The sequence below is a fragment of the Aphelocoma coerulescens genome, chromosome 5, assembly GCF_041296385.1.
Source record: "Aphelocoma coerulescens isolate FSJ_1873_10779 chromosome 5, UR_Acoe_1.0, whole genome shotgun sequence".
Lineage (NCBI taxonomy): Eukaryota > Metazoa > Chordata > Aves > Passeriformes > Corvidae > Aphelocoma > Aphelocoma coerulescens.
This window is the reverse complement of record NC_091019.1, coordinates 13,834,690-14,066,078: the sequence shown is the minus strand read 5'-3', so window position 1 is coordinate 14,066,078 and position 231,389 is coordinate 13,834,690. Positions and strand designations below refer to the sequence as shown.

The window sequence follows — 231,389 nt, the reverse complement described above, 5'->3', positions numbered from 1 at the left end:
CGCCACAGTGGGCTGCCACCCGGATGTCCCCGGGGGGAGACAGCCCCCCCACAGCACCTGGCCTGCGGGGGCCCTTCCTGCACCCCCCCGTGCCTCCAACTCCGCTGCCGGAGCCTGCCGAGAGCCATCCTCACTGATGGGGACACGCTGCACCCCAAATCCCACCAAAAGCCGCACTGCGACCACCCTCAGCCCCGGCACCTGCAGAGCCCGAAGCCCCCGTCCTTGGGGTGCTCCCCTCCCGCCGTGCCCGCAGCCCCCGCGGGGGTGGCAGCTGCCGGCTCCCCGGGCCCTCGCGGCGGCGCTGGCACATGGCGCTGCTGCCGCAGCTGCGGCCCCGCGCTCGCCTCGCCGCCAGCGCAGGAAGGAGGCGGTTACCCCCCGGCGGCTCCCGGCGTCGGCATCGACCGCACGCGGCTCCCGACACCTGCGCTGCCACCGAGAACGCCGCGGCTCCGCGCTGCCCCTGCCCCGCCGCCCCGGCCCCCGGCAGCTCGGCGGCCGCGCGCTTCAGGAAACTTCCCCGTCTCACCATTCACCAGGCTCTGTCAGCACGCTCCCAGCGCAGCAATCCACTCTCCCTGCTGGCGCCGCCGCCCCTTCACAGCCGCGGCTCCAGTGACCCGCGCTGGCCCCGCTGGCTCCCCAGAAACCCACACCAGACCTCGCTTCCTCACCGCTTCCACCCCAGGTTTCCCATGCCACGGTCGCAGGTGTCTCCCTCGATAAATCCACTTCCTGCTGGCGCAGGAACACAGAAACAGCCCGAGCTGGTGCCTCCAGAGAGGGTCCCTGAGATGTGACCCCCCTCCTGTTCCAAGCACACCAAAGTCCACACTGAAGTCTCTCTTCCTCCTCATCCTCGTCTCCTGCTGTGTCTCTCAGTGTCCCTCACCTGGCCGGGGCCACGGTTTCCCGGGCCCTTTGCTATGCAGAGTTCCGGCACTTCCCACGCACAGCAAACCGAGCAGCTGGAACTGCAGCTGCTGCCCATCCACCGGCACCCCAGGAATTCCTCACCAGCAGAACGTCCCGCGCTCCCTCGCTGCGCGGCGGCGGGAGGAGCTGCCCTGCCCCGTCCCTCCGCGCTGCCGGGCACTGCGGCACCGGGCAGTGGCCCGGACCTGCTCCGCTGAGAGACGCACGCACGGCACGGAGCCCAAAGCGCGGCCGGTGGCTGCGGGCACCCGAACCGGAGGCCGGTGTGCGGCTGGGTGCCTGCTGCCCCGGGCAGAGGGGACAGGAGCTCTCCGGGTCCACGGATACCTCTGGGGGCCCTCGGTCGGCTCTGAGGGTCTTTCCCGAGGCTTCCCGTTGGGCTGCTGCATTCCCGCCTCACCAGCCCCTGCTGCTGCGAGGACCTCAGCCACTGCTGCGCCCTTTTCACCTGCAGCAGCTCACCGAGCCGAAGCCAAAGCCCTCCTTCCCTGTTTCCCTCGGCCCCACAGGCTGGGCAGCTGCCGGCTCTCGGGCGCCTGCTGTGCCCAGCCCTGGCCACGCGGCTGCTGCAGGGGCCCCGTCTCACCTGCCTGGACCTGAGGGACAACGAGCTGGGAGCCCACGGCATCCTGCAGCTCTGCCAGCAGCTGCAGCATCCCGCCTGCCCGCTGCGGAGCTTGGGGTGAGGGCCCTGCCACGGCCAAGCCCAGCAATCTCCCTGTGCCCTTCCCCTTTAGCCCACCGTGCCCAGGGATGCTTCTGTGCTTCCAGTTCCTGCCCCACGTCCCCGAGGGATGGCTGATGTACCCGGGATGGAGGTGCCAGCCCCGGAGTGAGGTCCCAGCCCTGGAACTCAGTCTCCAGACAGTTTGCGTTTTGTATTGGTTTTGCATGGCCTGGTTTGTGGTAGCAGGGAGGGCCACAGAGGGGGCTCCTGTGAGAAGCTCCTGCAAGTTTCCACCATGTCTGGCAGAGCCAACGGCTGATGGCTCTGAAGATGGACATGCTGCTGGCCAAAACTGGGCCAATGAGAGAGCTTGGTAACACCTCTGTGATGACATATTGTAGTAGTATGGCCCAAAATGCTCATTACTGTTTATCTTCTTTGAGATAAGAATTAGGAGAAACGCAAAGCAGGCACCAAACTTGAAAGAATATAAAGAAGTTTATTAACAGACCTAAAAGTAGGAAAAAAAAATTATACCACCTTCAGAACTCTCCTCCTCCCCCCACCTTCCTCCCTTCTCCCACTGACAATGTAAAAAGACAACCCTTAAGATGTTCAGTCTGTTTACCACTTCCATAATAACCTTGTTCAGTCCATTTAGGAAGAGAAGTCTCTTCTTGCTCATGCTATGAAAACATGATCACAACGAGACAGCCGCCCACTTCCAAATATTGTTCAGTCCATTTAGGAAGAGGAGTCTCTCTGCTCGCAATGTGAGTCCCTTCCCCCGACTTGCAGCTTTTCCCGCAGCTGCTCTCGAGGGTCCACTCTTGAAGTTTTCTGGGGTACAATTTTAAGGTTGAGCCGTTCAGAAACAAAAAACAGAGGCCCTTCTCCTTCCCTGGGAGCAAAGGGTCTTCCTCATCTTCATCTTTAGGACTATCTCTGGGAGCATCTCTAGGAACTGAGGTTTTCTCCTTTCCCATTTGGAGCAAAAGTCCTCATCTGGTCCATCTCTCCCTGTCCAAACTTCTCATGAAATTACAGCTGCGTCAGCATCTGCCTATCTCAGCGCAGGTGCTTTTGCTTACGGGTTGAACACTCCACCCCCCATATCTTCATGAAATTACAACGGGATACTCTGATATACCATAGTTTCACAACAGAATTTCAGCTTTAAGCATCTCCTCTCTCTCTCTTCCCTCGGGTTTTCAGCTCTTCACAGCAATAAAAGGGTTAATCTCACCTCAGCCTTGCAGCTTTGCAGCTGGAATGTTGAATTTTTCTTATCGAAGAGGAGAGGGGGAGAGCCGAGCCGCTCCGGCTGCCCACGGCAAGGCAGTGGGGGGGGTTCCACGGCTGGAACAGGCCCATGGCTCCAGGATGGCCGTAGCCCGGCCTGGCCTGGCCCGAGCAGGGCCTGGCTGGCCCCGCTGGCCCCCACACGTGGCCCGCAGCCACCTGTCCCAGCACTGGAAATGAGAGAGAGCTTGGGGGGGAGAGTTTGTCTATTCTTAAGTGTGTATCACAGAGGCTGTCACAACTTTAAGTGGCTTAAAGAATTGTCCATATTCAAACTGGCCAGCTGATAGGCTCTATCAGGTCCCAGAGGAAACTGTAAGCACCCCTTAGCAAGGACATCCCTTCCGGGACTATGCTTGCTAACCTGTGACACATATTTAAGAAGAAAATCAAAACAACATCTCTTTTTTTGCCTTCTAGTCAGAGAAGAGGAGATGGTGAGAACATGTGAGGAAAACAACATGGGACACCACGGGCAGTGGAGAAGGAGGGGGAGGAGGTGCTCCAGGCCCTGGAGCCGAGGGGCCTCTGCAGGCCGTGGTGCAGACCATGGTGAAGCAGCTGTGCCCCTGCAGCCCACGGGGACCCACGGGGGATGCAGAGATCCACCTGCAGCCCCAGGGGGAGGTGGTGCCCGTGCCAGAGCAGGTGGAGGCCTGGAGGAGGCTGTGTTCCAGTGGAAGACCCGGTGGGGAGAGAGGGCCCCGCTTCCAGGCTGGAGCAGCCTGTCCTTGGGGCCCTGCACCCCGTGGAAGAGACCCACGGCGCAGCAGTTTTGGGAGGACTGTGTGCCCGTGGGAGGGACTCACGCTGCAGCAGGGGCGGGGTGGCTGCTGCTGCTGAGAGTGGAGCCACGTGGGAGAGGTTCGTGGAGAGCTGTCTCCTGTGGGAGGGACCCCACAGGCTCACAGGGGAAGGACTCCTCTCCCGGAGCAGCGGAAGAAAATCTCGGTGATGAACTGACCAAACCCCCATGCCCTGTCTCCCGGTGCTGTCAGGGGAAGGAGGGAGGGGCAGGGGGGAGAAAAGGTGTGTTTGAGGGTTTATTTTACTTCTCATTATCCTCCTCTGATTCTGTTAGCAATACATTCACTTTGTAACTTTAAGTTCAGCCTGTTTTGCCCTTGAAGTGTTTTTCCCCTCTCTCGTCTGCTCAGCTGAGGCAGGGGAGGGTGAGCAAGACACTCTCCTGGGTGCCTGGCATCGGGCCAGTGTCAAACCACGACAGTCTTTAATAAGAGAAAAAGGGAAATTCAGACAGAAATCCAAGAAAATCCCTACTCAGGAGCTTTTTTCCTGCACTGCTGCACAGGGAGGGGTGACCTCTGTAGGCAGGGCCACCCCTTCCTGGGGACAGGGCCCCACCACAGCACCACACACGTGTCCCCAGGGCTGTGGCATCCTCATGGCGACGGCCCCAGGGCGCTGCTGCCAACATCATCATAGTCTGTGTGCACCGGGGGCTGTTCCGAGGTGGTCCTGGTGGCTCCTGGGGCACTCGGAGGGGAGTAGATCCCACCTTGGGGACAGCACAGAAGGGTGCAGGGGGGCAGACGGCTCCGTGTCCCTCCTGACAGGCCCCACCTGGGCTCTGGCTGCAGCACCCATGGATCTGCAGCCGGATCCCTGCCCACCCCCACAGCCAAACCCTGCCATGGAGTGCCTCTGCAGAGGGGACAGGGCAGCTGGGAGCCCTCTTACCTGTGGGGAGGACACAGATCCACCTCCTCTGTGCCACGCCCTCGGAGATGTCCCCAGTGCTGGGAGCAGGGGGCTCCTGTGCCACACCCAGGGCATCGTCGTAGCCATCCGGGGTTCCGTGCTCGGGCCGGGCAGGGGGCTCTGGGACAGGCACAGGGGTCCATGGCAGTGACCCAGTGGCCCTGGCAGGGGTCTGGCTCTGCCATGCTCAACGGCCTTGTCACCCGGGATGTGCTGGTGGCCCTTGGGTCCCACAGGGAAAGGCCATGCTTGCTACACACTAACAAGAGGGGGACTTGTCCCCTCAGCTCCCCTGCCCGAGTGTGTGCCATGTCCCCAGCACTCCCCACTGAGTTCCTGCCCTGTGGCCCTACCTGGGGTTCCCTCGGTGTCACTCCCCTCCGCGCTGTCCCCGGTGTAATAGGGCAGCTTCTTCACCGACCCCTCTGACAGGGAACCTGCAGGGGAGAAACAGGGACTTGGGTGCGGCCTCAAGCAGCACCGAGGGTGACACAACCTCACACCACACAGAGGGGCTGCCGTGGGACCGAGGGACATCCCCAGCCCCTGGCGAGGAGCCACTGCTGGGCCACCGGGACCCTGAGCTGCCATGGGGCTGTGGGGCAGAGCCCCCTCTCCGGGCAGAGCTGGGCCACAGGGGCTGCACCCACCTGGCCGACTGGGCACCTCCTGGTACTCCGGCATCGCGGTGTAGTCCAGCTCCTCGTAGACAGCGTTGGCGATGGCATCTGCAGCTCTGCCAGGGCCTGGAACGAGATGCAGTGTTTACCTGGGGCCCTGGCCACCGTGGGTGGCACTGGGGGCACCCCTGCCCACCTTCTGGGCCGTTCCGCAGCGCGGGAGCCCCGGAACCCCCAAACCGGGTCTGTGCCAGCCCCCACCCGCCTGGACCCACCTCGGCGCCAGGCGCGGGCACGGCACAGCAGCACGGCCAGGGCGCCCAGGGCCAGGCACAGCAGCGTCCCCAGCACCACGCACAGGACAGCTGGCACAGGCACAGTCCCCACGGTCACCGCTGCGGCTGTGCTGCCACGGACACCTGTGTGGGGACACGGGCAAGAAGTGAGTGGGGGGGGATCCCAGCCATCCTGGTCTTGGGGGTGCTGGCACGGGCAGAGCTACCTGTGCTCGTGGCACCGTCGGGATGGGGGGTAGTGTCTGTCTCAGTGATGCCATCACTGTCCCCATCACAAGCCACGTGGGCGTCCCCGCCTGGGCCGCAGCTCTGCAGATTCCAGGGTGCCGAGGGGCACCCCCAGAGCGAGCGGGCCCCGTCCTCACAGCCCACCCAGGCCAGCCAGGCGGGGGCCGGCTGCTGGGCGGGGAACGCCGACAGCCAGCCCCGGTCCCCACAGCCCAGCTGTTGGCAGACGGTGTTGGCGGTGCCGGGGCTGGTGCCATTGGCACACACGCGGCCCCAGGTGCCGTTGTGAGACACCTCCAGGAACCCGCGGCAGCGCCCGCGGCCGCCCGCCAGCCGCACGGAGAGCTGCTCTGCAAGGGGTGCAGGGCGGTCACGGCACGGCCAGGAACCCCCCGGGGACTCTGCTGGACCCCGATCTAGGGTGCCCGGCACTGACCTGAGCAGACGGCCCCTGCCCCAACTCCACGCCCGCACTGGCGCCATTCCGAACGCCCACATTCCCAGAGAGACTCCTCGGTCCCGGAGCAGTCAGGGATGTACGGCCACAGCGGCCCCGTGCCGGGACCGAAGCGCGCTGAGCTCGGTGCCTCCAGCGCCGTGCCACAGCCCAGCTCCCGGCAGACAACGGCGGCGTCCCGCAGATCCCAGCCTTCCTGGCAGACGGTGCTCCATGTGCCACTGGAATAGACCTCCACGCGCCCGGCACAGCGCCCAGAGCTCCCCACCAGCCGCACCCGCCGGCTGCCTGCGGGCACCGAAGCACCGGGTTGGGGTGGCTGCTTGGGGCACCGCCACCTCCAGCCCTTCTCGGGACACCCACCTGAGCAGACAATGTCTGCCCCATGAGATATGCCAGGAGAGGTAACCACGTTCATCTTGAACCAATCACTGAATGTGTAGTATGCTCCTGTCAGCTCGGTGGTCATCCCCTGGATTGTTTCGATCACCCTCTCAATGATTTTCCTCTCGCTCTCGTCAATCTTCTGCAGGATGGACTTACCACGGACAGCAATGCTGTTGTCCAGCCCTCCACAGCCCATCTCCCTGCACACGTTGCTGAAATTCCATATGAACAAAAGCTCTCCTGGCACACGGCGCCAGGTCCCAGGGCTTATGGCGAACTCCAACCACCCATTGCACCGGGTCTCACCCTCCACCAGCTGCAGGGATTCAACAATGCCTGCAAAATGACCTGATTTAGCCCTTCCCCCCACAACATCCCTGCATCCTCTGCTCCCAATTCTTGGGGGGTCCCAAAAGCCCTTCATACACCTCCCGCAGGTGCCATACACACCTGAGCAGTTGACGGCAGCGGCGTTTCTGGGGGCACAGGGGGGCTTCCCCAGCACGGCCACGGGGCACTCGCCCGGGTGCCGCTCGCTCCCGCTGCAGCCGAAGGCGTCCGGCCGCAGTGGCCCGTCCCCGCTGCCAAAGGAGCCTCCCGGGGGCACGGTGAAGGCGCGGCCGCAGCCCAGGTGGCGGCACAGGACGTGGGCATCGGCCAGCTCCCACTCGCTGGCGCAGACGGACCCCCACGTCCCCCGCACTGCCACCTCCACCCGCCCGGTGCATCCCGAGCTGCTGTTGCCCAGCCGGAAGCCCGTGTAGGCTGTGGCAGAAAGGGCGTTGAGGGGGGCGATGCTGCAGGGACCCCAACAGCCCCCGGTGTCCCCGGCACTTACGGGAGCAGATGACGCTGGCAGGGCCCGTGCTGCAGCCCTGGCTGTGGGGCAGATGCCGGGCACAGGCGCTGAGGAGGGGCTCGGTGCCATTGCACTGGAAGCCCCCGCCCCAGAGCGGCCCTGATCCTGCCCCAAATCGCTCGCTGCCGGGGATGGAGAGCGCCGCTCCACAGCCCAGCTCCCGGCAAACCACCTGCGCCACCTTCATGTCCACCTGATCCTCGCAGACACCCACCCAGGCCCGGCCCTGCCGTACCTCCAGCCGCCCGGCACAGGCTCCATCACCTCCGACCAGCCGGGAAAATCCTGAGGGAGAAGCGCAGGATCAGTGTCCAGGGACGTGCATGAAGTGCCACATCCCCCCCAGTCCGGCTCCTACCTTGGCAAGTAACAGCAGTGTCCCATTCATGGCTGTAGTTATAGGGTCCCCAGCCACGGATCGCGCAGTCCCAGAGAGTGGACTCATTTCCTTTGCAGTCCACCCTGGCCAGACTGACGGGCCCATCCCCTGCACCAAAGCTCTCGAGTGCAGTGTAGGCACCGGCCGCCGAGCCACAGCCCAGATGCTGGCACACCACCTCGGCGTCCTCCATATCCCAGAAGTCATCTCCCACCGAGCCCCAGCGTCCCCGAAGCTTCACTTCCACCCTCCCGGCGCAGGGACTGCCGCCGCCCGCCAGCCTCAGCTCCACGGCATCTGCACCGGGACACCGGCTCGGCTCAGCCCTGCCGGGGATGCTCAAGCACAAGGTGGCAGCCCCGGCACGGCCAGCGCGTCCCCTCACCTCTGCAGGTCACCCCCACATCCCACTCGTGGCCGCAGAAGTGCTGTCCCCACCCGAAGTTCGGACACTGCTCCAGCGCCTCCTCGGTGCCGCGGCAGAAGAAGGGCTGCAGCCAGATGCGCCCGCTGCCCTGCCCGAACGGGGCGTACGGGGACGCCGTGGCCACCCGGCCACAGCCCAGCTGCCGGCACACCACGATGGCCCAGCGGGCTTCCCAGTCGAAGTCGAAGTCGAAGTCGAAGACGCAGACGGAGCCCCACTCACCGCCGTGCTTCACCTCCACGCGCCCGGCACAGCGCCCGCCGCCGCCCACCAGACGCAGCTCCCCGGAGCCTGCGGCACGGAGGGTGCTGAGCCGGGCCCGCCACCGCCGCGGGCCCCGCTCCCGCCGCCCGGCGCTCACCCGCACACAGCCGCACGCACACCAGCAGCCCCAGCGCTACCGCCGGCCCCATGGCCCCGGCCCCGAGCCCAGCGCAGCCAGGGGATGTCTCGGCAGCGCCCGAGCCAACGGAGGCAGCAGCAGCAGCACCAGGGCACCCTTTATCAGCGCCTCATCTCCCGGCTGCGGGGCCGCGGCCTCCAATAACCTGCTCCGTGCCCAAATATGAGGCTCGCCTCCGCTTCTGGCGTCACACAGCCCGCCACAGTGGGCTGCCACCCGGATGTCCCCGGGGGGAGACAGCCCCCCCACAGCACCTGGCCTGCGGGGGCCCTTCCTGCACCCCCCCCGTGCCTCCAACCCCGCTGCCGGAGCCTGCCGAGAGCCATCCTCACTGATGGGGACACGCTGCACCCCAAATCCCACCAAAAGCCGCACTGCGACCACCCTCAGCCCCGGCACCTGCAGAGCCCGAAGCCCCCGTCCTTGGGGTGCTCCCCTCCCGCCGTGCCCGCAGCCCCCGCGGGGGTGGCAGCTGCCGGCTCCCCGGGCCCTCGCGGCGGCGCTGGCACATGGCGCTGCTGCCGCAGCTGCGGCCCCGCGCTCGCCTCGCCGCCAGCGCAGGAAGGAGGCGGTTACCCCCCGGCGGCTCCCGGCGTCGGCATCGACCGCACGCGGCTCCCGACACCTGCGCTGCCACCGAGAACGCCGCGGCTCCGCGCTGCCCCTGCCCCGCCGCCCCGGCCCCCGGCAGCTCGGCGGCCGCGCGCTTCAGGAAACTTCCCCGTCTCACCATTCACCAGGCTCTGTCAGCACGCTCCCAGCGCAGCAATCCACTCTCCCTGCTGGCGCCGCCGCCCCTTCACAGCCGCGGCTCCAGCGACCCGCGCTGGCCCCGCTGGCTCCCCAGAAACCCACACCAGACCTCGCTTCCTCACCGCTTCCACCCCAGGTTTCCCATGCCACGGTCGCAGGTGTCTCCCTCGATAAATCCACTTCCTGCTGGCGCAGGAACACAGAAACAGCCCGAGCTGGTGCCTCCAGAGAGGGTCCCTGAGATTTGACCCCCTCCTGTTCCAAGCACACCAAAGTCCACACTGAAGTCTCTCTTCCTCCTCATCCTCGTCTCCTGCTGTGTCTCTCACTGTCCCTCACCTGGCCGGGGCCACGGTTTCCCGGGCCCTTTGCTATGCAGAGTTCCGGCACTTCCCACGCACAGCAAACCGAGCAGCTGGAACTGCAGCTGCTCCCCATCCACCGGCACCCCAGGAATCCCTCGCTGCGCGGCGGCGGGAGGAGCTGCCCTGCCCCGTCCCTCCGCGCTGCCGGGCACTGCGGCACCGGGCAGTGGCCCGGACCTGCTCCGCTGAGAGACGCACGCACGGCACGGAGCCCAAAGCGGGGCCGGTGGCTGCGGGCACCCGAACCGGAGGCCGGTGTGCGGCTGGGTGCCTGCTGCCCCGGGCAGAGGGGACAGGAGCTCTCCGGGCCCACGGATACCTCTGGGGGCCCTCGGTCGGCTCTGAGGGTCTTTCCCGAGGCTTCCCGTTGGGCTGCTGCATTCCCGCCTCACCAGCCCCTGCTGCTGCGAGGACCTCAGCCACTGCTGCGCCCTTCCCACCTGCAGCAGCTCACCGAGCCGAAGCCAAAGCCCTCCTTCCCTGTTTCCCTCGGCCCCACAGGCTGGGCAGCTGCCGGCTCTCGGGCGCCTGCTGTGCCCAGCCCTGGCCACGCGGCTGCTGCAGGGGCCCCGTCTCACCTGCCTGGACCTGAGGGACAACGAGCTGGGAGCCCACGGCATCCTGCAGCTCTGCCAGCAGCTGCAGCATCCCGCCTGCCCGCTGCGGAGCTTGGGGTGAGGGCCCTGCCACGGCCAAGCCCAGCAATCTCCCTGTGCCCTTCCCCTTTAGCCCACCGTGCCCAGGGATGCTTCTGTGCTTCCAGTTCCTGCCCCACGTCCCCGAGGGATGGCTGATGTACCCGGGATGGAGGTGCCAGCCCCGGAGTGAGGTCCCAGCCCTGGAACTCAGTCTCCAGACAGTTTGCGTTTTGTATTGGTTTTGCATGGCCTGGTTTGTGGTAGCAGGGAGGGCCACAGAGGGGGCTCCTGTGAGAAGCTCCTGCAAGTTTCCACCATGTCTGGCAGAGCCAACGGCTGATGGCTCTGAAGATGGACATGCTGCTGGCCAAAACTGGGCCAATGAGAGAGGGCTTGGTAGCACCTCTGTGATGACATATTTAAGAAGAAAATCAAAACAAAGTCACACAGTTTTGCCTTCCAATCAGAGAAGAGGAGGTGGTGAGAACATGTGAGGAAAACAACATGGGACACCACGGGCAGTGGAGGAGGGGGAGGAGGTGCTCCAGGCCCTGGAGCCGAGGGGCCTCTGCAGGCCGTGGTGCAGACCATGGTGAAGCAGCTGTGCCCCTGCAGCCCACGGGGATCCACGGGGGATGCAGAGATCCACCTGCAGCCCCAGGGGGAGGTGGTGCCCGTGCCAGAGCAGGTGGAGGCCTGGAGGAGGCTGTGTTCCAGTGGAAGACCCGGTGGGGAGAGAGGGCCCCGCTTCCAGGCTGGAGCAGCCTGTCCTTGGGGCCCTGCACCCCGTGGAAGAGACCCACGGCGCAGCAGTTTTGGGAGGACTGTGTGCCCGTGGGAGGGACTCACGCTGCAGCAGGGGCGGGGTGGCTGCTGCTGCTGAGAGTGGAGCCACGTGGGAGAGGTTCGTGGAGAGCTGTCTCCTGTGGGAGGGACCCCACAGGCTCACAGGGGAAGGACTCCTCTCCCGGAGCAGCGGAAGAAAATCTCGGTGATGAACTGACCAAACCCCCATGCCCTGTCTCCCGGTGCCGTCAGGGGAAGGAGGGAGGGGCAGGGGGGAGAAAAGGTGTGTTTGAGGGTTTATTTTACTTCTCATTATCCTCCTCTGATTCTGTTAGCAATACATTCACTTTGTAACTTTAACTTAAGCCTGTTTTGCCCTTGAAGTGTTTTTCCCCTCTCTCGTCTGCTCAGCTGAGGCAGGGGAGGGTGAGCAAGTAACTCTCCTGGGTGCCAGGCATCGGGCCAGCATCAAACCACGACAGTCTTTAATAAGAGAAAAAGGGAAATTCAGACAGAAATCCAAGAAAATCCCTACTCAGGAGCTGTTTTCCTGCACTGCTGCACAGGGAGGGGTGACCTCTGTAGGCAGGGCCACCCCTTCCTGGGGACAGGGCCCCACCACAGCACCACACACGTGTCCCCAGGGCTGCGGCATCCTCATGGCGACGGCCCCAGGGCGCTGCTGCCGACATCATCATAGTCTGTGTGCACCGGGGGCTGTTCCAAGGGGGTCCTGGTGGCTCCTGGGGCACTCGGAGGGGAGTAGATCCCACCTTGGGGACAGCACAGAAGGGTGCAGGGGGGCAGACGGCTCCGTGTCCCTCCTGACAAACCCCACCTGGGCTCTGGCTGCAGCACCCATGGATCTGCAGCCGGATCCCTGCCCACCCCCACAGCCAAACCCTGCCATGGAGTGCCTCTGCAGAGGGGACAGGGCAGCTGGGAGCCCTCTTACCTGTGGGGAGGACACAGATCCACCTCCTCTGTGCCACGCCCTCGGAGATGTCCCCAGTGCTGGGAGCAGGGGGCTCCTGTGCCACACCCAGGGCATCGTCGTAGCCATCCGGGGTTCCGTGCTCGGGCCGGGCAGGGGGCTCTGGGACAGGCACAGGGGTCCATGGCAGTGACCCAGTGGCCCTGGCAGGGGTCTGGCTCTGCCATGCTCAACGGCCTTGTCACCCGGGATGTGCTGGTGGCCCTTGGGTCCCACAGGGAAAGGCCATGCTTGCTACACACTAACAAGAGGGGGACTTGTCCCCTCAGCTCCCCTGCCCGAGTGTGTGCCATGTCCCCAGCACTCCCCACTGAGTTCCTGCCCTGTGGCCCTACCTGGGGTTCCCTCGGTGTCACTCCCCTCCGCGCTGTCCCCAGTGTAATAGGGCAGCTTCTTCACCGACCCCTCTGACAGGGAACCTGCAGGGGAGAAACAGGGACTTGGGTGCGGCCTCAAGTGGCACCGAGGGTGACACAACCTCACACCACACAGAGGGGCTGCCGTGGGACCGAGGGACATCCCCAGCCCCTGGCGAGGAGCCACTGCTGGGCCACCGGGACCCTGAGCTGCCATGGGGCTGTGGGGCAGAGCCCCCTCTCCGGGCAGAGCTGGGCCACAGGGGCTGCACCCACCTGGCCGACTGGGCACCTCCTGGTACTCCGGCATCGCGGTGTAGTCCAGCTCCTCGTAGACAGCGTTGGCGATGGCATCTGCAGCTCTGCCAGGGCCTGGAACGAGACGCAGCGTTTACCTGGGGCCCTGGCCACCGTGGGTGGCACCGGGGGCACCCCTGCCCACCTTCTGAGCTGTTCCGCAGCGCAGGAGCCCCGGAACCCCCAAACCGGGTCTGTGCCAGCCCCCACCCGCCTGGACCCACCTCGGCGCCAGGCGCGGGCACGGCACAGCAGCACAGCCAGGGCGCCCAGGGCCAGGCACAGCAGCGTCCCCAGCACCACGCACAGGACAGTTGGCACAGGCACAGTCCCCACGGTCACCGCTGCGGCTGTGCTGCCACGGACACCTGTGTGGGGACACGGGCAAGAAGTGAGTGGGGGGGGGGGATCCCAGCCATCCTGGTCTTGGGGGTGCTGGCACGGGCAGAGCTACCTGTGCTCGTGGCACCGTCGGGATGGGGGGTAGTGTCCGTCTCAGTGATGCCATCACTGTCCCCATCACAAGCCACGTGGGCGTCCCCGCCTGGGCCACAGCTCTGCAGATTCCAGGGTGCCGAGGGGCACCCCCAGAGCGAGCGGGCCCCGTCCTCACAGCCCACCCAGGCCAGCCAGGCGGGGGCCGGCTGCTGGGCGGGGAACGCCGACAGCCAGCCCCGGTCCCCACAGCCCAGCTGTTGGCAGACGGTGTTGGCGGTGCCGGGGCTGGTGCCATTGGCGCACACGCGGCCCCAGGTGCCGTTGTGGGACACCTCCAGGAACCCGCGGCAGCGCCCGCGGCCGCCCGCCAGCCGCACGGAGAGCTGCTCTGCAAGGGGTGCAGGGCGGTCACGGCACGGCCAGGAACCCCCCGGGGGCTCTGCTGGACCCCGATCTAGGGTGCCCGGCACTGACCTGAGCAGACGGCCCCTGCCCCGCCGCCACGCCCGCACTGGCGCCATTCCGAACGCCCGCATTCCCAGAGAGACTCCTCGGTCCCGGAGCAGTCAGGGATGTACGGCCACAGCGGCCCCGTGCCGGGACCGAAGCGCGCCGAGCTCGGTGCCTCCAGCGCCGTGCCACAGCCCAGCTCCCGGCAGACAACGGCAGCGTCCCGCAGATCCCAGCCTTCCTGGCAGACGGTGCTCCATGTGCCACTGGAATAGACCTCCACGCGCCCGGCACAGCGCCCAGAGCTCCCCACCAGCCGCACCCGCCGGCTGCCTGCGGGCACCGAAGCACCGGGTTGGGGTGGCTGCTTGGGGCACCGCCACCTCCAGCCCTTCTCGGGACACCCACCTGAGCAGACAATGTCTGCCCCATGAGATATGCCAGGAGAGGTAACCACGTTCATCTTGAACCAATCACTGAATGTGTAGTATGCTCCTGTCAGCTCGGTGGTCATCCCCTGGATTGTTTCGATCACCCTCTCAATGATTTTCCTCTCGCTCTCGTCAATGTTCCAGAGGATGTCCTCACCACGGACAGCAATGCTGTTGTCCAGCCCTCCACAGCCCATCTCCCTGCACACGTTGCTGAAATTCCATACGACCAAAAGCTCTCCTGGCACACGGCGCCAGGTCCCAGGGCTTATGGCGAACTCCAACCACCCATTGCACCGGGTCTCACCCTCCACCAGCTGCAGGGATTCAACAATGCCTGCAAAATGACCTGATTTAGCCCTTCCCCCCACAACATCCCTGCATCCTCTGCTCCCAATTCTTGGGGGGTCCCGAAAGCCCCTAATGCACCTCCCGCAGGTGCCGTACACACCTGAGCAGTTGACGGCAGCGGCGTTTCCGGGGGCACAGGGGGGCTTCCCCAGCACGGCCACGGGGCACTCGCCCGGGTGCCGCTCGCTCCCGCTGCAGCCGAAGGCGTCCGGCCGCAGTGGCCCGTCCCCGCTGCCAAAGGAGCCTCCCGGGGGCACGGTGAAGGCGCGGCCGCAGCCCAGGTGGCGGCACAGGACGTGGGCATCGGCCAGCTCCCACTCGCTGGCGCAGACGGACCCCCACGTCCCCCTCACTGCCACCTCCACCCGCCCGGTGCATCCCGAGCTGCTGTTGCCCAGCCGGAAGCCCGTGTAGGCTGTGGCAGAAAGGGCGTTGAGGGGGGCGATGCTGCAGGGACCCCAACAGCCCCCGGTGTCCCCGGCACTTACGGGAGCAGATGACGCTGGCAGGGCCCGTGCTGCAGCCCTGGCTGTGGGGCGGATGCCGGGCACAGGCGCTGAGGAGGGGCTCGGTGCCATTGCACTGGAAGCCCCCGCCCCAGAGCGGCCCCGATCCTGCCCCAAATCGCTCGCTGCCGGGGATGGAGAGCGCCGCTCCACAGCCCAGCTCCCGGCAAACCACCTGCGCCACCTTCATGTCCACCTGATCCTCGCAGACACCCACCCAGGCCCGGCCCTGCCGTACCTCCAGCCGCCCGGCACAGGCTCCATCACCTCCGACCAGCCGGGAAAATCCTGAGGGAGAAGCGCAGGATCAGTGTCCAGGGATGTGCATGAAGTGCCACATCCCCCCCATTCCAGCTCCTACCTTGGCAAGTAACAGCAGTGTCGAAGGTATGGATGCTGCCATAGGGTCCCCAGCCATGGATCTCGCAGTCCCAGAGAGTGGACTCATTTCCTTTGCAGTCCACCCTGGCCAGACTGACGGGCCCATCCCCTGCACCAAAGCTCTCGACGGCAAAGTAGGCACCGGCCGCCGAGCCACAGCCCAGATGCTGGCACACCACCTCGGCGTCCTCCATATCCCAGAAGTCATCTCCCACCGAGCCCCAGCGTCCCCGAAGCTTCACTTCCACCCTCCCGGCGCAGGGACTGCCGCCGCCCGCCAGCCTCAGCTCCACGGCATCTGCACCGGGACACCGGCTCGGCTCAGCCCTGCCGGGGATGCTCAAGCACAAGGTGGCAGCCCCGGCACGGCCAGCGCGTCCCCTCACCTCTGCAGGTCACCCCCACATCCCACTCGTGGCCGCAGAAGTGCTGTCCCCACCCGAAGTTCGGACACTGCTCCAGCGCCTCCTCGGTGCCGCGGCAGAAGAAGGGCTGCAGCCAGATGCGCCCGCTGCCCTGCCCGAACGGGGCGTACGGGGACGCCGTGGCCACCCGGCCACAGCCCAGCTGCCGGCACACCACGATGGCCCAGCGGGCTTCCCAGTCGAAGTCGAAGACGCAGACGGAGCCCCACTCACCGCCGTGCTTCACCTCCACGCGCCCGGCACAGCGCCCGCCGCCGCCCACCAGACGCAGCTCCCCGGAGCCTGCGGCACGGAGGGTGCTGAGCCGGGCCCGCCACCGCCGCGGGCCCCGCTCCCGCCGCCCGGCGCTCACCCGCACACAGCCGCACGCACACCAGCAGCCCCAGCGCCACCGCCGGCCCCATGGCCCCGGCCCCGAGCCCAGCGCAGCCGGGGGATGTCTCGGCAGCGCCCGAGCCAACGGAGGCAGCAGCAGCAGCACCAGGGCACCCTTTATCAGCGCCTCATCTCCCGGCTGCGGGGCCGCGGCCTCCAATAACCTGCTCCGTGCCCAAATATGAGGCTCGCCTCCGCTTCTGGCGTCACACAGCCCGCCACAGTGGGCTGCCACCCGGATGTCCCCGGGGGGAGACAGCCCCCCCACAGCACCTGGCCTGCGGGGGCCCTTCCTGCACCCCCCCGTGCCTCCAACCCCGCTGCCGGAGCCTGCCGAGAGCCATCCTCACTGATGGGGACACGCTGCACCCCAAATCCCACCAAAAGCCGCACTGCGACCACCCTCAGCCCCGGCACCTGCAGAGCCCGAAGCCCCCGTCCTTGGGGTGCTCCCCTCCCGCCGTGCCCGCAGCCCCCGCGGGGGTGGCAGCTGCCGGCTCCCCGGGCCCTCGCGGCGGCGCTGGCACATGGCGCTGCTGCCGCAGCTGCGGCCCCGCGCTCGCCTCGCCGCCAGCGCAGGAAGGAGGCGGTTACCCCCCGGCGGCTCCCGGCGTCGGCATCGACCGCACGCGGCTCCCGACACCTGCGCTGCCACCGAGAACGCCGCGGCTCCGCGCTGCCCCTGCGCCGCGGTGAAGCCACAGTGAGGGGGGCACAGAGCCCACTTGATTCCTGGGGCACCCAGCTGGGTAAGCGGGGACCAAGCAACACCGAAATATAAGCGGTGCAGGAGGGGGCGAGCAGGAGCTGCCTCAAGCAGCTCTGATGTGTATGAGGGTGAGGACGGGGCTGAGCCACCTCTCCAGCACTGCAGAGCAATGACGGTGGCGGCAGAACAGCGTGTTCCCTACGGGGTTACTCCTGCAGCAGCGCAGTCTCCTCCAGGAGCCACCAGCCTCTCTGAGGGACCAGGGACCTGCAACTTGCCAGTGTCCTACTGTCACCCCGGGATGGCTTGTGGGCTGGGCTGAACCCTGGTGAGCCCTGAGGTGTCCCCCCCCCAGCGGTTTCGCAAGGCCCAGACGTGGCTGCCTATCCTTCCTGCCCGCACGGAGACCCGGCCGGGCTGGCGGGAGGGGACTAACCGGCTATGCTGTCCCTTCGGCGGGCGGGGACCCTCACTGTGGGTGCCGGCAACACTATCAACCTCCCATCCTGGACCGCGGCCTTTCCATGGCGGTTGGCAGCGTGTCACAGGAACTTTTCATTTCGGAATGCCTCCCGTGTCTCCTGGAATGGCACCCGAGCAGGGTGGGGGGAGACAGGGAACGAGGGGAACCACGTGGGAACCGAGTACGCCGCTGCCTCAGCTGGCCGGGCCCCTTGCCCGTGGCCACGCCCCCTTCCCGGAGCCTCCGCCCCGCAGCGCCACCTCCGCGCCGGCAGGGGGCGCCCCGCGCAGCCACGACTATCCGGAAAGAGCCGAGCGACGGCGGAGGCGGCCGAGCCAGGGCTGGCGGCGCGGGCGGAGCGGGCGCGATGGCGCAGCAGGTCGAGCAGCTGCGGGCGGACGGCGTGGACAAGGAGGTGCTGCGGGAGGGCACCGGGCCGCTGCCGGACTTCTGCGACGGCACCAAGGTCAGGTCCGCGCGGGGACGGGCGGGGTGGGGGGATGTGGGAAGCGGAACGCGGCGGGGAAGGCGCGCATGCGCGCTCTCCCCCCCCCCGTCTGCGTCGCCATGGTGACGCCGCGGGCTCCTCCTGCCCGTTCAGGCCACCTTCCACTACCGGACGCTGCGGTGCGGCGATGAGGAGACGCCGGTGGACGATAGCAGGGCGCGGGGGAAGCCCATGGAGCTCATCGTCGGGAAAAAGTTCAAGCTGCCGGTGTGGGAAGCGGCGCTGCGAACCATGCGGCCCGGCGAGCGTGCGCGCTTCCGCTGCGACGCCAAGGTGGGCGGGACGGGGACCTGCCGGGGACGTGGGTTGTGTTTGGGGGCGAGGCCCGTGCGGGTGGGCGGTGACTTTGTGTTGTGGGCGCGGTTTGCGGCGCCCCGGTACGCTCCAGCCGCGGGGTGCGAGGGTGGAGCATCCTGATATTCTCCCCCTCCTCCCTCCCCCAAATCCCGGCTCCCTTCCCTCCCGCAGCACGTGGTGCTTTACCCGCTGGTGTCCAAGAGCCTGCGGAACATCGCAGCAGGGAAGGATCCGCTGGAGGGGCAGCGGCACTGCTGTAGCATCGCCCAGATGCACGAGCACTACTCCCTGGGGTACCCCGACCTCGACGAACTCCAGAAGAACCCCCAGCCCCTCATCTTCGATATCGAGGTGCTGAAGGTGAGGTGCCGGCCTGGGGAGCTCGGGGTTGTGTCCAAAAAAACACATAGATGTGGCATGTGGGATGTGGTTTAGTAGTGGCTGTGGCCGTGCAGGACTCGATGATCCTAGGGGTCGTCTCCACCCTAAACAATTCCATGATCCTGTTCTCTGATTCCATGATGGGGTGCTGTCAGGTGGAGCCACCCGGCTCCTACCAGCAGGACCCATGGGCCATGACAGATGAGGAGAAGCTCCAGGCTGTGCCCCAGATCCACAAGGAAGGCAACGAGCTGTACCGGCAGGGCAAGGTACCTGAGGCAGCTGCCAAATACTATGATGCCATCGCCTGTCTCAAGAACCTGCAGATGAAGGTGGGTCTCCCCAGATGCACACAGGCATCCCCGGGAATGCAGGGCTTGAGAGCTCCCCCTCACTCTCCCTGCTCTGTCTGCCACAGGAGCAACCGGGCTCTCCGGACTGGATCGAGCTTGACCAGAAGATCACACCCCTGCTCTTAAACTACTGCCAGTGCAAGCTGCAGTGTGAGGAGTACTATGAGGTGCTGGACCACTGCTCCTCCATCCTCAACAAGTACGAGGGTAAGGAGCCACAGGCCATCGCAGGTGGCTGTGGTGGGCACCAGGAGACCCCCACACTCCGTTGACCCCAGCTCTCTCCCCACAGACAATGTCAAGGCCTACTTCAAGCGGGGCAAGGCCCACGCGGCCGTGTGGAACGTGGCTGAGGCACAGGCTGACTTCGCCAAAGTCCTGGCCCTCGACCCCTCACTGCGCCCCGTGGTCTCCAAGGAGCTGCGGAGCCTGGAAGCACGGCTGCGGGAGAAGGACGCCGAAGACAAGATCCGCTTCAAGGGCATCTTCTCCCAATAGAGTGCGCAGCCACAAGGGAGAGCCCAGCGCTCTCGGGACAGGTTCTTTTAGATATTCCACATGTGGAATGGTCATGGATGTTTATTAATGTTTAATACAGATTTTACTTATTTGAAGTCAGTGGAAATGGCCCCGGAGCTCGCCACGGCCTGGGGACATGACCAGGCACTTAAGTGGCAGCATAAAGCATTGCAGCACATGGCTGAAGCTCTTTGCTGGGCTCTAGACTCTGCTCATCATCACGCCAGGGATGCATGGGTGACACGAGCCTGCTGCTCCCTGCCAACTTGTATCACTTATTTGATGTTTTTATACTTAATGGTGGCCATGGAGGGGCGGCACCAAGCCTCAGCCTGGGCTCCAACCCCTTCATGCCTGTTCTCCTCCGTGCGACACCATTGTCACCTCTCGAGGCTGCTGCTATCATCCAAAACCAGTGTCTCCTCTTGTCATGTTAGTGTCAGGAATATTTTATATAGAATAACAGCTGCTTCCTGCTATCTCTATAAACCTCTGGTCATGCTATGCCAAGATAAACTCAAGTAAAACCAGTCACAGCCCCTGGTCACTACAAAAATTTGCTGCTGGAAGTAAATGAGGGGAAACCAAGTCGGAAAGGGGGAGGGTATCAGCATCGGCACAGCCCATATACCCCAGGCTCTTTTACTTGTCCTGAATCGCTTGTGACCCAACTGATGTGCCCCACGGCCATGTCCCTGTGGGACATGGTGTCCCTAGAGGCTCCCCAGGGCTTTCCCAGTGGGTCGGAACCCTGGTGCCACAGGCACAGAACCGACTCGTGGGTGCTGGCACCTTGTCGTAACATCTCTTTATTCAACACCGAAACAAAAGGGGGGGAACAGAGGAACCACTCTGGAAACCCAACCCAGCCCTGCCCTGTGACACTGGACAGAAATAAATAGGTGGGGAGGTGCCATTTGCCCTGGGGCACAGCCACAGCCCCCCAGTTCTGCACACGGACAATGACCCTGGGGTGCAGACCCCACTGGTCACTGCCCAACAGCCCCAAAGGACCAGAGGGGACAGGGCTGGGGGCAGCAGGGAGGACCCAGGGTGGCTCAGTCCTGAGGGGATCACTCTGGCCCTCAGGGGGGCTCAGAGCCATCTCCCAGCACCCCCCAGTCTCAGGGGACCCAGCGCCCTCATCTCCTTCCTATGGGCTTGTGGCCCAGCACTGGCTCCATCCCCAGGTGCTCCTTGCTGGGAAATCAGGGATGCAGTGGAGGGGGGACGTGGCCATGCCACCCTCACTCCTCACCCTCCAGCTTGAGGCTGACACTGCGGGGCTTGGCCCGGGACAAGCCTGGGGGTACTGAGGGGGACCCCCCATCCCGCTCTGCCTGGCTGGAGCCCCGGGAGCGCAGGAGCTGGCTCTGCTTCCGCAGGAAGTCGACAGGCGCTGGGCAGCCATAGGTGCCTTTGCCCAGCACAGGTCGTGGGGGGCCCTTGGGGGCGTGGGCCAGGGCTGCAGCTTCCAGCTGGGCGAGGTGGGCAACATAGCCCTCGGAGAGGAACTGCAGGACACACAGACAGCCTGAGCTGGTAGCCATGGCCAGCTGGTGGGGTCAGCCATCGTCCCCTGCATCCCCAGGCTCTCCCCAGCCCTGCCACCACCATACCTGGCACTGGTTGTGGAACTTCTTGACGGCCCGTCCCACAATGTAGATGTGTGCTGGCGCAAGTCCCAGTGAGCTGTAGACGGAGACATCCTTGGTGGAGCCATAGCCAGCAACTATGGAGATCTCTGCCTGCCCAGGGACAAGAGCATTAGGGCAGGGAACCTCCCTTCCCACAGGGACAGCCACCTCCAGGGGCTGGGACACCCTCATGTTAAGAGGGATGGCTGGGAGCTGCCCTGAGAAGCTTCCAGCTCTGCCCTGGCAGTGCAGTCCAGCTCCCAGCATCTCCACTGGGATGCAGAGGTGCACAGGCTTCAGCACAGCCCATGCCACCCCATCACCAGCCCTATGTCCTCCCGGCCGCATCCCCATCCCCACCTCGGTGCGCAGGCTCTGCAGGAAGGCGGCTTTCTGGCGCAGTGGGTCGTGGGTGAGCCCGTCGCAGAAGGAGACGGCACCGTGGGGGAAGTTGTGCTGGGAGAGCCAGGCCACCACACGATGCTTCTGCATGTCGGGGCGCCCCGTCACATAGATGATCATGTACCCCGAGTCCTGCCAGTGCCTGGGAGGGGATATGGGTGGCTGCCAGGAGCCTGTGTGGAGGCAGTCCTGCTGTGGGAAGCTGGGATCTCCCAACACAACATGTGTGGGTGCTGCCTCCAAAACCTCCCTGCTCCCAGGGATTTTATCAAGGGGAAGGCACAGCAAAACTGTGGGGACCACATCCAAACTTGGAGAGGATTATTTTCCACAACAGGGCACCAGCATAGAGATGATGTGCTGGAGGCAAGGGAGTGGTGGAATACCTTCCACTTTGTCCCTGCTCTGACATGCCCCAACTGAGTTGTCACCACACCATGAAAGATGGGGAGACTGACTCCCTTATTGAAGGGCACCCACCTTACAACGTCCACAGCCCCTGCCCGCACTTTGGGGTCACTGCCCATGATGGAGACACTGGCGGTGAAGGAACCGTCGATGCTGAACACAACGGACTCAGTGCCACGGGCCACAACAGTCAGGTATGCCTCGGCATAGCTGTGGTCCCCCCTGCAAAGGCAGAGGTGGTGGCTCGGCACCGGCTCTGCTGCCAGGGCAGCAGGTGTAGCTCTGCCAAAAGGGCTGGAGGAGGAACTGAGGTGATACCTCACCTGACCACCATGCGAACAGGGTAGATCCCGATGGCCAGAGCTTTGTCTGGAGGGATGGTGAAGGTCAGGCGCCCGCTGCCACTCGTCACCTCGGTGCCGTAGTACAGCCACTTCCCTGACAGCGGCTGTGTCATGATGTAGATGTCCACCTGGGAGAGGGAAGCGGGCTGAGCATGGGCTGGACTACCACATCCTGCTGTGTCCCCACCTGCAAGTCCTTACAACCTTCTCTCGCCATCCCACACAGGGATTAACCACAGGTTAACACAGGTTAACCACATCCTTCCCCTACTGCGGGTGACACCAGCCCCATGCCCAGTCCTGGACACTCCCACCCTGTTTGAGGGGTCCTGGTGGCCTCCTGAGCCCAGCTGTACCTTCTCCCCAGTCAGTGTCACCACGTCCAGGGGTCCATACATGAAGCGCCCGCTGAGGACCTGCGCTTTGCCCTCACACACGATCACATCGCAGGCCCGGTGGTTGGCCGTCACATTCTGCAGGCACACGGGGTGCTCAGCAGCTCCTGGGGGAGCTCCTGAGGCGCCACAGGGACATCACTGCGCTGCGGGATTGTCCCAGAACCCGCACACCCCAGGATGCTCCAGGTGGGCTCCCACTGGCCACATACCCGGATCTTCACTTGGGTGCGCTTGCGCTGCCACTTTTCCCGAGGGATGGCAGGGCTGTAGATGGAGCTCTCCTCGCTCTCCGCTGGCTGCGGCCCCTCTTTCTCCATCACCTGCCGACAGCATGGCACTGGCTCAGCCTCTGCCAGCCCCAGCTTGCCGCCTACCCCACCATGCCCATACCTGGCGCAGGATGAAGGCCACCACGTCAGAGGATTCCCAGTAGCTGGCATGGAAGAGGTGGGGCAGGGTGATGGTGGGGAAGGCAGTCAAGGCATCAGGGCAGTACAGAGAATAGTCGATGCGCTTCGGGCCCCACCAGTGCTCCAGGACTGCAGGGAGAGCTGGAATGAAGCCTTTTCTGGACCTCATCCCATGTCGTGCAGCCCGAGGTGTCCGCATGAGATGTGAAGGGGTGGGTAGGGATCACACTTACTCTTGACAACCTCGCTGGTGCTGGCAGGAGTGGGGGGCTCTGCCGGTTCATTGCCCTTCCAGAAGCCCCCAAAGCTGCCAGTGGGGGTAGGGGGGGCAGCCACATCCACTTTGGGCAGGAACAGGGCAGAGTGTGTCTGCAGGGCCTCCGCTGCAGAAAGAGCTGGGTGAGCACACCCAGAGTCTCCAGGGACATCCACCACCCCAGGATGCCCTCCAATAGAGCCCCAAAGCAGTAGGAAGGGCTTGCACATCCCTCTCCCCCCACCCAGCCAGGCTGTGAGTGCTCTGGGTACCCTGACGTGGCCCCAGGGTGCCTTGCACCAGCCTGGAGGGGACCTGCTCACCCAACAGGGACGAGGTGCCATCACCCAAGGGGTACTTCTGGTATCGGGGCACGCTGAGGGGGGGCACAGCGTGGAAGGCCTTGGCCAGGAGGGGCTCCAGGCGGGAGGCACAGGGATCAGCGGCGTGGAAGAGGTTGTAGATCTGCTCACAGGCAGGACGCAGCTGGGCCACTGCAGCACAGAGTGGGGTCAGAGGCGCCCACGAGGGCTGAGGGGCACCAGGAGCAAAACACCCAGGAGGGGTAAAGCAGGACACAGCAAGGGGAAGGGCTGGAGAGGGAAATTTGGGGCACTGGGGACAGGCTGAGGCTGGCACAGAGCAGGGACACTCAGGCACCCACCAACACCCACACAGGAAGGGCTGGGCATGCAAGGGACTCAAACCCAATCAAGGCTCTCTGGGGTGGTCCTGGGGAGCTCAGGCTTGTGGGGTGAACACGACTCAGGGACTTGAGCCCTGCAGGGAGGGTCGGGAGCTGGCACCGCAGCAGGCAGGGATCCTCACCATCCAGAGCAGGCATGACGGTCTTGCGCAGCGCGAGCACCAGCCCCAGTGGGGAACCAAAGAGGAAGAAGCCGGATACCTTAAATTCGAGGCGGGTGCTGGCACCCTCCGCCCCATCCAGCGCCATGGCGCTGCTCCGGGGAGCCTCTGCCTCCAGCGGGGCCTCGCTGGCCTGCAGGCTGGGACAGCAGAGACAGTGGGCATGGGGAGGGATGGCAACATCGCGCTCCCACCATCCTGAAGGCAAAGCTGTGCCTGGCGTGGCCCTGTTATCCCAGAGGAGCTCCAGCAAGATCACCCCAGGGCAGGCAGCCTCCATGAAATGCTCCTTCCCAGCCTGAAGCAGATGGGAATTACACCCTTTCCATAAAGCACAAGATAGCAAACCATCCCCCTTGGGCTCACCTGCACATGGAGTTGTGCTGCTGGCTGTCCCCCTGTGTCCCTGGGGGCTCAGGGCTGGCCTGGCCCAATACCGGTGCTCCCTCTGTCCCATCAGCCATTGGGTCCAGGCCGCCACACTGCTCCGGGGAGATGGGCTCTGTGCTCTGCAGGGAGAGGCAGCAAACACCCAGACCCCATATAGCCCCCAGTGCACCACCAAACCCCTCTCAGGGGGTGTTGGGGTGTAGGCACTCACCAGGCTGCCACGGCGGCTGCTGCTCCGGCTGCCCCCAGAGCCCACCCGGCTCTGGCACAGGGCATCGAATCCCAGAATGCCACCCACACAGTCCCCGAGCAGCACCACCTGCAGAGACCATGGACCCATAAGGAGGGTGACCCCCAAACCCTCCATGCAGGGTCACAGCTGGACCCCAGAGCCAAGCTTCCCCCACATTCCACCTCACCTGGCCACAGAAGCCGGTGCCCTCTCCAGAGTGCAGGAAGGCTGCGTAGGCCTGGTTGGCGCGGGCGATGACGGTGCCCACAGCATGCTGGTAGATGCCTGAGGAGGTGGCCAGCAGCGGGAGTGCTGCCAGTGGGATGTGGTCCTGGCTGCTGGACAGGCTGTCCCTGTCGTGGCTGTAGGGGCTGAGCCTGAGGGGGACATGGCGAGGGATGAACGGGACTGTCCTGATGTCCTCATTCCATTGCATAGTACTGGTTCACCCTGGGATGCCACACCAGGAGTAATCCCCATCCCACCACAAGACACTTGCTCACTCAGGATGCTGTATCCAGAGTTATCCCCATCCCATCCAATTCCATGCCATTCCATCCTGCCCTGATGTCCCCATCTCTTTGCACAATAATTGTTCACCCCAGGATGCTGCACAAGGAGTTATCCCCATCCCATCCCATCCCATCCCATCCCATCCCATCCCATCCCATCCCATCCCATCCCATCCCATCCCATCCCATCCCATCCCACTGTCCTCATCCCACAACAAAACACCTGTGTGCCCTGCGACACCCAGCAGTTAACCCCCATCCCATCCCATCCCATCCCATCCCATCCCATCCCATCCCAAGTCCTTAATGTCCCACCAGAAATAAAGCCCCCTCTCCAAGGATACCAGCTCCCCCATCCCCTGCTTTCCCAGCAGGAATCCGTACTTGGAAACGAGGGCATAGGCTGCAGCACAGATGGGCGGGCAGGGCACCAGGCGCAGGGCCACATGTCCCAGTGCCTCGGGAAAGTGGACGCGGGTGACAGCATCAAAGGTGGCCGCCAGTGTCTGCACATCTGCCTGCTTGGAGCCCGGCTCGCCCGCTCCCTGATCCAGGATGTTCCCACTGTGGAGGATGAGGAAGAGTGCGTGGATCCGGCACATCTGCTCCGTGCTCTCTGCCATGCCGCCCTGCAGGAAGGAGAGCAGTCAAGTCGGGGGGCACGGCAGTAGGACACGGCCCGAGGGAGGGGACACTCACCTCAGGGAAGCTGGATGTTCCCAACCCTTCACCATCCCCCTTGGTGGCGCTGGCTCCGTCCCCTGCGAGCACACAGGCCTGGTGAGCCAGTTGGGGTCTCCAGGTGGGAGTCAGGCCCCTCCTAGGACATCCACCCAAGGATTTGGGCTGCTCACCCCAGCACTCACCCAGTGCCTCATCCAGCTCTGCTGGCCGCTCAAGCGTGTCCAAGAAGTCGTTGGAGCTCCACTTGGTCATCTCCTTGGCAAAGACCTCATCGCTGTCAGACAGATCCTCTGCAGAGGCAGAAGGGAAGCATGGATGGGGAGACACCCCTGTGCCTGCACGCCCATCCTCAGACGGCCTCGCCCCCATACAGCCTGTCCCAAGATGGTGCCAGTACCGTGGGCATCGAAAAATTCCTCTTCAGAGCTGTTCTCCGAGTCCCGGGCAATGTTCTGCATCCGCCACTCCGACAGGCTCTGAGGAGACACACCCCCTGCCACCCGCAGGAGATCAGCACCCACAGCCCCCTGAAGAGAGACCCCTGCTCCTGCCCCACAGCTCCTCCTTGGTCCTGGACCCAGACCCCCCCAGGGAGATCTGGGGCCATCCCTATGTCACCCAGAGTCCCTCCAGGAGATCCAGAACCATCCCTGGGTCACCCAGGGCCCCTTCAAGAAACCTTGCACCAGACCTGGGACACCCAGAGCCCCAGCCCAGGACGCCCAAGCCAGGCAAAACAGTGCCCTGACACATCACCTATGGAGAACTGCAGCATCCAGTGCATAACCACACCAGACCTGGTCTCTCACCTCCATGCTGGGAAGAGTAGGAAGACCGGGAAGAGGTGGACCACTGCTTGGCAAAGGTATCATCGGAGGGGGTATCAGTCCCCGCCTGCAGCTCGGCCTCCTCCTGCCCACCAGGCCCGTCTGGCTCCGGCCGCCCCTCAGGGCTGACCCCAGCCGCAGGTGGCTCCTCGCCCTCGCCACACTTGGCCATCTTCTGTGCCAGCATTCGTGCCGTCTCCTCCTCCAGCTGCCGGATATCCTCCATTGTCAAGTCTGTCCACTCATCCTGCCAGCACCAGGCTTGGCGGTGGGCGCGCAGCATCACCTTCCTCAAACCTGGGGGAAGAAGGGGGGAAGTGAGTCCAGTGCGATCCCATGGCTGCGCAAATGACCCTCCAGCAACCCACGGCTCCGAACTCACCCACATCATGGATGAACTGCTCGATCTTGGACTGCATCCCCCAGTATCGGAACTCCACCTTGCAGAGCTTGTAGGCGCACATGAGGGGCCCGCTGGCCACCGCCGCCTCCAGCCAGTCATCCCCCAGCGGCCCCCGGCCCGTCTTGGATGAGTGGTAGAGTTTGGGATCCTCCTCAGGCTTGTACTCCCCGGGGGAGATGGGATCACGCACGATGTCAATGGTGTCTGTGGGGAGAACGGCGCTTGTCACCTCCCGGCGCTTGGCAAGGGGGCACAGGTAGGAAAAGAAGGAAAAAGGGACAAAAATCAGGTCAAATACTCCCACAAGCCATGCACCCAATGCAGCTGGCAGCAAACACTCTCTGTCCTAGAATCCCAGAATCTTGGAGTTCTGGAATCACAAAATCCTGGAATGGTTTTGGTTGGAAGGGACCTTATGGATCATCTCATTCCACTCCCTACCATGGGCAGGGACACCTTCCACTATCCCAGGTTGCTCCAAGCCCTGTTGAACCTGGCCTTGGACACTTCCAGGGATGGAGCATCCGCAGTTTCTCTGCGCAACCTGTGTCAGGACCTCACCACCCTCACAGGGAAGAATTTCCTAATAAAACATATAAAATGCCAAGGCTGGAACATCACAGGCACCCTTGATGCAGCCAAAGACATTCCTGTCCCCACGTGGGATCCCAATCCAGCACCCCAGGGAGCAGCACAGGGAGGGAGGGGCTGGGAGCATGCGGAGAGCCGGGACTGACACACATACACGCATTAGCCGGCAGATCTGGCAGCTGCAGAGTGATCATGGCCACCTGGGGGATGTGGGGGCTGAGGACAGGGACAGCACATGAGGCAGCTCGGCACAGCTCCCAGCTCCCCCCCCGCAAGAGGCCCGAGGGTCCCCCAAAAACAGGGCACAGCAAAACCACCATGGGACACAGGAGCCTCCAGAGAGCTGGGGGGGGGGAGGGCAATGAACCCTATCCCCAAACAGAGGTGACCTCTCCCAAAATGAGGGTGAGCTCCCTCCAAATGAGGATGACCTCCCAAGACCGGAGAGAGGCTCATGAATGACACCCAGGAAAACATGATCCAACACCCATTTGGGCTCAATCCAGCACAAAATCTCCTAGAATTTGGCTTTTCCAGCCCTGTCTCCAGGTCGGGTTCCTCCAGCGTGGTTTGGGGGATCCCAGGGCACCCCACTGGCTCCCAGTACCATCCCGCAGCACTGTCCCCATTCCCAAGCTGTGCCAAACCCTGCATTTATTTGCCTTGATGTCCCCAAGGTCCTGTCAGCCTCTCTTCCTCCAGCTTGGGCTGAAAAAAGGGGGAAAAAGAAAACTAGAAATGCCCTGAATCCACAAAAATGATGCAATGCACAGCATGATGCCAAGCATCTTGGATAACTGCAGCAAAGAGCTGGGATAGAACCTGCTGTCCCCAAGCAGCTCCTGGCAGTGTCATTCCCATCACAATCCAACTCCCTTTGCTTTTGCCACTGGGAGCAGGCTGCCAAGGAAGCAGTTATCCCTGCAGATCACCCAGACCATGTTTTTCCGTCGCCCTTTGAAACGTGAGAGGGGTTTAAATCTGTCAGTGTTACAGGACACCAGGGCAGAGAAGATCCCAATGGGATCCAGACTGGGGCTGGTCCCACTCCAACCCTGCTCCCTGTGGAAGGCAGCAGCCACTGGAGATGCTAAGTGCCCTGTGGAATGCCCACAGGATGGGCACTAGAGTGAAAAACCAGGCAGCAGGCACAGGGCCATGCCCTGATGCTGTCTGCTTGGCCCTGGTTGCTTCCCAGGGGCAGTAGGGGCAGAATTCCTGCCCCCAGGTCCGAGCCATCAGTATCCTGGCCGGACATCCCCAGTGCCGCAAGAGCCGGGGAGAGAAATAGGTCAGATGAATCATTTCCTCCAAGTTCCTATTTTAGGCCTCCATTTTAAGAGGCAGCGCATCACACTCCACACTCTGGCACCTGAACTGACCACATCCACACCACCGGGAACGGGAACCTGCCAGAGAGGGAAGAATCCCACCTGGAGCTCCCAGTTCTGCCCACCAGTCTCCCCAGAAAGAAGCCAGAAAGTGATCTGGAGCAAAGCCCTGGGGAGAAGGGAAGCAGGGCAGGGGGTAGGAAAATAGGGACATGCTATTTCCAGCTCTCCCTGCTCCAGCTGATCCGAAACACCCCATAGGACCCAGGTTTGGGGTCCCATGTACACCAGGAGAGACTGAGAAGGCAAATCCATGCCAGAACAGGTCTGGGACACAGAAGGAGAGGGGAGCAGACTGGCACTAGGAAGGAGAAGCTGCAAACAGAAATAGAGGCAAGGGAAGAGGCAGAGGACAAAACTATCCCTGAAAATATTTTTAATGTGAAACTTAATTCAGCACCCCTGAGAGGGAACAGGCAGGGAGCTTGGAGCAGGGAGCCTGGGTCACATGGAGCTTGGGGCAAGGAGCTCAGGATCCAGGGAGCTCTTCCCTTCCGGCATCCCCAAACCATCAGGACCAGCAAAGAGAGTGAAGTCGAGCCCCTAAGGCCCCATCGCATCCACACGCCCATCCCAGGAGCACTGTGTGGGAATCCCAGCAGCCACAGGGTCCTGCCCAGCTCCCCAAGCCAGCCATACCCACCCAAAATCCTCTGCCTCTTCTCTGCCACACTCAGGTTGAAGATGTTGGTCTGCTGCCCTGCATCCGGGCGGTAGTACGTCTCGATCTCAATGGAAAATTTTTCCACAAAGGGACATGTGTACCTGGAGGGGCACAGGACTGAGCCCTGGAGTACGGCCAGCCCCACAGCCCACCCTGCTGCCTCCCAGCTCCCACCTGGTGCGTGTGTAGGGATAAGCATTCCAGGACTCCTCCTCCACCTGGAGTGCAGCTTTGGGGAGCAGCGCCCGGAACCAGCTGGGGATGTGGGAGCCGACATGGTAGATCTTGTGGGTGTACTGGCCACTGCCCCCGGGGCCGTCACTGTAGGGCCGGTTAGCCAGGATCTCCACACCACTGCCCTCACCACTCGACTCCTCCCGGCTCTTCTTCTGCACAGAGGTGATGGCTCAGTGCAGCCCCTCCAAGCCTTGAGATCCCCGTGGGCACTCCGGGTCCCCACACACTCCCATCCCCATGTGCTGGAATCCACCAGCCCCACACCTGTTCACAGGACCCCCTACTTGGCTCAGTGGCCCCAAACCCCCCCAAAGCCTCACTGACACCCCTGCAACCTGCCAATTGCTTGGGATCAGCCTCAGGCCAGCCCGTGCCACTCCAGGCTCCATGCTCAGCCCTACAGCTCCCCAGTTCCCCACACTCAGCCCCACAGCCCCACTACACCCTCCAACATCCCATGCTCAGCCTCAAAGTCCCCTGTGCACCCCCAGGCTCAGCCCCTGCACCCTTCATGCTCCCCCACAGCCCCCTGCACCCCCCAGGCTACAATCTCCAGCCTCTCTCAGCCCCCTGCACCCCCTCAGTCTTAGTCCCCAGATCCCCGCATCCCTCCAGCTCCCCATGCCCAGCCCCACAGCCCTGTGCACCTCCTCAGTCTTGACCCTTGGACCCCACACCCCTCAGGCTCAGCCCCACAAACCCCAGACCCATGCAGCCCCTGGGCTCAGCCCCCCCTGCTCAGCCCCGCATCCCCACCTGGATCATGTAGAGCTGGGCCACCTGGTACTCCTCCAGGCTCATGGGCAGCAGGATGTGGTACTCCTTGATCAGCATGGCGGCGGCGGGGGATAGCGGGACACAGCGGGGGCAGCGCCTGAGGGGGCTTTTGTTACACCGGACCGGACCGGCTTCGGGACAACTCGGGCCGGTTCGACACCCCTTCGGAACCGCTCGGGGCACACTCAGCTCAGCCCGGTACCGCTAGGTCCGGGTACGGCCCGTCTCGGAACCGCTCCGCCACCGGGTTCGGCTGGGTCCGATACCGCTCGGTTACGGGTTCGGTTCAGTTCGGTACCGCTCGGCTGCGCTCGGCCCCGGGTTCGACCCAGCTCGGCCTCACGCTCGACTGAGTCCGGTACCGCCCGGCACCGCTTGGCCCGGCTCGGAACAGCTCGGTCCTGGGTTCGGCTGAGTCCGGTACCGCTCGACTACGGCTTCGGTTCAGTCCGGTATCGCTCGGCTACCCTCGGCCCCGGGTTCGGCCCCACGTTCGGCTCAGTCCGGTACCGCTCAGCCCCCCTCGGCCCCGGGTTCGGCCCGGCTCGGCCCCACTCGGCTCCGCTCCGTTGCCATGGCAACGCGGCCCCCTCCACTCCCCCCGCCCGCCCGGTCCCCGCCGCCCCCCGGCCCCACCGAACCTGCGCCGCTCCGCACCGGCCCCTCGGATCGTGACATCACAGCCCGTTCCCACGGTGACGTAGGGAGGTGAGGGGGGGCTCGTGACGTCAGAGAGCGGAAGGCAGCGAGCGCCACTCACGGACGCTCCGCGTGTACCGGCACCGCCGCCCCCGGAAAAACCCGGTGTTTTGTTTAAAAAGCCACTTTTTTAAGTGATCAAAGAGTGGTTTGTTCACTCCTGCACCTCTCAGCTCCGGGACACCCACCCAGCTCGGCTCCAAACCCTTCCCCGACTCCCCCACCTCTACGCCGCGTCCCACCATGAGCGTCGGGACCCATCCCCGCGGGGACACACCGAGGCCAAGTCCCAACATTGTCCTTTATTTATAAAAACACGCATTTATAAAGAGCGGAGAGCGCGGGGAGGGGGGGCTCGGGCAGCACGGCGGCCCCCCCGCCCCCGCCGCCACCACCGGGGAGTCCCGGGGGGTCCCGGGTGGCAGCTGCCGTTACGTGCGGGCGTTTCGCTCTGTCTCGGCCAGGCACTCCCTGACCAGCGCCCGGGCGTGGATGATCCCTGCGGGGAGAAGCACAGGGACACCTCGAATCACACTCCAGTCCCTCCCCACGGGGGTGGGGAGCCTCGGGGGCGCAGTCCCGGCGGCCGCCTGGTTCCCCCCCCGCCCCTACCCCGCTTCAGCCGCTCCATGGCGCTCTTGCTGCCAGCGTAGGTGGGCCGGATCTCCTTCCCCATCTCCTCGATGACCGAGAGCAGGTCGGTGTAGGTGCTCTGCGAGCCCTGCGCCCCGGGGGGCTTCATGGCCTGCGGGAACAGGGGGACACGGAGGGACGGAGGGGCTGGGGGCCACCCCCGCCGCCGCGCCCGGCCCCACCGGCCCCGGCCCCGCGCCTCACCTGCACGTAGCCCATGGACGGCGGCCCGAAGTCATTGAAGAGCGGCCGGAAAGGGGCGGCGGCGCCGGGGACGGAACCGGAGGGCGACGGGACACTCGTGGCTACGGGAAACTCAGGGTCACGGCCACACTCCCCCTTCCTCGACACCTCCCTCATCCGGTACCATCCCTTCCCGGGGTACCCCCCCTGCGTCCCCCGGGTCTCTCTCCGCTCCCGGTGCCCCTCGTCCCCCGCGGCTACCGGGGGGTTCTCTCACCGGCGGACGGTGCCCCGGGCCCCGGCGGGGCGGGGCTGGCGCTGGCGGCTCCGGGGGTAGCGGGGGCGGGAGCGATGGGCTTGTAGGACATCCCCGATTGCCGCCCGCCGCTCCCGGATCCCTGGAGCCCCGCGGCGGGGGTCGGCGTGCGGCCCCCGCGCTCGCCCCGCCGGTTGTATCGCCGGTGCCCGCCTCTCTTCAGCTCAGCTCGGCCCCGCTCGGCCCGGCGGGAAGCCGGGAACCGGAGCGGAGCGCGGCAGCCCCGGTTCCCGGTGGCGCTGCGCGGCCCCGGCCTGACCCAGGTCTCTCCCCCCTCCGCCGGCGCTCGCGGTGATGACGCAGGCGCGTCACGCGCACGACGTCATCACGCCGCCGCGCGCCCGCCGGCCGGTCACCGTGGAGACACGCGGCGTCGGCCCCGCCCCGTCGGTGCCTCCCCGACCACGTGACTGCGGTGCAGGCCACGCCCCGCCGCGGAGAGGACCCTCTGCGGGTCACGTGACTGACCGGCGCCACCGCCTGGGGGGGGCACCGGGAATGGGGGAGGACACCGGGAATGGGGGAGGACACCGGGAGCGGCACCATCGGCACCGCCGCGCTCCCCCCGCCGCCGCGGGACCCCGTGCCACCCCACAGCCCCGAGCCGGCGCAGGTCAGGGCGTCCCGACTCTCTGCAGGGGTGAACCCCTGCCCGGACTTTGGGGGGCATCCCCACCCGCCGGCTGTGCATTCGGCCCTGTGCCCGAACAGGTGGGGGGGTGCCCGGGGTCCCGGTTCCCTGCGGGGCTCCCGTGATACACAGTGGGGGTCCGGGGTTTTGGGGCAGACCAGTAGATGGCACGATCACCAATAAACCCTTTGGAAACAACATAAAACACAAAACAAAAGTCTGTAGAGAGAGTTTTATCATTTCAAAAGGGCAAAATTGGCCCCAAAACTGCAGCCAGGGCAGGGAGGGGTTCCTGCAGCAGCCCTGCCTGCAGCTGGCTGAGGCCCTTCCACCTGGTAATGCTTTATTTGTCTCCTCTTGGGTCTCCTGGCCCAGGTGCTAGGAGTCTCCCCTGGGCTGGGGGCTGTCAAAACATCCATGAGAGTCTGTGCTGGCCCCAAAAGGGGAGGGATGCCTCACCCTAGGCGGGTGTGGGGTAGGTCTGAGCTCAAACCACGGTGACGAGGCAGGTTATGCTGTGCAGTCCGCATTAAACATGGTGTGGGGGAAGCCTGAGGGGCTCAGCATGGCATACAGAGTGGGAATGGAGGCTGGAGAGATGAGCAGCAGGGATGGGGCACAGCTGAAGGAGAGGGGACCACAATGGTGCGGCTTTTAGGGTGAGGTCAGGGTGGGAAGGGGGATGGTGCAGGGAGAGAGCAGAGATGAGGGTGAGAGTAGTCGAAGCTTGGCCGAGCCTGTGCCGAAAAGGGTCCCGACATTTGCCCCAGTGCCTCCCGCCACGGTCAGACCTCGGCATCGGAGCAGCTCCAGCACTCGGCCTCACCCCAGGCACAGGCACTGCTGTGCCAGCACCGCCCCGGCCCCTGGGGCTGGGGGTCCCTCTGTGGCCCCCTCCTCTTCGTAAGGCACGGGGGGCTTGGGTCCCGCGTTGGCACACACCACCCTCAGCGCGACATCATCCGCACAAACTCTGCCGGGGAAAAACACACGCGGAACATCCCAGATGTCCCTGGGGGTGCTCCTGGCCCCTTCCCTGCTCCTACCTTCAAAGTCCACCAGGCCATCGCCATTGAGATCCACATCCTTGAGAATCTCATCCACCTCCCGGTAGTTGAGCTGCTGCCCCAGGAGCTTGCGCATGGCCTCCCGCAGCTCCGGCACGCTGATCTGCCCGTCCCCATTGGTGTCAAACTACAGACAAGGTCCTGTTGCCACCGGCCACCCTTGGCACGCTGGCAGCCTACCCGTCTGTCCCCCCCCGTCCCCGTACCTCACGGAAGGCATCGCGCAGCTCCTTGATCCCAATCATATCCGCCGTCTCTGCCAGCATCTTGGGGCCCATCAGCTCCACAAAATCGTCAAAATCCACCTTGCCCCCAGCTGCAGCAGGAGGGGGGTGTCAGCGGGGCATGAGGCAGGGATCGCTCAGGACCCACTGCCCCACCACGTACTGATCTGCTGGGACAGCTCGATGAGCTCCATCTCCGTGGGCATGTAGCCCATGGTCCGCATGCACTCGCCCAGGTCCTTGTAGCTGATGTAGCCATCATGGTCCTTGTCAAACTCCCGGAATGCCTGCTTCAGCTCTGGGGACACCACAGCGTCACCACCAGCAACCTGGCAACGCCACCCACCTGGGAGGGACCCCCTCCCCAAAACCTCACCTTCAATCTCCTCAGGCCGCAGCTCCCGGTCCTGGGGAAGAGAAAATGGGAAGAGACGAAGGAGGGGTCCTACTCCCGGGGATCCTGCAGGGATCCTGCCCTAAGCCCCCCGGGAGGGCAGGCATCATGCGGGGAGGGGACAGTAGTCGCGTACCCGTTGGGTGATGGCGATGCTCTGCCGAAGGAAGATGCAGGCCGGCCCCACCAGCCCCTGCAGCACCGAGTATCCCTGCAGGGGGGGGGTCTGTGCCACGTCCAGCAAGTCCTCGGGGTCCCCTGTGCCGGAGCCTGGAGCGCCTGAGTGCGGCTTCCCATCCTGCAAGTGGAGCGGGCGTCAGTGGCAAGGGGGGGCCAAGCAGGGACCCCCTCCTCCTCCTCCTCCTGCTGCTGCCCCGCGGGGTATCCCAGTCCGGCCGTACCTTTGGGAGCCGTCGCTCAGGGGTCTTGGTGCAGTTGCCCATGGCTGGGGGCTGCCCCCGCACCGCAGGACATGCCTGGCCCCGGGGGGGCTGGCTAGCGCAGACCGTGGGGCTGCCACCGGGGATTTGAGGTTTTTATGGAATATCTGGGGATATGCAGGGCAGGCGCGGGGGGGGGGGGTGCCGCGCCCGCGCGCATAATCCTCCGGATTATTTCCCGCTCGGCCGCCCTGCTCCAGATGTGGGGAGCCGCCCAGCTGTTCCCCAGTCCTGCAGCCACCCTGCGAGGGCACGCAGGATCCCCGGCACCCACCGTGCCCCGGCGCTGTCCCCGCCGCCGGTTACCTGCCCAAAAGCGGGGGGCGGCCGGGGCCCCGGCTCCTCGGCAGCCCGCTGACGCTCCATGGGGGACCCACCACTACGGTTTAACCTCCCCCGGCTCCGCGCAGTGCCGGCGGTGCCGGGACCCCCGGGCCGAGGGGCCGGGCGGGAGCGGCGGGCACCCCTCCGGCCGGGGCCGTGGTGCCGGGGGGTGCCCCGGCAGGTGAGGGGCGCGGGGCTGCCAGTGCCGCGCCGCTGCGGCCCGCGAAAGAGGAAGAACATTCCGCCCGCTCCTGCTCCTTCTCCTTCTCTCCACGACCGGGACACCAAGCAGGAGGAAACCAGATCCTCCCGAACCTGAGCTCGCCCCTCGCAGGGACGAGGCCACCGCTGTCCCCGGGACTCGCCGCGTCGCCCAGGAGATCGGGTGGAGCGCAGCGACCCCCCGGAGCGCTGGGGGGGGGGGGGAAAGCGAGGCGCCCCGGGGGGCTTCGGGGGGGGGCAAACGGGGGGGCTCCGGTTTCAGCGCCGAAACCCGACCCGGGCCCGGCGCGGGGCACGTGCCGGCGCGCCGCCAGCGAGGCCACGCCCCTCTGGGGCCACGAGCCCGCCCTGCGGCCCCGCCCCCGCTGGCCCCGCCCCCCGCCACGGCCCCGCCCCTAAACCAGACCCCGGGCCGACCTCTCTCGCTGACGTCACTGCCGCGCCGCCGGCGCTCCCCCTGACGTCACCGCGGGGGCGCCTGAAGGTGACGGTGGTCGGTCCCGGTGCCGGTGCCCCCCGCAATGGCCGGCAGGCAGCTGCTGGCGCTGCGGCGTCTGCCCGCCGCCTCCTTCTCGGTGAGCGGGGACGGGGCGGGGAGCGCCGGGACCATACGGAACAGGTCCCGGTGTTCCCGGTGCTGAATCCATGTGTCCCCGCAGACGGCGCCCAAGAAGACGCAGTTCGGGTCGCTGCGGGATGAGGACCGGATTTTCACCAACCTCTACGGGCGGCACGACTGGCGGTGAGTAGCGGGAGCAGCGCGGGGGGTGCCGGTGCCACGGTGCCCGGTGCCACGGTGCCCGGTGCCCGCAGGCTGCAGGGCGCGCTGCGCCGCGGCGACTGGTACAAGACGAAGGAGATCCTGCTCAAGGGCGTGGACTGGATCCTCGGCGAGATCAAGACCTCGGGGCTGCGGGGCCGCGGCGGCGCCGGGTTCCCCACCGGGCTCAAGTGGAGCTTCATGAACAAACCCCCGGACGGGAGGTGAGATCAGGACCGGCCGCGGCTCCGGTACCGCGGCCCCGCCCTGCGGGGAGCCCCCCTGACGTGAGCTGCCCGCAGACCCAAGTACCTGGTGGTGAACGCGGACGAGGGCGAGCCGGGCACCTGCAAGGACCGGGAGATCATGCGGCACGACCCGCACAAGCTGCTGGAGGGCTGCCTGGTGGCGGGGCGGGCCATGGGTGCCCGCGCCGCGTACATCTACATCCGCGGGGAGTTCTACAACGAGGCCTCCAACCTGCAGGTGAGGGCGGAGCGCCCCACAGCCACCCCACATCTCCTGGTGTGGCTCAGGGCGCTCCCGGGCTCACCACCCGCCCCGCTGCAGGTGGCCATCCGTGAGGCCTACGAGGCCGGGCTGCTGGGCAGCGATGCCTGCGGGTCGGGATACGCCTTCGACGTGTTCGTGGTGCGCGGCGCCGGTGCCTACATCTGCGGGGAGGAGACGGCGCTCATCGAGTCCATCGAGGGCAAACAGGGGAAGCCCCGCCTCAAGCCCCCCTTCCCCGCTGACGTGGGTACGGCCCCACAGCTCCATCCCAAATTCCCAGCTGCCACCCCAAAACAATTGTCCCCGGGACACCGTCCTGCTGTAAGGGCAATACCACAGCCAACACCACATCCATTGAGAGCTCCCACTGTTTCATAGAATGGTGTGGATTGGAAGGGACCTGAAAAGACTGTCTCGTTCCACCCGACTTCCATGGGCCATATACCACTATCCCAGGTTGCTCCAAGCCCTGTTGAACCTGGCCTTGGACACTTCCAGGGATGGGGCAGCTACAGCTTCTCTGGGCCAATTGTGCCAGGGCATCACCACCCTCACAGGGAGGAATTTTTTCCTAATGTTTTTCCAGGTGTGTTCGGCTGCCCCACCACGGTGGCCAATGTGGAGACAGTGTCGGTGGCCCCCACGATCTGCCGGCGCGGTGGTGCCTGGTTCGCCAGCTTCGGCCGGGAGCGGAATTCCGGCACCAAGCTCTTCAACATCTCGGGGCACGTCAACACGCCCTGCACGGTGGAGGAGGAGATGTCGGTGCCACTGAAGGAGCTCATTGAGAAACACGCCGGTGAGTGCCGCGGCCGAGCCAGGCTGGAGTGGGGCGCAGGGCTGGAGCCGCCTGTCCTGACCCCCCTCTTTGCAGGAGGTGTCCGCGGGGGCTGGGACAACCTGCTGGCCGTCATCCCGGGTGGCTCCTCCACGCCGCTGCTGCCCAAGTCCGTGTGTGAGACGGTGCTGATGGACTTCGATTCCCTGGTGCAGGCGCAGAGCGGGCTGGGCACAGCCGCCGTCATTGTCATGGATAAATCGGTAAGGGATGGGCCCCCCCGAATCCCCCAGCCACGGTGGGACCCTCACCTTCCCTTCCCCGTCTCGTTTCTCAGACCGACATCATCAAAGCCATCGCGCGCCTGATCGAGTTCTACAAGCACGAGAGCTGTGGGCAGTGCACCCCATGCCGGGAAGGTGAGCAGGGGGCCTCGGGTGAGGGGCTGCGGGTGGGGGCACTGCACGGACCCATCCCCATCCCAATTCCCGCAGGTGTGGACTGGATGAACAAGGTGATGGCGCGGTTCGTGCGGGGCGACGCGCAGGCCGCCGAGATTGACGCGCTCTGGGAGATCAGCAAGCAGATCGAGGGACACACCATCTGCGCCCTGGGCGACGGCGCGGCCTGGCCCGTGCAGGTGAGGGGCCTGGGGGACCTGGGGGGGCCAGCAGCCTTCCCCCACCCCATTAACCAGCTCCTCTGCTCCATGCAGGGCCTCATCCGCCACTTCCGCCCCGAGCTCGAGGAGAGGATGCGGCGCTACAACGAGGCCAAAGCCCGAGCAGTGTCGGCATAAGGATTCACCACCACACCTCCCTTTTCCTGCTTGTGAGGGGTTTCTGGGGTGCTGGCAGCACTCAGAGGGCTCTCCAGAGAGTCCTCAATAAACACTGCTGTGCTCCCAGGCTCTGCTGTGGACATAAAATGGTGGGAAGGGACTGTCAGGGCAGAGGGCCTCTGGGTCCTGCTTGCCCTGGAGCAGGAGATCCCTAGGGATCATGGGGTCACACAGCTGGGGCCTAGATACCTCAGAGGGGAGATCCTGGATTTCCATGAGGCTCTACAGCTCCTCTGTGGGACTGGGGGTGTGGCAGAGGCGATGGCTGTGGGGTATTAGACACAGTTCCCTCTGTGGGGGCCCCACAGTCCCTGTCCCTGCCACAGTGGCACCAGGATTCCTCCTCCTGTGCCTGTGCCAGGGGACAACTGTCCTGGCCCTGCTCCACAACTCAGAGCCTGGGGCAGTTCCAAACATGGCTTTTACTGAATCACAGTGTGCGACATCACCGCTGGGCTCGGAGCCGTTTTCCCCGTGCACGGGTGGAGAACCGAGGCATGGGGACCCCACAGCCGCCCCCTGCCCCCTCCCCCCTCAGGCTGGGGCTTTCCGGGGCGGCACATGGGTTTTCCTGCGGTAGTGGCCGGGCACCAGCAGCTCCAGGGTCAGCTCAGTGATGATGGCCGTGAGCCCCCACACTTTGTGGGGGCCATTGAGGAACACGGGCAAGGTGTATCCGTAGCCGTTGGCCGTGCGGAAGTGGGTGTAGCCCTGGTTCTCCTCACGGAGCAGGTGAGCCAGGGGCAGGGTGAACACCTCCTCCACCTGTTGGGACAGACCACAGTGACTGGGACTGGATGCCACAGGAAGGGGAGCAGGCCTGGGGAGGAGTGGCTCACCTCGTCAGGGTTGGGGGTCAGCGTCAAGGCCTCCAGCGGCCCCAGGTTGGCCACAACGGGCGCCACGGTCATTCCCTGCTGGAAGGTGTGTCAGCAAGGGACAGGGTGACACCCCTGCCCCAAAGTGCCACCCCTGTGCCTTGACCCCCCTGCGCCCAGTGCAGGCACTCATCATGTGTGTCACCCTCTCACCAGTGCCACTGCCTTGTGTCCTGTCACCCTGAATCCCCAGAACTCTTGTCACCCATGTCCCTGCTGACCTGTCCCCGTCACCTGTAAGCCATCAGCTGTGTCCCTGTTGCACCCTTGTCCCTACTGCCCTGTCCCCATCACCCAGAATCCCCATCACCTCTAACACCTACCACCTGTGTCCCTGTCCCCCTGAACCCATCGCCCATGACCCTGTTGCCCTGTCACCCAGAACCTCACCCATGACCCTGTTGCCCTGTCTGTCACCCAGAACCCTTGTTCTGTCACCTGTGTCCCTACTGCTTTGTCCCTGTCAACTGAACCCCTTTGTGTTCCTGCAGCCTTGTTCCTGTCACCCCTTGTTCTTTGTTCCTGTCACCAAAACCCCTGTCACCTGTGCCCCTGTCACCCCAAACCCAGCACACCAGAACCCTTGTACCCGTCACCCATGACCCTGCCGCCTTCCCTGTCACCTTGAACCCATCCCTGTGTCCCTGCCGCCTGCCCTTTTGTCCTTGTTCCCCGCACGCCCTTGTTCCCCCGCACCCCCAAGCCCTGCCGTTCCCCGGTACCCGGTCGGGCAGCGTTCGCAGCTGTCCCCAGACGCTGGTGGCTGCCACCGCCACCCCCAGCTCCTCCCGCGTCTCCCGCAGAGCCGTGGCCACCGCGTCCCCGTCCGCCGGGTCCCGCCGCCCACCGGGGAAGCTGCGGGAGGGATCGGGGGGGGGTCAGGGCCGGCCCGGCCCCGGTGCCCGCTCCCCCCGCCGGTACCTGACATCGCCGCTGTGGGGGCCGGCGAGGCGGCGGGAGCGGAGCGTGAAGAGCAGCGCGGGGCGGCCGCGCACCGAGCACAGCGGCACCAGCACCGCGGCCGCCGCCGCCGCCGCGCCCCCCGCGCCCCCCGCCGCCAGCCGCGCCCGGCACCGCCGCTCGCTGCCGCCGCTCAGCACATCCCCGGCGTCCTCGGCACCGCCGGCACCGCCCGGGCCCGCCATGGCGCCGGCACGGGGCGGGCAGGAGCAGCGAGGGAGGAGGGACGCAGGGAGGGACCGGCACCGCCCCCCGCCCCCCGCACCGAGCCCGCCCCGGCCGCGGCTCTTCTGTCGCGCGGGTGCGACAGCCTCCTCCCAGCGCGGAACGGCTCCCACCGGCTATGAAACCTCCTGCCAGCTGGGCCATGCCCCCGCCCGGTGTGCGACAGCCGCCGTCAGGCGTGCAACCCTTGGGCTGGGTGTGCGACAGCCCTTGCCAGGGGTGTGACCCACGTCCCGCCTTTGCCATGTCCCTGCCAGGTGTGCAAGTCCCGCTCCAGCCGTGCAACAGCCCGCACCAGGTGTGCAACAACTCTTGCCAGGTGTGCCACCTACCTTCCAGCTTTGCAACAACCTTCCGGCTCTGCAGGTCCTGCTCCAGCCGTGCTATAACCCTCACCACGGGTGCAGCAGCCCCTGCCCGGTGTGCAATAACCCCCCCGGAGTGCCTCCCTCTTGCTGGTGTGCGACAGCCCCCGCCAGCTGTGTGACCGCACCTCCCAGCCCTACGCGCTCCCTTGGGTGTGCAACCTCTGGCCAGGTGTGCAATGCTCACCTCTGCCCCCTCCACAGGCCTTGCAAGGACCCTGCCAAGTGTCCAACAACCCCTTCCAGGCATGCACAACCCCGGCCAGGTGTCCAACAACCCCTTCCAGGCATGCACAACCCCGGCCAGGTGTCCAACAACCCCTTCCAGGCACACATTCCCCCCACTTCTGACAGCCCCCACGTGCCACTGGCCCTCTGTGTCACCAGCCTTGTTGTTCCCTCGTGCCTGTGGTTGTCAGGGAATTTTCCCTGTGGAAGCAGCCTCAACAGTGTCCAAGGTTGGGAAAAGGCTCCTGGATAAATCAGGGAATGCTGGTGACCAGCCAGCCTCACTTCCCAGACCCCCCACGAACAGAGACTCTCACAACTGCACCTTCAGCTCTCAGCAGGAAATGATTTTTAAAAAACTGTATAGAAATCATCACTCTCCATGATTCTTTGCTTCCAGAGCCCAGCATTGGCTCTACAACCCCGCTCCCATCTCCGGAATCAGCGGAACCGCCGCTCCTCCCACACATATCGCTTCCCTGCTGGAACCTTGCGGAAGAACAGGCTGTTCCCTCGGCTCATGTTGCCCTGGAAAGGGAAAACGACCATGGAGGGGCCACATGAGGTCCAGGGTGGCCCCTCCAAACCACATGGGGCTCCCACCCGGCTCCTCTCCTGTCCTCGGTGTGTCCTGGTGTATCCTAGCTTCAGCACTTACCTCCCTGTGCAGCTGGCTCCAGCAATCCAGCCAGGAAGAGTAGGTGGGTGCGTAGGGAAGGAGACCCCCGGCCAACCTGGAGAAGGGAGGAAAGACCCACTGGGAATGATTCCCTGTGGGAACCATTCCCACCCGTGGAGGTGGGACCCATTCCGTCCGTGGGCTCCACACTGGGTTGAACCCCCAAAATGACCCTTTCCCACTTCAACCAAAGAGGGATCAACCCTGTGGAGTGCTGGAAGCACCTTTTCCATCTGGGAATTTTGGAAAAGTGGTTCCAGGAGCTGATCCGGGGCTGGGGGATGCAGGTGTCAGTGGGATTATGGACTCACCCGCAGTTGTTCACGGCCATCAGGTTGGAGACCAGGACGAAGGGGTATGTCAGCATGCTGGCAAAGAACTGCAGGAAAAGCGGGGATCGATGGGATGTTCCCTCTTCCCTACACCCTAGGGAGGGAGCCCACTCCTGCCACGTCCACAGGGTCACACGTGTCCTCCATGGAGCACCCCTTGGCCTGTGCCTGATCCAGCTGATCCCAGCCTGGCTCCATCCCCACCCTGGCAGTGGCAGAATTCCAGAAACACACCACTCCCTAAGGAAAGGATCCACTTCCTGCCCGTGGCTGTACTCACCCCAGTGACCGCCTGGGAGTAGCTCTTCATCTCGGTCATGGTGGAGACCTGCGAAAGGAGCGACAGCATTTGAATCCCCCCAAACGGGGTCGTGGCTCCCAGAACACCCCTGGAACTGCCCCCCATCAGCTCCCGGCACCCCGGCGCGGAGCCTACCCCGTTCTCCAGCGCGTATGTGTTGATGAGGTAGGCCAGCATGTTACACAGCCACAGGGAGAGGATGTCCCCGAGGAGCCGCGGGATGAGGCCGCTGCAAGAGAAGAAACAGTGGGAATGTTGGCTGAGGGTTCGGATCCGGCTGTGCAGACAGCTGGGAACAGCTGGTTTGGGAAAGGGGGCGGCTGTTCCCACAGCAGCCAGGTGACGGGGGAACAGCCAACCCTGGGAGCGAGGATGCTTAGGTGAATACTCTGGAGCTGCTGGAGGGATCCAAGATACTCCCAAGAAGGGTTTGGGACCTTTCCACTGATGTCACCCCTGCCGTGCCCCTCGCCGCCTTCCCAGCACTCACGCAAAGAATCCCAGGATTCCCTCTTCCCGGTAGATTGTGGTGAAGGCGCTTAGTGTCCCGCTGGGATGGAGAGGAAGAGGAGGGATAACGTCAGGGGGATCCCAGGATACCAAACCCCCCAGAGCACCCAGAGCCCCCAGGCCATACCTGTACTTGGTCTCGCGGCCGATGAACTGCACCATGCAGCGCAGGGTGATCACTGCGGGGAATGACACGGGAGTGACACGGGAGTGACACGGGAGCAAGAGGAGGCACCTGGCACTGCCCCTCTAGTCCCCTGGGATGGGGGAGCACCTACCGTGGAAGGGGTGGGTGATGAGGGTGGCAGCGGAGCGCGCAACCATCTCTCGGGAGGTCTGGGAACAAACGGAGCGTCACCGGGAGGGGACGGGGATGTGACATCCCGGTGCCTTCCTCCTCCTCCTGCTCCTCACCTCCTTGAGCACCTGCTCCAGCGAGGACACTGGCTCCTTCTTGCTGGCTCCAGGCTGCAGGGGGAAGCAGGAGTCAGGTGGGAGCAGCCCCCTGGAGAGGGGACATTGTCCCCAGGGTGGGGTTGGAAGCTCCTGGCCAAGCGGAGCACTCCAGATGCAGGGCTGTCCAAGGCTGGGGGGTGTGGGGAGGCGGGAGGGAGGGAGGGAGGGAAGAGAGAAGGGAGAGAAGGAGGGGAGGAGGAGGAAAGGATGAAGGGGCAAAAAGGAAAAAGAAGGAGGGAAGGAATGGAGAAGGGAGGATGGAGAGAAGAACAGAATGAAGGAAAGAGGAAAGGAGAGAGAGGAGGGAAAGGAGAAGGAGAGAAAGGAGAAGGGATGAATAGAAGAACAGAGAAATGGAAAGAGAGAGAAAGGAAAAGACAGGGATGTAGGAACAGAGAAGGAAGGGAAGGGAAGGGAAGGGAAGGGAAGGGAAGGGAAGGGAAGGGAAGGGAAGGGAAGGGAAGGGAAGGGAAGGGAAGGGAAGGGAAGGGAAGGGAAGGGAAGGGAAGGGAAGGGAAGGGAAGGGAAGGGAAGGGAAGGGAAGATTCCCTGTGAGAAGCACCTCTGCACCCACCTCAGCCTGCTCAGCCTCCTGGTACCGCTGTGGAGCAAACGGCAGGGTCAGCCCAGGGTCAGCACTGCGCAGGGAGCCAGGAGGTCCCGGTGCCCCCTGCCCCGGCGGCAGAACCCCCGGTTCCCGCTGCGCCCCGGGCCCGGCGCCCCGCCCGTGCCGGTACCTGCAGCACTTTGCTGTGCACCACGGTGCCGATGGCGCTGGAGCAGAGGCGGGGGGCGAGGCCTTTGAAGAGTCCCGCTCTCCCGTCCACCTTCACGATGTGTTTGGCTGGGGACAGCGGGGACCGTCAGCCCTGGGGGGACCCCACGGCGGCACCGGGACGGCACCGGGGCGGCCCCACCGGGGCGGACTCACCGTAAGAGAAGAGGCCGGGCAGCTGGTATACCTGGCGGCCGAAGATGTTCCTCCCCAGGGTGGGCGGCAGCGGCTCGTAGCCCACCTGCAGCGGGGACGGGAAGGCTGTACCCCCCACGCGGCCGATACCAAGCCCGGTACCCCCCTCCCAACCCCGCCATCCCCGCCCTTACCTGCACCAGCACCTTCACGTACATGAGCGGCTGCGAGAGCACGGTGAGCCCCGAGCCCAGCAGCACCTGCGAAGCCGCGTCCGCCATGGTGCCGCCCCGGCGTCACGGCACAGAAGGACACGGCCACGGCTGCCGCCGCTTCCGCTTCCGCCTCCGCCTCCCCGGTATTTCCGGCGCTGCCGTGACGCGATTCCGGTCTGTGGGGGGCGCTCTGGGAGCGCAACGGCTGCCATGGAAACGCCCGGCGGCGCCGCGGGGGTGTTGCCGTGGCAACGGGGCCTGCGGGACTGGGGGTACCCACGGGGCCTGAGGGGACACCGTAGGTACAGGGGGGACAGCGTGGTGACAGGGCTGAGGAGACACCAGGGTGGCATAGTTAAAGTGACACCACTTCCCTAGAGCCCACGGTAACACCATAGTGGCCCGGGGCTGGGTGCCAGCACACTCTGGCCAGGCTGGGGGACAAGGGGACTCTGAGGGGACATCACAATAAGAACAGGCAGCACCAGGCAGGAACACGGAGGTGGCAGCATCTTTATTGCCGAGCGCAGGCGCAGCAGCGTGAGGCCACTGCAGGGACAGTGAGGGGACGCGCCTTGTCCCTGGGCCTGCGCCCGCCCCGCTGCCAGGATGGCCCCGAGATCGCTCCCACGGCTGGATCCCGGGAGTAGTCACTGGTGGCACCACGGTGGCAGGGGCGCACTGGTGGCTGGCGGTGTGTCCCAGCACTTGTGCCACTGTCCAGCTGACACCCTCCCATGGTGGTACAGTGGCCATTCCCTGCTTCAGGTGCCCTGGGAAGAGCCACTAGTGAGTCGGCTCCAGGCACCTCTCCCACACTGGCACGGTGGCCATTCCCTGCTCCAGTTGCCCTGGGAAAGGTGACACTGGAGCTGGCTCTGGGCTTCTCTCCCGTTATGCCACCTCCACTCTGGACACCAGGAAGAACTGGATGCCTGCGGGTCCCAGCCTGGGGGGCACAGGAGACAGGTCAGACCCACTTGAGGGGAGGGACAGCACTGGGGACAAGTGTCCCTGCAGGACTGTCCCCTCAGGGGCCAGATGGACTGTGGTGGCTCCAGGCTCACCGGGGTGCTGGTGTGGCTCCGGTTTGTCTGGCGCAGGGCATTCCTCGCTCTCCGTCTCTGCAGCCACTTCCTCCTGCATGGCTCCGCCTGTGCCAAGTGGTAAAGTGGCACTGGGACATCTGCACCCTCTGTCACCTTGTTCCACCCTGGCTCTGCATCCCTCCCACTTCAAAACTGGTGGCACATAGGACTCACGGGCTGGTCAGGGCTGTGGAAGTCATCTGGGATCCCGTCGGACACTGAGCTGTCAGAGCCGCTGGTGCTGCACGGGGTAAGAACCACCTGCAGCCCCCAGTGGCACCACGGGCTGACATGGGGTGACAGGGGGTGACATACCTGGACTCAAGCTCTGAGGGGGACACATCGCTCCAGCTGCCTCCAGATCCTGGCTCACGGCCCATCTGCCGCCGCAACAGTGCATCCGCCTCCGCCAGGCACTGCTGGAGCTGCAGGACAGCGCCAGTGTCACCACAGCCCTGCGGCACCAGGGCACCCTGGGCCAGGTCCGAGCCAAACCTTGGCAGGCGCGAGGTCACAGAAGTCGAGCAGGGTGTCGCAGAGGAGTCGGCCCAGTGACTCGAGGTCGTCCACACTGAAGTGGGAGCTCCTCCCACCTGGAGGGGACAGGGAAAAGGAAACAAGGACAGCTCCCCAACCTGGGACCACCCGCCTGGCACTGTCCTCATGGCCATGGCAGCCCCTCACCCAGCGTGGAGCCACTGAAAGCCACCTCCAGGGTGTAACTGTGGGAGACGCCCAGGCGCCACATGGAGACCCGGCCTGTCCCCTCTTTGTTCTTCTGCACCTGGAACTTGCAGCTGGCGAAGGAGAACTGGGGGGCCCCAGGGTCAGTGGGGTCCCAACCCCACAGGGACAGCTTGGGAAGTGGCGTTCCCGCTGTCACCGCAACACCTGGCTCTGAGGCATCTGTGTCCCACCTTGTCGGGGGCGTTTTTGCTCAGCATCAGGGGGAACACACGCTGGTGCAGCCGCGTCCTGGCGCCATCCCCACCAGCATCGCAGCCATACATGAAGACATTGTTCTTCCGGCTGTGCCCATGGAAGTCGCAGTACAGCACCACCTCCCGCTCCACCAGCACCCTGCAAACATCAGGATATGGCAACCAGCACCACCGCAGGAGCGGCCCTGTCCCACCAGCTCCCTGCACCCGCCTCACCTCTGGACCATGGCCCGCAGGTGCCACACACCAGGGAAGGAGCCAGGAAGCGCCGTTCCATAGGCTCTGTTGGGATCCCGTCCCGCCAGGGAGCAGCGGGAGTTGCCCACCACCACCCCGTCAGGGTTGAGCATCGGCACCACCTTGAAGACAAAGAGGCGGCGCAGGAGCCGTGCGTCCACATGGGCGCTCAGCAAGAAATTGAGGAATCCCCTCATGGCCCAGGAGCTGCCGCTCTCGCCGGGGTGCACGCGGGCACTCGCCACCACCACCCGCTTGCCGGCCACGCTGCCGGGGCCGGTGATGGTCAGCAGGTACACGGTGTTGCCGGCCAGGCTGCGGCACAGCGCCTGCACCGCGCAGTACCGTGAGCGCGCCGGGTCGGCCACCAGCGCACGCAGGTAACGCTGCAGGTCTGAGTAGGTGTAGGGGTAGCAGGCGGCGAAGAAGCACGTGTCGCCGTCGTGCGGGAAGCGCACCGTCCAGCTGAGCCGGAACACCGGTGGCTCCCCTGCACTGCCACGGTAGTAGCGGACGTCAGTCCCAACCCGGCGCCAGCCAATGCCATGGCTCTGGGCATCCTGCTGGGAGTAGAGCAGCGGCTGCAGGCCCTGGCCGTAGAGGCTCTTGGGCTTGGCCATGTTGGCGATGGTGAAGCGGTAGAGCGGTTCCCGCCGGGTGTTTTGGACACGGAAGTAGAACCACTGGGTGTGCTTGGCCGTGTAGAGATCCGGCCGCAGGGTCAGCACGTACTCGTAGGGACCCCTGTGTGGAGGGAAGGGCCGTGCTCTGGATCTGAGCCCAACACGAGAGGCCCTGTGTCCCTTGGCCTCTCTCTTACACCTTGATGACCTTCTGGAGGTTCCCACTCTCAAAGCGGGACTCGAAGAGCAGCGTGGTGTCCTGGGGACCCTTCAAGGGGGCTGCTGGTGAGGAGAGGGGCCCTGGGGCCCCCCCAACCCGAGCACAGGTAAAGTAGGAGCCTTGGAGCACTGCAAGGGAAGCAGGGACAGTGGTGGGGGTCTGCGGAGAGCGGAGGCATCCAGCGGTGCTGCTCATGCTCCAGTACCTTACCTGGGCTGGTGTGGTAGACAACAGTGCCCTGCTCCTCGCCGAGGGTGCCTGGGGCCTGCTCCGGGCCCATGGGTGGGCAGAAGGGCTCTGGTTCAGGGGGGACCCACTCTGGGAGAGGGAGGGAAACAGACAAATGCCATGGGCACAGCAGGGGTCTGGCGCAGGGGTGAGGCAGGGGGACAGCTGGAGCATCTGCTCACCAATGTGCTCAATTGTCTCCTGGATGACTTCACACTCCACAGGCCAGCGGGGAGCAGGGAGGGAGAACAGAGCCTTGGATTTTCCTGGAGACCTCCGGGGCTGCGTTGAGGGGGCTGGCCTGCCCTGGTGGGGGGTCTGCTCCACCACCCTGGGGGCTGCAAGAGCACCGGGAAGGGCTGGGGGTCTCCAGTGTGGTTGGGGTAGGGGCATCCCCCAAAACCAAGGCAGGGACAGAGAAAGGCCCTCCCACCACACTCGCTGTGCTGGGAGGACACAGTGCTGGGGGGCTGAAAGGGGCTACAGGGTCTCACTCACGGTTTGGCTTGTGCCCAGGACCTCGCTGCCGGCCAGGGCTGGTGTTGCCCACGGTGGATGCCTTGGGATGCTGCCCGGAGGGGTCCCCCGAGGGCATGGCAGTCTCTTCCCTGCCCATCTTCTGGTCTTAGGAAGAACAGCGCTGCAGCCAGGGGGCTGGAGGGGACACGGCCCAGGAGGGGACACCCCACCGTCCAGGCCAGGGCTCACCTCGGAAGTAGCCATAGAAGCGCAGGTGGGTGCGGATGAATCTGTCATAGGGCTTCAGGACCTGTCCCCCACCAAACCCCCCCGGAGCCCCCTTCCCTCCCTGGGCAGCGTGGCACCCTGTGGGCTCCATGGTTGTGAGAGCTCCAGGAGACCCGGAACAGCAGTGGCAGTGCCAGGGCTGGGCTGGGACGTGGTTGCTGAGCTACCGGGAGGAATAGGGCGGTCCTGGAGCAGAGCTGGGAAAGGAGCCAGATGGATTTCACAGAATCATTAAGGTTGGAAAAGACCTCCAGGATCATCGAGCCCAACCTGTGACCAATCCCCACCTTGTCACCCAGACCAGAGCACTGAATGCCATGTCCAGTCGTTCCTTGGACACCTCCAGGGCTTGGAGGTGCCCCTGAGCAGCCCCTTCCGATGCCTGACAACCCTTTACATGAAGAAATTCCTCTTCATGTCCAACCTCAACTTCCCCTGGCAGAACCTGAGGCTGTTTCCTCTTGTCCCGTCCCTTGTTCCCTGGGAGCAGAGTCTGACACCTCCCCCCCAGCTGCACGCTCCTGTCAGGGAGTTGTGGAGAGCCAAAAGGTCCTCTGCCAGCTCCTCCTGGTGCTCCAGACTCTTCCTCCGCTGTTCCCTTGTTTGGACAGCCCCTCAGTGTCTCTCTTACCATGAGGGGTCCAGATCAGTCCCCAGGACTGGAGGTGGCCCAGCAGTGCCAGAAGAGGGGACAGCCACTGCCCTGGGCCTGTGACCACACCAATGCTGGGACAGCCCAGGTGCCATCGGTCTTTTGCCCCCCTGGGCACACCAGGGCTCATGTTCAGCTGCTCTCACCAGCACCCCTACAGCCTTTTCCAGCTTTCCAGCCTCTCTTCCCCCAGCCTGGAGCATTCCACAGGGTTTGTGTGACCCAAGTGTAGGACCTGGCACTTGGCCTTTCCCTCACAGCTTTAGCCTCAGCCCTTCAATCCAGCCTGTCCAGCTTCCTCTGCAGAGCCTTCCTGCCCTCCACAATCCACACAAGCACCCAGCTTGTACTGTGGATTACAGGGGTCTGCCGTGCTCCCCATCCCCATCTACCACCTGCCCTCAGCAAAATCAGTGAGACAGCACTTCCCAAACTGCTACAATTTATTGGACAATGGTCAAAGGAACTGTACATCTGTAAAAAAAACCAAAAAAACCCCAAAAAAACCCCAAGAGCTGGGTGCAGCACTGTGTGCCTCACGTGTTTGAGGCTGTTTTCCTCCGCTTCAGCCGTGAGCGCCAGTCCTCTGGCAGTGCCTCAAAGTTGGCGTTCCTCTCGGCCATGCCACTGCAGGGATAAAGTAGGATGTCAGCACCCAGCTGGCCCTCCCATGGATCCCCCACCTTTACAAGAGACAAAGAAATGTCCAGGTGCCAGCCCCCAGGGTCTGTACCTCATCAGCTGCTGCTGCTTCCACTCCTCAATGCGCCGCTGCGCTGTGGTCTCCCGGTCCTCCTCGCTGGAGCTAGAATTCTCCTCCTCATCCAGCTCCCGCTGGATACTCTGCCACTTCTTCACCAAAGATGGCATCTTCGTCTTGCCCTTCTTGCCCTGTGCCACAAAAGAACAGTGGTGAGCGCGGCTGGAAAGGGAGGAGGGGAGGAACAGTGCTGGTGAGGGACCACCCGTCTGGCCTACCTTGTCCTTGCGCCCCTTCCTCGGCTTCTCCTTCTCTGGTGGCGGCGGCGCCTTGGGGGTGGGCGGTGGGGGCGTCTGTGGGGGTGGCGGCGGTGGCGGCTGCTCGGCCACAGTGCCCGCGGGGGGCAGGGCTCCCCGTGCTGGCGCTGGCTGCGCGGCTGCCGTGGCGGCCAGGCTGACGGGAGCAGCACACTCCGAGTATCCCATCACAGAAGGTGCGGCAGGTCCTGTTACACCCAGGTAGCTGGACTGCAGCCCCAGCGCTGTGGGCTGAGGGCCAGCATGGCCCGGAGCCATGCGGAGGTTGGGGCGTCCCTGGATCTCACTCTGGAGGCGCTGGCGTGGCCTCAGGGAGGCCAAGGGCATGGCTGATGGCTGGTACTTGCCCGTGGCCATCAGGGGCTGGCTGTATATGACAGGGCAGCTGCCAATGGTGGCTGTGCGCTGCATCAGCCCTGGGCTCATCTCCACAGCTTTCCTCTTCTGTGGCTTGGCTGAGAGCAGTGGGACTGGGCTCGGATCGACAGTGGCCTGGAAGGGAGTGCCAAGGTGAGTGCTGAGCCAGGAGCACCATTACACACCTGTTTCCCAGATTCTCACACTCTGGAATCAGCAGAGACCTGGCTTCCCTGCTCACCTGGCTGCTGCTGGCAGTGGGGCGCACCAGGGACTTCAGGGGAGCATCTTCCTCTGTTCCTGGGGCAGGTGGCTCCTCGCCCCCCTCATCTTCCATCTCCACTTCCTGGATCTCCCCGTCTTCTCCAGGCGGTGGGGGCGGTGGGGGAGGTGGCGGGGGCGAGTCTGGGGGGGGCGGAGGCGGTGGAGGCATTTCCAAAGGCAAGGGAGGTTGGAGGACCGGGACGGAGGACTGAAGCAGAGTCCAAAATGGAGTGAGCGGCATGAGAGATGTAGCAGGAACTTGGCCTGAGAAGGATTCTTTACAAAGGGAGCCTGAAGAATACACATTGACACAGGCTTGAACACCCCAGTCAGTGCTGCCTGCTCCTGCCTGTGGTCCTGCTTAGAGGCACTGCCACCATGGACTGCCCTGCTCCCTGCCCCCCGCTTTGGGGCCAGGACCCCCCAGTGCCAGCTGGACGTACCTGTGGGGCGCTCGGCGGGCTCCTCGGTGCGCTCTCCTTTGTCTTTGGGAGGTGGCTTTGGAGGACCGTCGGGTTTTCTGTCGGCGCTTCGCTGTCCCTCCTCCTCATCCTCCCCGTCGGGGAACTCCCATTGCGACTCTCCTGAGCGCTCGTTAACATAGAAATAGCGTCTATGCTCCCTAGATCACAAGAAAGAGAAGGAGGCTTCAGCTTCCCTTCTCCGCCCCCGACACTCCGAGGCGGGCCTGCCCACGACAGCAGTGCGCTCTCGCAGGGGAGACCCTCGTGCAGCGGGGCTGCCACTCTCCCACACACAACAAACAACTTTGAGGACAGAGGCAGGAGAGGCCTGAGCCGACGCGCTCAAAGCTATTTGCTATCGCTGGCTGCGGGAATGTCGCCCTGAGCCCCCCACTCCGAGGGAGGGGAGGGCCGGGAACGCTGGCGACGTCTTGCTAACATCGGGACTTTCAGCATGGCCTTGGCCGAAAGTCGCCCTCCGAGAAGAGGCACCAGGGAACAGCCCAATGGAGGGAAGCGGCTGCCCCCCTACCCCGTGGTGCGCAGAGTTTTTTATGATACTCTTGGTGTCAAACACACAGTGAATGCTAGAGAGAGGGAGCGGATCTGGGAGCTGAAAAACAAAAGAGCAAAGATTTCAAACAAAGGAAAATTAATCAAGAAAGCCAAATAGACAAAGAAATGTTTGGGTCTGACCTGCTGGCAGGAGACAGAAATCTTGTTCTTCATTCCGTCGGTGAGTTGAAGTTTGTCCTTTGGAAGAGCTGTTGGTCAGAAGAGTTGATCCAGAGATCCTGCAAAGTTCACAGAGCTCTCGCATGCGCGACCCCCCAGGCCCGCCCTCCACAGCGCTGGACACTCGCGAGAGGGACAACCAGCTCTGTCCGTCAGGGAATCGGCTCCGTCGCAAAGCACTGGGCACTCCGTTTGGATCCTCCAGTTTGGTGGCCGGCCCCAACTCTGCGAGTGCCGGACGTTTCTCTGCCTGCCCAGCACTAACAGAAGCCGCTCTCAGTCTGCCAGAGGGACGGCGCCAGCGTCGTCGGGTGGTTGATGGTCACAAATCATGTCTGAGATGTCAGAGATGAAAGGTGAGAAAGGAGGAGAGCGCGTACCTGTCCCAGTGGCAGGACCAGCCTTTAGGGGTGGCGTTTATTTCGTATTGTTTAAGCTGTTCGGCTGCGTCTTGGAGTTTGCGTTTGAGGTAGTTTCCATTGAGAGCACCTTCTCGCCAGTCTGCAATGCGGGTCTAGAGGGCAAGAACCGGGGGAAGCCGGTGAGGTGGGCTGCCAGCGGCCCCGGGGGGGACGGGACTCGAGGATCGGGAGGCTCCCTTCCGGCACGGGACGTGGGGGGGCCAGGAGGAGGACACCCCACCTCCGCGCCAAGCCACGCTCTCCCCCCGCCGAGGAAGGGAGGGCCCTGCGCAGCGAGGCGCCACAAGGCTCACGCAGCACCGGCGCTCGGACGGCGGATTGCATCCGATCCGCTCCGGAACACAAGGCTGGAGCAAGGGGCGAAGGCTCGGTTACCTCTGTCTGCAACAGCAACATGTGGAAGTTGGAGATAGATTGTCTGTTGATGCCCAGGAACTCCAATTTACTAGTCAGAGTATTTGCCAGCTCTCCAATCTGAAACTGCCAGGAGAAAGGGCAGAGTCAAGAGCCACCCTCTGGGAGCAGCATCGGGCGGCTGCAGCCCCACGGCTCTTGGGAAACACAGCTCAGGACCACCCAAGGCCCCTCAGCCTGGCGGGACTGGGACGTGCCACCCTGGCCCTGTGTGCCTGTATCCCGCTCTGTTAAGTCCTGCTACGTCCTGCACCCCAGGGACAGGGCAGTGTGGGTGGCTGGGTGACAGCTCCTCCACAGACTGCGCTCAACTCTGTGTGGAAGGACAGCATGGGCTTGGATTGCTCCAGTACTTTGGAGTTACAGCTCCATCGCCACGGCAGGTATCTAATATTTCCAAAATAAACGGGCCAGGATGTGATTCCAGGTTCTGTAAATAATCACTTCCCAGAGGAACTAGGTGGAAAGCAACAGAAAGAGATAACAGCTCTGGATTTACTCCAGAGCAGAGGCAGCAGCTACATCAACATTCAGGTCAGCCCATGGTGACCACAGCTACTCAACCCCAGCATCCCATGGGAGTGAAACCTCCAGTCTGGGGACACAGGGATCCCTGTGTCCATCCCCCTGAATGGGGGCACTGCATGGAAGCAGACACAAGCCAGAAAGCAATCAGGAGCAGGAACAGGGATGCCTGCAAGTGGCATCACCACGGCTTTAAGGAGGGCTCTAAAAATGTCTATTTTTAGCTTCGCTCCTCAGAAGAGGCTTTGGAATGTCCACCAAAGCCACCAAGGCAGCATCTGTCTCCAGAGAGGGGAAGGGCCAGACAAACAAGCCCTAGAGAAGCTCAAGGCAGGCATATGAATTCCCATGTTAACGTGGCTCTGGAGAAGCCAGGGAACATCCCGAAACAGAGGGTGACTTGGCAGTGGTGGCCTCGGCGCAGCTCCTGTAACCAGAGAGATCCCAACCCGATGAGCAAATGGTACCGGTTACCCAGGAAGCCGGCATTCCTCCAACAGCTCTAAGGGAATCCTGCATGGAAAAGCACCACACGGTCCATCACAGCGCCCACTAGGACCGGAAGGAGGGGGGACAGCACAGGGGACCAGCGAGTCCAGTCCTGCCACAGGCTTTTCTTCTTTTAATTTAAATTATTCATTTAAAATTCAGGTGTCAAATGGATGCTGCACTGAGAGAGGCTCAGTTTTGGTCTGGCAATGTCACATCTCAAAATCCTTTAAGGAGTTGTTTTATGGGAGAGATGTGGGATTTTTCACAAGGATGGCACCAAAGCCCTTCCCTTTCACACCAGAAAAATTATTTAAGTGGTGGGAAATGAGGACAGGGATGGGCAACTCTCACTGCAGGTTCCACCGGGCTCCACCACGAGCTGGCGATTCCCCATCTGCCACAGGGAGGTGATGACATTTCCCAATGTCACAGAAATACTCCAGAGCCAAATTTTATGCTGCAGGAGATCTCAGGGTAACAAGTGACATGGGGACCGAAGGACAAATGGGAAAGATCTCCCCTACTGCTCTGTCACACGGCCCTAGAGCCTGGAGCTCTGCTATAGATCAGGGAATTGATCCAGTGCAGCCAAAGGAGCAAACCAAGGCTCAGAGAAGAGCTATGAGCAGGATGCTGCAGAAATCCCCAGGGCTTCCCCAGCTTGCATCTAAAAGTAATGCCGGGCAAAGGGCAGAGCGGTACCGTCAGCCTCAAGAAACGGAGAGAATACGGACGAGGTGTCTTCAGCCTGGAAACGGGACGACTGACCGGGTCAGAGACTGGAATATCGTTATTGGTGAAAACAAAGTCAAGATCAAACTGGTTGTTCTCTGTCACACCACCACCCAGGGCTCAGTCTTTGCCCCCCCACACCCTCCTTTTATCCAAGCTTTTGCTGCTGAATCCTACTGGAGACAGGATATTGTCCCAGTCCTGCATGGCCCTTCCTTCTCAAGCTGTTCCCACAGCCACACCGGGATCTGAGCTTTAAAAGCATCAGGTGGGCCAAATCCAGAGCCCAAAGCTCCGGTGTTCCCAGGGAAGACGTGGCTGGGGGAGCCAGCGTGTCCCTTGTCCCTGCTGGCAGCTGGAGCACCCATCACATCCCTCATCTCATGGACACGCACCTCTGCCTCTCCATACCTTTAGATCTTGATCCTCCTCTTCCATTTTTGGAGCCCCTTGTGATTTTGCTTTTTCCTGGGGCTCCTCAGATTCTGCCTCTTTGTCTGAGCTTGGATCGGTTGCTTCTGTGCTTGGGGCTGCAGAAGAAGGAAGGACAGGTCAGTCCTTGTCCCACTACCACCCTGGCAGTGCCAGCAGCTGGCTGGACACTGTGCCTGGAGCCAAAGCCAATGTGGGAAACAGTGGGGAAAGAGCTAGGACCCACCAGAGCCAGTAACAAGAGCCTGAAATTAAAAAGGAGAGATGGTCACTGCTCTTTGTTTTGGTGGTGGGGATCCTTCCAGAAGGATAAAATGGGATGGGGAGGATTGGAGCTACTACAGTGCAAAGCAGCAATGAGGCAAGACCTGTAATATCAGGCATAAGGGAAGCAGGAAGAGACTAACCCCCAAAATCTGTCAATAACAGGTACTAGGTATTAAGTAAGTTAACTATCAAAGACTGAAGAGGTACCCAAAAGCTGCCAAGATAAGAAGGTTTTTGCCTCCAGATGATTAATTCACTATCAAAGCAACCAATTCCAAGGAAGGAAGTTTGTGACAGAATCCCACAGCCTTCTGGGGGAAGAAACCCCAATTCCCAGCATGTCCTGGCACTGGAAGCAGTGGGATGCTCAATTTAAACTGGTTATTTTGGAGTGACAGCTCAGTGTTCCCCAAGTTAAGGTGGAAACTGGTGCTGCTGGGAAGAGCTGGCTTCGGGGTTATTTGGAAAGCCCTCTGGCAAAACCATTCATTTTCCTATGCAAAAATGACATCACTGATTCAATGCCAGAGTTGTCACCCAGCTCATGCCCCTGCCTGAAGCAGAGGCGCCTCAGGGCCACAAGAACCCTGGGATGGGGCAGGCACCGACTCCCACTCCAGCAGGACACAGCCTGCTCCAGGCACTTTTGTACCATTTTTCCTTGGAAAAAAGCAGTTTCATTCAGCTTTCTGTGCTGCAGGCAAACAAATCTTGTGCTGGGAAGGGACTGGAACATCCAGAGAAAAAGAGATTTAAGTGGGACCTTCTTGCTCCCCACAATGCCCTGAGAGTGGAGTCAGGCTCTGCTCCCAGGGAACAAGAGACAAGACAAGAAGAAACAGCCTTAAGTTGTGCCAGGGGAGGTTTAAGTTGGATATTGGGAAAAATTTCTTAACAGAAAGGGCTGTCCAGCCCTGGCACAGGCTGCCCAGGGCTGTGATGGAGTCCCTATCCCATTTAAAAATTTAAAAGCCACATGATGTGGCACTTGGGGACATACATTAGTGGTGGCCTTGGCAGTGCTGAGGGAACAGCTGGACTCCATGACCTCAGAGGGCATTTCCAACCTGAACGATTCCACGATTCTACAATCTGGGAGTCCCAGAGCTGCTGGGCAGAGAGTGTTCTTTAAAATTCTATGGCTGCTGCATTTTGGGAAGCACAGCTCTGGGGGGATCCAACAGGAACACAAGGGGCAGTTGTGTATGACTGATGTGTCCACACACACCCGGAGCTGAACCCGCCCCATAGGAACTGGAGCTGCCTTGCCAAAAGGACTGGAGTTACACTACCTACACACTGAGTGTGGGGCCCTGGAGTGGCTCCAGGGACACTTTGGCTGCCTGGAATTTGACACCAGGCACCTTAAAAATTGTTTAGAAGTGGAAGGTGACAGTTCCCAGTGTGCTGCAGGCTGGGTTTGTGATGTTGGGAGGAACGGGAAGGCAATGGGATGTGCGGCAGCTATTACCTGCATCCCTTCTCCCAAGGAACCACTGAATAGGGCACTCTCCTCCTTATGTGGATAATTAGGATAGAGAAACCGTGGCAGAGGAGCAGCTTATCCCAGTGAGGCTGAGCTGTGACACAGGCACCCCGAGCCTGTTCCCACCTGGCAAACGTACCTCACGGCCCTTCCCGGCTCTGCTCTGTGAGTCTTCAGGGAAAGGAGACCCCCTGCTCCTCCCTCTGAAGGGAGCCTTTCCAATTACCTGCTTCTCCTGCTTCCGGGCTCTCCCGGCCCGTTTTGCTGGAGCCTCGACTGGCGGACTCGGGGCTGGCAGCTCCCACAAACAGTTTCCATTTCCCTCGCTTGGAGGCCAGCCTGCGGGATGCATCCTGCGAGGCCGACTGGCTCCCATCGGAGAGCGGGCTGGAGCCTGAAACGCTGCCATCGCCTTCCTCCAAGGCACGCAGCTCTGCCTGCCAAGACATGACATCCCAGTTTATTCCCAGCAATGCTGTGCCTGCATGTGTGGCCCCGTTTCCAGGACAAACATCTCCCCTTACCTTTTTCCTCTCCAGCACCATCTCCAGCTCGAGTGTGTCCTGCTCCTCCTCCTCCTCTGCGCTCTCCCCCGACTGCACCACGCTGCACAGATCTTCCTGCCCTGTGTCTTCCAGGGGGTCCCTGCTGGGCTCTGGCTCTTCAGGGGCAGCCGGCGCCTCTTCCACTTTTGCCTCCTCTTCCAGAGGTGGCTCAACTTCCTCTTTGCAAATCACTTTCCTCCTCCAGCGCTCCTCTTCCTCCTTCACCACATCAGGCAGGAGCGGGGCCAGGAGGGCCGCAGCCACTCCCTTCCTCTCTTCCTCGCTGTTGGAGAGGGCCTGCACTCCTTCGTTCACTTCCTGTGGGATGAGATCTGTGTGAGCTTTCTGGCAGCTGCCAGGGAAAAAGCCCATGCTGCCACGCCCTTCCTAGAGCTGCAAGTGGAGCAGAGCATCCCACCTGCTTCCAAGGAAGCCCAAAGACATGCCTGCAATCCCCATGGCAGCCAGAACACACATGACTGACCTTCTTCACCTCCCGCTTGCCGAGGCCAGTCCCACGGCCAGTGCTGCCTGGGGTCCCCTTCTCCTGAGGGAATGGCTCTGTGGCCGCCACGAAGCTGCCATTGGTGCCTGCCACGGTGCTGCTGAGGAAGAGGAGCGGGAATGAAGGGCAGGATTGAAATAACATCCCACAGGGCAACAACCTGAAGGTCTCGCCCACCTGTGCTGGTAGTGCTGCAGGCCCTGGACCTGCGTCGCCAAGTACTGTGGCAGCTCCCAGGTCACCTCGTTGCTCTGGGTGTTCCAATAGTAGTAGCAACCAGTGTTCTCATCCCACACCTCCTGCCAGTCGCCCATCTCCAGCTCTCCCACTGCCGGGGAAACAAGGACAGCCTGTTACTCCCTCTCCCTGGTGACACCCTTTTGTCAGCACCCCCTCTGGAGACAGGAATGGCCTCACCTCCAGCCAGCGAGCACTGGGTGTCGTACTGCCATTCCGGGGCTGGCGCTGAGCCCGTGCCATTGGCTGTGCCTGAGGATGAGCCTGTGCCCGAATCCTTCGGCTCCGGGCGGGGAGGCATAGGGGGTGGCACAGAGGAGGAGGAAGAGGAGGCAGCAGTGGGCTCAGCGGACTGTGGAGGGGCTGTGATGGCATCGATCTCCTGTAGAAACAGCATCCCACCATGAGCTTCAAATCCCAAGCCAAATCAAAGCACTTACTGGATGTGGGCAATGTCTTGGACCATGAAACTCCCTCCCTCCCCTTGCCCCTGCCAGAGTGGCACTCACAGCCAGGAAGTTTGCCAGGGTGCTGTCGATGTCAGTAGAATTGCTGCCATTGGCATCTGTGGAACGGGCCGGCTTCTCTGGGGTCTCACCCTCCTCATCATCGCTGTCGGCATAGGCACCCAGCAGGCACAACCCTCCTGGAGGAGGGAGAGTGAACCCTCAGGGGAATTCTGTTGTCACAGGGCATTGGATCCGACCCCCCCACCCTCCACTCCAGTGGTGCCACTGTCATCCCAGGGGGAACAGCCCCTGTACAAGTGCCAGGGTCAGCTTGGGAGAAATCAGTACAAGAAAGAGTCAGAAAATGCATTTAAAGATGAGCAATCGTCTCTTGGGAAATAACAGCACAATTAAAATAATTAAAATGGAAACAACTCCAGCCCCAAAGTGAATTACTTAGGAAAGCATTAACTCTCTTCCCTTAAAAATAATAGCTAAAAGTGGATAATTACCCTGTGTTAAAAATAGGGGGTTATGGAGAGGGAAACAAACACAGTCCCACCAAAACCCTTTCGTTTAGGACAAAACCCACCACTCTTAGAACCACAAAACCCACACTCAGCACCTCCAAAAACTATTTCGTTTTAGGACCAAAACCACCTCATATTTAGGACCAATACCCCATATATATGAGCAAAAAAACACACAAAGGACCAAACTCCTACATCTGGGTCACGTTTTAGACCCAAAAAAATAACATTTGAGAATCAACCCTCCAAATTTCAGACAAAAACCCCCATTTAGAACCATAACTCCCCAATTTTTTATCATTATTGTGCATCGGGGGGCGCTCCACCACTAAATCCTGAGAATCTCCCCGTAGATTTTAGGGGGGATGCAATCCCGCGTCTCACCCCAGGACGCTCCCTTACCTGTGGCCTTGACCGCGGCGGGAGCGGGAGGCGGCGGATTGGGCGGGTTACGGGGCGGCTCCGCCACCGTCTCGGGCTCATCTGCGGAACAGAAGCGTCAATTACGGCGGGCTCAGGCTGGTGGGATCGGGGGGGAGGGCGGATCAGGGCCCCCGGTCCCGCTAGGCCGCGCTAGGCCGCACTAGGCCGCGCCCCGCCAACAAAGCGCCCCCCGCTTCCACCCGCCTTCGTCGCCTTACCCGGTTCGGAGCCCGAGTCGCGCCCCTCGCCCGCGGGTCCCGCCGCCTCGTCGCGGCGCGGCGCGGGCGGGGAGAGCTGCAGGATGGGCCGGCGCCCGGGCGCGGCCCGCGCCTTCTTCCCCATGGCGGCGGCTGCGCCTCAGGGCTGTGGCCGCGCGCGCCGCGCGCAGGGGGCGGGGCGATGACGCCACCGGAGGGGCGGGGCCTGCGCCGGACGCGCCCCCAGCAGCGGGACCGCGGGCGCGCGCTCCCTATGGATGGGGACGAGCAAGAGCTTACTATGGCGCCGTGCGGACCCGCGGCTCCATCCTCCCCTATAGCATGGTCCTGCCCCTTGATCCTAGAACCCCATCCTATCCCAGAGCCCCGTCCTGCCCTGCAGCCCTGTGCTGCCCTCCAGGGTTGTGGTCCCCTGCTACGCTATAGCACGATCCTAATGCTACGCTATAGCACGATCCTACAGTTCTTCCTGGGGGCCATAGCCCCTTATTATCCTATACCCTCTGCCCCTGAACCTCACACTTGAGCTATATCTATTGGGGATATAGCTCCATCCTTCCCCCTACAGCTCCATCCTGCCCTATATCCCAGCCCTAGGGCAAGGGTGGTATGGGGATGATCCTGGGAGAGGAGCCCCACCTTTTCCCGCTTTTCCCACCACATCCTTATGCACACCGCAAATAACACTTCTGTTTTATTAAAGTTGATCCAAAAACATACCAATAAATAAAAGAAATTCTCAACAGTTCCATGTCTGGAGGAGGCGGAGAGCAAGGGGGTGCCATGGCCACACGCCCCAGCTCTGTTGCTCACCCACTGCTGGCAAAAGGGACAGTGAGGGGACGCACCCATCGGGCACTCCACCTCCCCGAACCAGCTCCTTATGGTAAAATCAGCACCGTGGGGTGGCATAGTGACGCTCCAGGAGATGTCACCTGGACTAGGGCCGGCAGTACAGGCGCTCCATGGTGGCCACGCTGACCTTCTGCTGGTAGTCCTCCATCCTGTCGTTCAGCTTCTCATAGAGCTGGGAGAGGAAGGAGTCGTGAGGGATCCCATCCCATCCCACTGCCCATCCCACCCTGTCCCCGGTGTTTGGGAGCTCGGTACCCACCACAACGCTGTTCTCACTTGCGCTGCTCTCCCGCAGCGCCTGCAGCAGCTGGTCAATGGCAGTGTAAGGAAGCCACATCGTGGGGGACGTTGGGGACAGAGGGACCTGGAAGGGACAGGAACCTTCACATCATGTCCCCAAGGAACATTCTGCCACATCCCAATGCCAGGTGAGCTCACCTCGATCCCGAAATACTGGTGCCCTTTGCCCAGCACAGCATCCACATACTCCAGGACCAAATCCACGGCCTCCTCCAGCAGATCGTAGTTCAGGTATAGGCGCAGCAGCTCGGCAGCATCCACTTCCTGCCAGAAAGAGGGAAATTCAGCCAGGATGAAGAGGGAATGTGACCAGGACTGGGACCATGCTGAGAGGAACCTGCTCTGAGCCTTGGTACTGGGCATGGAGCACCTGGCAGGTGTCCATTGGAATGAGGGTGATCTGGCAGCTCTGGGACAGATGGAATTTTGGTGGTTTTGGGGACAGCTGTCTCCCTGTTCTCACCTTGTAGCTGTTAATGAGCCAGTTGGGCAGAGGTATCCCGTGTGCCAGGAGCTTGTTGATGACGCAGCGATGGTACAGGCTGTTCTGGGATGGGTAACGCTCCAAGTAGGATGACAGCAGCCTCCAGGCTTCATCTGTGGCACTGTGAGTAAACGATTCCCCATGGAACACGTGCCAGCAGCTCCTGTCCCTGTCTGTGAGGCCACGGTGACGTGGGGACAGGGTGGAAGCACAGCTCTCCCCACATCCCAGGCCTACAGTTCGGGCCTTAGGTGTTTTAAGGACCTGTGACCCTCTGGATTCCCACAGAGCTCCTGTCTCCAGTTTCTCCTCCTCCTGAACTGTGGAGATAGACTTACCTGGACTCTTTGGTGGTGACCAGGGCTGAGAGCTGGTTGGCTGCCAGCCAGTCCCAGGCCTTTGCCTGCGCTGCTTCCCCTCCCAGCTGGAGCTTGATGCACCTGCACGACCAAAAGCCATGGGAAGGTGGGTCCCTCAAGAGCCCAGCCCCTTCCCACCGGCATCAAAGCCACCCCTTGTAGGTCTATTCCCAAGAAACAGCCTGGCTGGACCAGCAGGAAAAGGAGGCTCTTGGGCAAGTTCCACCCCGGAGCCCCTGCATCCCTCCAGCCCTGCATCCCCTGAGGTGGGAGGGCACCCGGACGTACTTGAAGGTCAGGCCCTCAAAGATGGGTGTCAAAGGCAGCTTGAAGGTCTGGCACAGGGTGATGGCCGAATCAAAGAGCCCGGCCCGAACCAGCAGAGACACCGTTTCCTCGGGCGTGGAGTTTCCTGAAGGGGACGAAGAGCAGGTGAAGCCTCTCCCAGTAACAGCCCAGTGCTCACTGGGGCCTCGCCCTGTGTTACTCATTGAGAGATGCAGCAGCAGGGCGCCAACAGCCTCCAACACCCTGCAGCAGTACTCCTCAGTCCATGGCTGGAGGCTTTCCTGGCCTCCGGAGCACCTCATGAGCCCAGGAGTTATCCCTGAAGGGACTGGACAGAGCAGCTGTGACCCACAGAGCTGTCCCTGATGGGGCACCAGCCAGAGAGAGTCTGGAGAGGAACACAGGTAGCAGTACATGATAGGCAAATGCTGCTGCTGTTCAGAATCACGCAATTGTTAAGGTTGGAAAAAGATCCCCAAGATCATTGAGGTTAGGGAGGGGACAGCCTCATCACAGGTCTGTATCCAAGCAAACAAGGCATCAGCTCAGCTCTGCCAGCACAGAAACTGTGGCACTTGGCTCCCTGCGCCGCCACTCTACCCTCAAAGCAGCTGTTCCATCCTTTCCCTGCAATCCCTCGCTGGGAAGTCACCTCCTCCTGACATTTAGAGGGGAAAGATGTGGATGTGCTGCGTAACTTGTACCAGAGATACTAAAAGGCTCCAGGAGGAAGAGCTGTCCTTCCTCTTCCCCAAAAATAAACAACTTTGACAGCTTTTTAACACCGTTCCATGAAGCAGGATTGTCTAGGAAAATAAATTATTCATCCATTAGAAAGGTTGGATTTGATGATCTTGGAGGTCTTTTCCCAACCTTAATAATTCTATGCTTCCACAATTTCCAAAATGCTTTTTTTTGTTCAAGCTCAGAAGCTCATCCCACCCCCACTGCAGACCACCACAACTTGGAAAAGCCAAAAAAAGGTGGAAAACTTGAAATTGGTTCTCCTGATGTGCATCTCAGAACCTGCTGAAGTCAGTGGCTGGATTTCATGGCAGGGATGGGAATTTGATGGTCCCTGGTGGCTTCTGGGTTTGCCTCTGGGGCAGGACAGAGTGGCTGAACCCCCCTCACCTGCCACAGCTGCTGCTGACACGTCGTGTTCCACGAGGGTCAGCCGGATCCGCGCCAGTAGACATTCTCTCTCCAAATCCTCCAGCTCCAGGATCTCGACCTGGCGAGTGGCTGGAACAGATGGATACAGGGCTCTCAGTATTTCAAAAACAGCTCTTTGGGCACTGTGCAGAATGTGATGGAATCACAGAATGGTTTGGGCTGGAAGGGAAACTCATCCACTTCCATGGGCAGGGACACTGTCCACTAGACCAGGTTGCTCCAAGCTCCATCCAACCTGACCTTGGACACTGCCAGGGATGGGGCAGCCACAGCTGCTCTGGGCAACCTGTGCCAGTGCCTCCCCACCCTCACAGGGAAGAATTTCTTCCCAACATTCCAGCTACTCCTGCCCTCTGTCAGTGTGAAGCCATTCCTGCTTGTCCTGGCACTCCATTCCTTGTCCAAGGCCCCTCTCCAGCTCTCTTGGAGCCCCTTTAGACACTGAAGAGGCTCCGAGGTCTCCCTGGAGCCCTTGTAAAAGCATCTCCACACCCCTCTCCCATCCTAAGAGGATTTGTACCCCAAAAAGCACCAAAGGAATGATCAGGATTTGCTGACCCTTCCCTGCTCCCTGGACTGTGCTTATGTCCTTGATACCATCCTCCCATTCCTCCTCCTCCAGATGTTAGATAATATTTGGGAACAGCTGCTGCTTTGCCTGCCAGGCACACGCCACAAAAAAAACTCTTCAGAAAAAGCAGGTTTAAAAATACCTGACCTTAAATTTTCCTACTGCAACGCTGAGGATAACCTGATCCCACATCCTGGGCTGTGGCAGACACCAGCAGAGCTTACTCCTGACAGGATTTCCAAGGGCACAAGCAGCCTTGAACAATTAGAAGTTGCCTCAAAAAGCTGGTTTTGTTTTAAATTACAAGTTACTTCCACTGAAAAAAAGTGCTGTCAAGGCATCAAGCTGTTAGGAGCAGGCACAGGAGCTCCTTGGGGAATAGCTGTTCCCTTGGGGAAATTGCTGTATTCCTTGGGGAATAGTGGCAGCTTGTTGCAACTGGGAGACACTGGGAGTTAATGACCTTAAAATCCCACAAATTATTCATCTGGTGGAGGCAGGAGCTGCCCTGAGCCATCTCCCAGCTTACATGGGAGCTGCAGACAGGCTGTGGAATCTCCAGAGGCATGGGAAGGACCACGACTGGACACTTACTGGGAACAGCCATGCACTCCCCATCGTGGCTTCTCTTCGGGGACGCTCCTGGGCGCTCGTACTTGCAGGAAAAAGCAGAAAGAGGATTTATACCCACTTGGTTTCTGGAAGATAAATCACTGATAGGATAAGCCCCAACGAGAGCTCTCCATTTCAAGCCTTGATTTGGACCAGGGAAGCTGTGCAGTCCCTTGGGAACTCAGGTTACTTTATCCCTGGCTATCAGGAGCATCACGATCAGGTGACCAGGCTGCAGCCACCACCCCCCTGAGTCCTGACTGGGATTTGAAACACAACCCCTGTTACACTAATTCTCCTCTGGACTGGTATTCCAGCTGTTCACACACCCCAAAACATTTGCTGTCTTCAACACAAGGTGATACATTCCCATATCTATCCACCAGCCAAATCCCAAAAGTTATCCTGCTTCCCCCCCGCACCAAAAAGGGGGGAATGGCACGAGGGTGATAAGAAAGGGTTGATGAGCAGGGCAAGACAGTTGGCCAAGAGCAGCAGATTAAGAAGTCCAATGCCTCTGTTCCCATCAGAAAGCATTTTGGAAGCTCAGCATTCCTACCACAGCTCCAGAGGCCGGCTGCACTATCCAGGCGTATTCCGGGCGGATCAACCGCAGGCAGTTAATGGCAGCCAGGAAACAATTTCCCTGCTTCTGGAGCCCTCGGAGCGTCCGCACCTCCCTGCCCAGCCGCATGCCGTACTCAAACATCACCGTTCCAGCTGGGAACAGGGAAAAGTGCGTCAGCCAACAGCCTGGAGAGGCCACACACCTGGCAGGGGCAGGGAAGGGGTGTCCCAGGTGGGTGGGCAGTTCCTAGGTGCCGTCCCAAGCTTTACCTTTCCGGTAGTTGTGCCGGTACACGTGGAAGGCGTAGAGCAGCTCGTAGTAGTTGTGAGTCATCAGATCCACGGCCCGAGCGTGGGACTCGATGATCCCAACGACCTGCAGCGTACCGAGGCTCCAGTGGGTCCATAATCCCTTTAAAGGGAAGGTTGTGCCCCCCCTCCCCCCAGCCATGATCCCAGTGCAGGATTACCTCATTGTGCAGGTTCACGTAAGGGAATTCTACCAGGTCCTGGAGCTGGGATCGCTCGCAGAGAACCACCACTAGCTGGCGTAAGCAGTCCAGCTGCCTGCAGAGGGAAGCACAACCCTTTGGAGGAGCAGGAATAAACCCAGGAGCAGGAACAAACGCAGGATTTAAGCCACGAACAAACACTTTGTGACAAGCTCCTGCTTCCAGATGAGCTCCGCAGGCTTTTTCCTGGCTTAGAACCAACTTAAACCTTCAAGTTTCTCCTGTGCTGGAAACAGAGATCCTCTGGAAAGGCCTCTCAGGAGGGCAGTCTCCCTCCCTCAATCAGTTGAAAAGCATTCATATTTCTCCCGTTATTTCAGCATTTTTCTCTGCTAGGATAAAGCTTCCTCTACCCAGTTCACTTTCCAAACTGAAAATTCAACATCAAATCTTTATTAAACTAAATCAACTTGGCTCCTAAAGCTTTTAAACATAGGATACTACACATGATCCTTCAGCCTCTTCCCTGTTTTTTTTCCTCCCATTTTCCTCTTTTGAGAGGGTGCCAATCCCAGGTGTCCTTCAGATGAACATCCAACAATGAACTCTACATTTTTAAACCCCCCTCTAAACATTAACTTTACACAGCAACTGTGCCCTCCCCTAAAGTGTGATTTTCCTTTCAGTTTCATGGAAAAATGGGACCATGGAGCTCCAACAAAGGTATAAGCCTGTCACCTACCTGCCTGGATCTGGGTTTTGCGTTAAGGCTACATAGGCTTCACTATTGTGCCCCAAATCCAAGTGATGTTTGAAGATGCAGGTCCTCAAAGTAGCCTGAAAACAGCACAAACCAGTTAGAAAACCAGCAAGAAATTCCTGTGGAAGAGGTTCCTGAAGAAACAGCTTGCTGGGAAAGAAGTGGCTGTACCTGGCTTCTCCAGTCATCTGCTGATTCCATGATGGCCAGGGTGGCCAGTTCAATGACCAGCTCTGGCAAACCCAGCATTTCCAACAAGCGAAGGACCTGGGGAGGGGGGGGAAATACTCCAGTAAAGAGTTGGCAAGAGCATTTTCTTGTTGGCTTTATTTAGGAGCTGCTCCTACCCCTAAAGATTTTTAAGGGATTAGACTTAAAAAGGGAAGATTTGGGTAAACCACAGGGATCTGGATGAAATCCCAGCACAACAGGACCAGGTTTCTATGGAGGATTCACCTCTGTGCATGGGGGATTTTTGAACCATTTGCTGAAATGGTTCAAAAATCATTGCATTAATGATTAGTTTTCTGGATCCTAAACCCAGGGAATTCCTCACCAAGAGCCCAGCTCCAGGCTTGCAGCCTGCCTGAACCATGGCATTATGTAGAAGAAAGATCCTATCTCAATTTAAACATACTCGTTCTCATGTGCCTCCAAGCTCAATAACCTTCCCCTTAGGCAGCATCTTACATCAAGCCTGGACATGTCTGGCTTCTGCTTCCAGCAGCTGGATCTCATCCTGCCTTTTTCTGCTGGATAACAAACTCCTTGGCTATTAGGAAACCAGTAGGTGGAAAGTACCTAAATTTCACATACTCAGCTTCTCATTACCCCCAAACAAAATGAACAAAATACAGATGTTTCACATTCCAAAAACTAGTCTTCTGAGGCTCAAGTCACTTCCCCCAAAGCCAGGGATTTGCAGGAACTCCCTCCCCAGTGTGGAAGGACTTGGTGCCAGTTTACCTGCTTAGGACCGTACCTTGTTATAGTACTGCAGGCGTGGCGTGGAGACCACCTCGCCCTCCTCAGGCTGGATCAGCCTGTCCAGGAACTCCTCTCTTCCCACCTCAGAGGCAGCTTGGCAGAAGCAATCCAAAGCCTGGAAGCAGACCTGGAATCAGCTCGCTGTCCCCTCATGTGACTGATCCACCTGCTGTACAGGTGAGGGGACAGTGCTGCCTGTGAGAAGCTTGTGAGATCTTCCCCAAACGCAGATCCCACCATGCCACTCCAATCCCATCCTTCCCCAAAGGAGGCAGAGCTTGGGAAGGATGCCTCCTGTGCACCTCCTCCCTCCCAAGGGAAAAGGTCCCAGACCCCAAGAAGGAGATGAAGGGAAGGCCTCACCTTGTGCCCTTCACCCATGACGAGGTAGCACCTGCCCATCATGAAGCAGCAGGAGCCCATGTTCACGTGGCACCATGGCTGCAGCAGGCGGATGTATTCCTACGGGAGAGAAGGAATGGGAGTTTGGATTCAGGTCAGTGCTCACGTGTGATCTGCAGGCACCCAGGACCAGCCAAGTTTTTGGTGGCCCCTTTAGCTGCTGTGCTCAGACAAATCCTGCTTCTCCAGCTTGGGGGCTTGGTCTTTCCAGCCCCAAAGTCCCTTGGATGCACTGATCATAGAATCCTGGAATGCTTTGGGTTGGAAGGAACCCCTTAAAGCTCATCCAGACCCATGTCCCTGTGAAAGGCAGGGACAACTTCCACTACCCCAGGTTGCTCTAAGCCTTGTCCAGCTTGGCCTTGGACACTTCCAGGGATGGGGCAGCCACAGCTTTTCTGGGCAACCTGTGCCAGGGCCTCACCACCCATACAGGGAAGAATTTCTTCCCAATATCCCATCTAGCCCTGCCCTCTGTCAGTATGAAGCCATTCCCCCTTGTCCTGTCAGTCTAGGTCCTTGTTCAAAGGCCCTCTCCAGCTCTCTTGGAGCCCCTTTGGGCACTGCAAGAGGCTCCCAGGAGACCTTGGAGCCTTCTCTTCTCCAAGCTGAACATTCCCAGCTCTCTCAGTTCTCCAGAGCACAGCTGCTCCAGCCCTGTAAGGGGGAGATATCCTCCACATGCCCCTGGGAAAAAAGCTGCTCTGAACATCTCCAGTGTCTGTACGAAGCACCTCAGCAACAGCTCCCCACACACCCCAAAATCAGACAGGATTCTTCCTACACCCTGTTACAGGGAACTGCGGAGAAAATGTGGACACAACATGGAAGGCAGAGCGAAGGCTGTGGGACAATGGGCAAGGCAGGTGCTAGAAGGGGAATACCTGTGCAGGAGAGGGCCAGCAGCCAAGGAAGCACATGGATTACAGCATGTGGGAGGGAGCGCCGACGGCACTGAGGGCACAGATAAAGCGAGATGACCCAGCCTGAGCCTGTGCCAGCAGAGCCTCCTCGTCATCCTTGGAGAAGCAGCCATGTCCTGCTAGCAGGGCCATGAGACTCAGCAGGAACTGGGAGGAGAAACCAGGACTTGGAAGTCAAGTCACCTCTACAGGTGCACAAACCACCAGCACCTCTTGCCTCACCTTTCCTGGCCATGAGTCCTCTCAAAACCACGTGGCGATGCATCCGGAGCCTGGATTCACTGCCTGGATTAGCAGCTACAAGGGATAAATCCTGCTCCAGCTTGTCACACACAGTGAGCAACACGGAGAGGCCTGGCCCATGTCCCAGGCCTCTGCTTTGCCACCAGACCATCCCCATGCCCACCTGCTCTTTGCAAGGAGCTTCCTGTACCCACAATTTGGGTCACCGTGCTCACAGCAAAGCTGCTGTGATCTCCCTGGGGTCAAGGCACTTAATCCAAGTTTCCGTGACCGTCGGGATCAGGGAGAGGAACAGAAGGCAGTGGGGAGGAGGAGGAGCTGGGCTCTGCAGAGATAAAAGCCTGGAGGAGACACCAGCGAGGCGAAAACAATGCGAGGAGATTCAAAGCCTGCACGTATGCCAGGAGGGAGAACGATGCTGCTCCAATCTTGGCATTTCCTGGCTAAAAACCTCTGAAGAATTGAAATTCTTCTCTCAATTCTTCTCAGCAGCAACACAAAAGGAAGCAATTCAGCCCCCAGGTATGAGGGGCTGGGAGGATAAAAGGTTCTGCTGAAAAACAGGTCGTCACTAACAGCCTGGCCCTGGTGCCTCCAGGAATGCCCAGACAGGGATGAAGCATCACGTGGAGCTGCATACAAGGAATTGTGTGGGTCAGAACTCGAGCACAAGCAACTCCAGCTGTCAAGAGCACAGGGAGAGAGGTGGAAGAACAGTGATCTGAAATACAGCAGTCTAAAACGCCTGGAAATCAGCAGTTCACCATCCCTGCTACTGGGATGCCAGGAGCAGCCAGAGATGGAATGTTGACGGGTGCTTCTCACACTGTTTTTTACTAATAAGGACGTTAAGAAATAGATGAGCCTTTCTGGGCTGAAGGAATCCTTCTAAACCCAGGTCCCATGGGCAATCATGGGCAAAGGTGGTACAGGAAAGGCTGTGGGCACACCAGCAGCCAACAAGCTCTAGGATTGTTGGGATATTTACACAGGCTCTGCAAAGATGTTTCAGGAGCGCAGCATCACGTGGTCAGACGAGCCCTGTGAGAATGAACTCCTCCATGGAACGGGAATAGCATAAACCTGAGTATCTGGATGCTCTTGAAAACAGATGAAAGAGACAATTCAGAAGACGATTCCCCCATGGCAGGGGAGTGGAATGAGATGAGCTTTAAGGTCCTTTCCAACCCAAACCATTCTGGGGTTCCATGATCTTACATCACTCCCCATCAAACACTCTGTGGCATTGTCTCAGCTCAGAGAGCAGTGATTTGGGGTGGTGGTTTTAAAACTAAAACAGGGGAGATTTACATTGGATATTGGGAAGGAATTCTTCCCTATGAGGGTGGGAGGCCCTGGCACAGGTTGCCCAGAGAAGCTGTGGCTGCCCCATCCTTGGACATGTCCAAGGCCAGACTGGACAAGGCTTGGAGCAACCTGGTCTAGTGGACGGTGTCCCTGTCCATGGCAAGGGATGGAACTGAATGAGCTCTGAAGTCCCTTCCAACCCAAACCATTCCAGGATTCCACGACTAAAGGAAAGCAGAACTCCAGCACTTGGAAAGATGATGTTTTGGGGAGTTTTCCAGCACCTGTGAGAGGGCTGGCGTGATGCACTCACCTGGAGCTGGGTGTACTGACAGCTCCCCATCAGGCACTCTGGGAAGAGGAAGCCAGGATTGCTGGGCCATCTGAACAGAGGTTAAGGAACACAGGAGAATCCAGTCTGGAGAGCTTGGAGAACTAACTAGTCTGGAAGCCAACATGCCTCTCAAACTCCGTTTGTAGGGGGAAAGGAGAGAAGATTAGGCTGCTCTTTATACAAGTCATTATTCTGTAATAAGATTTATCCATATTAGAACAAAATCACCAGTACATCTAATCCCCAACCCCTGCTACCCTTCCAAATCCCCCAGCATCCCACCCCACCAAGTCACGTAGAGAGAGCTCAGGGGCTTAAAGTCAAAAACTCAAATCCTTTATTGTGCACCTAAACAGGATGAAATCTGTGAAATCTTAAAATACCCACAAATCCCATTAATGCCAACAACCTCGCTCCTTCAGGAGGCTTGTCTTGGAAATTTGGGGGTGGAAAACTCATTTTGGAACAGCAGGAGGCTCAGTGGCAATGGATTCACAGCCAAGGATACAGCAGAGGCAGAAAATCAGCCACTATTGAGGTGATGAGATGGGGCCAGTTCAAACTTGTCTCAGCCAAAGAGGTGTTTGGTTGCAGGAAGAGTCGGGATATGATGTGTTTTCTGGCCACTTCCTGAAAGAAGAGCTCCACGATTGTTTGAGGGCCAGATACTAGAAGTACAAATTAAAGGAACAGTGAGTAGAGGGCCTGCAGCAGACATCCCAGGTTTTCCACCCTGTGCTGTGCTCATCAGCCCAAACAGCACAGATTAAGTCAGGGCAAACCAAAAGCACGTTCCACACTCCGATTTGTTGGTTTTGGATTTCTCCTGCCGTCTGGTTAAGTCAGAGAGAGCAGCAGGAGATCAAAGTGCCCTATCCTGCAGTGTCTATTAACCACAGCTCAATTAAAACATACAAAAAAAAGGCTCTGCTCCCTCTCCACTTGTTATTCCCAGCCCAGCTGCAGCTTCCCAGCATGACAGGGCTGAGGGAGTGCTGAGCTGGCTGTTCCAATCCCTCCCTCCTTATTCCAGCACCCCAAAAATCCCCCCTCACTGACCGTTCTCAGTGCCTCTCCCCGAGCTGCCACCTCCTTCCCTATGTTTTGCATACTTTTCCCAAAGAACAGTGGCCAAACAGGACTTTCCTCATGAGCCAGCCAAGAAATAACCCACGACACTGCCACACACAAAGGATGTTTTCAACTTCCCTGACATTTCCAGCTGCCTCCTGCACCCAGACTCTCGGTCAAAGAGAGCTCAGGCTCTGAGGATCACTGATGTCAGAAAATGGAAGAAGCTCTTTCCCAGCTCACACGTGGCACTGCTGCCTGTTTGTCCCAGATTTTCCCAGCTCCTTCTGAAGTATCTCAGCCTCCAAGTGCTGACTAGTCACAGCAGGCTCTTACCTGCATGTTTCCTTCCCATCCCTGTTCACCTCCTCCCTTTGGAACCACTTCAAGGCCCACATTTCCCTAATTAAGCTGCCTTATATTCTCCCAATAAAAAACGAACCCAAAACTTACATCTTTGCAGCAAAACTTAAAAAATATGAACTAAGTATCAGCAGCAATGTTTTGGGGAGGTACTTCCACGTTTTCAAACACTTTTGAGCAAATAGTTCTACATTTTAATGCTTCCCTGGGCTGCTGCAGCATAAAGGCTGGAGAGCAGGACATGTTGGATGGAGCAGGTTGCTCTGAGCAATGCCAGTTAGTGGAAGGTGTCACTGCCATGGCAGGGGGGTGGAACTGGATGAGCTTTAAGGTCCTTCCAACCTAAACCATTCCAGGATTCTGTGACGGACCTGGTCTGAGCTACGACAGCCACTGTGAAGTACATGAGGGATGAGTCTGGCTGATGCTACCAGGGTTAGAATGAAAAACTTTTGGCTGAGTGAGGCATTTCCAGCCTTCTCAGGCTGGGAGTAAAATCCAAGTCCAACCTCCAAGATCCTTTGATGTTGGTTGGTTTTTTTTTTTTTTGTGGACAGCCTGACAAACATCCCCACTTAAATCAGGGTCATTCAACCACACAGTCCATTAGCTCCCTGCATAAAGCACTTCCCTCAGGTGGCAGAGACAGGCTTAAATAACAGAAAGGGAGAGTTGATGATCCGTGGACACCTTACCCAGTCTGTGTGGTGTCAGAGCCGTGGTGTCTGCTAACTCCAACACTGAGAGATGCTGCAGATTAGATTCCCTAGGGAAGAAAGGAGCCCTCAGTGAAGAGACAACAAAACGCCTCCCGCTTTAATTGTGCTCATTGTTCAACTCCCACGAAGCACAGAACAGCGAGGCCTCGCAGGGCAGATTTAGCACAAGGCAGAGTCAGCTCAGAACATGGAAGGGGGAAAAAAACCCTCCCTAGTGCCCCTGGAATGATATTCCCACAGCAACCACCTGCCTTCCATACTAGGAAGGGCATTTCAGGTGGATTCAGGAGGAATCAAAGCCAGGCCAGGTAGAGACTTACAGTGTGTCCACAGGGACGTCGGAGGCCAGGCACTGGCTCGCCCACCGGATCAGGAAGTAGGACAGCAGCAGGGGAGAGGTGCGGTGCAGCAGGTCCTGCTGGGACTGGAAGAGCTGTCCCCCTCCCAAAACCATCTGCAAGGAAAGCACAGAGCTTGGCACACTTGGAGCAGCGGCAGGACAAGGGCAACCAGAGAGGTTTGTGTCAGGCCCAGCTCGTCCCTCCTGCCAACAGCAAGGTGCTCAACAGCCTGGCAGGAACTCAGCCCTCCCAGGGAAACAGCAGGACTCTTGCCCCACCTCTGGAAGTGTTCAAGGCCAGGTTGGAAGGTGCTTGGAGAAACCTGGCCTAGTGGAAAATGCCCCTGCCCATGCCAGGGGCTTGGAATTAAACAGTCTTTAAGATCCCTTCCAACCCAAAGCATTCCAGGATTGTTATCCCAGAGACTGAAATCATGGCTTTGCTGCAGAGATCACTTCAGGGTCTCCATAAGCTCCAGCAAAGAGCAGGAGTCACAGGAGAAGAAACAATCCAAGCTTTTGAAGGACACAGGTACGTCAAGTGGGAAAGCAGGTCACGTGCCTCATGGTCTGGGAGAGCCCAGCTCCAGAGGGCACCTTGCAACACACCTTAAATGCTACCAGGACAACCTTATCCAGGAAAAAGGGATTTATTTTCAACCAGGAAACTCCTGGTTATTTTAAAGTAAATAATATTGGTTTAAACAAGGCTGTCCCTGTCTGGGGACTTGTTCCGCATCCCTGCATCCACCCAAAGCAGCAGCACCGTGCCTCATGTGGCCTCAGGCCTGATGGGACAGACCAAGACCAGCCCATCCAACCATCCCAAACACAGCTACCAGAGTGGGGACTGCTTGCTCCGGCTGAAGCAGCTTCCAAGGGGCTGAAACTGCAGCCTTGGAGTGTGCTGCAAGAGAATCGGTGCTGGGAGAGGGATGGGGGGTAGCTGAGAGAACTGCATGTGCTGATTCATATGGAAGGCTGGAATCCATGCCCTCCTCCCACAAATAGAGCTTGGCTTCCTGCTTCCTGGATGCTCATCTTGGCATAAAGGGAATTAGGCTGCTTTGATTAGGAGGACAAAAGCAGCTGGAGGAGAGAGCAGGACCTGCCCAGGCCTCGGGCTATTCCAACAGCTTTGTGGGAAGAGACAGAGCTCCGCCCTGCACCACCAGCAGAACCCCACAGGATTCCCAAGTCCCAGGAGCATGGCAGTAGCGCCGGGGTTGTACTCACAGGATCTCCGAGGCGCAGCAGGAGCTGCTGGAGGATGAGCAGGTCCCGGCAGAGGAGGAAGCGGACAGTGCAGATCTTGGCCACCCCTCCGCACACCACGTGTGCCGCGGTGCCGCTGCCGAACAGCTGGGACAGGCTCATGCGCAGCGCCAGGTGAGGAGCTGCGGGGAAAACCGCCTAGGTGAGGCAGGAGCCACACAGGCAGCAACAATTCCCAGAATAAAGACACTTCCCAGCATTTCCCAGAAGCTGGTGAAAAGCTTTCACCTCTTTCCATGTCAGCGTCTGTTTCATAGTCCATCTCTCGGATGAGCAGTCCGATGGCATGGATGGGGTTCCTGATCTCCTGCAGTTTGCTGTGGATATCCTCCATCACATTTTCCCTGCAAAATCAAGATCTTCATCATCACAAACAGCAACCTCAGGTTCCAACTGAAGAGGGCTCCCTTACGCTCCGTTCCACTGCGGATCAGTATCTGATCAGCCTGGACATTCCTAACTGGAATCCTTGGCTGGCTTGTGAGTTTTATTATAGCACCTGCAGGGACCAGTCTATTTATTCCACTCCCTCAGGCTATCAGGAAATACCAGCCAGATAGTTGGCATTCCACGACAGAATGATTTCAGGTTAGCACAGGAACCACACGGTTTGATCAAGGCTCTGACCTCTTCCTACTGTCTCCAGGCACTTCTTTCCATGCCTAACAGGAATTTGTCCCTCTCCTGCTCTCTAGGTTCTGGATGGAAGACCCTGCTAGTGACACCAAATCACGGTCCCCATCCCTGGAAAAGTCTCTTGCAGCAGAGGGCAAGGAGACCACACATCTCAAATGCCCTTGGACGTCAAGCAAGGACAGCTCTGGACAATCCCAGCTCAGCCACCCTGAGAAGCTTCTGGAAAACACATCTCCTTACGTGTCACTAGCTATCAAGTCCTCCAGGATCTGCTCTGCAGCCTTTTCTGGAGGCTGGAGGCGGGAGCAAGCCATTTCCATGATGAATGCCATTTCCATGGAAATTGATTCTCCGATCAGGCGAAGGCACTGGACAAGACAGACAACATCACGAGACATCTCCAAATCTGCAATGAAAGAATCTAACTGTGTATTTTCCAAGAGATTTCCAAGGGAAAGTGGGAAGACCATGCAAAAGCCAGTTAGTTCAGCTCCTATCATCAGTAATAGCAGACTGGTCCCAGTTTCCTGCGCCAAACCCTTCCCCAGTAACAATGAGGCTAAACTGAAGCTCAGGAGTTGACAAGGGAAAGATTTGGGCTTCATTATTTGGAAAATGCAAAATGATGCAACTATAAAAAAATTAAACTCCCTCCAAGGGATCTTTTCCAGCCACAGGTTGAAAGGAAATAATTAGTGCAAAAAAATATATCCTGGAGAAAATGGCTCAGCTCGGCTCTGCAATCCTTTGTGGATGAGATTTTAAATTAAATCCCATTTTTTGAGACTGTGACTGTTTAAAACAGCCAGGGCAGGAACTGCTGGGGCTCCCAAATCTAGCCCAGGCTTCCAGCTTTCCTTCCCTCTGCTCCACAAAAAGCTCAACCAAACAGATGACGATCCCGCTTTATAAAAATATATAAAAATCACTCAAGCATGAAAGTGGAGCTTAGGTAACATTTTCCATAGCCTTTTTCCTAGTGAAATGGCATTCCAGGGCCAGCAAAGCACAGAGGGCACTGTGGTGACAATATTAATGACATGTTTTCCTTACTCTGGCATTCACTTCCCGGAGACAAGGAACAGCATGGCCCCTTTCCACAGCTGATGTGAAAACATTTCATAAATCCTGGAATGGTTTGGGTTGGAAGGGACCTTAAAGCCCATTCAGTCCCACCCCCTGCCTAGGGCAGGGACACCTTCCACTATCCCAGGTTGCTCCAAGCCCTGTCCAATCTGGCCTTGGACACTTCCAGGGATCCAGGGGCAGCCACAGCTGCTCTGGGCAACCTGTGCCAGGGCCTCACCACCCTCACAGGAAAGAATTTCTCCCAGCCCAAACAATTCCATGATTCCATGGGCAGCCTTGACACTATTTTCTAATTGCTGGTATGAGCATGATGGCAAGTTTCACAAAATAAGTATCCCTGCAAAGCCAAAATAAAACTATCTCCATGCAACTGTGGATCAGGAGCTCTTCAAGAGGTCTCTATGGAAGCTCCCACACCCCTGACAGGAGGGAAAAAACTCCGTGTCTCCTCACCTTCAAAGATGGCAGCGTCGTCCTCGGTCAGGAGGTGCTCATTGGAGAGGAGATAGAGATGATCCACCAAGGAGCAGGGCACGAGGAAGGACATGGAGCCCTGAAAGGTGAGGAGAAAATCCTTGAGCTTCCAAAATCCTCTGGAGAAACTTGTCCAGAGAATCTCACCACCACCCAGCCTCACCTTCTTCAGCAGGCACACCATGCTGGTGTAGGGGTTCAGGTGCAAGGCCAGGGGCCGGGAAAGAGCTTCCTGGTACTGCAGGCAGCAGGCATAGAACTTGGACCAGAATTCCACCTGCAGCTGCCAAAACTCCTCCGGGGAGCACTCGTATTCCGTCACACTGCCCTGGAACTAGCGGGGGCAAAACAAAGGAATCAGGAATAGTGAAGTAAAATAAAGACAAACAGGATAAAACGAGGGAAATTCAGACCCAAGAGGACAAAGAGATCCTTCAAGTAGGTCCCCTAATAATTGCCATTTGGATTATTTGGAAAATAATCCCTGTATTTTGGATTCTCTTCCAAAATGATGAGCAACAGCTCTGCACGGTGTGGTCTGCGCAGCGTGCGATGGGTGACCAAAGTGCACGCAGGGAGCAGAGATGCAACACCCAGAAGGATACCAAAAACCCAAGAGGGAAAGGAAATCCCAGGCAGGAAGGATGAAGACTTGTACTTTTTAAAAAGTCACATCATTCCCTTTGGAGAAATAAAGGATAAACCAAGGCCTGGGATCACTTGGAACCTAAAACATCACAACACCATGTACAACACAATATCCTGGAAGGAAAATCCATCTCACCTCATTTTCCACGGCTAAGGTGACCTCTTTCCTTAACTCATCCCACGTCAGATCCATGTGCCTCTCAGTTCCTTGAGAAAAGATCTACAAAGCAGCACAGGAAACTTGGATTTTAAGGCAAGGGTTCAAGGAGCACTGAGGGAGGTAAAGCAGGACAAGAGCATAAGCCAGCACTTTGTAGGATGGAAGTGTTAAAAGAAAGGTCTGGATGCTAAATCTGGGATACGTGGATGCATGGCAGTGTGCAGCCACCACACCTCAAAGGATTTAAAAGCCATGTGATGTGGCACTCGGGGACACGGCTTAGTGGCGGCCTTGGCAGTGCTGGAGGGAACAGTTGTATTCCACCGTCTCAGAGAGCTTTTCCAACCTTAACAATTCCACAATTCCAAGACATATCCTGACAAACAGCACCATGGGGCGCTGAGTCCCCATTCCCCTGGCTAAATCAGCAGGAATGAAAAACAAGCTCAGCAACTTGCTGTGCTAGCCAAGGGGGAAAAAAAACCAATCATCTGGATTGCAGGTTCCGCCTCTGGCTGTGGGCACACAGCGGCTGCAGCGCAGCCCAGCAGCCACCAACTCGCTCCAGGGATTCCCCATGAAAACATGCCTGGCAAGAGCTCCAAGGAATCCTGCTGCCTCACATCTAAAGAGCCAGGAAAAGGACAAACAGAGAGCATCCCAAATTCCTTCTCACCTACCTGCAAAGCCTTCTGGATAGCTGCATTAGTGAACCGGCCTGGCATGAAAAGATATTCCAGGTAGGTTTCCTGCAAAAAGATCATGACTTAAGGAAGCTCAAGGATGAGGAGAACATTTAAGCTGCTGTTTCTGGTCTTTCCTCCCACTCTCAACGTCATCCCCTGGGTCCGTGTTTCTGCCCACACCCTGCTCCAACCTGGGATCAAAAAAGGCCTCCTGCATACTCCAGACTTTGTTTATTCCCGTTTTCTCTCCTGAATTATCCTTTTATTTTTTGGTGCTGTTTTATGGCTGGCTCACCCTGGGGTCCTGATCCTGTCGGACCGTCACCTCCTCCTCAGGGAGCGGCTGCACAAATACTTGGTTCCACTGGCCTGCAACATTCCTGGAAGGAAACAAACCTGGAATCAGCTTGGCATCCACCTGAACCAAACCTGTGGCTTTCACCAGCAAAACCAGCCCTCTGGGTCTGGAAACAGGAAGTTTGCACAGTGACAAGGGACAGATTTGGGAAGGAGAGGTTAACTGTGGCATTCCTAGCCATCAGCTGATGGAACAGGTTAGAATCCTTCACTTTAATCAACGTTCTCCCATTCAACAAGCTCACAAGCAACTCTCAGACTGAACAGTAGCTTCTTCTGCCAAAATTTGCACACTCACAGCATTTTTCATCCACTGTTCAACTCTGCACCAACCTACCCTCTCAGCTTTATATTTAGGGATGATCCTTTCCTATCACCATCTCCCCAAAACACGTTTTTTCCTGGAAGGGACCACCTGGTTGTTTTGAAGGAGCTGTGGGGAAGCACAACGCTCCCTCTGCCATGCTCAAACTCCACTTTCAGCACTCCTGCTGCCTGGGTTTTTATATTTCCCATGTTCTGGCAGCTAGAGTATAAACCTCTAAGTTGAGGAGCTCTGTCAGGGTTTTCCTGCAGTTAATCCCAGTGATCCATGCCCAAAACTCACTGCTCAAAGTTGATGTATTTCACAACAGTTTGGTTCTCCTCGTTGTGCCACAGTGCCCAGATCTCGGCTGAGGTTAAGGCAAAGTCAACCAGAGTCTCCTAAGAAAGAGGGAAAGAGCCAATTTCCTTTCTTATCCCCAAATTAAGAGTACAGCAAAGAAAGGTGGATACTTAACAACAGCAAAACATTCCCTTGTGGAGTTTAACAGGCTTTGGGAATTGGTCAGCCTGAATAAGAGAAAGCTTTGGGGTGAACTAATTGCCCCTTCCAGTACCTGAAGGAAGCCTACAAGAAAGATGGAGAGGGACTTTGGACAAGGGCTTGGAGTGACAGGACAAGGGGGAATGGCTCTAAACTGAAAAAGAGGAGATTCAGATGGGATATGGGGAAGAAATTGTTCCCTGTGAGGGTGCTGAGGTTACCCAAAGAAGCTGTGGCTGCCCCATCCCTCAAAGTGTCCCAAGGCCAGGTGGGACAGGGCTTGGAGCAACCTGGTCTAGTGGAAGATGTCTCTGCCCACGGCAGGAGGTTGGAACAAGATGAGCTTTAAGGGGTCCCTTCCAACCCAACCATTCCATGACTCTATGATTTAAATCCCAAAGTCCAGGCCTTTCCCTCCTGGGGGCCAGGCCCCAGCTCTCACCTGTGAGGAGAACAGGGAGGAGATGTGGTCAAGGCTGTAGCGGTTGCTCTCAGTGCTCACCAGCTGGAAGACACAAAACTACAAACACACCTCATAAATCATTTCCTGAAGAACTAAACCAACACATCTCAGGGAATCTCGTAATTCCAGTCCCTCTCCCTGCCTGGTGTTAGGGGTAGCAACCCAGAAGACAAGAGGGGTGAGCTGAACACACCACTGACACCCTGGCTTCACCCTCCTCTCCAAGGACACTCATCCCTGCCTGGACCCAAAGGACTTCCAGCTCTTTCCAAACACTAAACCTGAAAACCTGTAAGACCACCACACCTGGCACTTCTGGGGACCACAAGATGTGGGAAAAGAAGGAGATTAAGGCGGGAAAGCCCCAATTCCTCAGCTGCAGGCCCAGCTCTGCGTGTTCTTCCCAGAGCAGAGCCCTCATGGGACAGCAGGACTCATGTTACACACTCTTGCTCCGCGGGAGAATTCCCTGGACAACAAGATAAGCTGTCCAACAGATGAGCCTGGTTTGTGCCGTCATTCCCCTCCTGCTAAATTTATCATTCTCCACAAAAAGTTCTCCCCAAATTGCAGAAGCATCCACATGGTCCCAGGAGCCCAGCGTAAACACACCATCAGCATTTCCGTGCTTTTAGCTCCCCTTGGACCTTTCCTTTTCCCACGGCATGTCCACACTTTCGGAGCAGGAGGTAAACAAGTGAACTAGCCCTCATGGATCAGCTTAGTCACACAGGGAATTCCACTCCCAGGGCTCAGGCACACACATCCCGCAGTGTCTTGAGAGGAAAAATGCTTATTTAGAAAGCACTGATCCCTCCAGAAGGTCACACGTGAAACTTTTCTCTATTTCTTGCCTTCCAAACCCAAGTCCTAGGGGAATGACTCCTCTTCCTGCAGCCTGAAGCACCCGAGGCTCCATACCTGCCCTCGCTTGGGAGCGTGCATGTAGACTCCCAGGTAAAGGCCCAGGGACTGGGAGAAGGCCAGGCGCAGGCGGTGCCCGGTGCCGGCCGCCAGCCGCAGGTCCCTGCTGACCGGCATGAATTCCAGCAGATCCGCCACCATCAGGCACATCTGATCCTGCAAACAACAGAAGTATCGGGAGAGCGGCTTAGGAAAGACTCAGGATTGAGAAACTGTTTGTCTCCCGCCTCTCCTTCCCCTTCCAGACAACATCTGCCCAGAGTTTTCCACAAAGGATGTAAATTAAGGCTCCATACATCTACCTGAATCCTTGGCTTCTCCCAGCTCACCTGGGCCCCCTTCCCACCAATCCCACGGACTGCCGGAGCCCAGGCACGCAGGATAAAGCTTCCCTTCCCTCCCACAGCACATTCCAGTGCCACTGAGCCGTGAAAGCGCTGTGCTGCTCCATTAGCTCCGGCACTCAATATCTGGAGCAAGAGGCTTTTATTAACTTCTTGTTGACAAAGACACTTTCATTGCTGCTGAAAGCAAGAGAAAATCCATTTGGGATGGCTCCTTGAGCCTCAAAGCGCTCCTGCCTGCCTTCCCAAACGCTCCAGTAGGTCTGGAAATAACCCTTATCCCAGGAACGAGGCTGGGCAGGAAACCCCTTGCTTCCCAGATGCTGCTACAAACGCTACAACTGTTCTCACATGTTGTCCCAAATCCCAGTGTGAAGAAGCCACAGCTACAATTTAACAGGAGATAGATCCATGCCAAGCACTCACATGTGATTCCTTGGGCTTCATTTTGCTCCCCCAAGCCCAGGTTCTGCTCACCTTGTAGGACCACATCCGGAGCTTATGGTCCTGGCAGAGGGCGAAGAGGAAGGCGTCATGATCCAGGCAGTGCACGGAGAGGCTGACAGGCACATCTGAGGGGCCGCCATCGCCTCTGGAAAACCAGAGGTTACATCAATACCTTCAAAGAAAATTCCCCATCCCTGGAAGTGTCCAAACCCAGCCAGGACAGGACTTGGAGCAATCTGGTCTAGTGAAAGGTGTCCCTGCCCCAGGCAGGGGGTGGGACTGGATGAGCTTTAAGGCCCCTTCCAACTCAAACCATTCCAGGACTTCATGATTCTAAAATCAAGGCAGGTGCACAGATCCAAGGCACTGGGGCTCCACCATTGTGTTTAAATCCAAATAAACCAAATCCAATTAAAATGGGGTGAGACCAGGAGAAGGTAATGTTTCAGCATCCACAGAGCAGAGGATCCCACCACACCAGTGACACCCAGTTCTTCACTTGCTTTGGTGGAGCTGAAGCACATTCCCACTTCTCCATCCCCAGCGTGGTACTTGCAGAATGCAGCCGAAAGATCCAGAGGGAAAAAGGATCTGAGCAGCCCCAAACATGGACCCAAGCAGCCTCCAGCATAGATCCTGCCAGTCCCTGACAAGGATCCAAGAAGCCCCAAGCAAGGATCCTGACAGCCCCCAGGCAATACCCCCCGATGGTCAAAGTCACTCAGGGTATCAAGGGACTCACTCCCACTTCCAAGGAAAAGGCCCTAAGACTTGGCTGTGCGCTCTAAACAATCCACCCTAACAATCCCACCCCTAAAGATCCCAATCCACCAGGAAGTATCTGTGTGATCCCCACGTAACCGCTGCTTGTCAGGAACGCGCCTGGCTCCTCAGCACCAGGGCAGAGTAATCCCTAATCCATGCTGGCTGTGAGCCACATCCTGGGCAAATCCTTGCAGGCCAATTACTAGAGAACATATTCACAGACACACGGAATCAGCAGGACCCTGCTAATCCAGCATTCCGCTCCCAACTTCTGTATCCTGATAGCTCCTGTGACCCCATTAACATTTTTGGGTGGAGTATTTACAGGTGCCTGTGTGACTCGAGCTAAAAATTCCAGGTGAGGGAATCCAAAAGCCAAAACTAGCTCCATTTATCCGTCTCCAGGCATTCACCTGATGGCAGTTGGCATCCAGCCTGTGAGGAAACGCTGCACCACCGAGCTCTGCTTCAATTCCACGACAGAAACACTTCCTTCAAAAACAAAAGAAAAATCAAAAAATGAAGATTAAGTGAAATTCCAAGATGGGAGAGGGGTTGCAGTGCCCAACCCTTACCTGGAGCATCAGGAGGAGGCAGCTTAAGGACAAAGATCCCTCCCGAGGCAGAGGGAAGGGCAAAGAGAGCCTCGCCCTCGCTGCTCAGCCAGGCTGCAGACGCCACGGAGTTGGGAGCCAGCCCCGGCACACTGGGAATCACGTAGTAATTGGAGGGATCCCTGATGTGGATTTTGCTGATATCTGTAAACACGGACTGCACTTGGCTCTCCGTTATCAGCTCCTGGAGGGAAACAGAAGAAAACAGCCTCAAGTTGTGCCAGGGGAGGTTTAGGTTGGATATCAGGGAAAATTCCTTCATGGAAGGGGTTATCAGGCATTGGAACAGGCTCCAGTGGTGGTGTTCCCATCCCGTGTGGATGTGGCACTTGGGGACATGGGTGGCCTTGGCAATGCTGGGGAATTGGCTGGACTCCATGATCCTAGAGGATTCCATAAAACAGCAAATCCCGAGTGCACATATCTAAGGCACAGAAAAAATCCCCACCAGACGCTGATGAAATGGCAACTGTCTCCTTGATAAAAAGGATTTTTCCAGTAAAAAATCTCTGGGATAGCTCAGAGAAAATCGCTGGTCACAAAACCCAGGAAGAGCAGCTCTGCCACAGCACAGGGTCATCCCTTGGGAAAGCTCTCCCGAGCTCTAAAAGCAGGAGAGAAGCTCCCCAGGAGAGTAGAGTATCTTGGCAAAAAGCAGGCATAAGAGGAAAAGTTAGAGCAAATGGGGAGAATCACAGAATCCTGGAATGGTTTCAGTCAGAAGAGACCTTAAAAACCATCCAGTTCCAGCCCACATCAGTGGAAAGATGGTAAATGTGATATACACTCTGGCTAGGATCCATCTTCCACATGAAATAGAGATTCCAACCCAGACAAAACCAGCCTGCAGCCTTCTCAGCTGGGGAAAAAAAGACAATCCAACCAGGAAGGGCTCTGGAAAAGCCAATGCTCATTCCCAGCAGCAGCTCAACTCCAGTGTCACCACAGTCCACACGACACAGGTGGGAGACCCAGCCAGTTCCTGAACAAAACAGGGCGAAATTCCCCAAATCTCCTATTTTCCCTCTTGTTCCTGATGTACCTTGGGTCACCTGCCCCCTCCCAAGCCCTCCCTGCGGTGACGGGGTCGCCTGCCCCGGCCCCCGGTGGCGTTCCCGGCACTCACGCTGCGGTAGAGGCGGGCGGGGTGCGGGAGCAGCAGCCGGTGCACCGTCTGTGCCGTGAGCAGCAGCACCACCAGGTGACTCTGCACCTCGCACAGGTGGATCCCGCCCGGCAGGAACGGGCAGCCCTGGATCCGCAGCCGCACCGCGTTGTTCAGCAGGTTCACGTCCAGGGACTCCTCCACCAGCTCCACCGTGTCCCCCGACGTGCTCCTGCGGGAACAGAAGGGCAGACGTAAGGACAAGGAGGGTCTGAGAGGGGAGAGAAGAGCAGAGATGAGGATGAGCAGGATCTGAGGGACAGGAGGGTCTCAGACAGATGAGAAGGGGAGAGGTGTGGCTGAGAAGGGTCTAAGTGCGGCGAGGCGGACGGGGGCGTGCACTCACCATCGCACCCAGCGATTCCTGGTGGCGGCCCCGAGCTGCGCGCTCTCCTGGTAGCAGAAGCCGCCGGCGCTGTCGCTGTAGCGTCCAGCAGGGAGCGGGGCGATGCCGGGGGGCACGAACAGCAGCTCCTGCGGGGGTCGCGGCGGGGCCCGGCCGGCCGCGCTCAGCTCGAGGCAGCTCCGCGCCGCCAGGGCCGCCGCCATCTTGAGCCGCCGCGTTCCCGCCTCAGCCGCGCGGGGCACGACGGGAAGGGGAGGGAGCGGGCGCCCCCTGGCGGGCGGGAGGGCGGGGGCAGGAGGGGGAGGGGGCGCCCCCTGGCGGGCGGGGGGGACAGGGGGCAAGAGGGCGAGGAAGGGAGGAGAGAGGAGGGAGGCAGGAGGGTGGGAGAGGGTCTGGGGAGAGGGGTCTGGGATGGAGGTATCGGAAGGGGACTACGGGGAGGAGAGAATGGGGAGAAGGTCTGGGGAGGGGATATAGGGAGAGGGGAAGAGGAGCAGCTACAGGGAGAGTGGATATAGGGAGAAGGGAAGGGGGATTTGGGGAGGGGGTTTGAGGAGGATCCGTGAGATTTGGGACAGGACAATGGGGGGACGGGACACGGGGTCTGGCGTAATGGGGACATGTGCCCTCAGCAGCACCCACCCTGCCAGCTCCCTACACCCGCCTGTGCCCACACCTCATCCCAGCAAAGCAGCCGCAGCCACTTTCCTGGACATGTCCGGCACACTGGACCCAGCCACTGGCAGAGCACATATTCCCATACTGGTGAGGGCAGTGGGGACCCCACCATGCCACGGATGCCACACGTCCCCCTATGATGCTTCACAGTGCCAGTGCCGGGCCTGGCCAAGCTCCCGCTCTGCTTGGAACAATCCGGCCTTTGAGGGATCCAGTGCCAGCAGCACGAGGCGCCTGCCTGCAGAATGGGCCCATTCTGGTGGCAGGTGCCGTGAGGGGCCAGGGGCTCCAGCTGGCCCCCAGCTTTATTGGAGGGGGGTGGGTTGAAGCCCCCGATATTGGTGTGGGAGCTGGCGCACAGTTGGATTTGGGAGCTCAAGTGTCACGGCAGCGCCAGGGCTGTGAAGCAGTGATGGAAGGGGCTGAGGTGGGATGGAGGGGTATAGGGACCAGCCCCCACCCGCGGGCACCCATCCTGCCTTGGCACCGAGGGGTGCCCCACACCCACCGTAGCTGGTGGCACTGGGTGTCTATGTCCCCTCGGGCAGGAATGGGGGTGTCCATGGCTGGGGCTGGGATCCCTTCGGGTGCCCGTGTCCCCTGGGAAGGAACCCAACGGGTGACCCGCTGGGTACGGGCTCCCCTCCGCCATGCTCGGTGCACCCCGGGACAGGATCAGGACAGTCCCGGGACCGCCTCGGGAGTCTGCGTGGACAGTACCGGGACCATGCCAGAAGCACGCCTAGTTCTGTACCGGAACAGTACAGAACAGAGCAGTACAGACCATGCCAGGACCGTACTAGGACAGTACCTGGACCATACCTGGACTGTGCCGGGACCGTGTCAGGACCGTCCCAAGACTGTACCGGGACCACACCTGGACCGGACCGGGACCGGGACAGTACCGGACCGTGCCCCGCGGTCACGCCCGGGCTCGCTCCGGTCCTGTCCCGCTCCCATTCCCGGTAGTCCCCGTTCCCGGAGCCGGGCGGGGCGGCCGCTGTCCCCGCCCCGGGGCGCTCCCGCCGCTTCCTGCGGGCACGGCCGGGACGGGGCGGGACGGGACGGGGCGGCGGCGGTAGCGGAGCGCGGTGAGTCCGGCCCGGGCGGGAACGGGGCACGGCCGTGGGGTCCGCGGGACGGGAGCCGGGGATCCCCGCCGGGCGGGAGAGGGCGGTCCCGAGGGTCCCCGGCAGCGGGGGTCTCCCGGTGGGGCGGGATCTCCGTTGCATCCCGGTGAAGCGGGAGCCCGGGGTCCCGGTGGGGTGGGAGTCGTTTCACCCCGGTGGAGTGGGATCCCTGGGTCCCCATGGGGCGGGAGCCGTTGCATTCCCGCGCGGCAGGATCCGTGGGTCCCGGTGGAGCAGGATCCGTGGGTCCTGGTGGGGCAGGAGCCGTTGCATCCCGGTGGAGCAGGATCCACGGGCCCTGGTTAGGCAGGATTCGTGGGTCCAGGGATGCCCGGAGTGGGGCCGGAGCTGGGGGTCCTCACGAGGTGGGAGCTGTGGATCCTGGGGTCCCCGAGGGGCAGGAGATAGCAGGACCTGGGGGTGCTGGGAGACCCCCGGGACAGGCACCCAGAGAAACTAGGGGTGGTTCTCAGGCCGAGCCGGGGGTGCAGGACAGGCTGTGGCATGTGGGGTGACCCTGGACAGGGGTCCCAGTGGGAGGTGGGGGTGTCCTGCGCCCCTCCTTCGGGATTAGGCGGCGCGACGCCATGGGCGCCGGGCACTAAGAGGCTTTGTCAGCCCCGCGGGTCAGTGCCACCTTGTCCCGGGAATGCCGTGACACGGGGACCCCCGTGGTGCCGAGCCCCCCGAGTCCCCGCGGGCGGGAGCGCCGGCGCCCAGCCCGTGCCCGCCGGGCAGCAGCGGTGCCAGCCGGGGCCGGGAACGACGGCCGCGGCAGCTGCGCTGAAGCCGGCGGCGACCTCCACGCTCCCAAGGCCGCTGGGATTCTGGAAAATGCCTGGAAATGGTGAACCGCCTGCCCTTATATGGCTCCGGCGGGCTGGCGCGCCGCGGCCCCTCTCCCGGCGTGCCATGCCGTGCCGTGCCGGGATCCTGGGAAAACGCCGTGGGCTGTGCCTCGCGCCCCGGCTCCCGCGCTGGAATGTGCAGCGGGGCCGGCGATCCCACGGTGGGGAGAAAATCCCACCTCCCTCCCGCCAGCACCGGCGGCTCGGCACAACAAACCCGGCCCCTGCCTCAGTTTCCCCCACCGGGGAGTTTTGGGGACCCACCAGAGCCCCCTGTTCGGCACTCCAGCGGGATCGCCCGTCCTCTGTGGCGGGGTTGGGGAGGGTCGGGGCGGTGAAGGTCAGAGCTAATCCCGCCCGGAGCAGGCGGGAGCCGGAGGGCTCTGGGCGGCCGCGTGCCCACCGAGGTGACACTGGGGGGGGGGGGGGTAAGAGGATCAACCCCCCCGATCACCGGGACGGGATGACGGTGGCCGAGGGGCCGAGGCGAGTGGCCGCGGTCCCGGTGACGTGGGACCGGCGCCGTAATCCCGGTGCTCTGAGCGGATTAGGGTGGCCAGGAGTGGCCTTCGGGGACGAGCTGCGGTAGCCACAAATCCCCGGCCGGGTGTTAGGTGGGGGAGCCCCTGTCTGTTCCCCCAGTGCCACCTGGGGATCTCCTCTTGTTCCCCCAGCAGGGTGGGATCGGGGTTGGACGCTGCCGGGAAGGATGCTCGGAGTCTGCTGTCTCCGGTGTCACCGTCTGGGTGCCCCCCCTGGGACCGGGTGCCCTATGCCTGTAGGGCTGAGGAAGTTGGGGGAGCTGCTCCCCAAATCACCCAGATCCGGGGCGCCCAGGAGGTGCCCCAAGGCAGGGTCAGATGTGCCAGCATCCGGAGTCCCGGGCTGGGGCACCACTGGGGACATGGGGCTGGACCCCACTTAGGAGGCACCGCGGTGGCTTTGGGGGGCTCCTGGCGTGCTCGGGGAAGCCCCGGGGAGGGCGGCGGCTGGATGGCGGCCACGCGGCACGGTGGGTGTGGGGAAGCGCCGGCGGGAACCGGCCTGACCGGTTGGGTGCCGGCACCGGGGGTGCCGGGGGGCTCAGGCGGCCACGCCGCCGGCGCAGCACGTGGCCCAGCTCAAGGTCACTGTCCCCAGGGCCACCCGCCGCGGTGACCTGGCTCAGTGGCCTCGACACTCCCACACTCTTTGCCACTTGCCGCTGTTTTCTGGGTGTCCCAACCGTGTTTGTGGCACTGAGCGGTTTCGGTGGCACGGGAGGATCCCGGTGGCACCGGTGGTCCGGAAGGGTGAGCCGGCGCTGAGCTCACCTGGAAGGTGTCCCGCGGGCGCGGCGGTGACGCACGGCCCCGGTGGGTGGGGGCGGAGGCACTCGTCCCGCCTGGTCCCAGCACGGTCCCGGGTCTGGGATGAGGAGGGGGGCTGAACTCCCAAATCTCGGCATTGGTGGGCTGTGCTGAGACCCCGTTGTGCTGTATCCAGGGATTTTTGGGGTTGGGGGATGCTGGCAACCCTTGGCATAGAGGGTTTAGCCATTTTCATCAGGGTGACCCCCCCTTGGTGCCACACGCCACCCACATTTGGGGGGTCTCTGCATCCCCTAACCCACCATTCTCCTGCCAGAGCTGCTCTGTGCCCCGCCGGTGCCAGGGGATGCTGGGATGCCAGTGTCCGTGTGCCCAGAGCGCCCTGCCCTGAGCCCAGAGCCCAGCTGTGCCATGGAGGATCCGCCCAGCACCGGGACCGAGGTGTGGGCCGAGGGGCTCCATAACGCCAACAACAACGCATCCCCGGGGGGGTGGCCGGGTGCCCGTGGTGGGCACCCCCTGGCAGCTTTTGGGGGTCCCGGGGCCAAGCCCAGCTACCTGGACCGCGTGGTGCAGGAGATCGTGGAGTCAGAGCGCACCTATGCCCGTGATCTGCGCAGCATTGTGGAGGTGGGTGCCAGGGGGCACACAGGGGGACACCCCTTGGGCACAGTTTGGGATCTGGGGGTGAAACGGTGCCACTGTGGGTGCTCGGCAGGGTTACCTGGGCAAGATCATCGACGCAGAGGAGCCGGTGCTGCGGCCGGAGCAGGTCAGCGCGCTCTTCGGGAACATCGAGGACATCTACGAGCTCAGCAGGTGGGGGAGCAGCTGCCACTGGGAGGTGACAGGGGTGTGACCCTGTCCCACGGGTGTGTGGGGGGCTGTGGTCACCCTGTCCCCTCTGCCCCCAGCACTCTCCTGCAAAACCTGGAGAGCTGCGCCAGTGACCCCGTGGCTGTGGCTGTGTGCTTCGTCACCCGGGTAAGGGCTCAGGGAGCACTGTGGGGACACCAGGGACAACATGTGGTCATACCAGGCTCTCACCGTGTTCCCCTTACCTGCAGAGCCAGGAATTTGCCATCTACACCCAGTACTGCAACAACTACCCCAGGTGGGTGGGGCACACAGCTGGGTTAGCAGGGAGGTGGGCAGGCACATGGGTGGGCAGGGGTCTGAGCCCCCTCCCTGCCTGCAGCTCGGTGGCGGCACTGACCGAGTGCATGAGGAGCAAGGTTCAGGCGCGGTTCCTGCGGGAATGCCAGGAGCGGCTGCGCCACGCGCTACCCCTTGGGGCCTACCTGCTCAAGCCTGTCCAGAGGATCCTCAAGTACCACCTGCTGCTCCAGGTGAGCGCCTGGCACCTGGCACAGCACGGTGTGGGCACCTGCTGTGGCGTGGGCACATGGCACAGCCAGGGGTGACACAGGGAGAGGCCATGGGCATCTGGGACAACCTGGGTGCCTGGGGTGGCACAGGGACACAGCTTGTGTGCCTAGAGCACTCCAGGCACCTGGCACAGCACATTTCCGTGCCTTGATGCCACGTGCTGTGCCCAGGAGATCGCGAGGCACTTTGAGCACAAGGCGGGGGATGACTACGAGCTGGTGCTGGAGGCCATTGACACCATGACCTGCGTGGCCTGGTACATCAATGACATGAAGCGCAAGCATGAGCACGCCATCCGCCAGCAGGTGGGCACCGGGGGGACACCACGGGGGTGGTGGGTGGCACCAGGTGGCACAAGATGGGCACTGTGGCAGGGATGCCGACGCACCTGTCCCCATGTCTGTGCAGGAAATCCAGTCACTGCTGCTGGGCTGGAAGGGGCCGGACCTGACAACCTATGGGGAGCTGGTGCTGGAGGGCACATTTCGGGCACAGCGGGTGCGCCATGACCGTGCCCTCTTCCTCTTCGACAAGGCTCTGCTCATCACCAAGCGCCGCGGCGACCACTACGTCTACAAGAGCCACATCCCGGTGCGGGATAACGATGGGAGACTGGGAGGGTGACAGGGGTGGGGAGCCCACGGAGTGCCAGGGGCTCTGGTGGATGCCAGGGATGGAGGAGCAGGGTGGGTGCCAGGGACCCCAGTGGGTGCTGGGGTGGGAAATTCCAGGGATGCTGATGCCTCTTCCGGCAGTGCTCCTCGCTGATGCTGATTGAGAGCACGCGGGACTCGCTGTGCTTCAGTCTGGCACACTACAAGCATGGCAAGCAGCAGCACAGCCTGCAGGTAGGGGGACATGGGGCAGGGGGTACCCTGGGGACTCCCTGGGCCCCCCTGCCCAACCCCACCGCCCTCTCTGTGCCCCCTAGGCCAAGACTGTGGAGGAGAAACGCATGTGGACTCACCACATCAAGCGGCTCATCCTGGAGAATCACCATGCCACCATCCCCCAAAAGGTGAGGGTGGTGGGGTGGGCACCTCAGTGACATCAGGGACACCCCAGCACAGTGAGGGGGGACAGCTGTACCCCACCTTTGCTTCATTTCTCTCCATCGTCCCTCCACCCAGGCTAAGGAAGCCATCCTGGAGATGGACCTGTTCTGTAAGTGTCACCGATGCCCTACCCGTCTCTGCCCTCCTCTGTCCCCCCTATTTTCCCTGGTGTCACCCCCTGTCCCCACAGACCCCCCACGCCTGCCCCGCTGCAGCCCCGAGCGCCTGAAGAAGAGCTGGTCCTGTCAGCCCCTGGCTGATGCTGCCTCCGAGCCACTCCAGGGACGCCGGCAGTCTGGTGAGAGCCGTGTGTCACCAATGTTCCTGCTGTCACACGTGTTCCCACCACTCCACCCCACCACTACCCCTTCCCCAGGGCCAAGCTGTGGCTGGGTGACACCAATGCCTGCAGGGAGGGTGGAGCTGGGTGCTGATGGTTTCCCTGTCCCTGTCCCCACAGAGCCCTTCCAGCACCAGGGGCACACGGAGACGCTGCTGGAGCGGCTGCAGGGACACGGAGGGCGCAGGCAGTCGGGTGTGGACGGTGGACGGGATCAGGGGGCTCGGGGTGCTGATGAGATGGGGGACACGGGAGTGATGCCACTGTCACCTCCCCTCCCCCCAGAGCCCACCAAGCACAACCTGTGGCACTTGGGCAAGCAAGGTGAGCTGGCACCACGGCATCGGTGTGGCAGGCAGAGGGGTGGCTGGGGACCGGGGGGGGGGAATTCTGGGTGCTCCCCCCACTAATCTCTGCTTTTCTCTATCCCGGCTGGCAGGGCTGAAGGTAAGGCTGGGTGTGGTGGGTTGGGGTGCCCAGTGCCTCCAGCCCTGGCACGGGGTGCTGAGCCCGGCGCTCGCCCCCACACAGAACACCAGCAGCGACGGGGTGCTCCTGGAAGTGGGGGAGCCCCCCCAGCACACCAGAGCCTGGGCCGCGGCTGAGGGCATGGTGGCAGAGGGAGAGGAGGAGGAGGAAGAGGAAGCTTTGGGCAAGGAGTGCCAGGAGGAGCTGCCAGGGGCCGGGGATCTGCTGTTGGAGCCCCAGGAGGAGCAGGTACCCACACCAGCCCTTCAAACCCCAGGGAGGGCATGCAGAGCACCCCAAATCGCTTCTGGGGCGCTCCCACGTAACTCCTGGGGTACCCCGCATCACTACCAGGACATCCCACACCAGTCCAGGGCACCCCATGTTGCTCCCATGGCACCTCCCAGGGCCCCATGGCTTGGCTGGGATTTATTGTGCTCGGAGCACCGGGGTGCCCCTGCAGCTCATGACACCCCATATTTGCTCTTGCCCAGGCCGGGGGACACCCATGGGTGCTGGAGGGACCCAAGCGGCCAAGCAGCTGGGGGCCGGGGAGCTGTGAGAAGGTCAGTGCAACCTCCCGGCCCTCACCCGGAGGTGCCCAGGGACCCAGCACCCAGCCCCCTAACAGCAGCACTGGGGAGCACCCCAAGGTCCTGGGGGCTCCCAAATCCCCGTCCCTGGTGGGGACCCTGGCACTGCCCAGTGGGGATGGAGAGCCAGAGCGTGCTGCAGAGGATTTGCAGGTGCTGAGCAGCGAAGAGGAGGAGGAGGAGGAGGAGGAGGGAGAAGGAGCAGCCAGCATCCTGCCACCCTCAGTGCTGGATCAGGCCAGCGTCATCGCTGAGCGGTTTGGTGGCGGCAGCAGCTTGTCCCGAAGGAGCAGCCTGGCGCTGGAGGGGCCCCTGGGACACACCCCCAGCCACGGCGGCAGCACCCTCAGCCTGGACGGGGGCCCCCCAGTAGAATCCGGGGAGCCTGGGGGGTCCCACAGCGCCATCCCCTCGCCTGAGCCCTTCACCAGAGCCCGCCGGGAATCGCTGCTTTCCAACCGGGACCGCCTGCTCCTAGACAAGATCAAGAGCTACTACGGCCATGCCGAGCACCATGACGCCGGTTTCGGGGTGCGCCGCCGCGAGAGCCTCTCCTTCATCCCCAAGGGGCTGGTGCGGAGCTCCGTGTGCCGCCTCAATGGGCTCCCGCGGCCCCCCGACAGCCCTGAGCCCCCTGCCCAGCCCGAGGCACCAGAGACATGCCAGGAGAATGGGGCGCAGCCCCCCGAGCCGCTGCTCATCCTGGAGGAGGATGATGTGGGCACCGCGGCGTCACCCCCAGGGCCGCCCCCGCAGCTGCTGCTGACGCCCCCTCACCTGGGCACCAAGGTGTACCAGCTGGCACGGCAGTACAGCCTCCGCATCAAGAGCCACCGTGCCGGCGCTCGCCGCCCGCCACTGCCGCCGCAGGAGGACGGGGACCCCCCGCCCAGCACCCCTTCGCTGGCTGTGCCGCGGGACGGGGGCCTGGTGGCGTCCTTGTCCCCGCGTTCCTCCCGCAGCCCCTCGAGCCCCGTGGGCGCCGAACCCTTCGCCTGGCCCGACGTGCGGGAGCTCCGTGCCCGTTTCGGGGCCCCGCGGCCGCCGCCGGTGAGCCGCAGCCGCTCGGCGCCCGAGGGTCCCGGCCGCGGTGGGCGCCCGGCCGGGAAGGAGCGGGGCGGCGGCCGGAGCCGCAGCGCCGAGGCCAACGGGGGCTCCGACAGCCCGAGCCCGGCGCCAGCGCGGTACAGCAGTGACGGGGCGCTGTGGGTGGCGGCCGAAGCCCCCCTGGGCCCCGGGCAGCGGGTGCTGGTGCTGGAGCGGCTGCCGGAGCCCCCGGCCTACGTGCAGATCCGCTCGCCCACCACGCGGGAGAAGATCTGCCTGAAGGCGGTGGTGGAGCGCTGCAAAGCCTACCAGGCGTCCGAGGAGTACCGGCGGCGCTGCCCCGAGCCCCCCGGCACCCCCGGCACCCCCGAGCCGCCGCGCCACGGCCTCGTCAGGGACCTGCGGCAGAAGTTTCAGACCCTCGATGCTGCCAGCTAGGGGCAGGGACGGGCAGAAGAGGTGCCCTGTGGACCCTCACTGGAAGGACCACCCACGGACCCTCAGGAAGAGGAGCACCCCATTGACTCCCAACCCTCCTGGGAGAAGGGTCACCCTGTGGAGAAGGGTCACCCTGGGAGAAGGGGCACCGCATGGACATCCAACTTACCTGGAAAAAGGGGCCCTCATGGCCCCCCTCCTTTGGAAGAAGGAGCCCTGTGGGAACCTCCAGTCTGCCCAGGAGAAGGGGCACTCCCATGGACCCCCAGCCCTCCTGGAAGAAGGAGCACCCCATGGACACCCAGGTTATCCAGGAGACGGGGCTCCCCATGGACTCCCACAACCCATCTGTCAGAAAGAGCGCCCTGGGGACTCCCAACCTGCTCTGGACAAAGGACACCTCCTGTTCTCTCTGGCCACAGGACATGGGGCACCCCAAGAACTTCCCACTACAAGCACCAGAGGCCCCCCCATGCCCTGCAGGCACTCAGCACTGCACCCCGCTCGCTTTCATATCTTTATTAGAAAAAAAACCCCAAACTGAACCCAAAGTTCCTCTCTGGTTGCCCACCCCCCCCCAGGGTGTCTCAGCCCATGTGCAGGATGCAGGGGGCCCCCCCACCCCGGCTGGGGGGGGCACGGGGTGGGTGCCGGAGAGGGGCCCCCATGGGCTGACACTCTTTGGTTGGTGCCCGCGGGGGCTGGGGGATCCCCCCTCTGCACCCACACGCTTTGGGGGGGGGTTATGGCTTTGGGGGGCACCCAGGCACCCCCCGTGCAGGTGCTGGGGGGTCCATGCACACCTGTGGGGCGCACACCTGTGCCGTGCGTGCAGAGGGGGCCGGGGGTGCACCTGCATGCGGGGACACACGTGTGCAGACGTGTGCGTGCAGGGACACGTGTGGGCATGGGGGGCACACGCCTGGGGGGCACCTGCGGCCGCCTCCGCGCAGGGGTGTGCCTGAAGCGTGTAAATGTATGTATATATATAAATACAAATATATATATATACACCTGTGCACACGGACATGTGTGCTCGTGGCAGGGGGGCTGGGGGGCTCCTGCCCACGCGTGACCCCCGCGTGCCCCCCCCAGACCCAGTGGCACCTGTACAGGCACCGCACACGCGTGTCCTCACGCATGTGTGGCCCCACTGGCGTGACATGGGGTGTCATTCCCCCCCCCCTCCGCCATTCAGGGGGGTTATTTCTTTTTTGGGAAGAAGCTGAAGCGTTTCTCCTTGTCCTTGCGGGGCAGGGGGGCTTCAGGGGGGGCCGGCGGTATGGGCAGGGGGAGGGGAAGGCTCTGTGCCTTCCCACGGCTGCCCCGACACTCCATGATGGCTGTGCTCAGCCCCTGCAGCCAGGCCTGCAGCTCCTCCTGTGGGCATGGGGGGATGGTCAGGGGGGGCTCCCCTGGTCCCTCAGCAGCGTCCCAGCCACCCTCAGGGCCCCCTGGGTGATGTCAGTTGCTCCAGGTCTTCCCCAGGCACCCATGTCCCCTTGGGCACTGCCAGCCCTTCACCGTGTCCTTACGGCACCCCCGCTATCCTCTGCCCCTCTGAGCCTTGCTGGCCACTGCTGACCATGTCCCCTGGCCATCCCTGTGTACCCCTGGTCACTGCTGGCCACCACCACGTTCCCTGGACATCTACAGCCACCCCATGAACCCCTGGGCACTACTGGTGTACCCCTGGGAACAACCAGCCATGCTTTGTCCATCTGGACCTCTCTGACCACCCCTGTGTCCCATGGGCACCACTGGCCATCCCATGTCCCCTTGGGCACTGCTGACCACCACCACATCCCCCATCCACCCTGTGCCCCCTGGGCTCCACCAGCCACCCCTGTCCCCCCAGGCCACCCCTCACCTCATCCTTGCCATGGAACAGCCACTCACTGCCGTTGCTGAGCCTAGGGACAGAGCACAGATACCAGTGCCACGTCTGCCCGCCATGCCACCCCGTGTGGTGCCGCACCCTCACCTGAGCTTGAAGACGTGTTTCTTCTTCTTGTAGCCCGCGGGCACCTCGCAGCGGGCATCCCACAGCCCCAGGGGCTCCTCACCCTGGCACGGCAGCCCCAGCGCGCGGCTCTTGGCGTCCTTGAAGAAGGCGAGCTGGCCACCCCGCAGGACGCAGTACCGCGTGCTCCACGACCTGTGCCAGCACTGCGTCACCCCGGGGACACCGCCCCACCGGAGACACCGCGCTTGCCGCCGCCGCCGCCGCTGTGCCTACCGGTTGGATGCGCGCTTGGTGGCCGCCTCCAGGTCGTGTTTGCGGCCGAGGTAGCCCTCCAGCTGGATACTGCTGACACGGGCAGGCAGCGTGGCCGGCTCCTCTGGCTCCTCCCGTGGTGGCCGTGGGGTTGGTGACACCGGCTCCTCATCACCTGTCCTTGGCACCAGCTGTCGCGAGGCAATGGCGTGGTTACGCCATGGTGTCACCCACCCACTGACACTGATGGACCCATGGCAAGTTGTTGTCCCCTCCCATGGTGGCACTGGGCACATGGGTTGCTGTCACCAGTGGGCCATGGACCTCAGTCTGGTGGCCTGGGGGTGGGTCACCCCCAGGTCTCCATACCAGTGACCTCATCAGCTCTGGTATGTGGGAACTGGTGGCTGTTGGGAGGACCCTACTGAGTGGCTGGGTGCCAATGACCCCACCAGTTCCAGTATGTGGGAGCTGGTGACTGCTGAGAGGACCGCTCAGCATCCCCATGCCAGATGTGATTGTCTGCAATCCTGCAGTGAGCCCAGCCCTGGGACCCTCTGTGCAGTGCCAGTGACCCCACCAGATCCAGTGTGTGGGAACTGATGGTTATTGGGAAGACCCCAGTGAGCATCTGGGACATGGTCCAGCCCTGGGACTCAGTGCAGTGTCAACGTGTGTGTGTGTCAACCTGTCCAGCTCCAGTGTGCAGGAATTGGTGGCTACTGGGGGACCCCAGTGAGCGGCTGGGACATGGTCTAGCCCTAGGACCCCCAGATCTTGGTGCCAGTAACCCCCCCAGCTCCAGTATTTGAGAACAGGTAAGTACTGGGAAGACCCCAGGAATCAGCTGGGACCCTCAGCACAGTGCCAGTGAAGCCACCAGCTCCAGTACACAAAAACTGGTGGCTACTGGGAGGACCCCAGTGAGTGGCTGGGACACCAGCCAGCCCTGGCACCCGCCAGTCTCAGTGCCAGTGTCTCCTCAGAGTTGGGGTGATGAGGTTGAACCAAGCTAGATGGGCAGTCCTAGGAGCCACCTCAGTGTTGTCGCCAGCCCAGGGGACTTGGGGAGGTCTGGTTGAGGAATGTAGTGCCCGACAAAGGGGACACCCATCCAGCTGGGTGCCAGAGGAGGGGCTTGGCCAGGGCCCCTGTCCCCAAGGAGCCAGGAGATGCCCATGTCCCCGAGCAGGCAGAATTGATCTCGTCCGCAGGTATGTAGTCAGGGGTCTTGTCCCCAGGCAGGCAAATGTGATCTTGTTCCCAGGGAGGCAGGAGATGTCCCACGTAGAGGGGACTCCTGTCCCCAAGGAGGTGAAAGTGTCTGTGTTCCTGAGCAGGCAAAGAGCATCCTGTCCCCAAGGAGCCAGAAGATTCCCATATCCCCAAGAAAGCATCCCCTGTCCCCAAGGAGATGCCCATGTCCCTGAGCTGGCAGAAATGCTCTTGTCCCCAGGTAGGTTCTCAAGGATCCTGTCCCCAGGCAGGGGAAAGTGATCTGGTCCCCAGGGATCCAGAGGATGCCCGTGTTCCCAAGCAGGCTGGCAGTAAGCTGAGAGCACTCCTGTCCCCAAGCAGTTGAAAGTGGCCATGTCCCCAAGTAGCCAGAGAGGATCCTGTTCCTGAGTAGTCAGAAGATGCCCATGTCCCTGTGCTGGCAGAAATGATCTTGTCCCCAAGAAGCCGGGAGATGCCCATGTCCCCAGGCAGGCAGAAGAGGCAGAAGGGGTTCCTGTCCCCAAGGAGCCAAAGGATGTCCATGTCCCTGAGCAAGCTGGCAGTAAGCAGAAAGGGCTGCTGTCCCCAAGCTGATGAAAGTGGCCATGTCCCCAAGCAGGCAGAAGGGCACACTGTCCCTGAGTAGCCAGAAGATCCCCATGTCCCTGATCAGGCACAAATGAGCTTGTTCCCATGTAGGCATTCAAGGATCCTGTCCTCAGGCAGGGGAGAGTGATCTGGTCCCTGAGGAGCCAGGAGATGCCTGTGTCCCCAGGCAGGCAGAAGAGGCAGAAGAGGGAGAAGGGGCTCCTGTCCCTAAGCAGGCAGAGTCACAGAGAGCCATCGTGTCCCCACGCAGGCAGAGCAGGTGGGAGGAGCAGAGAGCTGGCAGCCAGCACAGGGGCTGGCACACAGTGACAATGCCCTGTGGGCGATGTTGCCTTGCAGGCTGACAATGCTGCGGGGTTTAACGCCCCACAGGGTGCTGACGCCTTGTAGAGTGACAATGTCCCACAGGGTGCTGATGCCCCACAGGGTGACAGTGCTCCATGGGGTGACAATGCCCCATACGGGTGACTGTGTCTCTTGGGGTGATGATGCTCCACAGGGTGAAAATTCCCCACAGGGTGCAGATGATGTCCCACAGGGTGACAGTGCCCTGCAGGGTGACGATGCCCCGAAGGGTGCTGATGTGCCATACAGCAATGATGTCCCTTGGGGTGACATGGTGGCCCCAGGGCAGACGCTCCAACTCTGGTCGCTGCACTGATCCCAGACACACACATACACCGTGGGTGCCACCCCCCATGTCACCCCAGGAGTTGGGGCAAAGGGGACCTGCAGCACCCCTCTGCCCACCCAGCCTTTTTGGGGTAATTCAGCATTTATTCAACACAAGGCAAGGACAAGGTGAGGGTTGGGCATGCAGGGATCTGTCAGCACAATGAGGTCACGATCACGGGGGCATGCACAGACATGCAGGGACACTTTTTTGGCTGTCGGGGAAGGTAAAAGCTAAACTCAAGAACTGACCGGCTCTGGTCCATCCGTGGTGGGCAGTGAAGTGTCCTGTGTGCTCACATCCTTCTTCTCCTCCTCCTCCTCTTCCTCAGAGCTGCACAGGGAGACAGTCAGTCATCATCCCCATCCCAGACATGATCCCACAGGGATGGGGCTGGCTGCTGCTCTCCTGTACTCCTGAGGGATGAAAGCCCTGTCAGAGTGAGGCTTGACCTTCATCTCTCCTCTTTATCAGCATCAATTTATTGCTTGGAAAAGGTAAATTGCTAAAAAGCCCCTTAACGCTAAAAAACATCCTTAATGGTTTGAGAAGAGGGATGTGGAAACTGTGTCCCTGGTTACATGGAACAGTGGTGGCATCCCTTACCCGGCCTCCAGCTCCCCATCCAGATCCAGGCAGTAGTCGGGAGCCTCAGAGCGCGTCGTCCCATCCCGCACCAGCCCCTCACGCAGGGACCGCCCGCCCAGGAGCTCCAGCTGCCAGGGAAGGGGTGAAGGTGTTAAGGGATGGGGGGGACACTGAGGCAGGGCAGCAGAGGCCTCATCCCAAGCCTTCCTCACCGTTGTCAGCTTCCTGAGGGCGGCAATGCGCTCCTCCCAGGTGGCTGAGGACTTCTCAAAAGCCTCGTGCCGCTTCAGCAGCTTCTCCACTGCATCCACCGTCTGCCCGTAGTCACTGCTGGCCAGGTAGGGCTCCTGAGCCATGAGCCATGACTCGGCCACCGAGGCGTCACGGGAGAACTGGCACACCTCCAGCACTGTGGGAGGGACAGGCAGTGCTCAGCCCCTGGACCACCCATCCCACCACACCCAGCACCACCACACTTCTCCCCAGCATCCCCGGCAGACTCACGCAGCCGCAGCCGCTCCCAGCGCTGCTCCCATGTCTCCATCATGGCTTTCCTCTTGTCCACCAACTCCACCAGCTTCGCCTTTATCTGCAAGGGGCTGCTGTCAGGGGGTGGGGTGGGCCAGACGGCATTGCCCCCATCGCCCCCTATCCCTGATTCCCTCACCTCTGGCGAGTCCTGGTGCTTGCGCTGCAGCAGCTTCTTGCCCAGCTCAATGCAGGTGGTGAAGTTCTTTCCCCGAGCATCCACCTCAGCCTTAATTCCCTGGTGATATCTCATCAGCAGCTCCACCGAGGAGACATCCCTGGGGACACAGGCACCAGTGTCAGTGGTGCCGTCAGTTCCATGTCCCATTCCGGGTGCCTGCTGGGTGCATCCATACCTGGGTTTCTCCTGTGTCTCAATCTGCCGGACGGTGCTCTCCATCCAGGAGAGCAGATCCCGTGCCATGCTGAAGAAGCGGTGTTTGTCAGCCGTGTCCACCAGCCGTGCCCGGCGCCCACTGCACGCTTCCAGCAGCTCCTGCAGCGCTCGGGACACCTCCTGCTCCTGCTTCTGGATTCCAGCTGCCTTCTCCCCGGCATAGGCGGTCTGCAGGCGTGCTGCTGTCTCCCGAAACTGCTGCACCTGCACGGAGAATCACAGAATGGCTTGGGCTGGAAGGGACCTCAAAGGCCATTGAGCCCAGTGTCCCATCACGGGTAGGGACACCTTCCACAAGATCATGGGGAATGCTGAGTGCTGGCATCCACGCCAGGCTGGAGCCTCACCTGTGCCTCCAGCAGCTGGAGGTCCCTCTCAAAGGCGCTGTGCATCCGGTGGAAAGCCTCCACTGTGCCGGCATCCTCGCCCAGATCCTGGGGCAGCTCCTTGCGCCGGGCAGCGATGAGGGCCAGCAGCTCTCCGCCGTCATAGAAGTACTTGTGGAGGTCGTGGGAGGCAGCGAGGAGCTGCATGCGGGTGTCGATCAGCTCCAGGAGGTCGGCCCAGCTCTCATTCAGCCCATCCTTCCACTCGGCTATGGTGGCCGCCTCAATGTGCCCCGCGTCGATGAGGTCCTCAATGGTAAGGTTCACCCGGTCCACGCGCTCCTGCCCCACGCTGCCTGTCTCTCGTGCAAACTCTCGAAACTTCTCCCGCAGGAGCTGCATGGAGGGAAGAGGAGTCAAGTCACCCCCCTCAAGCCACCCGCTGTCACTGCCACAACCATCCCATCATCCTCACCATGACATGGTCCAGGTCTTGCCCCATCTCCGGGGAGGAGGCGACCACATCACGCTCGGCAATCCACTGCTCCAGCTCTTCCACCTCCCGCTTCAGCTGGAAGAGGTGTGACATGTTCTCCAGGCGCCGGCGGCGCTCCTCGGCCGCCTCCTTCAGCCCCGCGTAGTGCTTGTCCACCTGGCCCTGCAGCCGGATGATCTGCTCCCTGCGCGGCCCCGGCACACAGACACCCAGTTCTCACCCATGAAAAAATGTCCCCAACCCACCTGTGTTGACATCTGGGGGGTTTGGGGGTGAAGGACCCGCTTTGTGCTCCCCGTATCCCTCTGCGACCACCTCCCTGCCCAAATGGAGCACCTGACAGTGCCAGAGCTCCAGCCAAACCCCCCGCCCACGCAGTGCTGAGGGCACAGGGTCACCCTGAGGGACAGGGGACACACGGCGTGGCACCTACCCCTCTGGGTGGCCGGCAGAGAGCAGCTGCTGTGCCCTCCCTGCCAGCTCCTTGATGGTTTGTCCATAGTCCTCGATGGAGCGCAGCTGCCGGACATGTCTCTTCAGCATCATCAAGCAGCTCTCCTCGTCCTATGGCATGGAAAACATCGGTGCCATCAGCACCTGGCATGGTAAGGGAACAGGGACTAGGGTCTAGACCCAGTGCCCACCCTACAGGAATGTCCTGGCTCTATCTGATGCCATAGGGAGAAATGGTGAGCTCAGAAGAGCATGGCATGGAATGGGATGGATAGTGTGTAATGGCAGGGGAATGACACATAAGAGCAGGACACACGGTGGTGTGTCACATATGGATGATGTTCAACTGCACAGCGTGGGACCACCTGGATCAACACTGGGCATCCCAGCAAGGCAGGGCCCAGTGCAGCACAGACCCCGCCAAACATGGAGCACCACATGGAAACACTCCTCACCTTTGGTTTCTCCTCAGGTCCCATGAAAAGCTCCTGCTCGCTAACCCAGGCCTCAGCCTCATCAGCATCCAGGTAGTACTGCTGGGCCTCTCCGGCCTCCTGCAGGCGCTGGTGCCGGGCAGCTGCCTCCTCCTGCAGCGTCTCCCACAGTTCCCGCAGCTCCTGTGCCAGTACCGCCAGCTCTGGGCCTGGCTCCTCACTGCTCCCCGCTGCCTCTCCCCGGCTGAGCACCTCACCCAGGCGGGGGGCATGGCCTGCCAGCTCCTTCTGCAGTGTCTGCCAGCAGGAGGGAAGTCACAGTGAGAGTCACCCATGGGATGGATCCCGAGGGACCACCCAGAATGGTGGGTGTTGCTGCAGTACCCAGGCTCACCTCGTTCCTCTTGGTCAGGCGCTGCACACTTGGGAGGTCGGTGCCGTGATCCGTTGACCTTGCCAGGGAAAGCCGCTCCTGCACCCACAGCTGCAGGAAAGAGCACCCAGTGAGCCCCCTACAGCACCCATGGGTAGCCCCAGCCCCCTGGCCCTCGCCACAGCAAGGATACTCACTGTCTCATCCTCCAGATCCCGCCCCAGCTGGTACATGGCCTTGGCAGTCTCCAGCTCCTTCCTCTTCCTCTCCAGTGGCTCCAGCAGCTCAAGGACTCGCTGCTGGAGCATCTGCTCCTGCCTGGTGGCATCTGGTACATCCCCGGCACCAGGGGTGCCATGCCACCCCAGTTCCTCCAGCTCCTTCATCCACGTTCTCACTTGCTCTTCCAGTCTCTGGTGGGACAAATCCATGTGAGTTAGGGATCAGAGCCGAGATGGAGAACCCCAGTTCCATTTGGGAACAAACCCCATTGCCTTGGGCCTCCTGCCCCTTTCCAAAGGACCCAGTGAGGTGCCAGCACCCACCGTCAACCTCTTCAGCAACAGGTTGGTGGCGGTGAGGTCCTTGACCTTCTCAGCGTGGCGCAGCTCCTCCTGCGCCCGCCCCAGCCAGCTCTCCAGCTCCCCATAGCTCCGGGCGTACAGGGCCGAGCGCTCAGCCTCGAACAGCTGCCGGCCCCTGTCCTCGGCAGCGCTGCGCAGCCCGGCCCAGCGCTGGCGCAGCTCCTCCAGCCGCTGTGTCACCACCGCGCTGTACTGCGGCTTGCGTGTGGCCAGCTCCGTCCCCTCCTGCAGCAACAGCAGAGAGGAGGGTGGTCACTGCGGCATGGGGGCATCCCACCCATGCAGCAGGCTGGGAGCGTTCCAGAGTCATGGAATTGTTAAGGTTGGAAGACACTTCTCAGGCCATCGAGTCCGACCATTCCCCCAACACTACCAAGGCCACCACTAACCCATGTCCCCAAATGCCACATCCACACAGCTTTTAAACCCCTCCAGGGATGGGGATTCTACCACTGCCATGGGCAGTCTGTGCCAGGACTGCACAACCCTTTCCCTGAAGAAATTTTCCCTGATATCCAATCCAAACCTTCCCTGATGCAACTTGAGGCCTTTTCCTCTTGTCTTTTCCCTTGTTCCCTGGGAGCAGAGCCCAACCCCCACCTGGCTGCACCCTCCTGTCAGGGAGTTGTAGAGAGCGAGAAGGTTCCCCCCTGAGCCTCCTTTTCTCCAGGCTGAGCCTTCCAGCTCCCTCAACAATTCCTCATGCTCCAGACTCTTCCCCAACACCATTCCCTCTCTCTGGCCATCATGGTGCCAGCACCCACCGCCTCAATCTTCTCCAGCCAGCTCTGGTTGGGTGCCAGCTCAGCCATGAATGCCTGGTGCTTCTTCCACTTGCTGTGGAGACCACGGGTTTCTCCATAGGAGACATCCTGAGCCATCAGCATCTTCTCATCCACCCAGGCGTCAAACTGCAGGGAAGGGGTGTCAGTGCTCAGCAGTGTCAGTAGGGACCCCCGGGGGGTGTCACAAGCTGTGCTGCATTCCTACCTCCCGGCAGCTCTGCAGGAAGGTCTGTAGGTCGTGGTTGTCCTGCATCAAACCCACTGCTTCCTCCACCTTGTCCATGACGGCTCCATGCCTGGCAGGGGACCATGGGTGTGCAGCGTCAGCCCTGCTGCCCACACGCTACCCACCCACCCGCTGGCCCTGCGCCGGACTCACCGCTCCTGGAGAGTTTGGCACTTCTCAGAGATCTTCTCGGCAAAGATGTTCTCCTCAGCCACCAGCTTGGTGCCACCAACTACCACCTCCGGGACCTTCTTGGCATTGCTCTCCACACTGGCACGGAAGTTCTGGAAGCGGTGCAGGGCAGCAGCCGAGCCCTCCAGCGTGGAGGGCAGCTCCAGGTGGGACAGTGTGTACTCCTGAGGGACACAGCAAGGGATCAGCACACAATCACCCGTTTTTGGGGTGCCTGTGAGCCAAGAGACCCAAAGGACATCACTTGAGCACCCACCTGCTTGGTGAGGAGGATCTCTGCCTGCTTGGTGTCGCGAAGGAACTCCTGGAAGTCGCGGCACTGGGTGAGGAAGCGCTTCCGAGCCTCTGCCATCTTGCCCAGGGCAGCCCAGCCATCCTTCACACCGCCCAGGCGCTGCCGCAGCCCCTCGTACTCGGGGTCCATCTGACCCCCCAGCACCCGCTCCCCCGCCTCCACCAAGGCGGTGAAGGCTCCTGCATGCTCCTCGGCGTCGCGCCAGGCAGCTTCGTGCCGCTGCAGCATCTCCTCTGCCTCCCCCAGTGATGCCGGCACCTCATCAACGGCCGCCACGGCTTTCTGAGCGCCAAAGAGCCACGCCTGGAAGTCATCCAGGTCCTGCAGGAAACTCCGGAGCTGCCCAGCTTCCCCTAGGGACACTGCTCGCTCTGCCAGGGCTGCCTGCAGCTCATCCCAGGCGGACGTGGCCGCCGCCAGCTTCTGGGCCACTTCCACAGCCACTTCAGGCCTCTCCTCGGCCAGGCGCTCAGCTTGGGAGCGCAGGGCAGCCAGGCGGTCCTGGGCCACCGCCAGCTCCCGCTCGATGCCGTAGAGCTTGCGCTGGGTGGCCAGGACGCCGGCCAGGTCGCGGCCGAGCTCGGCCGTGGCCTCCACTGCCCGGGCTTTGCTTTGCAGCCATTTCTGGGTCTCCTCGGACTCCAGGTTGTAGTTGAGGAGGCGCAGGGCTGAGCCCACTGCCCGCTGGCGCTCCGACACCAGCTCCCGGAACCGACCCCACCTGTAGGACAGCAGTGGAGGATGGTGGGGAACGCACCATCACCGCGTCACCCGCTCGCCCTGGCATCACCCGCCACCGCACCTCTCGTTAAGCTGCTCCCGGCACTGCCGGACCTGGGGGCTCCGGGGGTGCCCGCTGGCCAGGAGCCCATCGGCTGCCTGGTTGACTGCAGCAATCTGGGAAGCCACGGTGGCCATGTCTTGCTCCAGCCCGTCCAACCTGCAGGAATGTCCAGGTTTAGAACAAGCAGCAACTCAGGACAGGGCACGGCAGCACTGCCACGGTGGGGGCTCCTTCCTACCTGCGCTGCGTCACGTCCAGGTCCTCCAGCGCCTGCGGCACCTCCAGCTCTCCCAGCCAGGTCTCCTTGGAGCCCATCCAGAGATGGCAGGCGTCGCTCTCCCCGAAAACGGTGTAGAGGTCCAGGGCGTCCTGCAGCTGGCGGCCGCGGCGCTCAGCCAGCGCGGCTGCCTCGGCGTGCAGCTCCCGCAGGGTCGCCAGCCGGCTCTGCGCCTCGGGGCCGGCACGCAGCTCCGGTGGGAAGCCCTCGGCCTGCTGCGCCAGCCTGTCCAGCTGCTCCCGGGCGGCCGCCAGCTCGTCCAGCAGCTCCTGGTGCTGCCGCAGCAGGACGAGGGTGCGGGATTCATCCTGGCCCAGCTCCTCGGCGGCCGCCCGCCGGCGGGCATCCTGCAGCCCCTCCGCCAGCTCCTCCACCTCCGCCTGGAACTGGAAGAAGCCCTCGGCTTCCCGCAAGCCGCGCCGTCGGAACGCCGCCAGCTCCTCCAGCTGCGCCCACAGCGCCCGCACGGCCGCCCCCCGCTCCCGCAGCCGCTCAGCCGCCCGGCCTGAGGCTGCCAGCCCCTCGCCCACCGCCAGCGCCTGCTCCAGCCGCCCACCCCGGCTCCTCAGCTCGGCCTCGAAGGCGGTGTGCCGGCGCTGGAGCAGCAGCACGCCCGGCAGGTCCTTCCCAAAGTCCAGGGAGGAATAGAGCTGCTCCTGCTCCTTGATCCAGCTCTCTGCCTCATCCAGCTCCCACAGGCAGGTCCAGAGGGAGCGGGATTGCTCCAGCAAGGCTCTCCTCCGCGCCGCCAGTACCTGCAGCTCCCGCCGGCACATCTCCAGGTGGCTCACGCGGTCCCGGATGACTTTGGGGTCGCAGGGACGATAGCCTGGGCAGGGAGCAGGGTGAGTGGTCGTCAGTCCAGTGTCCTGCTTTCCCTTTGCCACGCCAGGGATGCTGGGGTGTCCCGGCACACCTACCCTCAGCGTCGGCAAAGCGGAGAGCAGCAGCGCTGATGGCCCGGGTCTTCTCTGCCTGTACGGCCATGTCGGCCTCCAGCAGACGGTGGGTCTGCAGCAGCTCCTCTGCTTCCAGAAGGTGCTTCCCAGATTCGGGAGATGCCAGCTTCACCTGCAGGAGACCCTCAGCCATTACCCACTGACACCCAAAACTCAGCAGCAGCACCCCAACATCTATCTCCCTCCTCAGGGAACTCCCTCCAACACCTGGTGGAACAAAGACACCTCACCCATGTGACACCCAATGTCCACAGCTCACCTTGACCTCATCCATCCAGTCAATGCAATGGAGCATCTCCTGGAAGAGGTGCTGCAGAGTGAGGTTCATCTCCAGGCGCTGGCGTCGGGCAGCCAGCAGCTCCAGGAGGTGCTCCCAGAGCCGCAGGATGTTGTCCTTGCGCCCGTTGATGCGCTGGATGTCGTGGTAGCCCTCCAGCTCCAGCTCCTTGGCCACTGCCTCGATGGCCTGCACTCGCTCCCTGTAGGCAGCTGTGTCCGTCTCAATGGCCTCGTGCTTCTTCTTGGCTGCCTCCACCGCTGCCAAGTCCTGCCCAAAGTTGTCCTGCCCCGGCACAGAGCCCGAAGTGAGGCTCTGGTGGAGCTCCCCAGGGTGGAGGTCCCTGGGGTGGGGGTCCCCGTCCTCACCTGGGCCACCAGGCGCTGGTTCTCGCTCAGCCAGGCCTCCCGCATGGCTGCTTTGCGGTCGAAGCGCCGCGCCAGCTGCTCCAGCTTCTCCTGACGGATCAGCTCGTTGCGCAGCGCCAGCTCCCGCTCATGTTCCGCTTTCTCCAGCTGCTCCCAGGCCTGGGGGAAGGCGGCAGTGGACAGGTGGCACCTGTATCCCACGTCCCCCCACCACCCATGTCTTGTTCTGTGGGCGAACCCCACCAGGACCCCCAGGTGGTGGAAGACAACCTGCTATGGGATGGATCAGTCCTGCCCCAGGATGAATTCAGTGTGTCCTGGAATGGACCTGAACTGCCTCAGGAGATGGACTCAGCCTGCCCCAGGGCCCATCCCAGCCTGCCCAAGGACCTGAACTGTTCTCGGATGGACCCAGTCTGCCTCAGGAGAGGAATTAAATTTCCCCCAGGAGATGGACCTGACTTCACTGCAGGAGACAGCCCCCAGCTACTGCAGCAGATGGAGCCCATACCCGGTTGATGTCAGAGACCAGGCGGCCCTCATGTGGGGTGTAGACACGCTGGTTGTTGGCCCTCATCCGTGACTGGATGGTGAAGAGCAGCACCTCCAGGTTGCCCTTCTCCTGAAACCTGCCCCAGAGAGAGCTCAGCATTGGGCACCCTTGGGTGCCCCACACCACCAGGCAGGCACGGGGAGCAAGGGGCTCTTACTTGGGGGGCTTCTCCACGGTGCGGTATGTGCTGAAGGCTTGCAGCTGGTGCTGCACCCCAGCCAGCGAGTTGGCGAAGCTGCGACTGTTGAGGGAGGCAATGGTCTGCTCAATCCAGGTGAGCAGGTCAGATGCCAGCCCCCCATAGCCCTCGATCATCCGCTCCGTCTCCTTGGCGTGCTCGATGACCTGCAGCAGGACCAGGGGTGAGCGTAAGAGGCTGGCACCCCAAGAGAACACCCCTGATCACCTCAACGCCATTCCCTACCTTGCCCAGGCGCCTTCCCTCCACCTCCAGCACCTTCATCTTGGAGAAGTAGTGGTAGAAGGCCACCACGTAGGTGATGATGGACTTCTCATCAGGGTTCTCCGTGAACACATCTGCCCAGTGTGAGCGAGAGGTGTCACTCCTGACCCAACCTCAACCCACCCCACAGGCCACCATGGCCTCATGAGGTCCCTCCTGTGACCACCCATGCCCTGCTTCCATGTATTGGGAACCTCTCTGTGCTCCATGGAGCCCAGGAATGTCCCAGGGGAAACTGAGGCAGGAGGATTGGCAGCAACTGTCTCACCTTCGGGGTCGAGGAGAGGGGTGATGCCCAGGTGCCGCTCTGCCACACTGAACGCATGCTCTAGGTTGTGCCGGGCATTGGATTTGGTCAGGTTTTGGAAATCAACCAGCTCAGGCCTAGGGACAGAGGGCATGGGACAGGGGTGACACACCTGCGGGACATCTCTCAGTGCCACTGACACCCTGGGGCCTGCTGCTGTGCCACCTACCTGTGCTTGTGGATTAGGGCATTGAAGGCCAGCCCATCCTTCCAGCTCGAGGTGAAGTTGGTGACATTCACATGTGGGTACCTGTGATGGGGACAGGGTGTCACTGTCACCCTCCGGATACTCCTGGACCCTGATGTGGTGGCATGGGGGTCCCACCACCTACCCTGCTGTCTTCATCTGGCACCAAAGCAGCAGTGCATCCCTGGCAGAGCGTGTCTCCCGGCCCTCCTGTGTCTCCACGATGATGTCCTGGATCTGGGGGCAAAAGGACATTCTAGGATTGGAAAAGCAGTTCCATGCAGGATGGCTCCCACTTGGGAATGAGGTGTGGAGTGGAGGGATGCCCCAAACCACCTGTCCTCACCTGGAAGCGGAGGATGATGGTCCAGATGAGGCCGAGGACAAGACGGTGGTTGCCATCCACGATATCGTGGGAGCCCATGTTCTCCAGGTGCACCCGCTGCTCCTTCAGGAACTGCAGCGCCTTGTCCACGTTCTCCAGGCAGTGGATCCGCATCCGGCCCTTGGTGGGCTTGGGCTGGGGCACGACAGCACTCAGCACCCTCCCCTCCACACCAGGTACCCCAAGCCCTGCCCAGGGACACCCCCACGCCCATGCTGCCACCACAACCCTTGGCCAACACCAAGAGAGATGGTGTGGTGTGGCAGGCCACAGGTCCCAGGGTCTCCAGCTGGATGGGATTCCTACCAAAAGCTCTCCTGACAGCACTTCCAGCAGCTTGATGAGCACCCGCCCGTCCCGGAGGTCCATGTAGAGGTCTGAGATGCGGCAGGTGACACGAGCCAGGTGCGAGTTCACCCACTTGGTGAAGGTTTTCTTCTGCACGGCCTCCCGCTCGTCTGCAGGGACAGTAGGAACAGGGTCACTGACAGCGGGGACAACCCAGGTGGGACCGAGGGGACCTGCCACCCACCTGCCAGGGCTTTGATGCGGGAGCGCTCAAAGAGCCGTGCGGAGCTGTTGTCGTTGTCCAGCTCATCGTCGGACGCATCCCAGCGGACATTGATGCGGCTGTACTGCTGCTGCAGCTCCAGCTGCTCGTAGTCGTTGGCCGAGGTCATGGTCCCGGTGTGCCCCGGCCCAGTGGCCGTCGGCTACCGGCGAGAGACCCCTGGGGGACAGCGGGACAGTGAGCATTGGTGCGGCCACAGTGGCTCGCCGGCCCTGCGGCACGTGGGGATTTGCGGCTCAGAGCTGTGGGATAAGCTGCTCAGAGGGATTTAGCCTCGCCCCACCCAGGTGTTGGGGGGGCACCTGGCAGCTGCCCGCTCCAGTACCCCCATGCTGCGCCGTGCCGAGCTGTGCCAGTGACTATTTACAGTGCTGTGTCCCCACCCGGGTCCCTCTGCCCAGCTGAAACCTCAGCCCAGGTCCCCAGGGGTCTCCCCCCAAGTCCTGGGATGCCCCCAGGTAAGGAGCTGCTTCTCACCCCCAACCCGACCCCTGTGCTGCTCAGGGGCTTCACCAGCACCGGTGGCAGAAAGTGGGTGACAGCTGCCGGCAGGGGGGGGCCACCCACCCCCGGGGATATTTGAGACACAGATAGGACATGGCTGGTATCTAAAAATGCCTCCGAGCAGCTGTCGGTAGCTGCTGGGGCCCCTGAGGGGTGTGAGGAGATGAGTTGGGGCTCCCCACAGCCAGCAGCATGTCCAGGACCCCTACTGCAACCTGGAGTTGCACAGAGCTCTCAGCTATGGGTGCCAGGGGAAACCCCGTGTGCCCCGAATCCCTGCTGTCCCCATGAACTGTGACAGGCCGTGGGCCCCCAGGCCCCCTTCGGACTCCCTGGGCATCCCCCAGGTCCCCCCTGGCAGGGTTATCGGGGCGGCCCAGGCTGTGCCACACCCCAACTGCACACCCTAATCGGGGCGGCGCAGGCAGGGCCTTGACTTGGACCTGGCAGCACTGGGAGCATGCAAGGATGTGGAGGAGCGTGCAGGAGTGTGGACAGTGCAGCAAGGACATGAGGGAGCATGCCAGAGTGTGCAAGTGTGAGGAAGGGCATGCAGAAGGGTGGCAGAGTGTGCACCTGTGAGCCAGGACATGTGGGGACTTGTCACAGCGCCCATATTTGAATGAGGACCTACAGAAGTGTGCCAGAGTGTGCATCTCTGAGCAACGACACACAGGGACATGCCAGAGAGTGCCCAGGTGAACAAGGACAAGTAGAAGTGTGCCAGAGTGTGTATGCCTGAGCAAGGACATGCGGGAACATGCCAGAGTGTGCACATATGACCAAGGACATGCAGGAACGCACCAGAGTGTGTATGGGACACATGCAGCAGGCACACGAGTGGGTGTTAGGGCCCATGCAGGTGTGTACCGGAGCAGGCAGGAGGGTGCTGGAACCAGGCCTACAGCCTCTCATGCCGTGACTCCCTGCCTCTGCCAGAGCACCCAGCTCACCCTGGCAGGAAAGCCTTGTGGGAGACCAAATTTGGGGATTTTGCCCCCAAAACTTCAGGATCTGCCAGCAGGATGGGTGTGCTAAGTTGTGTCAGGTCTCTGCAGGACACCTCAGTTCTGACTGTCCCTGTCAACACAGCAGTGGGGCCATGGCCTCGAGCATCCAAGGAGGAGAAAGAGCAGGAGGAGGAGGAGGAGGAGGAGGAGGAGGGGGAGGGGGAGGAGGAGGAGATGACGCCGAAGGGAGCCACAGCAGGCCCATGGGAGCATGCTGAGCACGGGCGCTCACCCACCCTTTAAATCTCCCTCCACCACACCGGCGCCTTCTGAGCATCCCTCCCTGGCACAGCCACGCCACCACCAGCACCCGCCACCCGGGAATTGTCATTCCTCCCGCTCAGCGTGCGGAAAGCTGGGAATGCCAGCATGCCGGCCTCGCCGCCAGCATCCTGCGGCCGTGGCCCGGGCAGCGTCGCCTTCCCCGGCCAGCGGCTCGGCACAGTGAATCAGCACTTCCCGGTGAGGGGCTGGCACTGTGCCACCACCACAGTCCCCCCGCTGGGCATGGGGGATGTCCCCCCACACCCCAAGGGCAGCCAGGGCAATGGTTGGCACCTGGCGCCCATGGCACCCTCAAATCCATTCCCTGGCTCATCCCTCACAGCCACAGCATGCTGCCGGAAAGCCCATTTCCAGTGCACAGAAACTCATCAGAATCCCCCAAAACACCCCAAAATTCTGCCCCATCACCACCACCCAGAGCCTGGCATGTCCCTATTGCTCCACTTCACTAAAACACTTGGATTTGGCATCTCCCCCATGTCCACAAGCAGCCATGCTCTGGTTGGGAAGGGGCAGGAGCTGGGGGGCATCCCCCCAGTCCCCCAACAGTCTCCTGCCTGCCAGGTGCAGGGCCAGGGCCGGGAGCAGATGGTCCCTCTCGGCACGGCCGCACGGCACAGCACGGGGTGGTTGGGCATGGAAAGGCACAGCACGGCTCCTCTGGCTGCGATGCCCCGCTCCGGCCAGGGCTCCCCGGCCACACTCCCACCCGCCAGGAGAATTTGGGCTTCCCCAGGGCCACATGCCGGCCATGCCAGGACTGTCCCATGTCACCCAAGCCGGTGACACGCACACGTGCTGACACTCTACAGACATTTTTGGCTATAAATAGGCCTCCCCCAAGCACGGCGCCAGCCAAGCCCCGCTCCCTTCTTAGGAGATGCCCCCCCGTACCCCAAAATCACCAGCGAGTGCCCCCAAACCATACAATAGCTACAAAATACTCTGTGGGGGGCCATGCTGGCACCAAGCAGGGTTTTCTGAGTCTCCTGTGCTTGCCACAGTCTTCCAGCGCACCCCAATCCCCTGGCTTGGGAGCTGGAGATTTATAAAAGGAAAAGCTGGGAAATCAGGCCTGGGGGGCTCCTAGGTTATTGGGGTGAAGGTAAGAATTCCCCCAGCCCAACACCCACCCGGGAGCATCCTCCTGGCACCGGGACAAGGGGGCCAAGGGCATGGCCCCCTAAAAACCCTTTCCATTAACTCCAGTTTGCCCAGTTGCTAAAAAGTGGGGGACAAAGTCGGTTGGGTGATGTGTCCCACCAAGACCCTCAGGACTCGGCTTTTCCATCGCGTCCCAACAGTGCTGGGAGCACCAAGGACTGGAGTGGGGAGCCCTCCAGGGGTTGGCACCCCAGGAAAAGTGTTCCCAGGGTGTCCCCACACTGTCCCCGGGCTGTCCCCAGGGTGTCCCTAGAAAGTCATCGCCACTCGCCCGCCCCGTCCTTCCCGAGAGCAGCCCCGAGGGACACGGGGTAACAGCAGATCTCCCGAAAAGGGGGCTCAGGCTCCCCGGAGGGCTCTTCACCACCCCCCAGCAAACTTTCCTCCGTGCCCACCGGCCCCCCCCGGTACCGCGCCCGGTGTTCGGTGCCGCACCCCCCACCCGGTATCCCCGGGGCGGGCAGCGTCTGCCGGTGCCCCCCCCCCGCGTGTCCCCGGGGAGCGGCGCCTCCCGCTATTTCCCGGTCCCCCCCGTGTTCCCCGGAGCGGCGCATCCCGGTGCCGCGGGGTCTCACCTGCGCGGGGCGGCGGGCGGGCGAGCGGCGGCGGCGGCGGCGGGGCCGGTGCGGGAGCGGGGCGGGGGGAGCGGAGCCGCCCTGCACCGCGATATAAATAACATTATCTGGGCGCGCAGGGACATTCCTACCCGGAGCCGGCGGCGCTGCCCGGCCCCGATAGCCCCGCTCCCCCCGGGAGGGCCGGGCCGAGCCGACCGGGCGGGCGGGGACGGGGATGGGCGCAGGGACGGGGACGGGGACGGGCCGCCCGCCCCGCAATGCAGCACAGCGGCGCCCCCCGGCCGCCAGCGCCACCGGCACCGGCAGCAGCACCAGCAGCACCGACACCGGCAGCACCGGCATCGGCAACATCATTGGCGGCAGCACCGGCAGCAGTACCGGCGGCAGCACAGGCGGCACCGGCACCTGCAGGGTGCGGAGAGACGCAGCGCCCCGCCGACGCCCGCCGGGGTCCCCGGCCATCCCCCCCGGCGAGCCCACGTGTCCCCCGCTAGCCTTGGATGCCCCCCAGCTAGTCCTGGGTGTACCCCATTAGCCCTGGATGCCCCCCGGCTAGTCCCAGCCATCCCTCAGCTAGCCCTAGGTGTCCTCCACTAGCCCTGTGAGTTCCCCAACTCGTCCCAGGCACCCCATAGCTAGACCTCAGTGTACTCCAGCACGTCCCAGGCACTCTCTAATTAGCCTTGGGTGATCCCCACCAGCCCTGTATGTCCCACAGCTAGTCCTTGGTGTCCTCCACCTAACCCAGGCAGTCCCCAGCTAGCCCTGGATGACCCCCAGCTAGCCCAAGCCCCCCTACAGTCATCCCTGCGTGTCCCCCACTAGCCCTGGATGCTCCCCAGCTAGTCACAGCCAGGCACCCGGCACCTGGCCCTGGGTATTTCCCACTAAGCCAGGGTGTCCCCCAGTCAATTAACAACACCCTACAGTTGGCCCTCAATGCCCCCCAGTAGCCCTGGATGCCCCCCAGGTACCTCCCAGGGTCTCCCACTAGCCCTGGATATCCCCCAGCTAATCCCAGGCAGCTCCCAGCTAGCCCTGGGTGCCCCTCGCTAGCCCTGGATGCTCCCCAGGTCACTCCAGGCGTCCCCCACTAGCCCTGGGTGCCCGACTAGCCCAGGCCCCCCCCGGTTACTCCCGGTCGCCCCAAGCAGCCCCACGGCGCCTTAGGCCCCGCCCATTTCCTCAGGCCCCGCCCATCCAGCCCCAGGCCCCGCCCACGCCCGAGCCCGAGCCCCGCCCCATCGCTGAGCCCCGCCCCTCGGCGCGGCTCTCGCGGCATCTGCGGGTGAGGGCGGCGCGAGATGTGCGGCGGCTGTGTGGGCACCGAGTACCCGGAGCGGGTGAGGGGGGGCGCGGGGGGCTCCCGCACCGCCCCCGGCACCGGCACCGGTCCCAGCCTGTGCTCCCGCCCTAGGGCACCACCTGCCTGGAGGGCGGATCTTTCCTCCTGAACTTCGTGGGGTGCGCGCAGTGCGGCCGCCGGGACTTCGTGCTGGTCGGCAACCGGGCCGCGGGCCTGCACGGCGGGGAGGAGATCGTCACCTATGACCGTGCGGTGGGGGGCACCGGGGGAGTGAGGGCCCGGGGAGGCTTGAGGGGGTGGGGGAGCCTTTGGGATCTGGGTCTTGGGGTTCTTGAGGGTTGGGGCGCCTGAGGGGGCCTTTGAGGTCTGGGGCTCTTCGGGGGCTGAGGGGACATTTGGGGCCTGGGACTCAGGGATCGCTGAAGGTTGGGCGGGGGGCTTGAAGGCTGGGAGGGGTCGGGGGTCCGGGAATGTTGAGTGCTGGGAGAGACCTTGGGTCTTGAAGGTCTTGAGGGATGCTGAGGGCATTGGGGGACCTTTGGAGTCTAGAGCTTGGGTGATCTTGAGGGTTAGAGAGGGCTGGAGGGGACCTTTGCGATCTGGGGGTCTTGAAGGCTGGGGGCCACAGGTGGAGGCCTTGAAGACTGAGGCCTGGGGGTAACATTTGGATTCTGGGATGTCTTGAGGGCTGGGAGGGAGTTCTGGGGTGTGATGGGGAGGGCTCAGAGGTCAGAGGAGGGGGAGGCCTAAGGGAGGATTAGTTTGAGTAGGGGAAATCTGGGGTCTCAATATTTGGGGGTTCCTGAGGATGGGAATGGTGGATGCCCAGGAAGGGGGTCTCAGGTTTTAGAGGAAGTGTCAGGGAGTCGCCGATGGGCATTAAGGGAGGTGTGTTGCAGGGAGGGGAATTTTGGGGGCTTCATGCTTTGGGGACTGGGACATCTATGCCCCGGGGGTGAGGGCAGGCACAGAGGATTGGGGCTTGTCCCAAGAGATGGGGAGTGGGGGGATACCCCAGGGACAGTGTCCATGTCCCCTCACCCCACTGTCCCCTGCCCCACAGACCTGTGCAAGAACTGCCACCACCTGATTGCACGCCATGAGTACACCTTCAGCATAGTGGATGACTACCAGGTTTGCCTCTTGTCCCTCAGAAGCCCTTCCCGGCTCCTCTGCCTCTGGAATTCCATACCCACCCTTCCATGGGCTGATTCCCACCTTCCCTGGGATGGAGCCTCAAAGGATTCAGAGCCACATCCCTGTGCTCAGGGCTACCTGGAGTCCCCCCAGCACTAATCTGTGCTTTGTGGGGGAAGCCCAGCGCAGCTGGCATGGGAATGTGGGTGATGGGAGGGGGCTGTGACCCCCATTCCTCATTGCTGGCACATCTCCTATGCAGCAAACCGCTGGAAAAAAGGCTCAGGGGAGCCAGTGGGGCTGGAAACAAGATCCCCTGGCTCTGATTGCAATCGGGGATCGGGTACCAGATCTGGCTCGGGTTTCCCTGTGGGGGAGCAGGGCCGTGGCAGTCCCCCTTTTTCCAGCCCCCCCCCCGCCTTTTCCTTCCCCCAGGAATATACCATGCTGTGCCTGCTCTGCGGCCGTGCTGAGGATTCCGTCAGCATCCTGCCTGACGACCCTCGCCAGATGACCCCGCTGTTCTGATCCCCACGTGTATCCTGGGATGAGCTTCCAGGAGCTCTGGGAGATCCCTGGAACTGTAGTACCTGGGGACCACAGTGTCCCTAACATGATTTGCTCCTCCAAACTTCCGGCCTGGATGCAGTGAACGCCTGACACCGGATGCTCCCATGTTTCTGGAGCATTTTGGCTCCAACCCTGACTGCAGGGATGGGATGCAGTGCCATGGCCTGAGCCCGCCATGTGCTGAAGACCTAAAGGGGTCCCCAAAACAGGATCCAAAGGGATTCCCACCCCATCCCGCCTCAGGAGCTCTCATGTGTGGGGCAATAAATGTGACATGTGACAGCTTGGTGGCACAGGTGGGAGTATTCAGGGGGTGGGCTTCACCCACTGGAGCTGGTGAAGGGTGTTGGGTGCTGATGCAGGGGACTTATCTTCATCACAGGAGCCTGTGGAATTCCTCCTTAGCCCTTTCCAGCATTGGAGAGCCCACTGCACTCTCCCAGTGCTCTCTTAAACCCTGCAGAGAAAGGACTTGGATCATTTTGCCTTCCCAAGGAGTTGGTTTGGGGTCACTTCCCCCTGCCCTGGGGTTTGTAACCTGGCCATGCCCTGCTGGGAATTCCATGTTCCTGAGGCGGGAAGGAGCTGGGTGTGGGCAATCAATGCCCTGGGGTGGGTGAGGTGCTGCTCTTGGCACCCAGCCCCAACAACACCCACGGGGAACTGGGTGCAACCAGCCTGGCACCCACCTATCCCTGAGCCACCATTTCCTGGATCTGGCACCTCAGGGATGCTTCCTCTTTCCTGCTTGCCCCAACAGCCCCCAAAAACCACATGGTATGGGTATGTTCCCAAAAACCTTATGAATCCAATTACACTCCCAAAAACCACACAGATCTGGGCATGCTCCCTCCAGCTCATTTATTGCCACCAGCCCGCACCACCCCCATGGCTCCAACCCTCTGCCCCCATCGAGCCCCCTCCCCATGGAGGTTTCGGAGGGGGCTGTCACCCTGCGGAGAGCTGGGGCCATCCCGGGGTGACACCAGAGCCAGGATCATGCTGGAGCCAGGATCACGCTGGAGCTGGGATTACTTGGCCAGCTTGAGGAGACGCTGGATGTCAGGCTCCAGCTGGGCTGTGGGCACACGGGGGCTGTAGCGCCGGAACGGTTCCCCCTCGGGCCCCACCAGGAACTTCTCAAAATTCCAGGAGATATCGGAGCGCCGCACAGGGCTCCAGGTGACAAAGCGGGGCTCGGCCATCAGGTGTGCGGCCTCGTCGGCCGGTGCGGGCAGGTGAGCCTTGAGGTAGGCAAACACGGGATGGGTGTCGCTCCCATTCACCTGACATTTCTGGAACAGGGTGAAGTTGGGCTCAAAGCCACCCCCGGGCCGCACATGCTTTAGGGTGTTGAGGATCTCCTCGTTGGTGCCGTTCTCCTGTGGCAGGAAAGGAGAAATCCAGAGCCCTGTGTTTCCCAACTCCTCACCCCCTGCCTCATAGCCCACAGGACTTACCTGGTATCCAAACTGGTTACAGGGGAAGCCCAGCACGACCAGCCGCCGGGGGTAGCGGGCTTGGAGCTGGTTGAGCTGGGTGTAATCCCGCACTGTGGTGCCTCAGAGCGATGCCACGTTCTCAATCAGGACTACACGGCCCCGGAAAACACCGAAATCCACCTTTTCCCCCTGCAAGGAGGTGGCGCTCAGGTCGTAGAATGACTTGGCGATGGGGACGGTCATGGCTGCAGGCGTGCGGCTGCTTGTGCCCGTGCCCCGTGCTGCCTCTTAAGGGCTTCCCGGTGCTCACGTCATGGTCCAAAGGTCTCCAGGCCCTGCCGCGGCTCTGGAGAAACTGGAGCCGCCCATCCCACCCGTGGAAGGAGGAAGATGGCACAGGGCCAAGGTGATGCTCTACCTGCCTCAATAATTCATGGCACGGCGCGGTGCGGCTGCTCATCCCAGTGCCTGCAGGATGTGGGATGCTGGGAGGGGGCACAGCATGTTCCCGAGGGTTGGGAATACCGGTGAGAGTTGGGGAATAACAGGAGTTGGGGAATAACAGGAATCGGGGAACTGGGGCTCTGTGGGGTGGAGGAGGAGGGGACAAGTGCCCCGGTACTCCTTGCCTGGTGCTGCCATGGCATCACCTCCGGGGCTTCCTGTGCTGCCCATCTCAGTGCCCACCTGTCACAGGGCCCACTGGTGCCCACTGGAGTGCCAGCTCCACCCTTGGGCCTATCTGCTGTGGTGCCCACCGTTGTCCACCTAAATCCCAGTGGGTTCCATTGTCTTAGTGCCCACCATCATCCCAGTAACCACCCATCCCAGCCTGCCACCATCCCACTGCTGGCTCATTCCAGTGCCACCATCAAGCTTTCTGGCCCTGTCCCCACAGCTGGAGCTGAGTTGGTAGCCTGGTGGGCCATGGTGGTGGCCTTGGCACCCCACGGGCACCATGCCCCATGCCCCTGTGCCCAGCCTGGAAAGGGGACACCATCCCAGCAGCCCCAGATCACCCTCAATTATTGATCACTGCTCGGGTATCCATGCCCAGGCTGTGCCTGCCACCATGGCATCGTGCCCGCAGCCCCCCCGGAGCACACGGACCACCAGCCCCTCCAGCATCACCTTTATTCTGCAAACCACTGTGTAAAACCAGGGGTCCCACGGGCACGGGGTGGGCATGGGGTAGGCACACAGCGCCTGGACAGCCCCCACCCCACCCGCAAACTGAGGGGAGCACAGGTGCCAGGAGGGGGGGGCCCCCTTGCCACCTTCCCATCCCCCTGTCCTGGGGGTGTCCTGTGTAGCCCCCCACTCCATGGGAGCTGCCCCAATCCTGCCCCCACCATGCCCCCCGACACAGCCTGGGGAGGAGGGGTCAGGGGGGTCCCAGCCTTCAACACCAGCAGGTTTTCGGGGTGTCCTCGCTCCCCAGGGGCTGCTGCTCATCCTCCTCCAGCCGGGCCAGGGTCGGGGCACAGGGCAGCCCCCGCAGCTCATCCAGTTCTTTGCGGTGCGCCTGCAGCACCAGCTCCGTCAGCCGTGTGAAGGACTGTGGGAGAGGGGTGGGGTGAACCTGGGAGACCCCTCCAGTACCCCCTAACCTGCCCAGGCCAACCCCAGCCCCCTCAGAACCCCTCCAGCCCCCTCATTTCCTTCATACCTCCTTGATGTTGAGGTTGCTGCAGGCACTGGTCTCGTAGAAATCCATCCCGTATTCCCTGGCCAGCTGCGGCACCAGGGGTTTGGCGGGGGGGGGGGGGGGGGAGGGGGGTAGCATGATTTGGGGGCAGGGGGGATTCAATACCCCTGGCCCCCCTTTCTGGAACGTGCACAGCTGGGCACGGACAGACAGGAGAGCTGTGGGGGGTGGCTGGCATAGGGGCTGGGTGCTGGGTGCAGGGGGCCCTGGGAGGGGTGCTGGGTGCTTTGGGGTCCAGAGGTCACTGGGAGGGATACTGGGGGTCACTGGGTGCTTTAGGGGTGCAGAGGAGCACGATGGAGGTGCAGGGAGGGGTTGAGAGTCATTGGAACCCTGGGGGTGCACTGGGCAGTAAAGGGGTTTCCTGGATGCTCTGGGAGCTGCAGGGGGAGTCAGTGGTCCCTGGGTTCAGACTGCAGGAGCACGGGGGTCCCTGGATAAAGGCAGGACTGCAAGAAGGCTGTTGGGGTCCATGTGGAATGCAGGGGGGGCTCGTGGAGGATCTGGCCATGCTGGGATTTCAGGGAGGTACACTGGGTGCTTGGGGGGTCAAGAGGTCCCACGGGGGACACTGAGGGGGTCACTTTGTGCTTCAGGGGTGCAGGAGACCATGCTGGTGGTACAAGGAGAGGTTAGGGGTCCCTGAACATTTTGCAGGTAGGGAAGAGGGAGCCTTAGGGGTGCACAACCACCGCAGGGGTGGAGGGAAAGAGGGTTCCTGGGCACTGGGGTAGCTGTTTCTGGGGTGCCTGGGTACAGACTACAAGAGGGTGGGGGGTTCCTGGTTGTGCTGGGAGGGGCTGGGGATGCTTGGGGGTCCTGGATAGAGGTAGGGCTGCAGGAGGGCTGTCAGGGTCCCGAGTGCAGAAGGGATCAGGGAGTGGCTGGCCATGCTGGGGGTGCAGGAGGGGTCCTGCCCCCCGGGGGGGGGGGCACAGAGCAGCCCCCGCTCACCTGCAGCCCTTGTTCTTTGGGCACTTGCCTCTTGTGCTCCTCGTCTGCCTTGTTCCCGATGAGGATTTTCTGGACGCCATCAGGTGCATACTGGGCAGAGGAACAGTGTAAGGACCCCCACACACACATGACTGGGGAACCTCCGGACCTCCCCTCGTTTACACCCACCTCATCCACGTCGCTGGCCCACTTCACAATGTGCTGGTAGGAGCGCTCACTGCTGATGTCGTACACCAGGAAGATGCCCTGCAGGGGGTGGGGGGGGCAGCCGTTGACACCCCAAAACTGTGCCTCAGTTTCCCCTCTCCTGTGCACCAGGACAGGGAGCCCCCGTACCTGTGCCCGCCGGTAGTACTGCTTGGTGATGGTCTGGTACCGCTCCTGGCCGGCTGTGTCCCTGCCCGGGGACAGCGGGTCAGTGCTGCCACCCACGGCATGAATTGGGCAGGGCTCAGCCCCTACCTGGGGTGGGGGGAGCGGGACTCAGACCCACCAAAATTCCTTCCCCCTTCACCCCGGGATCCAGCGCTGCCACTTACCAGATCTGTATCCGCACCTTGATCCCATCCACTTCGATGGTCTTCATCTTGAAGTCGACGCCTGGGGTTAGAATGGGAGAGGTTGTGGGGTGTCCTGGTGTTCCCCTCTGCAGTAGCTGCTGTCACTGGGGGCCCTCTGGTCCCCCCACCCGTCCTGACCCACCCCACGCCCCACCATGGCCTGGTGCTGGTCCCCACAGCCGGTGCCTGGCCTGGCAGGAGGCCCCGGTGCCAGATGGTGATCCTGGTGCTCCCAGTTCCCTGGTGCTGTATCTGTCCACTGCTCCCAGTTCCCCAGTGCTACGGCTTCCCGGTGCTGTGGCTGCCCAGTGCTCCCAGTTCCTGGCTGCACGCTGCTCCCGGTTCCCCTGTGCCAGAGGTGCCCGGTCCTCCTGGTTCTCCTGTGCCCATGATTTCCTGGCTCCCGGTTCCCTGAACCCGCGGCTCTCCGGAGCCCGCGGGTTCCCAGTTTCCCCGTGCTGCAGCTTCCCGGTGGTCCCGGCTTGCGGGTGCCCACGGTTTTACCACGGTTTTCACGTTCCCCGATGCCCACGGCTTCCCGGTTCCCCGGTGCTGCGACTCCTGATGCTCCGGGTTCCCCGGTGCCCACAGTTTTTCCCTTCCCTGGAGCCCACGGTTTTCCCTCTCCCCGCTGCCCACGGTTTTCCCGCTCTCTGGTTACCTGTTTCCCCATGTTCCTAGTGTTGCAGCTCTCCAGTGCCCACGGTTAACCCTTTCCCGGTGCCCCCGGTTTTCCCGTGCCCACCACTCCCCGGTTCCTCGGTTCCCACGACTGCCGGCTGCCCTGGTTTCCCGTTTCCTCGATCCTGTGGCTTCCCAGTTCGGTAGTCCCGGTTCCCCGATGCTCACGGTTTTCCCATTCCCTGGGTTCCCATTTCTCGGTTGCTGCGTCTCCCTTTTCCTCCCGGTTCTCCGGTTCCCACGGTTTTCCTGCTCCCCGGTTGCCCATTTTCCCGTTTCCCCAGTGCTGCGGCTTCCCAGTACTCACGGTTTCGTGGTGCCCACGGCTCCCCAGTTCCCCGGTTTCCCTTTTCCCCGGTACTGCGGCTCCCAGTGCGCCCGGTTACCCGGTGCTGCGCCTCCCCATTGCTCCCGATTCCTTGATGATCCCGGTTTCACGTTTCCCCGGTGCTCCCGGTTCTCTGGCTTCCCGTTTCCACGGTGCTGTGGCTCCCAGTCTTCCTGGTTGCCCGGTTCCCCGATGCTCCCGTTTCCCCGGTGCTGAGCCTCCCCACTGCTCCCGCTTCCCCGATGTTCCCGGTTCCCCGTTTCCCCGCTCCCGCGGCCGCCGTGCGCTGCCGGTGCCGGTACCGATGGTGGAGATGTGGGCGGGGTGGAACTGGTTGTCGGTGAACCGGCAGAGCAGGCAGGTCTTGCCCACGCCCGAGTCCCCGAGCAGCAGCAACCGGAACAGCACGTCGTACTGCTTGGCCATGGCGGGCCCGGGCCGCCGCTGCCGCCGCCGCCGCCGCCGCCACCCTGGGGCCGCTCCGGGGCCGCGAGCTGCGCCGCCGCCGCGCCGGGCCGGGCTGGCACCGGGGGATGCACCGGGGCGGGGCGGGGCGGGGGCGGTGGCGGCGGGAGGGGGCACCGGGGGGGGGAAACGAGGGGGGCGACACCGGGGATGGACCGGGGGATGCTGTGGGGAGCGGGGAGGGGACACCGGAGATACACCAGGGATACACGGGAGATGCTGTGGGGAATTGGGCGGCGACACGGGGGATGGACTGAGAAGGGAGCTGGGGAGAACAGGGGGACGGAGCCAGGAATGCACCATAGGATATGTTGTGGATGCTCTGGAAAAGGGGAGGTGGGAGATGGGGATGTACCAGGGGGACCAGTGGGGACTCCGGGGGCTCTGGGAGCACCAGGGGTGCACCAGGGGTTGCTCTAGGGGCATTGGGAAGGGGACAGAGGGGTGCAGCAGGGGACACTGGGGTGACACAGAGCTGCACCAGGGGAATTGGTGACACTTAGGAAGGATGGGATGGCACCCAGCGGGACCTGGACAAGGGTGAGTTGTCCAGGTTGTCCTGTCCAGGGACAAGGTTCCCATGGGAACATCGTGGGGGTCAATAAGACCAAGGGCAGGATTGGCTCATGGATCAGGACAACTCCTGAGATCAGTGCAAGATGGGGGTGATGGGATGGAGAACAGCCCAGATGAGAGGAATTTGGGGGTACTGGGGAATGAGAGGCTGGATACGACCTGGCAACGTGTGCTGGCAGCCCTAGAAAGTCACCCATGTCCTGGGCTGTGTCACTGGGAGTGTGGGCAACAGGTGACAGAGGCATTGTCCTCCTCTGCTCCACTCAGGTGAGACCCCACATGGAGAACTGTGTCCAGCCCTAAAATCCTTTTCATGGGAAGGACATGGAGCTGCTGGAGCAAGTCCGGAGGTGGCCAGAGAAATGCTCCGAGGGCTAAGAACAGGCTGGGAGAGCTGGGATTGCTAAACCGGGAGAAGAGAAGGCTCCAGGGAGAGCTAAGAGCCCTTTCCAGTGCCTACAGGGGCTCTAACAGAGATGGAGAGGGACTTAGGATGAAGGCATGGAGTGCCAGGACAAGGGGGAATGGCTCCAAAGTGGAAAAGGGGAGGTGGTGATTGGATATTGGGAAGAAATTCTTCACTGTGAGGGTGATAAGGCACTGGAATGGATTTCCCAGAGCAGCTGTGGCTGCCCCATCCCTCAAAGTGTCCAAGGCCAGGCTGGACAGGGCTTGGAGCAACCTGGTCCAGTGGAAGGTGTCCCGGTGTCCCTGCCCATGGCAGGGGGTGGAACTGCATGGGCTTTAAGGTTCTTATCAACCCAACCCGTGGATTCTATGATGATGCAACACATGACGTCACATCACGATGACGCAGCCGCCCGGGGGGGGGTGGCTCTTCCGCGCACGCGCGCCGGGGCTGGGCGGTGGGGGCGTGGCCAAGAGTGAAGGGGCGTGGTCATACGAGAGGGGCGCGGTCACGCGTGGTGGGCGTGGCCAGGAGCGCGGCCGCGCGTCCCCTCCCGGCCGCCGTCGCCCGCTGCCCCCGCGGCCGCAGCATGGCGGGAGCGGCCCCCGGCCCCGGCGGGCGGCGGCGGCTGCGGGACGATGGGCTGCGGACCTGCACCTCCGCCGAGCAGGTGCCGGGGAGCGCCAGGGGCTGCAGCGTGGCGCGTGGGGTGCCGGGTGGGGTGGGGTGTGGAGTGCCGTGGGGCTGGGCTTTGGGGTGCCATGGAACTGGGGTGTGGGGTGCCGGTCTGCCGTGGGGCTGGGCTTTGGTCTCCCCTGGGACGGGGCTCAGGGGTGCCGTGGGACTGGGTGATCCCTATCCCAGCATCCCCACGCAACTAGTGTCCCCACACCCCCTGTGACAACACCCCAGCCACCAGTGTTTTGAGGGGCCCGGCGGTGCTGACGCCCACCAGCCACGGCAGCTCCCGCGGGGCACGTCCCCCAGAACCAGTCTGGGGTGAGGGGTCCTGGGGCAGCCAGATTCTCCCCTCCGTCCCTCTGTCCTGACCTAGCCCCTGGCAGCTCCTCCGGGGGCTGGAACGGGGTAAAAAGTGACTCCTGGTTTCCCAATCCGTGGGGTTCTTGCTCAGCTCCGTCTTGGCAGGACACAGTGCCGTGAATGCAGGTCCCCGTGCGGCCTCTTCTCACCCCTGAGACTGATCCCGGGGTATTTTCTTGAGGATTACCCTGGCTTAGGGTGTCCAAGTCCCCGGTCATCCCAGTGTGAGCAGGAGGAGGGTGTTTTCCATAGCAGTCTTGGGATGAACCAAACTCAAGCTGGATTTGTAAAGCGGCACAGGATGGTGCTGGATTCTGGCATAAATCGGGGCACAAAACTCCTGGGAATTCCTACTCTGATTTTTCTGGGTGAGATGGGGCTGTGAGTTGGATAAACCCCTGGGATGGGGGAGAAGCTGCGGGGCTCAGTGGGGATTGTGTTTGGGATGTGCGGAGCCTCTTTCCAGAGCTCAGCATAGTCTTTATTCCCATTTTTCCTGACAAGTCCAAGGTGGAGGACATCGTGCAGGAGGTCTATGACGCCTACAGGACAAACCATCACTCCTCACAGTGAGTTTAAAAATTCTCAATAACCATAAATAATTCCCATTCCAAAAAAGTCATCGACTCCAATGGGTGCTGCAGTGGGATTCTGCCCCTCCTGCCACTGTCCCCCTGCTTTTTCAGAACACCCTACCTGTTCATCCTGTCCTCTCTGTATTCCAGGTACGTCCTGCAGCGGGAGAAGCACTTCCATTACCTGAAGAGAGGCCTCCGGCAGCTCACTGAAGCCTATGAGGTACCAGGAATGCCATATATCCCACCTGGAGCCACTGGCTGGGGTGAACCCATCGCCCTGGGGCTGTCACCAGGATTGTTTGTTGCCGGGGGTTTGCCAGCCCCAGAGTGGACACAGCATTCCCTGTGTGCCCATGCTCATCCCAGTGATGCTCTGGGGATTCTCCTGTCTGTCTCCTCACTCCTGCCTGCTCCTGCCGTGTCCAGTGCCATTCCCTGACTGTCCCCTCTGTCCCTGCAGTGTCTGGATGCCAGCCGCCCCTGGCTCTGCTACTGGATCCTGCACAGCCTGGAGCTACTGGATGAGCCCATTCCTGAGTCAGTGGCCTCTGAGTAAGTGGGGAGAGCCGGGGGGACCCCACCATGGCCACTGTCCCCGCGGGGCACCCGCGTGACTCCGGAGGTGCCACCTCCCGCTGTCCCCAGAGCAAAGGAGCGCTTTGTCTCCCTGCCACCGTCAATGCCGCCCATTCTTCCGGCGGCTTCCTCGTGACGACGGAGATGGGAGGGTGACACCCCCGGCTTTGACCTCGGGGGGATTCACGAGGCTGGGAGGGGACATGGGGTGTGACACAGGTGACACTGAGCCCCTTCCCCACCTTTCTGCAGCGTCTGCCAGTTCCTGAGGCGCTGCCAGAGCCCCCAGGGTGGATTTGGGGGGGGTCCTGGCCAGCACCCCCACCTCGCCCCCACCTATGCCGCTGTCAACGCGCTCTGCATCATCGGCACTGAGGAGGCCTTTGGCATCATCGACAGGTCCGGGGAGCCAGGGGAGCTGGGGGGAAGGTGGGGTGTGTGTCCCTCCTCTCATGGCTGCTGGCTCCCGCAGGAAGAAGCTCTTGGAATACCTGCACTCGCTGAAGCAGCCGGATGGCTCCTTCCTCATGCACGTGGGTGGAGAAGTGGATGTCAGGTGGGTGAGGGCTGCTTGGGGGGGCTGTTTTGGAGGGCCTGGGCATTTTGGGGAGCCAGTGCTGGGAGTAGATGCTATGGTGGCGAGCTGGTGCCATGCTGGGACCTGCTGATGTTTTTGAGAGCCAGTATTGTTTTGGGGAGCTGGTGCTATGGTGGGGAGCCACTGGTAATTTGGGGTACAGTTTTGGGGAGTCAATGCTGTTTTGGGGAGCAAGTGCTGGGAGCTGGTGCTGTTCTGAGGAGCCAGTGCCATGGCAGGGTGCAGTTTTGGGGACCCACTTGTGTTTTGGGGAGTAGGTGTCAGGGATCTGGTGCCACACTGGAGTACCAGTGCTGTTTTGGGGAGCTGGTACCATGGGGGGGAGCCAGTGCCATGGGGAGGTGTAGCTTTGGGGAGCCAGTGCTGCTTTGGGTGCTTGTGCCATGGCAGGGGACCAGTGACAGGGGCTACTGCCATGGCAGGGTGCCGTTGCGCAGAGCTAGCTGGGTCAGGGACCTTGTGCCATTATGGGGAGCCGGAGCTGTGGCGGGGAGCTGGTGCCGCTTTGGGGTGCCAGTGCCACATCCCTGAGCACCCATCTCCTGAATCTCTGAGCGCCCTTTTCCTGCAGGAGCGCCTACTGCGCTGCCTCGGTGGCCTCGCTGACCAACATCCTGACGCCCGCGCTCTTCGCTGGGACGGCTGAGTGGATCGCCAGGTGAGATCTGGGGACAGGTGGGGGATGGGGGATGGCATTCCCAGCGTCCCTGCCACCCTGACCCTGCTCCCACAGGTGTCAGAACTGGGAGGGCGGGATTGGCGGCGTGCCAGGCATGGAGGCACATGGCGGCTACACCTTCTGTGGCGTGGCCGCGCTGGTCATCCTCAAGCAGGAACATCTGCTGAACCTCCGGAGCCTGCTGGTAAGTGACCTCTTGCCGGGATACTGGGAGTCTGATCCCACCCGGGATCTCTGGTCCCACACTGGCTCCCATCACCCCGCAGCACTGGGTGACCGGGCGGCAGATGCGCTTCGAGGGTGGATTCCAGGGCCGCTGCAACAAGCTGGTGGATGGGTGCTACTCCTTTTGGCAAGCCGGGCTCCTGCCCCTGCTCCATCGGGCACTCCATGCCAGGGGTGAGTTGCCACAGGCTTCCTCTGTCCCCAGAATGGCATCTCCAGGGATTTAACACCTTCGCTGGTGTTTCTCCTCTGGGTTCCCCTTCCAGGTGATCCAGCGCTGAGCATGGCACACTGGATGTTCGACCAGCTGGCACTGCAGGAATACATCCTCCTGTGCTGCCAGTGCCCAGCCGGCGGGCTGCTGGATAAGCCAGGAAAGTGAGTGCAGGGGGGAATACAAGGCTGCCCAGCACCCCAGATCCCCTCTCAGCATCCCAATATCTCCCTGGATGCAGATCCCGGGATTTCTACCACACCTGCTACTGCCTGAGCGGGCTGGCCATTGCACAGCACTTCGGAAGTGGAGACCTCCACAATGAGGTGGTCCTAGGTATCCCTGAGAATTGCCTGGTAAGCGCTAGGTATTTCTGGGGTGGGCAGGGATGAGCTTCCAGGGTTCCACAGCACTGAGAAAGTCAGATCCAATGGCAGTGGAGAGAGTTGGGGTTCAGCCTAGAGAACAGAAGGCTTCAGGGAGAGCTTAGAGCTGCTTCAAGGGCCTAAAGAGCTACGAAGGAGCTGGAGTTGGGCTTTGGACAAGGGCTTGGAGTGACAGGACAAGGGGGAATGGCTTCAAACTGGAAAAGGGGAAGCTGTGTCTGCCCCATCCCTGGAAGTGTCCAAGGTCAGGGTGGACAGGGCTTGGAGCAACATGGGATAGCAGAAGATTCCCTGTGCACAGTGGGTTGGACTAGATGATCCTTAAGGTGCCTTCCCACCCAAACCATTCCAGGAGTCCGTGATTAACATCCTCCATCCCTCTCTCTCCCACAGCAAGCCACACACCCTGTCTACAACATTGCCCCGGAGAAAGTGGCAAGGGCGGTGATGCACTTCCTGCAGTATCCTGTGCCTAGCCTGGATCCGGCATCTGCTGCCGAGTAGGGGGGTCCTGCTGCTGGCTCGGGGTGCCGAGCCCCGGGAGCGAGCAGCACAGCCCATCCCCGTGGTGGCCTGGCCAGGCAGAGCGAGGTGCTCAGGGTGCTAGCAATACCAAAATCCAGCCTGCTCCGGGCCCAGTGTCCTGCTGCCATCCTGGCCAGAGCCGAGGTGGAACACGGGCTCTGGCAGAGCTTTTTGGCATCAATAAACCAGAAGTGACACCCGCCGTGTGCTGGTGGCCCTGGGGATGTGGAGCAGGAGGTGATGCCACGTCCAGCTGCGGTGGCATCACTTCTCCCATTCCAAGAACATGCAGTAACCATGGGGGAGGATAAAATAAGTGGAATTTTGGCTTTTTTTGTTTATTATTTATAGTCTCATAGTAAAGGGAAGCCTTAACTTGCAAGACAACTCTGGGCAGTATGTACAACATACCTTAGATCCATGGAATGGCATCAAAATAGGGGGAAAAGGGGCACCTATGGGGCGGGGATGGGCCACTGAAGTTCGGAAAATGCCACTGAGGTGGGGAAGGGTCAAGGGAGGGAAAGAGGAGGAGAAGGAGGGGGGGGGGGTGGGTAGGGAAGGAGCCCCCAAGCCTGGCTCTGTGCTCTGCCGACTCGGGCAGGTGGAGTTGCACACGGAGAAAATAAATAGGGAGATCCCCCCCAGTGCTTGCTCCTTTTTTTGGGGGGACTGCCCGGCTCCTCCCCGCTCTGGACTGCACTGGTCCCCGGGTATAAATAGAAATGCTCCTATAAAACCAGGAGGGAAGGGGAGGGGGGTCGCTAGCAGAGGGGAGTTGGTGGGGGAGTCTCCCTGACCCCCCCAAGTCTTTCTGCTCAGCCTGGCCGGCTCCCCCCAGGGCCGGCGCGGTGGGAGCGGGGAAGGGGCCGGGGAGGGCTGGGAAGCTGCAGTCCAAGAGCTTCTAGGAGCGGAGGGAGCGAGTCCTGCCGCAAGCTGGGGGGCGGCGGGGGGGCCTAACTGGCCTCCATGCGCAGCTTCTTCCTGTTCTGCGGCTCGTCGGGCTCCGAGTCAGAGCTGGAGTTGGAGCCGCCGTCGAAGGCGGAGATGGCGCTGCCCTTGGGGTTGGTGTAGAGGCTGTTGTCCGCGGGATAGCTGGCCTGGAGCTGGGCGCTGGATCGGGCCTTCTCCAGCGCACGCACTGCGAGGGACGGCACCGTGTCACCCCCAGGCCCAGCCCTGCCTGCAGCCCAGTTCCTGACACACCTCAGCTCCCACCGGATCCTGGAGCCTGAGCTCTTCCAGACCCCAGATCCTGCCAGACCTCAGCTCCCACTGAATTCTGGACCCTGACAGACCCTGGTCCTGCCAGACATCAGCTCTTGCCAGATCCCAACTCCCACTGGATCTCAGCTCCCACCAGATCCTGAATTCTGATGGATCCCATCTCCTTCCAGACCCAGGTCCCACTGGATCTTGGATCCCAAACCCTACTGGACCCCAGATCCTGGCTCCCGAACCCTGCCAGACCCCAGCTCCTGGATCTCAGGTCCTGCTAGACCCCATCTCCAGCTGGATCCCAGCTCCCACCTTGCTGCTCCAGCAGCGCGTTCTGCCGCTTGAGGTCGTCGATGTCCTGCTGGTGTGTGTTGTTTTTCCGGCGCATGTACTGGATGTACTCTGTGGCTTTGTCCAGGATTTGGGCCCGGGATGCCTGTTGCAATAGTGGGAAAAGCCAGAGGCAAGATAAAGACCTAGTCCAGGGGGCAAAACTGGCATTTCACCTGCCTCATCCCACCCTGGCTCTGGTCCTCACCGGGGACTCCTGTGGCACAAGAGAGCCTTGGGAATGCCCCAAAGTGAGAAACCTGGACCACGGGTGGGTGCTGTCCGTGCTCCCAGCACACTCCATAAACTCACCTTCTCTCCCTGGAGCGAGGGCACGGAATCCCGCAGGCTGTGGAAGCTGTCCTTGATGTGGTCCCTGCGCTTGCGCTCCAGCGCGTTGTGATGAGCCCGTTTGTCGGCCTGGCGGGGGGGACAGGGGTGGCACCGGGTGGAGGCCACCACCTGCACCCCCAAAAATTCCCTCTGGGAACCGCTGTGGGAGCTCGGCTGAGCCCCCAGGGCGGCTCCATGGCTGTGACGCCTCCGGCTGGGCCGAGAGGGCGTGGGAAGGAGGCGGCTCCCGGTGCTTTCGGTTTCCCCAGCTTCCTGCTGCCGGGGCAGCTCCGGGCCCCGGGGGGGGGCACAGCACTTTCCCCCTGCAACACGGCCACCTCCTCCCCTGCCCCCCAAGCAACCAGGCACAAGCCCCCCCACGCCCTCTGTCAACCCCTTGTGTTGTACCCCCTGTGCCCCCCAAACATAGCCCCACCCCCCCAAGTGACTCGGCCCCACACATAACACCCCCCCAACACCCCTGCTTTACCCCAAAAAGCCTCCCACTCCCCCTCCCCTAAAGAGCCCGGAATCCTCCTCCACAAGACCCCAAGCCCCACTGGTGTCCCACCCGTAAGACCCCCAGCCCCACAGGACACTCCCAAACCCAGTTCCCCCACTCAAAAGACATGACTCCATGGATCCCCTTCCATGTCACAGCCCCCAACCAAAATAAGACCCCCAGCCCCACAGGTGGCCCCTCTCCAAGCCCAACCCTCCTCCGCAAAAGACCCCCAGCCCCACTGGTGTCCCCCCTCTTCCAAGATTCCCAATGCCACAGGACATCCCCAAGCCCAGATTTCCCCCTCCAAGACCCCCATCCCTATAAATCCCTCTCCATGTCACAGCCCCCCCAGAAGACCCCAGCCCCAAAGGTGTGCTCCCCTCAAAAAGACCCCCAACGCCACAGGTGCCCCCCTAAACACCCCCAACCCCACTGATGTCCCCCCAATACCCCGATCCCCACAAGACACGCCCAACACCCCCGTCCCCCCCAGGACCCCCATTCCCCCGCTCCCCTTCCATGTCACCCCCCTCCCCAAATCCCGCCCCCTCACACCCCGGCCCACGTGCTCCCGATCCCGGGGGCGCTGCGGGGCGGCCCCCAGCGACCTACCGCGGACTGAAACCTCGGCTGCTCCTCCTGAGGAGCCCCGACCCGGGCGAGGAGGAAGAGGAAGAAGATGGTGGGGGGGGGGGCGCCGCCATATGAAGGAAGAACACACATAAACCAAACATTACCCCACTCCCAGCGCTCCTAAGGTGGGGAAGAGCCACGGAGGGTTATCCCAGGGATTGTCCCGGGGTTGGGGGCCCAACTCACGTCGCTCTCCACCTCGATGTCATCGTTGTCGCTCATCGCTCCCGCCCGGGTGAAGCCGCGGGCCGCGCCGCCACAACAACAGCCCGCACCGCGCATGCGCGGAAGTGGGGTGGGGGGGGAATGATGGCGCCGGGCGACGCGAACGGTTGCGGGAGTTGTGGTTTGAGTGGGGAGATGGAGGCATCTTCCACGTGGCGGGGACTACAACTCCCGGCGTACACCGCGTGGGGGCAGCGCGTGGCACGCCGGGAGCTGTAGTCTCCGCTTCGGAAGGGGGCGCCGAAGGTGCGTGGCCAGAGGAGGGAGGAGGTGAGGGCCAAGGAGATGGAGGGAGGGGGTTTATTGAGGGAAAATGGGGATGGGAGGGGTCAGGAAGTCTGCGGGGCTGGCCTGGGGGGCTGCAGGTTTAGCTAGCGGGGCTCTGGGACAGCCTGGGGGGGGCTGCAGGGTCTGCCTGGGGTGCATGTGGGTCTGGTCTGAAGGGCTGTGGGCCAGTTTGGGAGGCTGTCGATCTGCCTAGGGGCTCCAGGGTAGCCCTGCGGGGGCTCGGGGCCTGTCTGGGGACTAATATGGGAGGGCTGAGGGTCTGCCTAGGGTCTGCAGGACATTGTGGGGGGCTGCAAGCTGGCCGGGGGGCTGCAGGCCTTGCTGGAGGGTCTGTGCATCTGCTCAGGGGTCTTTGGGCCTGACCTGGGGGAGCTTTGGCCAAATTTGGGGGGGGGCCTGCAGATCTGCCTGGGGGGTGTGAACCTTGTTTAAGGGGCTGTGGATTTGGGGGGGGGGAGGCTCTGAGGCTGGCCTGGGGGTCTGCAGGTTTGACCTGAGCAACTGCATCACAATCTGGGGGGCTATGGGCCTGCGGGGGGGACTGTACCACAATTTGGGGGTCTCTGTACCACAATTTGGGGGCTGTAGGTCAATCTGGAGGCTGCAGACCTGCCCTGGGGGGTCTATGCACCAATCTGGGGGTTTATCAGCCAATGTGGGGGGCTCTGGGCTGCCTGGGGGTTTTAGGCTTAGCTCAAGGGGCTGCAAGCCTGACCTGAGGGGATTTGCAGAATTTAGGGCCCACATGGGGGGAGCTGCAGAACCCCCTCAGGCACCAAGAGCAGGATGGGGCCCAGGCCAGGCTGTCTCTATCCCAGTTGCTCCCCATCCTCTTTTGGCAGCTCATCCTCGCTGGTGGTCTCAGTTGGGTGCCTGTCTTCCTCTTCCTTGTCCCCATCACCGTCAGAGCCAGTCTCATCCGAGTTGTCCTCCAGGTAGCGGTATCCACGTGTTTTGTGGCGTGGGCGCGGGATGCGGGGCAGCCGGACCTCCACGTTGTGTGCCACCTTCCGCTCCATCCACAGGTATGTCCCCACGGCCACCACCAGCGTCAGCAGCATGATGGACAGCTTGGCCTGCAGCACAGGGAATTTTGGGATTGGCGTGGCGCTGTGTCCCCAAAAAGCCAGGAATGTCTCAGAGTGGGCTGGGGCTTATCTGAGACTTACCTTCATGGGCAGCCCTGACCACAGGTAGACGGTGAAGATGGCCAGGGCCTGCCACCAGTGGTAGATGGTGAAGATGAAGTCTTGGCGCTCCTTCTTCTTGTACAACATTCCCAGGAGGACTGTGGCAGAGACTGGAATCAGTGCCCCCTTCCTGTGCCATGTCCCCTTGGCGTGGGGGACAATCACAGCAGGTCTATCCCGTGGATCCGAAGAGTGGGACCACAAACTTGTGGTGCCGGGGGACATGAGGAGAGGATGTGTGGAAAAACTTGGGACAACCCAGGCTATTTTGGGGACCACCAAGGTGTTCTGGGGACAACTGAGGCTGTTTTGGGACCTCCCCACTACTCACTGCTAATTCCAGTCTTGTTGAGGGCGCTGCCCGAGCCCCAGAGCACGGCAATGCTGTAGAGCAGTGGTGCCTGTGCCAGGTACCGGGGCTCCGGCGCCCAGCAGAAGAGTGTCACCAGGAGTGCAGCATGGATGAAGGCTCCAGCCAGCAGTGGGATGTGCCGGCGCAGGCGCAGCATGCATAGGGCCAGGCTGGAGCATGCCGAGGCAGAGAAGCCGTAGGCCATGAGGAGATACGCCAACCTCTCCAGCCCCAGGGCGCAAACACCGTAGTTCTGCAGCAAGCATGGGCTCAGTGTCACCTGTCCCTGCTCCGTCACCTCCCACCCCATCCCGCATCCTACCAGGGAAAATCCGGTGCAGACAAAGAGCACCTCGAAGCCGCTGTAGATAAACAATGGGAAGAGGTGCCGCAGGCGATAGTCCCGCATGTGCTTGAAGGGCAGCTGGAAGATGTTGCCCCAGCCGATGCTGCGCATGTCGATCTCCTCCATGGGCCGGTACGCCGCGCCGCACAGCACCAGCACCTGTGGAGCACCTGTGGGTGAGGTCCTGCCATCGTCCAGCCCATCCCTGTCCCCTCCCGCCCCAGTGCTCACCACCAGCATGGCGAGGAAGGCGGCAGCCATCAGCACGCTCTCCACGATGATGAGGTTGACGCTGCGGGGAAGGCTCTGCAGCACTGTCTTGTTGAAGCCAGGCAGGGTGCCGTGGCTCAGGGTCCCTGCCAGTGGGGCACAGGCCATGGTTAACCCCAACTGAAGGGCTCCCAACGCCGCCCCGCACCCCCACCCGCAGCCTCACCGCAGTGCTTCACCGCGAAGAGCGTGTGGTTGAGTTGGTAGAGGTAGTTGTTGAGGAAGAAGACCATGGGCATCTGAGCGCAGACGAAGCTCAACTGCAGGACGTAGAGGGGTGCATGCTCAGTGCAGCCGGCACAGCCCCCCGCCCATCCCAGCCACCCCACTGGCACTCACGTGGAAACAGGAGTAGAAGACTGTCTGGAAGACGATGATGTAGGCATTGCAGGCATCCCGTGGCACCCGCTGCCTCTCCTTCTCCTGCTCCTCCTTGTAGTTAACGTACTCGTAGTACTTCTGGGCCATCCTGCATGGAGCAGCGGGTCAGCTGGCATGCTCTGCACCCCCCGCCCACCCTCCCCCGATGCCTACCGCGTGATGTAGGTGCCCATGGAGGCCCAAAGGGGCACAATGACCACCCCAATGGCCACGGCAGAGGGCACCAGCGTGTAGTAACGCTCCCAGTAGTTGCTGGAGACAAAGAGGGCATAGATGCCGACCGCCAGGAACATGGCCCACTTGGTGCCGAAGAACCTGTGGGGGCGAGGAGCGGGAAGCGTGGGTGGCTGCATCAGCGAGCCGTGCCAGCCAGGAGTGCTGTGGGGCCGTACCTGATGAGGACGGGTGTGTAGAGCAGCGCCGCCACGGGCGTGACATTGATGCCCATCAGCACCTTGCGGTCGATGTCCTCCAGCCCAATGTTGCTGTACTTCACCTCCCGGTAGGTCTCGTCATAGTGAAGGATCAGCTGCATCTGCAGCAGGCCTAGGGGGCCCAGGGGTGGTCACCCTATGCCCTGAACACCCCAAGTTGTTTTGAGGGGTCCCTGAGAGGTCCCATACCCAGGTAGACGCCATAAGTGAGGGTGCCAGCCAGGCTGGCAGCCACCACATTCTTGATGACACCAAGGCGCTTTCTGCGGAAGTACTTATGCTCCTCCTCCTCCTCATTGTAGTCAGGGTGATGAGCACCCACAAAATCGTCCAGCTGTGGGTGATTCCAGCTGTCAGCCCTCGGGGATGGTCACCACAGGCCTGGTTCCTCCCCGGCGGGTGTCCCCCTGGTCTCACCTGTGTCTCTGTTCCCTCAGTGCTCAGCCCGGCGCTCGGCACTGTCTTGGCCCCATCCTGACAGGAGTCGAAATCCTTCTCCATTGCTGCTTCTGGGGGGCCCTGGATGGTGTCAGGGTGGGGGGCACCCTGTTGGCACCCCAAGTCTTGCACCCATATGTTTTGCACCCCTGTGTCCTGCACCCTCCTGCCCAGCCCTCCCAGCCCTTGCACCCCTACATCCAGCACCTTGTACCCATGTACACAGCACCCCCAAACCCTGAACCTCTGTGCTCTGCACCCGCAGATCCTGCACTCATGGTTTGCATTCCTGTGTTTTGCACCCCTACACCTCCAGATCCTGCACCCCGAACCCCGCGCCCCCTACCCAGCTTTGCACCCCCCAGAACTGCACCTCTGGGCTCAGCACCCCCAGCCTCCGCACGCCCCTGGCACCCCGACCCCAGCTCCGCTCGCCGCTGCCGGAGCCTCTCGGGGCGGGGCGGGCTCCTCTTCCTCTTTCGGTTCGGGCGGGCGGGAAGGGGCTAGTTAAAGGGGCCGTTCCCGGACCCCCCTGCTCCCGGACCTCCCGGTCCTGCCCGCACTCCTCAGTGCCCGCCACCCGCGCCTCTTCTCAGCACCCCGACCCCCGCAGCACTCGTCACACCCCAACCCGCACAGCGCCCTGACCCCCCCGCACAGCACCCATTGCTCCCCCATTGCACAGCACCCCAACCCCGCTCCCCAGCCTCCCTGTGACCCCCCAGCCTCCCCAGCGCTCCCACCAGGCCTTGGGGTGGGTGCTGCCTCATCGGGGTGCCCCGTGGCACTGAGTGCTGGGCCCTGCTGCTTTCACTTCCCCTTCCCTGCCCGGGGGATGTGCCAGGGTTGCTGGGCGGGGGGGCACCCTAATCTGGGGGTGAGGGTCATATGTGCCCTGGTGTCACCCCAAAGCTGGGGCCGGGAGGGTGCCCGGGTGCGTGGCACAGCGGGGTGCCCCGGGGCAGGGTGGTGGGAGTGCTGGGCAGGGCGGACGGAGTGACATCTCCGGGGCAGGATCTGGCCCAGCCGGTAGTGGGGGATTCTTGAGATGAGATTCTTGGGAGAGTGCTGGTTCCTGCAGGATAGGGGGGATACGCAGGGAACAGCCCTAGAAGGGTCATGGCAGTGGAACAGGGGCAACACCCATCCTGAGGATCCCCCACACCTTAGGCAATGGGAGCCACCCTGGGATGCTGGGGCAAAGGGCCCTTCTTTGGGGTGGTCCTGGGAGCAGGATGAGGGGAGTCTATTGATCATGGAACCCTTGGGAAGCGGGATGAAGGGTATCAGTGGGAATCCCATGAGTCAGGGTGGTCATGGGAGCAGGATGAGGGGTGTCTGTGGGGTTCAAATGAGTCAAGGTTCATGGTGCTGGTTTGGTGGCCATGTGAGTTACACCATCCCAAGGGGGAGGTCCCATTCCATCCCATCCTAGACCTTGTCCCCAGTGCCAGCCCCACAGAGGTGGGGCCCAATCCTTCCCGCCCCTGGCCATGGGGCCCAGCCCCACAGCATTTAGGGACCCCCACCCCGAGCCTCAGTAGTACCTGCCTGGCCTCACACTCCTCCAGCTTCCACAGAAGCCCCCAGGTAAGCACTGCGGGGTCCCCAAAACTGGCACTCCCTGCATGGCACCCATCTGGCACCCTCCATGCTGGTGGGGGCTGTGGGGCACAGGAGGGTTCCCTCGAGGAAGGGTGGGTGTCTGGGCATGGAGAGGGAGAGGGTGACAGATGGGGGGCTGCAGCTCTGTCCCCCAGATTTGGGGGTGTCTTGTCCCTGAGATCCCCATAGGTGATCCTACATCAGCAGGGCAGCCTGGGTAGGTCAGTGTCCAGAGGATGGCGATTATCCCGGGAATCCCAGGCATCTCCCAGGGCCTCCGGCAGCTGCCCTGGGCTGAGTCACCCCACAACCAGGACGGCCCTGAGCACCAAGCCGCCCTTCAAAGGTGCCGTAGGTGACTCCTCTTGGGATCGCACCGGCACCTCCAGCACTTCCATCCTGGCATAACCCCCACAGTGTCTCTCCCCAGGGTCACCACGCTCTCCATGGAGACCGGCAGCTCCTTTCCACAGCTTGGCATGCAGCAGTCCCTCGAGCCCCCCAAGCAGCAGCTCCCGGGCTACGGCAAGTGCAGCACCGCGGGCAGTGATCCTGGCAAAGATCCTGGGAAAGCTGCTGGGTGCAGTGGAAGCAGCGGGATCGGGAAGGGGCCAATGCCAATGGTCTGCAGCACTCCATGGTGAGAACAAGGGGCCGGGGGCAGGAGGGAGACAGGGAGGTGAGCAGGGGAAGCTGTGGCAGTGCCAGGGTGATAGGAACCCCAGGCTGGTGCTGGGGGAAAAGTCTGAGGTCTATGGGCCACCACATCCCAGCATGGCCCAAGGGAAAAGACTGGATCTGCTGGGAATGGTGCTGTGTTAAGTTGCTCCCAGCAGCGAGGGAGACAGGTGTGTGTGGACTCCCTGCTCTGTCCCCAGGGAATCTGGGGCTCCAGTTTGATGCTGGGATGGGATAACGTGGATCTGGGATGACATGAGGCTCTGGGAAGATAGAATGGGGCTGGGTCCCCTCTAACACCCTCGTCCCCGCAGTGGGAACCCCTATGCGGGGCTGGTGAGCCACCTGCGGGCATCCTGGCTCTCTGGGAAGACACGGCCCATGGAATACCGAATGGCTCAGCTGGAGGCTCTGGGACGCTTCCTGGATGACAAGAAGCAGGAGATCCTGGAAGCCACTGAATTGGACATGGGCAAGGTGAGAAGGGGCTGGGAATTGGGGGCCACTGGCATTGCGTCTTTGGAGTCCTTCGTACGCCCTTGTCTGGGTATTGCACCCTTGTGGGAGTCTGGGCATAGGGGTGTCCCTTCCTTGGGGTCCTGCTTCCCCCTTGATGTGTTCCCAGGCTGGTGCATCTATAAGTGCTGGGTCCCTGCAGATCCAGGGGTTAGCGGAGGGACTGTGCTGTTGCTGAAACCAGGCAAAGGCCCTGTTGGCCTGTCAGTGACCAGCTGAGGTGGGAGCATTTCACACTCTGGTCGGCATCCTGGGGGTCCATGTGACCTCCACAGAGGTAACGTCCTGGGGAGCTCCTGGCCAGCCCGGCACGCCCAGGATTACTGGCATTGTGCAACATGCTGGCACTGCACATTCCTCCCAGGGCCTCCAAGGGACTGGTTTCACTGGCATGGTGGCATGGGCAGGGCTCTGGATGTGAGTTGGGGTATTGTGGCATGCCAGGAGCTCCTGGATGATCTGCTGGCGAAACAGGAGCATCCGTACCATGGATAATTCTACTGGTCTCAGCTCATCATCCCTGGAAGTGTTCAAGGCCAGGTTGGATGGGGCTTGGAGCAACCTGGGCTAGTGGAAGATGTACCTGCCCATGACAGGGTGGAATAGGATGAGCTTCAAGGTCTCTTCCAACCCATACCATTCCAGGATTCCATTATATGACCCTCACCTCTTTGTTTGGCATCAGTGTAGTGGCCCATGCCCTCAGCCATATCTTTCCACATTCTGCCATCTCCCAAGGCTCCTAATTGCCTTGTTTGTTGGAGGTGAGTCCTTCTCCTTCAACCAGGCTTTGATAGGCATCATCATCTTTCCTAATTAGGCCTAATTAGATCCGGTTGTCCAGTAATGAGCTTGTAATGCAGCTGGGCCCTCATAGTTGGATGGACACTTCACCTGCTCTTACGTACCTGAGGTGGTGTCTCACCTCCAGTGGTACCGGTTCCTCTCTGATGCTGATGATTGGTGGCACTTGGATGACCTCAGCCTTAATGTCCTATCTCACAACCTTTGTATCCCATCAAAATTCTTAATGAACCATCATCTTCCTTACCCTGGTGATGCCATTGTCATCCTGGGTTGAGAACAGCCCCGTTGCTTCACTGGATTATCTCATGTGCCTGCTGAGCCCTCAGGTCCAAGAGGGTCCTCGCACCTCCTGGCAGCTGCATTTTGGGGACCTGAAGGTCTCTTCATGGTGGAAGATCCTGGGACTCAGCAATCAGCCTTCCCAACCCCAAAGTGGTGTGGGGATGGGAGGAAGATTGCAATCCAGGGATGTTTTTGGGTTGGAGGAGTCCAAAATATGATGTCACAGTGCAGGAGCTTTGCTCCTCCTGCTCTCCACAGTCATGAAGAGGCTCCACTGAGCCTGCTGGGCTATCCCTGGTGTCTTCTGCTCCTGCAAGGGTGATATGATCCTGATCTGTGCTCTGCGGCTATGGAGAGGACCCACTTCTCTACCACAAGGGGTTTAATTATGCCATGGTTCTTACTACTTCCCGTTAGTCAAGGTCTTAAGACTTTGACTAAACTTAAGACTAAAAAATGCAATTTTTGTCCACTGGTGGTAGAAGGGAGCTCGGGGCTTTGCTTCCAGCTTGAATGTCCAAGTGGTCATGATGCCTCTGGCACCACAATCAGGAGCTCTGGTGACATTGCTTGGTGTCCCCTTGGCTTGGGGTTCTATTGCCAGTTTACAGTGCTGAGCTCAGGAATTTGTTGAATACCATGAAAATGTTCAAATTTGGGTTTTTTTTCCTTCTGGTCAAATACCTATTTTCATAATATTCTGGGACACTGGTATTCCCTGGGAGTTACAGGAGGTGATGGAAATTTCTGTTAAAAAGATTCTCCTGCTATTCCTGTTTGGAAGAGGGGAGAGATGCCTCTTAGGGTGGCGGGGTTAGCATTGGGGTTATGGGGTCTGTGTTAGGTTGACAGGCTCAGTGATGGGGTCAGTGTTGGGGTGACACTTCCATGATGTCTGTCCCCAGCCATCCTTTGAGGCTTTCTTCACTGAGATCCTCCTCTGCAAGAACGAGCTCAACATCACCCTCAACAACCTGTGCCACTGGATGAAGGATGAGCATGTGGACAAGAACCTGGTGAGAAGGAAGCTCTGGGAAAAGGGAAGCGGGGAAGAGAGATTGCTAGTGGGGAAGGCAGTGCTGAGGTCATGTTCTTCTCAAAGGTGATGCAGCTGGACTCCGCCTTCATCCGCAAGGACCCCTACGGGGTGGTGCTCATCATAGCGCCATGGAACTACCCCATCCACCTCTTCCTGGTGCCCCTCATTGGGGCCATTGCTGCTGGTGAGCCCAACCTTCCAGTTCCCTGGGCCTGGAAGTGCCGGCATCTCATCCCCAGAAGGGCTGGCTGTCACCATGTCACTGTGCTGATGTCCTGTTCATCTTCCCCCAGGGAACTGTGCCATCATCAAACCCTCGGAGATCTCCAAGAACACAGAGAGACTCATTGCCGAAACGCTGAGCTGTTACCTGGACAGTGTGAGAAGCCCTTTTTGTCCTTGTCCCTTGTTCCTTGGCCATGATGTTCCTGACCCTCCTCACACCCACCATCCCCACACATCATCCCTGTGCGGAACCTCCTCCCTCTGCACTCAGTTGATGTCCCACCCTCCTGGGATGATGTTGGTGGGGACAGATGGTGACACAAGAGGACTTTTTCCTCATTTCCTTGCAGGACTGCTTCGCTGTGGTGACCGGTGGTGTGCCGGAGACCACCAGGCTGCTGGAGAACAAGTTCGACTACATCTTTTTCACTGGTAGGTCCCATGGGACAGAGCAGAGCCCTGCCTGGATGTGGTGCCAGGATCTGCTGGAGGATCTGGGATGTATATCTGAGGTCTGCCACCAGAGCCAGTGCCACATCCCAGAACCGTGCGATGGCTGGTGGGATCCCCACCTCAATCCATGTTTTCCCTGCCCGCAGGCAGCCCCCCGGTGGGGCGGATCGTGATGACAGCCGCTGCCAAGCACCTGACGCCGGTGACGCTGGAACTGGGGGGCAAGAACCCCTGCTACGTGTCCGACACCTGCAACGTGGCCAATGTGGCACGGCGTGTGGTCTGGGGCCGCTTCTTCAACGCAGGGCAGACCTGCATCGCTCCTGACTACGTGCTCTGCACCGTGGAGATGCAGGACAAGCTCATGCCTGCCCTGCGCGAGGCCATCACTGAGTTTTTCGGCCCCAACCCCCGAGAATCCCCGGATTTTGGCCGCATTGTGAGTGACAAGCAGTTCCGGCGCATCCGGGCGCTGCTGGGCAGTGGGCGTGTGGCCATCGGGGGACAGACGGATGAGGCAGAGCGCTACATCGGTGAGGCTTGGGGGTCACACACCTCTTGGTGAGCACATTGGGGGTTTTCAGGGAGTCTTCATCCAGAGGGGAGTCTCTAGAGGGAAAAGAGTTTTAGGGGTGCTTAAAAAGAGGTCCTGAGGGGAGGTTTCATCTCCAACCTCTGTGCCCAGCTGATGCTGTCAGGTTTTCTCTCTGCAGCTCCCACAGTGCTGGCAGACGTGCTGCCCTCAGACCCTGCCATGCAGGAGGAGATCTTCGGGCCCATCCTGCCCATCGTCGTCATCGCCAACATGGATGAAGCCATCGACTTCATCAACGCGCGGCCGCAGCCATTGGTTGTCTATGCCTTCTCCTGCGACAGCAAGGTGTGTCTGTGGAGCAGAAAAAGTGGGGAGGGAAGTCAGGCACCACCTCCATGAGCTCCAGGACATGCTTTGAAGGGTCTTTAGAGCCCAAACACTCTGGGAACATCCAGTGGGTGAACTGGGTAAAGTTTGCCAAGTGCAAGTCCCTCATCTACCTTCTCTGCTCCCTCCCAGGTGGTGAACCAGGTCCTGGAGCGGACGAGCAGCGGAGGTTTCTGCGGCAATGACACCCTGATGCACGTGACTCTGACCTCGCTGCCCTTCGGAGGCATTGGTAGGTCCAAAATCCCCAATCCTGGCCATTGGGAGCCAGGTGTGATCTGAGCCAGGTGTGGCCTGAGCCATGGTGAGGAAGGCGAGCTTCCTCCTGCAGCCAGTGTGGTGCTGGGCTGGATCCCTTTAAGTCCCTCAAGAGCCAGGTTGTACCTTCATGCCAACTTTTAGGACTAAATAGTAGGAACAATACACTTAGGAAAACCTGGAGAACCTCTTATGAGATCTTGGGAATCCTTCTCAGAGAAGAAATTTTTGGCCTCCAGAGGCACCAATTTTTGCTTTCTGAGGTGTAAAGTGAGGCCGCTCAGCCCTGGGCTGTGGGTGCAGCATGGTCCAGGGATACAGGAATACAGGAATGTTGTTTCCCAGAATACTTCCCCATGTCTTGATCTCTCCCTATAATATTTCTGGGATAAACCTCTTCATTTGGTGCTGCCCTTGCTCAGCATCTCTGTTGGGGCTGGCACCTGAGTCACCTGGACAATTAATTCCTCACCTGCCTGTGGCTCAGGGAACAATTTTTGGTACTTCCCATTCTGTAACTTATCTTAATTGGTAATGATTCAGACCATCTACTTCCAATTATCAGGTGAAGCCACTTTAGAGCAGGTGAAGGGGCTGAAGTCATTGGGGTGAGATGGCACCAAAGCTTCCATGGGAAGTCACTGGGCTCTTAACCTCCAGTTAAACTAGCCACAGGAACTGGGAGAACTGGTGTTGCCAACGTGGCTCCAGGTTTTTAGAGTTCTGGGAAGAAGGTGGAACAGCTCCAGCTGTGGGGAGATACAGTGGAACATCATGGAGGGAAATACAGACTTGCAGAACCCAGCAAAGCTTGTGTAGATAAATGGAGGTGGGTAAAAAGGAGATGCTGGGGCCTCCAAACTGCTGAGCTGCAGCAGGATTGGCTGGACTGAGCATTCATCTACCTGGAGGAAGCACTGAAAGAATGGAATTCCTCCACCATGTCTGTGCTGCTCAGAAATTCCTGTAGGCATCTTTTTCCCTCGTGTTGATGCTTGGAGAAGGCATCATCAGGAGCAGAGTCCCGTCCTGAGCATGGACCTGTCCTGTGTGTTCCAGGGAACAGTGGCCTGGGAAAATACCATGGGAAGTTCACCTTCGACACCTTTTCCCACCACCGCGGCTGCCTGCACCGGAACATGGGGCTGGAGACACTCAACACCCCGCGCTACCCCCCCTACACCCAGCAGAAGTTGGGCCTCCTCACGACCACCTTTGAGGTGAAGCGCAGGGGCACCTGCACCCTGCTCTGAGGCTGCCATGTCCTGCTCTGAGGACAGCACGGAGTTGGCGCAGAGAACTAGGACTGTCCCCCTCTCCCTCTTCATCATGCTCCTCACTTCCTCATGGTGTCCTTTGCTTCGCCTGGAGCATGTCGGATGGCCAGGATGGACATCCCCTCCTGCACCCTTGTGGCCTCCACTCCCAACCATTTTCCAGGACACAGCTGAAATGACCAAAAACTTTTTCTTACTCCAAACTTCTCTTTCTGGTGGAGAAGCACTTCTGTCAGCCCCATGTCCCCTCACACAGACTTTTCCATTGGAATGAACCTCTCTCCCTCCTTGCTGTTGCTCTTTGCTCTGTGTAACTCTGCCTGTAGTAAAGACTTTGCATCAAACTCTCTCCCAGCCTCTCTTTGTGCCGCCGTCCTCTGGTTTGGGGGGGTGCTGGGAGGGTTGGGGGGGTGTTTCCCATCCCAAGCAGTTTTAGCTGGAATGGAGCCAGCAGTGATGTTGTGGCGGGGCAGGCGGCCAAAGGTCAGGGGCAGGCGGCCAAGGGGCAGGGCAGGAAGCTGACAGCCATGCGGTTGGCTGGGAAGAGGGAAGCTGTGGTTGAAAGCCTCAGCGCAAACATTCCGCACCACACCTGTGGGACCATGGAGACTGGAACTGCCTTCCCGCAGCTCCCTGAGAGTGAGGCCAGGAGAGCCCCCGAGGGTGGTGGTGGGAATGGGAGTGTGGATGGTGATGCCACAAGGTGAGACTGTGGAGGGACAGAGGGGTGGCAGGAGGGGACCTGGTGCTCCATCCTCTCCCCGGAGTGGCAGTTGGATGCTGGGTTGGGGCGGTGCGGAGCTCTGGGGAGCGGGGATGGGGCTGGCATCCCTCTAACACCACTGCAGCCACAGCAGGAACCCCTTTGCGGGGCTGGTGAGCCACCTGCGGGCAGCCTGGCTCTCCGGGAAGACTCGGCCCGTGGCATACCGCATAGCCCAGCTGGAGGCCCTGGGACACTTCCTGGATGACAAGAAACAGCACATCCTGGAAGCCACTGCCTGTGACTTGGGCAAGGTGAGAGGGGACAGGAACGGGAGGACTGAGGGGCTCCCATCGCCCAGCTGGGGGTGCTTTCTCCTCCTCTCATTGGATTCTCCAGTCCTGCCTGGGCTCTGCCCCGGGCTTGCAGCCTCTGGATTTGGGAGACTGAGGTGAAGCATGTCCCAGTCAGTGTTGTCCAGAGCCCATCCCTGTTCTGCCATGGGCAGAGGGGGCTGTGGGGAGCCCCTCGACATCAATAGCCATTCCCACACCCACCAGCCTCAGTTTCCCTCTTCCCTAGGCAGGTTAATCCCTGATTTCTGTCCCTGCTCCCTGCCCTGAACTTCCCACCTGATGTCACCCCCTTCCCTCCCTCAGGGCTTCACCCAGGATGCAGCTCTCTGAGCCTGGATCCTCTGGCTCTGGAGACAGAGCTTTAACACCACACAGGGCTCATTGTCTTCTCCAACCTAGTCTCTTTGGACACCCTCCCCATTCTTCCTGTTGTCCGGATGAATGGGATCTGCATAATTTTTCCTATTTTTAAGCATTCAGTGCTTAAAACCCTCATGCTGCAGACACAGGGGGTGCCCAACACCTTTGGGGATTCAAATCCAGCATGGGATGTAGAGAGCTCCAGAAACCAAATCCTGGCCAAAACACTATGGAGTGTTGGGATAAGAGCTGCAGTATTACAGCTGGTGATGAGGGTCAGCGGCTCTGACCCAGGAAGAGGTGACCGGTTCAGGGAGATGGTCCCAAAAGGAATCGCCTTCCTTAGGCCCAGTGTCTTCCCTGAGCTGCTGGCAGGAGGGCCCTTGCAGAGGCTCTCAGCTCTTTAGTGATTCTCAGCTCGTGATTCCAGCTCAGCTCTGCAGGGCAGCCTCCAGGCCAAGCCAGGCCAGAGAGAGACGAGAGGTTCGTGTGGCTGGTTCTGCACGAAGGCAGCTTTATTGTGGGTCCCCTCCGGCGAAGGGGAGAGCCAGGGACGAGAACCCTCTCTGAGCCACAGGGGCCAGAGGGCTTGCTTTTATAGGGGTACAGGGGATCAGTAAAGGACCAATGGATTACAGAGGATCTGGGATGGGTACAGGCCAATGGGTTACAGAGGATCTGCATAGTGTCTCCTAAAGGACTGTGGGTCTGTCTTTTCTCGAAGTGACCAAAGAAGTGGTTGCCTTTCCAGGGAGTCCTGCTGGGCGATTGCAAAATCTCTTATCTCAGCAGAGATCCCTCCAGGGCAGGGGCTGGGCATACCCCACACTGCAGTATATGCCAAGGTGACATGTTGGATCTTTGGTGTCCACAGGCACCCTTTGAAGCTGAATTATCTGAGATCCTCCTGTGCAAGAATGAGCTCCATGAGACCCTGAACAACCTGTCCCACTGGATGAAGGATGAGCAAGTGGACAGGACTCTGGTGAGCGGGAAGAGGAAAGAGAGGATGGGAGGCAGAGCCGGGTGGGATGGTGGTGCAGGACAGGACCTGACATGGTGAGTGTCCCGCAGGCGATGCAGCTGGACTCTGCCTTCATCCGCAAGGACCCCTACGGGGTGGTGCTCATCATAGCGCCCTGGAATTACCCCATCCAGCTCTTCCTGGTGCCCCTCATTGGGGCCATTGCTGCCGGTGAGCACAACTTTCCAGTCCCTTGGCTTAGAGGATCCCAGCAGTACTGAGCACTGGCAAGGGCACCTCATCCCCAGAAGGGCTGGCTGTCACCATGTCACAGCTCCAACATCCTGTCTGTCTTCCCCCAGGGAACTGTGCCATCATCAAACCCTCAGAGGTATCCAAGAAGACAGAGAGACTCGTGGCAGAAGTGCTGCCCAGCTACCTGGACAAGGTGGGACACTCCCCATCCCTGTGGCATGGCTGGGGCACCCCTGCACACATAGAGCTGTGCTCTGTGCCTGCCTCACGCACCATCTCAGGTTCCATGTGCTGCCCAGCTTCCTTCCTCCATGTCCAGCTAGTGTCCCAGCCTCCCGGGATGCTGTTGGTGGGGACAGATGGTGACGGGAGGGGACCTTCCTCATTTCCTTGCAGGACTGCTTCGCTGTGGTGACCGGTGGTGTGCCGGAGACCACCAGGCTGCTGGAGAACAAGTTCGACTACATCTTTTTCACTGGTAGGTCCCATGGGACAGAGCAGAGCCCTGCCTGGATTTTGTGTGAGGAGGAAGAGGGGTTCCCTCCAGACACCCCTGCTAAGAAGGCAGGGATTGGGTTGGGGATGTGGTGCCAGGATCTGCTGGAGGATCTGGGATGTATATCTGAGGTCTGCCACCAGAGCCAGTGCCACATCCCAGAACCGTGCGATGGCTGGTGGGATCCCCACCTCAATCCATGTTTTCCCTGCCCGCAGGCAGCCCCCCGGTGGGGCGGATCGTGATGACAGCTGCTGCCAAGCACCTGACGCCGGTGACGCTGGAACTGGGGGGCAAGAACCCCTGCTACGTGTCCGACACCTGCAACGTGGCCAATGTGGCACGGCGTGTGGTCTGGGGCCGCTTCTTCAACGCAGGGCAGACCTGCATCGCTCCTGACTACGTGCTCTGCACCGTGGAGATGCAGGAGAAGCTGCTTCCAGCCCTGCGCAAGGCCATTGATGATTTCTATGGCCCCAACCCCCAAGAATCCCCGGATTTTGGCCGCATTGTGAGTGACAAGCAGTTCCAGCGGGTGCAAAGGCTCCTGGGCAGTGGGCGTGTGGCCATCGGGGGACAGACGGATGAGGCAGAGCGCTACATCGGTGAGGCTTGGGGGTCACTCACATCTTCATCCCTGCATGCAGCACATTTCGGGTCTGGAGAAGATTATGATGGGAACTGGGTGCTTGGCCAGGTGTCCTTTTGTAGAGGAGGTGGGTCCTGGGGGGACAATCAAGGTGTCATCTCTGACCTCTGTGCCTGGCTGATACTTTTGGGTTTCTTCTCTGCAGCTCCCACAGTGCTGGCAGACGTGCAGCCCTCGGATCCCATCATGCAGGAGGAGATCTTCGGGCCCATCCTGCCCATCGTCATCATTGCCAACATGGATGAAGCCATCGACTTCATCAACAGTCGGGAGCGGCCCTTGGCTGTCTATGCCTTCTCCTCCAATGACAAGGTAGAGCTGAGCCAGGACTACACATGCCCTGTGCTCCTTGGCAGCTGTATCCAGCCATGTTTGTGCTCCAAGTGTTTCCCTTACAGCACATCACCCTAGTTAGGGAGCATGGATTGCATTTAGAAGTACAGGAATGGGGTGGGAGACCCATGTCCCATCTTCTTCATGTCCCTCCCAGGTGGTGAACCAGGTCCTGGAGCGGACGAGCAGCGGAGGTTTCTGCGGCAATGACACCCTGATGCACGTGACTCTGACCTCGCTGCCCTTCGGAGGCATTGGTAGGTCCAAAATCCCCAATCCTGGCCATTGGGAGCCAGGTGTGATCCCACCCATGGTCAGGAAGGGTCTTGGGGGGAACTCTCAGCTCCAGAGGGCTCAGTAGTCCATAGGGAAATTCTCCTCCAGAAGCCCTTTGCTTCACCTTGGGCTCTTGGGCTTTGCTGGACACCTATGGAGCCCCCTGAGGTTCCTTTTCTCCATATTTCCCATCCCAAGCTCTGTGTTCTCTGGGTCCATGGAAATGTCTTGCTTAAACAGGGAATCAGGGCTTGAAGCAATCTGGTCTAGTGGAAGGTGTCCCTGCCCGTGGCAGGGGGTGGAACTGGATAATCTTTAAGGTCCTTTCCAACCCAAACCATTCTGGGATTCCATGATGGAGACACCCACTTTTGATGGGATGATCTCCACTACCAGCTCCTGTTTTCCTCTCTTCCCACTCAGCTGGCCAGGAGCCATCAGTGACCTCCCTTTCTCCTGGGGCTGCTGATGTGCAAGGTACTGAACCCAACCCATCACCCCAACCAAGGCTGGCATTTTATCAGGAACACTGACTGGCTCAGGCTGACTCATGGAATTTTATCCCATCTGTTATCAAATGATGTGTTGATTTCCTTATTTTTTGCCACCCTGCCTGGCTTTCCTGTGCTTGTTCCTGGCCAGCCAGCTTCCACCTCCCAACATTCATCCTTGGTGCTGGGTCCCACCTCATCAAAGGCACCTTGGTCATTGTGCCTCTCCACTCCCAGAGTCTTGCCTGCAGCAGGGCTGGATCCAGCATGGATGGGATGTTTTGGAGGTAGGAAAGCTCATCTGAAGCTCATCTGGTGGCAGCAACTTGCTGCTGCCATCACCTCATCAGTGACACCCCTCCAGTTGCTAAATATGTTATCTGAAATGGTGAAATCCACTGATGAGAGGGTTTTTGGGAATTTTTCCACCTCCCAGCCTAATCTTAACAGTCTAAACATCCACTTGGGTGTGCACTAGGTCACCTCCATAGTCCTCTTTGGGTCACGTCCCTGGGAAGCTCATCCATGGCTTGGAAAGCAGCTGGATGAAGTTGTGGTGCCACTTTTACAGAGCTGGGGGCTTAATTTTGGGTTCTTTGACCCAAAAGATGGCCAGATCCAGCCACCCACCAGGGTCCTGTGCTGTGTATTCCAGGGAACAGTGGCCTGGGAATGCACCACGGGAAGTTCAGCTTCGACACCTTCTCCCACCGCCGCGGGTGCCTGAAGCGCGGGATGGGCCGGGAGCCCCTCAATGGCCCGCGCTACCCCCCATACAGCCAGCAGAAATTTGGGGTCATCCGGGCCACGTCCAAGGTGACACGTAAGAATGACTGTACCCTGCTCTGAGGGTCCCCACATCCCACTTGGAGTCTCCCCACTCAGCACATCTCCTGCTGCTGGTGCTGGTGCCCAGGTGCAATGAAAGGTGTTTCCCCATATCTATATGGTTCTCTTTCACCTCCCTGCTCACCCCAAACATCCCAAGACCCCCACATGTCCCTCCATCCCAGTCCCATATGCCCCTTTTCTGGCTCTTTGGAGTTCTATTTCCGGTGGTTCTACCACAGCAGAGGGGTCTCCTGTGTCCCCCTCATTGCATACTCTGCCTTGAGAAGGTCCACAGCAACTCCCTGATCACAAATCCTTGAGCTGGGATGATCCCAGTTTTCTTCACCCCATGATCTCAGTGTCCTTTGCCCTATGTTCCCAATTTCTCCTATTCTGTGATCCCAAGTTTTCTTTGCCCCATGGTATCAGTGTCCATTGCCCCATGTTCCCATTTATCCTGCCCCATGAGCCCAGTTTCCTTCACCCCATGCTGCTCCATTTTGGGGGGCTGGTTGTACCCATTCCTGCTAGGCTGTGGCTTGTCATGGCTGAATCCCATAGGGATCCCCCCAGGTGGGATGGATGGAGAGAACTGGACAAAGGAGTTGAAATAAAGACAGTTTTGTAGAGAAAGGGAAACGTTGAGTCCACCATCAGTAAATTTGCAGATGACACCAAGCTGGGAGCATGTGTCGATCTGTTGGAGGGTAGGAGGGCTCTGCAGAGGGATCTGGACAGGCTGGATAGATGGGCCAAGTCCAACAACATGAGGTTTAACAAGTCCAAGTGCTGAGTCCTGCACTTTGGCCACAACAACCCCCAGCAATGCTATAGGCTGGACAGTGCCCAGGCAGAAAGGGACCTGGGGGTACTGGTCACCAGCCGACTGAACGTGAGCCAGCAGGGTGCCCTGGTGACCAAGAAGGCCAACGGCACCTGGCCTGTATCAGGAATAGTGTGGCCAGCAGGACCAGGGAAGTCATTCTTCCCCTATACTCGGCACTGGTGAGGCTGCACCTTCAGTGCTGTGTCCAGTTCTGGGCCCCTCAGTTTAGGAAGGAGGTTGAGATGCTTGAAATGTCCAGAAGAGGGCAACAAGGCTGGTGAGGGGCTTGGAACACAAACCCTATGAGGAACAGCTGAGGGAGCTGGGGTCGTTTCGCCTGGAAAAAAGGAGGCTCGGTGGTGACCTTATCACTCTCTACAACTTCCCAAAAGGTGGTTGTGGCCAGGTTGGGGTTGGTCTCTTCTCCCAGGCAACAACTGACAGAACGAGAGGACAAAGTCTTAAGCTGTGCCAAGGGAAATTTAGGTTAGACGTCAGAAGAAAATTCTTCACTGAAAAAGTATTGCGTGCTGGAATCGTCTGCCCAGGGAGGTGGTGGAGTCTCCGTGCCTGGACGTGTTTAAAATAAGACTGGATGTGTCACTCGGTGCCGTGGTTTAGTTGATGAGGAGGTGTTAGGTCATAGGTTAGACCTGATGTCACCTCCCGGTGGAAGGTGTCCCCCAAAGGTCTTTTCCAACCTAGTTCATTCTGTGATTCTGTGACCCCCCCGTGCCCGCCTCCAAGGACTGTGCTGGGGCCGGGGGCTCAGGGCTCACGCTGAGCCCGCCAGAGGCGGTGCTGGGCTTTGTAGTGAATCCGAGTGTCTGGGCCGCTCCAGCTTCGAGCACTTCCGGCACCCGTGGCCCGAGCTGCTCCAGGAACCGGACGGAAAGCTCCGGGGGCTCGGGAAGCCCTGAAAGAGGGGGAGGCTCTGCGCCGCCACCGTGACCGCGCCCCGCCGCCATAAACACGCGCTTCCGCCCGCCCGCCCTTCGGACACGCCCCTCTCCTGCCCGACCAATCGCCGCGCAGCTCGGCCGCGCTCCGCCCAATCAACGACGCCGTCCCCTCTTCCTTCCCGCCCTCCCGCCCATTGCGGGACTCCCACCAATGAGAAACGCGTCTGCCATCACTCGCTCCGCCCACGACGCGCCGCCGTGCGCGCATGCGCAGTGCCCGCGGGGGCGGCCAGGGGTCAGGACGCCGGAGGGCCCTTGGGGCAGGTGAGGCGGGAAGGGGGGGGGCCCGAGGGAGCTTGGGGGGCCCAGGGGGCGGCCCGGGGCTGTGGTCACCCCTGGTGGCGTCTGGTGGCCGCCCAGATCCCGCTGGGGGCAGAGGAGTCGGCCCGGACACTGCGCTACCCTCCGCGCCTCCCCCTCCCCGAAGGGGATACACGCAGGGTGAGCGGGGACTTTGGGGGTGACAGGAAGGATCAGTCCCGCCGGGGACTCAGGTGGGTGCTGGGCGGCGGGGAGGGGGCTTGGGGACGGGGATGGGGGGACACGTGGGTTCCTTGGCGGGGGCAGGACATCAGGGCCCCTCGGGAGGTACAGCTGGATCCTTAGGGGTGGGAAGGGACAGGATATCTGGGTGCCCCTGGAGGTGGGGCGCGGGGCGGCAGGATGCCCAGGTCCCTCGGGGGAACAGCTGGATCCCTTCTAGGGGGTAGACAAGATACCTGGGTCCCTTGGGGGATACACTTGGGTCCCTTAAGAGAGGAGCTGCAAGGGGGGACGGGATACCTGGGTCCCTAGAGAGGGGTTGCTGAGGGAATCGGGATGCTTGGGTCCCTTGGGGGAAGCACTTGGGGTCCCTTGTGGGATGTTGAGACAGGGGTGCCTGGGGGTCTGTGTCTCTTTCAGTGGAGGGGGGGGATCAGGCTGCCAGTGTCCCCCATGGGAAGTGGGGGGCCCCGGGCTGCCCCAGTCCCTTACTGGTAGTTGCTGAGATTCCCTCTGCACCCCAGGACCGGCCATGGCAGCACTGCGACTGCTGTACCGGGCTGCCCGTGCAGGTGAGGCCGTCTGGGAACCCCCAAACCCCCTGAACCCCCAACCCCATCTTTGCCCCACTGACCCTCCTGTCCCTCCCCAGGCCCCCCGGCCCTGCTGGGCTCCCTGCGCCCGCTCAGCACCAGCACCCCCAGGGACTGTTACAGTGAGTATGGCCATGCCACCCCCGTGGGGGCTCAGCTCCCATCCCAGGGCTCTGTGGGGTGGGCACAGCTCCCCTCTTCCCACAGAGTACGTCAACATCCGGGAGCCGGCCATGGACATGCGATCCATCACTGACCGTGCCGCCCAGACCCTGCTCTGGACCGAGCTTGTCCGAGGTGAGACCTCACTCACCCTCCTCATTTGTGGGGTGACCCCCCTCCCAAATATGCCGTAACCCCTCTTTCTCTGTCGCAGGCCTGGCCATGACCCTGAGCTACCTTTTCCGTGAGCCGGCCACCATCAATTACCCGTTTGAGAAGGGCCCGCTGAGCCCGCGGTTCCGCGGCGAGCACGCGCTGCGCCGGTACCCGTCTGGGGAGGAGCGCTGCATCGCCTGCAAGCTCTGCGAGGCCGTGTGCCCGGCACAGGTGAGCCTTCCTCCCCCTCCTCCTCATCCTCCTCACCCGGGGCTCCAGCCGTGACGGTGTCCCCGTGCCAGGCCATCACCATCGAGGCCGAGCCCCGCGCCGACGGCAGCCGCCGCACCACCCGCTACGACATTGACATGACCAAGTGCATCTACTGCGGGTTCTGCCAGGAGGCTTGTCCTGTGGATGCCATCGTGGAGGTGACTGGGGCTTGGGGGGGCTGCAGGGACCCCCTTACCTCGCCATGGTGACCTGAAGGGTGACTCTGTCCCACCCTGGCAGGGCCCCAATTTTGAGTTCTCGACGGAGACGCATGAGGAGCTGCTCTACAACAAGGAGAAGCTGCTCAACAACGGCGACAAGTGGGAGGCCGAGATTGCAGCCAACATCCAAGCTGATTACCTGTACCGGTGACAGCCCCTGCGCAGCTGCCTGCCCCCCAAATAAAGCATTTGGGGGTTCACCCCCACTGTTGGCACTGTGGGTGCCAGCCCCTTCCCATGACTGTGTCTTTTCCTTTCCAGCGCTGGGGTCAGACCCCCCGACCCTTGGGGGAACCCACCCCTGGGTGTGTAGTTGTGTTTTGGGGAGGCGGATGGGGGTCCTGGGGCTGCTGGCACCAACGATGGAGTTGGGAGTGGTTTGTGGGGAAAGGTGTGGGAGGTGGAGGGGGGGCAGGCAGGAATGGAGGGGCAGTGCTGGGGGGATTTAGGAATCTCAGAGGGTCATTTCCAGCTTCTGAGGGCAGCTAGGGTGGGAGGAACCTGGTGATCCTGGCAAGAGGGTTCACAGTGGTACTGGTGTGAGGGTCCCAGTGATGCCTGTGTGGGGATCCAGGTGATCCCAGCAGAGGGTCTCGATGGTACCAGTGGGGGAGCCTCTGGTGGAATTGGTATGGGTGTCGCAGTGGTGCTGGTGTGGGGATCCTGGTGGTACTGGTGTGTGGGTACCAGTATGGGGTGCCTGGCGAATCTGGCAGGGGTCTCACAGTGGTACCACTATGGGGGTCCTGGTGATCCTGGCAGGGGTCTTGCAGTGGTATCCGTATAGGTGTTCTGGTGGCTCCAGCAGGGAGATCCCGGTGCTACCCGTTGTTAGGACCTGCCCCCCCGAAGGTGAGAGTAATGCAGGGGTGGATTAGAGTAGAACGACTCTTAATGATCAGTGTTTGTATGTCCGTGTAGGGTTTATTTCAGAACAATTGGGTTGCAATGGAAAGCAGGTATGTAGCCGTTTTGGTCATAACTATCTACAGTCATATAGCAATATGAAAGCATGGAAGTGTTACTTTAAAAATGTGTAAGGGAAAAGAGAAAAAAAGAGCGAAAAGATAAGGGTAACAACAAATCACCGCTGGCAGATCTTGTGACTTGATTGCTGCAATTTAGTTGTCCCTTGGTCGAAGTAATGGTCTTGATCTGTCGGCGGTGGGGGAAGAAGCCCACAAAACACAAAGTCCGATGGGTTAAAACGCGATCAGGCTCGGGGGAAACGCCCGGGTTTCAGTCCTCCGGTGAAAGGCATCAGAAATTAGTCTGGGAGCGCTTTCGGGGGTCTTTCATGCTCGGTGATCCCTTCTCAGCTGCCTCTCACGGCAGCGCAGCTCAGCCGGTAGTGCCGGAGGGGAAGTATTAGAACTGAGCGAGTTGTGCAAGGGAGGGCCATTAGCGTCACAAGAACGACCGTCGCGCCTTGCAGGATGCCGGCAGTGATAGTTCACCCCCTTTGTTTCATGCACATTGGGCAGTAGCACCCCAAACCTCTTCTCTCCAGGTGGCAACCTGGCCCCAGCAAAGCACCCTGGCTCCTGCACAAACGGGCGATTGTTTTGAGTAATTAATTACTCGCTAGCAGTCCGGGTTCACACCAGTGTGGGGGTCCTGCTGATACTGGCGGGCGGTTTCCCGGCTCCGCTCGGCTCCGGGAAGTGTCTCCCATTTCCATCCTCCTGGGGGGGATGTTGCGGGGGTCCTGTCTCCGAGGGGCCGCTCCCCACGCGGTGCGGGGTGCGGTGTGTCCCGGGGAACGGGGTTCCCGGGGGGCGGCGGGGCCGGGCCGCTCGGTCCCTCCCCGGGGCCGGGCTCTTCCTGGGGAAGAGGAAGTGCTGGATCCCGGCCCCGCTCCGCGGCGGGGGGGGGCAGCACGGGCGGGTGGGTCCGGAGCGGGTCCGGCCCGGGGGGGCGGCCGGGGCGGTCCCGGGGCGGGGATTGCGCTGGCCTTGACTCAGAGGCAGCTGAATGGGGCGGGGGGTGGAGGGGAAAGGGGGGTTTCGAAAGTACTTTGCCAGCCCGGTGCTGGGCACAGCCGCGTGTGACCGAGCGGGCCGGTTTCCCACGGTCACAGCCCGGGGACACCCCGGTTCCGTCGCCGCAGTCGCCGAGACCCCTGGGCGACCTGTGCCCTGCTGTCCCGCTTTCCTGCCCTTACCCCCCTTTCTCTCAGTTCCTCATTCGCATCCCACCCAATTCCCTCCTATTTCATTCTATCCCATCCATCCCTAGGCGTGTGCCCTGACGCCTTCGCACACCGGGCCGGACTGGGGGTCTCTGGGGGGCCATGGGGTCCCTGTTCCGCAGCGAGGAGGTTTGCCTGGCCCAGCTCTTCCTCCAGTCGGCTTCTGCCTACAGCTGCATCAGCGAGCTGGGCGAGCGCGGGCTGCTGGAGTTCAGAGACGTAAGTAGGGGTTGGGGGGGGCGTTTTGGGGTGTCTGGGATGCAGGGGGTCCGGCTGTGTGGGCCTAGGTGCACTGGATTTGGGGAGGGTGGTTTGGGGTGCTCTGTGTACAGGGGGTTTGGTCTGGTCGGGTTTGAGCTGGGTGTTTTAGGGTGCCCCGGGAACAGGGAAGTTGGTCAGGGTGGGTTTGGTGCCTGGGCTGCCTGTTACCCCGGGATGCTGAACCCCCCAATCCAATGTGGGGCCATGCCTTGACTGTACCCCGCAGCTGAACCCCAAAGTGAGCCCCTTCCAGCGGCGCTTCGTGGGCGAGGTGCGGCGCTGCGAGGAGATGGAGAAAACCTTCAGTGAGTGCCGGGGGGCCGCGGGGCTGACTTTGGGGGGCTTCTTAGGGGGATGCCACCCTCGGCCCCTTAGTCTGACCGTGTCCCCCCTTCAGCCTTCCTGCAGCAGGAGCTGCGGGGCGCGGGGCGGGTGCCGGGGCCGTGTCCCGAGAGCCCGCGGGCGCCGGCGGCGCGGGAAGCGCTGCGGGTGCAGGAGCAGTCGGAGCAGCTGGCGCAGGAGCTGCGGGAGGTCACCCGGAACCGCGCGTCCCTGCGCGGCCGCCTGCGGGACCTGCGCCAGTACCTGCACGTGCTGCGCGAGGGACAGCGCTTCACCAGCCTGCCGGTGGGTCCGGGGGTCCCCGCCGACCTGGGGGTGCTGCTGTGGCCCTTAGTTTCCCCCAGGCTCATCCCTCTGCTCCGCATCGCCGCAGGCCTCCCTGGGCTCCCCGCCGCGGCCACGGGCGCTCTCGGAGCGTGAGCCCATCCTCGACCCCTCCCTGCGCCAGCACCTCGAGCGCAAGATCAAGTGAGAGGGGGAAGGGTGTGGGGCGGGGGGTGGAGACGGGCTCTGGGCCAGCGGCGTGGCCGTAGGGCAGCTGGGAAGCTGTGGGATAAGGCTTGGAGATGACCTGTGGGGCAGTGGTGCAGCCATGGAGTGGTTTGCCTATCCTAGCACTCCTGCCGTGTCTCCGCAGCTTCGTGGCCGGCGTCATCCACCCGTGGCGAGTGACCGCCTTCGAGCGGCTGCTGTGGCGTGCCTGCCGTGGGTACCTGGTGGCCTCCTTTGTGGAGATGCCTGAGCCCATGGAGGACCCGGCCTCGGTGAGGCAGCACCTAGGGGGAGCTGGCACAGCTGTGGGGGCCGGGATATCGGAATGACACGGACTGTGCTGTCCCCAGGGCGAGAGCATCACCTGGGTCATCTTCCTCATCTCCTACTGGGGTGAGCAGATTGGGCAGAAGATCCGCAAGATCTCGGACTGGTGAGTGTCCGCCCACAGGGAGGTTTATTTAGTAACACCCACTCTGGACCCCACTGTGGGGCCGGGCTGGGGAGCCCTGACACGGCAATGTCCCTCTGTCCCAGCTTCCACTGCCAGGTGTATCCGTACCCGGAGAGCGAGGCCAGCAGGACAGACACCATTACCGGGCTGCACAGCCAGATCCAGGACCTCAGTGTGGTGAGCTGGGCATCGTGAGGGGATGTGGGGGCCATGCTGGGACCGCCATCCCTGACACAGGTGCCCACAGGTGCTGGAGGAGACAGAGCAGTACCTGGCACAGGTGCTGGACAAGGTGGCGCTGGCGCTGCCCACCTGGCGCGTGCAGGTGCAGAAGATGAAGGCCATCTACCTCGTCCTCAACCAATGCAGCTTCGATGTCACCGAGAAGTGCCTCATCGCCGAGGTCTGGTGCCCCGTGCGGGACCTCACCCAAGTGCAGGATGCCCTGCGCCAGGGATCCGTGAGTGGCTCTGTGTCCTTGTCCCGGGCATGCTTGGTGTCGCCATGTCCTTGCACCAGGGGTTGTTCGGTGTATCCATGTCCTTGTTCTGGGGTTGCTCAGTTGTCCTCGTGTCAGGAGTTGCTCTGTGTTCCCATGTCCTCGTGCCTGGATTTCTTGGTGTCCCACATCTTCATGTCAAGGGTTTCTCGGTGTCCCCATGTCCTCGTGCCAGGGGTTGTTCTGTGTCTCCATGTCCTTGTTGTGGGGTTGCTCAGTGTCCCCGTGTCCTCATGCCAGAGGTCGCTTGGTGTCCCTATGTCACCTCATCATGCTGGAGCATGTGCCGGGCTGGGTGGGTGCCAGGAACAGGCTCCAGGTGCTGGGTAGGGGGTCCTGGGGGCTGGTGCCAGGAAGGGGGGTGTTGTGGGGTGGGTGCCAGGGTCAGGTTCCGGGCGCTGTTCCCACAGTACCAGAGTGGCTCCAGTGTGGAGTGCTTCGTGCAGCGCATCCCCACCTCGGAGAGCCCCCCCACCCTCATCCGCACCAACAAGTTCACCGCCGGCTTCCAGAGCATTGTGGATGCCTACGGGGTGGCCAGTTACCAGGAGGTGAACCCCGGTAAGGCCCCCTGGCACCCCCTGAGGCCCAGGGCTGAGAGGGGACACCTTGTGTAATGCAGTCCGTGTGTCCCACAGCACCCTACGCCATCATCACCTTCCCCTTCATCTTCGCCATCATGTTCGGGGACGTGGGGCACGGGCTGCTCATGTTCCTCTTCGCGCTCTGGATGGTGCTGTACGAGGACAGCCCCCGCCTGCAGCAGGGCACCAACGAGGTGGGGGCAGGATGGAACAGGATGGAGGGGTGGGACACGGTTGGAGACATGGGATGGGGCTGGGGGCATGGAGGGGGGTTGGAGGTGTGGGACATGGTTGGGGATGTGGGATGGGGTTGGATGATACAGGGTGCGGCTGGTGGCTCAGGACAGGGACAATATGGCTCAGGGCTGGTGGTGTGGGAGGGAAATGGCGTGGGGCAGGGGAGGGGGTGTGGGACATGGGAGCTGTGTTTGCCCCCCCAGATCTGGCTGATGTTCTTCGAGGGGCGCTACCTCATCCTGCTCATGGGCGCTTTCTCCATCTACACCGGCTTCATCTACAACGAGTGCTTCAGCAAAGCCACTGCCATCTTCCCCTCTGCCTGGAGTGTGGCCACCATGGCCAACCACTCCTCCTGGAGGTGTGGTCTCACCCCTGTGCCCCCTGCCCGGATCTCCATCTCCCTGCTGGCACTGACATCCCTCGTTCTGCCCCCAGCTCTGCATACCTCGCCACCCACCCCTCTCTCACCCTGGACCCCAATGTCACTGGTGTCTTCCGAGGGCCGTATCCATTCGGGATCGACCCAGTGAGTGTCCCATGGGGATGACAACAAGGTGGGACCCTTTTTGGGGTGGTGCAGAGTCTCACCCACCTTGTTCATGACAGATCTGGAGCTTGGCCACCAACCACCTCAACTTCCTCAACTCCTTCAAGATGAAGATGTCTGTGGTGCTGGGCATCGTGCACATGGGCTTCGGCGTCGTGTTGGGGGTCTTCAACCACGTGTGAGTGCTTGGGCTGTGCCCACAGGCTCTGGTCATGCCAAGGGGACTGGGATTGGACTCACCTGGGTGGGATGGGGTGGCAACTGGGGTCTTGTACCCCTACACCTCGATGGGTGCCGAGGACATGCGAGGGTGAGGAGGGACAGGCTGAGCATGGCCGATGTCCTCCCACCCAGGCACTTCCAGCAGCGGCACCGGCTGGTCCTGGAGTTCCTCCCGGAGATGATTTTCCTCCTGGCGCTTTTTGGCTACCTGGTCTTCCTCATCTTCTACAAGTGGATCAAGTTCAGTGCTGCTGACTCCCTGGTGGCCCCCAGCATCCTCATCCACTTCATCAACATGTTCCTCTTCACCTCCAATGCCGAGAACCTCCCGCTCTTCCCAGGGCAGGTACCACCCCACCGCCCTGGCAGGCACCTACTCCCCACCCTGGCTGGGAGAGCGGGTGTCAGGAATGGGGCTCTTCTCAGATCAGGCAGGCCCCAAAGTGCTGTCCCTGTGCCACAGGTGCCGGTGCAGATGGTGCTGGTGGTGCTGGCGCTGGCGTCGGTGCCCGTCCTGCTCCTGGGGACGCCGCTGTACCAGTGGTGCCGGCAGCGCACCCCGAGGACGGTAAGGCTGGGGGCCATGGGGGGCTCCATGGGGGTCATGGGGAGGTCTCACCGCTGGTGCTGTTGCGGTGCAGCCGATGTCCACAGGGGAGCAGGAGCCGCTGCTGGAGGGGCAGGAGGCTGGGAACTCCGTCAACGCCACCAAGGAGGACGTGGAGAGCGGGGGGCACAGCCCTGACACCAAGGTGAGGGGCATCCAGGCAGGCTTGGGTGGTGGGATGGAGGTGTCTGTGCCCCTTGCTGATGTCCCGTGTCCCCTCCCTCTCTGCAGCACTTGGACTTCACTGAAATCTTCATGCACCAGGCAATCCACACCATCGAGTACTGCCTGGGCTGTGTCTCCAATACTGCGTCCTACCTACGGCTCTGGGCGCTCAGCCTGGCGCATGCCCGTGAGTCCCCTTGGTTCCCCCTTGCCCCTCTCAGAGCCAGGCAGACTCTCACTCCCCTCTCCTGCCCCTCTCTCTCCAATTCCCAGAGCTCTCGGAGGTCCTGTGGACCATGGTGATGCGGAACGGCTTCGTGCGGCTGAGCTACGTGGGCGGCGTGGTGCTGGTGCCCGTCTTCGCCGCCTTTGCCGTGCTGACTGTGGCCATCCTGCTGGTGATGGAGGGGCTCTCCGCCTTCCTCCATGCCCTGCGCCTGCACTGGTGAGCCCCCAAAGCTGATGGGTTACTGGTTGAGTCTGGGGGGCGTGACAGACCTCCCAGAGCGCCCCTCACCCCCCTCTCCTTGCCAGGGTGGAGTTCCAGAATAAGTTCTACGTGGGTGCTGGGTACAAGCTGTGCCCCTTCGCCTTCGCCCCGGACACCTGGGAATAGCCATGCCATGGAGATTACAGGGACTTGGAACGCTGGCTGCACCCCAGATTCCCCCCCCTGAATCCCTGGAGCCTCCTTGGCAGCGAATAAAGCCATTCCTGTGGCTCCCCCCAGCTCTGCGTTGCCATTGTGTGGGTAGGAGGTGCAGGGGGGGCTTGGGGGTGCCCCCAGTCACTGTTGGCCATAGCCGAAGGTGGGGGCCACGGCAGGGCCGTAAGTGCTGAGCGGGGGGAAGGCGGGCAGGGGGTAAGGCAGGGTGCGGGGTTTGGCCCCCATATAGACACCAGGGGGGCAGTTGAGGGGCTGGAAGGTGGGTGCAGGGAGCTCAGGGAAACTGGGGGGTGCTGCTGGTTGTTGGGGGGCAGCAGCCAGAGCCTCACGGCTGCGTGGAGCCCCTGTGGTGGGGAGAGGCAGCAGCAGGGGCTCGGCTCCCCCTGCAGCCCCCCTACCTTTCTCCTGCTTCTCGGGGTGAGGGGGCAGCGGCGTGGCCCGGGCATGGGGCATCGCACCCAGCAGGGACCCTGCTGGCACCCCGCACCTGCAAGAGAGGTGGGGTGGGGGCTCAGGGCTCGACCTCCTCGCCCTGGTGTGGGGGCGGCGTCGGGGGGTGCCTTACCATGGCTCAGGGTCGCCATCCCGAAATCCCTTGGCGAAGGGGTTGCTGGCAATCTTCAGCTGGGTGATCTGCAGGGGGGAAGCGGGGTCAGGGAGTCCTGGGAGGGTGCCCTGATGTCCCCCCAGCCGGTGCTCACCCGGTGGTTCTGGTAGGCTGTCACTGCCATGAACTGGGTCTCGGGGAAGCTGAAGGACTTGAAGTTCTGGTGGGCAAAGCGCTCGCTGTCACGCCGCGGGTCCACGAAGACGACGTGGAAGCGGGGCTGGTAGCGGTGCATGGAGTTGAGGATGATCTGGGGGTGGGAAAGAGGAGGTGGCAGGACCCCCCCGGGCAGGGGTGCACTGTATCCCCCCCATAGCCCACCCTGCAGCGGGGTCCTCACGTGGCCGTTGTCGTCCAGGAGGTTGTTGGTCAGCTTGAGCTTGTCGAAAGACACGATCTGCCGCATCCACTGGGCGCCCTTGGCCGGGGAGTCGGGGTGGAAGTGGACGCGGCCGGGAGCTGCCGGCTCGGCCCGGCCCGCTGCCAGCCAGGATGAGCTGTGGAAGGCGTATCTGCAGGGCGGGGAGGGGCTCAGCACCCCTGGATCCAGCCCCCTGCCCCCATCGCCCCGTCCCCACCTGTATCTCTTGTCATCCAGTGGGATGAAATCCATGAGCAGGACATAGTCAGCCAACGGATCCAACCCCGACAGCTTCACCTGAAAGGTGGGGAACATCCTCCTGCACAGAGAGGGGTGTGGGAAGGGGGTGCCCCCCTCCTGCCCTGGCAGCCCCCCGGGCCGCTTTGGTACCCACCTGCCTGCCTTGGTGACGATCATCTCGGTGCCCAGGCGGTTGAACTCCTCCCAGAGGCTGCCCATCTCCAGCCGTGCTGCGGCGTGGCACACCCGCTGGTTCTTGCCACTGGCCCCTGTCCCCTCGCCAGCCCACCCGAGGCTAGGGGTGCACAGAGACCCCTCGCCCGGGCCCCCCAGGAAGGCTGTGGAGGGTTGAAGGGGTGTCAGTCTGGGGGAGCAGACCCCATGCATCACACCCTCCCTCCATGGAGATGGTGGCAGGATCAGGGTGTCCTGTCCCCCCACCACAGTGGGGTTTTATCTCCATCCCCACCACACCCCAAAATGCCACAGAACCCCACTGCTGGGTGCAGGAGGTGTTGTCGTGGGGGGGTTTTACCTGCCATGGGTGTGGTGGGAGTGCAGGAAGCGTCCGTGGGTCCATTCCCCGGCATGGTGGTAGTGGAACTCCACCGAAGCCCCCTCCCAGTGCAGCGCTGGCTCTGCAGTGTCCCCGCAGCCTGCCGGGGGTTTTATGCCCCAGCTCAGGGATGGAGAGGCGGGGGCTGGAGCCGAGGTGGTCCTTGGGGGCTGGAGCACAGCCCCCTTCCCCAGCCTGCCTTCTCGCCTTGACGCGGTGACGATGGACGGGAGGTGAGCGGTGGCACCGCTGGGACCACCACCAGTCCCCAAACAGGGCTTGGGATGCCCCGGGCTGGGGAGGGACATCTTTCTTGGGGTCTCCTTGTCCCTTCATATCACAGATCTGAGCGGGGGGAGGTGGGGGCTCCCCCAGGCAAAAGCCCTCTCGGTACACGGCCGTCACCACCTGATATTGAAAACCACAGTGAGGTGTTGAGGCATCGGCAAACAGCCACTGCTCCAGCAGAGCCTCTGCGGCTCCGGAGGGAGGAATGAGCTGCCCCCTCCCCATAACCCCCCCCTCCCCAAGGTGGGTCCAGTCTCTGCCCTGGTGCCTGGGACCCTCTGTTCCCCTGGTTGCTGTGACAGCGGGAGATGGATGGGGACAAGCGGGCGCTGTGGGGCTGAGGGCAATTTGCAGGAGGCGACCAACACCAGGGTGAGACATTACAGGGGAAAAGCAGGGGGGTTACTCCAGAGCCCCCCACTCCCCTCTGAACTGCACCAGGGCCATGGACACTGTCTGACAGCACGCTATGGATTGTATTCTGGAGGGATGAGGGATGCTGAGGCTCTGGGAGAGGGTCTGGAGGGCCAGGGGATGTCCTTGTGGGAATGCTGGTGACTTTCTGTACCTGTTAGTGCCCCAGTGATGGTGGCACTGGCCTGAACTCCCTCCCTGCTCTGCACAGAGCTGGGCATTTTCTCCCAGCTGGGACTCAGCCTTCTGTCCTGCCTTGAGTTTGGCACTCGAATCCTTCCTGTGTCCATCATAACATAGAGGGGACCCCATGTCCCTGGGCACTGTGGGGCTGCCAAGGGGGCAGCCTGGGCAGCTCCAGCATTTGGGACCAGGGCCAGGACTGACGTGAAGCAGGGAGGAACCACCTCCCCAGGTTCCCCCTGCATCCCCCGCACGTGTCTGTGCCCCGCGGAGCCGGCTCGGCCCCATCCATCTCCCGCTGTCAGCCAGGCTTGGCCGTGGGGCCGGTATCGAGCGCCAGATGAGGAGGTGTGAGAGAGGCAGAGCTGACAGCGGGCAGGAGGATGGAGGGGGCTCAGCCCCGAGCAGGATCGGACCTGCCAGGGCTCATCCACAGCTCCTGGACCTCCTGGGTGGAACTGGATGATCTTTAAGGTCCTCTCCAACCGGAGCCATTCCAGGATTCTCTGGCTGGTGTAGGTGACTGCAGGTGGATCTCCTGAACCAATTTTGAAGCACATGGCACAAAATGGCTTTTCAAAATGAACTTTTTTGGTCCCAAATGGGCAAATGGGAACCAGAAAAAACTTCAAAAAAAGGAAAACAGTGAGCCTTTGCCGTGCAGAATAATCACCCCAGACAGCAGGACAGGCTGGAGAGAGCTGTGGAGGTTGTGGTGGCCACTAAGATGAAGCAGGAGAAGAGCGTTGTCAGACTGTCAGATGACTCCCTGCAATGAGTCTCTGACTCAGCTGGAATGGGGAAGTAAAAGCTCCTTGGGGGGCGGTGAGGGGAGAAGAGGAATTGACCCTGTTTCACAAGGAGTAGTAAACAGCCGGCATGGCGGGGGGCAAGAGGGAAGTGAGAAGGGAGGAAACGGCAATACTCATTTCTCAACCAGAAATACACATATCTGTTAGGTCAGAGTGGGCAACTCAAGCAGCAGTTGGATCTTTATTTATTTTATTTATTAATTTTTAATTTTATCTTTATTTTTTCAAACCCTGATTGAGAAAAGAGGAAGCGAATTTTAGCAGGTCAAGTTACACTCTGGAAGTGTCCAAGGCCGGGTTGGCCAGAGCTTGGAGCACCCTGGTCTAGTAAAAGGTGTCCATGCCCATGGCAGGGGGTGGGACTGGATGGTCTTTAAGGTCCCTTCCAATCCAAACAATTCCAGGTTCTAGGATCCTCTCTAAGGAATGTGTAGTACAAAAGAAAATTGGTAATTGCAAAGATAAAACAATAATTTCCTTAAATATGTCCAGTACTTAATGTTTTTTCCCCTCCCACATATAATAAATAAAAATACATTATATAAATATAATTATGTATAATTAAAAGGCAATATAGAAATGGAGAATAATTTTATAAATCTTTCAGACTCAAGTGTTTGACAAATCCCCTTGATTTTGTTTCACTCCTCCTGACACCATTGTGTACACAAGTGGCATCACTCTGGCTCCGCAGGCAACCATTCCGATGTGCCCTGGGGATCCCATCCTTAAAACTCCAGAGAGAAAAACCCCCTCTGGATGGGCCCCAAGGCCTCTGGGGAAGGCTCATTCAGTTTTCAGGTGCTTCAGAGACCCTTTGGCAACTGCTCATGTGGGGAAGGTGTAAAACTTAAAATCTTCCAGCCACGTTAGAGGATGGAACAGGAAAAACTTCCTGGTTTCGGCAAGACCGATGGGGCTTCTGGACTTCAGCTCAAGGACTTGTGAGTATCTTGGTTCAAGCTGCCATTAACTAGGGGGTGGAACTTTAAGTGGTTTTGGGACAACTTTTTGCTGGATGAGGAGAGTCATAAATTGGATTAGGAGGGGGTGGTTTTCCCTTGAAGCTGCATGTGGATGAACTTGCAATCAGGAATGCTGGTCTCATTTTAATTGACCCAAATTGATTGGAAATTACTTCAATGGTGTCTGTTGTCAATTTAATGCAACACTAATTAACGTGGAAAATTAAGGCATGAGGTTATTTTATTTGTTATTGTATTTATTTGTCCCTAAATAAGAACCTCTCCCTCTTCCCCTGCAAAATGTCATCCCTTCCAGGGATGGGGCATCCACAACTTCTCTGGCCCTGGCAGACGTGTCCAAGGCCAGGCTGGGCAGGGATTGGAGCAGCCTGGGGTAGTGGAAGGTGTCCCTGCCCATGGCAGGGGGTTGGAACAAGATCAGCTTTAGGATCCCTCCCTACCTAACCCATTCCAGGATTCCATAATTCTGTGTGTTGTATTCAGACACACCTGGCTCGTTTGAGGCCTCCAAACCTCTTGATGTTGTCCAAACCTCCCACATCATCTCCTCTTGAGCATGTCTCTTTCCACCCAGGCGAGGTTGATTTTCCACCCCAGCTGCAGTTTTCTGATTATTCCTGATTCCAGGTTTCAGGGCTTGAGTCATCTCAGCCCAGGACTCATCCTCTCTCCTTGTGGGCTTTGAATGAGTCACCACAGGTTCCCCTGATGGAGACAACAATGTGTTTGGGGGCTTTGACTCATCTGATCTATTTTAAACATTTTTTAATGGAAAAATGTAGTGGATTTCTCCACTTGCTTCTTGGTGATGAAGGGTGGCGGGGTGACACAGCCACGTGGGAAATGAGAGATTTATTCAGAGCAGGCACACTCCGGGCAAGGCTGAAGGGTCAATTTGAGCCTCAAGGGCTTAAATTCAGATCATAATCCTCACCAGGAAGTGTAAAAATAATTTGCAGCAGGAGAGTTCCTGAAGGGTTTTCCCTTTATTCCAGTTTGCAGTTGGAACACTTCTCCAAATCATGGGATGTCTCCCAATCCCCAAATCTCTATTTCCTATGTCAGTTTTTTTTAATTCCCTGTGATGCCGAGAGATTGGTTACATAATCCAAGAGATAAATTTGTAGATATATAATTATGTTTTTCTAAGAAAATATGCTTTATATAGATATAAATTCTATATAAATATTTTCTTTATATATTAAAATAAATTAATATATTGACGTTTTTTATATACGTTTATTAATATATAAAATAATATTAAAATTATAGATATTATATATGTATAAGTAGGAAATCAATCCTCAAGTATCCATTTAACTTTCTGAAACTAATTGAGTTTATTTAACTAATTGTGCTTTATCAGTGCAGGTCTCCTCTTAAGGAGCTGCTTCCAATGTCACCAATTTCCAAACCATTCCAGGATTCTGTGTGACCCTGCGTGGGTCTCATTTGGACATGGCACATCCTCTTCTGGGCTACTGTGAGAATGTTGATCCGTCTAATTCTACCTGAGACATCACAGGATATGAAAACCTGCTTCAGCTGCACCTGGGAGGAAAGAGGAGCCAAAATCTTCCTCTAGGTATGTTTGCATTGGATATAGGGAAGAAATTCTTCCCTGGGAGGGTGCTGAGGCCCTGGCACAGGTTGCCCAGAGCAGCTGTGGCTGCCCCATCCCTGGCAGTGTCCAAGGCCAGGATGGATGGGCTGATCTTGGTGAGTCCTAGGACAGCCCACTGGAAGCTCCTCTACTGCCTTGCACAAGGATCTTATGGAATTTGAGCAGGAAAGCAGGTGCCACAATGGAGATCCTTACCCCAGGAGGACAAGGAGGAGTATTCCACACAGAGCTCAGACCAAGCACCTGCCTCGCAGCAGGGATGAAATCTAATCCCTGCTTTTTAACTGAATTTATTTCCATTCTATGTCTCGGACCCTTCACACCAAGCAAAGATGGTTTGTTGAGTAAGAAAAAGTGAGGCTGAACTTGGATGAATCAAGAAATCGAGGCCAGTTCTCTGAGGGGGGCAGATTTCCAGGTCTGGGCAGGTGGATGCTGCTCCCGGGGAGGACTCAGCCCCCAAACCGCTCGATTTTCATTATCTGTAACATCTCCAGCACTGTCCTGGCGTCCCGGCAGCTGCTTCGCCTCCGGCATCTCCTCGTGGGTGATGAAAAGCAGCTCTAAATCCTCATTATAGCACCAGGAGACCAGACACATCGCTCCTGGGACATCTGAAACAGGATGTCGGGTTCTGGGATGAAACTCAGCCCTTCAGCTAAGGCTGATCCAATAATGATGATTTTTAGGTTTGGATCCGTTTGTCAGGAGCCTGCAGCGCTTACTTTTGGTTTACTCTCTGGTGTAACTCTGTCAAGCCATGATTAATGTTATCCAGGAGAAAAATCAATGTTTATTTATTCTATCTGTCACAGAGTGGGATTTTAGGAGCTGCTGATCTCTCCCTGGTGAGTGGCAAGACGGAGCCTGAATTTATCTTTTATCTCCAAACGAAGCATCACATCTAAAGCACAGCGAGGTGAGACAAAGCCCAGCTCTTGTTCCTAGCGCTTTCACCGGGAAAAGCTCTTCCTGAGACATGGGGAGCAGGTATTTATTCCTCAAGTGCTCAGACTGGACTGGGAGCACTCAGGAGACGAGGAATACATTCATTTTCGCAGCAGTTACTGGGAAAATCGCGGACTTCCACGCACGAGTGGTTGGAGGAGCACCAGGAAGAGGTCTTGCGCTGCGCTCGGGGTCTCTCCCGCTGTTTCCCTCTTTAATTCCCCGCTGTTCCCGGGGCTCCGCTGCCGCCGCGCTGCTGCCGCCTGCGGGCGGAGCGCGGTACTGCAGCCCAGGTGCCCGCGCATGCGCAGTGCCGCCCGCCGCTCGGGGGCGCGGTGCTGCAGCCGAGGAGGGGCGCGCGTGCGCAGTGAGCGGAATGAGGCTCCTGGTCACGTGGTACGTGAGGGCACACAGAGCAATGCGCATGCGCAGTCCCGCCGTGGGTGTGGGGGGGTGTTCCCCTCCTTCTCCCTCAGTGCTGCCGCCCCGTGGGAGCGCCCGGCACTGCAGGCCCCGTCCCCAGGGAATGCCGAGGTGTCCCGTGCCCGTGGCGCTCGGAGGCACTGCCCTGACGTGGTGCAAAAAGAGGAGGGGGGAAGTTCTGGATTAGCGGGAGGATGTTCCTGGAATGGAATTTGGTGCAGGAGGGGACCGTAAAGCCCATCTAAACTCTTGCTTTCCCATTCTGCAGCAAAGAATGCATCCGAAACGGCCTCCTCGGCCTCATGGACGTTGCGAGTACCCTCCACAGTGCTGCCCGGGCTTGTCTGGGAATGGGAACTGCTGCTGGGAGCTCTGGCAGAGCACCTGGAGACCAGGTAAAATGAGAAATGTGATTGTTTTGGCTGCTGCTGAGTGTGCATTTCTTTTCAAGATGTTCCTCTGGTTGATCTGTGTCACAGTAGCTTCCTAGAGCTGGAGTCATTTCCTAGCAGGGAACTTGACTTGGAAGCTGCATTACAAACTTTTGTCCACATTTATTTTCTCTCCCACATGGAGGCACCTAAAGAAGCAGAGGTGGGGTGTTCCTAACAAAAGAACATCCAAATTCATTGGTGGTACAGGGCTTAAAATTAAAGTATGGGTGGAGGTGCCTTTAGGACACTTCCTATTCCTTAGTATATGAATGGAATTTAAATGAAGTGTCCAAATCCTGACAAGCCTGTATGAACTCCAAAGCCTCTGCAAGTGTTTTACAGCCGGGAAGGGAGACAAGAGTCTGGAGTCCCTCCCCAAAATCTGGCTGCTGGTTTGTTTGACCAGGCATAGGAATAATTGTGTATTCCCTGGGGCTGTCCTTATGGAGAAAGGTTTATTTATCTCCCCCAGGTTTATTCAGTGTATCTTCAAAATGATGGAAACTGATTTCATGGAAATGCCAGAGGTGCCAAATGCTGTCCCCAGCCAGAGCTCAGAGCCAGCCCTTTGGGAAGGAGTTTAATGCCCATTTTCCCAATCCCTCAAGGCAGCAGCACTGGAGTACTTGCCCCCAAACACGCCTGAGGTGCCAAGCCTTGGCAGGAGGCAAATCCAGGGATTGGACAGTAGGAGCTTGCACTGCTCGTGTAATCCCAGGCCTGGAGCTGTGCTTTAGAAATCCCAGGAGATGCTGCCTCACTCAAACCTCGTTTAAAGCTCAGCATCCCTCCTGGAATTACTGTTGCTCCCTTTGCTGCTCTTCCCTATTATTACTATTACTGTAAATTCCCACTCCATTTCTTCACAGCCCTTGGCTTCCCAGAGGTGGTGCTTTAGGAAAGCCCCTCCAGCCTGGGAAGGTGCTTTTGGCTCCGGACACATTCCCAGTCCCCAGGAGCAGCAGGACCTGTGCTGTCCCCAGCAGGTGAGGCAGAGGTGCCTTTCCTTCCTTCCTTCCTTCCCTGCTGCACTTTGGCTTTTCGAGGGCTCTCTGGGGGTCTGAGGGAGAAAGTCTTTGTCATTCCAGGGCAGAATTAGCCCTGGTCCCCCTAAGAGCAGGAGGAATCATTTTATCCTTGTTTTTGGATACACATTTTGTGTTTCCTCTCTTTTGCTGACACCGTGTGGTGAAGCAGCAGCTCCCAACTTTTTCAGTGCTGCCCCCTGGAATAGTTTTCATTCGTACAACCAAGAATTCCCTGCTGGAATCCCAGTCACAGCCCCCCAGATCAGTGTGCAGTTTAAGGTCTTAACACCCTGACCAGGACAATTTCCTGTTTCTAGACATGGAAAATAGGGGAAAACTCAGATTGGATTGGAGCCAGAATCCAGAATGGGGAAAGTGAGGCAGCGTGCTCGGCACAGGCTGGGGATGGTAGGGGCTGTTCTTGTTGGATGACACCCGTGTGGAACAGATCCTTCTCTTCCTTTGTCCAAAGTCTGATGGCAAAGGATTGAATAGCTCACAAATGGGGCCTGGAATGAAAATGGTTCTGTTAAAATTAGGCAAAGAATGCAATAGGAAAAAATGGGCATCCTTTTTATGTATGAAAATAGTAGGGAATAAAAGGCAAGGGCACTTTTATTTGGTGTCACCTCACTTTTCATGGATAAAACCCTCCAGTGAGCAATCAGAACAGGAGTGTGAAAGCCACAAGCCTTTGACTTCCACATGGACCTCATTTCCCTTTTCTGCTCTCTTTCAGGACAGGAAAAACCACTTAACTCGTCCCATCTTTGCCAAAAGCTTTGGTGTTTGAGCAGCCAAACCCAGCGGGCTCCGGCCCTGATGGAATGTGCTGGAGGGCCCCTGGTGCTGCCCATGGTGTGGGGTGAGGCCCCAGTTGTCCCCAGAGTGTTGCAAATCCAGAGGGATCTGCCCTGGTTTCAGGCTGTCCTTGCCCTGGTCCCTGCAGTCCCCTGAGACACAGAGAGAGCCCTGGCCAAGGGGCCTTTGGCACCTTGTCAGGAATGTGGCAGCAGCCCCGGGAGCAGGTTGGAGGTGGGAACTGGGGCTGTGTCTGAGACTGATCCAGGTCAGGTCAGTGTTTACCTGTGCGGGTTTGGCCCCACACACTGAGTTTAAGCAGGATCAGGGTGATGGATGCTGCATTTTGTGCACCCTGAGAGTTTCTATCCCCCCGGAGTTCCTGCAGGGATGTGGCAGCACAGGGAGCAGAATTAAACCTGCACTCCCGTGGGCATTGCTGGCCTTTGTGTCTCTGTTGTGCCATCAGTCTGTGGGAGTTTGCTGCTGTCCCTGCCACTGCCACCCCACCTGGGGGCTGCGTGCTCCTGGCAGCCCTTGGCAGCCCCACACGAGCTCCAGTGGTGCCTGTGCTGTGTTGGGAGTGTTGGCTGGGAATGTGCCTCACCCCTGGCTGTTTTGTTCCTTTTGCTCCTGAGCAGCCAGACAGAGCTTTTGGGCTTGTCAGCTTCAGAGTTTGATTGGAAAAGTCCCTGAAAAGAATAATGACAGTGAAGTTTGTCAAAGTGGTGCTGTCAGACCCCACCTGACAGTCTGTGCTTTGTGTTGGAGGTTGTCGTGCATTTGCCCTGCAGGGAATGAATGTCCCCTTCCCAATTCAGCCCAGAAGGTTCCAAAGGCTCTTACAGGAATATTTATCCTTTACTGCCCTTTGTGATAATGAAATCTCCACCCTGCCATGAGCCGTTCCTTGATTTCTCCTGGAGAAAACCTCATGGCAGAGGCACTTTGCAAAGGAGCCCAGAGCTGTGTTTGGAGCAGAGAGTGCTGAGAGCTGCGTCTGCCTGTGCTGCCCCAGCCTGGCAATATCCTCATGGAACAGACTGGGCAGATGGGATCAGATGGAGCAAAATCCCTTCATGGAAGAGGTTTTCTCCTGTGCAGATCAGGCATGGGGCAGGAAGAGAACTTTGGAAATCAGCTGCTCTGCCCCCAGAAAGCATCACTCACAGCAGCATGAATGCCATGACCTGTGCCCACCACTCACAATTCACCCAGCCAAAATCAAGAGCAAAGGTTGGTTTGGGCTTGAGAACTTGAAATAACTTTGAAACAGAAGAAATCACTTTTTTCTTGTTTCTTTCTTTCTTTCAGATGCTGGACTTGCCTCTGTGGATGGGTGCTGAGCTCTTGCTGCAGGGGACTGTTAGGTCTTAGTGGCTGTGAGTTCCTGTTCTTCTCACTGGGGAATTGGAAATAATTATTAATTAATTAATTGCAGAAATATTTCTGGAACCTTTCTCCTTTCACGCCTCGCTGTGTGGGACAAGGACAGAGAGAGCGAGCAGAGGAGCAGCCTTGGGTCGGAGAGGGGCAGGAGAAAGGCACTGTGGGCAAAGGGACCTCCCTGGTGTCACCAGGGCACCTGTGGGGAACAGAATGGACACTTTGAGGGCATATGGAGGTGAGGAGTGGACAGTTTGGGGCAAAATCTGAGTTCATCTACAGGGAAATAAATAGGGGATATTTTTGAGGGAAAAGCTGAGGTACTGAGTTCACCTACCTTGCCCCGAGTTGTGTTTGCACAAAGCAAATCTCTCTGGATCAGGCAGTGTCCCAGAAGTCTGGCAGTGCCCAGCATTCCTGGCTAGAATTTGGGGGGGTCCCAGCACAGCCCTTCCATAGTGTCCCCATGGAGCTGACACTTCCCAGCATTCCTGGCTGGAATTTGGGGATCCCAGCACAGCCCCTCCATAGTGTCCCTGTGGACCTGGCACTGCCCACCATCCCTGACCAGGGTTTGGGGCTTCCAGCACAGCCCCCCAGCACATCCTGCTGCTTCCTCAAGTCCCCTTTAACCAGGATCCTTTTTTGGGGTGGGGGCACCCAAACCCAGCACAATTGGCTTTAATCAAATTTTGCGGGATCTCCCCTCTCCCCTCCTCACCGAATTCCTGCTGCCAAAACCCAGCCTGAGGCTCAGCTCTCCATCCCCTCAATCTCTCCAAGGAATTGCACTTGGATTTCCCAGTCCAGCAGGGCAGCAATGCTGTTGTCCTCATTGTGTATCTTAATTGCAGTGATTGCTTAAGAAATAATTGAAAGAAATTAAAAGAATGAAGAGAAAGTAAAGAAGAGCTGCCAGCTCCAACCAAGGAGTGCTCAAGCCCCTTCTCAATGATTTGCTTTAATTAACCAATGAAAATGAACCAATTAAGATCACATCAACATGTTATTATTCTTTTTAATTGAGTTCTAGAGAAATACTGCAGAATAGAAAAGAACCTTTTGAACCCCCAAAACTCTTCTAGGAGATCCACAGGGCAGGGCTGCCCTGCCCCCCCAAACCGAGGAGAACTGGGAGAAAAGACAAACCCAGACTGAGATTCCCAGGAGATTGGTGCAGCTTCTGCCAGCCGGAACAGCCCCTGTTCTGAAAACCCACCTGTGAATCCCAGGAACCTGGGCCATCATCAATGTCCTCAGGGGCCTTTTTACTTAAAGCAGATTTCCACAGAGTATTAAGGAAATACAGAAAATTAAACTGAAATGTAAAGGAACAGCTCCCCCAAGCCAGCAGGCTGCAGCATCCAAAAGAAAATGAACAGAAAGATTATGGATTGGGACCATCAGCAATCCCAGATCCCTCGTGTGGAATAGCACTCTGCTTTGGTTTATAAATCACCACTCCTCTTAGCAGACAAACCCTTCAGCTTTGCTTCCAATTCACCAAGTTGCCAACTGTGGCCACCGAGGTTCTGCTGCACCGTGTCCACGCTGGGATCCAGGAAAACACGCAGGGTATGGTCCTCTGGGAATGTTGCTGAGGAAGCCACTGACCTAATCTGTGCCTGCAGCCCAGAGGGAATCTCTTCCCAACAGCTCTGGCTGTGCTCGGTGTGTCCCGACGGTTCCCACGCTGACACAGCACAGCTTCCTCTGCCCGCTGCCTTGGGAAGTATCCCTAAGGTGCCACCAAGAAAGGAGCTTCTTCTGGGCACAGAGTCTTGGGCTTCAGGGGAAGAAAAGGAGTTTTCAGTCTTTAGCATCTCCCACTCCGTCAGCATTGATAGCAAACATGGCTTCAGCCTCGGGAAGACACGGAGAGTCATAGATTTTACAGATCCTGGTCTCACCTCGGCCTTTCCGCAGGTACAGCCTGACAGGGAGAGGGAAGGAATCAGGTCAGGATGGACAGCGTGCTCCCAGAAAATCATCCTAATCCATAAGGGATTAAAAAGAGCTGTATGAACTGCCTGAGACGTTCATTTCCCTGTGGACCGAGGGCCCAGTGTGGCACTAAGCCGAAGCATAGGCTGGGCCTCCCATGGACAGACTATGGAAACCCCAGAAGTAAAAGCTGCTTGGCCAGTTTCATAAAACATTCCAAACCCAGGCTCCTGGGATCTGTCCATCTCTTGTCTCACCTGGTGGTGGAAGCATGAGCGATGATATTGCCACCGATGGGTTTTTTGGGATCTGCAGCAAACATGGCAGCTCCATCTACCTGTGCCACCACCTGGTTTGTGATGACAACGGCCACACCGAACTGCAGGGGAAACAACCAAAACCCAGTTATTCCCACAATCAGAGCAGAAAAGCAGGGAAAAGGACACAGGGGCACTCCTGGTGTCCATAACTGTGGGATCCAGCCCCTCCAAACCAATGGGAGCAGAGGTGGAGACAAAGACCTTAGGACCAATTTGCTGGGGTTTATAAGAAAACCAATGAGTTTTACTTTGGCAATTGTATTGGGTTTGTATGGCCAAGATTTGGTAGTGAGGGGGCCACAGAGATGGTTTCTATCAGAAGCTGCTGGAAGCTTCCACCATGTCAGGCAGAGCCAATCCCAGGATGGCTCCAAGAGGGACATGCTGCTGGCCAAGGCTGGGCCAATTAGAAATGGTGGTAATGCCTCTGTGATAACAGATTTAAGAAGAAATCAAACAAAACTTGTGGTGCAGCTTCAATTCCAGCTAGAGAAGAGTAGGAGTGAGAATATGAGGAGAACAAGATGCAGACACCAAGGGCAGTGAAGAAAGAGGGGGAGGAGGTGCTCCAGGCACCAGTAGAAATTCCTCTGCAGGCCGTGGTGAGGACCATGGTGATCCTCCCTGCAGCCTATGGAGATCCACAGGGATGGAGAGATCCACCCACAGCCTGTGGAGGAGCCCCACGCTGAAGCAGGTGGATGCCTGGAGGAGGCTGTGACCCTGTGGGAGACACGGTGGAGAGAGGGGCCTTGCTCCCAGGCTGGAGTAGCCTGTCTTTGAAGGACTGACCCCCTGGAAGAGAGACCCATGGTGCAGCAGTTTGAGGGGCACTGCTGCCTGTGGGATGGACTCACATTGCAGCAGTTCACAGCGAGCTGCTGCTCGTGAGATGGAGCCACATCGGAGAAGTTTGTGGAGAACTGTCTCCTATAGGAGGGCCCCCACAGTGCAGCAGGGCAACAACTCCTCTCCCTCAGCAGTGGGAGAAGCCTTGGGTGAATGAACTGACCAAACTCCCCCATTCCCATCTCACTGGTATAGAAGGTAGAGCTGGGGAGGAGGGAGAAGTGAGGATAAGGTGTTTTTAAGAGCTTATTTTACTTCTCATGATCCTGCTCTAATTTTGTTAGTAATGAGTTCACATGTCTAAGTTGAGCCTGTTTTTCCCTTTATGGTAATTGATGAGTGTTTTCTCCTGGTCCTTAACTCACAAACCCTTCATTAAACTTTCTCTCTGTCCAGTTGCAGAGGAGGGTGAGCGAGCGGCTGTCACGGGCGCCTGGCGTTTGGCAAGCGTCAACCCACACCATTGAACCCAGTCAATGCTCACCTCGTCCGCCAGGCGCAGGAGCATCCGCAGGAACCTGGCCAGGTGCATCTGCCTGGCAGAGAGCTCCCCCCTTCCCGAGTAATCCGTGCGGTACAGGGCCGTGGCACTGTCCACGATCAGCAGTGCGTACCTGGGAAAGGGGAGGCAGGGCTGTTAAGTCTCAGTTCCAATGCCAAGCTGCCTGCACAGCTCTCCTGGGAGCTAGGAAATCATCAGCACTGTTTCTAACCACAGTTCTAAACTGAGCTTCCTCAGGCTGGCACTGAGGAACCATGAATTCCGTGTGTTTGTACAGCCACATCAGCTGGAGCCAGTCCCTGGCATCCAGAATTCCAGCAGCAAGATGTGCCCATGGAGCAAGCTGGCTCCCTGGAGAGGCCAAAGGCTAATCCCATGTTGGAACAAAATCCCTTAAATCAGTGTAATTACCGTGACTCAGCCATCATGGCTGAGGCCTGGTACAGCAGCTGGGTCTGGTGGTCGGTGTTAAAGCCCCGGGCATAGGCCACGTTGTCCAGGACATCGCTGCCAGACAGGCCATACCTGCAAAATCAGGGAAAAGCAAGGGATGAGCCCTGGGTGACAACTTCATCCATAGCAGTTAGCCCAGAGCTTTGCCAAAAGACTGGAATAAAAACTCACATCCCCAGCAGAGATAAAAACAGAAAAAATGCAACCTGTGGTGATGAAAAGAGAACGGAATGATTGGAACCATTTTAAATGGATAAGAGGAAATGGCCTCATGTCATACCAGGGGAGGCTGAGGCTGGACATTGGGAAGTCTCCTAGTGGAAAGGCTGTCCAGCCCTAGTACAGCTGCCCAGGGCAGTGGTGGAGGCCCCATCCCTGGAGGGATTTAAAGCCGTGCGGATGTGGCACTTGGGGACACGGGACAGTGGTGGCCTCGGCAGCACCGGGGAACGGTTGGGCACCGTGATCTCCGAGGGCTCCTCCAACCTGAAGGATTCCATAATTCCAAGAACATTCTGTACACGGCCAGCACAGACACAGCTGTGCCTGCTGCAAACGTCATTTCACTTCCTCTCCTTTGCTTGGCTGCCAAACATTCCCTGGCGCCAGGGGACACAGGAGCAGTCCTTGCTGCAGGAGAAGCCAGCAGGGTTAGATCAAATTCCCCTCAGAAAGAGCTAATAGGATCCAGCCAGTCCTGTCCCCAGCTGCTTGGGAAGCTCCCAGTCCCTTCCAGTAGCAAAAGAGAGGGAAATCACCTCATGCCAAGGGACAATGACACGAGAGCTGTGGGGAGAGAGCAGCAGGGACAGGAGAGGAATGGCAACACCAGACGTTTCCAAAGGGAACACCTGCCAAATCAACCTCCAGGACACGTGGAAAATGTTTTCCAACTGAGTTGTGAGTCCATCTATTCCTGTCTTCCACTCACAGACCTTTCAGCCACGGCCAGGAGCCGCTCTGGACGGAAGGTCCCCTCCGTGTCGATGTACATGGCTTTTCCCTCGCCGCCCCCGCGGTCTATGGGGAGCTAAAGGAGAAGGCAAGGAATGAACAGGGAATAATCTATCCATAAATACAGCAGATATAGCCACATGCCCTCACCGAGCTCATACAACAAATAACATCCCAAGTTATTGTGATTAAAGTCCCATTTAGCTGGGAAAAGCGAGAGGAAAGATTCCTGGTCCCCCATCTCTGACACCTTCCTTTTGTAGTACCTGTCACCTGGAGTGCCAGGACAAGGGGGAATGGCTTCCCACTAACACAGGGCAGGGATAGATGGGATATTGGGAAGAAATTCTTCCCTATGAGGGTGGTGAGACTCTGGCACAGGTTGCCCAGAGAAGATGTGGCTGCCTCTGGATCCCTGGAAGTGTCCAAGGCCAGGCTGGACAGGGCTTGGAGCAACTTGGGATAATGGAAGGTGTCCCTGCCCATGGAACTGGACGGGCTTTAAGGTCCCCTCCCACCCCAACCATTCCAGCATTTCATGATTCTACACAAGATGACAGGTGCTTAGCTTTGAGCTGGGAAGTTTAGAGAGTCAACTAAATGATCAAATTAAGTCCAAGCCTCTAATATTTTAGGGAATAGCAACCTCTAGACAGTAATAAACACTTAGAAAGTCAAGGAAAGTGCCAAAATTAGCAAATATCCCAAGGCTGTGGGGTCTGAATATTGGACTGTAATGAGGTGAAGCCCCCACCTGACAGGTGACTGCCAGGGTGTGACACAGCTGCGTCTTCCCAGTACGGAATTCCCCAAACAATTCTGTTATGGACCCTGTTTCTATTCCTCCTGAAAGGAAAATAACAATAATAATTATTAATAAAACTTAAAAGGTCACATGCTACAAACAGGTATGATCTATGTATCCCACATATAAAATACTACATTCACAGAGACTCAGCTACAAACACTGAATTTGGCTGAAAGTTTCAAAGCTAAGAGGGAAAACTGCTTGTCATGCTGAGGTTTGTGCATGCTGTAGATAAGAAGTTCAGGTGTGTTTTTGAAGATGGTGAAGAGCTAAAATTACTTGTTTTAATTTTTGGATTACCAGAGGAACGGGGAGATGGTGATGCCTGGTTTCGTTTACCCTAAACACATTGTGGACTTAAATAAACCAGAAACATAAAAAAATGGACAGCTTTGGGTCTTGTATCATGACTAAAAGGACTAAAAGCTATTTCTGCAGCTTTTAAAATAAAAGCAATTATTCAAGAGCAGTTCTAGAGGTCTTTCATCCAGCCAGGGCTTGCTTTATGTGGTTCCGTGCAAGGATCCCACTCATGGGAAAACCCCACCCTAATAACTGAGCTTAAGCAGGAAAGAGAAATAATAAAATGCTGACCTTGAAGCAGCTTATCCAGCTCTTTGGAGCCAGTGGTGATCTGGATGATCTCTGACCGTCGCTGGTGGAATTCTGTGGCTGTGGTGAAGCCCATGGGAACCAGTTTGGCTGCCTCGGCCTGAGGGAAAAACCCAATGGAGCAGTGCCAGGAGAGTTCATGCCGTTCATTAACCCCCCAGTAATTAATATTTCCTGCCTTGTAGAGAGGCACCCGTATAATTCCATGCACATTTCATAGACTTTGCACAAGCTGGTACCTCTGAACAGAACTGAAATTCTGCTCCGAGAAAAAACTCCAACATCCCTTTTGTGTGTTTTATGGAAATATCCTCCCCTTGTCCCCCAGCCGGTCAGTTCAGTCCTGTCCTGGTGAGTTTTGCCTTTTCCCATCACAAGTCATGTTACACCTCTAAGCACCTTCACTGCCCTCTGGAGACCTTCCAAATTCACCACAACACTTTCAGCCAGCAGAAAGAAACTTGTGGAATATCTTGGGTTAAAGTTCCAGAATATTCTTACCAAGATTTTGTCAGCTTTGGCTTCACTGATGCCTTTAATGTTCAGCAGCTCCTTCTTTGGTGCATAAGCCACAGCCTCCACTGTGTGAAATCCAGCTTCTTCCAGCTTCTTCACATCATTGGCATTTATGCCACATTGCTGGGAGGCAGGGAGGGAGGAAAAAGGACACGTGTTGGTTTTGTTTTTTTTTTTACAGAACATAAGTAAGAATTTAGCAGCAGAGTTTTCAGTTTCGCCTGGTTTTTAAAGAAAAAGGTTTAAGTTGGATATTAGTAAGAAATTCTTCCCTGTGGATGTGGTGACACCCTGGTGGAGAAGCTGTGGATGCTCTATGCCTGGAAATGCTCAAGCCCAGGATGGATGGGGCTTGGAGCAACATGGGATAGTGAAAGGTGTCCCTGCCCATGGCAGGGGATGGAACAGGATGAGCTTTTAAGGTTCCTTCCAACCCAAACCATTACAGGATTCCATTCTAGGAAAAAGAGCAGTGGATCTATGGAAAACTTTCTCCAGGGGTAACTCCTCACCTACCTCCAACCTGGATATGAGCTGCGGCCCAAAGCTCTCCTCCTCTGCTGATGTGTCTGCACTGGCCTCGAGCTGCATCTGCATGGCCATGGCAGCGAGGGACCAGGACGCTCCCTGGAAGGAACCAAACATTTCAGTGCTCCCTCTTAGCAGTAAGTTACGTGGTCACATGAATCAGGATCATGGAGTTATTAAAGCTGGAAAAATTCTCTGAACTGGCCCTTGATGTTGGGGCTGGGCTGTGCCCCAGAGCCTGCCCTCGGGACTGCCACAAACACCTTGGAAAGGGCTGGAAGACCCTGCGGAGGATTTGTACCACCCCTGGGATTGCCTGAGCAGGATGGCAGGCAGGAGCTGTCATGGGAAACTGAAGGATACAAGGGAATTCACACACTTGGGATATAACACACTATTTGAATATTATAAATTATAGTGACAGGACAAGGGGGAATGGATTCAAACTGACAGAGGGGAAATTTACAGTGAATACTGGCAGGAAATTCTTCTCTGTGAGGGTACTGAGGCCTTGGCACAGAGAAGCTGTGGCTGCCCCTGGATCCCTGGAAGTGTCAAAGGCCAGGCTGGAACTTGATGGCCATTCCGGCATTCCACGATTCTAACTTTACCGGGGGCCCGGCCAGCAGCACCTCCCAGGTACCGCCCGCCGGCGATCTGGAACTCCTTGGGTCCCCCACGCCACGTCCCCTCATTCTGCTCAACTCCAGCCCTTTGTTTAACGCCCCTCACGGCCCCCCACAGGTGACGGCCTTTCCCCCCACTCCCTCCCACTCCCCCCGGGCTCCCGCGGCCGCTCCCCGCCCCGGGGAGGCGCCGGGGGAGCCCCGAGAGGCGTCGGGGTCCCGCAGCCCCGGGCCCGTCCCGCCCGCCTCACCGCGGCCCCGCTCCGGCCGTTCGGGCGCTCCCGCCGCCGCCTCACGTGACCCCGCCCGCGCCCGCGCGCGCAGGCGCCGCCCCGCCCCCGGCGGCGCCGTGAAGGGGAGCGCGGGAAGCGGCACCGGGCGTGGAACGGGAACAGGAATGGGGGCATGGAGAGGAGCCCCGGGGCAGCGCGGCCTTTCTTTCTGATTCACTTTCCTTCCTCCCTCTTTCTTGTCTTCATTTTTGTTTTCTTTTCCCATTTTTCTTCCCCCCATTTTTTCTTTTCCTTCTCTCCCGTTTTCTTTTTGCCCTTCTTTTCTCTTTTCCCTCCACTTTTCCTTCTCTTTCCCCACTCTTTTCCTTTTGCTTCTCTCTCCTTTCTATTATTTTCCCTTGTTTTCCCTCACTTATTTTCTCTTTTTTTTCTTTTCCCTTTTGAAGCCCACCCCTGTGCCCCCGTAAATCCAGTGGCCTGCGCAATTCCTCGGCCAGCACCCAGGAACAAGGAGCTGGAGATCAATACACATCTGGAGCAGAGGTTTCGATTCCACACAGGAAGCCCCATCCCTTGACTTTGACGGAATCCTTTTACCTTGAGGCCTTGCTGGGCACAGACTGGAGCTGCTGATTCTTGGCACATGGAAGTGAAGTTTTCCATGATATTTTAAAGCTGGAGACTGGAATAATTTTCCTACTACAAATGTGTGGCTTCACCTGCTACTTTGATTCAATGGTCAGAGCAATATAATAAACTCTGCCAAAAACTCACTTGAGTCTTTATAGTTATTGATGCTTTAGTGTGTAAATACACTGAAAAAAAACCAGCCCAAAAAGACCAAAAAAAGAGGTGGATAATGCTCCTGGAGAACTGCAGCAGCACTCTCTGCTAGTTACTAATGCATGGAGAATGGGCTGGGGAAATTCAAAATTCCAAGTATAGGACCTAAGCTGAGAATGATTTAGGTGCTATCTTCCAAATTAAAATACAATAAATTCTTGTGAAAAGCCAGGACATAGAAAACTAGCACTAGGAAAGACAAGGGAAAAAAAAAATCATACTGTGAAAAGCCTTCCCAAGTATTTAACATAATTATTCCAATATTTTGAATTGAATTTAGCACTGAATTTTCAATCACCAGTTTAAATAGAGCAACCCAATAATCTCCCTTTGAAGCAGGATAAATCCAATCTTTATTAAACTTCCACTTTTCATACAGAAGCAAACTTCGTAAAAAGACAAAATATATAAACACTAAAATACAGGAAAACATTTTTAAATTCAACATATTTTACAGGGTACCAAGATTTGCAGCTGCAGAACTGAGAGCTGAGCCAGGGTTGGTGCTTTGGCTTGGCAACACAGTCAGGGTGAGATCAGTTCCAACAGCAAGACCCACATAATACACAAAATATACACAAAACCAAGCTAGAGCTCACAGACACTCCCAGGTTTTAGGGGTTCAGTCTCCTTGCTAAAATTCCATGGCATTCCAAACTGGGACAGTGGCCCAGCACCCAGAGATAGTGCTGGACTAAGACAATGAGTGTCAGAACTAACTTCAGCCAGAGAAATCACAGTGACGGCTTTGAGGCTGTTGCATCCCAGAGTCTGTGGGCAAGCACAGGGATTTTTAGCCTTAATTCCAAAAATATTTCTGACTTTGGTGACTGGGTTAATTGCTACAGGTTAACTGGTTAATTAATCAGATGCAGGGATATAGTGTCTGGCCTGGGAGGGGTCCCAGGCAATGGATAAACACCGGACGTGGTGGGATCTGTTAAATTGCACGTGGTAGTGAAATAATGTCAGCAAAAGTAAATTCCAGTTGCAATAATTTAGAGAACACTCATCATTGCTTTGTCCAAGAGCTCTGTAAATCACCCCAGGACAAAATCAATGGGCTATGGCAGAAGAATATCCATGCTAGGAATGACTATCCAATCATGACTATCTGGGCCAGGAATGACCACCAGTGACTGAGAGAACACCTTGAATTTACAAAGGATGTAGGAATTTCCGTTTCCTCCTCTTCAGACACCCCTGCTTTTGTAAAACTTGTGGCCTACACCAAGCATTCTACTTGGTCTAAGCCACAGGGATACTAAATAAGCAGGAATACTAGAGCTGAGTGGGTAACAGCATTCCCATTGCAGGGAGACACAGCTGGAATTCTCATAAGACTAAACTCACACACTACCCATTCTGACTGCTTCAGTCCTGCCTGTGGATCCAGTGGATCATCTGGGATCCTGGAGCAGATTCTGATGGATCGAGAAGACTATTCTCTGCAGATAGTGGTGACCAACTGGAACACTGGAGAGAACAGCAGCAATTTCCTTCTCCCTGAGGAAAATAAAATTATCACATGTGTTGGAGAGGATCCCTAGGGTTCAATCCCCCATCCCTACTTCAGAACAGAGTCACATGCAGCGGTGCTTTGTCAGCTCACCCGATATTCCCAATGTGGGTTTGGACACGGAAGGGAAGTGCAGCAGATGGGTAGTCATGAGAGAGAGCCAGAGACAACTCAAACTTTGCAAAAGCCACGGAAGAGGAGAACACAAGCTTCACCCTGTGGAAATAAACACAAAGATCCATGCAAAACAGTCAAATGAGCTGCTTCCACCTTGGAATTAGTGCCAGGAGCAGAAATACATGATGTCAGTGATGCAACAAGCGCAGTAACTTTTAAAGAGATCCAGCACAGACCCACAGGAACTTCAGGAATAGATATAAAAAAGATCCTTCACACTTTATCAACACTTTGGAAAGCAAATCCCCAACTTCTCCCACAGAAAAAGTTAATGCACACGTAATTCACAGAACCATCCAGAAATTATGGGAGAATAGAGATTAAAAATACGTTTTCTAGTTACCATAAAACATTCCCAGGTAGTTAAGGTTTTCTAATGTTTTAAGTAGGACTGATTTGCCTCCAGTTCCATGGCACTTTTGGCACCCTTGCAAAGGGAACTACAAAATTAGAATAACCTCTGGAACAGCACCAAGGAGGGCAGAGCACATTAATAATTGGGCACTTCTTAATTAAAGATATGCATCAATAATGGAAGGATGAGGTGAAATTGTATTTGTCTTGTACCACTGGGACATGCCAAAAAATTGGGAAGTAGCAATGGAAAACAGAAAGTAAAGAAAGAAAACTTCAGTTTCAGTGCACCCCTCCTTCCATGACTGATTCTGGTTGGCTGAGGTGACACTGAACCGTGCCATAAATCAAATCCCTCCTGATGGGAGAGAATTTCTGAAAGTCCTTGCAAGGAGTTTCAAAGATAAACCGAGACTTTTCCTTGATTTTCAATGCTGCTGGATAGTTGTTTATTAAGTCTTATCAGAGGAACAGAGCCACTAGCGTGACCCAGGTATAGCATAGAGCACAGAAAGCAGGAGAGAAGTCTCTCTATCAAGATTTACACAGCCTTTTAAACATATTTTAACCAATAGTTACTAAAAATGTACATTATTTTCACTTTCCTACCAATTATTCAGTAACACAGGCAGGAACTGCGGAATTCTCTATCCAATCATCCCAAACTACTTTTACTGCAGAACATGGAGTGGTAGGACAAGGAGAAGAAGGTTTAGAGAACAACAACAATCCTCCATTTTGGTATTTTTTACTCTTATCTATTTACTACAAAGAGAAGCCCAAAACCTCTAAGTTTTTCACCCTGTGACAATCTTACATAGTAGTCTATCAGCTAATTCACACCACTGTATTTTCTAGCTCTTGTCTGACTGTTGGTAATTTTTTCCAAGGTTGGAGGTCAAAACAGTGTTGGTCAGGGGAATAAAAACCCTTAAAAACAGGCAGAGAAATATTCTCAGCACTCTGGGTCCCTACACTGAGGCAAACACAAGATTAAAGGAAACAAAGCCCTAAGCTACAGGTAAACTCTTGGCTCAGTTTCCTTTGCATTGCTACAATTTGGCCTAAATATTTAAGAAAGGCAAGTCAAGCAGGAAAACAGCAAGGAAGGAGAAGTTGCCTAATAGTCATAAAATCGAGGAACCCATGAACAGCTTAATTTCCATGTACTGGGACACTACAGTGCAATTGTATGAAAATAAATTAAATTGTTTTTAAAAATAGCTTTTAAGTAAACCAAAGCTTTTAAGAAAATGAAATTGAAACTACTTCAGTGTTTTGCTTCTGATTATCTAGAAACTCCCTCTTAAGGTTACTGTGCACTCCATCTTACAGAATCACAGAACATCCCGAGTCAGAAGGGACCCACAAGGATCATCAAAGTCCAGCTCCTGGCCCTGCACAGGACACCCCAACAATCCCACCACGATTATCTGAATTTACTCACTCAGTGTCTTTGACATCTGTCTCCAGGAGATGGAATTTTGCACCCCACCTCTCCAGAAATTCCAACTCCTCTCCCAAGATCTTGCATCGATTCACCACCAAGGAGATGTCAAAGAGAGCCTGGGGGGGCAATCAGAAAAGCAACATCAGCACTCAAGGGGTGACCACGTGATGCTTGAACACACAGCTCATCCTAGAAAGTACAAAAAAAAAAGAAATGGTTTAACTGCTACCTCAGTTTGGGTGGAAAAATGAAATTGTACAAGTATAACAAGTGTATATTTTTTGCTTTAAATTTGTCCTTTCAGCTTTGCCAACAGGTCCACAGCCACCCAGGAACACAGAAGTTTGGCTTGGCAATTTAAACCTACATTCTTTAGGAGGCAGAATGGCCTTGAGCTCAATTTTTTTTTTTCCCCTGGGAAAAAAAAGGTTTTTTTAATAAACTCCACCTTTTATGACTCCTGTCTTCAGAGACAGGTATTTCCCCTGACACCTCAGAATATTCCTGAAGCAGATTTTGGGTTGCATTCCTGAAGCTTTCATTAAGGTACTTTGGTTCTCAGCTCAGCTCTTATTTTCTCTGTGGCAGAAAATAATAATTGGGTTTGTTTCAGAGTCTTCAAAGTTTCCCTGGAATGTTACCTGGGGCAAGTAGTGCAGTGTGGGACACTTTTCCTGCCAGCTTCCCCGACTTTCAATAAACTGGAAGAGGAGTCTTTGGACTAAACACGAGGAGGGTGGAGCTTGTTCCTCTGCAACACAAAAGAAAACCAGAAATCTTTGAAAAGCCATTCCATAAAGCATTAGAAGATAAAGCACACATTTTGAGTCTTCCCAACAACAGATTAGCAATGCTGCTACTTTCACACTACTCAAAAAATCTCACCATCCAGGAAGGATTCGAAGTCCAGGCTAATGATGCTTCTGGAAGGACGTGCAGCGAAAAACTCACCATCTGAGAAAGAAAGTTTAAAAACCCCAGTTATTTCCATGCTTAGTTCTGGAGTTACAGCTCTTCAGCTTCAGAAACAGCCATGCATTACATACATTTCTGAATTTTCATATGAAAAACATATTCAAAGCTACCTCTCTCAGCTTACACACTGTAGTATTTTTTCTATTTCCCTTCAGCAAATCTTTAAAAATACGGATATTTTAATAGTTTCTATTCTCTAACATTTCAAATTCATAAAACACAAATCTACCCATTTTGTGACTCACCTGCTGGGGGTCCAAACACAACTGTGAGTGTCACAGAATCATAAAGAAAATTAAAGACAGCTTGCTGCTCACTCCATTCCATCAACTCCCACTCAGTGAAGCTGAAACAGGGAAAAAAAAAACCCACCATCACCCCAAGTTTCAACCAACCAACCAATCAACTCAAAACAACTTTGTGAGGGACAAACACGAGAGTATTAAATGCACTTGCAGCTCTTACCACATCATACACCAATGAAATTTTCCAATGCCAAACAGAGGCTTATATTCCAACAGAATATAAGAATCTGTTTGGAATGCAAGCATATTACTATAAATTTTATATAAATGTCAATTTTGGGATTGAAGGAGAGTTGGATGTAGAAACCCTGAACACAGACTACCACTGCAAAGCTGCTAATAGAATAACTGCCTCACACATGGAAGTTCTCCAAGGCTTTATTGCCTACCTTAGGCTGCAAGGAGATGGGCATCCCAAGATTTCCCACATCAAATAACAAGGAAAACCAAACCCAAACCCATTCATGAGGCCCCAGAAATAGCTACTAAAAATTAAAACCTGGAGGTGTTTTCCTTACTCATATTTCTTCAGGATTTCCAGGCAGACCCTTTCAGTTTTCTTGAGCTCCTCCATCTCAGCCAAATCACGCTCTTCCTCAGCGTCCATCTCTGACAGTTCTCTGCAAGGATAAACCAATCCCATGGGATGTGGTACAGTGGTTAAAAACAGACCAACCCTCTAAAAACTGAGAGTGCACCTGATTCTTAAATCCTCTTTGACATCTTACCTCAGAAGTTCCTCTTCTTGGGCTGTGATGCTTTGCAATTCTAAAGCAAAGGGAAAAAAGGAAAGAAAAGGAAAAAAAAATGAGAGAAAAGAGCAGCACAGGAAGCCCTAATTTGCTGCGTGCTCACTGTTGCTATGGAGTTAAAGGTTATAATTATTGGACAATTAAAGTGCTGAATATGACAGCCAGCACACACTCTTCAGGTAGCAAGTTCTAAATTCCCTTTTTCCAGGGAAAAGCCAGTCCTTTTCATTCTTTAACCCCTAGGTAATTAGCTATGTGCAATGCAAGAAAGACAGCAGCAGTGTCTAAATCCCTCAGGGTGGGGGCTGAGTATCACCCTCTCCACATTCTAAAACACCAGACAAAAAGTGCATTCAGCTGGTTCCACTACCTTTCTGTACATTCTGCCCTCCTGCGATTCCAGCACTGCAGATGGCTTCCTCTTCATCCCAAAAAGAATCTGTGGGAAAGAAGTGTCAGGTCTGTGCAGAACTCCCAGATTCAATACTTAGAGTTAATTTTGTTGGTTTGTGGGCTCTAGAAATCTCAACACTTCGAAGTTAACTAAAAAAAATATACAAAAATATGGAAAAGTATCTACCAAAAACCTCAAAAAGTGATATGAACTAGCAAAACTCATTTTATTGCACTGTTTTAGAGCTGCTACTGTGCAATTTGATTTCTGCTTAAGGCATTGGAGAAAAAGAATTGAAACTACAGAGCATCATTACATAGTAATGCCAAGTTCTGACTGCAGCTTGTATCAAACAACCACAAACACAGAATCCTGAACTGACCTTTTAAACAGTAGCTCTGCAGAAAAAAGAGAAAGCAGCATATTGGTCACCTGTTTGGAAACACACACCTGATTCCAGAGCAACCACGGAGCTCTCTGCCTCCTTTGTCTGGTCATCCACCTTTTCTATTCTTGACTGGAGCTTTCTGTATTGTTCCTAAGATGGGAAAATTGTACTTGAGTCAGTGATATTATTTTAAAAGCTGAATTTTCTTCTGGGACCACCACAGGGCTCTTTGCTTGCTAATAAATTAAAGCAGCTAGTGAAATCTGTCATTAGAGGGAAGAGGCAACTGACAAACAGCGGGGCAGTAGCCCATAATAAGAAATTACTAAATGCTCACTGAATCTCCCTAGTGAGGGATAAGGCATGGAAATAAATAAATCCCTAGAGCTTTTATAAACACACATCTTTGATCCCTGTCAATGCATTACTTGTGCACTTCCTTGTCACTTATCAGAGAACCCCTGAATGGTTTGGGTTGAAAAAGACTTCAAAGATCATCCAATTCCAATGCCCTGCCATGGGCAGGGACATCTTCCACTATCCCAGCTTGCTCCAAGCCCCATCCAACCTGGCCTTGGACACTTCAGGGACCCAGGGGCAGCCACAGCTTCTCTGGGCAACCTGTGCCAGGGCCTCAGCACCTCTCAGGGAAGAATTTCTTCCTAAATATTTGCTAATACTACTTACCTACTTACTAACACTGGCATTGCTACAGTATAAAGAGCTAATTTTTGATGGTGTTTCCTTTAATACTCCCATTTTTCACTGTTAATCACCAAAACTCTTAGGCAGAAGGTTCCTACAGTGTGACTGCAAGAAAGTCACTATCAGTCACTGTGCCAGTGTTATATTTGCATACAAATAAAAGGGAAATGTATTTATAAGAAAGCAACTTCCATGAGAGTACACACTTAAAATCATTAAGCTCCTACACATTTAAAGACAAGAAATGTGGTAGAAGTGACTTTTTAAAGGCAAATGCCTGCAGCCCTGTGGCTCCTTACCTCAGCACTCTGCAGCAGTTTCCTGTACAATGTCTCCTTCTCATTATGAGACAAGATTTTAGCCTCCTTGGTGAAACAGGATTTCATCTTGTTCAGTTCTGCTCCAAACTTACTCAGCTGTGATGAATGGGAAATACAGAAGAGAAAGTGAATGGAAATATAATCCTTCCTAACTCTAGCTCACCACCCAACCTCAGTGATATCCTATGCCAAACTAATGATGAATTATGAAAAATACTGTGTCTCCAATCAATTTTGACTCTTTATTTTCAAGGAGTAGATCTTTATTCTTGGCATTCGAAAAGCACAAAACAAAATCTCTTGATCCACCTTCTCAATTCTTGTGGGATGCTTTTATTAATTTTCTAGGTTTTATATGCAGTAACTGTGGGTCATTTCTTTCACCTTTAATATATTTCAAAAGACACATTTCCTTGCATTCTCCTGACCTGCTGGAAGTTCTCAGCAGTTTACCACTGAGAAAATATTTTGCCTTGTTTCACCTGCTGTTATTTTGTGACTATTCTGGTTCTTATTTAATGTGAATTACATATATTATCTCCATACAGCATTACCTCTTCATCAGTGCAGGTTCTCATTACTTCCCACAAACTCCTGATCACGTTCACCAGGGGCTGATCAAGGACACTCATATGTGGTTTTAACCTGAAATATGGAGAAAAAAAAAAGTTGAAAGTCTTGTTCCAATTGCATTGACCACATAAAGCAGCACATTGATATTTGTACAATTCATTTCTAAATCTGTAATAAACTACTAACTATATTTTTACTTTTTCTATATGTAATGTATTAACTTTCTTCAGGCCATTTCCATGCACCCAGAGCTGAAAAAGTGGAATTACTGATAAACTGTGTGACTGGAAAACCACTCACTCCACTGTTTTCCGAGACAGGTCCTGGCAATCCTCCTCATAAATCCGCAGCTTGGGCCGGTGAATGTACTGGCTGTAGATGAGATCTTCTGCAGTAGGAGGTGCACTGACTGCACACTGGGAAAAAAACACAGGGAAAAGTAGGAAGAAAAAGGAAAAAAAAATTCATATTTTTCAGAAATAGTAACTTCCAATCAATTCAATTCCGCTTTCACGCCTTGTGTTTCCTCATGCTGGAGCACAGGCTTCCTTTTGGGATATGTGCCTCATCATTAGGGCTCCAAAAAATGACATTAAGTATTACTGAAAGAGGTTCACTCCCTTTTAGATGAAGACTTGAAAACATGTATGTGTTATGCATGTAACAAGAGTGCTCCCCAATAAAACAATGCTTAATTCAAAGTTATCCTTAATTCAGAATCAAAGCTCCCAAGTCTTAGGGAAGCCTTATGGAGCTTTATTCCTCAAATAAATATGAGGGGAGGTATTTCAGAAAGCTTCCTGTATAGTAAAGCTCGTAAATAACTGACATCAATTACTTCCACTCCTTCAGAGAGAGTTTTCAGGGGTTTTTGTGGGGTGGTGGCTGTTTTTTACCAGTCACTAGTGCACAGTAGCAGCATTACTAAGCCTGATGACTATTTAGAGACAACTCAGTATGAATAAATTTGTAAAATAAACTGCAGCTAAGCTGGGAGAGCATTTCAAATAAAAATGGAAGGGATTTAGAAGTCAGACTTCCGTTCTTTAATTCTTCCCCTTCCTTCAGGTGAGGAAATAAAAAGCAGCAATGTCACAGTGAAGCATTTCCAAAGGAGAGACTAGAACAGGCAGGAGGAGTGCAGAGTAGCTGCAGGCAGTAGTGGCTGATGGACACAGTGAGAAGATAAAGTGGAAAGATCAGACTGAGCGTCTAATTCTTACTTCCAAATTTATTGTCCTTAAAACAAGTTTAAAAAGCAAGAATTAGCATATTTATCCAAGAACAATAATCCTGAAATCCTAAATATATGGTATTTGGTGAGGAGATGGAAATCTGTTCCGGTTTTCATTTAAAGATGTTTGAGTTGCTAAAAATTAAAACCCAAAACAACAAAGGAGTATTATCTGAGGTCAGTTATATTGTTCCACTCACACTGGCTGGAAGCTGGCTGTGCCGGGGCTTCTGAATCACAACATGGACTTGAAGAAGGGTAAAGAACTCCCCAACCGTGATAGCACCACTCTGAAATTTCTGTACATTTGAGGAAAAACATACAGGTAAGTCCATTTTTCAAGACAGAATGCTCACTGGTGTATGCACACAGGATTTTTTTCCTGTTAGGACAAGAAGTTGCTGTCATCCAGCTGTGTCCATACCTCCCATAAATTTTCTTCACAAATGCTGTCTGTGAGAAGCTGGGACTCCACCTGACTGCTGCGCTGGACTGGGAAAACAAAATAGAAAGTGTGTGTGTGGGGGGGGTGTTGGTGGAGTTAATAACAGTCTTACAGGGCAAAGAACACAAGGTTTGGGACTCTTATCACAAATGGTCTCTTACGTGTTAACTCCGTGTCAGCCTTCACAGAATCCAGGGAGCTGCTGGTGCTGGCATGAGGACACTTGGGGCTTTTAGCTGAGAGATCTGCAGGTTCTCCACCTTCCTCGACTTCAGCTTGGTCCTGAGGCACAACATCAAAAGTCACCTAATATGAACAAAATTTAAAAAAATAAATTAATATAGTTATATGAAACAACCTAACTGGATCAGTGGTTTATTGTAGCTGTTCCTTGAAAGGATTAAAGGGATACTATGCAGAGAAGTTTGAAATTGGCAAATCCCTCCTTTTGCCTGGTACAGGAATGTTGCACACATCAACCTGATTCTTGTAACTTGGCAAAACAATGAAAATCACAGGGAATGATACAGGAGAGTGACAGCAAACTGGTGCTTATGAAAAACAAGAAAACCTACTAACAGATCCACTTACACCCCCTAAATTTAAGCCCTGGTAGTGCTCCCTGTATCCTTACAGTGAGGGACCAGGCTCACCTCCAAGTCTTGAGAGGCCCCAGCATCCACATGTTCATCCTTCTTGGCCTTCTTGGGGCTTTGAAGATCCTCTTCAGTTGGTCCCAAAGCTCTTTTTGTGTTGCAAGTTTTTGTCTCTTCAAATGGACCCTTTTCAGAGTGGGGGATTTGTTTTTTATTTTTATCATCCCAAGCATTTTCCATGAGTTCAGAGCTGACAGATTCATTGGAATCCATTTCCTCCAGGCACACAGGGAGAAATTCTTCTGCTATGAACTGAAAAGGGCTGAAGTTCTGCCTGCTGGACTTGTTACCTGGGGTTTCACTGGTGTTTGCTGGAACTGGGGCTTCTGCTCTGTCTGATTTTGTATTCATGTCTTCTGCACTGGAAACACGATTTCTCTTGTTTGGTAATTTAGGCTGGAATATACCCAGAGGGATATTTATTCCTGGATATTCATCCTTAGGCACCATTCCTATGGGATCAGCTCCAGATTCCAGACCTGTGTTCTCCTGCTTTTTGGTATCAAAGAAGTTATCTGCTTCACTGACAGTGTTTTTTGCCAACTTCAGAGTATCCTCTGGCTGAGCTGAGGAACTGGGCAACTGGTCAGAAGAAACAGTTTTGGAAACAGAAAGAGATTTCCTTCTCAGATGTTTCAGTTTTGAACAAATATCTAAAATACCTGAAACTGCTGGTGGAAGAGTGGAATGAGTCTGATCCCTTGGACTGTCACTGACCAAAGGTTGCCTAGTTTGTTCAGAGGTTATTTGAAAGTCTTTTGGAGGTACTTCCTCTTCAGCTGACAGCTCCTCATTTTTCTTGGATTCCTTGTTAGCAGCTGGAACAAGGTTTGCTCCAGCCAAGCCCAAATCTGAATCTCCACACTGACATGAATCCTCTTCCACTAGCTGGTTTCTCTGAGTACTAGGGGTATATGGATGACCCTTCCAAGGATCTGATCCCTGCATGGGAAAGGCAACACAGGATCCCAAACTGCCACTTTCTTCCCTGTGATCCACAGGGCCCTTCCTTGGGAACTTGAAAGATATTCTCTTTGATTGCAGTTTTTCTGGTGATGTGAGATCCTGCTCCCTGCTTACAGAGACAGAATTATCCGTGGGAAGGCCATGATCCCGGGGTGCTCCCACATCCACAGTACTTTCTTGAAGGGAGACAGAATAAACTGAACGTGGTGTTGTGCCACTGGGGACCTGGGTAGCTCCTTTCTCACTAGGAAATGCTGAGGCTGGTAAAGCAGAAGAGGGAATGCTGGGCTTATCCTTAGGTTTTGTGGCATATTGTGAGGAGTCCATGTCACCTCTGCAGGGCACCAACCCACTGTGCATGTGCTGTGGTGGCTGCTGGATGTTTGTGTGGGGCACCTGCTGGGCCTCAAATCCACAGACGTTCTTACTGACAGCGACAGTGTGGGATGCAGTGATGTCCATGTCCTCCTGGTCGTGGGCAAACACAATGGTTTTGTCAGCAGGAATGGCTGGGATGGGCTGTCTGTGCTGTGCCATGTGAATTGTGGTGATCTCCACATCCTGAGCCGGAGCAAAACTGATGGTGCTGCCACCTGCAGCAGCCTCCTGCCCACCCCGCTCCGCCAGCGTTGTCGTTGTGGCCCCTTTTTCTAAGAACATTGTTTCATTTCCACCTTGACCAAAGCATCCAGGTGCTGCTTTGTTTTGTGACAAAATAATGTTGACGCTGTAATCTGGAACCATCACCACACACCTGCCAGTCATGTCCATGTTTTCACCGTGGGGAAACACAACAGACTTTTCTCCTAACAAAGACAACTGGGAACTTCCCTTGGGTGCCTCAGATGTCCTGGCCCACACTGGCTCTTCTGCAGACCTCTGGAGCAGCACATGAGCTGAGGGAGGAGTTTTTAAATCCTCTCTTGAAGAACCTGTTTTACCCATGGAAAAATGTCTGTCAGAATCTCCTCGGGTTGGCACTACTTTGCTTACTGCCCTCACAGGCTGGGGTTTCTCTTGCCTCTCTGAGTTTTGGCTGTCTGCATTTATTCCTATTACTGTCCCAAATTGTTCATTTCCTCTCATTCCAGAGGGAGCAGGATTGTTACTGAAAGTAAATGAACCACTTGGAGCCAGAGCAGTAACAATTTGCTTACTGGTGTTCATTTTCAAGTCCCCACATTCCATTGCTGCAGTTTGACTCACGATATCCACACCATGGCGACTGGAAAATGGGAAGTGCTGGTTTTGCAGATGCTTGGATAGTGCATTGTTCTGATTATAATCCATGAATTCTTGTTCACTGTTCCTAGGAGCAATCTCAAAGGCAGCAGGATGAGCTTTGGTTATGTCCATGCTTTGATCACCCAAAAACACGCCTGTTGTATCATTTGTGCAGAAATCTGAGAAGCTTGGAAGGTCTTCTTCCAGAGGCTGTGATACCATAACTTCCTGGCTTTGCAAAGACAGGGATGCACCGGTGCTAGTGACAACATTCTCATGTTGTCTCTCTCTGTTTTGCTCCTGTAACAAACACATGCTCTTGGCACAGGAACTCAGACCACTTGCCTGGAAGTTGGTTTTTCCAAGTTTCTTATCAACCACTATCATCCGAAGATCTTGAGCATTCCTTTCCATAGCCTGGCTCCATTTATTATTCCCATCAATACTCCTCACTTCAACATTTTCCTTGTCCATATCTACAGAATACACAAATATGTCACTCTCAGTGACATTTTTGTTCTGGTTCTTTCTTGGAATGATTTTACAGGGCATTTGTTTTGGTTCTGCTGTTATCCCACTGCTTTGACCATCAAAGACAACAGTGTGGCATCTTGTTATTTCCATTTCTTCCATCTCAGTTACATTGGAAGGTGTGGATCTGTTACCCAGGAAATGAGGTTTGCAGGTAACAGAGGTGAACACTGCAGTGGGATGTTCATTATCAACATTCTTTCCACCACCCTTAACACAAGTTTTAACCAAGTCCATGTCTTCTCCTGCCATTATTACTGTCTTCTCACCTGAAAAAACACGCTGGGGGTTTGCAGAGGGATCAAATCCGCTCTTCAGAACACCGCAAGCCCCCAAATGTGTATATGGGCCAAACCCAGTGCTAGCTGCAGCAGGACCACGAGCTTGGGACACATTTTCCATGTGTCCACCTGAGGCTGAAGGCAGTTCAAGTGCACTGGTTTTATAGGGCCCAGCAGCAGGATTATCTCTAGGTGCCAGACCCCTTGGGATGTCCCCACGCGCCGGTGATCTGCTCCCTGTGAGCGGAGGGTTGGTACTCCCTGGCTTTTCACAGATTTTATGGCATGAACTGTCCTTTTCTGTGGTGCTGGCCTTACAGATGATGTCTCTGTAATTCCCAGTCATTCCCATGTCATCACACTTGGAAAACACAACAGTTTTGTGCCCTCGGAAGTCGGTCTCAGACGAAACAGGTCCCTGGATGGTAGACACTGCCCTGGCCTCCTGTTTCCCAGCTCGCAGCACTGGGGCGTCTCCTCTGTCTTCAGCATTTGCTGTTTTTCTGTCTGCACAAAACCCCTGCTGAACATTGAAGTCCTGATTAGATGCTCTCCTTAACACAGAATTATCCAACTCTGTGGGTGGGAAATCCTTTTGGAAGTCGAGACTTTGGTTCCCGACAGTGGAGAGGGCAAAGGACACTTTTGCAGTGTGACTGGTTGTCACATCCATGCCCTTGTCTGCAAACACCTCGGTGACATCCGCACACTCCCACTGCTCTGGTGGAGCCTCACCAATGCCAGGGAATGGAATTCTAACATCAGCTGCCTCACATTTTGTCATCTCCATCCCACCTTCTCGGCCTCGAAACACTTTTGTCACATTGCAGGTGTCCAGCGGCTCATGGGAATAGTCAAACTCCCCGGACAGTCGTGCCATGTTTCCTGAGCCTTGGGAAGGGACACAGCAAGCATTCTCCTTGTCAGGTGCCTCAGCAGGATTGTTTGACTTCAGTCTCAGCAGAAATTCATTGAAATCTATTTTTTTCACAGTAGTGGCCTCTTCCTTCTGTTCCAAAGATGGGCCCAGATGGTTTGTGGGGTCAGAGAGCAAACTCAATTCCTTGCTGCTTTCTGCCTTCCCCTGGCTGGAGTTTAACTTGGCCAGGAAGGAGGTGAGGTCTATTTTCTCGGTTCTGTCAGGCTGGTGGGCTCTGAGGTTCCGTGAGATCATGGCTGTGTGACTGGCTGTCATCTCCATCTCGTTGTCCTCTGAGAAGGGGAGGGTGGTGTCCTGCCTGTCTGTCCTTGGAGCAGTGTTGTCCACGTCATGCCACTGAAAAGCAACAAAAAAGGAGAATTCAGCGACTGACACTTAAAACAAATGACCAGTGCTTTGTTCTATTTGAAACAGAAGTCAACTAATGTTGACTAATGTAAAGTCCTAAGGTTTTAGCTCTATAAATTTTTTTTTAAAAAACCCAACCTGTTGATTTCAGGCCTCCCAGTTAAGCAGTAACATATTTAAGGGCAGGACAATGACTGAATTATTCAAATGTATCATATTTAAATGGCTTTTAATGAAACAATGTGTCTCATCTTACACTCCCATCTAGCCACATCTTAGCAAGCACAGACCAATTATTGAGGCTTATGGATCAGTATTTTCTATTTCTCTACAACATGATTTCCACCTTCTGTTTCGACCACAAATTGGGGGTGATCCCCTCACACGTGGAAAACTTATAAAATTTTGTCATCAGTGATGGCCACTTTACACGCTGGAAGATCAAGAGAAGTGGCCACAGGATGGATACAGTATATCCATCATATTACACTATAATATCATATTGCAGTTAATGTTGTTTTGCAGAAGGGAAAGTAAGTGGGATGAAGCTCCTTATACACTTGAAAAGGAAAAGAAAGGCAAAGGGCTGAAACAGGTGTTGTTTTGTGTGCAGCATAGGACAGAGGGGCTTAAAGTGCAGGTGAGAAGAAGAGGAGGATGATTTAGAGCTGATGGTTGCTCTGTGGCAAAGAATAAGGGGGGGGTGAATGATGAATCCCTGGGGAATAGGGATAGACACATAAGGAAGTCTTAGGAAAGTGAACTGCAACAGAAAGAACATTTTAGGGGATTGGAGGATTTTGGTCTGATTGCAGGCTGCACTAAAAGGCAGCAAGGAGATGTTGGGGGAGATGCCAGGGAAGTTCTGATGGCTCCCCTCCAGCAGGTGGTTGGGAATAATGGTCCAGTAACCCTGTTCTTAATAGTGGATTTGATGTCATGGAGAAAGGTGGCAGGAGTTTATAAGGAAGACCCAGACAGACTTGCTAAAGTATTTGAAACCATAATTAGGACTCAGGACCCCCCTCACTCAGAAACAACTGGTTCATTATTGCAATAATCAGTGACTAAAGAAGTACTTTAGTAATTTGCATTAATTAGTGGCTGAAGTATATCTGGCCAATTGTACTGTGATATTTAGTGGCTGAAATGGATTTAGCAGTTTGTGCTGTGATAGTTGGTAGCTGAAGTGTATTTGGCAATTTGTAAAGGAAGGGGACATTGGAAATGGGAGTGTCCCCAGGTCAGGGGAAATCAAACAAAGAACCTAAACCAGGCTCTTCAAGCCATCAGGCTCAAGACCTCAAATGAAAATGAAAACCCCCCCTGAAGGAACCAGGGGTATCATCCTCACTTGAGCCCTGGTTACATTATTGATGGGAATGAAAAGGTAAATTTTTTAATTGATACAGGAACAACTTATTCAGCACAGAACACATGAAGAGGAAAACTTAGCTCAGAACCTGTAAGCATTGTGGGTGCAACAGGGAGGAATGAGAACAGGCCCTTTTTTACAACTATTACTATTAAAATTAATAAACCAGTGGGGAAAACACCAATTTGTATATATGCCTGAATGCCCAATCCCTGTGTTGGGGAGAGGTTTATTGGGAAAATTGGATGTTCAAATAACTTTACAGGATGGGGAAATACAAATTCAAACACCAGAATCAAAAGCCATCAAAGCAAATATTTTGATGCTACAGGAATCAGAATAGTTGGAAGAAATCTTAGAGGAGGTGGAGAATGCTGTAACCCTGTAACCCTCAGGGCAACTGAGACATCTGGATGATCAGAGATCACCAAACCGGTGAGGATTACTCTCAAAGCTGAAACCAGACTGGTAAAGCAAACCCGATATCCTATGAAGCATTAAAATTAACTCTTGTAAGTTTTAAAAGGTACATTGTTACCAACAAATCAGTGGGACTAGACTCGGCTGTACATCCTTTCCAACCAAGAAATACGGTGTGCATCAGAACCTGAGTTTTGGACCAATCCAGGAGAAGTGGAAGGGACCATATCAAGTCTCCCTGGTGACCTATACTGCACTCAAAGTGGAAGGACTTGAACCCTGAGTTCATCACATGTGGGTAAAACCAGCAACCACACGTGAAACACAGCACAGACAAGACTCTGACCCACACCTTGGAGTTTTTATGTATATATGCAAATCCTATTGCTTTAGGATAGGATAGGATATGATCTTCTAGGGAAATATCATTTATTAGATCTAGATGAAAATTATAAATAATTACATGTTCATAACAATAATAGAAACTATATTAATTTCTGGGAAGGAAAATGTAGTCTTAAAGTTAGTGCAAGATTTTGACAAATTACAGAATGTAACTTCCATAACATGTGGGACCTTACAAAACAGATTAGCTTTAGACCTATTACATAAACATGGTTTATATGGTTATTTGAATTTAAACAATACTAGCTGTGTGCACATTCCAAACATGACTGCTAAATTAGATTATCAGATGAGATAAGAATTGGTTGCTGCATCTAGCATAGAATTAAGGGAAGAATTAGGAAGTAACTAGTTCAATGAAATATTTAAAGAATTTGGATTCTCTCTGACTGGTTAGCTGGCCTCACATTTGCAAAGTATAACTGTGATCATATTAATAATTGTGATTATTATACTTGCCTTAAAAACTTATATGATATTAGTAAGGAAAGTAAGTGAGGCTCATGAAGGCTTGCAAAGAAGAGAAGAATGGAGGAACTAGTTCATTACTGAGAAGTTACAGAGGAATTTCAGAAGCAAGAGTTATTTATGTTGCAGTCTAATGCCTATCAGATTAGGAAACACTTCGAAACAGATACTCACTTTCAGAAGAATTTTATGTGAATACAAAGGCTTATTTTTTAGGCACTTAACATTTTTAATCTTTACTACACAAATTCTTGTGATCTATTTTGGACACTGGTATTTTTAGCACCAAAAAAATAAAGCCTTCACATACCTCAGTCTGCTGCCCCAAGGCCTGGATGGGGGCGTGAAGCAAAGTGTTCATCCCTGTGGAAAGAAAGGGAACACTCCAGTTTTTGTGCTATTTGCTTATTTTTTTGTCCACAGAGATGAAGATCAATGCACTGAATAAATAAATACAATTAAATCCAAATATATTCTGAAAAATATTTTCATTACTCCCTTCAGCACCTCGAAGAGCCACCCAGACTTCCATAACAGGATCCTTGTAAACAACTTCATGGGACAAAACCCATCCAGAGAGAGCTCTCCCAAGGCAGGAAGATTGCTCCAGGCATGTTAAAATTACTCAAACACAATCAGCAGCTTTAAATAAACAGAGTAGTTTTGTTATTAAATCTGTTTCCAGACTCACCAGTGATCTCACATGGAACCACCCCAGGGTCTTCATTCCTACAAAAGGTGGGTTTGAGAAACAGTTTGTTGAAGGGTTTCAAAGAGAAGCCTTGATCAATAAACTGAAGAGGCAGATAATTTTGTTGTGCAGAATTCTGTGGCAGAACTCATGTGGGTCTGGGCAGCAGACACAAGAGGCTGCTTATTTGTCTTCAATATATTCTAACTTGAGTCGCAATCTTATTTTTCCCATGAAATTAACTGTTCTGCCACAAACCACCGTTCAACATACAGGGGCATTATAATTCTTCAAAGACAAGAAAAGATTAATTCTTTATTTTTCATATGGTTCTATGAAATTCCCTTCTCACATATAAAGTCTGTTATTTCACCACCAAGTCATTTTAATTTTACAGATCCCATCATTGTGTTTTATCTACAAGAACTTTGAGGCCAGACGAATGCTTTATCTTTTTCTGAGAAAAAAGGTTGGTAATAAACATTGAATAATAACAAATATCTATCAGACATGATACTTACTGATTAGTCAAGGTATCATCCTTCTCATCTGCTGAACACCCTAAAAATAAGAAAATGACAAAACTACAGTGTGAGAAGCATAATCACGTTTGTACTTGATTATCTTAAAGGTTTTGCCCAACCCACACGATTCTGATTCAATAAAACATTGAGACAAGTGTGAACTGCCCAGAAAAGAATGTTCTGAAGTTCTCACTCATGATGTGTCTTCTCATGGCAAAAACTCTGTGGCTAAGGGGTTTTCAGCCAGCCCAGGATAAAGAGCTGACCATGTTGTTCCTTCCCCAAACAGAAGAGTTCTGATTTCTTAAATTCAAGCTAAAGTCTTGTTGCTAATAGTCTGGGGAATCTGGGAACCCTGTCAGGAAAAGAAAAAGGAGTTCTACCTGTATTTTCTGTCTCTGACATGCTGTTCTTAAGATCTCGCTGGAAGACTCTGCAGCTAAGAACAAAAACACCAGTTTTTGAAAACACAAAACCATCTCTAAAAGCAAATTAAAAAAAAAAAATCAGCACTAATTTCAATCTTTTCTACATGTCCTGAAATGAGATATCAAAAGCCAGAAGTGTTCTGGACCCAACTGTATTTTTCAGAGAGAAGATGCCATTACGACACTTAAGATGTATGAATGGAAATTGAATGGAAAACAAAAATTCCCAACTGTATTAATTTCACTGAACTGTGCTTTTCATCAGCTGGGAAGAGAAAATGAACAATGGCTCTCAGGGTTCAACCCAACTCGATATAACAATCTTGCTGCTGCTTGCAGTCATTTGTGATTACCCAGTGAGGACACTTTTAGGGGGAGGGATTATTCCCTGCATTTTATGGCTAAGGAAGGGACGTAGGTGTGCACCCTTCAGCTCCCTCACTTGATGGTGTTGGCGAAGCTGACCCTGCGCGAGCTCCTCCTGCGTCTCTCTACGTGGATGTCCTGCCAATAAAGAACACAACAGGTTGCTACCCACGACAGGCACAGGTCTCCAAGAAACACTAAACCAAACAAAAGTGCTGTATCAATATTATTATCAAAAATGCTGCACTAAAACCACCTGCCTTATTCCAGTGACACAGTTTAATCAGCAAAGCACTGGGGAGCATTGGTAGAAAAGGGCTTGGTAGACCTACCTGGGTCATTTCATTCCCATTTCCCAGATCATCCAGAGGATTTCGTGGAGCCTTTAAAATCTGAAAGAAAATACAACAGCTGAGATATCAGCTGCAGCTCCAAGAGCTGGTTTCTTGGCTGGAGAGAGTTTCTAAGAGCCAGCAGTGCCCTAGTCAATCCTCTCAGTCTAACAGGCTCTTTTAGAATGCTTTTCTTCAATTCCCAAGAGAAAGCAAGTTCCTCTTTGAGCTTCCCATGGCTTCTTTTGCCCCTCACACAGTTTTATTTCGAGGAATGCTGTAAGTTACTCACGGAGGACAGTCGCTTCCCTCTGATGTGCTCTGTGTTATCACTGCAGGGGAAAAGGAGAAACAGGTATTGATGCCTGAAGTTTTTAGCTTTTATGTAATCTTCATGTATTTGCAGCTTTGTAGACTGTTAAGTGCCTCAGTGTAACTTCTAGTACTTTGCCACTTTTCTTCCCACAGTGAACAGGTGCTTATTGACACATTCCTAAAATTCTGTTATGTCTTGCCTGTTACTTCTCCAAGGACATTTTATTTTGCACCACGTAATCACAGGCATAAAAAAGGTAGGGTAGGAGGGCAGAACCAGGGTGGGATATTACCTAACCAAGTGCTCCTCTAGTTGGACAATATTGGCCAGATATTCTAATTGCCCGATCTTATCAATTGTAAGGATCTAATTTGGGGCACTATTTTTCACCGTATTGGGTACCTGAAGGCTTTCAAGTGAAGGTTTGCTTTTATATTATCATTATATTGTCTGTAAAAATTTGTGTTCTATTTCCAGGCGTCAGTATGAGAGCACAAAATTGCACCAAGGTGCGTTTCCTGAACGGTTCTGCCATGGTTTTGAGGTTAATAAATTGATTTCTCTGTTATTTTTACAAGTGTGGAATTAAATAAACAACATACTTGGAACAGATTGATCATTTCAGCACTGGTTCCCAGAATAAGCTTTGGAAAACTCAGCAGATTGTCCCCCCAGTCCATGGTCAGTTCATCTCCTGACACTCCATCACTACGAAATCCCCTCACCAAACACCAAAGAAACTCCCATGTCTTCTTCACAATGGAAAACACACTTAATTCAAGGGATGTTGAAGTGCACTAAGAAAAGTTTTGCCTCTAAAGGGCAATATTTATACCACAGTAAAATTTTCAGAGGGTTCCAACTCACCTTTCCATGTTAGAGTCTGTGTAAATCTTGTCCATTGCTGAAGGATGCGCTTTTCCTATAGAATACAGCACCAAAATTCAAAACCATTAATGAACCTCAGTAGGAAAACTGCATAAACCCACACCTGGCTATTAGCTTTTGATGCTGTGTTTTTGGCTCTCCATCCTTCTCTAGTCACAGAAATGCTCTGAAGTACACAGGCCTCTCAAGTCCATGTTCTCCTGTTATATTCACATTAGACATGTATTTCCTATTGTATATTGGAAAACAGCTGTGCTAACAGTTTAAGTATTACTGGTTAATTGACCTTTTATTTAAAGTTAAGATGCTGGTAAATGCTGGGAGATAAATGAGATCAAACCTAATCCAAGACAATGTTAGCTCTGACACATACAAGACATTTTCCCTTTCAACTGAACTTCAGCTTGTGCCTGCTGTTTCTTGTCCCTTCTCTAGATACAGCCAGAAGAGCCTGGCTCAATTTTCTTAAAACCCTCCTGAAAGGAATAAGAGGAATGTGTTTTTACAAACTGTGAGTCTGCCTAAGCCAGGGACTGACAGGTGAGTTAAGCAACAGGAGAATGTTACTCACTGACACAAACTGTTGCTTATCCAAGGCCCTGCTAAATTCCTGGACTTAGAGAAAGAGAACTAAGATACAAAGAAAAGGGGGGACAGGGCCGTGCACATTAGAAGAGGGTCTCTATTAGGAGATTCGAGAAGTCTGTACCTCTCAAGTACCTCAGCCAATGGGGAGAGGGAAATTAGGATAAAAAGGAGGCTGGGTTCTCCAGCAACTTGAGAGACCCCATGGCCTCTCCCTTAATTCATGACTAAAGCTGCAGGACCCCTCTGTCTCCTTTTTGGACACAAACCTCTGGCGTCGTGAATTAATTTTCCTAACAGAGGGAACCATTTCTTCCCAATACCCCATCTAAACCCACTCTCAGTCAGACTGAACACACAAAGAAGGGAGAGACAGGGAAGATCGCTGGGGGAGATAAGCCTGGAGCTATAAAAGCCTTAATCACTCTGCTATTGGGGATATTAAATTGGGAAATTCACTTCCCAACCACCTTCCTCAACTGTTCTTTAATCCTGCTTGAAATTCCTCTACAATCCTTGAGGGACGAGCGGCGAGCTGAGTCGCTGTGCTGATGAAGACCCCCGCCTTTTTACACGAGAATCATTCCATAACCCTTCAAACCATTCCTGCCGCCCATCCCGCCCCTCCTCGACATTTTCCCCATTAGGATAAGCCGATAGAGTCTCTTTTTCCTTCTCTTTTTGTCCCCGCGCCCTCGCTTTGCCGCCCACACAGCCCAGGCGCCAATCACTTATCGATCACCAACCCCGCATTAATCACCTCTATTATTAATTACACCACATTAACACGTTCCCCAGACGTTAATTACCTCGGATCGATCCGCGCCGCCCTTATCGGGGGGTTCCCCACACGCCCCGCGCCCACCGCAGGTGACACCGCCTCAGCCCTCCTTCCATCCAGCCGATCCCGAGGCCGCTCCCGGGGCAGCGCCGACCTTCTCCCCCCGCCTTCTCCCGCGCTCCTTCCCCGCAGCACCCGCCCCGGCCCCTGGCAACGGCCGCCGCCGCTCCCGCGCCGCTTCCTGCGCTCGCCGGGCCCCTCGGCCGCTCTTACCTCCCGCTTGGGGACCCCCGCTCCCGAATCCCGGTTTCCGGGTCCCCGGTCCCGGTTCCCGCTCCCCGGTCGCCGCCGCCCCGTTCAAATCCAACCGCCCGCCCCGCGCCCGTGACGACACATTGGCGTCGTGCGGGACGGCTGCCCCCAGCTCCGTACAACATGGCGCCCTCTTGTGCCGTACAACATGGCGGCCTCCACGGATCGCTGTGCTGCTGCCATTTCGGTGCCTCCCGCGGCGCGCACGCCCGGAGCCTCGGTGATGGGGATGGCGCGGTACTGCACGGGCGCCGCGGGGTGCTCGGTCCTGGTACGGTGGCTTCGCTCCGCACTGTGCCCGTGCGGGGCAGCGTAGCCGGCGCCGCCGCGCACGGGAGCGGCGGACGGGAGGAGATTGCAGGGGCGCTGGCCGCCCTTCCTTATAGGCCCGGCGAGGAAGAAGCCGCTGTGACGAGGTGGCCGAGTGGTTAAGGCGATGGACTGCTAATCCATTGTGCTCTGCACGCGTGGGTTCGAATCCCATCCTCGTCGGAAAGCAAAACTTTTCCCGAGCACTTAAAAAATATATATATTTTTTTGGCTTCACACTTCTAAGGGGACCTCTCCCTCCCGCCTCTCCCTTCGGCCCTTATGCGGAGAAGGAAAAACGGAGGTGGTGCCCGGGACAGACAGGACACAGTGTCCTGAGCGATTCAGGGTCACAAGACAGGACAGAGTGTCCCAAAGGTTCTAGGGGTTGCAGCCAGGAGGGAGTGTCATGAGGGATCTAGGGGTCACCCAGGATAGTGTCCCAAGGAATTTAAGGGTCACAGCCAGGACAGAGTGTCCCGAGGGATTGAGGGGTCTCACCCAGTATCCAGCTTCCTGTGGTGCTTCTCCATGGCAGAGCCTGATTTACCTCCTTTCCTCAGAACCCAGCTCTGCTGTGGAGCTTCCAGCTGCGACAACACTGGGAATTAATCCCTTTTAATCTGAACCTCCTCTGTAACCCCAACAATATGTCCTATTAGGGCTGGCCAGGTCCTTCATGAAAGCTTTGAGTAAAAATTAGAGGGATGGAAGATCTCTCCAATGAGGAAAGGCTGAAACAGCTGGGATTGTTCAGCCTGGAAAAGAGAAGGCTCCAAGGAGCCCTTTGAGCCCCTCCCAGTGCCTAAAGAGGCTCCAAGAGAGCTGGACTTTGGTCAAGGGGGAATGGTTCCAAACTGGAAAAGGGGAGATTGAGATGGGATACTGGGAAGAAATCCTTCCCTGTGAGGGTGCTGAGGCCCTGGCACGGGTTGCCCAGAGAAGCTGTGGCTGCCCCTGGATCCCTGGCAGTGTTCAAGGCCAGGCTGGACGGAGCTGGGAGCAACCTGGGATAGCAGAAGGTGTCCCTGCCCATGGCAGGGGGGTGGGACTGGATGGGCTTTAAAGTCCCAGCCCCTCACTGAAAATGACATCAAGGTTCTCTTTGGATAAGTAATTACTGCACTTGGCTTTGTCCTCCATCAAGTTATGGCAATTTAAAAAGCATAAATGAGTGTATTGACAAGATACGGGAAAACTTTTCCTCTCTGCCTAAGTCATCAAGGGTTCACTACAAAAAAACCTCTGGAATTAGAGGCCTGGAAGTAGAAGTTAATGAAACACAGAGCTTCCAGGGGAAGGGACATCTCACACCTCTGCTGGGACAGCTCTGAGCCCCTCCTGCACACGTTGCCATGGTTTTAAGTACACTTAAATCCTTCTGGAAATTAGATCATACCAAACCCTGGGCAGAAAGTGGCCAGATCACAACGCTGCAGCCTCACAAAAGGCTCCCAACCCCAATAGACCAGTTAAAACACAACTGGACGAGTGTTACTGTGTGGAAGGTGAGTATTTAGGGGCTAATTCCAGTCAGTCCTGCACAGGGAGAGGCCAAGCCATGGGGAAGTTTGCCAGGAGGGTTTATTTGTATAGAAAAGTGCTTTAGCACAGTGAGATACACGTTCTCCTGATAAAGAGAATTATAGAATCGTCTAGGATGGAAAAGACCTTCAAGATCAATTCCAAACCCCAACCCAGCACTGTCAAGGCACATCCAAGTAAAGGCATACTAAAGAAAGGAATTCTTCCAGGACCTACACTTTGTATGGAAAGCTTTATGCCTACAACAAGGACCCACTGTTTACCTGACCCAGCCTCAGATGGGAATTTATCACAGGGGATCTCCAAGAGCAACATTTTTCCAGCTAACAAAACATCAGACACTGTTTTGACTTTAAATAAAATAAAATTAATTAAAATGCAATTAGAGGTAGGATCCTTGTGAAATAAATCCTAAATTTTCAGTGTTCAAAGAATTTTGGAAACAGAAGCCCAGGAGTTTCTTAACCAGGAAATTAGAAGTTGCCAACTGCAGCCACTATTCCAGGAAAAGGGGAAAAAGCAGTGCTGAGCTCCAGTTCCCCATCAGGCCCTCTGGCCCCAATCTCAATCAGGAAAATCACTGTCAGAGGCTTTTTTTGTAACAGAAGTTTCTTACCAAAAAACCTCCCAACATAACTTGGGACACCTCAAAGTCTAATTTAATTGCCACCCCTAAATCTACCCCCTGCATCCAAATCCAGTAACAGCTCCAGCCACCCTCTTTTTATCCACTGAAGGTCCCCAGGTTCCATTTATTTCCATGAAAGGTGTATTCCAATGCAGCAAAAATTTGGATAACGCTGATTTTTAGCATCATCTCTAAATATCTGGAATTAAATTAGAATCATGAAACCTTTGGCAGAATGTAGAAGAGCAAAGCTCAAATTGGAGTGAATTTTTATGGAAATATTCAACATCAGCTGGATGACCCAGCACAGAAAGACATCACTGGGCTCCTCTGAGCTACTGGAAGCAAACACTGGTTTATTGTGGTTTGGCAGCCACGTCCTGACCCTGGTGACATCATCAAGTGATTTTAGAAGGAAGGTACTAATTCCTGTGGGCTGGCCAACCTGAGATCTCCAAAATTGATATAAAAACCCTCCCAGAAGCCAAGAATTGACTGTGTAAATGCTGGTGAAAGTAAGAACTCTGGTGATACTTACCATTCTGGAAATATACTGATATAAAATTATTGTTTAAAAAGTCTTCTGCTTCATAAAACAGATTTTGTTTTTCTTGAAAGATAATTGTCACCTTGAAGTGATATTAAAAAATCTCTTCAAGACAAAATCTGGGGACTAGCACCTCCAAAACTGCCCAGTAGCTGCACCCAGAACTACTAACTTAAGTAATTATTTGAATGAATATTGGTAATTTCAAAGGCAAATGGATCTTGCTGACAAACAGCAGGCACAAAACGGATTACAGTGTTCTGGTTTTACCTCACAGTGTTGTCAGGGATAATCTCGGAATTTTGAAATCAATCTGACAATAAAATACAGTAAAAATAGGGGTTTTTATGACATGACATCCAGGAGCTCTTACTGTAAGACACAGGAACACAGCAGGCTGGAAGAAAAATCAATTTTTGACTTTTAGTGCATGCACTTCATTATCCATGTGGATAATTGATCCTGAGTCCTTTGAGGTGAAGGCAAAGCTGCCCATGCCGAGCAGAGTTCGGTCCTTGTTGCCTTCAAGCGTCAGTTCACGGATGGGCAACATAAAACTCCTGTTTTAGCCACGTTTCCCTGCTCATCTTTCGCAGCACCTGTGGGAAGCCGGGATAGTTCTCCAGCCCCACTGATCCCTCCCACCCCAGCTCAAGGCACACTTTGTTCACCTCAACCACAATGAAAAGTCAATCTTTGGTCTTTGCATGCTGCTCTCCCGGCCAGCAGCATCCACAGGTGCTGGGTATCCTGCTCATTCCTCCCAGTCCTCCGTGGCCCACTCGGGCATGCTGGAGCAGTACTCAAAGTCCGCTCCCTTGTAGCGCAGGGCATGCAGGAACATCACCAGCTCCTTGGGAGACGGGTCCCGCCTGCTCGTCCTGCACTCCACACACAAAGGGTCCTTCTCTTCCCAACCCTTCTCCCCTGTTTGTCCATCCTGATTCCCACACAAACCGAGCTCTTTGTCTTTATCAAGCATTTCCAGGTTGATATCAGAGTTCAGCGGATAAGCTGCTACATCATTCCTCTCGGGATCCTTCACAACCCTCTTGGGATTCTTCTCGTCCTCACCAGGGCAAGAACTCCCATTTATAGGATCAGTCTCTGCAGACTTTGTGCAGTCACCTGAATTCCCACAGTCTTTACTTTCACCACCGGAGTTCAAGTCCTCCTCCCCAATACCCAAGACCTCCAGGCTCTGTTTGGAACGATGCTCCTCCACCAGCGCTTTCAGGAGCTCCTCATCCGTCTTCCCGATCTTCCCGCCCTTACCCCTGTCCGGGCCCCACGCCTCCATGTTGTAGATGGGATCGTTGACAATGGGGTGCCCCAGGAACTGCAGGTGGACGCGGATCTGGTGCGTGCGGCCCGTGCGTGGCAGACACTTCACCACGCTGGTGCTGCCGTTGTAGCTGAGCCTCTGGAAGAGGGTTTGGCAGGGCTTCCCCTTGGGATCCACACGACAAACACCGACCTTGTAGGAAACCACCAGGATGGGCTCTTCGCAGACCACCTCGTGCTCTGGGAACTCCCCCACCACCCGGCAGACATATTCCTTCTCCAGCTGCCAGGAGACACAAGAGAAAGGCTCAGGAAACACAGTGGAAAACACACCCAAGCTCCAGCCTTGCTCCTCCTCCCTCTCCCCTCAATAAAATACATCCGATGGTGGCATTTTATTACAACAGAAAAGGGGAAAAAACCAAAATCAGCTACTTAAAGCCAAATTTCCCCTCACATTTTCCCCACCTAATTGGGAAATCAAGAACAGAAAGGCTTGGCCTATTTTCCCTTGTATTAAATTCAGGAGCCATCTCTCTGCAGCCTTTGGTTTACAGCCCTGAAGCCAATCCTGGAGAAAGTTTTGTTTGGATCAAGAGACTCTGGAAAAATGGGAATTTTAAAATTGCAAAAGTATTGGACGATTGATCCACTCAATATGTCAACTCAAAAATAAATCTGCTCTCCAACTGGTTTGCATGATCCCAGTAAGTTTGCACAGTGCCGTGGGACAATCCCTTGGGGAAGAAGATCCCCTCCAACCCAGTATCACCAAAATAATTTAAGTTTTTAGGAGACCACTTTCAACCTAAAATTACCTAAATCAATTAAAGTTTTAGGAGACCCTTTTCAATTTAATGTTACCAAATCCAATTAAATTTGTAGGAGATCCCTTTCAGTCCAATATAACCAAATTAAATTAAACTACCACAATGAACTAAAGTTTTAGAAGACCCCTTCCAATCTGGTATCAGCAAAAGCAGTTAAATTTTTAGGGTTTTCAATCTAATATTACTGAATTCAATTAAAATCTTAGGAGCTCCCTTCCAATCCAGTATTACTCAATTTTTACTCAATTTTTACCCTGCCTTTAGCCTATTAAGGACAAGAAGCACCAACAGATAAGAACAGCAACACAATCATGAGCCGTCTGGGGAACTTGAGCTCACCTAGAGCCCAAATCTGGCTGACTTTGGAGCACACCTGCTCCAGGAGAGCACAGCAGCAGCGGCTCCAAGCCCTCACCTGCCTCTGCCGGACCTGCTCGTCGATGCGCTTGGACACGGCCGCGGTCTTGGCGAACATGAGCACTCCCGAGGTCATGCGGTCCAGGCGGTGCAGGGTGTGCAGCTCCCGCAGGCCGTGCTCCTTGCCCAGGATGAAGATGACCGTGTTGTGCCGGAACCTGCCGCAGGGGTGGACAGGCAGGGACGAGGGTTTGTCCACCACCACCACCTCCTCATCCTCTGCCAGAATGCGGATGGGCTGCGCAGTGACCGGCGGCTCGTGCCGATGCACCGTGTTCCTGAGGAAGTCGTTGTTCTGCAAGGGATACGGACAATTAGCCGGAGTCTAGCTTGTGCAGCCACCCACTCGGCCACAAACAACGGGGACTTGATATTGTGGGAGAAGAATTAAAGGCTCTTTCTCCAGGAACCCTGGATCTACGATAATAACTGTGTGTGTGTCACCGTGCAAATCCGGTAACCTGGCCGTAGCATATTCCCATTCCCAGGGTCCAAACAGGAAGCCGTGGGGCATGCGTGGGGCTGTAGGATCCACACATTCCCGAATCCAGTGGGGCAGGGATTCCCCGGGAACCCCGATTTCCCCTTCAGTCTCTCCACAGGGTTCGCAGAATATGTCGAGTTGGAAGGAACCCATCAGGATTATCGGGTCCAGCTCCTGGCCCTGTGTTATGTGACCACGGAGCTCACGGGGTGGTGCTGATGGCTCGGGGCACTCCGGGCTTCTCCACCACACCACGATCCCCACCGGAGCGCCCACCCCGGGGTCCGCCCACCTTGAGCACGATGTCCAGGTCGCGCACGGGCTCCTCGTTGAGGCGCAGGCGGCCGGCGCGGGCGGCGGCGCGGTAATAGGCGAGGGGCTGCGCTCGGAATTCGGTGCCGAAGACGTGCAGGAGGCTGCGGCCCACCCAGCGCCCCTTGCAGTAGGTGCGGAAGTCGAAGTAGTAGGGGCGCACCTTGCGCAGGCCGCCCTCGAAGTAGTACGAGGTCTCGGCGAAGTGCTCGGCGCCGAAGCTCACGCCGGCGTTCAGCTTCCGCGGCGGCGGCACGTAACGCTCGCCGCCCGCCAGCCGCCGTTTCTTGGGGGCCGGCGCCGCCTCCTCCTTGCCGGCGGGGCCCGGCTCGTCCTCCCGGGCTCGGCTGGGGCCGGGTCCCGGCTCGGCCATGTCCCCGCGGGGCCGCAGCGGCGGCCGGACCCCGGCCCGCGCCGCGCGCACCCACACCGGCCACACCGCGCGCCGCACGCCGTGACGCACGGCGCTACGCCGGGCGGCGCGGCCAATCAGCGAGCGCGGCCCCGCCAGGCCACGCCCCCCGCGCCCCTGCCCCGCGCCCGCCTCCCCCTGGCGCCGCGTCGTGAGGGCGCGGGAGCAGAGGGAGGCGATGGAGGAGCGAGAATGCCTTTATTTTATTTACCTCCGAGCAGCTCCCCCCTCAGAACTGCTCCACAAATGACCCTCGAGCATCACCGCAGCCCGCCTGCCCCTCGTGAGCCTCCTCAGCCACCGCCTGCGGGAGGGACACGTCAGGGAAAAGCCAAAACATGAGCATTTTTTTGTAACCCCAGTCAGAAAAACCAAGAAATGCGCGTTTTTCATAGCCACAAAGAGGGAAAAGTCCAGAAATGCGCATTTTTCAAAACGCCAAACAGGAAAAAAACAACTCCAAGAAACAAGCATGTTTCATAACCTCAAAATCCAGTGTTGCTGCCCATTATTAAATTAGTCGGTGCAGGCAGGAAGAGAACACGCTCCCATATTTAAAAACATTAACAAATCAGGGCACATTGCTGCTCTGAGACACTAATTGTGACTTATTTTTGCCAAGCATTAAGCAGAGTAGACGATATTAAAGTCGTTTTAGTGAAGCTTTAAGTATTCCTGTCTGCTTTCAGAATTATCTGTGAACTGATGTTATCTAGAGTTTATCAGAGAGGATAGCTGGAGTTGTCTGGATCTGCTCTCTGGAAGCTGCCACAGCCTCCAAGAGACTCCCCTGGTCCTGCCCCTGTTCTCCATCCCTCCGGAATGAGCTCCTCTGAAGCAGAACTTCCCTTTATCCATTGACGAAATTTCCATTAAAAAGCAAAACCATACTGACCATCTACAGGCCTAAGTCTCACTCATGAGCTTTCAGAGGTGCCTTTAGAGATATCCATCCATGTGTCAGAGGTCATCCCTGAGGCAAAGGAAAACCAACAGTTACTACTCCCCCAGTTCTGTGCCAGCATCATGTGGAATTTAAAAACACACACAGGCTCCAGAAGAAGAGAAAATAGAAGTCTGCAGGCCCTATCCAACAGAAAACACCCCCTGCTTTGCCAAGCTGTTCTCTCCTCTTTTTTCCACAAACAGCATCTGCCAGGGATCCAGGACTCGGTCAGCAAAGCCAAGGAGGGCAAGCTCAGAGGGAGAGGAAGGAGTGTTCCTCAGGGAAGAGCAGATTTTACCGAGGCCACTGCTTTTCCTTGTCTGTGAGAGGGACGTAGATGACGCCCATGAGCTGGGTCTCGATGATGTGCCCATCGCTGGTCTTGTCGTACTGCATCAGCACCTGGTTTGCTCCCTCGGGCCCCACGGGCACGATCAGCCGCCCGCCCGGCTTCAGCTCCTTCAGCAGCTGCAGCATGGAGAAATCCCGGTCAGCAGAGGCAAAGAAACCCCACACAGACAATGGGAATAAGCCACACTGTGAAGGTCATGACAGGAAATAGGCTTCCGGTGGTTCCCGCATTTTCTCTAGGGACACCCAGCACGGCCACTCTTACCTCCTTGGGGACGGTGGCTGCAGCTGCTCCCACATGGATGGCATCGTAAGGAGCCTCCTCGGGGTATCCCTGCCTGCCGTCTCCAACTGCAGAGGGAAAACATGCAGGAAAGACCTTGGTTGTCATAACAACTCGGAGCATCAACACAAACTGGAAGGACTTCGAGGAGCAGAGCCAAGGGAGAAACCCCGGCACTGCAGGGAGCTCACCCACAAGCTTCACACGGCCGGAGCTGAGCAGCGTCGGATCATCCTCTTGGACGTTCCGGATGGATTCGTGCACCAGCTCCTTGATGTGCTCCACACCCACAGCTTTTCCCGTCGGGCCAATCTGGAAAGAACATCAGTAAAACACCTGATGCCTCCTGTATGGAAGAGACATGTTTGAGAGGGCAGGTTTTAGTGGGAATTGGGGTATTTCCAGGAAGAAACTCCAGAGCAGAGGTTCTGAAGAGAAGGTGCAAGCACCGTGCCCCTTCCTTGGTTTTAAGGCTGAGTAGTCACAGTTATATCAGCTAATGAAGGGATGTGCTTTCTGGGCTGGGAATAGAGTGCCATGAGCTCACCATCCTGGCGAAGCATGCGGTGAGGTATCCGCTCCCAGATCCCACATCCAGCGCCTTGGCACCCTCCACCAGCTGATCCTTGAGCAGCTCCAGGGCGTGGGCATGCTGCAGGGACACCCAGGACAAGGAGGTGAGAAACATCCTGGGTTAGTCTCCTCTCCCAACACTTTTCCTTGTTCTCTGATTTAATCACAGCACACCTGGCCTTGTGCCTGACACTTCCAGAGCAAAACTTAAGTGTCACACCTGGAAGATCTTTTGCAGAACATCATTTAGGCAGAGGCTCAGGAATTAAGTGTGAAACAGAAGGAAAAAAGGTCTCATGCAATAAAAAAGGGACAACACGGAATTCCCATCTAAGCACACTTTTAAAGCAACTGAAAGATTATAGGGGAAACTCCTCTTAAAAGAAAAATCCCTACAGAAACAAGCAGGATAATCATGTCCGTGGGATGTTTCACTTTTCTACTTGAAGAAAAATTAAATATCAAAAGAGAAGTAAACAATTCCCTCCATTTCTGTTGAAAGTGAGGAGTTTTCACCTTACCATGTGCGGGGCGCTGATCGTAGCCTTGTAGCCTAAAAGGAAATGGGTGACACAAGTTATTTGATAAGGAATAAAATTCCCAGTGGGAACAGCTCCTAATTCTCCCCCACCTTCCCCTAAAAATAGGAAAACACTTGTCTCCTCTCACAGAATCCCAGGATGATTTGGGTTGGAAGGGACCTTAAAGCTCATGCAGTCCCAGCCCCTGCCATGGGTGGGGACACCTTCCCTTAAACCAGGTGGCTTCAAGGCCCATCCAGCCTGGGCTTGGACACTTCCAGGGATAGGAATTCCACAAGTAGACCATGGAGCACCTTCCAAGGCACCTTGTGCCCTGCTGACAGCAGATGCTTTGCCAAAAGTGACTCACCAATGGATTGAGGAGAATCCATGTATGGGAAATACTTGATGTAGTGACCTCTGTCCGTAGCCAACAGCACATCGAAGACTCGCTGAGATTTAATGATCCCTTTTTCTGGGAAAGAAGGAAAAGAGAGACAGGCAGGACTGAAATCCCCAGCACTCCAGCAAGAAGAGATTTGAAAGGGGATGCACACTTCAGGGAGTTCGTGGATCTGGGGGAATTAATGAAGGATCTGAGAGACACAGCAAACACGACACTGATGGAAGGATATCCTTTCCCGCTCCCGCTAGGGGCCCAGCCACCAGCCCATCTCCAGGGCGTGACCACCTGCATCCACACTTCTGACACTGCTGAGCGTAGCGGGAGTGAAAGGGAGTCACGTTTCACGCCGGGAAGCGGAGACTCCGGTTCAGGTTTCAGCAGTGAACTCACGGGCCATGACTGCAGAGACATCCAACATCCCTTCACACCTTTCTGCGGGAATTTTACGGCTATTTTTACGTGTGTTCCAGCCCGCTGTCCTGAGCGGAGCGGGAGCACCGGGGACCATTCCAGCCCCCGGGCAGTGCTGGAGGCACAGCATGGACGTCCGGGACACTCGGTTGCATCCCCGGGCTCAGAACACCGAGCTGCAGCACTTTAAAAGGCGTCACACACTTCCAGAGGCAGGGAACGAAGATGTGGAAAGGCTTTCCTGCCCCTTCTGGCATAACACCTTGTTTCCAACTATAAATAGAACGAGTTCAGGCTGGGGCAAATGCCAAAATTAAGGAATGTTAACCCCAGCCCTTCAGAGTGAGCAGTGTCACACGGCGTGAGACTAAATATCCACACACAGACATTAAATATCCGTACACTGACATTCCAGCGGATGCTGCCGGGACTCACTGTAGAGGTTGTTGACCAGCTCCGCGTGCGTTTTTCCGCTGGATGTCCAGGCCATGGTCCGGGCGAAGAGCAGCCCCATGAGTGCCAGCACGGCGCCGGGTGGCAGCTGGCTCATCCCACGGACACGGCAGCGGCCTACGGAGAGAAGGGGTTCAGAGCCACGCCAGAGCTCCCCGTGTCCCGCTGAAACACATCCCGCCCTCACTAAACCATGGGAAACGTGACAGAGGCTCAAGGATGTCACACCGCACTCGCCTGCGCCGCCCACGACAACTTCCGCCCTGGGCCAACATGGCGGCGCGGCGGCGTCAGCGTCCGCTACCCTGCGGACCAATGGGCGCGCTCGCTCCGCCAACGGCGCGCAGTGATTGGTCAGGCCCGGGGCCGGTGACGGCGGCGATTGGGCGGGCCCGGGGCCGGTGACGGCGGCGATTGGGCGGGCCCGGGGCCGGAGAGGCGCGGGCGGAGCTGCCGGGGCTGCCCGGAGCGCGGGGCGGTGGGTGCGGGGCCGGGGCGGCCCCTCCGCGTCACGGGCGGCCGCGGGGACATCGCGCCCTGGAGGGCGGCCGGGCGTCCTGGTGGGATGAGAATTCCCTGGAACGTCCGCTGGCGTGACTTGGGCAGAGGGAGGGAGGTGGCGGAGGCCTGGGCGGGCGGAACTGCTCGGTGTTCACCGTTTATTCCCCTCATCCCAGGATCCCACGATGAGGATGATCGAGAGCGTGGACTCCGTGGTGACCAGGTCCAGCGAGGACCTCTGGGCTGAGATCTGCTCCTGTCTGCCACATCCCGAGCACAAGGACGCCGGCGATGCCTTCACAGACTCCTTCATGGATTCCTACGCCGAGGGCAGCGGATCGGGTGGCTCTTCCCAACCCACCCTGAAGCCCTGGGCACCCCTGAACGACTCAGAGGTGTACTTGGCATCCCTGGGTGAGTGTCTCCCGCTGCTGAGGTGCCTGGTGACAGCTCTGTTTATGTGGTGTCAGTGCTGTGGTCAAAACTTAAACACAGAATCTGACTCATTTTCTTCAAGTGCAGCAGTGGAAATGTGAAGCTCGGTCAGAGCTTCTTCAGCCCTGCCACAGAAAGGAACTTTTTATCAAGTAAAAGCTGAAAAAATTGGTTTTTACCCTCCACAGTAAGTGGGAGGCTGCACACAGCAACAGAACAGGTAGCAGAAGTGTTTTTCTAAGCTTTTATATCTACCAGAACTTTCATCTTGCCTTTGTTGCTGGTTCACAGTGCACCAAGTAGTGCACCGAGAGTGATTTATATTCCAATTTGCATGGAAATTGTGGGAACTCAGTGCCTGCGAGATCTGTGCCCTCCTGTGTGATTTCATGGAAACTGAGCAGTAAGTGTGAAAGTTATTAAAACTCCAAATGGGCAGAGTTGGCTGGTTGCACAAACCTTATTTCCTTCAGAAGCATCACCTGAAAAATATCATCTTGTGTATATATAAGAAAGAGAGCCACGCAGACTTGAAATACAGGGGGAAAATTACTTTTAAAATAGAAATTAGTCTTGAAAAGTTAATTTAACTTACTTTTTGATACAGAAGTCCAGATCCTTCTCTTTTCTCCTTCGAGAAAAAAACCATAACAAAGATAACAAAACCCCCTGTTCTCCTCACAGAGAGAAGACTGATGAGGATCAAAGGCCTGTCTCAGGAGGTGACCTCCAAGGACATGCTGCGCACGCTGTCCCAGGCCAAGAAGGAATGCTGGGACAGGTTCCTGCAGGAGAAGTTTGAGGCTGAATGTTACGTTGAGGGCCACGATGCTGACGAGAGGTAACGAGCAAGTCAGTGGGAAGGGGTCAGCACTTAGCTCTTAAAAACTAGAGAAAGGTTTTGTCAGGACATTACACAGAAATACCATCTCCCTGCAGCTTGGAGAGGCTGCCCTGGGATTCCTGCAACATTTTGGGAATGTCTCTTGGGGTTGTGCTAGAGGGAACACAGAGCATGTAGGGTTTGAGCTTCTAGTGCTCCCCTCAGACTGCATGGGAGCAGCTGGGGCCTACTCAGTGATTTCCCTCCTCACACGTGGGGTAGGAAAGGAATGGAACAGAGGAGGGAATGTTCAGTGTGTCTCAGATTGGGATTTGGGGTTGCTGCCAGTCCTGGGATGAGATTTCCCTTCCCTGCCTCTCTTACAGTGCTTCTGCTCTCTCCCCCATTGCCCTCACACAGATGATGTCAGAAGTAAGATGGGAGCCCTTTTCCTAAGCAATCTCCCATGCCCGATCACACGGAACGCTCTCCAAATTCCACATTTCTCAGCTGACATTTTCCATGATTGCTTCTGGCTGACAAGAAGATTATTTCTCTCCGTTGAAGAAAATCTACTTAAGCCAGAATTATGAAAAGTAATCCCTCTTTATAGTGAGGTTTCAGATGGTTTTCTTTGGTCCCCAGTTCACTGCGATTTATATTTAAAACCAAGCTTTTATGTGCTCTTTCTACTGTTTTTAAAGGATGAGTATGTTATCCATGAAAGAATTTCAGTCCCTAGAACTTGACTATGAAGTTAGAGGTCACTCCTGAATGGTGGTGAAGTTTTGAGTCTCACCCACCAGTGTAATTAAACAAGCATTAACTTCTAAGTGGACTGAATTAAGATGTTAGACTGTCAGGGTTATGTAGGTTCTTTAACCTTCCAGTGCTACTAATGCTCACACATTTTGAGATGTTCTTCCTGCTTTGGTTTTATTCCTTCCCTCCCCCCCAGTATTTCCTGATCTTCATCACAGAGGGGCAGCTGGGGTTTGTTTGAACAAGCGGTTTTTTACTTCCAGCCCAGAAAGCTGGAAATTCATGCAATCATAGACTGGTTTGGGTTGGAAGGGACCTTAAGGCCCATCCAGTCCCACCCCCCTGCCCTGGGTAGGGACACCTTCCACTATTGCTCCAAGCCCCATTCAGCCTGGCCTTGAACATTTCCAGGGATGGGACAGCCACAGCTTCTCTGGGCAACCTGTGCCAGGGCCTCAGCACCCTCCATGGGAAGGATTTCTTCCCAATATCCCATCTAACCTTGCCCTCTGTCTGATTGAGTTGCAGTCTTTGGCTACAGAGACAGAGGAGAACCTCAGGTGTGTAAAGGCTGAAAGGGGTCCTGTGAAGGTCCTTTTCACTGAGAGAAATCAGAGCATAAAATGTGTTTTAACCACAGTTTAAAAGGCCCACCTGCAGGGAATGGCTTTGTAGAATGACAGATTCTGCTTGTCCCTCTGGTCCAAGCATCCATCCCACGCCAGACCTCACCTGTGGGAACGGGAATACCTGCGGAGGGGCAGGAAATGCCTGTTGGAGGCTTTTCCTCTTGCTTCTCCTGTGTGTCCCTGTGCAGCTCTGTCACTCTGTGGTCTCATGGTGTCCCTTTCTGTCCCCAGCACGCTGGAGCACCTGAAACGCTGGCTGCAGCCTGACAAAGTGGCCATTAGCTCCGAGGAGGTGCAGTGCCTCATCCCGCCGGAATTGCAGCCAGAGAAGCCAGAGGCTGAGGAGGAGCCTCCGGCTGCGGAGCAGTGAGAGGCCCCAGCTGTGCCTCGTCTCAGCCCCCAGGAAGATGTACCCAGCCACAGGAATAGCAGGGAGGGGAGCACAGAGCAAATTATCAGTAATTAAAAAAGTAATTTTTAAAAGAAAGAGCCCCCAACACACCAAATTCCAGCTCTGGCGCTCCACAGACAGCAACTGGCACTGGTAGGGACGAGAGGGAATGCCTGTGACATGGCTGAACTGAAACTTCACGTTGATCTTCTCCAGCCTGCAGCCACCTCATCATTCCAGCCTGGATGTGGATTGCTTGGAATCCATCAGGAGTCACATTAAACAACAACAAAAAAAGCAGTTGTTGAGAAGCACCAGAAAACATCACGGTCTAGAATAGAGCAGAGAAACCACTGAATCACTGTCTTCCTGTCTTTTACATTTTCATTACTCAGTTGGGCATTTTTTCCTCTCCTGCCAGGTCCACTTTGGTGTTTTCTGCAGATCTTCACTGTTTCAATCTGGCTTGGCCCCAAGCTGTGCCAGAAAGAAGATGGATACTTCTCACCTCTGTGAATTTGTGACCCTGAAGGAAGCTCTCACTGCAGTCACTAAATTGATGGTGTCATTGATGTTGTAGCTATTTCACATTCCTCTCTGTAATGCACCCCCTAATATCCCACTTTATTGCCCAAAATCTCTATTACAGACTGGAGGGGGAATATTTTTGCTCTTGTTGGTGATTTTGTACCTGTTCTTTATCCCTTCAGCCTCTCCAGAAGATCAGATGAGGTTCTGTATTGGGAAACCAAGCGTGGTAGCCAGGGAGGGTATAAACAACTTGTTTTCATCACAGAATTGCATAGAATTCTCTGACTTGAAATATATTTAGTATTTAATTGTTTTTTTCACCCTGATTAACTCTGCAAAGGGTTATTTCCCTTTACTAATCCAAGAATCTGTGGTTTCGTGCTGATTTTTCGTTGATCCGTGTGTTCTGCCTCGGCACCAACACTGGAGGTCGGTAGAGGGAAGCAGCACAGTCGGTCAGAGCTCCTTAGGAGAAATTGTGGTTCTTGGACTTAGTCCACACCGGATTCATACCGTGTTCATTTGTGTCTGTTTGAAAATATTTTTTTAGGAGTAAATTCTTGCTGGAGCCTCCCAGTTTCCTGTCTCTGTACACAAACAGAGGCGCTGCTCTCTTGGTCGCTGCCTCACAACTCAGAGGTTGTTCCCACCTCAGCTTTCCTGGTGGAACTCCCACCCCAGGCTAACCTCCCAAAACAGTCACGGTCAGAATTCTCCATTAAAACAATCCCTTGTTTTTGAAAGCTTGAGAAATGGGGTGAATCATCTGAGTGCCAGTGATGCACAACTTGCAAGCCTCGTGTCTTGCTGGTTTGGTCATTAAATGTCCCTTTTAATTTATCCTTTACCTGTCCTGTATTATATTAAGTCTATGTCCTTGTGAAAATCTCTCTCACCAGATGTAACAAAGCTGTGACAAAGAGGCAGAACTCTGAGCTGTTCCCAGAAATGGTGTGTACAGAGAGAGAAAGCAGCAATTTCTCTGTCCCCAGCCTATTTCCCTATTTTATTTGTCAATAAAATTGTTCTTATGGGTAGCAAGCACTGTGAGGATGCTTTATATTATTTTATCTGTTCTTAAACATATCTGAGGAAGAAATGTACCCAAAAGAACTGTACTGAAATAATTCCACATCCAAATCACCAAGCATTTCCTTTGGAGAAGGCACCTGAGGGGACAGCTCTTACCATTTCACTTGTAACAATAATAACCATTCCAAGATTCTCTGACCTGCTTTCTGGAAACATGTAGGGAAAAGGAAATCCAACTGATCATTGCAAAGATTGAGCAATAATTTCCTTAAATTAATCCATTACATAGAGTTAGCTTATTCCCCCTATATATAATAAATGTAGTTATATGAATATAATTATATACAATTAAATCATAACTTAGAGTGCCGACTTGGAGTGGGTCTGTACTTAAATCACCATAAAAAAACCCTTTAAAACTTCTTTACAAAATCACTGAATCTGTGAACAGGAGAGTGATGTGTCTGAGCTGTGTTGTTGCACTTGGTGATGCCACACATGGTTTGAGTAGGAAGGACTTTACCTCGGAGTATTGGGGTTTATTTTGGGAAAAACAGGCTGCTGAGCTCTTCTCCACCAAACAAACTCTTGCTGGTAAAACCAGCAACCTCACGGGGGGGAGGAGGGTTTGCTTCTGCAGCAACACCAGTCTTCCTATGTGTGGAAATAACTCCCACAGAGGGAGAATTGTTGAGGTTGGAAAAACCCTCTGGGATCATTGAATCCAAGCCCAGCACAGCTGAGCCCACCACTATCCTGTGTCCCCAAATGCCACAGCCACACGGCTTTTAAACCCTTCCAGGGTTGGGGACTCCACCCCTGCCCTGGGCAGCCTGTTTTTAACAATTTAACCCAAAGGAGACATCAGTGACAGCTCAGGGACAGAGAAAGGGCCCATCCTCAGTGGCGCAGGCAGATCTGCAGTCACGGTGCCTGGAGGCATCAGGTCCAGGCCGTGAGGCACAGAGCTGCCAGCAGATACAGGGAATGACTTTCAGGCGGGATAAATGAGTAATCACAAAGGAAACAGCAGCCCCCCTCCCCTTTGTACCTTTTAAAGACAGTATTACACCTTTTTCTCTGCATGGAACAGCATTTCTGTACCCCTTGAAGCCAGTGGAGACCCCATGCGGTGACACAGCCCCAGCCTGGCAGGGGTCTGCTTTCAAAATGGGGCAGAATAAAGTTGTATCTAACATAATTCACCTGCTGCCTTGTCAGAGCAAGGGGAGGGCAGGGCTGACAGAGCCCTTCGGGCAGCAAGGAAAGGCTCCCACCCACCCAAATGGGAAAAAAGGTGATTCTCCACAAGCTTGGACCAAAGGAATCAATCCCACAGAAGCATAAGCTGGCAGCACCCTGTGGCGATGCTGAGAATCACAGAATTCCAGGATAGTTTGGGTTGGAAGGGACCTCAGAGCTCATCCAGTTCCACCCCCTGCCATGGGCAGCAACACCTTCCACCATCCCTGATTGCTCCAAGTCCGGTCCAGCCTGGCCTCTGATATTTCCAGGGATCCAGGGGCAGCCACAGCTTCTCTGGGCAACCTGTGCCAGTGCCTCAACACCCTCACAGGGAAGAATTTCTTCCCAATATCCACTCTAAACCTTCCCTCCTTCAGCTTATGGCTATTAAATATTCCATCCTCTGGAACTGACAGGCTCTCAAGGATCAGGGTTATGAAAACCTATGGTTATTTCTAATAACCACCCTGGTGACACAGAAAAGAATAAAAATCACAGCAAACTGATTCCTGTCCATCATCTGTATGGGATGGGAGGGACACCAGGATGCCACAGCAGGTGCCTCCAGCACCTCCAGCTCTCCCAACAGGGATCATCAGGGTGGGCTGTAGCTTTCAAACCCATCCTTGTACCCCTGAGCCAGGATCTGGGGCGGGGCAATACAAGATTTGGGAATAAGAGTGATTTATCCTGAATGCTCTGGAAGCAGCAAAGATGATGTCAAAGAAGAGTTTTTTTCAGAATAAGCCTGTGCAGAGGGAAGAGATCCCGGTGCTGCAGCTGGGTCACCCTGGCCATGGTGCATCTGGGCTGCGATGGAGCCAGTGGCTGCCTTGTGGTAGACTTATCATCCCACTGTCAGCTCCAAAGCCCAGCTCTCCTCTCCAACCAGCCTCTGGCTCTCCTTATCTGATTGTTCTGCTCTTTAAAATTTACAGCAGCTCTTGTCAGGCACTGATACGGAGACAAAGATGATTTTCTTCCTGCTGATTATTTGGCAGGGGTGAGCACTCTCCTCTGGATCAGCTCAGCCAGCTTTAATAACCAGCCCAGCTCCATCAGATTGGGATGAATTAATCACTATCTTGCACCAAAACTCTCCATTTTGCAGAACTTCTGCGATTGCTCTGACAGTTTCCATTCCTCTTATCCCCTGCAAAGTTCCATTGGATGATCATTACTTATCACTTTCCCATATTTAAGTAAGGCTGACCCTGGTACCCTTTCTCATTTGGGGGAATTCCCAATAGCTGGACCACCCTCAACCCATCCTACACTTGACCCCCAAGATGGGCCACTAGCACCCCGGGGTTGGGTGCCCATCACCCTACGGCTGAGCCACCCTCACCCCACTCTTCCCTCACCCCACTCTGCCCTCACCTCACTTTCCATCCCTCTTCCCTCGCCCCTGGGCCGGGACCCCCGACCGGGCGGGCGCTGCCGACCCCGGGAGCTCCGCGCGGTCCCTGCGCCCGCCCGCCCCGTCCGTCCCCCCGCGCCTTCCTCTCCTTCCCTGCCGGGGGAATGTCCCTGGATCCGGCCCCGAGGGCGAGGCAGCCCCCGGTGCTCCCCGCCAGGCCGGGGGGCGGGATACGGCTCCACCTGCGGTGCGGGGCGGTGGGATGTGCGCGTCCCCCCGGGTACCTGGAACACCGCGCGCCGTGGGTGGGAACGTTCTGTTCCTCCGGGACTGAAAGGCTCAAGCAGCGGGGGGAAAAAAAAAGAAAGAAAAAAGAAAAAAAGAAAAAAAAAAGAAGGACAAAGCAAGACAAAGCCATCCCAAGACCACAAAAACCCGGCTGAGAACGGCTGTGCCGGAGCCTCCCGGTGAACATCACCCTGCGAAGGGAACGCTCCTCCTCATCCTCACGGGAACGTCGGCGGGCAGAGGGCGGCTCCCAGCCCCGAGCACCCCGGACCCCTCCGCAGGTAAGAGCGCTCCGGGACCGGGAGAGGGGGTCCTGCAGCCACACCCTGGACCGCCCAAATCTCAGCCAAAGCCGCGGGGTTCAGCATTTATCAGTGAGGGAGCAGGACCCTGGTGATGCACAGAAAAGCTGGTTTGACTCTCGTGGGTACACGAAGGAGAATTAAAGAATTTAATTGAGCTTCAGAATTTTCATTTTATAAGTTAATGAGCATTTTAGCTCCTCGGCTGCAAGTTTCCTGACGGATTTTGTGTTCCTGCCCCAGGCAGGGCATGGGGACCTGGAGCTGTGGTATCACAGCGTGCGCCCTGTGAGTGCAGCTGGGATGTAGAAAACCACAATATCCCTCGGTTAATTACAAGGTTTTCTTAATTAATGCTGATTTGACTCTCCACTGGGGGGAAAAGACTGTCCAGATCCTGGTAAGGGGGATCAAACAGTAATTTTGAGAGTGTGGGGCTTGAAAGGAGGGTCCTGGAGGAGAACTCTTAATTTCCATATGCTTTCTGCTGGAATATATTTTATCTCATCCCCCTGTGCTGCTGTGAGTGGGTTTGTGGAGGTGCCCAGGGAGCCAGGCACTGCCTCCTCCCATCTCTCCCATCACAGCTGCCACAGGGAAAGACAGAAGAAGCCAAAGCTCCATGGGTGGTGAAGATATAACGAAGGGGATAAAAGAACCCAGTGGGACAGGATGGGCTGGGCTGGGCTGGGCTGGCAGGGAGAGACACAGGAGTGCAGGGGATGGAAAGGATGCTCCTGCCCAGCCAGATGGCATGCAGCTGGTGGGTCCGGGTGGAATTAACTGGAAAAAATAAAAGGCAAGAAATGCAGAAGTGTCTTTTTTTTCTGCCTTACGTCAGCGCAGCTCCCAGGTCACTCCCCATGAAGCTTCTTGAGCTGATTTCTGGGTCCTGCTGCCCCAAGCTGGCAGCTCCCCACAGATCTGTGCTGGCTACTTAACCATTTCACAGCCAGCTTGCCAACTTTGCTCCATACTGGAGCTCCTCTGTCTGTCACAGGGCACCTTCACTCTTAAACAAGTCAATTAAACCAGCCAGTGCCTCAGCACAGGGCTGTGCAAAAGGCTTGGACTCTGGGGACATGTTCTTCTGCCCAGAAGTTCAACCAAAATGTGTTTTTGTCCCCTCCATAACTCACAGGCTCATCTGTGTTTGACTTTGAGCTGAGGAGAAGCCGCATCTGCCACAGGGGCTCCCATGGCTCAGCTGCCCAATGACTCCTGGCACAATGGCTCGGCCGCACTCTTCACCGGCCTGGATCTGCTCCTGGAGCTGAAGCCACTCTTCATCCCGCTCTATGCCACACTGGTGGTGGTGGCGTGCATTGGGAACCTCTTCCTCATCCTCCTCATCGCCCTCACCAAGAAGCTGCACTGCACCACCAACTTCCTGATCGGGAATCTGGCAGTGGCTGACTTCATCATGTGCCTGGCCTGCGTCCCCCTCACTGTGTCCTACGCCTTCGAGGAACGGGGCTGGCTCTTTGGCACGTTCATGTGCCACTTTGTCACCCTGCTGCAGGCTGCCACTGTCTTCGTGTCAGTGCTGTCCCTCACGGCCATCGCCATCGACCGCTACGTGGTGGTGGCGTACCCGATCCGCAGGCGGATCAGCCACAGGGCCTGCATTGGCCTTGTGGCCTGCATTTGGTTGCTCTCCATCGTGGCCTCCGTGCCCACCTCGCTGCACACCCACTACTTGGACCTCAACGCCATCGGCCATGACATGATCATCTGCGAGGAGTTCTGGAAGCACGAGGAGCGGGAGCGGCTGCTGTACTCATGCCTGATGCTGCTGCTGTCCTACATGCTCCCGCTGCTGGCCGTGTCCATCTCCTTCTGTGCCATCACCTACCACCTGCGCAGGAGGAATGTGCCAGGCACTGCTCACTGCTGCCAGGACAAGTGGACCAGGACCAAGCACAAGACCTTCCGGGTGCTCACCGTTTCCGTGGTCTGCTTTGCTGTCTGCTGGCTGCCTCTGCAGGTGGTCAATTTCATCCGGGACATTGACGAGGAGTTCACCATCCTGGACAAGAGGTACGTCAATGTCATCCAGGTCTCGTGCCACCTGATCGCCATGAGCTCTGCCTGCTACAACCCCTTCATCTACGCCTCCCTCCACGACAAGTTCTGGTTCCACCTCAGCAGCTACTTCTACCGCAAGAAGCAGAGCTCCAGGACCATGTCCTGCAAGGCTTCCCGCTTCAACACCTGCTCCACCCTGGCAGATGCTCCCACCGGGGCCTCGGAAAAGATAGCTTTGCAATCCAGGTTACCTTAGCCGAAGGACCTTGAGCAATGGGGTTTGCATAGCCCTATATCCCAAACCATGGCTGGGACATATCCCTATACCCCAAATCATGGCTGAGTGTAGTAGGTGTCCAGTGCTACATCTGGAGCACAAAGACTTCACCCCATGGTTTATGCAGGAGATGAGTCAGTGTCTGAGCAAGGCAAACACCTCTTATGTAAAAAACTCTTTGGAGAGTGCATGTCTTCATTTTGTAGGATATAGATTGTTCCTAAGCAACAAGCAGCACTTTGTGCCATGGGAAGAGGTCGACTTGCACGGGGAGCCGTGAAATTGCTGCGCATTTATCCTTTTAAATTGTGGCTTACTGGTGAAGGGACAATGAGATGTGCATTCTGCAGGTGCAGATGGGGACACGTGGCTGCTGACAGCAGGTGGCTGGTTTGGAATGGGAATGACTTTCATAACCTGCTTGGCCTGCTGGAGGAGCTGCCCTCGTAACCAGACAGGGCATCCCAGTTTCTCCAGCCAAATTTGCAGATGCAGCTGGGCACATCCATGAAGTCATCGCTGCTCTTCATGGCCAAGCAGGACTTGAAAGATCTCAAGTGATGAGTTTGCTGGGAATGGTGTCTCAAGTTCTGTTCCCAGGGAAGATGAGGTTGATATATGTCCATGTTCAGAGTCCTGCAGTAGAGGTGGGAACCCCAGTGCCAGGCTGGTCTGTCCCAGAAGCTGCTGGATGGTTGGTTTGCTTGTCAGTGCTCCTCGGTGTCTGAGGTGCCTCTGTGGCCTCTCAGGCTGCTCTGTGCAAGCAGCACACGCAGAAGGCAGCATCTCCTTACATCCAATTCCCATCCAGGTTTTAACCTCTTGATTTCCCAGGAGAAACTCTTGGGAACCAGCACGCCCACAGGCACCACGGCTCAGGGCCATGGCAGTTCCTGGCTGCCCATGGCCATGCCTTTGGCTCACCATGTGCTGCCGTGCTCTGTGGGGCCAAGCCGTGACCTCCTTGTGCCTGGGGGACAGGACCTCAAATCCCCCAGGCAACAGGCCCTCAGCCCTGCGTGGAATTTGCCCATGGCACTGGTCAGCATTCCCGCTTCTGCCAGCAGCTTGGGAGCATCCAGTGCAGACACAGCTGGCTGGACTCCAAGAGAAACCCTAACCCACTCCCCTTGTGCCCATCCACAAGCTCGCTCACCTTCCTGCTGAGGCCCTCATGGCAGGGCTTGTGATCTTCTGTGGGGTGACCAGCAGAGACAGGGACCCATCCAACGCAGTGCCGGTGGCCTCTGTTGTGTTCCCACAGAGCAGCTCCCTCCTTGGCTTCCTGCGGCTTTCCTGGGCCTGGGCTGCTCATCCTGGAGGAACCAAGCAAGGCAGAAAGTCCCTGTTTGTCCTTTCTGTAATAAAGGCTTCAAGAGCTTGGGCTGTGTGTGTGTATTGATGTGAATCCCACAAAACCCAGAAACCCTTGACTGCAGCTCAATCACATCCCAGGAAGATGCTAGCTTGGATTTGGTTAGTTCTGTCCCAGTCCTGGGCAGTGGTAGATCCTTGGAGGTCAGGCTGGGATTAGGGCTGGACCAGGTTGCTCCAAGGCCCATCCAGCCTGCCCTTGGACACTTCCAGGGATGGGGCAGCCACAGCTTCTCTGGGCAACCTGTGCTGCAGCCTCACCATCCTCAGAGCCAGGAATTTCTTCCCAGTGTCCCATTTAACCCTGCTCTCTTTCTAACTGAAGCCATTTCCTCTTATCCTGTTACTGCCAGTGTTGATTCCTTCTCCCTTCATTTCATCCCATCACAACCTCTATTACTTCACTCTTAATTAAAACCCCTAAATTTCCCTAAATTACTTTTCTTAGCCTTTTTGTGCCCCCAACTCCACCACCCACTCATCCCCATCACTGCATTTATCTGCAGGACCATTTAAAAATCCATATATCCATCCTGGAGAACTGATCCACAAAGAGGATGAGGTTTCCTCTTCTGTGTTTCCATTAGAATTTGCAGTTATTGAGCACTGGGAGAGAAAATCCCCACCCTCAGGTCCCCCTGTTGAGATGTTTTGCTCATTCCCCAAATTACCTGCAGGAAAAAGGGAAAACACTATTTTGGGAGGGTGAGCTAAAAGCTGAGTGACTTCTGAGAATAAACGCAGAAATCCTGGAGCTGCAGTCTGTGATTCACAGAAACTGGATATATAAAGGAGAACATGGTTTGTTTTCTTAATGAAAGTAAATTAATTAGATAAATGAGGGAGGAAAACATGTTTGACGGTTGATTCTGCAGAGCTTTCCTCAGGAAGCTGCTCGAAGCTTGTCTCCCGGGAAGCAGGGAGTATAAAGGGGATATTTTTGTTGAATCATCCTCAATTATTAAGAATTTTGCACGATATTCTCCCTGAGGCTGTTTCTTCCTCACAAACTCTGTTGTTGGTTGAAATATGTTGATAATGGTTGGACTTGATGATCTTAAATATTTTTTCTAACTTAAACAATTCCATGATTCTGTGACCCTCTACCGGGATTTGGTGCCTGTAGCTCTTCCATCTGACAAGACACAATCCAGGAAAGGAAAATATTGGTCAGCCTGTTTAGGTGTTTACAGCTCTAAGGAGCAGATAATATAATTTATTACAGTGATGTTCTTTCAAAAGCACTCGAGAGATGATTATTTGAAAGAGCTTGCCTAAAAGCAAGGTATTATTCCCACTATTTGATCCCTACCCAGTTTCTCCCATGGCTGCAGATGATGGGGCCCTTTGTCCTGCACTGCAGAATGAATTGAGATGAACATCAGCTCTAAATGCACATGAAGGATCAACACTGTTTCCATGTGCACTCCTAGAAATTTCCTCCTTTGTCTCCCAATCAGGCACAGCAAACAAAATTAGCCTGGTAATTTTCCACTGACTTTTAGCCCCCCTCTCACTGTGTTTGTTCTGTCTGGATGTCACCAGTGATGACAAAACAGCCAGAAGAGAGAAGCTCCTCCACTGAGCCAGGATCATTAGGCCAATCTTGTTCGTGGAGCTGGAAAAGGCTTATGTCGTGGGTTGGGTTTGTCAACCAGGCAGAAACACCCATTTAGTGTAGTGGTTTGGTCCAAAATACTCATTACTGTTTCTCTTCTGTGAGATAAGAATTAGGAGAAACGCAAAGCAGGCACCAAACTTGAAAGAATATATAGGAGTTCATTAACAGACCTAAAAGAAGGAAGAAAAAAATTATACCACCTTCAGAACTCTCCTCCTCCCCCCACCTTCCTCCCTTCTCCCACTGACAATGTAAAAAGACAACCCTTAAGATGTTCAGTCTGTTTACCACCTCCATAATAACCTTGTTCAGTCCATTTAGAAAGAGGAGTCTCTTCTTGCTCGTGCTATGAAAACATGATCACAACGAGACAGCCACCCACTTCCAAATATTGTTCAGTCCATTTAGGAAGAGGAGTCTCTCTGCTCGCAATGTGAGTCCCTTCCCCCGACTTGCAGCTTTTCCCACAACTGCTTTCGAGGGTCCACTCTTGAAGTTTTCTGGGGTACAATTTTAAGGTTGAGCCGTTCAGAAACAAAAAACAGAGGCCCTTCTCCTTCCCTGGGAGCAAAAGGTCTTCCTCATCTTCATCTTTAGGACTATCTCTGGGAGCATCTCTAGGAGCTGAGGTTTTCTCCTTTCCCATTTGGAGCAAAAGTCCTCATCTGGTCCATCTCTCCCTGTCCAAACTTCTCATGAAATTACAGCTGCGTCAGCATCTGCCTATCTCAGCGCAGGTGCTTTTGCTTACGGGTTGAACACTCCACCCCCCATATCTTCATGAAATTACAACGGGATACTCTGATATACCATAGTTTCACAACAGAATTTCAGCTTTAAGCATCTCCTCTCTCTCTCTTCCCTCGGGTTTTCAGCTCTTCACAGCAATAAAAGGGTTAATCTCACCTCAGCCTTGCAGCTTTGCAGCTGGAATGTTGAATTTTTCTTATCGAAGAGGAGAGGGGGAGAGCCGAGCCGCTCCGGCTGCCCACGGCAAGGCAGTGGGGGGGGGTTCCACGGCTGGAACAGGCCCATGGCTCCAGGATGGCCGTGGCCCGACCCGGCCTGGCCCAGGCAGGGCCTGGCCTGGCCCACTGGCCCCCACACGTGGCCCGCAGCCACCTGTCCCAGCGCTGGAAATGAGAGAGAGCTTGGGGGGGGAGTTTGTCTATTCTTAAGTGTGTATCACAGAGGCGGTCACAACTTTAAGTGGCTTAAAGAATTGTCCATATTCAACCTGGCCAGCTGATAGGCTCTATCAGGTCCCAGAGGAAGCTGTAAGCACCCCTTAGCAAGGACATCACCTCCGGGACTATGCTTGCTAACCTGTGACAGCTTAGAAAACGTTGATTCATTTTATGTTATTATTATTGTTATTATTATTATCATTATCATAATTTCCTGGTTTATTTTGAATAACATTCTGACTCAAGCCACTGCTTCTGATTTCCTTGACGGGGCTTGCAAAAGATCTTTTGCATTTCTCTGAGCAGATTCCATGGGCTGTACAAACTGTGGCCAACTCCCTCTTCTCAGATCTTGGATCTGGCTCAAAAGGCAGGTTTGTGACACGTACATGAGTAAACCAGGCTTATTGTCACTTCTTTTAGTGAAGAGCGCAGTTGGTACAGCTCAGGCCCACAGTAATGACCTGGAATGGGTTCCAGTTTGGGACGGAAGGGACCTTAAAGCCCACCCAGTTCCACCCCCTGCCATGTGCAGGGACACCTTCCAGCAGCCCAGGGTGCTCCAAACCCCATCCAACCTGCCCTTGGACGCCTGGGAGCTGGATCCCATTGGATCAGGGAGACTGAGCACCTTCCCATGGACATCACCTCTCTGTGAACTGAACCACTGGATCTTCCAGCACTGTTGAATTATTGAAAGCACCACAGCTGATTAATGGATGTACCCACTTCGACTCATCCCATATTCCCTCGGTGCCTCCTCCTCCTCCACTGTCGCTGCGAGATGCTTTGGAGCGCTCACATTTTAATTTCTGTGAGCATAGCAAGCTCTCACTGCAGCAAATTAACCAAGATTTCCTAAACCCCAGTTTAGTCCTCATTCATCTATTTTATCTGTCATCCCACTCCCACAGCAGGTGCCAAGAATCTCCTTAGTCACACACCATGGTCACCACGCCCTCGCTCGGGGACAAATCTGACTCAGTTCAACATTGTTCCCCAAGGTGATGATGAGGGATGAGGTGCCTTGTGCCAGTCCCCAAAAACCTACAGACATATCCCTGGCTTGGTGCCACTGCCTGGGACTCTCCAGTATGCCAAGGATGGAGCAGGGCTGGGAGACACCCCAAAACCCCCACACTCAAAGCACCATTTTTACTGGACATTAATATCCAATTCTGGCAGCAGTGCAGGAGACCCAGACATTTCCTGCAGCAGGGATGGAGTCATCCCACAGCCCCTGGCAGCAGAGAACTTGAGGTGATGCTCCAGCCAGATCCCCCCACATGGGGTGGTTGCTTCCCCCCGGATGCTCCAGCCCATCTCCCAGCTGTGATGAGCGGAATGAGGCCAAGGCCATGCGCAGCATGCGGATGACGGGTGCTAATTCCATAAATGAGGCAAGCACTGATTGCCACACAGGGAAGTGCTGTGGAGTTCAGCTCTTGGTTGCTATAGGAACCCATCAACCCCCCTGGGAAAAGCCAAATTACTGGATCGAGGCAGCTCCTCCGGCGGTGACAGTGGGGGGCTCGGCATGGTGACACCCTCCTGCTCCAGGAATGGAACCAGGGCAACCTCAGGAGGCGGAAGATGGAGGTGGGGATGCCCAAGGCTCCAGGGAGACCTTGGAGCCCCTTCCTGTGCCTAAATGGGCTCCAAGAGAGCTGCAAAGGGACTTTGGACATGGGCCTGGAGTGACAAGGGGGAATGGCTTCCTATTGCCAGAGGGCAGGATGGGAGACTAGGAAGAAATTCTTCCCTGTGAGGGTGCTGAGGCCCTGGCACAGGTTGCCCAGAGAAGAGGTGGCTGCCCCTGGATCCCTGCAAATGTCCGAGGCCAGGCTGGACAGAGCTTGGAGCAACCTGGGGTAGTGGAAGCTGTCCCTGCTCGAAGCAGGGGCTGGAATGGGATGGGATGTCCGGGCAGGGAAACAAAGGGTCCCGGCAGATTTTACCTTGGCTCTGAAGGGAAAGTCTGCATTGCTGAGAATGTGCATGATGCTGATAAAGCTCCAAAGTTCTGGACCAGGATCCTTGCAGCTCTTATCCTAAAAATGCGGCAAAAAAAGATTTTGCAATAATCCCACTGGGTTGCAACAAGAGCCTGGTGAAGTAAATGGATGAATTTTCAAGATTTACCCTCAAACTCACCCCAAGGCACAGCCTGGTCCTTCTCATTCCATCAGGAACTGTCACCTCCTGGGCTAGCCTGAGCCCGAAGCAATGCCTGGAAATATCTAGGCAGGTTTACTGATGCTCATCCCTCCTGCATTAACAAGAAATCTTAATTTCTCCCCTTGCCATGGGGTGTTTCCAGGCTGCCAGCTCCTTCCTTCCATGGAAGACGACACAGTTCCCGGGTCTCCATAATTATTTACATGTGGGCTGTGTTTATTGGCAATTAAATGCTTCGGTGGCTCCGAGACATTAGTCTCCTCTAAACATGTTGTCTGCCAGATTGCTTCCTGCCAGCAGTCCCTGTGGGACGGGGAATTCTGCCGAGCCCTCGGGGCTGCGTGTGGATGGGAGGGAGCAGCTGGCAGAGCCCCCCCAGAAAAATAATGCTCTAACGGAGCAGGTTTGGAATTGGGAGCCTTGGGGAGGGGATGGGGTTGTGTTAAACACCGTGCAAACAGCCGGACCTGAGCCCTGGAAGATCAGAGGGATGGCAGGGACGGGGTGTGCAGGAGCATCCCAGCCTCGAGCAGGGAAGGGAGGGATGTGACAGGCCGGGATGGAGCCGTGGGACTGTGCAGTGTCCCCACCGAGGCAGCTGCCCCAGCCCACTCTGGAGGACACTTACCACTTACAAGTCTTCAGAGATCCACTGAAATGCTGCAGGGCTCGCCCTGGCTATTGCAAGACTTGGTTAAAGGGATTTTTTATAAGGAATTGTCTGAAGCCGGCGAGCAGAGGGTGGATTCCGGCAGAGCTGCTCCAGGGAAGGCTCCGGCACAGAGCTGAGCGCCCGGGGCGGCCGTGGTGCTCATGGAGACTTTGTGCCTCTGCAGCATCATCCTGTCAGTGCCATGAATTCGCTGCCAGAGTCAGGCTTGGCTCCAGGGAGCTCTTTGTGAGCACTCAGCAGGACAAACCCTCCAGCCCTGCCCTGCTGCCAGGGCTCTGCCACAAACCAGATGTTTTTGTGGCCGCTCCGAGTGTCCCCAGCTCCTCATCCCCAGCTGCCACTTCCTTGAAAGCCCCCAGCCCCCAAAAGCCTCCTGGCTCCCACGATCCTGGATGAGGCTCGGAGCAACCTGGTGTAGTGGAAGGTGTCCCTGCCCATGGCAGGAGGTGGGACTAGATGATTTTTAAGGTCTGTTCCCACCAAAAGAATTCTGGGATTCTCCCCAAAGGTCAGGATCACTGGGCTCTCCTCAGTTTAACATCCACTTGGACTTGCTAATGTTCAGGAGGTGGGACTGAGGTGTGGGATGAGCAAGCAGCATGGGGATCTAGATATTTATATGCATTTATTATGTTTTTACATTTAAATCTCAAGCCTTTGCTGCTTCCCCCTGCTTGGCCCTTTCCCAGGTTAGAAATGAGCCTGAACCTCCTCTTTTCCACTCTGCTGCTGGCAGGGGATCTGAGCCTACAACCAGCCACACACTTTATTCTTTACTCTGGCACCTTAAAATTCCTTCAAACAG

At 57.4% G+C, this 231,389-nt stretch overlaps 31 protein-coding genes, 1 long non-coding RNA gene and 1 other non-coding gene across 54 annotated transcripts; 13 read left to right on the top strand and 20 right to left on the bottom strand.

The window, feature by feature from the left end:
- Positions 1-4,122: 4,122 nt before the first annotated feature.
- Positions 4,123-10,452, bottom strand: LOC138111002 (antigen WC1.1-like). Its single transcript, XM_069016156.1, has 14 exons — positions 10,383-10,452; positions 9,779-9,955; positions 8,242-8,574; positions 7,836-8,153; positions 7,457-7,762; positions 7,069-7,383; positions 6,595-6,954; positions 6,211-6,519; positions 5,753-6,124; positions 5,526-5,669; positions 5,281-5,376; positions 4,984-5,067; positions 4,428-4,750; positions 4,123-4,137 (listed from the first exon to the last, which is right to left on the bottom strand). Exons 1-14 carry the CDS (start codon positions 10,450-10,452, stop codon positions 4,123-4,125), a joined length of 3,222 nt encoding a protein of 1,073 aa, XP_068872257.1.
- A 1,243-nt stretch (positions 10,453-11,695) lies between these two features.
- Positions 11,696-16,348, bottom strand: LOC138111258 (antigen WC1.1-like). The gene is made up of 13 exons (XM_069016698.1): positions 16,210-16,348; positions 15,819-16,139; positions 15,413-15,730; positions 15,034-15,339; positions 14,646-14,960; positions 14,172-14,531; positions 13,788-14,096; positions 13,330-13,701; positions 13,100-13,243; positions 12,855-12,950; positions 12,558-12,641; positions 12,184-12,324; positions 11,696-12,001 (listed from the first exon to the last, which is right to left on the bottom strand). Exons 1-13 carry the CDS (start codon positions 16,259-16,261, stop codon positions 11,886-11,888), a joined length of 2,934 nt encoding a protein of 977 aa, XP_068872799.1. The 5' UTR covers positions 16,262-16,348; the 3' UTR covers positions 11,696-11,885.
- Positions 16,349-17,683: 1,335 nt separating this feature from the next.
- On the top strand, positions 17,684-19,526 carry AIP (aryl hydrocarbon receptor interacting protein). The gene is made up of 6 exons (XM_069016701.1): positions 17,684-17,870; positions 18,006-18,185; positions 18,381-18,569; positions 18,746-18,922; positions 19,009-19,150; positions 19,236-19,526. The coding sequence occupies exons 1-6, from the start codon at positions 17,772-17,774 to the stop codon at positions 19,439-19,441; spliced, it is 993 nt and encodes a 330-aa protein (XP_068872802.1). The 5' UTR covers positions 17,684-17,771; the 3' UTR covers positions 19,442-19,526.
- Positions 19,527-20,628: 1,102 nt separating this feature from the next.
- PITPNM1 (phosphatidylinositol transfer protein membrane associated 1) lies at positions 20,629-31,588 on the bottom strand. 2 transcript variants are annotated; one of them, XM_069016688.1, is made up of 24 exons: positions 31,534-31,588; positions 30,872-30,989; positions 30,053-30,267; positions 29,858-29,979; positions 27,212-27,436; positions 26,812-27,126; positions 26,400-26,495; positions 26,185-26,292; positions 26,018-26,079; positions 25,703-25,947; positions 24,994-25,183; positions 24,786-24,893; positions 24,551-24,693; positions 24,146-24,324; positions 23,641-23,811; positions 23,295-23,444; positions 23,042-23,190; positions 22,861-22,971; positions 22,610-22,726; positions 22,233-22,381; positions 21,982-22,131; positions 21,460-21,643; positions 21,082-21,210; positions 20,629-20,976 (listed from the first exon to the last, which is right to left on the bottom strand). In XM_069016688.1, the coding sequence occupies exons 2-24, from the start codon at positions 30,947-30,949 to the stop codon at positions 20,710-20,712; spliced, it is 3,663 nt and encodes a 1,220-aa protein (XP_068872789.1). In that variant the 5' UTR covers positions 30,950-30,989; positions 31,534-31,588; the 3' UTR covers positions 20,629-20,709. The 2 variants fall into 2 exon arrangements, with proteins under 2 accessions (XP_068872789.1, XP_068872788.1); XM_069016687.1 differs by having other exon boundaries at positions 23,042-23,214; positions 31,534-31,567.
- Positions 31,589-31,878: 290 nt separating this feature from the next.
- CDK2AP2 (cyclin dependent kinase 2 associated protein 2) lies at positions 31,879-33,038 on the bottom strand. Its single transcript, XM_069016697.1, has 4 exons — positions 32,685-33,038; positions 32,429-32,529; positions 32,204-32,336; positions 31,879-32,090 (listed from the first exon to the last, which is right to left on the bottom strand). The coding sequence occupies exons 1-4, from the start codon at positions 32,773-32,775 to the stop codon at positions 32,023-32,025; spliced, it is 393 nt and encodes a 130-aa protein (XP_068872798.1). The 5' UTR covers positions 32,776-33,038; the 3' UTR covers positions 31,879-32,022.
- A 583-nt stretch (positions 33,039-33,621) lies between these two features.
- Positions 33,622-36,156, bottom strand: CABP2 (calcium binding protein 2). Of its 4 annotated transcripts, none has more exons than XM_069016694.1 (7): positions 35,786-36,156; positions 35,176-35,337; positions 35,022-35,052; positions 34,809-34,943; positions 34,628-34,737; positions 34,401-34,548; positions 34,218-34,327 (listed from the first exon to the last, which is right to left on the bottom strand). In XM_069016694.1, the coding sequence occupies exons 1-7, from the start codon at positions 36,041-36,043 to the stop codon at positions 34,302-34,304; spliced, it is 870 nt and encodes a 289-aa protein (XP_068872795.1). In that variant the 5' UTR covers positions 36,044-36,156; the 3' UTR covers positions 34,218-34,301. The 4 variants fall into 4 exon arrangements, with proteins under 4 accessions (XP_068872792.1, XP_068872793.1, XP_068872795.1 ...); XM_069016695.1 differs by lacking the exon at positions 35,786-36,156 and adding an exon at positions 35,441-35,572; XM_069016691.1 differs by having other exon boundaries at positions 33,622-34,548.
- Positions 36,157-36,466: 310 nt separating this feature from the next.
- Positions 36,467-38,986, top strand: NDUFV1 (NADH:ubiquinone oxidoreductase core subunit V1). 2 transcript variants are annotated; one of them, XM_069016690.1, is made up of 10 exons: positions 36,470-36,600; positions 36,685-36,767; positions 36,839-37,009; positions 37,088-37,271; positions 37,356-37,545; positions 37,885-38,097; positions 38,173-38,339; positions 38,414-38,495; positions 38,571-38,716; positions 38,792-38,986. In XM_069016690.1, exons 1-10 carry the CDS (start codon positions 36,547-36,549, stop codon positions 38,873-38,875), a joined length of 1,374 nt encoding a protein of 457 aa, XP_068872791.1. In that variant the 5' UTR covers positions 36,470-36,546; the 3' UTR covers positions 38,876-38,986. The 2 variants fall into 2 exon arrangements, with proteins under 2 accessions (XP_068872790.1, XP_068872791.1); XM_069016689.1 differs by having other exon boundaries at positions 36,467-36,600; positions 38,414-38,716.
- A 338-nt stretch (positions 38,987-39,324) lies between these two features.
- NUDT8 (nudix hydrolase 8) lies at positions 39,325-41,346 on the bottom strand. The gene is given in 5 exon segments (XM_069016696.1): positions 39,325-39,682; positions 39,757-39,834; positions 40,518-40,650; positions 40,717-41,015; positions 41,017-41,346. Coding segments are annotated over 5 exon segments (951 nt in total). The 5' UTR covers positions 41,227-41,346; the 3' UTR covers positions 39,325-39,451.
- A 553-nt stretch (positions 41,347-41,899) lies between these two features.
- On the bottom strand, positions 41,900-45,108 carry MTCH2 (mitochondrial carrier 2). Its single transcript, XM_069015916.1, has 13 exons — positions 44,956-45,108; positions 44,783-44,867; positions 44,589-44,695; positions 44,426-44,452; positions 43,810-43,863; positions 43,674-43,731; positions 43,523-43,574; positions 43,376-43,435; positions 43,021-43,114; positions 42,865-42,912; positions 42,564-42,631; positions 42,232-42,307; positions 41,900-42,101 (listed from the first exon to the last, which is right to left on the bottom strand). Exons 1-13 carry the CDS (start codon positions 45,040-45,042, stop codon positions 42,015-42,017), a joined length of 903 nt encoding a protein of 300 aa, XP_068872017.1. The 5' UTR covers positions 45,043-45,108; the 3' UTR covers positions 41,900-42,014.
- A 371-nt stretch (positions 45,109-45,479) lies between these two features.
- AGBL2 (AGBL carboxypeptidase 2) lies at positions 45,480-49,151 on the bottom strand. Its single transcript, XM_069016153.1, has 13 exons — positions 49,022-49,151; positions 48,812-48,937; positions 48,496-48,651; positions 48,296-48,403; positions 48,063-48,213; positions 47,222-47,986; positions 46,982-47,144; positions 46,749-46,875; positions 46,560-46,657; positions 46,380-46,489; positions 46,239-46,305; positions 46,044-46,130; positions 45,480-45,925 (listed from the first exon to the last, which is right to left on the bottom strand). Exons 1-13 carry the CDS (start codon positions 49,149-49,151, stop codon positions 45,491-45,493), a joined length of 2,523 nt encoding a protein of 840 aa, XP_068872254.1. The 3' UTR covers positions 45,480-45,490.
- Positions 49,152-50,137: 986 nt separating this feature from the next.
- FNBP4 (formin binding protein 4) lies at positions 50,138-60,399 on the bottom strand. 4 transcript variants are annotated; one of them, XM_069016682.1, is made up of 17 exons: positions 60,227-60,399; positions 59,988-60,068; positions 59,116-59,252; positions 58,787-58,988; positions 58,547-58,697; positions 58,349-58,469; positions 57,844-58,182; positions 57,546-57,756; positions 55,546-55,664; positions 53,347-53,451; positions 52,930-53,063; positions 52,511-52,608; positions 51,794-51,972; positions 51,328-51,558; positions 50,691-51,221; positions 50,446-50,603; positions 50,138-50,339 (listed from the first exon to the last, which is right to left on the bottom strand). In XM_069016682.1, the coding sequence occupies exons 1-17, from the start codon at positions 60,348-60,350 to the stop codon at positions 50,249-50,251; spliced, it is 3,012 nt and encodes a 1,003-aa protein (XP_068872783.1). In that variant the 5' UTR covers positions 60,351-60,399; the 3' UTR covers positions 50,138-50,248. The 4 variants fall into 4 exon arrangements, with proteins under 4 accessions (XP_068872783.1, XP_068872784.1, XP_068872786.1 ...); XM_069016683.1 differs by having other exon boundaries at positions 58,349-58,466; XM_069016685.1 differs by lacking the exon at positions 52,511-52,608 and having other exon boundaries at positions 51,328-51,641.
- Positions 60,400-60,907: 508 nt separating this feature from the next.
- Positions 60,908-84,762, bottom strand: NUP160 (nucleoporin 160). The gene is made up of 35 exons (XM_069016671.1): positions 84,542-84,762; positions 84,157-84,367; positions 82,992-83,214; positions 82,830-82,908; positions 81,682-81,796; positions 80,858-81,016; positions 79,916-79,993; positions 79,273-79,370; positions 78,604-78,688; positions 78,303-78,371; positions 77,599-77,682; positions 76,978-77,148; positions 76,794-76,893; positions 75,492-75,657; positions 74,844-74,959; positions 74,577-74,737; positions 73,321-73,454; positions 72,977-73,047; positions 71,356-71,515; positions 70,827-70,896; positions 68,001-68,099; positions 67,633-67,752; positions 66,822-66,917; positions 66,633-66,727; positions 65,909-66,005; positions 65,709-65,814; positions 65,431-65,591; positions 64,854-64,914; positions 63,647-63,757; positions 62,513-62,636; positions 62,204-62,305; positions 61,845-61,986; positions 61,520-61,645; positions 61,341-61,445; positions 60,908-61,253 (listed from the first exon to the last, which is right to left on the bottom strand). Exons 1-35 carry the CDS (start codon positions 84,742-84,744, stop codon positions 61,167-61,169), a joined length of 4,185 nt encoding a protein of 1,394 aa, XP_068872772.1. The 5' UTR covers positions 84,745-84,762; the 3' UTR covers positions 60,908-61,166.
- A 2,874-nt stretch (positions 84,763-87,636) lies between these two features.
- Positions 87,637-94,247, top strand: PLEKHG3 (pleckstrin homology and RhoGEF domain containing G3). The gene is made up of 15 exons (XM_069016681.1): positions 87,637-89,137; positions 89,226-89,326; positions 89,422-89,491; positions 89,575-89,621; positions 89,706-89,856; positions 90,067-90,201; positions 90,305-90,487; positions 90,652-90,744; positions 90,828-90,914; positions 91,027-91,060; positions 91,142-91,249; positions 91,412-91,615; positions 91,731-91,738; positions 91,823-92,008; positions 92,254-94,247. The coding sequence occupies exons 1-15, from the start codon at positions 88,862-88,864 to the stop codon at positions 93,835-93,837; spliced, it is 3,267 nt and encodes a 1,088-aa protein (XP_068872782.1). The 5' UTR covers positions 87,637-88,861; the 3' UTR covers positions 93,838-94,247.
- Positions 94,248-94,341: 94 nt separating this feature from the next.
- Positions 94,342-112,963, bottom strand: SPTB (spectrin beta, erythrocytic). 3 transcript variants are annotated; one of them, XM_069016668.1, is made up of 36 exons: positions 112,902-112,963; positions 109,325-109,522; positions 109,099-109,250; positions 108,754-108,927; positions 108,553-108,644; positions 108,390-108,470; positions 108,182-108,297; positions 107,875-107,987; positions 107,608-107,795; positions 107,409-107,526; positions 106,898-107,056; positions 106,512-106,814; positions 106,214-106,364; positions 105,255-106,122; positions 105,035-105,172; positions 104,194-104,953; positions 103,899-104,101; positions 103,725-103,815; positions 103,499-103,645; positions 102,696-102,959; positions 102,348-102,563; positions 102,172-102,261; positions 101,799-102,074; positions 101,324-101,454; positions 100,870-101,074; positions 100,416-100,790; positions 100,028-100,272; positions 99,811-99,949; positions 99,648-99,732; positions 99,356-99,552; positions 99,162-99,271; positions 98,807-98,888; positions 96,077-96,246; positions 95,822-95,995; positions 95,708-95,750; positions 94,342-95,217 (listed from the first exon to the last, which is right to left on the bottom strand). In XM_069016668.1, the coding sequence occupies exons 2-36, from the start codon at positions 109,470-109,472 to the stop codon at positions 95,041-95,043; spliced, it is 6,981 nt and encodes a 2,326-aa protein (XP_068872769.1). In that variant the 5' UTR covers positions 109,473-109,522; positions 112,902-112,963; the 3' UTR covers positions 94,342-95,040. The 3 variants fall into 3 exon arrangements, with proteins under 3 accessions (XP_068872769.1, XP_068872770.1, XP_068872771.1); XM_069016669.1 differs by lacking the exons at positions 94,342-95,217; positions 95,708-95,750; positions 95,822-95,995; positions 96,077-96,246 and adding an exon at positions 96,254-98,539; XM_069016670.1 differs by lacking the exons at positions 94,342-95,217; positions 95,708-95,750; positions 95,822-95,995; positions 96,077-96,246 and having other exon boundaries at positions 98,796-98,971.
- A 1,203-nt stretch (positions 112,964-114,166) lies between these two features.
- CHURC1 (churchill domain containing 1) lies at positions 114,167-116,199 on the top strand. Its single transcript, XM_069016680.1, has 4 exons — positions 114,167-114,247; positions 114,322-114,457; positions 115,274-115,344; positions 115,783-116,199. The coding sequence occupies exons 1-4, from the start codon at positions 114,209-114,211 to the stop codon at positions 115,873-115,875; spliced, it is 339 nt and encodes a 112-aa protein (XP_068872781.1). The 5' UTR covers positions 114,167-114,208; the 3' UTR covers positions 115,876-116,199.
- Positions 116,200-116,753: 554 nt separating this feature from the next.
- GPX2 (glutathione peroxidase 2) lies at positions 116,754-118,020 on the bottom strand. Its single transcript, XM_069016677.1, has 2 exons — positions 117,378-118,020; positions 116,754-117,299 (listed from the first exon to the last, which is right to left on the bottom strand). The coding sequence occupies exons 1-2, from the start codon at positions 117,600-117,602 to the stop codon at positions 116,949-116,951; spliced, it is 576 nt and encodes a 191-aa protein (XP_068872778.1). The 5' UTR covers positions 117,603-118,020; the 3' UTR covers positions 116,754-116,948.
- A 403-nt stretch (positions 118,021-118,423) lies between these two features.
- On the bottom strand, positions 118,424-122,078 carry RAB15 (RAB15, member RAS oncogene family). 2 transcript variants are annotated; one of them, XM_069015914.1, is made up of 7 exons: positions 121,893-122,078; positions 120,561-120,621; positions 120,358-120,418; positions 120,190-120,267; positions 120,022-120,111; positions 119,029-119,094; positions 118,424-118,917 (listed from the first exon to the last, which is right to left on the bottom strand). In XM_069015914.1, the coding sequence occupies exons 1-7, from the start codon at positions 122,014-122,016 to the stop codon at positions 118,762-118,764; spliced, it is 636 nt and encodes a 211-aa protein (XP_068872015.1). In that variant the 5' UTR covers positions 122,017-122,078; the 3' UTR covers positions 118,424-118,761. The 2 variants fall into 2 exon arrangements, with proteins under 2 accessions (XP_068872015.1, XP_068872016.1); XM_069015915.1 differs by lacking the exon at positions 121,893-122,078 and adding an exon at positions 121,570-121,819 and having other exon boundaries at positions 118,426-118,917.
- A 1,315-nt stretch (positions 122,079-123,393) lies between these two features.
- FNTB (farnesyltransferase, CAAX box, subunit beta) lies at positions 123,394-128,191 on the top strand. The gene is given in 13 exon segments (XM_069016674.1): positions 123,394-123,460; positions 123,463-123,710; positions 124,586-124,650; positions 124,807-124,879; positions 125,120-125,211; positions 125,488-125,634; positions 125,708-125,791; positions 126,405-126,491; positions 126,567-126,696; positions 126,779-126,911; positions 127,004-127,115; positions 127,193-127,307; positions 127,731-128,191. Coding segments are annotated over 13 exon segments (1,449 nt in total). The 5' UTR covers positions 123,394-123,408; the 3' UTR covers positions 127,842-128,191.
- On the bottom strand, positions 128,185-131,211 carry MAX (MYC associated factor X). Of its 2 annotated transcripts, XM_069016678.1 has the most exons (5): positions 131,068-131,207; positions 130,861-130,887; positions 129,723-129,830; positions 129,393-129,516; positions 128,185-129,003 (listed from the first exon to the last, which is right to left on the bottom strand). In XM_069016678.1, exons 1-5 carry the CDS (start codon positions 131,161-131,163, stop codon positions 128,819-128,821), a joined length of 540 nt encoding a protein of 179 aa, XP_068872779.1. In that variant the 5' UTR covers positions 131,164-131,207; the 3' UTR covers positions 128,185-128,818. The 2 variants fall into 2 exon arrangements, with proteins under 2 accessions (XP_068872779.1, XP_068872780.1); XM_069016679.1 differs by lacking the exon at positions 130,861-130,887 and having other exon boundaries at positions 131,068-131,211.
- Positions 131,212-131,331: 120 nt separating this feature from the next.
- UNC93B1 (unc-93 homolog B1, TLR signaling regulator) lies at positions 131,332-135,259 on the bottom strand. Of its 2 annotated transcripts, XM_069016673.1 has the most exons (12): positions 135,179-135,259; positions 134,785-134,886; positions 134,557-134,701; positions 134,326-134,479; positions 134,087-134,248; positions 133,892-134,021; positions 133,719-133,812; positions 133,514-133,638; positions 133,259-133,441; positions 132,916-133,189; positions 132,564-132,682; positions 131,332-132,470 (listed from the first exon to the last, which is right to left on the bottom strand). In XM_069016673.1, the coding sequence occupies exons 2-12, from the start codon at positions 134,866-134,868 to the stop codon at positions 132,204-132,206; spliced, it is 1,737 nt and encodes a 578-aa protein (XP_068872774.1). In that variant the 5' UTR covers positions 134,869-134,886; positions 135,179-135,259; the 3' UTR covers positions 131,332-132,203. The 2 variants fall into 2 exon arrangements, with proteins under 2 accessions (XP_068872774.1, XP_068872773.1); XM_069016672.1 differs by having other exon boundaries at positions 132,916-133,441.
- A 4,518-nt stretch (positions 135,260-139,777) lies between these two features.
- LOC138111247 (aldehyde dehydrogenase family 3 member B1-like) lies at positions 139,778-143,200 on the top strand. The gene is made up of 7 exons (XM_069016676.1): positions 139,778-139,916; positions 140,026-140,111; positions 140,308-140,389; positions 140,557-140,943; positions 141,124-141,290; positions 141,465-141,564; positions 142,650-143,200. The coding sequence occupies exons 1-7, from the start codon at positions 139,781-139,783 to the stop codon at positions 142,841-142,843; spliced, it is 1,152 nt and encodes a 383-aa protein (XP_068872777.1). The 5' UTR covers positions 139,778-139,780; the 3' UTR covers positions 142,844-143,200.
- A 269-nt stretch (positions 143,201-143,469) lies between these two features.
- Positions 143,470-149,205, top strand: LOC138110738 (aldehyde dehydrogenase family 3 member B1-like). The gene is made up of 10 exons (XM_069015913.1): positions 143,470-143,570; positions 143,716-143,884; positions 145,161-145,271; positions 145,361-145,481; positions 145,613-145,698; positions 145,902-145,983; positions 146,220-146,606; positions 146,796-146,962; positions 147,141-147,240; positions 148,406-149,205. The coding sequence occupies exons 1-10, from the start codon at positions 143,470-143,472 to the stop codon at positions 148,597-148,599; spliced, it is 1,518 nt and encodes a 505-aa protein (XP_068872014.1). The 3' UTR covers positions 148,600-149,205.
- Positions 149,206-150,558: 1,353 nt separating this feature from the next.
- Positions 150,559-152,495, top strand: NDUFS8 (NADH:ubiquinone oxidoreductase core subunit S8). Of its 2 annotated transcripts, none has more exons than XM_069015911.1 (7): positions 150,559-150,633; positions 151,377-151,424; positions 151,505-151,567; positions 151,653-151,742; positions 151,822-151,994; positions 152,066-152,194; positions 152,277-152,495. In XM_069015911.1, exons 1-7 carry the CDS (start codon positions 150,576-150,578, stop codon positions 152,406-152,408), a joined length of 693 nt encoding a protein of 230 aa, XP_068872012.1. In that variant the 5' UTR covers positions 150,559-150,575; the 3' UTR covers positions 152,409-152,495. The 2 variants fall into 2 exon arrangements, with proteins under 2 accessions (XP_068872012.1, XP_068872013.1); XM_069015912.1 differs by lacking the exon at positions 150,559-150,633 and adding an exon at positions 150,709-150,863.
- Positions 152,496-154,123: 1,628 nt separating this feature from the next.
- Positions 154,124-159,590, top strand: TCIRG1 (T cell immune regulator 1, ATPase H+ transporting V0 subunit a3). 2 transcript variants are annotated; one of them, XM_069016666.1, is made up of 20 exons: positions 154,124-154,144; positions 154,496-154,667; positions 154,936-155,014; positions 155,107-155,336; positions 155,425-155,519; positions 155,689-155,815; positions 155,894-155,976; positions 156,081-156,174; positions 156,245-156,457; positions 156,907-157,057; positions 157,135-157,274; positions 157,521-157,678; positions 157,756-157,846; positions 157,927-158,045; positions 158,222-158,435; positions 158,553-158,657; positions 158,731-158,841; positions 158,928-159,048; positions 159,135-159,306; positions 159,396-159,590. In XM_069016666.1, exons 2-20 carry the CDS (start codon positions 154,551-154,553, stop codon positions 159,475-159,477), a joined length of 2,502 nt encoding a protein of 833 aa, XP_068872767.1. In that variant the 5' UTR covers positions 154,124-154,144; positions 154,496-154,550; the 3' UTR covers positions 159,478-159,590. The 2 variants fall into 2 exon arrangements, with proteins under 2 accessions (XP_068872767.1, XP_068872766.1); XM_069016665.1 differs by lacking the exon at positions 154,124-154,144 and having other exon boundaries at positions 154,254-154,667.
- Positions 159,591-159,648: 58 nt separating this feature from the next.
- Positions 159,649-166,199, bottom strand: TBX10 (T-box transcription factor 10). The gene is given in 9 exon segments (XM_069016152.1): positions 159,649-160,015; positions 160,094-160,161; positions 160,230-160,385; positions 160,476-160,647; positions 160,714-160,815; positions 160,891-161,074; positions 161,272-161,334; positions 161,337-161,700; positions 166,065-166,199. Coding segments are annotated over 9 exon segments (1,611 nt in total).
- Positions 166,200-167,073: 874 nt separating this feature from the next.
- On the top strand, positions 167,074-174,191 carry LOC138111241 (uncharacterized). 2 transcript variants are annotated; one of them, XR_011151292.1, is made up of 5 exons: positions 167,074-167,365; positions 168,274-168,390; positions 169,172-169,297; positions 170,548-170,615; positions 174,129-174,191. It is a non-coding gene; the product is annotated as an uncharacterized lncRNA (long non-coding RNA). The 2 variants fall into 2 exon arrangements; XR_011151291.1 differs by lacking the exon at positions 174,129-174,191 and adding an exon at positions 171,705-171,792.
- RAD51 (RAD51 recombinase) lies at positions 171,590-179,038 on the bottom strand. Of its 3 annotated transcripts, none has more exons than XM_069016662.1 (10): positions 178,983-179,038; positions 178,094-178,204; positions 177,563-177,700; positions 177,044-177,161; positions 176,396-176,487; positions 175,623-175,717; positions 174,646-174,759; positions 174,217-174,346; positions 172,821-172,942; positions 171,590-172,552 (listed from the first exon to the last, which is right to left on the bottom strand). In XM_069016662.1, exons 2-10 carry the CDS (start codon positions 178,178-178,180, stop codon positions 172,429-172,431), a joined length of 1,020 nt encoding a protein of 339 aa, XP_068872763.1. In that variant the 5' UTR covers positions 178,181-178,204; positions 178,983-179,038; the 3' UTR covers positions 171,590-172,428. The 3 variants fall into 3 exon arrangements, with proteins under 3 accessions (XP_068872763.1, XP_068872765.1, XP_068872762.1); XM_069016664.1 differs by lacking the exon at positions 178,983-179,038 and adding an exon at positions 178,717-178,736; XM_069016661.1 differs by lacking the exon at positions 178,983-179,038 and adding an exon at positions 178,572-178,590.
- A 1,104-nt stretch (positions 179,039-180,142) lies between these two features.
- KNL1 (kinetochore scaffold 1) lies at positions 180,143-202,433 on the bottom strand. Its single transcript, XM_069016660.1, is given in 27 exon segments — positions 180,143-181,313; positions 181,420-181,542; positions 183,305-183,423; positions 183,949-184,058; positions 184,193-184,261; positions 184,528-184,628; positions 185,106-185,207; positions 185,316-185,355; positions 185,710-185,778; positions 186,184-186,271; positions 187,126-187,242; positions 187,701-187,791; positions 188,020-188,135; positions 189,154-189,252; positions 189,378-189,445; positions 189,560-189,704; positions 190,052-194,332; positions 197,323-197,375; positions 197,704-197,741; positions 198,225-198,264; positions 198,611-198,666; positions 199,098-199,159; positions 199,354-199,413; positions 199,646-199,685; positions 200,537-200,591; positions 202,197-202,334; positions 202,337-202,433. Coding segments are annotated over 27 exon segments (6,468 nt in total). The 5' UTR covers positions 202,419-202,433; the 3' UTR covers positions 180,143-181,207.
- A 212-nt stretch (positions 202,434-202,645) lies between these two features.
- On the top strand, positions 202,646-202,727 carry TRNAS-GCU (transfer RNA serine (anticodon GCU)). Its single transcript has one exon. It is a non-coding gene; the product is annotated as a tRNA-Ser (tRNA).
- Positions 202,728-205,522: 2,795 nt separating this feature from the next.
- On the bottom strand, positions 205,523-209,166 carry RPUSD2 (RNA pseudouridine synthase domain containing 2). Its single transcript, XM_069016653.1, has 3 exons — positions 208,572-209,166; positions 207,794-208,090; positions 205,523-206,831 (listed from the first exon to the last, which is right to left on the bottom strand). The coding sequence occupies exons 1-3, from the start codon at positions 208,962-208,964 to the stop codon at positions 206,019-206,021; spliced, it is 1,503 nt and encodes a 500-aa protein (XP_068872754.1). The 5' UTR covers positions 208,965-209,166; the 3' UTR covers positions 205,523-206,018.
- A 312-nt stretch (positions 209,167-209,478) lies between these two features.
- On the bottom strand, positions 209,479-213,208 carry LOC138111237 (protein-L-isoaspartate(D-aspartate) O-methyltransferase-like). Of its 3 annotated transcripts, none has more exons than XM_069016654.1 (9): positions 213,185-213,208; positions 212,930-213,064; positions 212,048-212,152; positions 211,678-211,709; positions 211,131-211,235; positions 210,775-210,895; positions 210,566-210,651; positions 210,248-210,417; positions 209,479-209,976 (listed from the first exon to the last, which is right to left on the bottom strand). In XM_069016654.1, exons 2-9 carry the CDS (start codon positions 213,042-213,044, stop codon positions 209,964-209,966), a joined length of 747 nt encoding a protein of 248 aa, XP_068872755.1. In that variant the 5' UTR covers positions 213,045-213,064; positions 213,185-213,208; the 3' UTR covers positions 209,479-209,963. The 3 variants fall into 3 exon arrangements, with proteins under 3 accessions (XP_068872755.1, XP_068872757.1, XP_068872756.1); XM_069016656.1 differs by having other exon boundaries at positions 213,176-213,196; XM_069016655.1 differs by lacking the exon at positions 213,185-213,208 and adding an exon at positions 213,140-213,162.
- A 153-nt stretch (positions 213,209-213,361) lies between these two features.
- CCDC32 (coiled-coil domain containing 32) lies at positions 213,362-218,491 on the top strand. 2 transcript variants are annotated; one of them, XM_069016657.1, is made up of 4 exons: positions 213,362-213,425; positions 213,625-213,862; positions 214,568-214,724; positions 216,329-218,491. In XM_069016657.1, exons 2-4 carry the CDS (start codon positions 213,634-213,636, stop codon positions 216,465-216,467), a joined length of 525 nt encoding a protein of 174 aa, XP_068872758.1. In that variant the 5' UTR covers positions 213,362-213,425; positions 213,625-213,633; the 3' UTR covers positions 216,468-218,491. The 2 variants fall into 2 exon arrangements, with proteins under 2 accessions (XP_068872758.1, XP_068872760.1); XM_069016659.1 differs by lacking the exon at positions 213,362-213,425 and adding an exon at positions 213,431-213,507.
- A 3,719-nt stretch (positions 218,492-222,210) lies between these two features.
- Positions 222,211-223,530, top strand: LOC138110736 (prolactin-releasing peptide receptor-like). The gene has a single exon (XM_069015910.1). It carries the CDS (start codon positions 222,445-222,447, stop codon positions 223,528-223,530), a length of 1,086 nt encoding a protein of 361 aa, XP_068872011.1. The 5' UTR covers positions 222,211-222,444.
- Positions 223,531-231,389: the final 7,859 nt, after the last annotated feature.

What these genes read in the sequence shown, in the direction of transcription:
- NUP160 (XM_069016671.1), bottom strand. Translation starts at nt 84,744, where the DNA reads ATGGCGGCGGCCCTGGCGGCGCGGAGCTGCCTCGAGCTGAGCGCGGCC. An exon ending in CCGCCCGCCTCTACCGCAGC is followed by an intron (nt 83,215 to 84,156) that starts GTGAGTGCCGGG and finishes GTTTCCCTCCAG; the next exon opens with GAGCTGATAACGGAGAGCCA. An exon ending in GTCAGTACACCCAGCTCCAG is followed by an intron (nt 68,100 to 70,826) that starts GTGAGTGCATCA and finishes TCTCTCCCGTAG; the next exon opens with GAATACATCCGCCTGCTGCA.
- RAB15 (XM_069015914.1), bottom strand. Translation starts at nt 122,016, where the DNA reads ATGGCCAAGCAGTACGACGTGCTGTTCCGGTTGCTGCTGCTCGGGGAC. An exon ending in GGGCCAGCGACGTGGATGAG is followed by an intron (nt 120,112 to 120,189) that starts GTGGGTGTAAAC and finishes TCCTCTGCCCAG; the next exon opens with TATGCACCTGATGGCGTCCA. An exon ending in CCAAAGAACAAGGGCTGCAG is followed by an intron (nt 119,095 to 120,021) that starts GTGAGCGGGGGC and finishes CTGGTGCCGCAG; the next exon opens with CTGGCCAGGGAATACGGGAT.
- TCIRG1 (XM_069016666.1), top strand. Translation starts at nt 154,551, where the DNA reads ATGGGGTCCCTGTTCCGCAGCGAGGAGGTTTGCCTGGCCCAGCTCTTC. An exon ending in GGCTGCTGGAGTTCAGAGAC is followed by an intron (nt 154,668 to 154,935) that starts GTAAGTAGGGGT and finishes TGTACCCCGCAG; the next exon opens with CTGAACCCCAAAGTGAGCCC. An exon ending in ATCCATTCGGGATCGACCCA is followed by an intron (nt 157,847 to 157,926) that starts GTGAGTGTCCCA and finishes TGTTCATGACAG; the next exon opens with ATCTGGAGCTTGGCCACCAA.
- LOC138111002 (XM_069016156.1), bottom strand. Translation starts at nt 10,452, where the DNA reads ATGCTGCAGCTGCTGGCAGAGCTGCAGGATGCCGTGGGCTCCCAGCTC. An exon ending in TGCCAGCGTCATCTGCTCCC is followed by an intron (nt 7,384 to 7,456) that starts GTAAGTGCCGGG and finishes TTTCTGCCACAG; the next exon opens with CCTACACGGGCTTCCGGCTG. An exon ending in CGCTGCCGTCAACTGCTCAG is followed by an intron (nt 6,955 to 7,068) that starts GTGTGTATGGCA and finishes GTCATTTTGCAG; the next exon opens with GCATTGTTGAATCCCTGCAG.
- PITPNM1 (XM_069016687.1), bottom strand. Translation starts at nt 30,949, where the DNA reads ATGCTGATCAAGGAGTACCACATCCTGCTGCCCATGAGCCTGGAGGAG. An exon ending in GAAGAGGCAGAGGATTTTGG is followed by an intron (nt 27,437 to 29,857) that starts GTGGGTATGGCT and finishes TTCTCCCCACAG; the next exon opens with ACACCATTGACATCGTGCGT. An exon ending in CAGCACAACTCCATGTGCAG is followed by an intron (nt 24,325 to 24,550) that starts GTGAGCCCAAGG and finishes CTGCTGTCCCAG; the next exon opens with CCTGCAGGCCAGCGAGGCCC.
- LOC138111237 (XM_069016654.1), bottom strand. Translation starts at nt 213,044, where the DNA reads ATGAGCCAGCTGCCACCCGGCGCCGTGCTGGCACTCATGGGGCTGCTC. An exon ending in GGATTCTCCTCAATCCATTG is followed by an intron (nt 211,710 to 212,047) that starts GTGAGTCACTTT and finishes ATTTCCTTTTAG; the next exon opens with GCTACAAGGCTACGATCAGC. An exon ending in CGGCCGTGTGAAGCTTGTGG is followed by an intron (nt 210,652 to 210,774) that starts GTGAGCTCCCTG and finishes TTCCCTCTGCAG; the next exon opens with TTGGAGACGGCAGGCAGGGA.
- UNC93B1 (XM_069016672.1), bottom strand. Translation starts at nt 134,868, where the DNA reads ATGGAGAAGGATTTCGACTCCTGTCAGGATGGGGCCAAGACAGTGCCG. An exon ending in CACTTATGGCGTCTACCTGG is followed by an intron (nt 134,480 to 134,556) that starts GTATGGGACCTC and finishes TGGGCCCCCTAG; the next exon opens with GCCTGCTGCAGATGCAGCTG. An exon ending in CAACAAGACTGGAATTAGCA is followed by an intron (nt 132,683 to 132,915) that starts GTGAGTAGTGGG and finishes TCTCTGCCACAG; the next exon opens with TCCTCCTGGGAATGTTGTAC.
- CHURC1 (XM_069016680.1), top strand. Translation starts at nt 114,209, where the DNA reads ATGTGCGGCGGCTGTGTGGGCACCGAGTACCCGGAGCGG. An exon ending in GGAGATCGTCACCTATGACC is followed by an intron (nt 114,458 to 115,273) that starts GTGCGGTGGGGG and finishes CCTGCCCCACAG; the next exon opens with ACCTGTGCAAGAACTGCCAC. An exon ending in GCATAGTGGATGACTACCAG is followed by an intron (nt 115,345 to 115,782) that starts GTTTGCCTCTTG and finishes TCCTTCCCCCAG; the next exon opens with GAATATACCATGCTGTGCCT.
- AIP (XM_069016701.1), top strand. Translation starts at nt 17,772, where the DNA reads ATGGCGCAGCAGGTCGAGCAGCTGCGGGCGGACGGCGTGGACAAGGAG. An exon ending in ACTTCTGCGACGGCACCAAG is followed by an intron (nt 17,871 to 18,005) that starts GTCAGGTCCGCG and finishes CTGCCCGTTCAG; the next exon opens with GCCACCTTCCACTACCGGAC. An exon ending in GCTTCCGCTGCGACGCCAAG is followed by an intron (nt 18,186 to 18,380) that starts GTGGGCGGGACG and finishes TCCCTCCCGCAG; the next exon opens with CACGTGGTGCTTTACCCGCT.
- RAD51 (XM_069016662.1), bottom strand. Translation starts at nt 178,180, where the DNA reads ATGGCCATGCAGATGCAGCTCGAGGCCAGTGCAGACACATCAGCAGAG. An exon ending in GCTGGATAAGCTGCTTCAAG is followed by an intron (nt 176,488 to 177,043) that starts GTCAGCATTTTA and finishes TTTTCCTTTCAG; the next exon opens with GAGGAATAGAAACAGGGTCC. An exon ending in CTCCTGGCCGTGGCTGAAAG is followed by an intron (nt 174,760 to 175,622) that starts GTCTGTGAGTGG and finishes CTGATTTTGCAG; the next exon opens with GTATGGCCTGTCTGGCAGCG.
- RPUSD2 (XM_069016653.1), bottom strand. Translation starts at nt 208,964, where the DNA reads ATGGCCGAGCCGGGACCCGGCCCCAGCCGAGCCCGGGAGGACGAGCCG. An exon ending in ACCTGGACATCGTGCTCAAG is followed by an intron (nt 208,091 to 208,571) that starts GTGGGCGGACCC and finishes TATCCCTTGCAG; the next exon opens with AACAACGACTTCCTCAGGAA. An exon ending in AGCAGGTCCGGCAGAGGCAG is followed by an intron (nt 206,832 to 207,793) that starts GTGAGGGCTTGG and finishes GTCTCCTGGCAG; the next exon opens with CTGGAGAAGGAATATGTCTG.
- MAX (XM_069016678.1), bottom strand. Translation starts at nt 131,163, where the DNA reads ATGCGCGGTGCGGGCTGTTGTTGTGGCGGCGCGGCCCGCGGCTTCACC. An exon ending in AGCCGAGGTTTCAGTCCGCG is followed by an intron (nt 129,831 to 130,860) that starts GTAGGTCGCTGG and finishes CCCCCCCGCCAG; the next exon opens with GCCGACAAACGGGCTCATCA. An exon ending in CGCGCTGCTGGAGCAGCAAG is followed by an intron (nt 129,004 to 129,392) that starts GTGGGAGCTGGG and finishes CGTCCCTCGCAG; the next exon opens with TGCGTGCGCTGGAGAAGGCC.
- PLEKHG3 (XM_069016681.1), top strand. Translation starts at nt 88,862, where the DNA reads ATGCCAGTGTCCGTGTGCCCAGAGCGCCCTGCCCTGAGCCCAGAGCCC. An exon ending in GACATCTACGAGCTCAGCAG is followed by an intron (nt 89,327 to 89,421) that starts GTGGGGGAGCAG and finishes CTCTGCCCCCAG; the next exon opens with CACTCTCCTGCAAAACCTGG. An exon ending in CTGTGTGCTTCGTCACCCGG is followed by an intron (nt 89,492 to 89,574) that starts GTAAGGGCTCAG and finishes CCTTACCTGCAG; the next exon opens with AGCCAGGAATTTGCCATCTA.
- FNBP4 (XM_069016682.1), bottom strand. Translation starts at nt 60,350, where the DNA reads ATGGGGAAGAAGGCGCGGGCCGCGCCCGGGCGCCGGCCCATCCTGCAG. An exon ending in CCCTGGCAAACTTCCTGGCT is followed by an intron (nt 58,989 to 59,115) that starts GTGAGTGCCACT and finishes CTGTTTCTACAG; the next exon opens with GAGATCGATGCCATCACAGC. An exon ending in GCCCGCCGAGCGCCCCACAG is followed by an intron (nt 51,559 to 51,793) that starts GTACGTCCAGCT and finishes ACTCTGCTTCAG; the next exon opens with TCCTCCGTCCCGGTCCTCCA.
- NDUFS8 (XM_069015911.1), top strand. Translation starts at nt 150,576, where the DNA reads ATGCGCAGTGCCCGCGGGGGCGGCCAGGGGTCAGGACGCCGGAGGGCC. An exon ending in CCGGAGGGCCCTTGGGGCAG is followed by an intron (nt 150,634 to 151,376) that starts GTGAGGCGGGAA and finishes TCTGCACCCCAG; the next exon opens with GACCGGCCATGGCAGCACTG. An exon ending in CTGTGGATGCCATCGTGGAG is followed by an intron (nt 152,195 to 152,276) that starts GTGACTGGGGCT and finishes CCACCCTGGCAG; the next exon opens with GGCCCCAATTTTGAGTTCTC.
- AGBL2 (XM_069016153.1), bottom strand. Translation starts at nt 49,151, where the DNA reads ATGGAGCCCACAGGGTGCCACGCTGCCCAGGGAGGGAAGGGGGCTCCG. An exon ending in GTGACCTCGCGCCTGCCAAG is followed by an intron (nt 46,490 to 46,559) that starts GTTTGGCTCGGA and finishes GCTGTCCTGCAG; the next exon opens with CTCCAGCAGTGCCTGGCGGA. An exon ending in GGAGCCACACCAGCACCCCG is followed by an intron (nt 45,926 to 46,043) that starts GTGAGCCTGGAG and finishes TGTGCCCCCCAG; the next exon opens with GCTGGGACCCGCAGGCATCC.
- LOC138110736 (XM_069015910.1), top strand. Translation starts at nt 222,445, where the DNA reads ATGGCTCAGCTGCCCAATGACTCCTGGCACAATGGCTCGGCCGCACTC.
- CCDC32 (XM_069016657.1), top strand. Translation starts at nt 213,634, where the DNA reads ATGAGGATGATCGAGAGCGTGGACTCCGTGGTGACCAGGTCCAGCGAG. An exon ending in GGTGTACTTGGCATCCCTGG is followed by an intron (nt 213,863 to 214,567) that starts GTGAGTGTCTCC and finishes TTCTCCTCACAG; the next exon opens with AGAGAAGACTGATGAGGATC. An exon ending in GGCCACGATGCTGACGAGAG is followed by an intron (nt 214,725 to 216,328) that starts GTAACGAGCAAG and finishes TTCTGTCCCCAG; the next exon opens with CACGCTGGAGCACCTGAAAC.
- LOC138111247 (XM_069016676.1), top strand. Translation starts at nt 139,781, where the DNA reads ATGTTCTTCTCAAAGGTGATGCAGCTGGACTCCGCCTTCATCCGCAAG. An exon ending in CATTGGGGCCATTGCTGCTG is followed by an intron (nt 139,917 to 140,025) that starts GTGAGCCCAACC and finishes ATCTTCCCCCAG; the next exon opens with GGAACTGTGCCATCATCAAA. An exon ending in CGACTACATCTTTTTCACTG is followed by an intron (nt 140,390 to 140,556) that starts GTAGGTCCCATG and finishes CCCTGCCCGCAG; the next exon opens with GCAGCCCCCCGGTGGGGCGG.
- NDUFV1 (XM_069016689.1), top strand. Translation starts at nt 36,547, where the DNA reads ATGGCCGGCAGGCAGCTGCTGGCGCTGCGGCGTCTGCCCGCCGCCTCC. An exon ending in ACGAGGCCTCCAACCTGCAG is followed by an intron (nt 37,272 to 37,355) that starts GTGAGGGCGGAG and finishes GCCCCGCTGCAG; the next exon opens with GTGGCCATCCGTGAGGCCTA. An exon ending in CCCCTTCCCCGCTGACGTGG is followed by an intron (nt 37,546 to 37,884) that starts GTACGGCCCCAC and finishes ATGTTTTTCCAG; the next exon opens with GTGTGTTCGGCTGCCCCACC.
- SPTB (XM_069016668.1), bottom strand. Translation starts at nt 109,472, where the DNA reads ATGACCTCGGCCAACGACTACGAGCAGCTGGAGCTGCAGCAGCAGTAC. An exon ending in CCATCATCCTCCGCTTCCAG is followed by an intron (nt 108,645 to 108,753) that starts GTGAGGACAGGT and finishes TTTTGCCCCCAG; the next exon opens with ATCCAGGACATCATCGTGGA. An exon ending in AAACACGTCTTCAAGCTCAG is followed by an intron (nt 95,751 to 95,821) that starts GTGAGGGTGCGG and finishes CTCTGTCCCTAG; the next exon opens with GCTCAGCAACGGCAGTGAGT.
- LOC138110738 (XM_069015913.1), top strand. Translation starts at nt 143,470, where the DNA reads ATGGAGACTGGAACTGCCTTCCCGCAGCTCCCTGAGAGTGAGGCCAGG. An exon ending in AGCAAGTGGACAGGACTCTG is followed by an intron (nt 145,272 to 145,360) that starts GTGAGCGGGAAG and finishes AGTGTCCCGCAG; the next exon opens with GCGATGCAGCTGGACTCTGC. An exon ending in GCTGCCCTTCGGAGGCATTG is followed by an intron (nt 147,241 to 148,405) that starts GTAGGTCCAAAA and finishes TGTGTATTCCAG; the next exon opens with GGAACAGTGGCCTGGGAATG.
- LOC138111258 (XM_069016698.1), bottom strand. Translation starts at nt 16,261, where the DNA reads ATGGGGCCGGCGGTGGCGCTGGGGCTGCTGGTGTGCGTGCGGCTGTGT. An exon ending in GGCAGACATTGTCTGCTCAG is followed by an intron (nt 14,097 to 14,171) that starts GTGGGTGTCCCG and finishes CGGTGCCCGCAG; the next exon opens with GCAGCCGGCGGGTGCGGCTG. An exon ending in GGCAGGGGCCGTCTGCTCAG is followed by an intron (nt 13,702 to 13,787) that starts GTCAGTGCCGGG and finishes CACCCCTTGCAG; the next exon opens with AGCAGCTCTCCGTGCGGCTG.
- MTCH2 (XM_069015916.1), bottom strand. Translation starts at nt 45,042, where the DNA reads ATGGCGGACGCGGCTTCGCAGGTGCTGCTGGGCTCGGGGCTCACCGTG. An exon ending in ACGTGAAGGTGCTGGTGCAG is followed by an intron (nt 44,868 to 44,955) that starts GTAAGGGCGGGG and finishes TCCCCGCTGCAG; the next exon opens with GTGGGCTACGAGCCGCTGCC. An exon ending in ATGGCCGTGAACAACTGCGG is followed by an intron (nt 42,308 to 42,563) that starts GTGAGTCCATAA and finishes TCCCTTCTCCAG; the next exon opens with GTTGGCCGGGGGTCTCCTTC.
- CABP2 (XM_069016691.1), bottom strand. Translation starts at nt 36,043, where the DNA reads ATGTTCTTCCTCTTTCGCGGGCCGCAGCGGCGCGGCACTGGCAGCCCC. An exon ending in GCGGCCTGAGGAGATTGAAG is followed by an intron (nt 34,944 to 35,021) that starts GTGAGGTTTTGG and finishes TGGTGTCCCCAG; the next exon opens with AGCTGAAGCAGGCATTCCGG. An exon ending in CGAGCTGTCCCAGCAGATCA is followed by an intron (nt 34,738 to 34,808) that starts GTACGTGGTGGG and finishes CTCCTGCTGCAG; the next exon opens with CTGGGGGCAAGGTGGATTTT.
- CDK2AP2 (XM_069016697.1), bottom strand. Translation starts at nt 32,775, where the DNA reads ATGTCCTACAAGCCCATCGCTCCCGCCCCCGCTACCCCCGGAGCCGCC. An exon ending in GCCCGGGGCACCGTCCGCCG is followed by an intron (nt 32,530 to 32,684) that starts GTGAGAGAACCC and finishes AGTTTCCCGTAG; the next exon opens with CCACGAGTGTCCCGTCGCCC. An exon ending in CGTCCATGGGCTACGTGCAG is followed by an intron (nt 32,337 to 32,428) that starts GTGAGGCGCGGG and finishes CTGTTCCCGCAG; the next exon opens with GCCATGAAGCCCCCCGGGGC.